Below are 234964 nucleotides of genomic sequence, written 5' to 3' on the forward strand. Positions count from 1 at the left end.
AAGGGGGTATTGAATACAATGCACCATGTTAGTCACCAAATTGCAGGTTGAATACTAGTTGTTGTACAGAAATATTCTAGTGTTTAAAATCAAAGAAAAGTGAACGTGCGACACCATAAACAGTGCAAGTTCGAGTAAGGCTGAGTCAGTAACCACCACAAGGGTCATTGCAAAAGGAAGAAGGGAAGAGTTTCAAAATACTGAGATTTTTAAAAGCCATTTAATCAACAGTCTGACAGCAGGTTTACCTAGAGTTCTTTAATGCCATAAAGATCAATGCAAAGAACACGCAGTGCTGTTAGTATATCGAAGGCTTCTGGTGCCAGTTTGTTTGCAGCATGCTAAAAACCTTAAACTACATATCTTAGACGAAGTATGTCACCACTAACATTTATGCCAGTTAAAGTGTTGTGCAGCATTCAAGCATGTCTTATTTTGGAGGGCGTGTAGGTTTTGTCTATTACTTCATCCTGCAAGAACATATGAAGACAGCGTTCATTCTGCGCCAAGGGGTGGCCTGCAACTCTAGAATTTGAGAATAAAAAAAAAATTAGTTTTAAAAACCACTCTCCCACCCCGAATTTTCAGGAAGATTTCCAATTTAGACTTGCTTTTAAATACCCCACAACAACAAAAACCAAACTCTCCCCTATCTTAAGTGGCATTTAAACAACTCCACCAACGGCTAATGGGCTACCACCACCCACCAGTTACCAGAATTAGCATCCTATCAGCATGACTGCTTTCAGAGAGATCATACTGCAAACAAGTCATCATTCCTGACAAAGGTTAAGGGGGGGGGGTCTGTGGTAGGACTCTAACGTACCCTCCCCCGCCCTCAAGGAGAATAGAGAAAATGACGTATTAGCCATTTGGAATTTTGAGCACATCCTATATGCAAAGACTCAGCAGCAAACCTACTTTCCCAAGAAACAGCTGCCAAGTTAAAGACAGTCTTAGAAGGTATCCAAAAATCTGGGGCTGTATTCAACTGCGCAACTAATCTTTTTCTTTCACATCTCCTCCACCTCCCACTCAGCTGTGTGCAACTCAGCCTGCAGTATTCAGTAGGTCCACCTGACTTTGGAGAGGGAAAGATTGCTTACAAAAGCTGCCACTCCCCTCCTGCAGCCACTGGATGCCATCTGAGATGTTGAGAGCTCATGGATGATATAAGCCAGCTATGAAAAGATCACTGGCCCATCTTGCCTAGCACTGTTAATTGCCTTCAGACTCTGCGCTGTCAAGTCAGACAACCCTTCCCAAGTCCTGCTACCTAAATTCACTTCACTAGAGACAGGCCGCATTCCCACAGCAGTTTATTCCATTTTCCCAACGTTCTCCTTCTGATTTCCATGTTATATTGAAGCTTTCCACAAGATAAAAGCCACATCCAAAAAGGTATGTCAAGTTTAGTGCCAATTCCTGTGTCATTTGCAAACAAGTCCCCCCCCCAAGCAATCTGTTTGCAAATAACATGAAAACCTCAGCAATATTTCACTGTATTTCTGGAAGTGGCTTTGACATTCTGTGAAAGCTCAAATATAATGTGGAAATTAACAGGGCAACATCAGGAAAACAGAATCAACAGCCGTGTGACTGAAGCCACGGTCTAATCAGATGTCATAATCACAAATTTCATGCCATTGAACTGCAATTATGAAGCTACTGGGACAAATACTAAAATGACAATGAGAAGCATTCTCATATTCCTATTTTATATGCAAATAAAGTCCACGCACAATTAAAGGTGACCATCATGTCCAAATAAGTTATTACCAAATGAGCTGGAATTTCAGAACTGTGTTTTTGATTTGATAATGTTCATCTTCTCCTTTGATTTATTAGAGGGAGGATGACCAATATTGGTTCCAAGAAGCAAAATGGGATGGGGAACTATGGAACCAATCCTGGTAATCCTCCCTCTAATAAATTAAAGGAGAACTAGGAAGTAGTAGGCCCAGCCTTCTTCCAGCAAAATAAAATAGTTTACACTTTATATCCAGAGGCCTTAAAATAAGCAGGTTTCAGAAAACAGGATGGAGAAACACGTGAAAAATGCAATCCCAACGACCTGTTATATCCCCCTCCAACTTCAGGATTGGAAAGCCTATAGGCAACTGCCAAGGAGGCAAAACTACCATGCAACTCCAGTCACTGCCCCCTCTGACCTAATATGGAAGCCAAGGCTTAACTGTTCCAGTAAGCAAATCTGAAGAGACGGCCACCCTAGCCAAGGCTACGTGTAAAAACCATTTTGCCACATTACGAGCATCAGCTTCTCAGGCTGCGTAGTCAGATTGTAACCTAACTGTTCCAGCTGATGAATCGCAGCCCCTCCCCACCTCCCCCCAGCCTTATTTGTATGATTCTATCTTTACATGCTGTAATTTTAGCAATTTGCATAAATTAAGCAAAACTGAAACAAAACCCAGGTCACGACAAATACTTCAATCATTGCAGCAAATGTTAAAGCATTTGTACACTGTTCAGCTTGGATGCTGATCGCGCTTAGATGCTAGTTCAACCCTGAAAGTAGTTCAGGAGCGTTTAAAAAGGTGAACTGAGCTTTGCGTGGTATGAGAGCAACTGCACTGCTAAACCCACCCGAGCCAATGACAGATGTAAGCATGTATAATGTGGTTGCCTTTACACAACTGACTCTACACAACTCAAGAAATAGAATAGTGCACTTACTTGTTTATGAATTGTTCAAGCCCTTGCTTCCTTTCCTCTATAAAAGAGTCATCAAATATCCCATCGTCTCCTCTAAAAGGCAATTGGCGGAAAAAAGCTTTTCCAGGCAAGGGAGGCACTACAACCTGAAAGACAGTTGTGATCTAAATTACTAACACACTGAAAAACAGACTGCTTATTTTATGTAGAGCGCATCTAGCTTTCAATACAGTGCCTAGAAAATTTGTTTTAGGGGTACATGGGCTGTACCCTTCCCTTAGACATGGCACTCGAGATGGATGGCTGATTTAATATGGGATGCACAGAAGTGCCAAGCTTAAACACAGCTGCAAGGATTCAGAATGGCCTGTGCTCGGGTCACAGTAAATTCCAGAACTGAGTTGGCAATCCTGACCACCATCACTGACACCACATTGCTTAACAGCCCAGGGCAACCTTTTTCAGTGCCACAACACCTTTGTATCCAAGAAAATGTTTTGCCTTACCTTACTCTCTCTTTCTAGTTCACTTCGAAGCCATTCAAAGTCACTGTATCTTCGCCTAACACAAGACTCCTTCAATTTGAAAATAGGAAGGTTTGTCTAAAGAAAAGGAAAGGGGAAAAAAATGTCCCATCACTATTCATCAACAATAGAGTACACAGGCTTGATTATGCTGAGACTGTCTTCCTTCCCAACACTGCATTCAGGATGTATTGCTCATATACTACAAGCCCAGGTGCCAAACTTAACATCGCTGTGAGGGCTAAGTATAGAGATTTTACTATTTTAGCTCTAATTGTTGTCCACAAAAGGTAAGAATCTGTCCTACCCCTTCTGGATGGTAAGTACTTATCTCCAGGATGATGCTGGCATTGCAGCACTGCCTATCCTAATCATAAAAAAGTTCAAACTAACAACTAATCACAGCCTCACTCTAGAACATTTTCTGAACACTTTTCTCCACAAAGTTTCATTTCATTTCAGGGAGCCTGTAGACTTCACTCTTGAAGCACCCATCATTCCCTCTGTCCACTTCTTGGTTAGGTCATCCAGCATGACTAAGGAAGCTTGCTCCAAACTGGGCCCGAATCCAGAATTTATAGCTTGTTGGATTCTAGACTGATGTCCTCTTTGATGTACAGAGCAACACTGTCAATCTGCCTTTTCCTACACTTTATTATTATTATTATTTAAAACTTACATCCTGTACTTGGTTGGAAAGCCCTAGGACAAGTTACAACAAATGCATACATAACACAATAGCAAAAGCTTCGCAGTACACAGGCATGTGTTACTGTTTTTAAAAGCCAGCCTGAGAAAACAGGTCTTCAGGCAGCACCAAAACGTGTATGATGTTGGCACCAGCCTACCCTCCAGCCAGGGAGATATTGTTAAGAAAACCTTCAGGTGGACAACTGATCCCTCATTTTCCCTTTAGGCTGGGCTCTCCGCCCCCAGCAGATCTCATTTCATGGACTAGATGTTAGAAGAGAGGTGTTCCTGAAGTAAACTGGGCCCCAAGCCATTTGGGCATTATTTAACAAAAGTTGTACCCTAAAAATTAAAAAGAAATCTAAACAGAACTAGTCCAAACACGTCCACAATTCAACCTTGAATCTGGTTCAGTGGTAGATTAGCAACCACTGAAATTCATTAAGAGTCCCTGTTCTATGGGGCATGGCATAGTTGCACACGTTTGCAAGGGTGACCACTAGTCAACATGACTTCCTCTTCCTGCCCCCTGCACCATCCCCAAATCTGCTGTGGGGGGTGGGGGGGAACCCAGAACAGATTTGGGAGGATGCAGGGGGAAGATGAGAGGACAGAACATCCCATTATGCAAGGAGAATGCCTGCCTTAGCACTATGTTGACTACAACCCGTGAGCTCTTGGTATTAAACCTTTTCTTCCCCCCACCCCCACCCCAAAACTGGCTCAGGAGGTCAGGAAAACCATTAGAAGAGTGGGGGGGGGGAGAAGGGAGATTGCTCAGTACGGCAATCCAAAATGCTTGCCCTGACTAAACGATCACCTTAGTGTGACGCTGAAATCCTCCCACTGTGCTCCATCATGTACAGCAACATCTGTATGTACATGGTGTGAAACCCAACCCAAGCAGAATTAGGAAGGCACTTGCATTTTCCCAGGTAAGCACAACACTGTTCATTGTATTATGTCTTAAGGTATATTTTTTCTCTTAACGAGTTCCTTTATGCTAAAAAGTCATGCTTGCATTGAAAGACGCTGGCTTTTGTAAAGGCATTTTTGTCCCAGGCAGGGAACACCACTATACAGTTTCCCCAGAGCTGAGGAGTAAAGATTCCCAGAATAAAAACAGTGGATTATTGCTCTCTGATTTCACCTTTTGGCTTCTTAGCAGAGTTCCAAATTAAGTCATTGTAAGTGTGTAAGGCCTGTAGAGTTTTAGTGTTTTCTGCAGGTGAGATTTTCACCTTTAACATTCCATTTCCTCAAGTTACTTAATCCTTCTTGTTAACTGCTCTTTTATTCAGTAAGTTAAGATAAAGCAGTGAAAGGAGTGCCTCGGAAATTCTTATTTCTTGGTACAGGAGCCTATAAAAGTTAATCTCCAAGCAATATATAAGGCTTAGAAGTACAGTGTTAGGTAAAATGAGCTGGCCCAATATAGGTACCCCTCCATTTTTCCTCCTTTGAACTTCTGACACAATCATGATTTAGACTCCCAACACATTTAGCTGTTTCACTCTTGCCAAATCGTTTCCTGTTAAGAGATAAGCTACCTCAAGACAGCTGCTCAGAGAACTGCAAAGGAGTGTGCGACTTTCTGCCACACTGGTTAACACTTCAGTTACATGCTTCTAGTATGTAGTCTGCAGCAGTGAATTTATCCCGGATTCATCCTAACCACTCTGCTTTTTTCTTTTTTTTTCTTTGCTTTTTTTTGCAATTATCTTAAAACCGAGTACAGTGGTACCTCGGGTTAAGAACTTAATTCGTTCTGGAGGTCCGTTCTTAACCTGAAACTGTTCTTAACCTGAGATACCACTTTAACTAATGGGGCCTCCCACTGCCGCCGCAGCGCGATTTCTGTTCTCATCCTGAAGCAAAGTTCTAAACCCGAGGTACTATTTCTGGGTTAGCGGAGTCTGTAACCTGAAGCGTCTGTAACCTGAGGTACCACTGTATTGAGTATGTGAGAGGGAGAAATGACTTGAAATATAGAACTCAGCAGCTAAAAAAGCTATTCATGATTCTTGCAGGATATCTTCAAGACGGCAAATGAGATATTCTACATCACTGATATTCAACTGGTGGGTTGAGACCTTCTACATGGTTGCAACAGCAGTGCTAACTTCATACAAATATGGTGGCGGTGGTGAGAATTAAGAAATGGCTTCAATACATGTTTGGGTTAAAGGCGGGTCCCAGGTCTGAAGACTACTGATCTATTCCAATGAGATATGCATAAATGATAAGGGCTGCACTGCTCCAACCTTGAAGTCGATAATTTGCTCTGAGGTAGCAGCAATTCATTCCAGCAGACCAACTGCTAAAACTACATCAGAGCCTCAAGGACAGAGAAGGTGTAACTTTATATGTGTCAGCAAGGCTGGATTACACTTGGATCCATCTCAAGTAATGAAAGGGAACACATCCCAGTCTGATAAATTGTATGCTTTTACAACACTATAATGTAGGATCAATGGTGCAGTTTAGGCACTGACCTCCCAAACCTATTTTGTTGCAACTCAGGGTTTTTTTTATTAAACAAACACCTATTTATATTGACATTTAGTTACAAAGTTTATACCTCACTTTTCTTCCAGAGAGCTCAAGATGATTTCGAATTAAGGGATGGGGAACCTGTGCCCTTTCAGGTGCTGTTTAACCACAATTTCCATCCTCCTTTGCCACTGGTGATGCTTGCTGGGGCTGGTGGGAATTGGAAATTGTAATTTCCTAAAGAGCCATAGGTTCCCCGTGATGCCCCGCTTTACCTTCATAACCAGCTCCATGGCTGAGTAGGGATTAGATCCTGGGTATCTCTAGCTCTAGCCCAGAACTAACCGCTACACTGGCTCACTTGACATACTGGCACTTAAGAGTCAAGGCAGCGTTGTAGCCCTGTGTTAAGTATCTGGTTCAGGATTCACATCAGTGGCAAATTCATTTGTAACCACCTCATCAGCTGCTTTCTGAAACACTGAGATTAAACACCAACCTTCCTCACATTTTTACCAACAATCTTTGCAGGAGATTTGCATTTGCACACTGAAAAACAGACTAGAAGGTTCCATGTCCTAAACAGCCTCAAGGTAAACCCATACAGTTGTACCTCGGGTTAAGTACTTAATTCGTTCCGGAGGTCCGTTCTTAACCTGAAACTGTTCTTAACTTGAAGCACCACTTTAGCTAATGGGGCCTCCTGCTGCCGCCACGCCGCCGGAGCATGATTTCTGTTCTCATCCTGAAGCAAAGTTCTTAACCCGAGGTACTATTTCTGAGTTAGCGGAATCTGTAACCTGAAGCGTATGTAACCCGAGGTATCACTGTAAATCTATAACACACCTGCAAGAAAAGACTCCCTGAAGAGTCTCTGGACAAAGCCATCGTGTAACTTACACCAATTTTGATGCCACCTTCATAGTAGCTAGCCTTCCTACAACTCAGTTGCCAACAGGGAGGTGTGGGTGCTTCTAAAAGCAACCAGGTGCTCCAGTAAACTTTCTATAGTTAGCTATCAGGCAGAAGTGTATGATGTAAAACAAACATATCTGAGACACTCTTGCATGTGCCACCTACACATTAGGAAGGAGTTTAGGAGAAGTTACAATGCTCTTCTACTGCCTCCTGCTGGTAGATTCTCTCTGGTTAACATTATTTGGATACCTGGTGAACCTTTCTTAAGTCTGCTAAAGAGATGGGATTGTTGTTAAAAAGGTTTAAATTTAAGAGGAAGCCAAAGCATTTTTGTAAGCCACTCATCCATCTTGACTAACAGGTGGGGCGATATCTTTCAACAAATAAATTTTAAAATGTGCTTTTATGTGGGCCATCACATACTCTCCCCCCAAGGAGAATTTCCATCTGAAAAAGCCAGTCCGCCCCCCACCCTGATCTTCATTTATACACCTTTACTTGTATCAGTTATGCATGATGGAAAAATACCACCACCACTGACCAGCACCATCAGTTCCCAACATGTTTAAGCGGCAAGATTCCTTTTTCAAATACTATGCAAAGATGTTACAATATATAAAACCAGATTCAAAACTGACCTTCCTTTTAAGTGCATGGCAAACACTGGAGGACGGAGTGAAATTATCTAGATGAGTCGAGAGTTCTCTTATGCTACTCTCTTCATGAGTCAACAACCCTTAACACACCATCAATGGTAGTTCCATTTTAAAAATGGAAGGTATATTAATCAGTTCCTCCCAAACCTGAGTTTTTTCCATTTTACATGACATGCCATAAGATGAGAAAGTCAAAATGATGTACAGCAACAAGAAGTCCTTTAATAGGTTCTGAGATATGAAACTGAAGGGAGGTTCTAAAAAAGGCCCTTTTTCTAAAAGATACGGTAACTAGAATAAGTGCTAACTGATTGTAGCCTATACAAACACAGCACTAGAAAGATCAAGTACTCGTAGATTGGGCTTTGATACAAGATGCCATTCTGAATTATTAGAAGCGAAAGGGTATTCATCACGATTGTGTGATATTTCCACTGACTGATAAGCAACGCTACCAGATACTTATGATAGAAAAATAACCTTGAATCACTTTGCCAAATGTGTGTTGCCAAACCCATGATTATGGTGATAGAAGAGACATTTGTAAGAGAATTGGTAGAATTCTCGGAATTAGTGCTGCCAGGTCTTAACCTCTAAGCAGTGTTTCTCAACCTTGGGTCCCCAGATGTTGTTGGACTACAACTCCCATCATCCCTGAGCTCTGGCATTGCTAGCTAGGGGTGATGGGAGTTGTAGTTCAACAACATCTGGGGACCCAAGGTTGAGAAAGGTTGCTAGAGGCATTACAAAAAGGAAGTTCAAACTGCCCACAGCAGTACTTCAGGGCAAATCCATAGCAGCCGTACTAGAGGGCAACTTGCAGAGTTTCTGTAAACTTTTACCACTGGGTACCGATTCTGTCAGCTATTCAACAAATTTGTACATGTTTTATTTATGTGGAGGCAGCCTTTGGAGGGTGTTCATGTCGCCCATCAAGCCAATATTTCGGATTGGGAAGTTATTTGGACACTTGCCACAGTGATAATAAGCCTTAGTCATTAAAAGAGAAATAAGGCTCACACAGGGGGATTTTAAATTCTTGACATTAACCACAGTTTAGAACACTGTACATATCAGAATCCCAGAGGGCCACACATATTGTTAACAAGGACTACAGCATATTTTTGGAGAGTATAGTAGCCTTGCAGGCTAAAAGCCTGCTATAACCAAGGGCCTAATGTGACAGACATTCAGTATCACGTTGGTCAAGGTCACGATTGTTCAGAATGGTGCAAAATTACAAGAAACAAGTGTAAGCAGAGCTTCAAAGGTTTCATCAAGTACAGGAAGGTTGAATTTATGCCTTTGCAATTGTCTACAGAAAAGAGATTTCTCTCCTCCCTGTGTCTACCCTCTCCCACGTTTCTTAATTTGAATTATTTCTTACCTGCCCATCATCTTAAGTGATCCCAGAGTGGAGTACATCAAAGCAATTTAAAATCCAACAATGGCAACCATCAGCACAATGTCACCATAAAGCAAAGAGCAGATAAACAATGGTAAATGGCAGCTAATACCGTATTTCAAAATTCAGGCTATGGGAGAAATCTGCAGCAGGAACAATACCAGAAATCAAACAGCAGCAGCACATTTAGGAGGCTAAAAGTCTTAAGCACTCACAGTGTAAGTGGCCTGACTCTCAAATCCTAGTAGATAACTAGGGATAGATCAACTCGATGAAGTGTGGGGCACCAACAGAATGTTCTGCCAGCTGTCAAGGGCAATCCAGCCTCTTATGTAGGTTGCATCTGCAAAGAGATTCCTTACTGGAAGTCAGCAATCAGATGAAGATATCTGAAGGTGTATCTAACGTGGGTTCTTTAAAGCTTTTGAGAAGCTATCTGCTCTAACAGATAGCTAGCTGAATTCTTGCAAATATTAAATTTTGTATACTCCCGGAAACCAACAACCTACTGGGCTACTTCATTCTATATCAACTGAAATTTCCTTACTGCATCCAGGGGTTCACAAACTGTGGTCTGTAGACCATCACTGGTCTGTGAGTTTCATTCAAGTTGTCTGTGGTGCATCTGTAAAAATACAATGAAAAACCATGCAGCATCTAGCACAGTAGAGTATGGTTGCTACAATAGGCTGAAAAAGCATTAAGCGGTCCTCCAGGACCCTCTGCAATTTTTCAAGTGGCCCTTGGGGAAAAGTTTGGAAATTACTGCTCTAGTAAAAAGGTCACCATGGCAGCTGGCACAACAGAGGCAGCAAATAAAATTCTCAAGCACTAGCCTCTGAGAATCCAGGAGGCACAAACTGCATTCCCTTTAAAATGCAGGTGAACAGTTTAGGAGTGAAATCTCTTCTCAAACAGACAGTTCAACCACTTTTGTCCACCAAAAGAAACTCCTTCATGCATGGATTGTTTCTGCTTATTTCCCCTCCATCCAACCCATCATAGGCCTCAGGTGGTCGGTCATTCAAGGACTACCATCATACTTGATTAAGATGGAAAGGAGTAACAGCTGGGCATCATTAAGATACCAATGATAATCCACTCAAAATACACATTTCAGAAATCCTTCACCAGAAGTGTAATGTGAAAGTTAAGGAATGAGAGACTGAATGGAACTTTTACAGAATGTTACATGAAGACTCCTGGGGATCTGTGGGTGAAGTATGAGCAGAACTGCTGCAAAGCAATGTTCCCTACTCAGAACCCCAGTTGGATCAGGGCCCTACCAGGACCAATGGTACCAAACATGGCTAAGCAATCTGGGAAAACAAAACAAGCATCTTGTCCACAACCTTGAGTGTCAGTAATTGACACTTATCCAATAAAAACCAATCAGAAGAGAATCTTAACACTTCTGTATTGACTTTAGTGTCAGAACAGATGCAAACTTTTTTGTCTGCAAAACTGTCTGTGACCTGCTAGACACATGTAATGATACCTGCATATGGAGAAATTCTCAAAAGCTTTAGTGGCCCTGCAGATGTTGAAATGTCACCCCTCAGCTCCAGGCACCGTAGCTCAACCAACCCACCGCTGATGTAGAAGCACTTAAAAGCTGCAAAGCTACTCCTAAGAAATCCCCTTCCCAATATAAGCCCTCCAATTTGCATCAATAGTCAGCTATTGAGCATGCTAGCTCCAGCCATGGCCAAAGGATAGCCACCTACGATATTCTGGGGGAAGGAAGAGGAGGAAGAGAGAAAACCACCAGAGACGTAAGACCACTCAAGGTATACTAACCAATGACAGGAAAAAGGAGCTTCCGAGACTCACAACAAGCACACGCTTGCCAAACAGCTGAGTCCTCAAGAAGGGGATGGTCCCTTTGCACTTCTGTTTTGCTAGATCCATCACTACAGTTGCTCAATTCTGAAGAGGACTCCAGCCTCCAGGGACAGTTCCACTTAATGCTGTCAACACATGGGCTGAACTGCTTCTCTGTGCAGACTTCCTTCACCTCACGTCATATCACAACAACTCTGTAATAACACATCTGCTTTGTACTGTTTTTAACAGCAGGGGTGACATTGAGACCTGCTTGCAAGAAAGCTCACAATCCTTCTGAGAAAAGGAAGGTGTGTGATGTGTGGCATACTGCTGATGGACTCTGGACCACTGATCTCCAACAGAATATTTTTAATCAGCTAAGTGGCCTTACCCATGTAGGAGCAGCTGTCAGCCCACCCAACAAGCCACCAGTTATATTATCCTCTAACACAGGTTGAGGAGACTTCATAGCCTAATGGTCATTTAAGCATTTGTCTAAAACAGATCCACGTTTTCAAACTTTTATTCACATTGAATTATTGACCCATGTTAGAGAACAGATTCTGGAATTGAGGTCCCAAGCAAAAATCATTAACTGATTCTGTAGGAATTGGTGACTATTAACTGGTAGTCAGGGCTTCAAAGCACCTTGCAAAGGGGCTGCCAAATAACTTATCAGTGGTGCCTGCAAACCTTTCCCTTTTGGCTCAGCCACCTAACATGAGGTGTGGGGCAGGTGGGTGTGGCCCATGGACCAGAGGTTCCCCATTGCCAAATAGGAGAGTCATAGGGTTCCGTGTACTTAGCAGCTGTATGGAATTGTACTTTCTTTATCTCAGAAAAACCGAGGTCTTTTTACATTAACCGATTAGAGATAATTCCTGGCAACACTAAATGGTCTGGCCTCAACCATGAAAAGTCACAATTTTTCTTGATATCTAGAAAATCATTATGAAGTTGCTTCAGTTAATTTACCAGCTGATTGTACATTCTTCCAGGTGTATAATCAGTTTAAGAACAGGTCTAAAGTGTTTTCAGGAAGTCTCTTCTTAAAAGGCCAGAGAATTTTAGTATAAACACTGAAAATACTTAGGGTAGGATTCAACTAATGAGTCATGTCAGCTGTGCAAGGGCTTCTGCTTGCAAAATGGGGCTTTCCCCTCTCCTTGCAAACTCCCCACTCCACCCCACCCTGCGACTGGCTGTGGAGTTAAGAGACTCCCCAGAGCAGTGCAGAGAGGAGGGATCATTCTGTCTGACAAGCTCAACTTGCCCCGACAGAACGATAATCTTAGCAAAACATCAAATTCCTTCCTTAGTATTTACATAAGTATAGCTTTACATTATTTTTCTGTCACCAAAGTGAATTATTCAACATATTACTTTTTGAAATTATCTAATATTTGAGTGTCATGATGTATTGATTGCATTTGTGTTGTGAGCCACACTGGGCCTAGTTAAAATGGAAAAGGAGCATACAAATTGAAATAAAAATAATACATCAGGGACTTCTATCCCATGACTAAGTATACTTCAGACAGAGCAAGCACATGCTCAAGTAAGTGTTGCTTAATATTGTTGCCACCCGCATCTCTCCAGAGAGACTTTCACTTGGCTCTTCAAAGTTGCTGAACAGCAGAAAAGGAAGGAAAGAAAAAGCAGAAGGAAATATAGAGGATATAGAACTGTTCAGCAGAATTTGCAAGAGCATCATTCCAAGGACAATTTAATTAACCTGATACTCCGTTCTTAAAGAGATCATTTGATTCAGGACAATTGAAAGAAAGAAACATGCACCCATATCACCCAGTATGGAAGAACACAGTAACTAGAAGAGTAACCTGAAAGGAAAATACCTGGTTCTAGGACAGTATATCTAATATCAGTGGAATCAGACACTTTTGTTCGATTCAGAGATTAACATTTTATCCCACCTTGCAACTCTAAGAAAGATTGTGTAGTTCTATGACATGCCAAGGCATTAACACATCAGCAACACCAAGGTATATTTCTTCTAATCCCAATTCAGACATATACTTTTCTCCTTTGTAATTTTTGATCAGAATGCAACTTCTACAAAAGATGCTGACAAAAATAAAAAATAAAACTATTTGATTTGATTGTTAGTGCTTAAGCTACAATATTTTAAAACTAACCTGAACTTTAAACACTCTTTAAAACTCTATGAACAACTACTTTTCTTTAAAGGGAATTAATTGTGAAAAAACTAACTTTGTCAGTCATCATACAAGTACATGACATTGATACTGGTGGATTGGCAAGTCACAAGCTTCACCCACCAAAGCAGCTAAGTGACCTTAAAACTTGCTTGATAATTGGCTTAATTCTTCTATATTCATGATGCAAGCAATTCTAATGCAGAGTGACAGGATTCTGAGTTATGTGAAATAAAGCAATTATTCATCATTTTCTAAATAGTAGGAAAAACAGTGCAGCCTTCAAGGTTGTATAAAGGCTCTGAAGTTTAAAATCAACGTTTAAGATTATAGTAACCAGATTGCATGCACTTTTACATAGGAAAACTCTGATTTAAATCAATGGTGTATTTTGGCCTTTTTTCTTGCAATTTAACTCTCCTTGATCTAAATCAATCCAGACAGGGTTGTGATGACAGAATGAACCATCTGCTGCTACAATGTTAAAATATCTGACTCTTAGTGCTGTTTAATCTTTGTGGTATAAACCACTTGAAGCAATATTCTATTACAATGATATTTCTGTTGCATCAATCTAGGGTACCTTTGCTTGATGGAAGAAGTGAAAGTAGACAAGTGACTCAATTCCTACTCTAGTTTTTAACTAATCAACTGTATGCTTCATGATTTGAGAGCAACTTTGTTGTTTAGAGTGGCATTTCATATTTCATGCTTGTCACTGTCATTGGGGAATACCTGACCTCTACGGTTTTCACTGTAAACAAAATATTACTCACTCAAAAGGAGTATGTAGTAGAACCATTTTTATCTGGCTACAGTGCAATCTTCGAAGCCCAAGTAGAACTGGAAATACAACAGTAGAGAAACAAGGATATATGCTAGAGACCAAATAAATGTGAGTGGTGCAGATCAGATCCTTTTCAGGATTCGATCCTTTTCACAAATTTGAATGGAAGACTGCAATCCTGTGCACTTCTGAATAGACAAGAATATATTGGGAAAGCCTAAATGGCTTTGAGAGACAGAAAAGTTCTAGTCTCAGAGAGGACTGAGACAATTCAAGAGTTTCTCGTTGTGCCAGGAATGGTGCCCCACTCTAAATCTTCTCCTTCCCCACTTCACACAATGGAAAGGGAGGAAGCTGCCATCTCACCCTTTGTCTCACAATGCTTTGGTCTAGACCCAATGAAAGCAAGTGTTTTGAATCCACTATTTTAGGAATGCAGCTCGCTAAGAAAGCATGCACTCGCCACAGCACCACAAAACAACGCCACTGATGTATGCAAAGAATCGCTCTAACTGAAAGCTCACCCCACCCACTACTAATCTGCAGCTACAGTTCTTCTCCATTTCAGATAAGAAGAAATCCTAAAGTGCTGTTAAAGTGGACTTTTATGCCTTCCTCACCTTCAATTTCTTCAGCGCCTGGATTCGTTAATAATGGAAAGCCAAAAAGGGTACAAACAGGATGTGTGTTTAGTTAGAGCATTAAGCCAATTCAATGAAGCTTTTCTTAGGTGGAGTGTTTAAGGCAGCAATTTATTTCTAAAAAATTGTGAACATGAAAGATTAAATCTACGTGCTTTATATTAAAAGTTAATATAGGTTAAGTGGTAAATGCAATATATAATAGCTTTTAAGTATCTAATCTGAGGCTTGCCAAGAAAAAAGGAGCTTCCATTAGAAAGGCTCAATAGTAACTTTTAGTTTAGTCTTAGAAATGCATCTGTCCTTGTCTTTTGTGAAAGCAGTGTACTCAAGTTACGTGCAAATTCACGTTGTTGATACCTTCCAAGCTCTCAAATCAGGTGTGGTCTACAAATTAGTTTTAGCCTTGGGATTCTGAGACACTTAAAGATCTTCCCATAGTAACAGCACCAACAGCATAAAAGAAAAAAAAAATATCAAAAAAAATCTCATTTCCCATTAGTTTGGTGGCTCAGGAGCTAGGGAGAGTAGATTTAGCAGGCAGGCACATCAACCAAAGCTTGTTAGGAATCATCAATCACTGGCTGCTTCAGATGTGATGCTAAGCCACAGTTACAGCAGTTTTCTTCAACATGGTGCCCTCCAGATGTTATTGAACTCTAATTCCCATCAGCTCTGATCAGAATGGCCGGCATTGAGGGATGATGGGTGTTGTGATCCACAACATTCATGCTGATGAAGGCCAAGATGAGCCTAGACCAGCATGGCCAAACTTGGCCCTCCAGATGTTTTGGGACTACAACTCCCACCATCCCTAGCTAACAGGACTAGTGGTCAGGGAAGATGGGAATTGTAGTCCCAAAACATCTGGAGGGCCAAGTTTGGCCATGCCTGGCCTAGACAAACGTCACAAATATGTTCACCACACCACCCCCAGCAATGATCATAGGTTCAGAAGCTTTCGCTTCTGTTTTATTTGAAACACATCTTGCCATATCATCTGGACTCAAACTGTGGTTACTCTTACCTATGGTCTGTTTGAGCAAACCACCTTTAACTCATGGATTAGGAAGTTGACTTGTTTCAGCAAGCTATAGTTAAGATTAACCAGTCTGGAGTAATCTAAAACTGAAGTGAAAACTTCCAGTTTCCTTGAAGCTCCATCTAAGAACATTTCACCAGTGTTTAGTGTGTTGTGTGTGAACTGGTGGGGTTTTTTTAATAGTAATAATAATAACAATAATAACAATCTTTTATCTCAGTTTCTAATTTCCTTCAGCACTTCCTCTGGGCCCTTTCCCCTCAGAAGGAGATCCTTCTCCCTCCCCCCCCCCGCACCCCAAACTTCTGTCTCTCTGCCACCTTTGCTCAGCATGCAGGGAGTTGCTGGTGTTGGCCCTGGTCTAACCATAAGGGAATGACCTGACTAGAAGACAGGATAGGCAGGTGAGGTACTGGGCTGGCTGAGGTACTGAAGGCCCACCTGAACATGGCTCAAGGCGGTGGTTGAGAAACACTGAAATAGTGTTTGCCTTGGGCGATACCACATTTCTCCCATATTATAGGACTGTGAAAATGAAATGGAATAACCCTCTTCACAACAGACTCTTAACCTTGAAGAGAAAAGGCAAGATACAAACGTAATGAAGTCTGGTTAAATGCAACGAAGCAGGCTAAATGCAAGGAAGTCACTGAAACTAAGTCCAGGTGAAACCAATTCATTTGCAAGGCAAACTGTAGTCCTCCAAGCATTTCATGGTCCCCACGAGTCACAACTTTGCTGTTTTAGGAACCACTATTGGGCCAGGTTGTTCTTAGTAGTCATCATGGACGTAGCCAGGATTTTTGTTAGGAGGGGCAGGACTTGGTTGGGGGGACAGGACTTCTGTTGGGGGGGGGGCAGAACCAACATGATCAGTCAGTTAGTTAAGTATTTCTACTGTTTTACTTGATGTGGGGGCTGCTGCCCCCTGGACTACGCCCACGGTAGTCATGGCGTGGCAATGAAAATAAATTGATAAACAAACAGCAAGGAATTCTTTTTGCTATCACCATCTGCTGAAGGGGGTGCAGTCTTATATTTTGATCTGACAATTTGGTCCTTCAAAATCTTCATGATAATACTGCACTCCGCAACTTTCAAGGCAGCTCTAACAACTGGTACACAACATCAACAAGTCTTGTGAGGGGGTAGTACTAGAAGGGCATATTGTAGAGGTGCACTGAAGTTGGCACTGCCAGGCACAATTCACTAGTGTGAATGCCAGTTAGTACCCAAAGTAGGCAATATCCGCCAACTAGTTCCTCCACAGGTCATACATAAGCATTTTCTGAAGGCATGGGTTATACCTTGCTATCTACATCAGCAAGCATAGTTCATCAACTGGATCAGTTAAAAACATCGAGCCTTTCAGCTGGCACAGGATACAAGTTCAAGTGACATGCAGGACTGCACAGACAACCAAGTGCCAAAGAAGCAATCTAACGGATTAAAAGGAAAACATGACTGTATTCAGTAAAACTTTCCCACACTTGGCACATCCTCAAGCAAAAGTTCTTCCTCAATTCATTAAGCTACCTTATTCCTAATTACTGTACTGGTCTATGATCTAGTACCCTCTAAACTAACAGGCAGTAGCAGCTCTCCCAAGATCTTACGAAGAGGTCTTCCCAGCCCTACTACATCAAGATTTTTTCAACTGGCAATGGAAGGGATTGAACTCGGGACCTTTGGAATGTGAAGCAATGTGCTATGGCTCCCTCTCTTTGAGTTATCTAACCTACACAACCTAAGCACATACATTCTTTCTCCAGTCCCACTTATGTACACAACCAGTTAAGATGACATTAGGCCATCTATTACCCTAGACCTTACTTACTTTCAGTAATCCATAAACATATTGGCCAATGGCACTAGTTTGCATTATCACCCTCAGCTTTGCTAGAAATGCACAACCTGGTCCAGAATAAATAGAAGCAACAAGAAATTTGTTACTTGTTTCAGATCAAACCTACTTTTACAACATTTATCGTAAAAGGAAGAACAAACTGATAAATAAATGACGGTGGAAAACACCTTTAGACAAACTGTCATTCTTAATAAATTCAAGAACTGTACATTCAAGGAGATGTAACATAAAATTATTATTTCCTCAACCCTTGCATGGCAGTTCTTCCATTACCTGAAAAGTGGGAGAGGGAAAGAGAAAACAAAGATAAATCCTTATTTTCTCCTGCCAGGTTGTCTAAAACCCACAAGAGACAAGTGGCGGGCCCTGATCCACTACAGTGGTACCTCAGGTTAAGAACTTAATTCGTTCTGGAGGTCCGTTCTTAACCCGAAACTGTTCTTAACTTGAGGTACCACTTCAGCTAATGGGGCCTCCCGCTGCCGCTGCACGACTTCTGTTATCATCCTGAAGCAAAGTTCTTAACCCGAGGTACTATTTCTGAGTTAGCGGAGTCTGTAACCTGAAGCGTCTGTAACCCGAGGTACCTCTGTACTGCAGTTATAGAAGACCTTAAAGCCTTCCCCAAAGAATGAGATGGCACTATCTTAACTCTGTCAACTGCACAACCTTGAGATTATCTTTTTGTTATCATGTAGACACAGTTAAAACTATGAATTCGAGGTATTCCACCAGAGAATAAATTCCCTGGTTAGCCTTTAAGTTATAGGAATGCAGAGAATGTTATTATCACATGAGGGTGAGAATCAGAGAACAATGTATTTCCTTAATGTATAAGGCTGCTGTGGGCTTCCTTTTGCAGTTAAAGGCAGAGTACAAATACAGTAACATGAAAAGTGGACCAAAAGAATTACCAAAATTGTTCAGAGGCAGTGACTACTACCAGTTACTAGACATTATGTAGGGAAGCATCACAATTTAAAGCTTTTGAAGGATGTATCACTGGTCACTGGAGGCCCTTCTCACAGCAGTTTTCTTTGTTCTCACACATCAGTAGGTACCCATAAGAGTATTGTGACTAACCAAAGTACAGCCATATCATGGAGACCAAACAAACAATGAGTATAGGAAGCCAGCTACACAGACTACTTAGCATAACTCTGGTGTGTGATGAGAGACATGGGGCCAGTATGGAACAGCACCAAGGCTGAAGCACACTGCATTTCTGGACTGCAGAGATAAGGAACATTGAAACACACACACAGTTCAAGTTACAAGCATCTGAAGGAAGCCAAATTGGGATCTACATGTGCATTCAAGAACCTTGGCATGCGCAGGCTCTGCATCAGACCTTTCATTCTGTATGAATATGGTGCTAACGGCATTCGTATAGGAATCAACACTAGAAGATACTGAGAAAATGAACAGCTTAAAATATCTCTCCCTACACACACACAGACGCCTCCCCCACCCTCAACTGCACAGGATGTCACTGTCAACCTCAGCTCAGCTTGCCAGATCAGAGTGCTAACGACATATTGGTCATGTATATGGAACTGCAGCATCTTCTCTGAAGGTGTGCCAGGGAATCAGTGAGCTCTCCAGTGAGGAAATGCCCCTGACCTTCCATTGTGGGTGGGTGGGGGGAAATGGAAAAGAAAGAGGGTGTGAGGGTGGGGGATAAAAATAAGCCCTTCAGTTTGGCTCAGGCACTTCTAAGCTACACCCACCCAGCCAGCCAGGCAAGGCACGTATTTGAAGGAGTGAAGAGGCCTTACTGCTTGGAAGTTGCACAGGCAAGGCACCTCCACCCTCGCTCCCCATAGAAGATAAGCCCGAGACTCCAGCAGGGCCCGCCCCCCCCATAATTCCCCATCCATCCGCCGACCCCCCCCCCCAGCCTCGCTAGGATCCCTCACCTTGACCCTCACGTCGTAGGTGGTGAAGCGGCCTCTGCCTACCCCCACCGTCTGAGGGTTGGAGACGTCGATCTCGAGGAAATTGCTCGGCGGCCCGTAGGCGTCGTTGAGGTTCTGCGGCTTCGTGATCAGGCGCCTGGTGTCCGCGATGGTCTCAGCCATTTCCCCCACCCGCGCGCGCCCGCTCGCTCTCAGCAAGAGGACCCGGGAGGCAAAGGACCGCGGAGGAAGCACCGGGGGAGGGGAGAGGGGGCAGCGCCGACGAGGGCAGGCAAGCAGGCGGGCTGGGAGGTCGCTCGGGCGTCACGGCGCAGCAGCCCCACCCCAACCCCACCTCTCGCCTTCTTATTCACGGGTGACCAGCCGACGTGACGCCCCCGCGACACGCTCCGGCCCAGCCGCCGACCGCACCCGGAGGGAGCGAGCCCTGCTTCGCGCGCAAAGCACCACGGGGCTTGTAGTCTTCCTATGGCGGGAGGCCGCTTCGACGCGATGCGCAGGGGAGGCCGCGAGGACTACAACTCCCGCAATGCCGCGGCGATCCGTACTAGAAGGGGCAAAGCGCAATTAGCGGAGCTTGGAGAATTTTCTTTGGGGGCCTTCCTGGATTCGAAAGGGGCGTGGCTAAAAAAGCTGGAGTGATCCTGGTAAATACCCCACACAGCTGGGGAAATAAAGGGGCGCAGGCTCCGAATCATAAGAATCCTCAGCGTTATTTTCCCTAGTGCGCTTTGAAAAATGGCAATAAACGAGCCGTGTCTCTATGTGTACATATTTGAGCGTCGTTCGTGGGGCGAGGGGAAGCGGAAAGGTTTGCGTGAGATTGCTGACTCTTCAACCAACCGGTGTAGCTGTACTTTTAAGAGGAGCCTGCCTGGTTGTGTTTGAAAATGCTGCAGAGAGTAAAAGCGGCGATTGTCTGCAGAGTGAGGCACGCCCATTGATTCCGGGGGGTGGTGGTGGATGGTTTAGATGTCTTTCACTCCGCAGGACAGGAAGCCTGCATTCCCCTTCCAGCACCCGCGCTTCCAGACACGACAGAGATAAGGAAGCACATGCTTGGTGCTAGATCTCTCTCTGAAAATAGCAGGACAGTTTCATAGCACATGCTTTGTGATGGGAATCAGCCCTGTCATGAGGCAAAGTGAGGCAGAGACCGCAGACGACTGATGCTGGCGACAAGGCAAAGGAGTAGGTACAGAGTTGGATGTGTCATGCGGCCTATTCTGCACCCCCAAGGCTAGCCTGGTACCCTCAGTTTTGGAGTAGTTTGGGCTCCTGTTACCAATATTAAACTACTAGTCTGGTTGCCTTCTGTATATGGGCTGGGGGTGATACTTTGTCCTTGGCTTCAGGCAGCAAAATACCCATGAGCAGCTCTTTCCATTAAAAGCATTCCTGTTAAATGAGTAACAAAGAATGAACTGTCATAATGGTGACACCCATATCTTTTAACATTCAACGTTATCTCTGATATTGCTTACATTACCGAATTAACACCCATAAGTCACAATGTTTATTAACAACTGTTCATTTATTAATTTAATCAATAAATGAGTACAATGTTTAATACCAGAAGTTATGAGGGTTGCCAATATGAGATCTCATTCTGTATTACAAAGCTAATATGTACCGTATTTTTCGCTCTATAAGACGCACCAGACCATAAGACGCACCTAGTTTTTGGGGAAGGAAAATAAGAAAAAAAATATTCTGAATCCCAGAAGCCAGAACAGCAAGAGGGATCTCTGCGCAGCGAAAGCAGCGATCCCTTTTGCTGTTCCTGGCTTCTGGGATAGCTGCGCAGCCTGCATTCGCTCCATAAGACGCACACACATTTCCCCTTACTTTTTAGGAGAGAAAAAGTGAGTCTTATAGAGCAAAAAATACAGTAGGTAAATTTCAACCATATGCAGCTACACAGCCCTCTGTCTGTCATCTCATCAGTACTAGCTTCAGGAATCTTAGAGCAATGAGAAAAAATATCTGAAAGAGCAGCTATGTATGGGCTGGCTCTGTACAAGAAACCAGCACATCAGTACTGTTGTGTGAATAAGCTCTGGGACTGCTGGAGTACTGTGCACTCTTCCTTGTGAGTAAGTCCCATAGAACTCAGTGGGACTTTTGAGTAAACCTACAGAGAATTAGGCCATTCATCTGTCAAATCATCTGAATGGTTCAGCCAGCATGTAACCATGCTGCACATCACCACACCTATGGTTGGAGTTTTTTATAGTAAGAGATAGTATTTTGAGTTATAAACATGGGATGAAATCCAATGCCCATCTGCCAGTGGAATGGACTTCTGTTTGTGTGACAAGACCCCCTTAACTCTACTCCCCCTCCTCCTATTGCTCACCATGCCTCCCAAAGCTCCTGAGGGTTGGGGAACCATCCAGAGCAGATCTGGGGGGCATTAGGAGCCTCAGGGAGAAAAGAGAAAGGGTATGTTTGCTTGAACAACATTGGATATCATCCATGGCACATTTGAGATCAATGCATTCTGCCAAAATCACTGGAAAAAGTGATGTTGATTGTGCTGTATTAAAAATTGTTATGCAAAACGGCCCTTGATCATCGCTTTACGAGAAAACAGCTCAGTCACACTCCTCTCGAAGAGTTTAAACACATATTGCAGATTTTGAGGAAGGAACATTTACTTGAAAATCTTTCATCAGAATTTTGAGAAACACTGATTCAGAAACATGTCACTCAATTATGCAATACTTACTTAGGAAACTAAAAAGACACTTTCCTGAACCCTGAGTTCTCAAGTACACACTTTGTATACATAAATTATGCTTGAAATTGCTAAATAGAAGTAAAGAAAAACAAGACAGATTCATACAAAAACAATGGCTTCAATGATACTCCATTATAAAAAAAATAAATCTTGATACTAGGGATAAGGAACCTCAGATCCAGGCCCAGGTGCAGCTCTCCAGGCCTCTATGGGCCTGAGAAACTCCTCTCGGCCACCCCAAGTGTGTCAACTTGAATAAAATAAGGTGAGCAGGCAATCACATGATGTGGTGCATGCATGCCCTTTGAATGACAGTGCCCATCAACTTTGGAGGGGCCTGGTCCCCTCAAATATTTTAGGAGGGGCTGAAGGGACTTTGGCCCTTAGAAGTTGGCTCCTATGGGCAAAGCAGGGCAACAACCGAATGGACTGCTGTGTCTTTTACTTGTAGGAGAATGTATGCCTTACTTGTATGGACTGGCATATCTTGTAAGGAGATGTATATTTTTACCTGTCTCTTTGATTAGAGGTATTATAGGTTAATATGGAAACCTAGCAAATACTTTGCTTTGCTTAAGGTGAATATTTCTATAGACTAATGTTTATTACATGGGCATGCTTATTTTTTCCTGTCTGTTATATATCTTCCTTGTTTGTTCATTGTGTATTATAGGACTAACCAGCTATACCCTGAAGCTCAAATATCAAGGCAGTGAAAAACTTCATTGCAGAAGAAGCATTTGGCAGTGTCTTTTTTGTAGTCTGTGGTGCAGCATTAATTTATGTGGCCCACTGGGAGGAGCATGACTGACATAGGGAGCCTATAAAAACAAATTGTGCAGTGCCACAAATCCAACTCAATGGTGTAACATTGAAAAATGTCGATCACTTCTCCTACCTAGGCAGTTTCTTTCCACAAGGGCCAACACCGATGCCAAAATCTAGCATCGCCTGAGCTCTGCGGGTGCAGCTTTCTCCCGATTGAAGTGCAGAGTGTTTGAGGACCGGGACATTCACAGGGAAACCAAAATGCTTGTTTACAAAGCTATTGTACTACCAACCTTACTATATGCCTGTGAAACACGGACCACTTATAAACGCCATCTCAAACTCCTCGAAAGATTCCATCAATGGTGTCTCCGAAAAATTTTACACATCACTTGGGAAGACAGGCGAACTAATATCAGTGTACTGGAAGAAGCAAAGATTACCAGTGTTGAAGCAATGATTCTTCAACATCAACTTCGTTGGACTGGTCATGTTGTGCAGATGCCTGATGATCGTATTCCAAAGCAACTACTCTATTCCAAACTTAAAAATGGAAAGCGAAATGCTGGTGGTCAACAAAAGAGGTTGAAAGACTGTCTTAAGGCAAATCTTTAAAAATGTAGTATAAACACTGACAACTGGGAAACACTGGCCTGTGAATGCTCCAGTTGGAGAACACCCTTTACCAAAGGTGTCATGGGCTTTGAAGACACTCGAACTCAGGACACAAGGGAGAAACGTGCTAAGAGGATCGAACCTGGGACTTCCTTTGTGCAAGGCAGATGCTCTGCCTCTGGGGTGGGGGGAAGAAGAGTGGATTTGTTGTGTAAGAATGCCAAATCCACTTTAATTGCACAAACTAATTACTGGTATGCAACTGTATTCCACCAGCAAAACAGTGACAGTCTGGAGGCAGCCAATAATATATAAAGTCAACCAGATATCTTCTACCCTCCACTCTGTAGATAGCTAGGGATGGTTGCAGTTATATTTTCAGGTAAAGGCTAGACTGATAGGCCTTTATTGGGCATTCAGCAAACAACCTTTTTTTCAGCATCTAGTAACAGGCTATGAAATACTTGGAAATAGAGGACTAGTTTGTTTGACAGGATCACATGGCCCATAGCCCTTGGTTCTCATGTTCAGAAACACAGAGGAAAATAAGTAGCAATACTTAAACATATATGTCCTCCAGTTATTCACTGGCCCAGTTGTACACTTCATACCATGCCATCAAGAACAAATTTGACCCGTGTTTGAAATCTGATTGTTCCCTTAACAATATTTCCCTTTATTTCTTTTTATTTTTTGCATGGTGCTAGGATCAGACACCTGGATTGGGCATGTTTATATCAGTCTCACAGATGCACAATTAAAACCCTGTTGTTTGCAACTGAAAAGAGGTACCTGCACTACTGAGACTGTAAATTAAAGGAAATGCAGACAAGACGGCACTCATATGTTCAACATGCTCTTTACTGAAATAATCTTCAGAGCTATATTTAGCACAAACTTGTTTCGTGTGAATTCCCAGATTCTGTGATTGGAGCCATGCCCCCGGGTCGTTTCAACCCCTGAGAAAGAAAGTACAGGATGCAGTGTTTGCTCTTCGTTCAACATACAATATGCAGTTTTGTTGATGCTGTGTGAGAAGACGGAAGATGTTCATCGCACACAAATGTACAGTTTTTAGCCTGCTGGATTGCAGATCAAAAGGTTAAAGAGAGGATTTATTAAGAATGAGTAGTGACAATTTAAATAAATCAGATGTTTTTGCCAAAGAGTACGCTGTGATTTTCTCCAATTATTCCTGACATTTCACCCATTCATATCGTGATGAGAGTTAATAATGCAAAGGGGGGGAGGAGAGAAAGACTCTTGTCTCCTTGTTTATTCATTGTTCTCAAGGAGCTAAGCTGCTTATAAGAGAAGTTATTTGTTATTTAAATCACTTTTACTGAAGTTGTTTATTTCCTTGTTCGAGTTTCTAAAAATATTGCTTCTAACAATTGCAGTGCCTTTTTGAGATGTCTGCTGTTCAATACATAGCAATGTGCATTGGAATTCTTTGTTAAATGAGCCCAGGTGCTGATGCATTTAACAATATAGAGCGAGCTGAACCCATAAAAGCTGCTAAAAGGACAGCGAAAAGGAAAATTGATTCTAAAAATTCATAAAGAAGTGGTTTGGTATCATTATTAAATTACAAATACAAAGCACAACATTTTTAACACTTTGTGTGTCTGACAGGGCGCAATCCTGCTGCTTTAAAAGAAGATATTTATTTTTTAATGTGTTCAGTCTGACAAAATAAAGTACTTATTAGCACAGTGCATCATTGAGCTATGGAATTTGCTCCCACAGGAGGCAGTGATGGCCCCCAACTTGGATGACTTTACATTAAGATCATACAAATGCATGGAGGTAAATGCTATTGGTGGCTACTAGCCATGATGACAAATTGCTGGGAATCACCAGGGTGCATCAGCACACATTCTGTCTTTGAATGTGGAGGTAGAACACAGCCATTGTGGCCAGTAGTCACCAATAGCCTGTACCTCCATGTGTTTGTATAATCCTCTTTTAAAGCCATCCAAGTGTGCTGATGTACTCAGATCCTGCTTTCAGGCTTCCCATAGGCATCTGGTTGGCTTCTTACATCTGATGAATTAGATACTACCCCATGAAAGATTATGCTACAGTCAATCTGTTATTTTTTTATGGTGCCACAAACTTCTTTGTAGTTTTTCTCTTAACCGAGTGTCTGTCATGGACTGGCTGGATGCAAAGGAGTAGCTGGAGGCACCAGCAGGGGAACCCCAAGGGAAGATGGCTCAAAGCCAGGGGACTGGTGTTGGGATGACAATGAGTGGTCAGGGGGGAAAGAGGAAGCAGACCGGGAGCAAGAGGTGTTTGAAGCTGAAGAGGTAACAGAGTTTAGGGAGCAGGAAGAGTCTGTGGCAGAGAACAGTCCAAAATCAGAGGCAGAAGCAGAGGCTGGAGAGGAGGAGAGGCCAAATGACAGAGATGAGTCAGGCTGGTGAGGAAGCCAGGGTGTCTCTCATTCCTGCTGTGACTAGCTCCCTTCCCTCCTGATCTCCCAGAACCAAAAGAGGTATGAAGAGGGCAGAGCAGAGAGTCTCAGATTGCTTTGGAAGGATTCTGGGGAAAGAGGAGACTTAAGGAAGTGTGGGAAGGTGGGGATCTTCAGGCCCCACAACTGCTTCAAAGGAGCAAGATCTACCTGGACGAGTTGCTGTGATCACTAGGCCTGGCCCTCTGAGTCAACTGTGTTTTCTTGAGTAAAGAGTTTGCTGTGTGATTCATTGCCAACCAGCCCCCGACTCCTGTTCCTGATACAGTGGCTCAACATTCCACCATGACATAACGCACACTACTGAGTATGCAAGTATCCTATTATGCACTAGAAAGGTGGTCAACAGTGCCATGTCTCCAGAATGGGAAGATTCATGGAACAGCAGGACAGTTGTAGAAGACAGAGCTGCTAATCTAGCTCTAACTGATGGATATGTATTAGTACATTCTCAACTGCAAGGTCTTCCCACACTGCATCAAAAGAAGGGAGGGGTAGCTGAAACAATTACGGTAAGTGTTTTACAGGTTGATCAATGTAAGTTGCAATGTTATGACTGAGCATCTCTTTCCTCAAATGTTTATCAGTTCCTTTTGTTGGTGTAGTTACAACTATATTTCTAAGGTCACATCCACACCCTAACCACATACAAAAAAATTCCTCAAAGAATCCCGGGAACTGTAGTTTGTTAAGAGTGCTGAAAATTGTAGCTCCGTAAGAGGTCTGCTAACAAGTTGTAGCACCTTTAAAAAACCAGTCTCCAGGATTCTTTGTTAGGAGGGGAGAAGCCATGAGAAGTGGTATAAGAGTGCCATAAATGTGTGGTGTGGATGTGTGACACAGCAAGCATTTGCTGAGATCTAAGGCACTGGTTAGTTCTTGTAGGGGTGTGAGGGGTACATCCAAATCAAATAAGGAAAGAATGATAGTAGTGTTGTCATTCCAATGCATTTATTGGCATTAAATCCAATAATATGGCAGGTAGTGATGTAAGAATTACTTTTTTAAAAAAAGAGGTATTAATGCTGTTTATATATTAGACAACCTTTATGCCAAGTGGCACAAGATAGGGCAACTGTTCGCTATACATATAGGGCAAGGCCTGCTTTATGGACAGCCTCCTCTTGATTGCTTTTCCTGCAACGTAACTTATTTTCCTGCCCCAGCATAAAAGATGAGTTTGTTTTGCTTATGTGATGAAAGAGTAAACGCACAGGATCGGGAAGCACGTCATCTTGAGTAACTTCCCATCTAAAGGGGTTTTGAGTTGCCTGGTGTCAATTATTAAGCTATTGCAGCGAGACTTGTGCAAGGTACAGTCTCTTACACGGGATCATAAGGGCATGCACGACGTGTAGCTAAATAATACACGTTGTCTCCTCAGCCTGCGGTCCCAGTGGTGCACGTTTATTCACCCCAGCGATCTCCCAGTTCTGGGTCGGCATCTGAGGGCATTAAAAACAACATTTCCCGGCATGCCGTTGTATCCGGCTGCTTTCCATCGGCACGAGGGGAGCGGCGCGTTGCATTCTGGAGCGTGTAGTCTGTGCCGGGAACGCCGCCTCAAGGTGAAGGTGACTGGAACCGGCCTGACTCGTGGCTGTCTGCGTCCGTTTCTTCTCAATAAAGTTTTCCTTCATAAGGAAACGGGTAGGCGGGGGGCCTCGGCAAGATGGCGGCGCCCGTGTCGCCCTTGGTTACTGGGCGCTGCTTTCTAAGGGCTGCCGCTCGACACGCTGCTCTCCTGCTAACCGGGTGGGCTGAAGCCGGCACCCCGCGGAAAGGTTAGTGCCGCTTAGATCTGGGACGGCGCGGTCCTGGCCGCGGAGGGCTGAGCGCCCACTGCCCAGAGTTACGCTGACCCGTATCAACAGGGAGCAGCAGCAGCCTGTCAAACGGCGACTGTTCCTCTGCCTCACCGCCGGGTCGTGACTGGGCCAAAGCCTCAGGCGCCTCTGGCCAGGAGCCTCTTCGGTAACTAGGAGCGCTCCTTCTCCTCCCTCGACTTCCTCAGGAGCAAATGTATTGGAGATGTTCTGCGGGCTTCCCTTCACCGCCAACTTTACACAAACCACACTACCATACATATGGGGCCTTTTGGAACAGTGGCGTTTATTCTCTGTGGCATTTAAGGATACTCAGATAAGAAGTTTTTTTGACTGTGATGTTTCAGAATACTTGTCCACCATGAAGGGATTTTCTGTTGCCTTTTTCTTAAGTTTGAAGAATTCAAAATGTCAATGCTTCCCTGCAACATTGTACACACTGTTTTATCATTATTATTAGTGTTTTTTTGGTTTTTAAAAAATGAGGCGCTTATACTTTGTACTGGTGAGTACTGTCACAAAAAAACCTCTGATTATTATTATACTATATTTTTATGCTGCCAAGCCTTTGCAGCTGTTTAAATGGATGAACCAGTCATTTTAATTCTTTTTAATGGTGTTTTATGTTTTCTTGTTCACTGCCCTGATATTTTATCTTATGGTGGTTTAGAAATATTTTCATAAATGTTGTGTCTAAAATCTACTAGATGCTGCACACAAGCTTTCAGTCCAGAATGTGTTTTATTTAAGCATAGTGAATTTACTGTGTAACGTAAACTTAAAATATTTTATGCATCCAGTGAAATGCACTGAAGTCCATTAAAGCTTATATTGGCCTTTCTCAATCTCCTGTTTTCCAACTGTTTTGGACTTCAGCTCCTTTTAGCCCTAGGCTAATTCGCCCTAAGCTAATTGTCATAGAATACTATATGTGAACTAATAAAAAATTCAAACTTGAGCAATGAAACAAAAGGCAGAGCAAGAAGAATGGATAATTACAGATTTGACTTTTGTCTATGCTGGCCAGTTCCAACAAGGACAGGGCTCCTACACTTTTTTATATTTGTGGTGAAGAGGAAATTTCAGCAGGCTGTGTAAGTGCATCTCATTATCCTACTTCTGTCCCAACACCAGATAACAAAACATCCTATCATATCCTATACATTCTACTTATATAAAGTGGTACCTCAGGTTAAGAACTTATTTCGCTTTGGAGGTCTGTTCTTAACCTGAAACTGTTCTTAATCTGAGGTACCACTTTAGCTAATGAGGCCATGTGATTTCTGTTCTCATCCTGAAGCAAAGTTCTTAACCCGAGGTACTATTTCTGGGTTAGCGGAGGCTGTAACCTGAAGCGTCTGTATAAGACATACTCCCAAGAAAGTGTGTGTAGGACTGCATCATGAGGAGCCTAATAGGCACCTCCTAAACTAAAAGGCACAGTAAATAAATAGAGTCTGATATGGCTATGTGTATATTTGAACATATAAGAATGTCTATGATTCTCCAAGCTTTTCCATTGACAGTAAAATAAATCATTATTTACCTCCCCCACTTTTCTTTTTTACAGCTTACACAGTTCAGGCAGCTGAGAAAGCTGCCAGTGGCACTCGAGCAGATGCTAATTCCAAAGCCTTGTTAATTTGCAATGGACCTTTAGAACATTATGAGTTTCTGATTAAAGCCGAGGAGCTGAGGAACGATGAGCAACAACGAAAAGTTGTACAATGCCTGCAGAAGCTACATGAAAGCCTTAAAGGCTATAGTATCAGTCCAAAGCACATCTTATCAAAGGTGAGTTTCTGTCACTAGGCATTACTGTAGAGTCTTAAATGTTCAACTTAGGTTTTCTTCCTTACTTCTGATTGCAACAATTGTGTAGACGGTAACATTTAATAATTCTTATTTACACATGAGAAACGGGCTGAGAAAACACACCTAGGACCAGCCTGTGAGGCAGAACTGAAACTTCGGGCCTCATCTCACAGTTACAAAAATAGTAATGACCACTGCACTGCATTCTTTGTCTAAATGAGAAACTTGTTAAAAGTTGATTTTTCCATAAAATGATTTTTAGCAAATTTAAAATACCAGTTTATATACTTTTTGAAAAGGGTTCTGATACAAAATCATATGGTGCACATATGGAGCCCAGGTATGACAGTATTTCTCCTTTGATTTTGTTAGCTGCGGAGCTCTGCAAGTTCAATGGAAAAATGAAGCCTAAAACCATCATGGAAGGCCTTTCTTATGTGGGAGCTCTATGTGCTCTATATCTGAATTCCTCTGTTCACTGATATTTTGAAAAACCTTACCTGTATTCCCCTACTCATTTTTTTTCATGCTTGGTGAATCCCTTTTTCTTTGTTGATGGTGAACTATCCCATGTCCACTTGATTGTGCAGGCTGCCACAATGGCAACCTGCTTTGGTTTTAATCATGCAAAAGTGCAGTTGGTTGACTTTACCTAATCTATAAGTCCAGGCTAAAGTACTAGTGGCAAGAGCTGATGGAGAGGGCAGATCAACAGTATGTTTCTTGAGTTGAAACCAGTATTGTAATTATGATCAGATTTGTAAGGCTAGCCACCATGGTACCTTTCAGATGTTGTTGGACTACAGCTCCCATCAGTCTTTGCCATCATGATCAGTGATCTGGGAAGATTGAGTTGGAGCCCATCAGGGCACCATGTTGGCCACCTCTGGTCAAATATGTCACTTAATAACTGATGAAGTTGTTCTGACTTGGTTATGGATTAGATGTGAAATCCCTACCTATTCATATTGAAGGGGGAGGCCCTACCCATGTACATGCCTTGTAAAGTTTTGTTCACAGTTAAACACATATTGTTTAAATGTCCACAATTCTCAAGTGTGTGGCAGGGCTTTCTCTATTCCAAACTTAATCTCAGTTCTCAGAAACAATGTTTGGCCTACAAGCTTTATTCAGGTTTCTGAGCTGTGTTTCTCCTGCAATAAAGTAAGACTAGCATGAGGTGCAATATAATCTAGCTGCGACTGTTCCATGAACTTCAGTACATCTGCCTATGTGCTTCCAAAATCATGGTAAAAGTCATTTCCCCCACTTCCCAGTGAACAGATTCACCATTAGAATTGCTCATTATTGCTGTCAGAAGGCGTCCCACAAATAACTTTTTGCCAGAGCACAATTGTCAGAGTTGTAAACAGAAATGAATGCTAGAAATTGATTATTTTATTGCACTATACTTGATCCCATCATCATCATCATCATCATCATCATCATATATTATTTATACCCCGCCCATCTGGCTGGGTTTCCCCAGCCACTCTGGGCGGCTTCCAACAAAATGTTAAAATACAGTAGTCCATCAAACATTAAAAGCTTCCTTAAACATAGCCTTTGATACTTCTGCCTAAGTCTTTGGATCATTGCTGCTAGACTTTCAAGCACTAGGCTACAGAGAGGAAAATGTCAGTAGTCCCTTGTGTTATGTATTGGGAATGAAAAGGGTAGGAAATATGTAGGGATACTGGACAAAGTGGATGAGATGAGTTGGGTAGAACATAGTGGTAGGCAGTTGAGTCTAAGGTTGTAATGAGCAACCTTGCACTCCTAGACCAATGGTCCATATAGATCTTCACTAGTGGTGTTTAAAAAGTGTCACCCTGGTTGCCCATATGCTACCAGGCCAACTTGAATGTTCTTGTATTAATTTATTAGGCCCTTAACAACTTGGTTCCAGGACACCGCAAGGACCACCTAATCACTTATATCCCTGCTTAATCACGGAGGACTTGAGGGAAGTCCCTGTCAGCCATCCCCGTGGCTCAGATGCATGGCTTGTATCTACCAGAAGCCATGTATTCAGTATTGTGGACCCAATTTTGTGGAACTCTCTTTCAGTTGAGGTCAGGACAGGCCCCCTCCCACTTGAGCTTCTGGCACCTACTGAATACTCTGCTTTTATACTTTTCTGTGTTGTATTTCTTGTACACCCCATAGAGACCATTGTAGTTAAGCAATATATGTAGTTAAGCAATATAGAACTTTTAACAGTCTAACACTATTACTTTGTATTTACTTCTTTATTTTTTTTAAGCAAAACTGTTGTAATGCAAGATATAATTCTCCCCTCAAAAAAACCCCTATATTAGGAATTGGCCATTAGATCAAACATCCCCTCCACAGTTGCATACAACCTTTCCCCACAGCTTCAGTCATGAGCAATACTATGAGGATTACGGTACCTCTTAATACTGAACTGATATTTTCAGTACATGTTGTTCTGTTACCCAAAGATTTCTGTTTAGCACAAGTATTGACTCCCCTCTCAACACACATGCAATTAAGATTTTCTTTCTCCTCCGTCCACTCTCTGCAGTGTATATCACTGTTGTTCTGTCTTCTGGCTTGGAGACTTTTTTGGAGTACTTTTTTTTGTTGGCGCTGCTTACAAGTTTGCCATCTTGAATAACTTTGTGTCACCTATAAACTAGTCCACCTCACTGCTCAACTTTAACTCCAGATCGCGTATAAATACTCTTCTTGCAAAAAAATGGAGCTGTTGGATTTGAACTGTTAATGATGTAAAATGCAATCACAATTTTCTACTCTGTTCTTAAGTATTCTAATGCAGATCACCATTTCTGTTTCCTTATTTCTTTGTTCTTTCCTTGTTCAGTGTTTGAATATTAAGTAATTTTGAATAATTAAGTATATTGAATAATGGTAAGCAAGCATTTTGAAAACAAGTCCTTAAAAAACAGACAGGCTAGAAAACAACCCTAATTTTGTCTTGTATTTTCGCAGCACAATTTACTACAGTAGTTGCAGGTAGCTATTACTGAAATAGTTTCAGAACATCTGAAACCTTGTTGCAAATGTCCACCAAATTAACATTTTGGGGCACAGTTTAATTTGGCTCTAAATTAAATCTTCAAGTGGTTTAGTTGTAATAGTTAGCTTGTGTGGCTTGCTGAATATACTGATTTTTAAAAGGCAAAGAAACTTGACAAACTGATGAGGAAAATACTTATCTGTAATGCAATTTTTATTTGAAACGCAGTCTAGAAATTGCTCAGCTCCATGTGAGATCAAAAAATTTGAACTTTAATTTGTTTCAGCTCTAGTGTTACATTAAAAAAATTGTAAAAGCAATAACCAAATTAGTACATTTGTGAAATATGATGGTGAATATCTATGCAATCACATAAACTGATGAGACCTGTCTCACTACCAGTTTTTTCTGCTTAGAATAACATGCATATGTAAAAATAATTCTCTCCAGTTGCTTAGCAAATGATGTAGTGGGTTGAAAATCTAAAGACAAATATTTCAGCATGCTTGATTGTTTTTATATAAGTGATAGAGATCCAAAGAGCTACTTGAGGTGAGATCAAAGGCTTTTACTAATGGTTCTATGCTTGTTTTCTTTGTACAACAAACTCCCCAGTTTCAAAAGTTCTTTTCCATGTAAGTTCTGTTCAAGAAATGTTATTTTAAAGCCACACTGGGCACAATAAACCAGTTAGATAATTCTTTGGATGCTAGCTTATTTATCTTTAATTTTCAAATAGATCTGCCTGACTGACCACTATTAGTACTTCTAAGAGTACCAGGGTATATAATGTTACATTAGATAGACTATGTACGTATAGTTGATGCATTTAAAACATCCTGCCATCCTGTTCCAAAAACTTGGTTGCTTCTTCCAAAGCCATAAATATGGAAATTACATATAATGCTGGCCAGAAATATCACCATTACTGAATCTCTCCATCTTAGGAAATATAGATGGAACCTTGATCAATTTAGTGGTTGCTATATCCCCCACCTTATTTCATATATATACATCCATTTGGCACATATGGGGTGAGATGAAGAAGTGCAATTCACGTGCAGATGCCTGCTTCTATGCACTGATATCTCCTATGTGATTAAAACCCTGTATCCATTATTGTTTTTAAAAAAAACAGATAACCCATGTAATTCTCATGGTTGCAAATAGCCACACTGATGTAATTGTGTATTTGATTTCTACACACACACACACACACACACACACACACACGTTAGCTGAAAAGATAGACAAGTATAAATTTACATTTAAAACATCTGCATTTTTCTAATAGCATTTTTTTTTTACAGGCTAACAGGCTATGGACATTTGCCATAGTTTTATTTTGTGGAGTTTTGTTGTTGTGTGTGTTGAAGTGGTTCTTGTTGCTGCAGATATGTACTAGTTTGCAATTTTTATTTCCAAATGCTTTGAAATGTGGTTATTGGTATGTGTTTAATAAAATACTAGCTGCAGGGACTAAAGCTAAAGTGCAGTTTGATCGCAATGAGTCAACTAGCCAATAAAATATTTTGATAATCAGAAACATCTGCAACATGAATTTTGAGTTGCAGACACAATAGTGCTAGACACTGGTGACCATTTATGAGGTTTCTGTTTTGAGAGGAATTTTTAGATCACCATCCTCACCACTATTACTTCAGAAAGGCTAATTGTATGACAATTGTACTCCCAGATACAGATCTAAGCAACCATGAGAAAATACCGGCATCATAAAACTAAAAATAAATTCAGATTAGTTGAAGTCCTTTTCCTGAAGACTTGTCTTGGACAGAAAATTAGTATACATCTAACATTTCCCAAGTAACATTGACACAAACTGTAAGACAAAGCTGTAAAGATCTGGGTACAGGAAGTCCTCAAAAATGCAAGTTGGGTGAGTTAGGAAGCAAGGTTCACATGTTTATTGAAATAACTGTTTTAATTTAAAGGGTTAATTCCTTTCCTAGTTGAACATAATGGGAACTTTAACTTTTTAAAAACAAACAAGCCCAAACATTATTTTCCAGGATATTATTAGGTGTATATGTTATCATCCAACCTTATATCCTTTCCCCTAAAATCCTTGCAGCATGCTGAGAAGTGGTATATTGGGCTTACTGGATGATGATGCCCAAAGTCATCTATTTAATCTGGACTCTGCCCAAACCCAACAGTCAATTCATTGCACTGTGCTTGCTCTTAATTGATAGGACACCATCTGCTATCAAAGTTTGTTTTTTCATATATTTTCATTGTAAGTCAAAACTAAGCCGGACTCAACTTACTGCAAATGACAGAGTACCTGATAAATATGTGTTGTACATTGTGTCTGTTTTCCTTATTTAACTTTTATCAGAGCAAAATAAAGTATAATGAATAATTTTCTTTATTTTCAGTTGTTTACAAGACATAAACCCCCAAAAGGCCTTTATGTCTATGGAGATGTTGGTAAGTTTATTTTTTTTTTAATAATATTTTTATTAAGCAATTTTTATATTCATACAAACAAAACATACATAAACAAACAATGGACAAAAAACAAAACAAGAAACAAGTACCATTTCATGTCCTAATTTCTTAAACCTTTCTTCTTCGACTTCCTCATGCCTCCCGTTTCTGTATTCCAAATTCTAATCAATTGTTCAGCAAATCTTCCCTTATTTTACTGTAAATTTAAGCTAATCATCTTTATTCTCCTTGTCTTAACCATTACTGATAGTAACCATTTACTTTAGTCCAACATCATTCTAACTGTCATTGATTTTGTAATATTTCTTTAAATAGTCCTTAAACTTTTTCCATTCTTCTTCCGCCGCGTCTTTTCCCTGGTTTCGGATTCTGCTCGTCATTTCTGCCAAGCCCATGTAGTCCATCACCTTCATCTGCCATTCTTCCAGTGTGGGTAAATCTTGCGTCTTCCAGTACTTCGCAATGAGTATTCTAGCTGCTGTTGTGGCGTACATAAAGAAAGTTATGTCTGTCTTTGACACCCCCTGGCCGACAATACCCAAGAGAAAGGCCTCTGGTTTCTTGGGGAAAGTATATTTAAATACCTTTTTCAGTTCATTATAGATCATTTCCCAGAATGCCTTAATCTTCGGGCACGTCCACCAGAGGTGAAAGAATGTACCTTCCTTTTCCTTACATTTCCAACATTTATTGTCAGGCAAATGGTAAATCTTTGCAAGCTTGACTGGGGTTATGTACCACCTATAGATCATTTTCATAATATTCTCTCTTAGGGCATTACATGCCGTAAATTTCATCCCGGTGGTCCACAACTTTTCCCAATCAGCAAACAAAATATTATGACCAATGTCCTGAGCCCATTTAATCATAGCTGATTTAACCGTTTCATCTTGTGTATTCCATTTCAGCAGAAGATTATACATTTTTGACAAATTCTTAGTACTGGATTCTAACAATTCAGTCTCCAATTTTGATTTTTCCACCTGGAAACCAATTTTACTGTCCAATTTAAATACTTCATTTATTTGGTGATAATGCAACCAATCTCTCACCTTCCCTTTTAGTTTCTCAAAACTCTGCAATCTCAGTTTGTCCCCTTCCTTTTCCAGAATTTCCCAATATCTTGGCCATTTCGACTCCATATTTAACTTTTTAACCGCCTTAGCTTCCATTGGCGACAACCACCTAGGAGTTTTATTTTCCAGCAAATCTTTATATCTGACCCAGACATTTAATAGTGCTTTTCTGACAATATGGTTTTTAAAACTTTTGTGCGCTTTAACCTTGTCATACCACAGATATGCATGCCACCCAAAAATATTGTTAAAACCTTCCAGATCCAAAATGTCTGTGTTTTCAAGAAGCAGCCAATCTTTTAGCCAGCAGAAAGCTGCCGCTTCATAGTACAATTTAAAGTCTGGTAGGGCAAACCCCCCTCTTTCCTTTGAATCCGTTAATATCTTAAATTTTATTCTGGGCTTCTTGCCCTGCCAGACAAATTTAGATATATCTTTCTGCCACTTCTTGAAACAGTCCATTTTATCCATTATTTGTAATGCTTGAAACAAAAACAACATTCTTGGCAATACATTCATTTTTATAACTGCAATTCGGCCTAACAAGGAAAGCTTCAAGTTTGACCAAATCTCCAGATCTTTTTTCACTTCTGTCCAAGTTTTTTCATAATTGTCTTTAAATAAATTCACATTCTTAGCTGTCATATTCACACCCAGGTATTTCACTTTTTTAACCACAGTCAACCCCGTCTCATTCTGAAACCTTTCTTTTTCAATCTGTGTTAAATTTTTCTCCAATACCTTAGTTTTTAACTTATTCAATTTAAATCCTGCCATTTGACCAAACTCTTGAATTATTTCCAAAACTCTTTTCGTACTAGCTTCTGGCTCTTGTAAAGTAAGTACTAGGTCATCTGCAAATGCTCTCAATTTGTATTGTTTAGCTCCGACCTGAACCCCTTTGACCAACTGGTCCTTCCTAATCATATTAAGCAAAACTCCAGGACCGATATAAAAAGTAATGGGGAGATAGGGCACCCCTGACGTGTCCCTTTTTCAATCTTGAACTCTTCTGTTACCACATTATTTACAATTAATTTTGCTTTCTGTTCAGAGTATATTGCACTTATACCGTTTTCAAACCCTTGGCCTACCCCCATCCCCCGAAGGTTCTTCAACATGAAACTCCAGGATATATTGTCAAAGGCTTTCTCGGCATCCACAAATATCAAAACAGCCTTAGTATTTATATTCACTTCCAGCTTCTCCAAAATGTCAATTATATTCCTTACATTATCCGACAAATGCCTTTTCGGGAGAAAGCCCGCTTGGTCCCCATGTTGGTAAGTTTAGCAGAAGTATATCTGAATGTTTTCCCGTATAATATTTGCATATGTTTTCAAATAATACCTAGTCATTGAAAAATGTTAATTCTGTTGATGGTAATTGGACTAAATAGATCAAAGTATTTTTGCCTTGAGCTGCTAAAATGTGTATTTCTTTATCCTTAAGTAGAAGACAGATATATCTGTTGGCAAACATCAAAGAAGAAACAGTTAAATCCATATTAATTTGGTTCCTTTTGCAATGCATCAAATTTAAGGTTCAAACAATTTCCAGATTCAGTTGCAGTGTGCCTCTGAAGGCTTGGTACTGGGTTGCATACAATGTAGTCCGCCAGCTGACCTGATGCCCTGCTTATGTGGGCTTCCCAGAAGCATCTGTCTGGCCACGATTGGAAACAGGATGCTTAGTAGATGGACCCTTGGTCTGATTAAACAAGGCTGCATTTGTAGTTGATACATAAAAATTGAAAGTAAGAAGAGAGGCATCCCATTTATTCATAATGTGTGCTGCTGAAAGTATTTCAAATGGAAGCAATAATTACAGTTGCTGGTTCTGATATTATATTTAGTTCAGATTCTGATAATACAAGCAATTCCATCCACATAAGCTGAAGTCTTGTTTCCCAAAGATAATGATTTTGTACTGTTCAGATCACGATTATGATTTCATTAGCTCGATGCTAATGAACAGTCATTACTGTAATCAGTACATAGTGTTTTAAATTAACAACCTGTTGGGTATGTGTGTTTTTATTTGAAGGCACAGGAAAGACAATGGTGATGGACATATTTTATTCTCATATAGAAGTAGAAAGAAAAAAGAGAGTCCATTTTCATGGCTTCATGTTAGATGTGCACAAAAGTAAGTTTAAATCTCTTTGATGCAGTACAGTATGGTATGGATATGTCCCATGTTCATAACACTGTCTGCCTCTTAATGTCTTGTCATCCTCCTCCTGAATCCTTTTGCTGTGACAGAAGGGAGAGCTATTATCTGAAAATAGAGAACGGATTTTTATAGGTTGTTTCTGGGGGATCTCTGATCTTTCACTTTGAATAAAGTTATCCCAAAATGCTCCTTTTCCTTAGAAATTGCTGTAGGAAAATTACTGCAAGACTTGAGTATGTAGACTTCACTTTTTCTGTGACATCAGCAGGCAGTAGACCAGTTGTGTTGCATCATATTTATTTGCATGATTACAGGCTTTTGGTTTTAACTAAAAAGCAGATCCTGTCTTCTGCATTCCTGTTACATTCATATTCAGTGATAGAAATATACATGAAAATGAGTAAAAACCATTTTAGTAAAAAAAAGGGGGAGGAAGAGTGAGAAACAGATACATAGTTTCTGTTTCTCACTCAAGTAAACATTATGGAATTGAGATGTTTGGACATCAAATTAGGAATATAGGAAAAGGCCATCAAATGAGAGTGAGTGATTTCCTTATGCAACCAACCACGGACATCTTCCTATTCATATATAAGGTAGACTAAAATATCACATTGCTGTGATGTCCTACATTCTACAAATATTATTATTCCAGTGCTCGTTGTCCCACAGAAATGTTAAAAGTATCAATAGATAGATACATCATTCTGTCCCTAGGTCTGTGCTTGAGGAGGTGTTCCCACAACCATAATAAGGTGATAGTTCACCTCTCTAGTAATTTGTTGTTTGCAAGTTTAGTAATGCTTTGTGTAATAGGTGGCATGTTAAGTGGGATAAGAAGTTTGATTTCTCCACAGTGCACCTTCTTCAGGACCTGTAGTTGAAGTATTTAGTTATTTTGAGTCAAAACGTGAAATATGGGTTCATTGTACTTTGGCACGCAGACCTCTTCCACCTCCCATCCTAATAATGTTTAGTCCTTAATGTTCCCGGACTTTATGTGAGGTTTCGTCACAGTTTCTTTATATCCTTTCCTGCTTCTCTGTTTACTTACACTTGCTCTATTCACTTGCCTATTCACACTAAGCCGTGGTTTGCCTTAATATTACATGTGAGCCAACTCACTATAGTTCCACAGGCCTTCATATTTCTGTGTCTGATTCAGCTAACTGAAACCATTTCCTGAGATGTAGTTTTCAACAATCAAGGCTACATTGCTGCCTCCATGCCCACACCATTTTGTAAACCTATGAAGTTTTATCTTATTACTATTTTCCAGTACTTTGTGGTTACCTCACCCCCCTCAATGGTATAACTTCCACACAGAAGTGCTCTTTTTCTTTTTGCTATTTGGTAATTCAAATTCTCATCCAGGGTCTAGAAAAAAGCAATACTGAATAAAAATAAAATAAACCTCCAAAAAGTTGAATAGACAACTTTTAAAATGTATTTTTAAATTCACTTTTGACTTAATTGTCATATCGCTGGCTTTACTAATGGGTAAGCATGATGCTATATTTAGGCTTACTTAGACCAAAAATTAGATTTTGCTTATTGTCTGTGCACTGTCTTCTCTTCAGGAATACATCGCCTTAAACAGACCCTGCCAAAACGGAAACCTGGATTAATGGCTAAATCATATGACCCAATAGCCCCAGTAGCTGCTGAAATAAGTGAGGAGGCTTGTCTCTTGTGCTTTGATGAATTTCAGGTAATCATACATTAGACCAGAAGTGCATTAATTTCCTTTCTGGGAAATAAGTTTAAACTAGCAAAACATTTTTCAGCTTAGCCAGTTGAAGACTTTGCTGATATGAACTAGTCTAATTGCATGGTGTCCTGGTTGTTCCACTAAGATATTTTGCTGGCTTTATATATCATGTGCTATTGGAAGCGTATTGTAGAACATTTCCCCCTTCCAACTTCTACCAGAGCCTGTAACTGTGGGCTGCCCTGTTCTAGATCTAAAGTTGTACTATAGATGTTCACATGGCCTAAAGCCACAGCTTCAAGTAGATGTATAGGTGATAGACTCATCCTCTTTGTCCATTATGTTCATGTAGAAGGCAAGTTACAGTGAATTCACTTTTTCTTTAGCATGTGGAGAACTAGCTCTTTTTTTTTACCACAGCTGATTCACCTTCTAACTGCTCCCATCAAATATGATATATCTGTATTATACTGTTTATCAACACCTTTAACTGTAACACAGTGGCTGTGATACTTTAGCCAGCCACACTTTTATAAGTAAAAGTTACAAGATATTATTTATTTATTATAAACTATAAGTGTAAAATAAGGTAAACACTGTAAGTCAGTTGTTAACTGTCTCCTTAAGACTTGTATTTGCTTTAATAAGGTTACAGTATCTTTAACTGACAGTTACAAAATTTACCTAAGGCTGGCTGGTAAAGTGTAATTCCTAACCTTATTTTGTTTGAAATACCAGTACCTGGTAGTGACTGGGGAAGAGGGACTAAGGTGGTTGCATACAGTAGTGGCAAGTGCATTTTGTGGACCCTTTGTTAAACCTTCCCACACACCAATTCTTCCTTAAAAATGCACCCCAGCACCTGTGACAGACAGTCACCAGCCTAGGTTCAATTCTGTTGGCTCTGCCAGATTATGTGCATTATGTCATACACTTGTTTAAATGTAAATATGTGTTTAATTTAAAAAATACCTTATTTAACTGTTGCAGAGCTCTGACCCAGAGCTCCCATTGTCTGGTGCAGCTGCCTGCTGTCTTCTCCACAAGGGAGCACTTAATGGATTCTGCTGTCCTGGACAGTTACTGGGATAGCTTCTTGACTTAGCTTAAATACAGTGTTAGAAATTGAGATATGAAAGCTAGGAGCTAAATGGCATCTTAAACCTAGGTTATGGGCACAACAACAGAATGTCTAGGCACGCTTTTCTTTATAAGAAGACTACGAAGCTGAAAATAAATGAACTGCAGCTAAAATATTATGTCAATTTTTCACATGGTCTAGTCCTTCCCTTCCCACCCTCCTAATATTCTTAAGAGGGTCTCTTCTCCAGTCTTAGGATAGTAGCTGGAAGTGGGGAGGCAGGAAAAAGTCCTCCTTTCCTTCTACTCTGCAGTTTTAATCTGAAATCTTAGGTGCAGTACTGCGCCCAGAGCTCAGAAACTGCTCACGCTAATGAAATTTCCTGTTGCAAAATGTGCATGGAACAATGGGAGTTTCTAATGCTGCTTAAATATCCACAGTCTGGTCCCCCTTCAGGTCCTGCGTGGGTTGGAACCAAATAATCTACCCTTTAGGTTGGGGCATCTACCCTTGCGGGCCTGAGCAGCTTTCCTCCCCTACAGCTCTTCTTCCTTCCTGACTCATTTTTATATGGGCTACTTTGGCTTATGGAATTTCAGCAGCACAGTGGTACCTCTGGTTATGTACTGAATTCGTTCCGGAGGTCCGTTCTTAAGCTGAAACTGTTCTTAACCTGAAGCACCACTTTAGCTAATGGGGCCTCCTACTGCCGCTGCGCTGCCGCTGCACGATTTCTGTTCTCATCCTGAAGCAAAGTTCTTAACCTGAGGTAATATTTCTGGGTTAGCGGAGTCTGTAACCTGAAGCGTATGTAACCCGAGGTACCACTGTACCTTGTTTCCATTCTCAGCCAGTCATTCTCCCCTCCCAGCCCCTTACCTTCTGCCTACTTGCTTCTCTGCAGTTGAAACCATAAGCCAGCCAAGGTGCAAGCCCCTCCCTCCCTCTTCCAGCTATCTGGGTGACATGCCACTAACCAAAGAGAGGAAGAGGAGAGATCCATTCACATTCCTCTGATGTCCATAAGGGGTGGCAGATGACCTTGAGCCCCCATCCTCCAATTCTTACTCTCTCCCTGTTCCATCCTCAGAGCCAACTTGGGGAAAGCCTCCCATTCTGCTTTGTCCCCAGAGCCATCTGCCTCCAGCTGCCACTAGGCACAGCTATGCCCGGTTCATCTTTGACTTGCATCTAAAGCAGCTTCTCCACAAGTTGCTGCAGCAGGAGCTTTGGCTGCCTCAGTCACCATCTAACCCTGTCACCCACAAGAAGCGGGGGGGAGGGGGGGCAAAGGAGTTCGAAAGCAGGGGTGGGTGATCCAGCCATCCTTCCTCTGCACCCAGGAGACAGATACAGAGGGCCTTGAGTGCACCAGCCAGTATAGCATTTGCCAGATGGACAGTCAGGGCCTGCATAGCCCTTTTGCATTATGAAGCCCACACAGGGTTGAGAATCCTGTTTTTGACCTTGTAAGGTTTCATCTTGCGCTACCTTGGGAATGAGCTGAAATCTGCACTGATCAGTGTACTGATCCTCTGGATGCCCTGAATAGCATAGTCAGTGTGGATGCTGTTTCTGGCCAGCACAATCACTTAATAATGTAGATTACTCTCTTTGTCACAGGACAAAACAAAGAAATGAAGCTGTGGATGCAATTCTGAACTGAGCTGCTTTCTCCACTCCTGCATTCAATAGGGCATTTTATTCCACTGCAATAGTCAGTTGCTTCATTCAGCAGAGTTTTGTCCTACAAACAGTGCCTTCAGAGACCTCTTCATGCTATAATACTTGAAACAAGATTATCCGGAGTTTCCTTTAGACAAAAGTACATCTACAAAGTTGTAATCCAAATTTATTCCAGTTTTATAGTTCAAGAAGCCCAGAATCAGAGCTGTCCACATTGTTGTGTGGAATCTTGCCACTTCCCTTTTGCAATATCCCAGTATTTTTTCTCTTTGGCATGTGAAAATTCACAGCTGGGTTAATAGTAATCAAGGTGGCACAAGGCAATCAAGTGTGTTTGTTTCCTGACAGGTGATAAATCTGTTGAGGAGTTCATCATTAAAATACTTGTAGTCCCATTGTGTCCCTGTTATATCCAGCAACTGAGCTGCAGACCATTTGTAAATGACCAGTGGAGAATAGGGAATATGATAAATGGCATGAATCAGCCAAAGACAAATTATACCAGTCTAGCCTAATTTCCTCCTTTGATAGGAAACTGGCATAGCAGACTATGGAGATGTAGTGTATATAATATACCTTGACTTTAAGGCCTTGGATACTGTTAAATGGGTGAGTGAGGTAAGTGTTGGCTCCAGAGCCATTAGCTGAATGATCATAGAGTATGTGTATTAATGGGCTGCCATCAAGATGAAGTACAGTGAGATACAATTTTAATGGGTTAGATAGTTGGGCACTAGACATGTGGATGATGATGGTAGCTTTGAATTTCATATGCTACAACAATAGCTTTCTCCACTGGAAAAAGGGAGCATGGAAAGAATAGCCTTGTGAAGGTAATTTTAGAAGCAAGATATTATCCACTGTGTACTTCCGAAGAAGAAAAAATGAAATGGCAACCAAGATACATTATCTGATAAGATACCACTTCCCCCTCGAAAGAGCTCTGTGGTCACGATGATTTCCATTTGCCAATGGACACTTGAAATATGAGAAAATGATTTCACCAGAGTTACCCAGCGTCAAGGAGTTGAATCTCAGCATGGGCTGCTGGACCCAAATGTCTTCTAGCATTCACTTTCTCTGCTGCTAAAACTGTTTGAAGAAAAGCACCTATATAGTTGCTTTCTATAGGTAACTGATAGAAAGGATTTGAAAAAAACGTTAGAAGCTAATGTTTCTATAAAACGTTTCTATATTGTTGTGCCCTGGGCAATAACTTTAGATTGAGTTATTCCTTTTTCTTTAATTCCTCCGAGTAACAGCCTTGACATTGAAATAATGACAGCTGGGTACTGCATCTCCTCTTGTTCAAGGGGACAACAGCAGTTCAAGAGCAGCCCTCATGTCATACTGGTTTGGGAGGCACTGATTTTGCTCTCCAGCAGCCATAGTTGTTATATGTACAGATATCAGGCCAGGGACACATGCCTGGGTTGGAGACTAAACTGAGCTTATAGAGTGAAGCAGTAGTGCAAACAGAGGATGGTTGGAATGGATGGATGTGAGGTACCGGTATATCACCTGAGGCAAGCCACAAAATGGCACTCCCCTGCCAAGGAAGGCGGGGTGAGTGAAGATCTACATCGGGAACAAGGGTGGTAGGAGACCAGCAGCGCCTCCTATTTGCCAAGGGGCCACAGCTGAAGTGGCATGGAGGCGGCTGCCAAGGATAAGGCAGATCCAGCCTTCTAGGAGCTCACCACAGTCGTTGCTGCTGCTGCATTGGCAGGAGTGGGCGATGCATTCCTTGGAGGCCGGATCTGCTGTCCCTGTGGATCCTGCTACCTGAGGTGGCCACTCACTTTGCCTCATGGTTGGGCTAGCCCTGTGCCTGGGTTTGTGTCAGATGTGTAGTCCTGAGGCGTGTACTATTTTTCACTGACTGCCACCATAACAGTCCCTGCATAAGGTACTGTGATTTCTAGCTGGTTCTGGTCTTTCACCTCAGGCGAGCTTCTGTGGCATTCATTTCAGAATGGCCTTACTGCTTACCAGTGGTGGAGCTTCATGCTCCGGCACCAGGGGGCGGAGAGCAGGTGGGGGCAGGGCTGGTGCACGTCCCAGGGTCGGGGTGCACTGCCCGCAGGGGCATGGCGTGCATCCTGGGGGTGTGGCGTGGTGCCCGTCACGGGCAGAGGGGGCAGCAGCGATGACACCCTACTGGGATTGCGCTGCCAGGGGCAGTGCGCTTCCCCCACACTCCTCTTCCTCCGCCAGTGCTGCTCACTAGTAACTGGGTGACCATTTTTAGGACTGTGGCTGATACCCAACGAAGTCTTCCTGAAGATTCTTAAGTTGGTGGCTTTCAGTGGGTCTACTTCAAGTACGACATTGTTGAATTCTCATCCAGTGTGTTCTTTTCACCTGTGTATTTCTTGGGCATGTACTAAGACACATGGCTTTCTGGCTTGTATTGCATTCCTGGCCTGTGTGTTCATACCCTTTTCTACTACTTGTTGTGACTTGATGGACTTGTGTTCTCTGCTTTGAAGGAGTGGGATGCTGTTCAATTGATTGGTCAAATGTAATCAGAAGCATTAAAAAGTGCTTGATTAATTGATTGGTCAACTTTTCAAGATGTCATATTTGTAGACTTGAAACAAAAAGAGAGTGTCAAGGTAATTACAGTAACCTTGTATTAAACAATATGTCTAAATTCTAAATTATTGTATTCAGTTATTATTTATAAAATTTGATACTGTTTGTAAATATGTAGCTATTTGAGCTAACCCCGGGTCTTGAAATACATTCTGCTGTACAGTGGACCCTCCGGGTACAAATTTAATCCCTTTCCAGGGGTCCGTGCAAACCCCAAAAATTTCGTAAGAAGAGGTGCCGCTTCTGCGCGTGGCGCTATAGAGCACTTCTGCACATGTGCGCACGGCGAAACCCAGAAGTATACACTTCTGGGTTTGCCGTGTTCACAACCCAAAAATTATGTTACCCGAAGGTAACGTAACCCAAGGGTCCACTGTATTTACTACATCGACAGTATTCAAGAGATGGAAGAGCCACTTTGGCTTTCACTTCAAATCACAGGATTGATTAAAGCAGTTACAGATTTTGTTCCAAATGAAATTAAGCACACACGGTAACTATAAAATACAGAAGTTAGTTGCTGTTATTGCTATAGTATGTAGGTTGATTGTCATTGCCCAGATTCTGTTGCATTAGTGCACATTGGGATGTGCTGCTAAAATAAATACTATTTTTCATCCTGCATCCAGTGAATGCTCTTTTTATATTGCATCTGTCTTCTTCCTTAGTCTTATGTCATCCTCATAAATCCCAACCAGAAATGAAAAGGCTCTTCAGAAACAGAGTAGTCTGAAGTCATTAATGGTAAGGGGGGGGTAATAGAATACTAACTGTATGGAAGACAGAAAAATTGAGAAGCACTGTGTGATGTTATCAATATCTCATGTGTTTGGTAAAAATGAATATGTTTTATGCAATGCTTATAGTCCGGAAAAGCTGTTGAAAACATGTAATAAAAAAAACTTGAGCTCTTATTTTTGAGCTAACACTAATTACTGCTTATACATGCTTATGTTCTTCATTCATTATAAGAAACTGTACCAATCAGAGGATAACTGAGCTTCAAGCACTTACACACATACATTATGATTTTTTTTCAACTTAAGAGAAAAGAAAGCAACTCTAGGTCATAAAAATCTTTTCTCTTAAATGCTAATGAAATTTCTCCATTCTCTCCATTAGCAGATCCCTCTTATTGGTAATTTGTATCCTTTTCTTTTGTTCCCATTTATAATGAATGCTGGGCACAGAGAGAACCTGGGCTTTGAGAATGCTTTCACTTTTGTCTTCTCTTCCAAAGCTACACAGGATCAAAAGGACATAAATTGGCACCCAAGTACACAGAATGACTCTTGCTTTTTTAATTATGTAGCTTTTAAAAAAATTAATGTATTTTGGTAGGCAAATAGATTCAAATTCTGAAACATCAAAACACCAACTAAGAAGGCCTCTTTGCATTTCCTCTGGTCATAAATATTTTGCAGCTTAATGTGCCAGAGTGTTATGCCTTGTCAAAGTCTCCCTGTTGTAAACCTAGATTGTCCTATTGCATGACGCCTTCCACTTCAATTTCCAAACTAGAAGAAAGGTGTGTATTTCTTCCTCTTTTCCTTTCTGTTGCCTTCTGCATATTTCAATGGTCTCATGAAGCTAGGTTTTGTTGTTGTTTAAAAACCTGTTTAGTTCTCTTTTTCTTTCTTTATTCCTAGCCCCAAAGATCCTAATTTCTCTCATGGTTATATGTCAGGATTGATTGTGTTTGCATGTGCAGCCACCCCATTCACAGTATTGCAGGGCCCCCCCACCGCCCAGTCCTGCAGCCGTGAGTCAATTGGTTCAGACAGAGCCTCTTCCAAAACTAGCTCTTAATGTGTCACAAGTGCCTTTTAAAGAAGCATAGAAGGGTACTATGGGCAAAGGCAGCTGAGCTGTTTGCTCTGATTTCAGATGTATTACAGCTACTTTGTTCAAAAACTCAGCTCTGCCTTAAACCATTTTCAGCTGGCCTTTCTCATACCTGCTTCTGCATTTGTTCTCTTTCTCCATGGTAAGTTTGTGTTTAATTTAAATTCAGCGTATAATAAAGTTAGTATTTTGAGCCCAACTGTAATAATTTGATGAACAATAAGCAAGAAAGTGAAAACGTTCAGACAAAAGTTTCTTTTCATTATTAATTGCTGCCCTCATTTTTATTGAGACAACGAGTTAGTGAGTGTGTATGTGTGTGTCTATGAAGGGAGAGAGTGATTTGTGTCTGTGAAGGTTAGAAGAGGCTGACTGTGCTGGAACTGACTGCAGTGCCTTTTTGATTATTCATGGACAGTAATAGAAGGCACTTAAAAAGAACAATGAAATTGCTTATTTTTTGTGATGGGCCATCTGTTGAATTGTTTTGTGCAACAATTGCACAATAGTATCTATGTCATATCATTCTATTTTCAACAGCAGCTGATTATGTATACTTGGCTACTTGTCCTTTTTTCCAAAAGTTCCATGACCATTTAAAGTCACCTTTGTGATCCTTTGCTGGAAAGGTAATAGAAGTGTAAAGCAGCTGGTGTGTATTTTCTTCCTTGATCTTCTGAGGGTTGTGTGTGTGTGTTGGTCCAAATTAATTAGGCCTCTTAAATGTTTGGATCTATTTTTCTGTGTTTCCCACCTGTAGTTTTAGAATGGAAGTTAACACAGAATTGTTCCAGCAGTTTGTTAAAAAATGATGGGGCTCTGTAATAAAGAACCGACATATTGTTGCACATTCACTGCTTATTAATTATTCCCTCCTTTTCTGCTGCAAGTGGTAATTAGAATCTTCTGTCATTTAACCAACAAGCCTCTTTTGTGACTACAAAAAACCAGTTGCAGATCAGTTAATGGAGCAAGTCAAAATCAGCCTCTCATGATGGCGGTGTTGTCTTCCGCAGGTCACAGACATTGCTGACGCCATGATTCTCAAGCAGCTCTTTGAAAACCTGTTTCAAAATGGTGTTGTTGTTGTAGCAACATCCAACAGGCCACCAGAAGGTAAAACCAAACAATATGTTGCTATTGGCGTTTTCACTGGAAGGGAATAGATGCCTTGATAAGGTAGCATTACATGTATTCATTTTCTAATTAAGATCAATCTCTTGTGTTGTTTCTATTGTAAATTTTTAAGGTTCTACGCTGTGCCCTAAATGGCACACTTCCTTGGCTTCTGTTCAAATATATGGAAGTGAGGAATATAGTCATGCTAAGGAAACTGCATGGTGTATAGGAGGTAGGAACTCTGAGCAGGAGAGTTGCAGTCATGAACTTCTGTGAACGAAACTCTTCTTATGTGAATGGAAGTGTCTTCAGTTCATGGAACAATTGTTGTAGCACTGAAAAGCCAATGGTCCTTTCATGCTAGAAGATGGAAAGTGGAAGGAAGAAAAAGGTGAGGGGAAAGGGTGATCAGCATTATGCATTTATGACTGCCCCCTGGGTAATTATTTATAGGATTGGTAATATTGCTGATCATCAGGGAGAATGAGCTGAGAAAAATGGATGCTCACGTAAATGTGATGTAGTATTCAGAGCGTCAGACTAGATCCAAGGAGAATGGGTTCAAATCTCCACTTAAGTCATGAAGCTCAGAATGGCCATGGACCAGTCATTTTTTTCTCTGCCTAACCTACCTTACAGGGTGGTGAGTGGGGAGAACAATGTACATTGTCCTGAGCTCTGTGAAGAAAGACAAGGATAAGCATACAATGTAATAATAATTGCATGATAAAATAGACAAATGATAGTGATATATTCTCTGGCATAAGGCCCAAGATTAATGAGACCTACTCTAAAACAATCAGGTGTACCTGTAGCAAGAAATGTAATAAATAATTGGAATAAGAAACTAAGAAAATGACTGGCTGCTACAAGAAAGAACATGAAAATCTTTAAAGTTTCTCAACAAATGTTGAATGAAATTGCAAATTAATGTGGAAACATGTTTAATAAACTTAAAACTGAAAAGGAAACCTCACATATCTTTGTTGCTAAGTAAACATCTAAAAGGAACAAAAACTTTTCTTTAATCACTTTATATTTTGATTGTTTCTTAAAAACTAGTAGTGAACAAAAAAAATCTACTAGCTGTACTATTACAGAGACATAATCTGTAGTCAGCCATTTGTGTGTGAGAGGAATGGTTTATGGTAAGTACTGCAAATATGATATTGCAGATAAAAACTGCATATTTACCCAGTACTGTTATTTTCTGCAATCTAGTGTAGTTATGTTTGTTTCTCAAGAATTTCTGAAAAACATATATGTATTTACTAATACTACCATTGCTGGTTCCGTGTGGATAATATGGTAAGATCCTTAGTAGACTTTCACAGACTTCATTCAATTCTTAAATGAAACAGCAGGTTCAGCTGGCTTCTCACATCAATAAATGACTGGTGAGGAAGTGCTCTCCATGGCCTATTACCAGATACTCAACACTGCAATACAAGTGAACAGAGTAGGAACTGGGAATAGAAATAAAATGACTCTCCCTAATAAACAGAAGTTGGGTCTCTGGCTGGTGTCTACCCAGATAGTGATGAGAAGCATGGAGATCTAGCAAGGTGGGCCCAATTCATGACTTCCTATCTTCAAACAGTATCCTGTCCATCAGCTAATTGTTTGGAATAAACCACCTAGAGATGAGTTTTTGTGTTTGACTGACAGCTTTATGATTTCCTCTGGGAGCCAGCTTCCTCCAAGGTTATTGGAAAGGTCTGATAGCCTCCATTAGTTATGTTTTGCCTGTTTCAAGTTGAATAGTTTATTACAAGTTTGCTCCATTTCAAAATCTTGGAAATAATCATAAGCTAATCCAGTTTTTAAAAATACATAATTTTTAAAACCCAGAAGACATATCCCATGGTAACCTTGCCTGCTGTATTACATAGTTTTCAAAAATGAGTACAAAAAGGGGGAAGTGATTGGCCACATTTCTATGAATGAAGTTCAGACGTTAGGTGTTTTATGTCTTCAGAAGAAAGGATTTTGGGGCAGCCACTGAAAACAGCGCTTTGTGTACCCTTGATGAGCAGATTCTATATTCAAAGAACATCTTTATTGGGTGTAGAAGTTGTGAAGGGGTTCTGAAAGAGGATATGTTCTCTTGATTGAACCTGTACTGCTAAGAGTTCTAAACACCTACACACCAAATTATGCTCATAAGTAGTAGGAAGTCAGGCTATGAGGCTCATTGGCATGATGAGCTTCCACAGACTGCCTCTGGCTAGAGGCATAATATTAATTTCTGTCCCAGCTAAAATTTCTGTATATCAGCAAATGCAACAATACATAAGGTGCATTATAGTAAGTCTAGCTCTGATTCTACAAAGGCATGATTTCGGCAGCCTGAAAAAAGGAGCCAGCCTTACCAAATGGCATTGGTGAAAAATCATTTGTGGACACTGCCAGCAACACTCTTGAGTGGACAGGAAAGACTGAACCCCTGGGATGGTAGGAGTTCTTGTCTCCTAATAAGCAGAACCATACAATGGTGATCTCACAGATATTTGTCCAGAACCCCATCATTAATACTGTAATGCAATGATGGGAAACTTTGTTCAATTCAATGGCCACAATTCCGTGTAGCGGCCATGTATCAGTGGTGGGTGTGGCTAGAAACACCACTTGCCATCCTTCATCAAGGCAAGCAATAACTGTCATCATAATTCAAAGACACTTTCAAGCTGGTTCAGATTACTAGAGGAAAGGACATAGAAGGACCAATGAGGGGTTCAACCTTGGGCAGAATCCTGGGGACCAGATGGAGACACTGGAGGGTTTCATTTGGCCCCTGGGCCTGAGGTTTCTTTGTTGTTGTTTAGTCGTTTAGTCGTGTCCGACTCTTCGTGACCCCATGGACCAGAGAACGCCAGGCACCTCTGTCCTCCACTGCCTCCCGCAGTTTGGTCAAACTCATGCTGGTAACCTCGAAAACACTATCCAACCATCTCGTCCTCTGTCGCCCCCTTCTCCTTGTGCCCTCCATCTTTCCCAACATCAGGGTCTTCTCCAGGGAGTCTTCTCTTCTCATGAGGTGGCCAAAGTACTGGAGCCTCAGCTTCACAATCTGTCCTTCCAGTGAGCACTCAGGGCTGATTTCCTTCAGAATGGATAGGTTTGATCTTCTTGCAGTCCATGGGACTCTCAAGAGTCTCCTCCAGCAGCATAATTCAAAAGCATCAATTCTTTGGCGATCAGCCTTCTTTATGGTCCAGCTCTCACTTCCATACATCACTACTGGGAAAACCATAGCTTTAACTATACGAACCTTTGTTGGCAAGGTGATGTCTCTACTTCTCAAGATGCTGTCTAGGCCTGTCATTGCCCTTCTCCCAAGAAGCAGGCGTCTTTTAATTTCGTGACTGCTGTCACCATCTGCAGTGATCATGGAGCCCAAGAAAGTAAAATCTCTCACTGCCTCCATTTCTTCCCCTTCTATTTGCCAGGAGGTGATGGGCCCAGTGGCCATGATCTTCGTTTTTTTGATGTTGAGCTTCAGACCATATTTTGCGCTCTCCTCTTTCACCCTCATTAAAAGGTTCTTTAATTCGTCCTCACTTTCTGCCATCAAGGTTGTGTCATCTGCATATCTGAGGTTGTTGATATTTCTTCCGGCAATCTTAATTCCGGCTAGGGATTCATCCAGCCCAGCCTTTCGCATGATGAATTCTGCATATAAGTTAAATAAGGAGGAAGACAAAATACAGCCTTGTCGTACTCCTTTTCCAATTTTGAACCAATCAGTTGTTCCATATCCAGCTCTAACTGTAGTTTCTTGTCCCACATAGAGATTTCTCAGGAGATAGATGAGGTGATCAGGCACTCCCATTTCTTTAAGAACTTGCCATAGTTTACCGTGGTCGATACAGTCAAAGGCTTTTGCATAGTCAATGAAGCAGAAGTAGATGTCTTTCTGGAACTCTCTAGCTTTCTCCATAATCCAGCGCATGTTTGCAGTTTCTTACTCCTGCCTTAATTATAATGCTGAAGCTCATTTAAAAATGCCATAGCATCTGCAGAGTCCTGTTGCTATTTAGGCAGATTTAAACCAGGCATAGGCAAACTCGGCCCTCCAGATGTTTTGGGACTACAACTCACATCATGCCTGACCACTGGTCCTGTTAGCTAGGGATGATGGGAGTTGTAGTCCCAAAACATCTGGAGAGCCGAGGTTGCCTATGCCTGGATTTAAACCAATACCTCTAGCATAGTCTTGATGTAGTATGTGACTGACAAAATTGAGAAGTTCATAGAAATGAGAAAAACAATGTTGTAATTTCAGGTACCAGTCTCTGTCTATGAAACTTTAAAAAGCTTAGACCTGTGGTTCACAGACTTTCCACTCCCAGTCCTATGGACTACTTGAAAATTGCTGAGGATCTTTCTACCTGTTCTTACAGTTGTAATGCACTAAGCCAGATGTTGTATGCTTTTTAATTGATTTTTACTGTTTATTTTACTTATTACATATTGTAATAAACCACCTTAATGAAGCTCGCGAATTTCAGTTTGAGAACCTTGTCTTATACCCAGCACAACATCAGTGTTAGGGCTGCCATATGTCCAAGAGGGATTTCTGAAATGTGGCGCTTTGTCCTGTATCTTAGGCAAGTCAATCTAAAAAGCTCAACAATTTTGAGGTCTTCCTAAAAATAAAAATAAGCAACCCTGTCTTCGTGCTAGGATTAACAATCATGGCATGCTCTGCCTCTCAGAAATTCAATTAATGAGTGTGCAGCTCTTCTGGAAACATCATAAGGCTCAATTGTTTTGGCTGGTTTTCAGGAACTGAAGCTAAGCTTCCAGAGGAGTAGGGATTTTAATGGAATTTAATCTGATAAAATCATGCTCAGCTTTATTGGAATTGTCCCGATCCTGGTTAAGCACTGTCATAGTCCCAACAAAGCCAACTGGACCATGATAGTTTCCATGTCATGCAATATCAGCATGACATGGAAACTATCATGGTCCAGTTGGCTTTGTTGGGACTATGACAGTGCTTAACCATTATACAAAAACAAGCATTGAGTTCACAGTCCTTTATAAATAGTCTGAAGTATGACTGTATATGCTTGAAACGGAAACCCTTACTAAAGATAGTCTTCAGGCTAACCCATATCCTTGGCCAGAGTAAAGGTATTCCTGAAGTTTATTCAGGATTTAATTTTCTTATGCTTACCTCCAGACAGCAGTTTTGTTGCTCCAAATAAGCATTATAGCACATCCAAAGGGAATGTGTGTGCTGTCTTGGGCAAATGCATTTTTACAAACCTTTCCTCTGAGATACCTTCACACTTGCTGCAGAAGACCAACTCTGCTGACTGCACACCTTGCATTGGATCCTATCAGCTTTGCTGGCTAGTGGATTATCACTCTGAGAATCCACAGTGTGAGTCGGGCATGCATTGACACAGTGCTTCCAGTTCCTGCAGCTGGCAATAGTTTGATTAAGCGTAAAGCTGATGATTCCTTCAGGAGGCCCAAAGTGTGCTACACATTATATTATTTCAATGGGATGTGGGCGAAATAAGTTTGTATTATCCTGAAAGCTCAGCTTTCTCTGCTGCAGAGCAGTTTTGTTGGAGTGCTGTTATCAGCAGATTACTTGCAGACAAAACCATTCTTTCTCCTCCCCTACTCCTCAGTTTTGATGTGATCCATGGTATCTGCATTTTGCCAAATGAGTTAGAATCATACGCTGAGATATTCTGGGTCAGTTTCAGTTATTTATTTGTGTCCAATCTTCCTGAATCACAGATACTATAAAATACAACAAATGAGAATACATCTATTACATCATGGCGATAAATGCATTTGCTTGGGACAGTGAACTCCATTGTTTTAAATGGAACTTACTGTCAAGCACGTTTATTTTTATTTTTATTTATTTATTATTACTATTATTATTATTACCCTGTCTTTTCCCCTGATGGGACTTAAGGCAGCTTGCAGATAAAAACAAGAACAGCTAAAACATAGAAAATAACATCCATTAAAAACAATTAAACACTGATAGTTAAAACTATATACATATTAAAGATATGTTTAAAACTGCAATATAATACATTTATTTATGATTGTTGCAAGAGTGGGCCCTTCCAGATATATCATTATAGATGCTGTGTTCTGAAGTTTTTTGGAGCAAAACTGTAGTGGGCTGTCTACACCAGCAATCATGTGTTGCTGATTATAGCTGTTGCTTTTTTCCATCCACACCAGTGACAGGATGTGATCAGATTGAGAAAAATTCTGTGCCTGTAATCACACTCCTTCCATTCCCTTGTTCCACTGAGCAGTAAATGTCAGAGTTATGAGCATGTGCACAGGCTACTGATAGCCCTTTCGTGTGTTTTGCCATTTTCGGGGTGGGGGGGAAGGGTATGATAAATTGCACAAAACGCATGCATGCATGCATGCATACATGTTTTCACATGTTTTATCATAGATTCAAATCAGATTTTCTGGGGATGTTCTATTTCCTCCCATTTTACTTATTTAGAGTGTAATGCAGTCAAATTTATTTTTTAAATGCTGTTTTTTGTCTCTTATACATTAGAGTTTAAGTATATTTTAAAAAGCAGATACTGAAATGTTAATCACTGTATTGTGTAGCTTTACTGTTTATGATTTATAAACTTAACCTCTCCAAAGCAATGAGATACATTTCAACTATGTGGTTAATTTAATTAAGTAAGAAGAATATATTAATTACTTTTAAATACAGTTTAATTTTAAAAAAACATTGCAGCCAAAGATTTAAATTTAAATTATTTTCTTTTTTCCTTCCTTATTTCTTGATTTGGTAGAACAGAGGTAGAGAGCCTGTGTTAGGGTTCCCATACTTTTTCACCAAACAGTGGGGAAATGTTTTTTGGCCAAAGTTGTTGAGCTTTTGGAGCTAAAAAATGCTGGATTTCCCTGGACACTGCCCAGTTTCTGCCTGTACACTGCTGCCGACTTCAATATTCTGGATATGCCTGGGAAAATCCGGGCGTATGACAATCCTAGCTGTGTTGAACTCAACCGTACTGTTCAACTCTAATTCCCATTGGCACAGCCAAGATAGCTGATGGGAATTTAGTCCACAATGCTAGGAAGACCAAAGGTTCCTTCTCCCTAATGTAGAACTTGTATTTGTAAGTAAGACCAAAAGACAATCCTGTCAGACGTATGTGGCGAGGATAATATCCATGTGTTCTCTTTCAGATCTCTATAAAAATGGGCTCCAAAGAGTGAACTTCGTGCCATTCATTGCTGTTCTTAAGGTAATGCTCGATAAGGGATCTTGCTAGCTTACTGATAAGCATCTTTATTGCAAAACTGTTTTGTTCATATTTCTGGGAGTAATTTTCTTTAACCTTCTGTGATTAACTCAATTAGGGGAGGCAGAAGTTAAGATTTCATTTGTAATATTTTTGAATCTTGAGGCTCTACTTTTTCTCCAAACTGAATGACAGAGTTCAGAGCAACAACATAAAAGGAAACATGATTAGAACAGAATGAAATTTTTACTTCTCAGCTTTTTTCCACGTGTAGTATTCATGAAGATAGAAAAAATCCCAAGCCAGGTCTAGGAGAGCACTATCCATTATTACCTGTTACTATTCTACTCTTTTCAAAAATACAAATGACTAAAAGGTTCATTTTTCCTATGATTATTTATTTGTTATCTTTTTAAAATTCTTCACTACCTTTCAGAATACAATATTTCCAATGGTGGCTTACAACCTTTAAAATAATTTAAAAGCATATAAAATATAAACATTATAATCACAGTCACAATAGCAGTAAAAACATTTCAGATCAATGCATTATAGTAATCACCCATGCCAGATACCAAAATCAATATTTAAAAAAAATGAAATTGCTATTGTGTCATGGGTTTCACAAATTCAGGTTTCCCTGCTTTTAGGTTCAAAGAGAAAGGGAAATTGTATTAGCATTTGGATTTCTATCTTAATCTTACATGAAGAAGGGCTCATTGATGCATGGTTTGGCTGTGGGTTACCAACTTTTATGAACTACTTTCTAATTTTTCTATGGGAGGCCAATACAAACTCAATTTGGACTCCTGGAGATTGCACTGCAACTGCACTTGCAGCCATTTTCTGATTGCTTAAATCCTTCTATGATAACCTAGAATTTCATTACTTTGATCAACATTTTAATTGTATAGGGAAGGGTTCTTTTTCATTTTATTAGTCTATAAATGTCTAAATACACATATTTCAGAAGCAAGTCCCATTGATATTAATAGGACTTACTCTCAGGTAAGTGAAAATAAGGCTGCAGCCTGCATCTCTCCCTTTAAACTGTCTTTTAAAAGTCTTCTACGTGGCCCAAAAATGCCAATGTAATATCAGTATGACATGAAAGAAGTGAATTTTTAAAAAATAGTGTGGAGAGCCTTCTATAGGTAGAAGCAAAGACATTCACTGTGGAAGTGATAAATCCACAAAGCCTACTTAGATACTAAAGGTGCAATCCACGACCATTTAAGCCTGAGTTGAGTCTGGGTTATTTTACTTAGGTTTCCTCCTTCTATGAGTGGGATTCCAAGTAGCCAGCTCCTGATCCTTAGAAATCAACACAATAAACCTGATTTTGTGCAAACAACTGTGTTTAGTATTGTTTCTCTTATAGAACAGCCATTATCATTTATGCAGTGATAAAACTGTATGTATATTGCCTTGGGAATAAGTCCTTTTATTTGAACTCAGTGGTACTTGCTTCTGAGTAAACATGTATAAAATTGAACTGTTTGATTATTTCCTATTCTTCCATCGGCTTTCACCCCACTAAATAATAATATTTATTTTTTGTCAAAAAGCCACTATTAATGTTTGGAAGAAGATTCAACTTTATACTACTATTAGGTCAGGAAACTACTACCAGCAGATTCAGAGAGATCTTGGGACAGGGGGTGGGATTCTGGCACCGGTTAGAAGATACAAAATGTCTTTGATTATGTGTTCTGCCTTTGTCAAGCCACCTGTGTTAGAAGCACACAGATCTGTGAATTGACAATTTCTTTTTAAAATAAAAAAGTCATCTTGGTGATTAAATTGATTTGTCAGTTAGTTCCATTCTAATGCTGTGATAGTCCAGTAGCTTTCAGTATGCTGAATGGTTAAAACTTGCTTTTGTGGTCAGTGTCAGCACCCTGACCTCTGCTGAGCTGTCACCTGAGTCAGAATTGCTGGGATTAAGCCTTTGATATTGTGATGTCTTCACTTATCAATTGACTTTTTCATTACTGAAGACGTTAGGCCTTTTGTTTCCCTTCTTAGTAAGTACCCAAGCAAGTCTTAAATAGAAGACTCTTTCTTTCCCAACCTGTGGAAGTTGTAGGCTCTGCTTTTCTCTTTTTTTCCTGTGTTAATTAAATGGATTACTTTTGGAATTTACAATACAGTTCAGTTGTGAATCATTGTGTTTAGCATTAGAAAACAAGAGTGAGAGTGAGAGAAAATGAGGGGGTACACACGTGCAAGCATACACTCAGTAAATATAAGACTAGAACAGACTTTGGCTCAAATGTTCACATTGTATTTTTTGGCTTTTTAAATGTGATTGCATATCAGAGTTTGAGTTCAAAAGTAGCTACACTTTAATGCACAAAATTAGAACTCTAAATACTCAAAAATTCTGTTTGATCATCCGAAAACTATCTTTTGGTAGGTATGCAAATCCATACCACACTGAATATATTTATAAGTTTTGTATCTCACAATCCAAATTAATAAATGTCTAAAAATCAGGTAAGGTTTTGAAATATATTTTGTTTAATATATTGCATTTTAAGTACAGTAAGAGGACTGCTTGACAAGCCTTCATTTAAATATATATTATATATATTTGTCATCTGAAGGTAAAATAATGATAGCAAACTCTTGCATTCTATTCCATTTTGATCTTAATAATAGTTGTTCTCTGTTTAAGCAAATGAACACTTTGGTTCCAACAGCTGGCTCAAATTCTGAGTTAGATATGCAATATTGCATTGCTTGTAACGCAAATGATTTGTTTAATGTTTCCTTTGCTTGTGATGTAATGCAAAATAAGGTCTTCCTTATCTTCCTCCATCCCCCTCGCCCCAAAGGTCCGAGCCAATTAATAAGGCTTGTAAGTGCTTTGTCACAGGCTACCATGGAGGTCTGCAGAGAAGAACTTTAATCCAATAAACATTTCATTTAGATCATGAAAAGAAAGTGTGAGGAGAAGCTCCCGTAGGAGAGGGTGTTACTGGCAATTCTCTCCTTGCAGTGATATGAGGAATTTGCCAAATTAAGCAAAAGGCCTTCATATTTAACACATTAAACGTGTCAAAACTAATAATGGGAATAGTTTAATTTGGGTTGAACCTTACATTGTGAATATTCTAAAAAGCCACAACTGTTTTCTTCAAAGACTTACTGTTGAGCTGGATGGACAGGGCAAGAGGAGGTTGTGAGAAACCCAAATAGCAAATAACACTGGCCGAAAGTTGGGGTGGGGAGAGGAATAGATAATTAGGTGTAATTAGCGTGTATGAATTGTTGTCTCCCTGCCCTTGGCTTGAATAAATTTGGAAGAAAAAAACCCAAGTGGTGAAACTGCTTTGATGTAAGAGGAGTCATTGTGGCTTGGCAGCATAAAGGCAGTGTTTTATACTTCTTACATAATGGTTGTGATACAGAAAGACTGAATGGACTCTGCACCCCCCAGTCTGCTTTACAGCAAGGACTTTTGGATTCTCTTGAAACAAAATGCAGCAGAAGTTTTCAGTTGTTGGTAATGAGGTAGCAGACCTCATCAGAGATAGGCGTAAGCCATCCTTAGTCTGCTTAGATCTTAATCATTTATTTTTATTCTGGAAATCTAGTTTCTGAAATCAACACTTTCCCTTTTCTTCTTCTTCCCTGTTTGGAGCTCTGGCAGGAGCAAAGATTCAGGCCAAGGAAGGAAGTACAAATCAGATTTTGAAGTAAGAAAGCATTGTGAGCAAACTTCATATTGGATGGAACTGAGTTAAAGTAACTTAGTCATCTTTATATATTTGACCTGTTGTTGAACAACTGCTCACTTAGTCTAGTGTGAAACATAGCCAGTTCTGTTCTGCTTTGCAGAAAGGCATACTGTATACCGCTTACTTACTAGAATAAGAGCTGTCCTTAGTTGTGGGAGCGCATTCTTTGTAAGAGTTGTTTATACTTTTGGATATAATGCAAAGCACCTTGTCAAAGACCAAGATGTTGGTTTACATATCGCTTCTGTTTGGCGCAGTGGGTAGGGAATGATTCTCTTGAGAGACCTTGAAAAAGGAAGCCGTGTTATGCTCTTACCTTATTCCCCACTAAAACTTAATATTGTTCCCTTTGATTAGGACTTTCTCTTGATTATGCACCCACTAAGCTGAACTTTAAAGAACTTTATAGTTATTGCAACTATAGTCAAACTATCTCAATTTGTTGCATAGCTACAGCTACATGGTATGCAGAAACAACTGTAAAGCATCTAATTTGAATTAAGGAACCAAATTATCAATTTTGTGTGCTGAAGCAGAGAAACTAAACTTCTTATTCCAGCTGAGCTTCTGGACAATGATACAGCTATGGAGAATGAACAGTTACTTCATATCCAGAGTGTTTTAACAAACATAGGAAATAAATCAATATTAATAGAGAATAATTGTCAGCCTTTAAAAATATTAAGCACAACAAATCTGATTTAATACATACAGACTCCAATTATGCAACATAGCAGCAGTAGTAGCTATAGCCTTACGCACACATTTTATGCATAGTATTCTATTCCAACTTGAGGGCCTGATCTAATCATTTTTGGTGTTAAAATGCTTTTTATCTTTTTCGATTTAGCATTTTGTATTTATTTTAAAATGTAATATTTATGTACATGCCCTCTATTCTCAATTTAGAGTTCTGTAGCTACTGGGATATGCTTGAGAAAAGGAAACTGGCATTTCATTTAACCCTTTGAGGGTTTATTATGTAGAACAAGTAGCCTTTTGTGCTTGAAGTTGTACACTCTGAAAAAAAAAGCAACACCTGAATATCTCCGGAGCTTGAATAATTATGCCCGATTGTGTTTTGCTGGTGTAGGTCACAGGAAATTCACTTAGGGTAGACTCTCTACAAAGCTAAGATATATGCAGATTTTCTGTTGTTGGATTGTGTAAAAATTATTTACTGTTAATACTTGCATAAAGGTTAGAAAGGTTGATGAAGTGATATTTAGTATTGCTTTACTATTCACTGCATGTCAGGATGTAATTATGACTGATTCATGGAACTGTCTTAGGAACGAACCATCTTTATTAAAATGCTGATCAAGATAAGAGCTGACAGTAATAAAGAATAGAACATTTTAGTCTTGTTGCTTTTCAATGATTGCTAATTACCCCAGAGGTCATGTATAGTGCTTGGGAGGATTCATTGACATTATTTTCTTTTAAGTCTGCTGTTTGAACAACATCTGAACATGAAGACAAAGACTGAGTGCATACTGAACAATAGTTTGACCAAGTTTTTTTATTCCACAAATACTAGATGATTCCTCTCTTTTCCATTTTGTTAAAGAAATTTATGTTCACACGATAAGGCAGGATCTTTGTTTTAAGATCATATCCTGATCATATCCATCACTTTCTTCAGAAGGTCAAACAAATAAAGATGAAACAATGTACTACTAACTCTCCTATAGTTTATTGTATGTAGAGCATAACCCAAAGGAGAGGTAATTAAAAGCCCAGTCTCCTTCCTATGACTTTGGTTATCTTATAAATCAGAATCTTCAGTTTCTTTATTAGATTACAAGGTGCATTTAACCTACAATATACCTTCAGATAGAAGGCTTTTTAGTACCCTTTGTACCATGTTTGGAACTGAAGTGTGGGCAGTGTTACATGTCATGATTTGAAGACAAACTAATATCCAGACAGAAGAAATACAAAGCATGGGGGAGAGATTTAGGCCAATGAAATAAGTATACAGTCATACCTCGGGTTGAATGTGCTTCGGGATGAGCGCGTTCGAGTTGCGCTCCGTGACAACCCGGAAGTAACGGAGCATGTTACTTTCGGGTTTCGCCACTTGCGCATGCGCAGACGCTCAAAATGACGTCATGCGCAGAAGCGGCAAAAAGCGGCGCATGCGTGCGCAGACGTGCCATCAGTAGTTACGTCTGCTTCTAGATGCGAACGGGGCTCTGGAATGGATCCCGTTCGCATCTAGAGGTACCACTGTACAGAGAGGAGTAAAGCAAGTGATTTCAGGCTAAATGTGTTTCTTAAGGGTGTTTTTTGTTGTTGTTTTTGGTCACAGACCCCTTTGAGAATCTGATGAAAGTCCTCTCCCCAGAAAAATACACATAAACACAAACACACACACAATTTTGCACACAATTTATTCTATCGCAGTAGAAAAATCTTTTTTGTGTATGCTCAGTCCGCAGACCTCTTGAAGCCTATGGGGTCTATGGGCCACAGGTTAAGAACTCCTGGTCTGAACCCTTGGTTGAACAGCCTCCTGCAAGCTAGGGCTCCCCCCAACCGATGTTTTATCAACAGCAACTCTCATAAACCTCAGCTGGTATGGCCTTGCTGGCTGAGGCTGATGGAAGTTGTAGTCCAAAACATCATGAGGGGAATCAGTTTTGGGAATGCAGAACTAGAAGAAGTAGCACTTAATGGGAAGTGGGGTATGGGAGAATGATTTCTGGTATGTGCATGAAGTGAGTAGATTAGGTAGGTGCACAGAACTCAGGAACCATAATGAGGGCAGCAGGGTTAGAAGTAGCGTAGCTTGGGTATGGGTAATAACCCTTCTCAGTAGGTAAAATACTGTATTTTTTGCTCTGTAAGACTCACTTTTTCCCTCCTAAAAAGTAAGGGGAAATGTGTGTGCGTCTTATGGAGCGAATGCAGGCTGTGCAGCTATCCCAGAAGCCAGAACAGCAAGAGGGATTGTTGCTTTCACTGCGTAGTGATCCCTCTTGCTGTTCTGGTTTCTGAGATTCAGAATATTTTTTTTCTTGTTTTCCTCCTCCAAAAACTAGGTGCGTCTTATGGTCTGTTACGTCTTATAGAGCGAAAAATATGGTAACCTTCTGAGGGCTTCATGATTGGTGGGCAAGAGGAGAAAAGTGGGTGGGGCAAAGGATGTGATTCTTATCTTGTATAGTGGGCTAAATTCAAGCTATGCAAAGGTTAGTGGTTTCTTCATACACATGTATGTGCATGCCCCTTCTCCTCTCCATTCAGGCAAGCAGAAGGCACCATCATAGTTCAAGGACACATTTGAGCGGGCAAAAGCAGAGTCCCTAGAGCAGGGCTAGTAAGAGGACATGACTTAGAGAGAGATTTTAAGAGCTGGGTTCAGTCCCTGGGCCTGAGGTTGCCCTATTATTATTATTATTATTATTATTATTATTATTATACCCTGTCCATCTTGGCTGGGTTTCCCCAACCACTCTGGGAAGTTTCCAGCACATATAAAAACATAATAAAATGTCAAATCAACATTTCAGACAATTCATTTGCAATTCATTACAAAACCCATCAGCAAAATCATAGCAGAAGGTGCTTGTACTTGCAAGATTGGTATAGACACAATACTGGGGAGCTTTTCAACATGCCTAAGAGATCAGAAACTGGATACAGGATATTGTTCTCTCCCCTTCTCACTCTTCTTTCTGGGAGGAAGTCCCTCACTTCAACCCTAACTAGAGCTATAACAGATGTGCTAGAACAAGCATCCACAACAGTTAGTGTTAACAGGGATATGTTAAGCAGGGATTCACCTTAACCAAAACCTGAAATCAGATTTGGGACACTGGCAGAAATCCTAGCCAATTGACTAAATTAGTGAATTGGTAATACAACCAAATCTTTGGAAGAAGTGCTGGCACATAGGAGTTGTAGCAGGCTTTAATGTGGAGGTATTCCTCCTGTTTGAGAAATATATTTATTTTTAAGCTCTTGTAAGGACTTAATTACATATTTGTTTTTAAGAACAGATGTCCAAATAAAAAAAAACTTAATAATGAAACTTAATTTTTTAAAGGAAAACTGGGTATCAGGCTGGGGGGGGGGGCATGCAAAACTTTTTTGGGATGGGTCATAGCTCAGTGGTAGAACATTGTTTTGCATGTAGGTTCCAGCTTTCATACACAGCATCTCCATTTGGGGCTGGGAGAGAAACCTGCCTGAAATCATTGAGAGACACTGCTAGTCACTTTAGACCAAACTGAGCTAGAGGAACCAATGGTCTGGCTTGGTATAAGGCAGATTGCTATGTTCCTATGCTGTGTTTTCAGTATGGATGTTACATCTAACTTGTAGTGATTATATGGATGAAAGCATAGTTGTCTCCAATGGCTGTATCATTTTCAGCAGTGTTAAGGTTATTATTCCATTCTAACAGAAATTCCTAATATCACGGTATGTCTCCATTTCTACCTTACAGAGGCCAGGCAAAAAAGCTTTCTGAGTCTAAAGTTTTTTCCCTTACAGTAACGTGTGTGAGTGATAAGGTTTTTTTTTACCTTCTTAATTATATTTTCAGAATGTAATTGTGTTTGTCCTTTGCTCTACATAAATACATAAACCAATACATAATAATGCGAGCAGCTGAATAATTCTAAGCATTAAAATTGAATAGTGTAAGAAGTCACAGTCTTTATGCCAATGGTATTGAAATGCTCCTTTGATGTGACATGCAGCTCTGCTATGACTAGCTTCTACTACCATTGGGAAAAGGACAGGATACTTTTAACACTGCAGATGAAATAGGATTATCGAAAGACTTTAAATGTAAACCAACTGTTAGGAGTGTAGCTTTAAAATTAAGGGCTAAAATATGAAGACTCCAGCTAAAAGTTCTTTAGCTGCTGATTAGGATTCCCTGATGGTGATTAGTGAGTGTGGAATGCAATCATGCCTGTAAGCTTTAATCAATCCCATGATGGAGAAGTCAGTTGCTCTAAGAGAGACCAAATTAATACATGTATTGTTTCTATTGGGCTTATTATTTTTAACACTAAAAAAAAAAAGAAAGTAGGCAAATTTGTGATGAAGTATTTCGGAGCATGCAGAATTTCGACAATCCAGAAGCACGTGAATTTTACTACCAAATATTCTGTCTGTCTTATCCTAAGAATGTTTTATTTTACATTGCACAACATTCTGACATGTCTTTTGTGTTGTGTGAGCAATTAATCTCACTGTGCAGTAACCCAAGACCTTTTCAAATAGCAGTTTTCCTTGTGTAAGTATTTCAAATGTTGAGAGATCTCCATTTTTGTTTACATAACCACCTCTCTGTATATATATTTAAAGTCATGTATTTCTGTTATTAAGATGTTCCAGTGTATGGAAGCTTAGAGAATAGTTTGTGATGTGAACAGGTCACCTGATAATAAGGGACCCTGCCTGTGCTGAAGTCAGGTGACCCAACAATATGACCATGATTTTGCTGCAGACCATGGAACTAGCACAGGGGTCAGCAACCTTTTTCAGCCATGGGCTGGTCCACCGTCCCTCAGATCATGTGGTGGGCCAGACTATATTTGGGGGGGGGGTGAACAAATTTCTATGCCCTACAAATAACCCAGAGATGCATTTTAAATAAAAGCCCACATTCTAGTCATGTAAAAAAACGCTGATTCCCGGATCGTCCACGGGCCAGATTGAGAACGCAATTGGGCTGCATCTGGTCCACGGGCCTTAGGTTGCCTACCCCTGAACTAGCATCTCAAATGCAGATTCCAGAAGCTTGAGCGCAATTATAAGAACATCAGTTTTCACTATAAGGGAAGGCCTTCATGTTTCATTGGGGTGGGGGTAATCCAAGTTCAGATCTCCTTGTCCTTAGAAACAACTTTTCCCTTCCTACTTCCTCATGTGTTCTGATCTATTATCCACCATGCAATCATTGCTGTTATTATATAATTATTAATATGTATGTATGTATGTATTGCCTTCATGTGCCAAGATAACACATAGTTTCAAACAATATTAGAATAAACAAATGATACAAAATATCCTTAGGCAACTTCAGGAAGTGATGCCACAAACTCCCAGACCTTGCGTCCAGCTTCCCTCAGAGCAGACAGGTCCTGAGGAAGGTGGGAGAGGGATAATAACATTACTAATAATAGCAATTCATACATTTAAAAATATTTAGAACTGCCCCTTCCAAATTGCAATTAAATTAAGCATTTTCATACACTGCAAATTTACTCCAACTGCAGAATACTTTTAAAGGCATTTTTCCAGATTTGCTGCAGAAATCCATTCTTGCTGACCACTGTGTGCTTGGGATGCAATTTTATTCTTGCTTGCTTAGAAGAAAGGTCCACAGAACTCATTGGAGTTATTTATTTATATTGTATTTTTAAAAGTTTGATATGTAGCTTTTCTGAGTTCAAATGCAGCTTACACATTGCAATTCAAAAACACAATCTGTTATATTCAACTAAGTCATATTCAAAGTAGACCGGTTGTAAAAAATGAACTTGGTAGCTCAAGTTACTTAGGTCCATAGATTTCATTGAGTCTGCACTGAGTATGACTGTTGGAAATCACCCAGTATCAATAAAACTTCTTTTAGAAACCTAAAAAAACTTACAGCATGCCATAATATGAAGCAGCAATTTATAGAGAACAGGTGAAGAAAAAAGTCTGCCAAGTCAAAGAGACGCTTGCTTATGTAAAGCTCACTTTATTTACCTTCAAGTACATATGCAGAGAGTTGGACTGTTCTTGTACATTCAAACTAGGGCTGTGATTGCTGGCATTCCTAGCCCCTATTTCATATTGATGAGCAAAAACTGTAGAGGTTGTTTGAAACTTTGATCACCTTTTGTCTGATTTGGATAAACGTCCACTTTACGTTGTTGTTTTTGTCTGCCTCTACTACCTTGTATTGCTTACTGAGTGATGCTGAAAATGTAAGTTTGTAACAGCTGTATTAAGGCATTCTTAATGGCTGGGAGGAGAATTCTCAGTGATTTCTTTGTATAACTTTGAAGCAGTCTTGATGGTGGAATGAGCATAATCCAAGTGAATAACTTGCCGGACCCATCATTCAGTTCGCCTTATGCTGATGCATAGGGACATATGAGCTGATGCACTGCTAAGATATGCTGTACACCCTTGCAAAATTCCATCGCATCTGCTTAAGGAAAGTAACAACTCTGTTATTTTGTTTCTGTATTCAGAAATACTGCAGCACTATCCAGCTGGATTCCGGAATAGACTATAGGAAACAAGCGCTACCAGCAGCAGGAAAGCTATATTACCTGTAAGTTGTTAAAGCTAAAGGTATTTTTCTTTCCTTCACTAGCCAACATGTCTTGCCACAGGGGCAAGTAAAAACACCCCCCCCACACCCCACAAAACCAAACAAATGCCAACTATCTTCTGTTTTGCCACAGTGCTAGTGCCATCAGATGGCATTTTCAGTATCTTCAGTTACATCGTTTAAAATGTGTGACTGAATCAAAACTAATTAGATTTTGGGGGGAGGTGTGGTGTTTGCAGAACTGAAGTGACAGATGGTTATAAAGCAATGAATATCCTCTTGTAAAAGAGTGTGCAATTCCCTGGTAAATAAAAGAGCATCCTTTATTGTAGTAAACTAATTATTTATACAAATCCTCTGACAAGGACTCATTTACTGTTGGGTGTTACCATTTGTGGATTGAAAAACTTGTCTTATTTTGACAGATGATCTGCTTGTATCTAGGATGTTGATTTCCTTCAGCATTTATTCTCTGTTTGAAGATGATGAAAAATAATACCATAATACAGCTATAAGTACAATTTATCTGTATAGCTTTGATTTCTGTTTCCCTAATGATAGTTTACCCTCAGAGCAATTTGAGAATACAAGTATATGTGATGCAAAGTTGTTCCAACATTTAAGAAGAGAAAGTGGTTTTAATCAAGCCAATACAAGTACAAATCTACTTATAGCTTTATTATGGCATTGTTTTTTTTAATATTATTTTTGAGGAGTTTAAATAAGGACTGGGCTTTCCAGCTAGCAAAATGATTAGCCCCAGTCTAGGACTATAATGGGAGTGTGCCATTTAGTTCATAATCCAGGGGTAGCACCTTGGATATAATTTTTGGGGTGAGTTTTATACTCAGGATTGCCAGACAACTGGATATGACCTAAAGTTTTAGGTTTTAACCTTATTCTTAGGCTTCTGGGGAAGGAATAAAATATTGGAGTTAGGGACTTGTTAATTAAAAGTTACTGAGCATTGCTTCCCATCCTGAGCAGGAAAAAAGAAATTTCACTTCACATAGTGGGTTGAAGGCCACAATTGGTGCTTGCAATACAAACAAATGATTTTGAAATACTAAAATTTTATCTTTTAAGGGAGAAACAATTTTCTCATATTGTGGGAGAATTCATGCATGTTGATATTGTGTTAAGCTTGGACTGCATTGAATGTTGATTGGTACTTCTATAGAAGAACATGGCTCTATAAAGGAGAGGTGCTAGGTAATGTTATGGGGATGGATTTCTGCTTCTGGCATTGCTACATTTTGAGCTAAATGTATATATATATATGGGAGCAAGGACAGAAGAATCCCACAAAGTCTAACTTATATTTCAGGGCCTTCTCTCCTAGTGGGCAAGATGAGATACTAATGGATTGCTAATGGTGAGGCACCATCCTTAGTACAGTGGTACCTCGGGTTACAGACGCTTCAGGTTACAGACTCCACTAGCCCAGAAATAGTACCTCGGGTTAAGAACTTTACTTCAGGATGAGAAAAGAAATCAAGTGGCAGCAGCACAGCGGCAGCGGGAGGCCCCATTAGCTAAAGTGGTACCTCAGGTTAAGAACAGTTTCAGGTTAAGAACGGACCTCCAGAACGAATTAAGTTCTTAACCCGAGGTACCACTGTATACATATTTGCTGGCATTGTACTTTTGCCTGAATTCACAAAGGGCTGAGTCAAAGATTGCAACAAGTTGAAATGGAACAGCTGTGGTCTGTCTGAAGGATTGAAATGTGGGGAATATATATATTTTACACACACACACACACACACACACACACACACACTCTTTAGGACAATTTTTCTGTGTTTGGTTCCATAGTCCCAGTCCTTAAAACTACTAGCACATTTTACTGCGCAAAAGAAGTTTATTATAAGATTTTTGCATTCTGTATCCAGACTAAGTCCAGTTTAAACATAAAGAACCATAAGAAGAGAGACCAGGAGTCTCTAACAATCGTTAACACCTAGACAGCAAAGCAAGCAAATACATATGCCACATGGTCATAGTATTTCCCACTATAGTAATATGTATTGCATTTCTATTTAAATTATAGTAAATGGGCGATGTCTAGCTGAATCCCTTTGAGAGACTTGGGAAAGGTGTCAGGGGCTGCAGGGGAAGGAAAGGAAAGGAAAGGAAAGGCCCATTGCGCAAGTAAACTTCTTCTCATGCAACACAGAGTATCAACCTATAATTCTAAAATGGTATATAAACATATAAATTACCACTATATGTGAATTTTATGCAAATATGCTTCCTTTTTTGTACTTTTTGGATGGTTATGCGTAAGTGGCTGCTTCAATCATTGCTGAAAATTTCCTGTAATTTCATAATCTTTGGCCATCTCAAATTATTTGGAGAAGGATTTTAGATATGTCAAAACTAATTATATACAGTATGATCCTATACATGTTTACTTTTAAGTAAAGCCCACTGAATTTAGTGGGACTTATTCCTAAGTAAGAGGGCATAGGAATGCAAACTTTATTCTAGAAAATGCCAGATCAACACATTACATTTTATTTGTATCCATTTAAACCTGTGATAAAATAATATTTACTTCAGATATAATTTCACTGCACCCTCTTAGAGGTTTGTAAGGGTTCCCCTTCAGATGCTTGCTAGCTTTTGCTTCTTTGCTCTCATTTTGTGTGCAAGATATAGACAAAAGCTTATCTTTCTCACTCTGTGTGTGTGTATGCATTGTTGGCATCTGTCTGTCTCAAGAGACAATGGAACAGTGCGCCACTGAGAGTAAGTCAAAGCATTGGGCAGTTATGGTGCCTGCTGTGGCTGTAGAGACCAACATGGGAGAGACATGTTTCATTGCAGGTGGGGCAAATGAAGGCGTCCAGTTTTGCTGCTACTGATGCACCATGGGATTTCTTCTCTCTGCGCTCCTCCCAGCGTGTGTGTGTGTGTCTGTGTGTGTGTGTGTGTGTGTATCTAGCTATCTGATGGCCTGGCCTGGCATTGCCTCATTACTGGAAACAGCTTGAAACACAAAAGTCTTCCTATGTATGCAAATAAAGCAGAATCATCTACCTGAGAGTTAATGTTCTCTGCTTTTAAGTGTATTCTAACTCTAATGTTTGTATTTACAACATAACATCCTGTTCTGTCTTTCTCACTCTCTCTCCTTTTTTATGGGCAAAAAGCTAAGCAAGCTCAGGCAGCTGTTTGATGTTGGCTTCAAGTGTTATTAATTTCATATTCTATTATTCTTTTCACTGTAGCACAAGTGAAGCTGATGTGGAGGCTGTCATGGATAAGTTGTTTGATGAGCTGGCTCAAAAACAAAATGATTGTACGTAAGTTAATTTCTCTTGAAAGAGAATACATTTAGAACACAATGCCCAATCTCCACTGACCAATTAATAAGTTCCACTGCTGTATATGGGTTGATGCCACACTCAAGTGGCAGTCATTGTATCAGCATTTTGTCTAATTTATGTGTTGAATCATGTGCTATTATTCATCAAGCTATGCATTTCCTATCTGTAAGAGATGAGTTTTGTAGTAATTATCCAGACAAGATTGAGTCTTTGTTCATGTTCCCATAGTAACTAGACCAAGGATTTTAAAAGTACAAGGCAGAGAGCTGAGAGTGAATAAAGCGTGTGGAACCATTGCAGACTTCACATTTGAAGAGCTGTGTGACAGAGTGAGTACCCAGTCAAGCCTAGATCAGTTGGGCTTTTCAGGCTTCTCCCCCCCCCCTTTTTTTATTATATTATCCCAGCTCCAAACAAGCTTTGAGATATCCTTTGAGCCTACAACAACAAGAATAACAAGAAAACTTGAATTCTAGAGTTGAAAAGTAAAACTGAAAGGGTGAAAAAAAGCATAACACAATCAGTTTCTCTTAAAAGTGATCTCTATGATAAACAATTTAAATGTGTGAATAAAATTCTGGAACTCGCTAAGGCACTAGTGTCCAAAAGAAATTCACATCTAGATGTCAGTTGTTAAATGCTGATCACTTAGGTAAGGAGCACAAAGAATAAAAACTTCCTTTCAGAATCAGACCAAAGGTCCATCTATCACATGTCTCCAATGGTGAATTACATTTGATCTATCCTAGCTGTTTTCACTTACTTCCAGTGAGACAAAGGATAAGACTTCCATCTAAATACCTTTTCAGCCAAGGATTCACATGCTACCCTTTGAATTACTACTCCATGGTGACTCTCCGTGAGACCCTAGAGAATATTCTTTAAGAAACTGCCCATCTGTACCTGTACTGAGAATGTAGAGCTGCCAGCCAGGTAGCTTACTAAAGAGGCCTGTTTCCTTGATCAAGGGCAAAAGCTGTTCAATGGTTGTCTTACCTACTGTGACTTTATAGGTAAAGTATATTAAGATACTCTGATAGGTAGTTTTGTGTAATGTGGATACTATTAAGATACTCTGATAGGTAGTTTTGTGTAATGTGGATACTATTAAGATACTCTGATAGGTAGTTTTGTGTAATGTGGATACTAGAGTTCTATAATTGCATCTAGTATATATTCTAAAAAGATTTACTTTTTTTTTAATGTAAAATGATCTCTAGAAATCTTATCTAATGGCGTTGTATGACCAAAAGTGTCTAGCATTGTGTGTCTTAAGTGTTAGCCTTGTTGGGCCTTTTTCTGAGTACTCAGAATTGCAGCTCATGAGGAAAGTAGTTGTATAGTCAGGAAACTGCCCCTCTGCAGACATGCCCCAATATATAGGTCATATTGGAGGTGGTGTGTGACTCAGGAATCCATGTAGGGCTTGGATTTGTACTGCCCTGACCTCCTACCTCAAACATTTATGGCTGTTATGAGACAAATAGGGTTTCTGCAATAAGGACAGGCGCCACTTAAACTGGAGGGGAAACAGATTGCTGGTACATCAAAAAAAGTGGCAGAGTAGCTTTGAAACCGATCACTGAGGAAAAGTTGATAGGAGCTGAAGAACATGTGGTTAGGGTGAAAATGGGAGTGTTCCATATGGGAGTGGAGCAGAATTAGGCAATGAAAGTGTAAGGGTACATGAAAACCATTTAGTGTGGTAGGGGGAAATTTGGAGAGCGACACCACATATAGATGGTCATACTCTTCCGCAAGAAGTCTGTGAGCCAAAATGGGCAAGCTAGAGTGTCCTTCAAAACCAAAGGAGAGCATAGATATAGTAGCCAATGTTGAATGGAAAGAACCAGTGAGATACAGTTATCTTTTCGGTACTAATATTCTATGAAGCAAAGGGAAGGGCATATGAGTATGGTGTAACTGTATGTGAAAGAGAAGATAAAATCAAAGAAACTTGACATCTCCAAAGGAACAGGCTTTTTCACAGGAAGTGGGATGATAATGCATACCCCAAAGTAATAGAATTGGGGATATATTATTACCCCCTCAGCAGAATGCCCAGGGGGATCATGAGATGGACAATGCAATCAATTAGGCATCTAAAAGGATAAAGTGTTGTTGTAATGAATGTCTTAAATTACTCTCACATTGACTGTGGGTAGATTCATGTTCTGGTCACAATCAACATATGGACAATTGTCAGAGAAGTCCAACATGATTGCACTTGACTTCAGAAGCAGGGGGGAAATGAGGTAGAGCTGCATCAGTGAAACCAGCTACCTTCTGAGTCTCTTCCCCCTCACAGTCCTTCCTCTGGAAACAGCTCCCTTATAAAGGCTCCTAGGGCTGGAGGGTGGGGCAAGGCAGGTGGAAAAAACCATTAGCTGCTTGATATTGTATCATTGGGAAAAGTGCAGAAAAGGGCTACCAGAATTATCACTGAGTTGGAACAACTCTACCATGATGAAAAGTTATAATCTTTTGGGGTTTCAGCTGAGAAAAAACCAAGTAAGAGGGAGGGACTACTGTTTAATTCATTGGCCTGTAGGACCCCTCAGGACTAATAATAATAATAATAATAATAATAATAATAATAATAATAATGCCATCAACTTACGCTAACTTTGAGTGTAACTTTGGGTCAGCACAAAAAACAAATGTTCTTCTAGTAAATGTGTTGGTGCAAGGTCATTTTCCTTGCTCAGACAAGTAGGCAATGAAACATGATTGTTGCCTTTTGTGGTAAAATAATAAAATGGAAATTTAAGAGTTTTGTCCTATGCATTTGCATTCAGAGATGATTACAACCAAATTCAGTGGGGCTGGCTTCTTAGTTAGTGCAATTAGGATTACATGCTAAATTCTAAACATTACAAAATTATTTTTAACAACAATTCAAGCCCCAGAAATGTTCAGATGGCAGTATTTAACACTGAAGAAGATGAACTCTACATACAGATTGTGAAAATGAGTTGGTAGTTATTTATAGTCTGAACACACACTCATAAAAGTCTAATTAACTTTGAAATGGAAATATGGTTTTTCTTTCATTCCTAGGTCATTCAAGGCCAGCCCTACCTTCGTGCATGACCACCCACTTGATTTAGACATAGTGGTTGAATCATGCCCCTCCACACCTCACATGGATTAGTCCATATGCATTAGACTGCAACATAGAATAAATCTTGTAGGTTTCATATTTGCAGTTATATATATTTGTGGCACTCAGAGCTTTAAACAGTGACAAATCTCAGCGGACTGATTTGCACATAATGATTTAGCACCATGTGCATGATCTGGAAGGAGCCTGAACATTGCCTTGGGCTTGGGTGCTCCCCTCTCCTCTCCACATAAGGAAGGAAAGGACCTCAGCAGTGTCTTCTTTCAGTTTCAGATAATACTGGTGTAGCTTTATGTACAGACCTGATTTTGTGCTTTAAAAGAAACTCTGGTTAGTTAAACAAGCCAGCTTCATAATCCATGGTTTGAAGTTGGCTTGTTAGAAACTTAGAACGGAGTTTCTTCTAAATGACAAAATCTGGTTCCTTTGTCACTGTCAGGATTTGTAGAATGTAAAATGAAAGACTGCAGAACTCCTTCTCTAAATCACACAACAGGGTCAGGAGTGTTCAAATCTGAGCTTTGATCTTATTGCAGCTCATGCACATTGCACTAAACCATTGCTTAGTACAGAGGTTGTCAATCTAGAGAACACCTTCTTCTGTGCGTGGTGCACATGGGGTCTATGTGTGAGAGTGGGAGGGTGAATATGTTTGGTCTGTGAGGTTGTATGTGTGATTTATTGAGTGTGTGAGAGAGATGTATGTTTGTCTGAGGTCTGTATGTGTGCAGTGAGTGTATTGCATGTGCATGAGAAAGTGAATATTATTTAGCCACCTTGTATGGTTTCCCTGGTACTGAAGAATGCCCCCTATCAGACAGCAACAGCATCAGTGTGTGAAAGAAAGAGAAATCAATATTGTGTGATCTCCACAGGACCAGTCAGACATGTCTGACTTCCCTTGACCAACTGAGGTTGTCTGGAGCAGGGGGTGGAGCAGGGAAGCAACAATGACTGTACTTTCTTTAATTCTGTGTTATGCCATACCCCATGGCAATCTTTTTCTCCCCATGCCATGCCCCAAAGGCAGCTGGTTCATGGCTGGTGCCCACAGTGCTAGTTCAATATTCAAAAATGTGCCCACTGTCCCAAACAGGTTGGTGACCTCTGTCTCAAACATACATACAAACTACAGAGTGCCATGAGTTCTTTGTAAGTCTAATTCATATATGTGTCAACATATTGGCCTGCTATGGAAGGAAGGGTAGGATCTTGGCCAGGGAGGGCAGGGTATAAATAAAAATTATTATTATTTATTATTATTATTATTATTATTATTATTATTATTATTATTATTATTATTATTATTTAAATTGAATGAATGACAACAGCAGCATACCCAGAATGTGTCAAGCTCAAATAATAAGCAAGTGTCATGTGCAGATTTTTATGTATATTATTTCACAGCCTCTGTGTTGGTCTTAAGTTCTAGATATTGCATAGCAAATGGAAGAAGGTCCACTGCATCACGTAGAACAATTGTTTTCATTACACAGTTGCTTTTTATAGATGGCCCTGACTGTGTAACACACAGAAAGTCATTTCACTTGTCTCTTCCCACCATCCACCTGTTTCATCCATTTAACCTCCTAGCATCTGTGTATAATGTACACAGCATCTGTGTATCTAGCATCTGTGTATAATGTAAATTAATACTGACCAGAAAGGTAGGTGCAGCATAAATCTTACCTTTAATATCTCCATGTTATCTGTATTTCTTAATTCTTCTTTGAAAGAAAAACTTTCAGCCATGATTATGCATAGCAAATACTGCCCCCTGATGGCAATACTAACTTTTTAATGTGATTAAGGCTGTGTGCTCATGGTTCTTTCTCTGCAGCAACGGTGAACTTCCTGATCCACTATTAGTAACTTGATAGTGGTACAGACATAATGGAGACGCTCTCTAGGGGCAAAAGCCTGGTCACTCACTCTTCAAAATTCTTAGCAGCATCTTTTGGCAGTCAATGTCAGTCCTAAGGATAACTTGCACTTTTTTATTTTAAGAGCTACATGGGCACCTATATTTATATGCACCCATCATTTGACGTACCAAAATATTTAATTTAAAAAAAATCAATCCAAAAGTGTGGTAACCATGAAGGCAAGGGGATAGTTACTTTTAATGGACACTACTCAATAGCTGCCAACACCAAACACACCGAAACCTAGAGAGAGAGAGCACAAGAGTTGTCCCCCCCCTCCACTCTGCTTTTTTTAAATGTTTGTTTGCTTTTTGAGGAGATCCTTGATTGAAGAACTGAGGTTGTTTTGTCTAGGGAAGACTGGTTCTAAGTAATGCAACTGCAGCCATTTGTAATTCTGCACGTGTCCACAATTGTGTGGAGAAGGTAGCAAGGATACCACCCCTTTCATGAATACAGCCACGGTCTCTAAGCAGTGATTTCTACAATTGCAGGAGTCCTTTCATCAGCTGCTACAATCATGGAAATGATTCTATTACAGCGGTTGTATCGTTTGTCAGGTTAGGTCACTTATGAACATTCTTCATGTAAAGGATGATGCTGGGATGGTTACATATCATCCCTTAGCATGTTAAGCCTGAAAGTACTTGTTAATGACCAATTACAACGTACAGTACATAAAATGTAAGAGCCCACAAAAAGTACAAACGACACAGACCCAAAAGGTAATGTCCCTTAAATAACATAGAAAAAAGGAAATTGCAATAGGTAGATTCCAGAGCTTGACTTTCTTTTCTGCTTCCTATTTATGTGGTTTTTTGTATTTCTAGTAACAATAATAAAAACCTCACCTCAGAGCAAAGGGCTGTTGCTTTGCTTTTTTTTCTTCAGAAGCAAAAAAAAAAGGTCAAAGCCATCCCCTTGGTGTGCATCTGGCACCTTCACTATACAGCTTTTGGTGAATGGGGAAGATGTACGGTACCTCTTTACCCTGGCTTTTGCTACCTGAGATGTGTGGGACCCACCCTTAACTCCTGTGACTGCAATACGTTCTACCTGCTTTAAATACTGAATTTTAATACTGGGACCTGCTGCTGAAGGGGGGTAATAAATTTAATGATAATAATAATTAATAGAAAAATAAGGAAAATGGAGTGATTTGTTAGAGCATTACGATATATAGACAGCTATTAAAATAGCTTGAGATAATGGTAGCAGAACGCTTGTTAACTTGGTAGTGAAATGGAAAAAGAATGAAGTGGACAGCTCAGTCAAGCAGACTAAAGTAGATTAACAGCTTGGTGGGCTTGAATTGGCACGAATGTGGTTTGAGTGAGTGTGACATCAATGAAATCCTACTTCCCAGTATTAAGAATTAGTAATAGAAATCCTCAGTGGTTGGTCTTCATTATCCATCTTTTACATGGCAGCAACAAGGTAGAAAGCCAAGTCATTAATCGCAGAAGTTGATATTAAGATAACTGTAGACACACTACAGACTTAAAGGAGTTTCCCATGAAGTCCTAGAACTATCTGAAAATTGTTTAGAGTCCTGCAGAAAGGGTCGGGAGTGCAGCTGAGAATTGAGCTAGCAATAGGAAAAACACCACTGTCCGCAGAGTGGGTTTTGGTGGTCCCACCTGGTTAAAACAAAATCAGAACATTTGTTTACTACAATAGGTATGTTCATAAATAAATAAGTAAAACTAGATGTGGCTGAAGGTGTCATTGTGAGAATGAGGAATTGTACCAGGTAATCTTATTTGAAGCTTGAAGTGGGATAACATGCCCAAATACGGCACTAGCTGAAGTGCCATTGAGTATTCAAATTAAGCAAATCAGTTCTTCCTAGGGCAAGTTATGTAGCTTCAGAATAATTATTTCTTTAAAACTAGGCATTGTATTGAGGCTGCTATTGACTGATACAGAAGCAGTAAGCTCTTCAGAAAGGTGACATTTCATAATAAATTATACCAACGTAGACTTCTAGTATTTACATGCTAATCAGTCAATCGTACAAAGCAAGACCTTGGACTCCAGATAGGTTTCAGTAACTTGTCTAGCTCATTCCACAAAATTAAAGCATTTTCCAATAAATGTAACTGAAAGAAGAACAAACTTCAGGAGGTGCATAGGAAGCTGCCTTATATGAGGTCCAGCCATTGGTCCATCTAGCTCAGTACTACCTTCACTGATTGGCAGCAGCTCGCCAGGATTTCAGGCAGGGTTCTTTCCCAGCCCCTGCCTGGACATGTCAGTGTTGAAACTGGGACCTTCTGCATGCAAAAGAGATGCTCTGCCACTAATCGGTGGATCTTCCCTAACCAGAGACTGGATTTATATAGGTCTTTAGCTGGTTAATAGGGATATGTTCAATGGGTTCACTGCACAATGGCTCAGAAGGGAGTCGGAGTCAGTGGCCAGACGCAAAAGCAGGAAGGGCTCCTGCAGCTTTAATAATTACGTAGAAGAGGGAATGTTGTACATTGTGTGCTAATCTATACCTGGTACAATTCCCTCTTCTACACAACTATTACAGGTGTAGCAGCCCTGTCCTCTCTTGCATCCGACCACCGTGCCTAGTAAGAGAACTCATTTTTGCATGCAGTAGACCCCATGTTCAATTCTTGGCGCCCCTGCTTAAAAAGGGCTCTGCCAGCATGACTGGGAAGGGGGCCTGGCTGAGGTCTTGCAGACGTTACTGAGTTAATTGGACCCTCAATCTGACTTGCTATAAAGCAGCTCCACCTGTTCACAGGATCTCACTGGACTTCACTGAATTTGTGGCGGTGTTCCCCCCACCAGGTTAAAAGAATACTGGCATTATACAAGGCACCTGGGTTTGTGTGATATTTAGTGGCTTGTATTTCTTCCTTTGGAACTCTTGGCTTATTCATTGGCTTGTAGGGGTTCTCTCCCTGTTAAGAGTCCCAGCATAAAGAGATCATATTGCTTGTGAGGCTACTCAGGATCTGTTGCCAGGACCACATTTTCAGTGCCCAATTCTGTATCTCCTCCGCAGATGTGCCCAACACCCTCACAATGCCTTCAAGGAAACCGCAGCTGTATGGTGGGCAGCTGGCAAAGCTGGAGTAATGCTTTTGAGAAGCTTTTATGGCAGGGCACATGTTTTCGTGTGTGGAGGGTCTAATTCAGTGGCGCAGCTTATTTCTGCCCCCCTCCAAAAAAGGGAGGAAAACTCCTCTGTCACAGGGCTCCTGCTCCTCTGTAGAAAGGCAAGTTGAGTAGTAACAGTGTACAATACATGGGAACAGAACTTTGTTTCAAAACAATGTTGGGTAAAGACTTGGTTTTTTCATTTCATTTATTTTACAACATTTTTATATCACCTAATAACACTCTCAGGGTAGCAAACAATACAATTTGCAAGCCCATGGTCATAATAACCACCACCACCAAACCTATAATCACTTATTAATCATTAAGTGGTATATAAATGTCTTAAATAATAATAAATTGCTCATTAGAAATAGTAGAGATAATACCACCAGCCGTCAGCCCTATAAAGCAGCACTGCAAAGCACCGAAAGATTATTTTTACATACCATAGGAAAATAAAAAGTTTTCCAACTAGCGTTGAAAGGGCCATAACATGAGTGCCAATCAAGACTCTCCTGGCAGGGCATTCTTTATGTTTCAGGGGTTTCCCTGCATTCCAAACATGGAAGAGTGTTTTTTGTTTTAATTTCCTGAAACCAGAAATAAAACCTAACCACTTGGTTTGCTCTTTTAATCTTAGGTATCCAGGGCCATTTAATTAATTCTCAAATGTGTGGTGTACTAAATGATCCATGAACCATCTTTTATCTTTTATGTTGTGGCTGCTATTTTAATTCATAGGAATTTAGTTAAACCAACCTGGTATTAGACTGGATGATTTCAGGAACATATCTACTACTGTTGTAAATTTCAGACTAATTCATATAGCCTATTTCTGTAACTTGTGCATTCCTGCATGAATACTCTGCAGCTGTAGTTAGAGCTTGAGTATGTGATTTATTTAGGGCTTGTTCCCACATCTGGGTTTATTGCATTGTGCTTATATTCCTGTTGCTTGAGCTTGAGTTAGAATGCTTCAAGAAAGTAGAAGACTTGATGGCAAACTAGATGTGATATTAAATGTGTGAATGCATTTGTGTCCATAGGCTGCTGCCCCCCCTAGATCAAATAAAACAATAGAATTACTTAACTGACCAATCATGTTGGTTCTGCCCCCCCCAACAAAAATCCTAGCTACGCCCATGCTTGTGTCTTTTAAAAAACGTACTTTCAGTGCAGCAGCTGCAAGAGGGGATCAAGATCAGGACTATGGCATATGAGGAGGGAGAGTTTTACCCTCCTACCATGTCACAATCCTGCTAAAACTCCCTTCTCTCTGATGCTGTTATTTGCTGCAGGAACGGAACTGCCAATTGCACCAATGGTAGCCTTCCTCCCAGAGGCTCTGGGAGGGGGAAATTGTATCTGCTTGGACCACAGCATAGGAGGTAAATGCTAAATCTTCCTTGCTGTGCAACACATTTCCAATCCTAACCCCTTCACTGTGGGTATTAATTTCATAGTTGAAAATAGACATATTAAATGATTAATACAGTCTGCATCCTATTTGGTTTTACCCTGAGGAAATGACTCCATTTTCTTTTAACTTTATCCTTAGCATTAACATATGATGTGGGTGGGTGGTGGGGAGGCACCTGCTGTAGTCAATTAGTACAAAATTTACAAGGATACGTTCACAGAGTACAGCTGTACTTAGATCCCGCTTTCCACAGGAATCTCTGGTCAGCCACTGCAAGAACAGGATACTGATCTAGATGGGCCATTGGCCTGATCCAGCACGTTCTTCTTATTTGCTCTATAATTTTGGCAATACCCAAGCAAATTACTTTCTGATTTAATTTAGAGATCATGAAGCTAAGCTTAGCCACCAACTTTAGGAATCAATCTGTTACTATCACAGTCAACCTTCTCACCTAATGCAAAAAGAAAACAAAATAGGAGGGATCACACTGGTTTTTTTGAGATATGGTGGTAGCATTTCAAAATATATATTGTGTTGGTCTGTTGGCTTTTCAATGGGTTACAGTTCCCATTTTCTGTTTCAGCCGCTTGGAGCCAGTGATTACTTGGAAGTAGCTATGCATTTTGACCTAGTCTTTGTTCGTCACATACCTGAGTTTACAATGGCAAAAAGGACCCAAGCTCGCCGCTTCATTACTCTTGTTGATACTTTTTATGACAAGAAGGTAAGCAGTCAGTTGGTAAATTCTTACAAGATGAAAGCATCTTGAATTGCTCTGGAAATTATCAGTATAAGATTAATGGGTAATGCAAGTTAAATCTTCCTATTTTCTCTCATATTTGCCTGCTGCTTTGGGAAATTGGTTCCACATGAGATGACAGGGGTGAACAAGTCACGGGACAATTTAACCCAAATACAGTTTAGGTCATAGGTCTTGAACAGGTGGGAATTAAATTTGGTGTGATTTTAATTTGGTGTGTTTTTAATTTCCTGGAATCAAATGGCAATGCCAATCAATTTCATTAGGTGAGCCTGAGTTCCAGCACTATAAAAGAAGAACGAAACATTCTCTCGTTTTTTCCAAACCAGGACACATAGATAAAACATTGCTGCTCACCAAATCCTATTCCTGAAAATCTGCAACTCCAACGTGGAGTTTAAGATAGCTTTAGATATTAGAAAATTGTTGGTATATTCTGCCCCATGCCCCCACCAACTCTCCTGAGTCAAAATAATATCTTTCCAAGAGAAATGATCATGATTCTTTTTTCTTGATTGGTAAAAAGTCACATCATGTTTTGCAAGCCGTACAATAGTTAAGTTGAAATTATCCACAAAGTTTTGTTTGCTGCTATAATTCCAGGGTACAGATCTGCTTTGTTTTTGTTTTATTTCACCTAGAGTCCCAGTCATGATTCGTTATAAGTGAACAGACGAGTAAAGTGTTAATGGGTTTGCCCCAAAGTGATAATAATTTTAGAAGAAACAGCCACTCTTGGTTTTAGTCTGAGTTGTGGGACCTCTAATGAAATAGTAATGATAAATGCAGTACTTAGCTTGGATTTACAAAGGTTTCAATCATGGGAGCAAAATCAGCAGTATTAAAACAACTAAAAAAGGCTCTTTATATTTAAGCTGATGTTTTAAAAAGTAATGGAAGACATTAAGCTTCACCCTATGTGTGATTATAGCCACACACTTAAATATTTATGCAATCAGGAAATATCGATTGAGATTAAAAACCTTTTTCAAAAATGTCCTGGCAAAGAAATTCACACAAAAAAACCCTACCTTTAGTTCAGCAAGATAGTTGGGACTTATCCAGACAATCTTATCTTTGTTTAGTAAATGACTTAGATGCAGCTCACTTTTTCTGGTGGATCCAGATGGCTTTTCTCAAAACCCCTGCATTTTCCTCACAGTCAAACAACAATATTTTCTCACTGGACATTATGGTGAGCCACACACACAAGTATGTTATCTTACCTTGCCAATTATAAGTATTATTCTAAAAGTCTCACGTGCCCTGTTAGCTACTGGCTGTATTTAAAGCTGGGAGAGTGCTTGTTCTTTCTTCACTGGACAATTGCTCTATAATAGATACCAACAGTTTAAAATATACATTGGCACCTGCAGCTTGTGAAATGGCAGGCTGTGTACTAGAGGTTCTCAACTTTATTAACTTTATCCTCTTTTAAAAAAGGATGCTAAAACTTAAAGGCTGACAACTAGCAACTCACATTAAACGTATTTTAGACCATAACCCCTATTGGCCCCAGGCAGCAGACCATCTAGAGGGCACCAGGTTGGGGGAGTCTGCTCTAGCACTTGTAGAACAAACATCATGAAGCAAAATGCGCAGGTACCATTCCAGGAATTGTTTGGTGGCAAAGGAGCCGCCTCCCACCTTTCACTGTTTTTAGTCAATGAGTAAAGTCACAGCTGTGATTGAGGAGTGCTATGGCGAAATTTAGAATTGCACACATCAAAGACGCCAAAATGACTTCAGAATTACTCCAGGCAGTGTAGAAAGAAATTCCTGGTTCACTTTGAAACTCTGTTTTGGTCTTCCTTGATGTATGTGTGCGTGGCTCTATATTGTTCTCTTGACTCAGAAAATGGTCATTTTGAAGCTGACAAAAAATCCCTGGTAGAGAAGTGACAATTGTCTAGAAAGAGGAAAAAAGAGAAATACAAAACTGTAATGTTGTGGTGGCTAGCTATAGTATTTCTACCCAAAAGCAAAAGGTAGTAGCAAAATTTATTCTTTCTAACACAGGTTTCATGCCATGCCAAAATATATATTATTTTGTATTTAACATTTCAAAATTCCATGAGTTACACTTGGCTTTTCATATTTTCTGGTGACGCATCTATAAGCATTGTTGTTTAAAAAAATTTAATGACAATAAATCACCAATTAAAATTGGTGAATTTAATTTATCTAACAAAGCATAACGAATTAGTGGCCTTATTTCAGTTCATTTCTGCCCTGCCTTCCATTGTGGCACAGAGTTTCTATATTGTTTTACTACAAAAGGTAAGTAGCTTATTGCATGATAATGTTCAATGAGCATAAGTATTTTAAATTGTGTGTGTGTGTGTGTGTGTGTTTGTGAGAGAGAGAGAGAGAGAGAGAGAGAGAGAGAGAAAGTGACTGTAAGCTAAATGCTGTACAAAACCAGTAGAAATAAATGCCCTAATGCTGACTTAGATTCTTAAGAATAGTAGAAGAAAAGAATGGCCTACATTTTTATTTTGAGGATATTTACTACATATAGGTTTTGATGGTAAGATGCTATACCCAATGACTATGTAAAAGAACTAAAGTTGGTGGTGGTTGTGTTAGAATGGCACATTTTTTATAAATGGGTTTATGGTTAGTGTTTGTGATGTGAAAAAGGAATGATGGTACAGTACAAGCCACTTGCATTCTTCATTCTTATGGAGAGCTACTTATGCTTGGCAAAATCAGAAATCATTTCAGTTGTTGTCTATATCAAAATTGCTACTTACACCATACAAAATGAAAACATGGTGGATTTTACAAAATTCAAATTGAGAAATAGGAGCTATATATGATAGCACCTACAGCTTTTTCACTCTCTTCCAGGTGCGTATTGTATGCTCTGCATCAGCGCCACTCCAAAACATATTTATTCAAGAATCCCATGATGGTGGATTGGACGAAAGTAGGGTAATGATGGACGATTTGGGGTTGAGCCAGGTAAGCACTATGACCATTAGAGCCTTTGTTGCAGGAGAGCATAATTGGTTTTGGTCTGTGTGGTGGTGCTAGGGGGGCAGTGAGCAGCAAAAGCATTTAACCGGTCATTCGGTAGCTTTCTGGCAGGATCAACGTTGCACCTTTTCTTCTATTCCAACTTAATGCAATGCTATTCATAAATGGTTTGAACCAATCTATTTTAGCGTAATTCTAGAGATACTTCTAATCTTTTACTCAGTATGTGTTTCTAATATATTAGAAATATTGGGTCATGCTGCTGCTTTAATACATGTTCTTCAGATTTAGTGCAGCTACATTTAGCTTTGTACATTGCACTTGTATCATCATCATCATCATCCCACCTTTTTCCTGGACTGGAACTCAAGGCACCTTATTTTACTTGAGCCACCATGTTGGGAATCTGTTTATTGTCTAATAGGTGTATTATAAGTGTCTCTATCACTCCAGGTTTACAAAGGAGAGAGCTGATAAATACTGCTTCCCCAAACTGATATGCACAGGATTTGTAATTAACTAACTTTTACTCAGAGTAGGCCCATTGGAATTAATGAGCCTAAGTTGTTGTTGTTTTGTCATGTCTGACTCTTCGTGACCCCATGGACCAGAAGCACATTAGTCATGGTCATTAAGCAATTACTCTGAGTAATTGTTGGTTGAATACAACCCAGAATACAAGAATCTGTTGCTTGCATTTCTGCATTATAGATTATATTTCTATTCTTACATTATATAGTTTATGAATACTAATACCTGACAGAAAGTTAAATCAGAAGTTAGAAGCCTCAAGTAATTTTATCTATGGCAAATAGTTTCCAGTATTTATCCAGTAAAAATAGGTTTCCTAGTAAGTATTCTTTTCTAATAATGTCTCCCTTTTATATCTTATAAAGAAATATGGTGGTTCTGAAAAGTAATTTAAGGGTTGCAGCTTAGTCCTCTTGTTGCTGATCTTTCAGTGTATGCTGTTAATGCACAGTAGACTCACACAGTTTTCTATCTTAGTGCCATTCACCTTGGTGGGGGAAAGCATAATGTTTTCAGAATATGAGCCAACACACATTTTAAAAGCCTTGTCCTAGCATGTTATATACTTGAGAAAACTTGCTTTCATTTTAGTCCTGCTGTGAGAGGAAATTCAAAGAAAGTGAGAGGAATGTTTTGTGAACCCAGTCTGTTAACTCCTAACTGATAAGGATTAAAAAAAAACACATTACTGAATATATGTTAAACACAAGTGTCTCTGAAAGATCTCTATCATACAAAAATGTTGTACAAAACTGTGATGTGATGCACAAATGGGGGGAGGTGGGAATGGAAAGAGATTCATCCTCACGGTACATTGGCCCCTGCAGGGCCAGCTGTGTTATGGTGATATTTAAACCTAATATTTTGTTGTGGCTTTACCACTGGCAAAGGAAGATATAGGTTATCATAGAACAAGTGTGTGCTTTTCAATTAGCCTCTATATTTGGGGTGGAGAACCAGATGTTATTGAACTGCAACTGACAACATGTCTGACCACTGGCCATGCTGGCTGGGACTGAAGGGAGATGGAGTCCACCAACATCTGGAGGGCCATTGGTTCCCTATCCCTATGAGGGCATCAAACCTGCCACTGCAGACAGTAAAAAAAAAGTTACATGGGCAATACCATTTTATTGCACAAAGACTGACACATCAAGTCATCCAAATAGCCTTTATCTGTGTAGACGAAAGGATGTGTGCCATTCAATGTAAGCAGTGTGTGTGTGTTTTACTATTATCAACCACAGAAAACAGTCCCAGTCCCTACTCTTGGAATAAATATTTTTAAAGCCTCTCAAACTTCTGTCCAACTGGAAAATGTTTATGTGCATGTAATAAAGTGTGTGTTTTAGAGTTAGCTAGCTGAATTGTGCCTGTGTTTCACAAACATGTAACCCAGAGACCTGCAATACCACCCAAAAAATATTGCACAGAAGCACAGCCAAAAGCAGCAACTGCAAGGTGCTGCTCCCTGTATTCTTTTTTCAATATTTAAGAATAGTTTTGTTCCACAAAAGCATGATTGCAGAAGAAAGGGAGCTCGATAGTTATGAATTGCACACAAACCTGGGGGGTGAGGCGAACAGATGGACTGTGACTATGTGGGCTCAGGCCACACTGCAAGTTTGAGAAGTCTTTCATTTTCTGGTTTCTTTTTACTGCTTCCTGCATTTTAAAAGTTGTTCCTTGCTTCCATCTCTCTCTAGGATTCAGCTCAAGGACTTTCAATGTTCACGGGAGAGGAGGAGATTTTTGCCCTTCAGCGTACCATCTCACGACTGACTGAAATGCAGACTGAGCAGTACTGGAAGGAGGGGGACAGGAGCAACCAACCACAGCTGCGAAAAGACTAGCAAAACACAAATAGTACTTGTAAAGAAGAAGAGTTCTAACTCAATGCTAAATTATTTTTAACAGGCACACTGCCCAATTTTGCACCTTACTTCCTAGACATTTGCCTTTTTATTTGTTAACAAGGGGCAGGTTACATGCTGGAATGCTGGTGGGAACAGTTTTATGCCTGTGTGTGGAAGTCCAGCCTAACATGAAGTCTTTCCTGACCAAGAATCCAAATCCAGTTTTAATCTACAAATTATGTGGATAGGAGTGGCACATACAGTTTATGGTCTGCATTTGTATATCATACTTCAAAAACTACAGCTTGAACAAATGGTAGGCTCAAACCAGGCAAATTAAGTACATATTATTGCACCCGCCTAACTCTAGTATTTCGGTTACAGATAACTGCACCTTCAGTACCCTTGAATTATTATTTTTTAATGATTCTGAGCAGCAACTGAAGAAAATCAGTTTCTCATTTTACTAAGTACAAAATCATATAATTGCATTTTGGTAGCTATGCCATTCTAAATACATTTCTTATTTCTGCTTGCCTACTGCCACGGTAGACCTATTTATTGTTATTCCATTGCCTGTATGTGTGACCCCCTGTCTCAAATTCTTCTGATAGGGAGGGTGCAAAGAGAAAATAAAAGTGGAATTATAGAACCAAGAGTAAAAAATGCCATTAAGTGGATAAGTATCAAAGCAAAAATGAACTCACTGTGTCTTGTATAGGCAGACCAGATAGGACAATCTTACAAGATTTGAGGTGAACTTTGTACTGGTAGTGAAAATGGACTTTATATTGGAATTTATATTGGAATGGACTTTATATTGGAATTTGACTAAGTTGTCCTCCTTCCCGCCTGATGCTGAGGATCTTTTCAAGCAGCTATGCACAAGACAGTAAGTGCAAATCTACACACACTCACATACACCACAATGCAGTGATCCTTCTACACCATTGCCACATGTAACATTGGTGGATCATGCTCTTTCACTGAACAACACAGGAGAAAGCAATGCAAACACAGAAACATCTCTTAGCAGTTCAACCACCCATCAGTCATGATATTGCTTTACTAATAAGACCACCCACATTGTTCATTTAGGAAAGGTACCAGTCAATGAATGGTGTTGTTAGCATAACTCTTGGATACCCAATGTACACCACAAACAATGCACAGTCTGGCATCCTCAAAGGCACACATCCCAGTGCAGACCACCATGGTACAGTAAGCAGGAGCACCAAAACTGGCTTACGAATATAAAGGACAATTTTACTAGAATAGGTATGTTATGGCTATTTACTCCAGGGCTAGTTAAAGACAATGTGGACAAATGCAGACAACCAGCAAGCAGCCACCATTTTGTGAGTTAAATAGGGCCATGCATAGAAAGAGAAACCGACATTCCTTCCATAATAGTTGCCCATGGGCAACTATTTGAGAAATCAAATCCACTAGGAAAAAATACTTCCAGACAGGCCATACAAACAGTATAACCACTTTTGTTTGAAGGACCAAGCTGTTTTCAAGGTAAAAAGCTGTATGACAAGGAAAAGGAGAAAAAGGATTATATTGTGGGTGCTCTGCTAACAAGAATGACATCTGCCGCAAAAAGCGGAGGGGGGGAAACTGAACTAGAAGCCATCCTACCCACCCTATAGACCTGTTTTCTATCCTCACAGCCACAGGAACAGAAAGACGTATGATGAGGTCTTTGTCATCTTCCAGAGGCAAAGGTCACAATATAATTCCAACCATATCGACCAAGATTGACGAGGTTTTATATGGACCCATAAACACACATTGTGTTGGTCCTGATCCTGAAGGCAGCTGAGCTAAGTTACAGTACTTTTACTAAACTTCATAGGTGGAAGATAGTTCTGATGGTTTTATGAACACAAAGGACTGTGCATTTGATGGTGAGAAATAAGTACATTTCCCCCCCATCGTTGCCCCTCCATGCCGGGTACAGCTGTATCTGCTGTAGCAACTGTCTGCCAGGCACGCTTAAGAAAAAGTTACCAATTCCACATTGTAGTAGCTTGATTCCCACGGATCAGTGCTGGATTTGTTGTAGGCCGCCTCTTAGGCAATGGGGAATAACCTTGTTTCTTCATCTCTTGGAAGGTTTTCTGTAGAGAGCCAGGTGAGACACAGGGACAGTAATGAGTAATAGTTAGCAACTTCATCAGTGTCTGGAGGCAACCAAACCAATCTGGAATATTTATTTTATTTCTTGAAAATTGTATACCACAAATACCTGCAAAAGCCCTTCTAAGATGCCAAAGGACAACGTGTAAGAAATAGTTGAATGTGGAAGATTATTGCCATAATTGTAAAATCCATTTTAAGTGTATAAGCCTTGTGGTATACAAGGTGTAAATAAAAATGTCAATTATATTTAAAGCCTACTACCAGCATCTAGTTGCAATATCATAATATTTCAAGGGAAAGGGTGTGGCAATTTAATATACTCCTACTCCTCCTTTTCTCCCCATTAACCTCTATTCCGTGAACCCTCTGGAGCAGATTTTGAGGATGTGCTGTAATTTGGAGAAGAGTTCCACTGTGCAGGTGGAAGTCTGCTGAACTTGTGGAATAGCGACATTAGATACAGCCCTAAGAAGTAAGCCCCACTGAATTTGCTTCCATTCAACTGAATACAAATGCACAGGACTGAAATGTGAGCTATGATTTTGCCACAGAAGGCAACAACTATGCTGTCGTATTATGGACATGCAAACCACCAAAAAGAATCAACCCCAAGTAAAGAGTGAGCCCATAAATATCATCCATATTAAAATTGTCCAGCGGTTATTATTAAACACCAGGTATTATTTTGATTTATCAATGTTTCCATTAGAAAAGACTGGTGGTAACTTCCATTCCAATATACTAAAAATAGATGACAGCCTCTTGCTCTCACAGTGGATACCTACGGGAAACCCACAACCAAACATTTTTTTAAAAAGAAGGTGCAGCCTGTAAAAAAAGAGTGAACAAAGGATGGCAATTCCAGGAAAAAGGGGTGGTGTGGAAGCAATCATCGTCAGGTCGAAAGAACTTCAGAAATTTGAATTCTTTGATAGCAGAATACATTCTGCCATCTTTATTCTGTTATATTCCAGCCACAACCTGCTTTGCCACTCAGGTATAGTTGTGTGACACAGGGCACTGGAATAACACATTCCCCTCAGTTAATGATCCCATTAAAATAATAAAGTTGCATCTCAATATAATGTTCTGAAATTGATATTGTTACTTGTAGCTGAAAGCTGTGAATTTGCTGTCTGTTCCTGAATGCAGTTTTAAGGAAACACCAGAAGCACAGACTCCATATGTCGGCATCTAGCACCACCAAGTGTTCAACTCAGTTTGTCTGCAGCAGAGCTCAAGAAAACACGTGTCCTTTCCTCTGTGCACCATCGCAAGGCACAATCTGTGATGCTAGAAGCCTCCCATTGCTTTTAAATAGGCCCACCCAAGAGAATCTTGGAGGACAATACTCTGTTTGAAGAGCTGCCGTGTGACCAGGAATTTGCCCATCAACAGCTCCCACCAAGACACCAAACTCTGCAAGCACACAGGTCGCTACGTAAGTTCTCCTCACCAGGCTGAGATGTATCAGAAATAGCTATTACAGTGGTACCTCGGGTTAAGAACTTAATTCGTTCTGGAGATCCGTTCTTAACTTGAAACTATTCTTAACCTGAAGCACCACTTTAGCTAATGGGGCCTTCTGCTGCCGCCGCGCAATTTCTGTTCCCATCCTGAGGTAAAGTTCTTAACCCGAGGTACTATTTCTGGGTTAGCAGTCTGTAACCTGAAGCGTATGTAACCTGAGGTACCACTGTATTTCTAAACTTGTGTCTGAATGTAGGCAAATTTGTATTCCCCTCTGTCCTCTTTTTTTGTACATGTAATGCTTTCTTACTTTTTATATCAACACATAGTAGCCACAGTTAGCCTTCCTTAGCCCTCAATATTATTTTTCTTCAACCGAGGTGCACACATTTTAGGAGAATGATGACGTTTCTTTCAGCAGGCTTTTGAAGGTGAAGAAGCATAATCTGTCTGACATTAGTTTGTAGGGGACCCTCTGCTATATTCTTCTTTATTTTTTGTGTTTCTTTTTTATTGATGTTTGAATCAGTATTAGAACATATATTGATGTGTCTCAGTGGGCAAGAGTCAACTAAGTTGCTGCAGGTGCAGACTGAGTTCTGCACAATGAGATTCTCCCCTCTACATGCCCCGTGTCCCCCCTAAATCTGCTCTGGGGGGTTGAGGGGAAACATAGAACAGGTTTAGGGGATGAACAGGAAGAGGAGAGGGTGGGCCTCGCTCCCTGTGTGCTTACCCCACTTAGCATGATGTTGAATTCCACCTATTAAGGTCTGCATCACCCTGTGACCGTACAGTGAAGGGTGACAAAGTAATACCTAAATAAATAAAATTATTGGCCCAGCTCTGTTTATTGTTCATCAGGGATCAGCCACTGCCAACTTTCCCACTCTTGTGCTGTCTGAAAGGGGAATTTTCCCCCCAAAAAATTCTTAAATGGGTTAGAACCAAAATGCTATGTTCTAGAACTGTAATTGTCATTGAAAATGTTGTTGTCATTAAAATCCTCAAACAATGAGGGAAGGGGGCTGCCAATGGCTGCAAGTCAGGATGGCCATATACTACCGCCAAGATCAGAGGTGCCATGCCTCTGAATCCCAGGTACTGGGGAACAGCAGCAGGAGAGAGGAGACCTCACTCTTATGTCCTGCTTGTGGGTTTCCCAAAGGCATCTGATTGGTCACGGTGGGAAACAGAATGCTGGATTCGGCTCTGAGTCAGATCCAACAAGACTCCTCGTACACTCTTAAAAGATCGCTCTTTTCTTGTTTTTAGAAAGGTGGTCACCAGTTGATCATAAAACAACAATTTGTTTATTATTCCCTGGAACTCAAGGCAGCATACTCAGACCCTCTAAGTGTCCCTATTTTCCAGGGACAGCCCCAGATTTATGGAAGCTGTCCCAGTTTCTGATTTGATCCCAGAATGTCCCGCTTTTCATCGGAGGAATGTTGGAGGGTATGGAGTTATGCGACCCCCTGAGCCATCTGAAGGCAGCCTTATATAGGGAAGCTTTTTATGTTTAATGTTTTATAATGTTTTTATATATGTTGGAAGACACCCAGAGTGGCTGGGCAACCCAGTCAGATGGGTGGGGCATGCATAGTATAGTAACAACAACAACAACAACAACAACAACAACAATAGTGGTGGTGGCGGCATGGGACATCCCTATTTTCATCAGAGAAATGTTGGAGGGTATGCATACTTTTGAGTTTCCAAGTGGTCCTCCCCTGGCACTGAGAGGACTTAGATCTGCCTGGCTTCCGCAAGATTGCTGCAATCAGCCTTCAGGCCACACCCTGGGACCATTATGGACAAATATATTCTACGCATGTATGACTTAATTAATTAATCTATTTATCTGGAGAACTGCAAGATTATGGTTGTGAAAATTCTACATTTGCTTGCTGGACGTTCAAGACCTAGAATTTGATTGCAAGTTGGAATGCAGCCACAAGATGGCAGAATATAATCACTGTTATTCAGGAACAAGTGCTTCTGAGTTCACTCTATGAGAGGGTTGGTTGTATCTTCATTTCACTGTGATGTTTAAGGGACATCGCATGTCTAACTGGCTCAGATACTCTCAAAAATAATCATAGTGTATCTTTTATGTTAAGAATCTACCAGTGTCAATGCAGGAGCCTTGTTGGGTAAGACATTACAGTTGATGGGGTAGATTTTACGAGAATTCCCCTTAGGACCGAATACATTGGGAGTCCATAAGAACTCGTGCTAAATAAATGTGGAATAAACAGGATGTCTGGAGGAGCTCTTAGACCCCCTGAGGTCCACCCCCCTCCCCATACACACACACCTTTGTCACTGTCAGATTTTAGGTGTTACTAACATTTTACTCCTGCCACAGGGCTTTTGTGCACAATGCAGCTCTCATTGGGAACGGTTTCTCCCCTCTTTCTAAATCAGCATCAGCAGACACACCCAATTCCTGGGGAGAGTCCTAGCATGCCAAAACCTCTGTTGCATCTTTGGGTGGTTCTGTTCTACTGCTCTGCTTACTAGCATGGATGGAACTACAAAGTCTTTGGAAGTTCAAAATCCACAGCCCCGAACACCATGGCAGATTCTATAATATCCAGTTTACTTGAACTTGATTTTTCATGGCATGGTGAGCCCTTCTTAATAACAGTAACACTAGTTGATTGCATAAAGCTGATGTCAGAAAGCCAAGCCTTGGGCTTCACATACTCATTATATTTCCCATTCAATTATTGTTTTGGTTGTTAGCTGTCTTGAAGCAAAGACGAAAGATGGGGTATAAATCCCTAAAACGAACGAATGAATAAAAGTGACACATTTCCAATAAATCAATTGGTTGATGACCCTTTCATTCAGGCTGCAGACACTTGCTGGGGAATTAGCCTCCTTGGAGAAGTAAGTGGGGCTTACTTCTGAGTAAATATGCATGGGATTGTGCAGATAGTTTAAAAATAGTGCAAAAGAGAACAAATGGGAACCCTTCAGGCAGCTGCAGCCAAGATACTAGCTGTACAGTGTATCTTTGTACGATGTTACACATCATGCTTAGATACCACTCTGCATTTTAGAATCTGGGAGATATTTTATTGCAGTTAATACCTACTGAAGAAGAAGAGGAGGAGGAGGAGGAGGAATTAATTAGCCACTTAATGTTAAAATAGGACCACTCAATGCCAGTCATCTACTGAGTGTACACATTGAGTGTCAGGAGGCCCACTGGCATGAAACCACCAAACTTGATAAAATGAGGAGGTAAAACCATGGGGCAGGGGGTCTCCATGAATTGTGCCCTGTCTTAGGCCCTCCAAAACTGAGACTTGGCACCTACACAGTGGCTTTCTATGGTGGACAAGCAAGATTCATAGCTTAGGTGTAGGAGCTTAGGAAGCTGCCAAACTGAATCAGACCCCTAGCTGGTCCACCTAGTTCTGTATTGCCTAAATTGGCTCTCCAGGGTTTCAGACAGGAGTCTCTCCCAACCCTACCAGGAGATGCCAGGGATTGAACCTGGGATGTTATGCCTGCCAAGCAGATGCTCTGAGCCACAACAATTGCCTGCCTTACACTTGCCCCAGCTCAACATCAGAAGATCAAATCCTGAACAGGCTAGCCAATGTGGTGCCTTCCAGCTAGTATGCCAATGGTCAGGGTTGCTGTAGCCCACAACATCTGGAGGGCACCATGTTGTCTGCCCCTGCTTTGACACTTTCTGGTGTCCCTTGGCCAACCTCTCTCACACACGGCTTTAGTGGGTGTTCTGTGTCCTCTTATCTGCTTCACAGCTTCCTCCCGTCCCCTTTCTGGAGGGCTGTATCCATCTAGTGGGTCATTTAGAGGCTCTGCATCTAAGCAGCAAAGCAAGTGCTGGCTGAGTCCAGAGTTTCCTTTATCAGCCAAAGAAATGTCAAGCAGCAGCAGGATCTTTGCCAAAGGTCTACGAGGGAACAAGGTTAGGGCAGGACTTGGAGTACTTTTCAAAGAAGACACAATAACCACACAGACATCAGCCATGTCACTGTTTTCCACTCTGCGTCCTCGGACAACTTAGTGGAGAAATTAGGAGAGGCTTTGGTTCTATCCTTCCAAAGCATCCCTGATCTAAAATTCACTATCCACATAGGGTACTGGCACTGTGGTCTAAACCACTAAGTTGCTTGGGCAGGCACCCCCCAAACTCGTCCCTCCAGATGTTTTGGGACTACAACTCCCATCATCCCTAGCTAACAGGACCAGTGGCCAGGGACGATGGGAATTGTAGTCCCAAAACATCTGGAGGGACGAGTTTGGGGGTGCCTGCTCTTGGGCTTGCTGATTAGAAGGTCAGCAGTTCGAATCTGCATGATGGGGTGTGCACCCATTGCTTTGTCTCAGCTTCTGCCAACCTAGCAGTTCGGAAGCACACCAGCACAAGTAGATAAATAGTAGATAAATAGGTACCGCTGTGGCGGGAATGTAAACAGCGTTTCCATGCACTCTAGCATTCATCATGGTACCCTGTGCACCAGTAGCGGTTTAGGCATGCTGGCCAATGACCCAGAAAGCTGTCTGTGGACAAACGTCAGCTCCCTCGGCCTGAAGCGAGATGAGTGCCATACTCATCTTTGACTGGACTTAACTGTCCAGGGGTCCTTTACTTTTAACCTACTTTGCTAATATAAGAGGGGTGTGAAAACAGATTAAGGGCCAGGAAAGACATAAACAGTGGCCCATAGCACAAATAATGTACAAAAACAGCCACACAAGAGATGCCAGCACCAGAAAAGTATGGCAAGAGGATGCTTGTTCATACAAGCTGTGAGACTGAGGTCAGGAGGGTTTGTATAACATGAGGGTAAGAGTTCACACTTTAATCTAGCCTTGAGTGAATGAAAAGAGAAATATCAAAAGTAGCCAGGATGAGGGGGGAGTCCATGCCCGTCCTTGTATAAGTGTACTTGATACGCAAAAAGGTTGCATGACAAAAATAATGGTATGAAAATAGTATGAAAAGTGTTGGTGTGATTTAAGTGCTGCTTAACTATGCCAGAGTTACCAACTTTCTAAAGCAGACATGGCTCCTGTGTGGTTAACTGCAATTGATCTACAGACATTAGCAGGCTGTGATGCTTATATCCATGTCATGGAAAGCTACAGGCTGGTTTCTAAAGATCCAGTTGTTGTCAAAGGCACAAGAGCCGCCCAAACACTTCTTTTATAGTCCATCAGCAACCCTAGGAAGCTGCCATTTTGGGGGAGGAGATCAGGTCTGGAGAAGCAACAAATAAGACGGGGGTGCTTACCATACCTGTCAAATTTCCCTTTTCTTGCAAGGAATCCTATTCGGAATAAGGGAATTTCACTTAAAAAAAGGGAAAAGTTGACAGCTATGGTGCCTTTCCCTACCCTCAATTACCCTACCTCAACTCCCAGAGCAACCAAAACAGGGGCAGGAAAGTGGTTCAGGGAACATTTGGGGCAAGAAAATGGGTGGGGAAAGGGTTAAGAACCACCTCCTAACACAAAACTACTCAACGCCTGATAGGCCCCTCTGGAAGTGACCATTTCTTCTTCTAAAGTGTTTTCAATGTGTTTGTCCATACCCACTGTAGAGGGGAGATAAAAGCTCTGAAGAGCGTTAGGTGTATCTGCCCCTGATGTCTGTTCTTAGCAAGATATCAGTCCATTAATCTGCTCTCAGCCCATGGCTTTATGCTTCTATCATAGAAAGGAAGAGGCACAACAATATTATGAGGGTATTTGAAACCATGGATTCCTTTAAAAAAAAAAGCCAGGTTCTCAGGGTAACTGGATTATAGCAATAAAGAAACACAAAGCGCAGATCTGGAAGGAAGCTGGCTTGGTGCTCATCCAAATGTTAAATGACAGAGGATAATCTTTTCTCTCTCGTTCTAATGGCCATTTTGCTTGGCTATCATGGAAGCATGGGAGCGTGCCCCCGATGGCTCTGATCCTTTTATCTGGCCTAACAAAGTTATGCAACAGGTCATGACCTAGGCAATATGATTGAGTGAAAACCAGCTCCTCTAAATTGTATGCTTAGAAAAAGAAAGCTCCCAATTCCTTGTATCTCTGTAAAAAATATATAATCTGCACTAAAAGGCTGATTAGAAGGTTCCCCCCCCCCCGGCTTTTCTGCACTGGTTTAGCTCCCCCAGCCTTTCTGTACTGGTTTATAGAAATTTGCAGCAAAAATCCCCAGAAAAGTTTGGAACAATATTCCTATTAAATTTTATAACTTGGTCCATGCCTCTGTTGCCATTTAATACTGCAATCCTATGCATGTTTACTTGGAAGAAAGTCCCAGTGCATTTAATCATGCTTGCACCCAGAAAAGTAAGTAATAATGATTGCAGCCCAGGAATAAGTTCCAATGACTATAGTAGGGGTATGTACACAATGCCATCTTAAAACATAGCTGGGTTGTTCCAATTTTCAATTCAGATCAAAGCTGGTTTGGGACAAAATACAGTATTTCGTAAGAAATGAGAGGATAGATACAGGATACATATGGATTGTGGCTAACATGGTGTGGGCACCACTTTCCAAACCAGTGGGGGGAGCATAGTAGATGCAAAATACAGTGGTACCTTGGGTTAAGAACTTAATTTGTTCCGGAGCGGAGGTCCATTCTTAACCTGAAACTGTTATTAACCTGAAGCACCACTTTAGCTAATGGGGCCTCCTGCTGCACCGCCGCTGCACAATTTTTGTTCTCATCCTGAAGCAAAGTTCTTAACCCGAGGTACTATTTCTGGGTTAACGGAGTCTGTAACCTGAAGCGTATGTAACCTGAAGTGTGTACAGACTCATTGGGCTGAGTTCCTGTGACATCTTGTGCGCACATCTTTAGCCTTCAGGAGCTGGTGTACGCTTTGCCCAGCAAAGCAAAACAGAGAGTTTAAAAGCTCCTTCTATGCCAGGAAAATCCAGCAAGGCCTACTGAGCACACCAGCTCCGGAAGGCAGGAGATGCTCAGGTAGGGGTGGTTCCAAGGGGGTGGTTTGAGTACATGCATTTTTGTGTATACACAGAACCCTTGGAACTGAACCCCCCATGTAAGATGTGGCCATACTGTACCTTTTATAGTTGTGTGTTGAGACAGGAGGTGATTTTTTATTTTAATTTTTAAGAAGAGGAGGGCAGGCAATACGAGGAGGGCAGGCAATACTAATTACACATCAGCAGTGTGAGTTAAAAAAGTTTTGTGGTCAAATTTTGAGGGACGATATTGATGTGAAGGTTAAATCTTCCATGAGATTCTCGTTTTTTTCAGATGAAAACAGCAAGTATTTCTGGCACAGAACAACTGTCTCTAGTGGTCCAAAACCTGGTTTGGAAAGACTAAACATAACAGCCATGATGAGGTGTGGGCTCCTGTCATTAAGCGCTTTACAGGTCAAAACACCTTGTGCCTAGAAACTAATGGGAAGTCACAGATGATGGAGCACATGTGTAACGTACTGTGGGTGATCAACCTATCAAGGGATTGGTACCACATTCTGAACAAACTGAAGCTTCCAGACCATAACCAAAGGTAGCACCATGCTAAGAACATTACAGTAGTCTAGCCTTGAAATTACAAGAGCATGAATAATGGATTATGGGTTCTGATGAGACAGAAAGGATTGGAATCTTCTTATAAGATGGCTGTTCATGGAAGATATACTAGAAATGGCACACTAGAATGGCAAAAAAGAAACAAAATAGTCGCCAGGCAATTTTTATTTTTCAAAGGGCAGTAAAAAGGTAAAGGTAAAGGTACCCCTGCCCGTACGGGCCAGTCTTGTCAGACTCTAGGGTTGTGCACTCATCTCACTCTATAGACCGGGAGCCAGCGCTGTCCGGAGACACTTCCGGGTCACATGGCCAGCGTGACTAAGCGGCAGCTGGCGAGCCAGCACCAGCGCCGCACACGGAAACGCCATTTACCTTCCCGCTATAAAGCGGTACCTATTTATCTACTTGCACTTAGGGGTGCTTTAGAACTGCTAGGTGGGCAGGAGCTGGGACCGAACGATGGGAGCTCACCCCGCCGCGGGGATTCGAACCGCCAACCTTGCGATCAGCAAGTCCTAAGCACTGAGGTTTTACCCACAGCGCCACCCGTGTCCCTAAAAGGGCAGTAAGTGTACATTAAAAATCAAACTAATCCTATGTCACATTCCTGATCATGATACCAGAGAATAATGAAAATCATTTGACTTCCCTAAAATAAGAAAGGAATAAGCTCTCAATTTTAGCCTTCATTTTGGAATTGCAGCACCCATGCTAGCAGAAGCTGCCAGTTATGGATGGACAAAAATGCACAGGTCTGCAGGGGGGAAAGTTTCTCTCAGTGCTCCATTCCCTGAACAGCTGAGACAGCAAAGTCCTGACATGTTGAAGGGCAACCTAGCCTTCTTTGGACAAGAAAGGTCACTTCTGTTTGTTTTAATATTTTGGTTAAAAGAAAGAATACTAGATATGGTAAAAATAAAAGAAGAATTCTTTGCATGCCTAAATCCAGGCTTTGGTGAGAGAACCCCAGCAGAGATTTGAAATCACACAAAAAATGCAGCAAAGTATGGAAATATAGGTGGTTAGACCTTTAAAATATCCCCTTCTGATTTTCTTCCAGAGCACCTCATTTCCCTTAGCATGGAAAGAGACCACACGACTGTTAAGTTAAAAATGGTTTACTCACAAGCTCTTCAGAGGTAAGATTCATGGGCTTTTCTATACAGCATCAAGAAAAGACAAAATTTAGTTTCAAAAAGTAGTAAATGTTTCTAAATTATTTGTACAGGAACACAAAGATGGCTTTCTTAAGCCACATGGTCTAAGCTTGGAGCATCCAGCTTAGACATCCCAACTGGTAGGGTTCACATGGTAGAAAGGAAGAGAGAACAAGGGTGATGGGTAAATGACCTAGCTAGGCCTGGAAGTATGGCTTACTCTATGGTCTTAACCACTTCATGCATTAATTAGACTTAAGTATGTTGGTTATATGAGGCTGGATACATCCCACAACTTCAACATACAATTGCCCTAAAAAATGAAAGTGTGTGTCAGAACTGAAGGGAAATAAGCTTCGCCTGATCATCCAAGCGCAAAAGAAAACCCCCTACATGCAGCAGAGTTACACCAGACTAAATTATTGGAAATGGGCTGTATTAATAGAAAAACCAATGGAGCCTCTTTGCACCTCAAAATAATGTATAAATAGGCTTCATCTGGGGCTGTTCCACACATGGCCTACATGCCTTACATAAGGGTGGGGTGTGCAAGCAAAATGGATGGCTCTTCTGAGACAAGCCTGCTCACATAGGAATTTACAAGCGTAGATCCCCATTCACATTAAAATGCTCACTACACAGCAGGGAGGGTTATGTGAGCCTGAGGCTTAGACCTACACTCTATGCTACATGTATAAACAGAAACAAGGCACAAACTAGCCTTGTGCATCTGAACATGCAGGTATTTAGGGTTTTGTTTTTAAAGCTTAGGCACAACAGATGTACCTACATGGCTTTAATAATTTCAAGGCATATCAGCTTAAACCCATCAGATCTAATAATGCACTGTTCAGTTGCTTCCAGCTGACCTGTTTATTGAGCATTCATCTTGACTCGTCTGCAAAAAGTTTGCAGGAAGGTTAGACAGCATTGACTATTTATTGAACACTCGTTCCAATTTGTTTGCAGGGAGGCGATATGATCTTGTCTTGAGCAAATGTTACCCCACACCTCCCAGTCCATTTTCCTGTCACTTCCCTTATCGTAACATGTATAATTTTGGCAAGAAGTAGGTTTGTTGTGTGAGAACCCCAAATCAACTTTAATTGCACAACCTGAATCTGTCAGTGTCTGGTTGAATCTCACCCCAAAATAATGACAGGCTAGAAGCACCCTTTGTCCTTGTCAATCATAGTTTCCATTTATTTTAAAAGCCTTTTTTCTTAGCAGATGTCTGGGTAGTGGATTTAGGAATGTTTTGGGTTTATTCTGGTTTTTTATTTGTACATCACACTTTCAAAATCTCTCTAGATTTATCTGCCTCTCTCATTGTCACGGATTCACTGTTCCAGGGACATCCCTTACTTTACAGCAGCCTGATGCAGGCAGTAATCTTGATACATATTTGGTGACCCTGCAACATTAAATCACACACTGTATTGCTTTATTCCTCCTCCAGAAGACTTTCTGCATTAGTGGGTATATAAAATTACACCCGAAAGATTGACTACACCCTGCAAAGTAATAAATGACACCATATGGTCTTCATTTTTCAAAGCAATGCACCACTGTTTTAAAGCAATTTGTGTTTAATTTTCCAATTAAAAGGCTTGAAATAGATTTCCTAACACAGGGACACAGAAAACAGTCACTTCAGGGGTTCTCCCTAGCTAAGAGATCAGGTGAACTAACAGCCTTGACAGTCACATGTTGCCCTTGGTCAGGTAGCTACCAAGGGGCCCATAAGCCTGAGCTGTTAATTTCTTCCCCTTTCTACTCTGAAACAGCGAGTCATCATTACAGCAAAGACAAGGGGCATGATGCCTCTCTCAACAAATTAAAATGAGTATATGCTTCCTTAAGCCTCTTGGGCTTGAACATATGTCAGCTTTGAACTACACCCTTACTACCCCCACTTTCCCACTCAATTTGTAAAGAAAGAAAATCCATTTTAAAAGGGCAGATCTTTGCTGTGCTCCATAGAAAGCAGCTATTAAGAAAAAACAAACAAATATTGGAATCTTCTTCCACAACAGATCATTCCCTTGTGAGCTTGTTTGTTTGCTTTTTCAGTTATGCCATTGACAACTATCAATGTTGACTGTATTTTTTTTTTTACTTCAGAAAAGATGTATGAAAAAGCGAAATTGAGAGGTCTAGAAAACTTTTATGGCCTTTTCATTAGTGAATCTACTGAGTTTCTGAGAAACCAGAGATTCTGATGTTTTATTGTCAAATAAAGTGTGTCACATACTCACACAGCGATAGTGAATGATTGTGGAGATATGGCTGCGTTCTCAAGGGGGATGTGTGTGAAATATTAAAGTGAAATAAAATAATATGCACACTGTGCCTGTGAAAGAATGTGGCTTCAATCATACCCACTTGGAAGCACTTCCCATTGAATCTAGGGCTCATGCATAGATCCTGGTGTTGCCATATTTCAAACAGTGATAATCCAGACAGAAAGGTTGTTGAGCTTTTTTCAGTTTTCGGCTCGGACATTTGTTAGATTTCCGTCAGGGGTGGAGAACAGATGTTGTTAGATTGATCAGCCTGAGTCAGGGTAATGAATCATGGATAATGTGAGTTGCAGTCCATTCTGGAGGGCCACAGATTCTCCATTGTTGCTATAGGTGGAGCTACAATCAATTTGTCCTTAAATTGCAAAACACAGACTGGAATACAATTTATTTTCCATGTTTATTTCTCATTTACAATACTTACACATGGCATTTAATAAATAATAATATAATAAAGCAAAAAGGAAGCTGCAGATGCACAATGATTTATTAAAATATTTTATACCAACCTTCCAATCTGTAGTTTCATAAAGGAGGTAACAAAATATTTTAAATTACAGCAATAATGAAATCAAATTCAATAAAGAAGCAGTAAGCACAGCAAGAAAACAATGAATTAAAACAGCCATAATCAATACGCAGTGAACCTCAAAAGCTCTGTAGAAGAAAACTGAATGTCTGGAGCCTAATGACAGTGCAATGGAACTCACTAGGAAGTGATTTCCATAATTTTGACTCCAGTTTGGGAAAGGACAGTTGGGAAGCCAACTGGAAATCAGTGAAGATTGACTCAAACCCACATTATACCTACATTATATGGTCCATGCAGTCCAGCTCAGTCAGTATCCTAGTGGCTGCATTTTGAGCTCCTTGAAGTTTCCAAGTGTTCTTCTAAGGAACTCATAAGTAACTTACTCCCAGCAGCAAGAAACATCGTAACTAGATACTGGAAGAACCTATCAGAAGTGAACACAGGCTACTGGTACCAAAATGTATGGGAAACCGCCCTAGACTAGGAAAGTTAACCAACAAACTTAAATTAGCACGGGGACAAGCAAAGGAAAACCCCTTCATCCCGGTGTGGTTCCCCTTTATCACAAACACAGCACAACACAACAGGACAATGACCTATCCCCCCTCCACAGTATACAAATCAATATGGCTAACCTGAGTCAACAACCTTCCCCCTCTAACACACACACACATACAGACAAGCCACACTCCAATCAACTGAATGCAACAAACCAAGCTCTGGATCCCCTAATCTTTCATAATGTGTGTGTGTGTGTGTGTGTGTGTGTGTGTGTGTGTGTAACAAAGGATCTACCCATGTGATGCTAACACAAATCAGTACAGTAACACTCTGCAACAAAAGAACAATACCCCCACCTCTCTCCCTTCCATCAACTGCAAGATGCCTATGACAAAAGTGTCTGTCACTACATGTAAACAAACTGTGAAAAAGACTCTATGAATTGAAAGTGGAGACAATAGATGTGCTTTTCCCTGTTTATTTTTTTCTTTTGTAACACAATAAAATATTTAATAAAAACTAATAATAAAAAGAATACATAAAACACTTCACTGTAGCATCTTTAGAACCATGTGTGAAAACAGACAGCATACACAAATCTTGCATATGGATGTGAATACCTCTGTACTATCTTTTTTAAATTTAATTTTTTAATGTACAACTATAACACAACACACACACACAGTGTGACAAAAACGAACATGATAGGAGAGCTTGTAGTAAATACAAATGAAGTCACAGCTCAAGAGACTTATAAAGCAGACAACAATACAATTACTATCACAAGTTGGATAAATGCATCTTTCCAGAAAGGTAAATGTAATGGCCGAGGACAAATTTATTGGTATAAGAAATTAAGGAAAACCGTATTGGTTCCCAAACCTTTCCCAGCATGTACAACTTGAAAATTGCCGAGGGTCTTGGTGAACCACTTAATGGTATTTCTACCCGTTGTAGCAATTGTAATGCACTGTGCTAGATGCTGCACAATTTACAGACCCACCACAGACCACCTGAAGAATACTTGAGGACCACTCTGCTATGTTCCAACCATATAAACAGACAGAATGAAACAACAACTCAGAGCTATCTTATTTCTGCTGAATTTGCTGGAATATCTTTTCTATCATCGCATATGTTCAGCTTCCCCAGCCCTAGGCCAGAAAAAGCAAAGACTTCCACAAATGATTGCATATTTAAGAATATACTCAGACATCCATAAAAAAGCAGTATTGTGAAGCTTGGTGTGTATTTGCCATAGACATCCTCGTAGATCTATTTCTCCTCAGGCAGTAGCTCAGCTTTTTGACAACCACAGATCTGGGATCAAGCATGTTCAATGCACTCTCTTTAATTAAGCCAAATAATAAACTATATCAGACTCAAGGCCACAAGCAGCAGGCATGCTGTGCTGCGTGCCTGTTCCTGCTCACCCTTTGCCTTCCTCCCTTTACACAAAGTCTGGGTGTAAATAGTTCCACGCTTGGCCCTATTGCTCGGCATCGAGTCAACACAGAACGAGATTCAGATCTGCCTTGCAGAACATCCTGCTAGGCACCTTATTTTATCCTTTGCTGGGCAGGCAAAGAGAGAGAGAGAGATGGAGCTGTGTGATCCAGTTGCTCCACTCGCTCTTTCTGCTGGGCTTCCTCCAAGGACAGCCTCGTCCGAAATCCTCCCCTACCCGACCCCCCTGCCCAAATGCCAGCTCCCTTCATGTTCTTGAGGCACTCAAGATCTTGCCCTTGCCCTTCCCTGGGTGAAGTCTCTGCACCTCCCTTTGCAATCCCGGAGCTGGCAGGCTCGAGCCCCCTCTCCCGCTCGTGCCAAGGCCACCGTGGGCCAGATTCCCTCGCTCCCTCCGCTCCAGTAGGAGGCGCCTCCAGGACAGAGCCAGCTCCCAGCAATGGCACTAACACGGGACCGGGGCATGGCGCGGAGGCTCCTCTTGCAGGGGCTGCACAAGGGCAGCCGCGCGCAACAGGGCCGCTCGCCCCACCAGCCTCCACCCAGCCGCCCACCGCATTTTACTAGATTGTTTATTATTTTGTAGTGGGCGGGGGAGGGAAGAGCAGCTGGGCCAATTGCGGGAGCCCCCGCCTAGACGGACGGCACCTTCCGAGCAATGCGAAAAGAGGGCGGGCCCCTGTGGTCACGCGCTTATTTAGAGAATGACATCATCCCTTGGCGCGCGGCAACCGAGCTTGGTGGCGATGGGGCGGGGCCGAGGGAGGAGCCAGGGAGTTGGGCGGGGCTGGAGGGAGGGGAGGGGCTTGGGGGAGAGGCGGCTTGTGCATAGAGCAGGATTGTGGGGAGAAGGAGGTTTGTTGTGGCCCGGGAAGGTTCCCCTTCTTCTCCTCGCTGCGCCCAGGGTGGCAGCGGGAGGGCTGAAGAAGCGCGTTGCAAGGGAAACAAAGGCAGCCTTGCGGGTCCCGCGGGGTCCGCAGCTGCAGAAGGCGCTGTCGACAGCGCACGGGCGCTAAATGAAGGGAAGCGACCCAGCGGGTTCCTCTGCTGCGGAGCGCTATTGGGGGACAGGCGGGGTGGGGAGGAAACACCCTTCAGGGCGGAAGGTCGCCCGCTGACCTTTACGCGCCTTCCCCAGCAGCGCCGAGAGGGGCGCCGTTTTGCGCCTCCCTCGGTGGTCCCGTCGCCGTGTTTGCACCAGCGGAAGAAAGTTAGAGGGCTAGTAACAGGAGGAGGCGCAGAGAGAGCCAGATTGGTCCTTCAAATTACCGCTCCGCCAATGATCGTTTCCGCAAGGAGCCCTTAGAAATACCGCTGACCTATAACGCGGAGATGGCGCAATGGTTCGTCTGTTGTGCAGGCAGTCCTCTCGCGCGGGCTGCTGCAAGCCCTGTTGCTACGCTTTCAGGGGACGCTTTAATTTGCCCGTTTCGCATTACCTAAGCAAAGCAGGCTGGTTAAACTCTTTCAGAAATGTCTGCGCTTGGATCACGCGAGGTGCAAATAACTAATAATCACGCTGCAATTAGGGGTTCATTATGTGTCATTATCCCTATTTACCTATGGACAAACTGAGGCAGAAACCGGTTGTGTCGCTTATGCAAGGTCACAAAGGGTGTCACCAACAAGGCAAGGAACAGAATGCGTATATCCTCAGTCTTAGTCTCTTCCTAGCCATGTGAATGCTTTAGGTGACACACTGCTTCGGGCAGTTCATTCAGACTAGGGACGGGGAATCTGCAGCTTCCCACCTGGCCCTGGAGGACATCTATCATCCCTCACCCTGCAGGCTGGGACTGAGGGCAGTTCTGTCCAATTATAGCTCCAGGGCCTGCTACAAAAAACAAATGTAAAATACTGCTTTACGTTGTAATGCCAAATGATTTTCTTTCTGCCACCTGGAAAGACCACCTCTGCATCTTCTGAATGGGTAGCTGTGTTGCAGCAAATACAGTAGAGTCTTGTGGTGCCTTAAAGATTAACAACTATAATAGGACCAGGGCTGGCCCAAGACATTTGGGCACCTGAGGCAGATCCAGAAATGGGACATCCCTCCTCACCAGGGAAGAAGGGGTGGGGGAAGATCTACATCAGGAACAAGGGGGTGGGAAAGACTGACATTGAGATTTCCTATCCTGGTGAATCCTCCCATCTGAGGCAGACACCTCACCTTGCCTCATGGGTGGGCCGGCCCTGAACAAAAATCTACACCAGGATCTGCTGGCCCTGTAGATCCTACCACCTGAGGCCTCCCTTTGCCTCATTTGCAGTGACTATTCACAACGCAGGGCAGGTGATAACATAAATAGCATGGTTGGCTATGCTCTCCCTCCATGATCAGCAGCTGCATGCTTCTGAAGAGCAATTCCTGGAAACTGTAAGAGGGACGAGTGCTCTTGCACTCCAGGCCTACTTGTAGGCTTCCCACAGGCATCTGGTTGTAAGAACAGGCTGTTGGACCAGATGGGCCACTGACCTGATCCAGCAGGCTCTTCTTATGTCCTTATGGTGAACTCATTGTTATATGAACCCTCTTATCCTGATTCAAGCCATGGATATTAGAATTGAAACACATGATAATTTGTAATACAGCTGTTTCACACTGCTGTCTTCCTTTGAAGGTCCTTTGTTGAAGAATAGCCACCTTTAGGTCAGGGCAGAGTAGCCTGGGAGGTTGAAATTTTCCCCTACTGTTTTTTAAATATTGCCATTTTTGTTGTCAGGGTTGTGTCTATTTACTCTTGTGCACAGAAAATAGGCCTTAGGTAGAATGTAGAAGGGCAGCATCTATGCCACATTGGAAGATAATGAGTGGGTAAATTAACCCTCAGTGTTTTGGCTAACATTGTTCATTAGGTCTTGTACTTGTGTTGCTTCAGTAGATAAGGAGACAAGAGTTGGCACCTGGTTTTGTTATGGCATCTGATCATGGTGTTTGTGTCTCTGTTTTGTGGCCTCTTGTTGGGTATCTGTTTTAGATCAGGGGGCTGACTGTAAAAAATGTAAGCAAGGCTACCACCCCATCTTACTAAAGAGGAGTGCTATTATCCAGGATGGGCTATAGATCCTTGGTGGTATGTTGCAGTGGTTTTGACCTTTTCCTGAAAGAAAAAAAAGCCCCTAGGTTCTGCCCCTTTAACAATTATGCACCTCTAAGGAATTTAACAGGAACAGCATTGCCAGGCATTGCAAATTCATGGGAAAGCTAAACCTGCTGAGTTTCTGTCACTTGTGCAGCATAATACCAGAGCCTCCAATATTAAAATTGTTGTTGTATCCATCACGGAAGCAGCCTCACTCAACAACCCATCTTTCAATAATACCTGGAGCCAGATATCTGCCAGCAGGCAGACACAATAATATTTTCACATCAATATTGAATTTTGTTTGACTCCCAGCAAACAGCACCAGTGATATTTTAGGGGCAATGAGTGCTACAATTCAAAGATATGAGGTGCGGGGCACATTTCCTCATATCATGTGGACATCTTTTCATAGTTGCTCATCTTTCACATTTATTGTCCTGTTGTTTTTGTAGCACTGAAGAGTGAATAGAGGTTTCCTTACCTATCTTTTTGATCCCATTCATTATTTGTATGCCCACGTCATGTATCTTCTTACTCATCTTTGTTTGAAGATCAATAGCCCCAGTCTTTTCAATTCCTTCTAGGGTGGACAGTTTTATTAAAGTCATTTTTGTTCAGTGGCTCTGTTCTACTTCTTCTTTACACATAGATCAACCTGTCCTATTGGGATATTTTTTTCTTTGTTTTAGTCAAAATATAACACAATCCAAGGCAGGAAATGAGAATGGCCTCTGAGCTCTGCACTGAACTAACCTGTTTAATCCTGTCTCTACACTGTGGACATACCATATTTTTTGCACCATAACACTCACTTGTTTCCTCCTAAAAAGTAAGGGGAAATGTCTGTGCGTGTTATGGAGGAAATGCCTACGGGTGGCATGCCTACGGATTTTCCTCCTCTAAAAACTACGTGCGTGTTATGGTCAGGTGCGTGTTATAGAGCGAAAAATACGGTAACCTACCATAGACTGAAAGTTGATCAAGTTATTCCATCTTTCCAGAGAGCCGCAAGTACTATAGTTTAATGATATAAGTACTATAGTTTAATGATTTGTTGCTGCCCCTCCAAACTATCACTCCCAGGATTCTTTGGAAGGAATAATAAAATATGAACAACGCCCCCCCCCATATATTTCTAGAGCAGGGATGGGGAACTTACAACCCTTCAGATTGTTAGATTTCAACTCATCATCCCTCACCATTGTCTATGGGAATTGGACTAGAACAACATCTCGGGGGTGGAAGCAGAGGTTCTCTATCCCTGACCCAAAATGAAACAACCTAACCTTCTTACAACTGTGAAACCATTAGTTCTTTAAAATTTTCTCAATTTTTTGTGGAATTAAAGAATGGGTACTTTGTATGCTTATATCCCACCTGCATTCCATGTAAAGACATGATGGACCAGGCCTTTTCAGTATAAGAAGAGAAACTGGAAGTGGATGTATTTATTGAAATGATGCGAGTATGACTAGAACAGTAGTAATCCTGCAACAAGGACTGTTGTTCTAAGAACTTTGAACAAAGAGCTTTGATTTTATAGTCTCTAAATGTGAATATGGCAATGGGTAACCAGAATTGCCACTTGACTGGTTTAAAACTACCCTGGCTGGTTTTGTGTGCGTGTGTGTGTGCACGCGCGCGCACACACACACTTTCAAACTCATACACAGTGACGGATAAGTACTTTGGCAACTGGCTTGGTGGGTTCCAAGTGTTGCAGTCTGCCCTGAATGTAACACATAAAATTATTTTGATATTCTTCATTTGGTAATTGCTAGGTTAGTTCCAGAGTCAACAGGCCCTGAGAGATAAAGGGAGTTAATGAAGTGGAAAGTATTGAATCCTAACTACAGAAAAATGCAGGCTCATGTTCCCAAGAGTCCCAGTGCAAAGTGGGGTTCCACAAATGAGACTTGAGAGATCCATGAAGAGCACAGTGTTCCACAGCAACTGAAGCCTCAGGATACCTGCTTGCAATAATAGTGGAGGAATTGCTCCAGGTGGCTCAGGCAAACTAAGCAAAACCATATCCTACAGGGAGTAGAGGTTTTGTTTTGCTTTTTTAAGGACTGCCATATGTCCAGAATTTCTTGGACATATCCAGGACTCCCCCGCCAAAAATAGCATCCAGGCAGAATTTGGTTAAAATGTCTGGGAAATCCAGGCGTATGGCAGCCGGTATCACTGCAGAATTTTTTTTACAAATTTTCCAAAAAATAGAGTTCAACAACTTTGCAAAAAAAAAAAAAAAGCTCTAGATTTTGTGTCTGGTTTCCCCCTTTTTGAAATATGGCAACCCTAGCTTTTTGTTTCTTTTTGAAACCCAGCCAATATATCTTGGTAGAAAATTCCTTATCAGCCCCAAATATGAGAGTGTATGAGGTCCTAAATGTGAAAAAAAAAACCCATTCTGTCTTTACAAAATACATTTAATTAGAATGAAAGTCTGACTCACCTATATCCATAACCCTTGGCTCCATCTGAAAAAACCCTTTCAAGACCACAACTGTGGGCCCAAATGAAAATAATAAGAAATATATTTAAATTTTGTTTTGAAACTGGACAAGTTCTGTGAAAAGTAGGGTTAAGGTGTTAGTGATACAAAGGAAAAGCATAGGAAGGAGGTGGTGATCCTGGGACTCTGTGCTAGATTTTGCTGGCGTTTGCATTTGATGTCACTGAGCTACAGTTTGGACTGGGCCTATGCACAAAGCTCTTCCAGTGGAGAGTAGTTTAAGAACATATAAATGAACCTTGCTGAATCTGACTGAAGAGCTATCTCAGGTATGGGGAGCCTCTTGCCTGCAAGGCTTGTGTCTCAAACCATGCCTTTCTGCCCCATTATCTGACATCTCAAGTGATGTCATGTCTTGGCCAGGTAAACACATGGTTCTGCTCCAGTATTCTGTTTCCCAAACTGCCTAACCAGATGCCTCTGGGATATACAAAATATCCACATTGTAATACTGCCCCCACCTCCATAAGTTAGCTTTGATATGCACATAGAATGGAATTCCTCTGCATTCACCATAGTCCCTATTTATATCAGTGTCAAAGTAGCCACATGTTCTGCCGTATGGAGGGTGGTCCTGCATTAGATGGAATCCTCTATCTGAAAGGCTGTTGGAAGTTGATGGCTGGAATATTTCTGTGTATTCGCAATGTATGTTTCTAATTCTTTTTTTAAGAGATGTATTGTGGTTCTTTTGTTCTGTTTTCTTTTTCTAAGTTTTTTTGTGTGTGTGTATGTATGTGTTCATTTTAAACCAATAAAGATTGAATTAAAAAGAAAGAAGAAGGGGGGTATGGTCCAAGTGCTGTTAATGGATGAAGAATCGTGGGGGAGAGGAGGGGAGGAGGAGGAGGAGGAGGAGTTTGGATTTGATATCCCGCCTTTCACTCCCCTTAAGGAGTCTCAAAGCGGCTAACATTCTCCTTTCCCTTCCTCCCCCACAACAAACACTCTGTGAGGTGAGTGGGGCTGAGAGACTTCAAAGAAGTGTGACTGGCCCAAGGTCACCCAGCAGCTGCATGTGGAGGAGCGGAGACGCGAACCCGGTTCCCCAGATTACGAGACTACCGCTCTTAACCACTACACCACACTGGGGGAGCCTTGAAGTTGTCAATCAACAGTTAGTACCTGGGCAGTGATTCTAAATGTGCAAATATACACAGAAGTTAGGGGGGAATTATGCAAATTATTAGTAGCTAATGAAACATGATGCAAGATCAATTATCAGTTACAAATTCGAGACTGTATGGGAATTAACTGAAGTCAGTCCTGGATAAAGTGAACCCTTTATCTATTTGAATGAAATGTTGACTCTTTCACAGCCTCTCCACTATTTAAACAAGGTAGTGTTTAAACAGAGCACTTTCGGAATAAACATCAGGGAGGGGATGAGATTTTTAAAATGTAAGAAAGCGCTGTTAATTTCCAATCTAGTTCATATTGTACAGTGTGAGGAAGTGATGTCAATTTATAACTACCAACTTACTTGAAATGAAATGTTCAGAATCATTGTAAAGGGTGCAGTGACTGTTTCTGCTGAATAATATATTTAAACCATTATCATCCAGCTGGATCATGAAATTATATGTAAACCACTGTAAGAAAATGCTGCCCAGTTCACTTGGAAATAAGTATGCATGGGAATGAAGTCATTTAAAAAATCTATTATTTCCCCACATTACTTCAACCCATTCTATCTGGATACTTGAGTGTTACATAAATGTAGTCCAAGATCTTGCAGTCAATTGCTGATATTGTGTTATCTAGAATAAACAGTGGTGAAAAGTTCTTCATGGGAATTCTGAATCTGGGCCAAAACACATACATAATGTTGCAACCTGATGGTGCTATTTACTTAAGGATCCCAATAAAGAAAGGTAAAGGCCCAACACTTACTTGGTTATGGCCAAAGAAAAATCACATGTACATGTATATAAAAATAAGGCATTTTTACACCCATCTGTTTCAGTTGGACAACAGAGCACATGTATAGTTCTCTCACTAAAATTAATGGTATGTAATGGCTAGTTTATGTATACCTATAAAATCTACTATATTTATAGAGATGGCAAAGTAATTACTTTTCTTGTTATCTAATTACAGTACTTGCCCTCTCCCAACATGATTCTGAAGTCACCTAGTGCTGGGTGGTTGTGTTTATTGGTGGGTGTTTATTCTCTATGTTTGGGAATAAATCTGGTTGATTTTAATGAAACTTCAGTAAATATACATAGAATTGGGCCCCACATCAGATTTCTGTAAGGGATACATTTTGTCTCACCAGAAAAAGTAATGCCTTGCTATCCATCTGCATACTCTTAATATCTGACCACCATTGGATTCTTAGCACTTACTAAGCAGGAACAAGGAAGCAGATTTTCCTTTAATGTTTGAACCTTTTACCAGAGTTTGTTAACTTATCCATTTATTCATTCATTATCGCATGACTTTCTCCAAAGAAATTGGAAATGGGAAAGACACATCTAAACATGTCTAAATTCCCCTCAATTTAAAAAAAAGTGTGAAAATTAAAATACGCTTCCGTTAGCTAAATTTGACGGTTACTTTTGAATTTCCAAACATTAGCCTTAGCTTGAACTGCCAGAAGGATTGCCTTAGTTGGCACCTTTGCAGCAGAAACTCCAGCATCACTGCAGAAAACTCCAACAGCTACTGCTTTGTAAAAGAAAAGGCATTGTTGTGTTTCCAACCCACCCACATGTTTTGTAGTAAAACAACAGAGAACTGCAAAGATTGTCCCCAACCTTCCAGCGCATGAAAAAGTGGTCAGCACGTGCCCACACAACTTCTGTGTTTTCTAAGCTCTGCTTTAAAGGTAAGAGGCCTGAGTGGAAGGGAAAGATTGAGGGCGAAGGCAGTAAACAAAACGAGGGGAAACGTTGTTCCAACAAAACAAAACAAAACAAAAGCTGAGGTAACACGTAGTAACAAACACAACCCAGATCTCCTAAGACACACCTCTTTATTAATGCATTGTTTCTTTAAATCCCTGCTCCTGCATGAATGGCTCCATTTGCTGATTTTTAAGAGCGATGCGTTTTTCCAAGGGTTAAAGGCAGGCGACCGAGAGCGCCTGTTGGCTGAGATGCCTCCAGATAGCCAGCCTTGCACTGGCGGCGCTGGCAGCTCGCTCGCCCCTCCCGCCGACGACGCAAGGCCTTCCCACTTGGTGGGTGGCGCCCAGGCTGCTGCTACCGGGTTAGGTTGTGGCTCCCTGCGTGTGTCTATAACTTTGTGTTGCCGCCGCTGGTTGTTAGGAGAAGGAATGTGGAAGTCAGCAGAGCGGAGGGCGGCGGGCTGCTCGCGCGAGCTGCAGAGGCGCCCTTCGTCCCCGGCAGCAGTGGCGCCTCCTCCTGCGCTTCTTCCAGGCAGGGGGATCATCCGCCTCGCTTTGTTTTAAAGGCTTCTTCCTCTGCCTAAGGCGAGACGAGCTGGAGGAACCGTGCTAGCAGGAGCCATGCACCAAGAGCAGCAGTAGCGACGCTGCGTCTTCCTCCTCCTGTGAATTCCGACCTGGATTTTCCGCCGTCCGAGCTGCTCGTCGCTGCTTGGAACCTGCCGCTCGCTCGCTCGCTCGCTCCTCCGTCCCTCCCTCCTTCCCTCTCTCCCTCCCTCCGCCTGCGTGACCTCCCGCTCTGCCTTTTCGCCAAGGCTTGTTTAAATGACTTGAGTGAAAGAGGGGAAACTGTCAAGATGGCAGCAGCAGGAGCGAGGAGGTGATGAGCGGGGTGGTGTGGATGCTGGAACGAAAACCTTGGCAGCCCTAAAGGACGGGCTTCTGGACCTGTTGGAAGACCGGCGATTTGACTTGCCTTGGATCCCGAGTCTTCACTCTCTTTCCCTCTCTCTTTCCCCCACGTTGAAGATTCGGATTTTTTAAAAACCACAGCAGAGCGTGAGTTTCCCAGTGTTGTTGTTTTCCCCCTCTGCGCCCCTTTTTTGGGGGTTTTTTGCTTTTTTTGTGGGGCGGGGAAGAGGAATGGAGCAGGCGCGATCGGGTGCGTTTTAAGACTTCAGTTTCCCAGCTAAGCTGTTTCGAAGTCAGCGGCGGAGAAGGACTCCTGGAGCCGAGCAGAAAGCGCCCGCCAAAGCAACAAGCAAGAAGAGACTCGTGGCTCTCTTTATTTTTAGGCGTGCGGAGGGGGAGAGAGCCCGCGGGAAGTGGTCTCTTTAATGCATACCGCGAGATGCTATTGGAGCAATCCTGCACGGGGTGAAAGATAAACAAACACACGGGCGCGCCGCCGCGGAGATTTGCTTTCCCACTCTGCAAGGGTTGGGTGGTTTTTTTGGGTGGGGGGCTGTTTCTTGCAAAATCGGCTCTCCTCAGGATCCCGAGGAAGAGGACGCACCTGGAGCCGGCTTGACCACCTGATCGTTTCTTTTTCCCGATTGATTTTATTGGTTGTTGTTGCTGGCGGTAGGGAAGGAGAGGTGGCGGGGTGAAAAGGAGGCAGCCGGACCTTTAATGGAGCGTGGCATGTTTGTACAACCTCGCTGATCGCTGCTACTAGGAGGTGCGAGAGGAGGAGGCGGCAGCGGCGGAGGAGGAGGGACGGCCGAGGTGTGGATCGGGCTCCTCTCCCCTGACATCCCCACTTGGCAGCGCATCGGCAGGCAGGCAGAGCAGCCTCCCGAGCGGGGGAGAGGCCAAGATGGCAGAGGCGTCTCCCCCCGCCCCCTTGTCCCCCGTGGACGTGGACCTGGACCCCGAGTTCGAGCCCCAGAGCCGCCCGCGCTCCTGTACGTGGCCCCTGCAGAGGCCTGAGCTGCAGGCGAGCCCGGCCAAGCCCGCGGGGGAAGCGGGCGCCGACGCCGCCTCCATGATCCCCGAGGAGGACGACGACGTCGACGACGAGGAGCAAGGGGGCAGCTCGGCCATGGCCGTCGGAGACGCTGTCCCTAGCGGCGGCGGCGAGGCGCTGGCCCCGGAGGACACGGCCCGCCTGCTGGCGCCTTTTTCGGGGCTGTCCGGCGACGGGTCCGGCCAGGGCGCCAGGGCGCCGAGCGGAGGGCAGCAGCCGCAGCAGCCGGGGGCGAGCGGGGCGGCGGCGGCGCCGAGGAAATGCTCGTCCCGCCGAAACGCGTGGGGGAACTTGTCCTACGCGGACCTGATCACTCGCGCCATCGAGAGCTCCCCGGAGAAGCGCCTCACCCTCTCGCAGATCTACGAGTGGATGGTGCGCTGCGTGCCCTACTTCAAGGATAAGGGCGACAGCAACAGCTCGGCCGGCTGGAAGGTGAGCGCGCGGCGGGCGGGGAGGAAAGTTGGTGGTCGGCCGGGCGGGTGGTTGTGCGAACGGGATCTCCTGTGTGGGTCACACGCTCTCTCCAGTCTCGTATTCCTTTTTTACTTTTCCTCAAAGTAGTGGGTCGGAATGGATCTATCTGAAGGCAAACCACCCCCACCCCCAACTCCATTGCATGATCCGCACGGTACGATCTTCTGTGTTAATTAGTGCAGAAAAACGACCACCCCTCTCTATCTCCGTTTGTTTCCCAGTCATAACAAGCGCTGGCGCTGAACCTCCCCTCAGGACGCATTGAAAGGGCGGGAAAATTCCTACTCTCTTAAAGCTCTCAAAAAACAGAACAAAAATGCCGCCGTGGTTTCTGACGGTGGAAAAAAGTGGTTCACGAGTGTTGGGGGGGGGGAGGAACTGGTTTTTGTTCAGTGTTACAAGTGACTTTGTGAGAGTAGGGTGTACAGTATTTGACTCCGTTTTTGACCCGACAAAACTTGAGTTCTCTGACATACACTTGAACTGGTTTTTCGTGGTCAAGATCGGCAAGCCTAAATAAAGAGCTTTAAAAAGAAACCTCACAGAAACCACCACCAAACACACTTGACCCACATCATCAACTAACCCACATTTCTAGATTATAGCCTGCTGTTGGTAGGAGCTGAAAGAGATGCCCGAGTGAAAAAGGTGACTGCGTGGACATGTTCATAGAGCGCTTTCTCTCATGCAGTGCACCCCACCCTTGCGGATCTCCCCTTCTCCCCTAGGCTTTAAGCCTGGTTGGTCCCATCCACAGGGTGTGGTGGGGCAATTGCAGAACAACTTTCCAAAACTAGTTCTTTGCTGTCCTCTGCAAGGGTGACCTTCAAGGTAACATCAGCGCCTTTCTCTCAGGGATCCTGCTTCAGGATCAGTCCATAAGGGTTCTTTAAGAGCACCTTTACTTTGCCTGGCTTAGGCTCTGATCCCAGCACCTGCTGCTGCCTAAGCTAGACCAATGTCTTCTCAGTCAAAGGCGACCTGTGGTCCCCTCCTGTGTTAGCAAAGCAGGAAGCTTCTAACTTATGCCAGAAATGAGCAAGAGTATGTCAGTGGCGTGTCTATTTACATGGTGGTGTGTTTGTGCTTGTTGCCCATTATCTATTTTCTAGTAGCCAAGACTTCCCCTAAACAGTTTCCCCTAAACTGTGGAATCGGTACTGTTCAGCAGATAGGGAAGCAAAACAATCCCCTGTTTAAATCTGCCATGTGGGAGACTGTCCTTTGTTTGATGGGATTATATGCATGCAGCAGCCTCTGAACCTACTGAGCTAAAAAATAAGTGAGGACATCGCTTGCTTTTTGTATTTCTCAATATTTGTGTATTTACACTGCCACAGTCTTTTATTTTACATTTTAAATTCCTTTGTTCAGCAAAAGACAAGACCCAAGAAATAGAAATTAAGAACACTTTTAAATAGCAAGCAATGTAAATAAGTGCATCTAGAGGGGACAGGATAGTATTTTTAAAAAGCAAACAAACCCAGAACCTCAAGATGCTAAATAGTGAAGAGTTATAGAAAGTAATATCTGTTGCTAGTGGGGTGAACTGGATAGGTATATTTTCCACATTAAATAGCCACACAGATTATGGCATTACGTGCATCGGTACGTAAAAGGCACCCCACAGCCTTTTAAATAGTGCTATACAATAACTTGAGCTAGGAATTATAACTCCTGTTTGTACTCACATACCGTCTTTTGTTGCTGGTAAAATTTAAACACATAAATGGGATGTGGAACACTGGCACTTTTTGAAATGCTTCCGTTTGCTAGTATTACAAATATAAACCATTCTATTTGCATCACCCATGCTTCTTAGAGGTAGTTGCTTAGACAAGACAAAAGTTTTGTAATGGTCAGGCGCTATGACTTTGTATGCAGAGGGTCCCAGATTTGGTCTTCAACAGCTCTAGGTAGGGGTAGGGAAGACTCCTGTCTGAAAACCTGCGCAGCTTTTACCAGTCACTGTAGCTAGTTGGACTAATAGTCTGATTTGGTATAAGGCAGCTTGCGACCATCAGCAGCTGCTGCCAGTGACTTACAGTGGCTGGGTGTTTGAGCCCCATCAGCGAATGCTCCACCGTAGTGGCACAGCACATGCTTTCCATTCAGAAGGTCCCAAGTTCAACCCTGGAAGATCCTCCTGTCTCTCAAACCATGAAGAGCTGATGCCCATCAGTGCCGAGAATCTTAATGGTCCACAAAGGCAGCTTTCTATGCCGCAGATTAATAGGATTCTGCTCCTGCACAGTACAAATGAATGCGGGTGAAATTTGACTAATTCGCACTTAGGGTAGACCCACTGAAATCAGTCCACTGATTTCACTGGGTCTGCTTTGAATATGACCATAACTAACATTGGATATCATCCTGTGGTTTTGTGTGTTCACTTGGGAGTAAGCCTCATTGAACAAGATGGGACATCTGCTCCACTGAATATGCATAGGATCACACTCATGGCACATTGAAGCTCATGGCACAGTTGAGGCTTATATAGGGTTTGCCATTTTGGGGCCAGCTGCACATTGTGCACAGATAATTGTGTACTGGAACTCCAGTCCCCCCCCCCCTCTCTCTCTCTCACACACACACACACACACACACACACACATAAAGCTGCTTAGGAGGAGGCTCCTGAGAGTGTTACCCTTATCTTTACTGTCATTTCCCCATTCCAAAGCCTTTTCCCTCTTGGGGTTTAAAATGCTAACCTACCACATAAGCTGGAATGGGCAGAGGAAGAACCATGTAAGTTGCCTTGAGCATCTTGAGGAAAGGTGGAAGAAAATAATAGTCATTTTGCACTTTCTCCCTTCATGCCACCCAGCCACAGGCCATGGTGGATTGCCATGGGGAGAACATGCCATGCAGGATCAAACCTATCTAGTTCAGCATCCTGTTCTCACAGTGACCAACCAGGTGTCCATGAAGCCACGATGCAGGACACGAGCACAATAGCATTCTCCACATTAGTGATTCCCAACATCCCATATTTAGAGGCATCTGGCTTATGATAATAGAAGCAATATAGACATTATGACTAGCAGCCATTGATAGCCTTCTCCATGAATTTGTCTAATACCCTTCTAAAGCCCTTTAAGTTGGTGGCTGTCACTATATCTTGTGGAAGTGAATTCCATATTTTAACTCTGTACCATGTGAAGACATATTCACTATCCCTGTGACTCTGCCAGTTTTCAACTTCACTGGATGACCCCGAGTTCTGTCCATCTTCTCTCTTTCAACTTGCAACCCCCGTTGAGTTTCTTGGAGGGAGGGTTTAATGAAAACATATTTGAGTAGAAGTTGCTCCGAAAACCCATATCCCTCTGTCCCTCCTCTTCTCAGTTCCTGCTGAACCATTTGTTCTGTGTAAACAAAGTGCTAAGCCGGCAAAGCAAAAGATGACGATTTGCACTAGAGATGACCAGCCTTCACCCAGGGAGATGTGGATGCTATGACAGAGGCTTATTATTGCACATGGTGTGTACGCACCTCTGTTGTCTTTGTTCACAGGTTCTGCAAGGTTTTGTAGACCTCCAAGAGCCAGCAAAACCTGTTTGACCAGAACTATTGGTAGGACAAAAGAAATGTATGTGTGCACTACGTAACCGATGATGCCTCTGTCGTACCACCCTCAACTCCCTTTGAAAAGATTGTATTTAATGCTAGTGCTTCTCAGAGTCAGCCCACTGAAATTAATTAACCTAAGTTAATCATAGCCATTAATTTCTGTGGGTCTACCCTAAGGTCTGTCCCCATCCATAAACACATAAAATAGGAACCACTTCATGCATTACCAAATTCCTGTATTGGCAGGCATTCCTACACAACACTTTTTTTCCTACAAAGTCAACAATTTGCATCTCCTGTGTAATAGCGATCACACCCAGTGCATCTGTGCATGTAGTTAATCTGCCATGGTCATGTGGCACACCTGTGTGCACGTTAGAATTTTAGAATTGTGGAGTTGGAAAGGGACTGTGAGGCTCATCTAGTCTAACTCGCTGCAATGCAGGAATTCTTTTGCCCGACATGGGAAGCCACAGCCCAGAGATTAAGAGATGCATGCTGTACCGACTGAGTTATGTTATTTCCTTCATGAATGTGCCTATTGAGTGAGAATTTTGTAATTTATGATGAAGTGGCCCTGAGTTTTTTTACACAGTTGAAGAAGAGCAGCAAGAAAATATTTTCTTTCATATTTAATATGTGACTGTGTTTTCACATGAAAAATATATATACAGGTAATAAATATGGAAAGAAGGTGTTGATACAACACAGAACCATAGCAGATTTATTTTCTATTACAGTGGCCAAGAATAAATGCCGTGACTATTTGCATTTGCTCAAATGTTGCCTATTGTACTTGTCTGATGCAGATCCCATGTACAAAGATTTTATACAGCTACAGTATCCGTCTCAGAGGCATGAATGAGTCCATGCATTCAGAATTCTATTAAATTTACAATGAAACTGTTTTCCTCTTAAATATTTTCATTTGATGGGAATAAAACAGAATGTAGGCTGTTCAGTGGAAACAAGTCATTTGGAAGTTAGTTAGGCACCACAAGGTTTCTATTAGTAACCTTTTCATGTGTCCCAACTTCTCTGTAGGACACACCAGTAGAAACTTAAATACAAATGAAGGGCTTTCAATCGTCGTGAACTGAACATAGAAGGATCTCATAATTCAATACTACTAATAATATATAATGTCCAGCAGTTTAAAAGAAGGGAGTGGTTATGTCATAAAATACATGTGTATTTTTGCATCATGTGCTGCATTTCCAAGAGTTACCATAAATGCACCATAAAAATGCCATAAAGTTTAGACGTGGGATGTCAGTTGTTGCTCTTCTGACAGAGCCTGCGTCGTTAGCAGATGTAGTTGTTTGGAGTCCAATCTGTAGTGCCAAAGCCTTTTAAGCTGCTGCTTTAAGAAAACTTTTGTATCAAATGGGCTACAGAGGATCGATTAAAACAACAACATGTAGCAACATGGAGGACTGTACTGAATTTATGCTCATTGATTTCAATAGCAGCATACTCTAGACCATGCAGCAGAGTGCTTACATTAATTAGATTGCTAAGCATAGTTGAAACATTTCTAACCATTTATAATTTTAATTTGATATTGATTTCATTTATGAGCAGCCTTAACTGGTACTTTGAGCTAATTAAAATGTTAAAAACTTGGATCCCTGGATACTTGGTGATATGTTAGTTCAGAAATTTTGCAATAACCTCTAACATGACCTTACTGGAAGAGGAGACCAAACTAGACCTGTGAAATCTTGTTTGTTTTTAGGGAACTTGGGCAGGCCGAAATAGATGCTACTATCTTTTATCCGCAAGGCATTTTCTCATCTAATAGAAACAAATTATGAACTGCCCATGGGAAAGTACTGGAAAGCTTTCTTTAAAAAAACATTAATTTTCTTACCTTTATATCCTGCCTTCTGTCTGTCATGGACTCAAAGTGGTGTAGATGTGGTTCTCAGATGATTGCCCTCCAGGTACTGGTCATATCCAAACCTTCAGCACAGTGTTGGCCTTGTGTGCCTTGCTTCAGAGTAATCTGAGTAGCTTCCCTGGTTTATGTAGAACAATGGAGAAACAAGTATTCGTTTAGACTTGTACCTCCATGGGTCAGAGCTGATCACACAAACATAATGGCTATGGCAGAGAAAGTAGGGGACCATATAGCTAGGTTTTTTTAGTTGTTGTTATTTCTACATTCTGTACTCTTAGCTTGGACTTACTCTTAAAAATCAAATTATTAAGCAGATTCATTGCATTGAGAATGTTTCTGTACTACTTCAGAAGTGCACCACTTTGAAGTTCTCTGTGTTGAAAAGGACACATCTTAATGATTTGGAACATTTTTTACTTGGAGTGTGTGAGATACTAGTATACAACAAACAGACTGTTCTATCCCCACCCCCCAAAAAAACTTTTATGGGTTTAAAAAAGGATAATGATAATCAATGATACAAATAAATAGACTGTTGTCTTGTAATGTGTAAATAACAAAATTGCACAATAAATTTGCAGAAATATATAAGGCATCTGGTTCATTACTAGTGGTCTGTACTGGGGAATTTGCAGGTGACATGTTTAACATGCAGCCGTTTGGGTGAAGGTGAATTCATTGTCCGGTCCATACCTAAGCTTACAGTGCATCAAGCTACTTACTTTTGAAAGACATAGAATTGCCACATTTTATATTTGACCATATGTGGTTATTGTTACATAGTGCTGCATAGATAACAAAGCATTGCAATAATTAACAGTAATAGCTATAACCAATAGGAGAGGCAAATTGCAGTGTGTCTCCCAGTGTTTCCGTGTGTGTGTATCTTGTATTAACTCTGTGATCCATTTTAAAAGTTACATCCTTCATATGGGGATTGTAACATTTGTGAGCTGTTTAGCATGTGGGACACCACCACCACCACCACCACCACCACCACCAACAACAACAACAACAACTATTACTTACACTTTATAGTGCCCACATACCTGAACTGTCTGGGCAGTTTGCTAAGATTAAAATAAGTAAGATGCTATAATAAAGTAACCAGCACAATATCATTATAATAACTGTAACATCTGCATACAATCAGAAAAACCACATAAAACCAGCACAGCAAACATACAAAGCAGTAAAACCATCAACAAAATTTACTAAGTGCCAGAAATCTAAAATGCACTGAAAATTCACATTAAAAGGCCTGGGAGAATGGTGCGCCGCACACACACACACACACACACACACACAAAAGGTCAGTTTCTCTGGGGAGGGCATTCTGTAACCAGGGCTCTAAGACCTCTGCCACAATGCCACCCATTTCACCTGATTGAGTGTGTGAACCTGGAGAAAGGCCAATATGTGAAGAATTATTTGCGACACAGCTGCATGTTTCTGATTGGCTCTGTCATATGACTCTCCATGTTCCTACGTCGTTATGGCTTCTGTGAGAAGTTACTGCCAGGTGGAAGAATTTTTGGTGGCCTCCACCAACAGCCACCATCTTTCTTGATGGTACGCAGTTGAAAGTAATCGGCAGGATCCAACTAATGACTCTTTTCAGAGGACACTTGCACAAGGGCTTCCGCTCAACCCCCACCCAATTGGCCCAGGAAGGGTCAGGACAGAACATTGCACAGGGCAAGGAGCAGGGTTATTATTTCACCTGGCAAGCTAAATAGGTCTAGGGTTATCATTCCTCCCATTTGCTTGTCTGGAAATGTAGTAATAACCACAGGAAACAATATGTTGTTGTTGTTTAGTCGTGTCCGAATCTTCGTGACCCCATGGTCCAGAGCATGCCAGGCATTCCTGTCTTCCACTGCCTCCAACAGTTTGGTGAAACTCATTTTAGTAGCTTCGAGAACACAGGAAACAATATACTTGGTGCTAATCAGTTACTGTCTAAATAGCATATGGCTACAAGTATGGGACCTGAAAGCATTTGTATACGTGTAACGGCTTTGTTTATGGCAGGTATTTGTCTTCTCACTTTACACATTAGTTACAGAATGAAGAAATTATAAATAAAGAATACATCAAACCAAGAGAAAAGGTTGATGTTGGATTTTGGCACATACATTATGTACATATAATAAACCAGTTTCCTATGACTTCCCTGTGAGAGCATAATACAGCACATTTCTGTAATAGAGGCATCTTCAGGAGTTGATGATCTGTGCAAGTACAGAAAGTATGAGCAGATTGCACTAGCACTACTGTATTTGTGTATATGAATATATCTAAAGCTGCTCTCAGTGGGTCACAGAGTCCAATTCTTACCTAGGGCAAGCATCCCTGACGGAATCCATATTAAACAGATATCATGCCTGCTTTCACACTGGGAATTTACTGTGAAGTAGTTAATTTATTTTTATGAGGCATCTCAGTAATGGTGTGGTCAAAACATGATCCTTTATTTTATTGTTTAATTTCTAGGGTCCCCCCCCCGAAAGCTTAGACAACCCCACTTTTTAACACAGTGGAACAGTTGCTCAACTTCTCCAGTTGTAGATGACCCATTGTGCAGCTGTTCTGTGGGTTCAGGACCAGTTATGGCCTGCATAGATTATGGAAGGAGTGGGAAACCTTTGGCTGTCCAGACTCCAACTCCCATCAGCCCCAGTCAGCACACCCAGTTGCTAGGGATGATGGGAGCTGTAGTTCAACAACTAGAAGCACTGGGTTATGGTAGAGACATTTCCTTCATTGTAGTTCCTCTATCCCCTTTAGGAATCAACTCTCTTTAATTTTTTCCTGTTCAAATTGCATTTCTTTTTTTCTATTTCTTTTTCTCATTCTAAAGGGCAGCTGAGGGTGGGAGAAGAGAAATTAATCCTTTGTCCCCATCAGTTCTTGAGGTTGGGAGAATGGGGGTTACCCACATGGCTATAGAATGTCATTTGGATTCTAGAGGCCTGGAAATTATAAGTTGCCACTCCACTGGCATTGCAGTGTTAATTATTTGCTTCTAAATAGCCCATGTTTGGAAGCACCTCATCTGTCGTAGAGGGAGATTTATTTGTTACATTTTCAAATGCTTGCTTAGGAGAAGGCATCTACTTCCTGCTTTGCTAGTGCAAGGTTGTAGATCATACCATTATGCTGTTATAGGCAAGGATCCAAAACATTTGGCTTGTCTCAGTAACTAACTGTTATTTGTGTTTGCCACCAATCCATCCTCCCATAAGTCTTCAGCACAGGCTAGGGGTTTTGGGGATGAGTGTATGCATGTATGTATGTTCATATATCCCATAAGACACTGGACTCTGACATGCTCCAAAGCTCACGGTGACTCTTCTGCATATGTCAGAGGATAAGAGGAAGGAAAGGTTCTCTTAAGGAGGGTGAAGACTTGTACTGTGCTGAGCTTTTCTGTGCCAAAGCTTAGCTGGACATACAAGATCCATGCAATTTGTGAAGAACTCGAGGAAGGGAATTGTCTTAGGGAGAGCTTGAAGTACTTACTGCCGTTGTTGATAGATCCCATGCTGATGTCATTGTTTGAGGAATCTGGTTAAAGCCTATTGCTTATATCTGTTATTTATGGAGGACAAAATGAGTTTGCTCCAGTGTAGTGGGGATAAAGATGGGTGCAGCATGTTCTCCTTTCCTTAAGCAATGTTGTTGTTCTTTTATTTTATATGGCAGAAGCATGGGCTTCTTAGATGAGTTTTTGTAGGCATGGCACATGAAGCGAGAAATGGCTAGTCAGCTTTGGTTAGTATGAAATTACATTTCCTCTAACATAATTAAGATTTTGCCAGTTTCTTCAGCAGCAGGCCTGTTTTTGTCCTTCTGTTCTCCCATACCCTGGTAGAATGTTATCTAACCTAGCATTAAGCACAGCAATACGATACAGTAAATATCTCCAGATCCTTCATACCGTCTACGTTTTAATAAACATATGTGCAAGCTATTTTAACACTCACCTACACATTTCCAAGCCGTCCCACAGTGATTTATTTATATGACTCAGTATCAGCACACTCCTTTGAATAGCTGATGAGGGTGAAGGAAAAAAGACTGTAGTTTCTGGTTCTAAAAGATCCAAGGGTTTGAGAACGGAAGGGCTGAACATTCTTGCTTTATGTGGAAATGAATGTTCTGGGAATGTTTTCCCTTTTGGTAATTTTGTCAAGTCGCCTTATTTAAGGTGACGCTTCAGCTTATTTCCATGCAATTTTTGCCATTCTCACTGTTGTTTCCTTAATCAAGGTTTCTCGGTTGCTGTAACTCATAACAAAGCTCTGGAATAGAGAGGGGAACATTCCTGCGTGAATTACTCCAAAACTACCGTATTTATTGCTCTATAAGACTCACTTTTTCACTCCTAAAAAGTAAGGGGAAATGTGTGTGAGTCTTATGGAGCGAATGCAGGCTGCACAGCTATCCCAGAAGCCAGAACAGCGAGAGGGATTGCTGCTTTCACTGCGCAGCGATCCCTCTTGCTGTTCTGGCTTCTGAGATTCAGAATATGTTTTTTCTTGTTTTCCTCCTCCAAAAACTAGGTGCGTCTTGTGGTCTGGTGCATCTTATAGAGCGAAAAATACGGTAACTTGGGTAGAATGGTTTTTACCCCAAAATAACTTGGGTAATATTTGTGTGAGAATGGAAAGAAGCAGCTGAATGGTAAAGGTAGTAAGCAGACAGCAATCTACCTTAAAGAGAACTGTTGGATATTTCAGAAGTCAACAGAGTAGTAGTAGTAGTAATAATAATAATAATAATAATAATAATAATAGTATATACAAGAAGCTTGGTTGTTATAACTGACAAGGGGCAGAGAAGCACTCTTTCTTAGACTAATTTCTCTCTCTGCATGCATGCATGCGCGCACACCCACGCACCCACCCACACCCCAATCGATCAGGATTGGAGGGAGGAGCTTCCTTTAACTGGTCCTTATCACAGCTTGAGTTCTAAAGACAAAGTATTCAACCACTATTAGGCATTGCAAAAAAAAAAAAAAAGCTTCATTAAACAAGCACATCTGTAGTTGTCTTTATTAACTTGATTTAAGTTAATAACTGCTGCTGTCAGGAGACAATATTTATTCCTCACTATCTCGTATTGATCACTTCCCTATAACCAAGAGTGCCAGCCACTTTCATATGACACAGAAATCAGAAAATTTCTTGAAAAAGCTTTAAGTACTGTGTGCATCACCTGGGTAATTCTGTTTCTACCCCCATCTCCAACTTGATGGAAAACAGTATTTGGTCTTTTCTACATGAACAGGGCACCATGTATATTCTAACCCTGTAAAGTTGGTGGAGTTTCTTTATATACAGTTGAATAAACAAGCAGATCATTTGCTTTATTTTGTTTTATTCTATACATTATTTATCTTCCCTGTTTGAGACAAAGACCGCTGGTATATTTAGGTGTGTGTGTATTAAAGCTTCTGTTTCAAAAAAGCGACACCATGCAACAACAACTCGAATGCAACTTGCATCTTGCTTAACATAATAAATAATATATCCTTAATGGCTTTGGGTGGTTCCCCCCATTTGTCAATAAACATATAGATGTTAAGGACTTGACGGGCTGCTCATCAAATCTGCAGATGACACCAAACTAGGAGGGGTGCAATGCTGCTGGGATTCAAAATGACCTTAACTGATTGGAGAACTAGGCCAAAACTAACAAAATGAATTTCAATAGGGACAAATGTACGGTTCTACACTTAGGAAGAACCAGCTGCACAAATATACTTGCTTGCCAGTAGTACATGTGAAAATGATCTAGGGGTCTTAGTAGAGCACAAACTTAACATGAGTCAACAGTGTGATGCAGCGGCAAAAAAACACACAGTACTGCTCTTCTAGGCTACATCAACAGAAGTATAGTGTCCTGATCAAGGGAAGTAATAGTTCCGCTCCATTCTGGCTTTGTTTGACCACACCTGGAGTACTGTGTTCAGTTCTGGGCACCACAATTTAAGAAGAATATTGACAAGCTTGAATGTGTGCAGAGGGCAAACAAGATCATCAAGGGTCTGGAAACGAAACCTTGTGAGGAACAGTCGAGGGAATTGGGTAATGTTTAGCTTGGTAAAGAGGAGGCTGAGAGGAGATATGTTAGCCATCTTCCAATATCTAAAGAGCTGTCACATGGAGGGAGGAGCAAGCTTGTTTTCTCCTCTGGAGGCTAGGACCCGAACCAATAGAACCAAGGTACATGAAATGAGATTCTGGCTAAATATCAGGAAGAACTTTCTGACTGTAAGAGCTGTTCATCAGTGGAGCAGACTCCTAGAAGAGGTGGTGGACTGTCTGTCCTTGGAGGTTTTTAAGCAGAGGTTCAACGATCATCTGTGATGGATGCTTTAGTTGAGATTCCTGCATTGAGGGGGTTGGGTTAGATGTCCTGTGGGGTCCCTTCCAAGCCTACAATGTTATGATTCTAGTTTGGTTCTGTGAATTGGGCCTTCCCTTTCATTCCACTTACCATTTCCAGCTACTAGGGGAAAAAGCTGGTTTGGTCATTTGTGTGTGAAAATGGAATATAACATTGGCTATGGACTTTTGCTCTGACTTTATCAATACACTTTAATGCATTCTTGGCTTTAGTTCTTCCAGGCCATGCTGAGTCATGGTTCTTTGTATGGAGCAGCAACTGTGGGCTCAACACTGAATGACCAGGGAGGGTGGGAGAGCAATCCCTGCCTGATAGAGCTTAAGGTCTGTAAGGTGATAAAATGCAGCTCTGGCACTGTAAGAAAACCATGAGATGAATTTACTTGGTTCTGGCTAGTGGGGCTGCAGGGATTTCTCTTACTGAAGGATGGATTAGTTGCTGAGCCTAGAAATAGTCAAATAGGTTTTCATTGGGAGAAGCCAACTCTTATCTCGGCTTCTGGAACTAAATGTTGAAGAGTTTGAAGGAGAAATAAATGGGAAATTATTGAGCAACATAGGGCATACAATTCTAAGGCACACACAGGAAGCGGTTCTGAAAGTTGAATAAACTGATTAAATTCCCCCTTGCCCACATGTCCTAAACAAGTGTAGAAGCTTGGTTGCCATCCGTCTATTTTGCACATGATGTGTAAGAGCTCCTACACATTTGCCAAAATCCATTGCAGTGGGTTGTAGTGTGACAGTAGGAAATGCAAAATGTTGAATAATGTGGGTTTTAACAAAACATGTGTATCTTTTAAAATGCCTTCTGATGATGCAAGACTTCCCTCCATGGCCATGTCACTTCTCTCCATGAATTGTCTTGCTTTTCAGTTTAAAGCGGATTTAGTTGTTGCTATGGGATGCCCAGGTGCTTCTTCCTAATTTCAATGATTGTGTGTGATTGATTCTGAGGCCCAGCGGGACAGCCCTCTGCTTTTTTTCAGAGCCTTTTTGTGTCTGTAGCTTTCCTTATGGACATAGAAACACTGGGAAGATTCATTAAATTCTCATTTCCTGCTGTTTTAGAGCTTGATATACATTACAGCTGCTCTTGTGGGCGGATTGTTGAGAATCCTGATGATCTTGCTCTCAATGGGCAGGGAAGGCTGGAAGCAATGGCTTTAGTACCTGGTATCCTTGGGCAACTGCCATAGCCCTCTGCTCCAGCAGGGCTTGCTGCAATACATTAAAAAAAAAGCGCCTGGTCCAGGACTATGAGCGTCACCAGGAAGCTGTGTTTAGCAACCATTTAAATTTCCCACAGTGCCCTGGATCACCACTACATTGGGAGCATTGTAGAAAACAAAATGGCCGCTAGACCCAACTGCCTGGTCCTGGCATCAACAAGCAGGGGTCACCAATGGAAGAACGGCTCACACGCTACCTCTGCCTTACCTCTCTCGCCCTGACCTAGCCACTGTGATCCACGCGACGGTCACCTCCAGACTGGATTATTGTAACTCGCTCTACGTGGGGCTGCCCTTAAGACTGACCCAGAAACTCCAGCGGGTGCAGAATGCTGCAGCGAGACTCCTTACGGGGTCTTCGCTGCGAGATCACATTCATCCGGTGCTATATCAACTGCACTGGCTCCCGGTGGAGTACAGGATCAGGTTTAAGGTGCTGGTTTTAACCTTTAAAGCCCTATACGGCCTAGGACCCTCGTACCTACGGGACCGCCTCTCCTGGTATGCCCCACAGAGAAACTTACGGTCTTCAAATAAAAACATCTTGAAGGTCCCAGGCCACAGAGAAGTTAGGCTGGCCTCAACTAGAGCCAGGGCTTTTTCGGCTGTGGCTCCGACCTGGTGGAACACTCTGTCACAAGAGACTAGGGCCCTGCGGGACTTGACATCTTTCCGCAGGGCCTGCAAGACAGAGCTGTTCCGCCAGGCCTTTGGCCAGGGCACAGCCTGACTGCCTCCCTCGGCAATCTTCGCGGAGCTCTGGCCCAATGGTGGCCAGTGGCTTGAATTTAATTAATTTATAATGAATGATTTTAGAGTGTTGTTTGTGTTGTACTTTTGTATTGTTTTATTGTTGTTAGCCGCCCTGAGCCCAGCTTCGGCTGGGGAGGGCGGGATATAAATAAAATTTATTATTATTATTATTATTTCCCTGTCCTCCCAGGAAGGCAAAGGAACCTTTGGAAAACAAAAGGCGTAGGAAGGAGCTGCTTCCTTGAGAGGAATTTCATTCATTCTTTTAATCTTCTGGTTTTATTCAGTGAAATGCAGTCAATTTGCAAATTGCAACTCTTCTCTGCTGCTTCCCCAATAAACACCAGATTGTTTTAAAGAGCCCACCTGCAAGCAAGGTGGAGACTGACTCTTTCCTCTGGGCAAGGAGCTGTTCCCTTCTCCTCTGATTTTTCCTGGAACTCCTTTACCTTCTTGGGAGGGTAGGGAAAGGTTAGGTTGGGCTAGTGCTCCCAGCTACTTGAAAGGAGATCTTCAGGACTCTAAGCGGCCAGTTTCTGACAGGAGCAGCTGGAACATGTAGCCAGGCATCTAAGCGTTGTGTGACAATCAGTGCCACTGGGTGCTAAGGGCTGCTTCAGACATTTCAAATCTAGCAAGTGTGCCGTATGAATCCATGCAGTGTTCTGTGAGAGATGTTCCCTAAAGGAACTAAGTTCTCATTCTCAAACCATTTCATTGTTTCCCCCCATATGTGTGAGGCATGGGAGGGACCACAGTTCTCTTTACTTCCTCACTGCATACACTAATGTTGAAGCCTACACATTGTCCACTTGAAGCATGATGGACTATTCTGTGGTGGTGTCCCCAGGGCTGTGTGTTGCTATTGCACAATGTTGCTTTAAGTTGCCTTTCTTTGGAGAGGCATGAAAGGGGCCTAAAATAATTTTATTATCAAAACCAAATTGGGTAACCCCCCCTCCCAATTTAATGTCATAGCCTTTAAATCAAAAAGAGAGAATGGAAGGAGATTATAGCATCTACCGAAAGTGCCATGTAAGTGATTATTGTTGTTAATTATATGTTCCAAGATTGAGTGTAACTGGATACTAAACTGTATATAAAGATTTTGTAGACTATAAATGTAGAACTACTTTCTTTTCTAGAGAAAAACCTAGTTTCTCATTCACATGTGCCCATGTATGTGCATGAAAGTTAAAATGACCCATTGATTAATATTGAAGAGTATGAACTAAACATTATGTAGTCAAACTAGTTTAAAATAAGCCATGGGCATACACAAATAAAAATGATTAGAATAATAGACAGGTTACCTGAAAATACATGGAGCCTGGTTGGTTTCATCCTGGCTTATTGGCTTGTGACAAAGCAGGCCTTTTCACTGGTGCTGCCAGTGTTGTGGATTGCTCTCCCTGCTGAAATACGAAGGATCTGTTGGTATTGGCTTTCTGAAGACACATCTGTTTAGCCAAGCATTTTCCTGACCTGAACCTCTTGTTTTTAATTCTTTTAATTGCTTTTAAAACTCTTAATTGTGCTATTTTAATTGGTTTGTTTTATTGGACATTTGACTTAAATTGTAGCTGTTTCTTTTAAGGTTTTGATGGAATTGTTTTATTATCTGTTTTAATTGTGTCTGTTTATTTAGTGTGTTTTTTTTGTAATTGGTTGTATACTTATAAACTGCTTACAAACCTTGGCAGTTGAGGGGTATATAAATCAATAAGTAAGGCTATAGTGGGCATTTTAGTACTTGAAGGCCCCTTAAAGAGTTATATCACTTTCATTCAATATGTTAATCGGGCCTTGGAACTATCGGGTTCCCCAAACATAGCAAAGATAGACAGAATCCTCTATCAAGGCTGGAGGCACCCGGAAGGCTCTTGATAAGTTCTTAACATGTTGCGTGGGGTCCCCTGATAAACTGAACTCTAAGGATGTGTGCTTTTGATATGGTTTTAGATCTGCCCCATGATGTCTGTGCATTGACATGCCTAGGGGAAAGGTTTTTTAAAAATCTGTCATTGTAAAAAATGTGTGTTAATGGTAGCATGCCTTTGTAATGGTGAAGAATTTAGCATATCCCCTGCAACATGAGGGTTGATCTATATAAATACTGAAAAAAATTATAGTATAAAATAGTTAATCATTAGAAATCCCAGTATGTCAGGATTTCTCCGATCTCGCTTTAGGACCATTTTCTCTTAATCCTGAACCCAACAAAATGTTATATATATTCCATAAAAAGCCTCATTTTCTCCATTTATGCATTTCTTTTGTGAGTTCATGCTGTTTTATTTGTGTATGTTTGCCTGACTGTTACCACATGCTATACTTTCTAACCTTTTGTCTAAACTAGGAAATGAGGTGTGATTAGCAATTTTGATAAGTAGCATGTATTACCTTGACACATTTTCGAGCATTGCTTAGTAGCGAGGGTAAATAGAAGGTGCACCCTGCTTCTTATATGTAAAAAGGCTGCTTCCCCACCAGTAGAAATGGGGGGCTCTGTGTTGGGAGATATGTCAGCTTTAGGACCTAAGACTAAAGGACATGGAGAGTATAGGAATTGGGGACTTTCCCAAAAGGGTGGATGTGAGGATAAACACCCACCCACTGAATGTTTTGTTAAGTGTTTTGCAAAATATATGGGCTGGATTGCATATGAAGAGGCCAACTGCTGAGTTCCATCTCTTAAGTGGCAATCCTAACACATGAATTCTGTAGGGCTTACTGCCAGGTATGTGGCGTTAGGACTGCAGCCCTAGTCGATATTAGCCTTCTGCTGAGGTATGTTTTTCTGTCCTTTAGGACGTAAACATATTTCGAAATGTTCTATAAGCAGGGAACAGGAGAAGCAAGGCATATTTCTGTGTGGTGTGAACTGAAGCATTTTAGGGTTCATCAGAAGACACCTTCCCTCACCTTAGGAATTAACTGAACTTGTGATGAGGGGAGCAGAACTGTGCTTATTAGCACTGCCCCAGAGTCTGAGACTAGATCTGCGTTATAAATTTAAAGCTCAACGCAACTGACTTTTCTCCCTCTCTTCTCCCCTTGCACCAACTGCTGAGTTCCATCTCCCCAACCCACCATTTGTGGATGGTGCTGGGCACATGCAGAGCAAGGAAGAAGGACATTCCTGTTGCTCTAGTGCTCATCCTTGCGCCTAGTGGAAATATTTTGCTGAATGTTGCCCCATGATACCACCTCATGGCTTCCCCTACGGGATCCTGGGAACCAAACATTGTCAAGGGTGGCAAAACTACACTTCCCAAGAGCCTTTGGGGGAGGCCATGACTGTTAAAGTGGTATCACAGTGCTTTAAATATTGAGTGCGGATGTGGCCTGACATCCTCCTGTGGCCCCGTGTTTGGCATTTATGAGAGAGTTCTGTATGTGCACAGATCTCTTTCTCACAACTGGGAACCCTGAGCCTGTCACAGTCCCCAAGCATGTGGAAGGGCCCATCTCATGCACAATCCTTTCACATTAACACTAAATGCCCAGGAGAATTAGCCATGTTCCACCCCATATTCAATATACGTATTTGGGGGTAGAATATCTGTAGAGCACAGTTGTCAACCAAACATAGAAGCTCTGAAAAATCTGTCTGTCTCTTTGTACTGGAGATTGCTTCCTGAGATGGGTAGGTCAAGCTGGCTTCCATTATCTTTGTTGCTGGCTTGACTCTCTGGAGAGGAGGAAAGCCTCTCTCTCTTGGGATGCATGGGGGTAGAGAAATAGGTAGCTTTGCTGGTTTCAGTGGAAGTGAACAATGGGAGGAGTTTTTAGTGGGGTGGGGGAGCAGGGAACAAAATATAAAATGTAAATGTTTTCAAGAATGAAAACAGATCACGCGACTCTGCAGTTATAACCTGCGTATCAAGGGCTGACTATCTTACTGTGCCATGAGTTGTGACCCATGGTTTTATTTCTGCATTCAGATATTGGAAGAATAGCCACTGTTTATCATTGTCGATATGAAGCACTTAGCTAGAGTTGCTAATTTTGGTGTAAACATAATGTAGCTACTTAATATCCCGAGTCATTTATTAACAACTTGACAAAAGAAATGACAAACTTCACAATGGTGGTTCATTACCAGAAGAATGTTCACGAGTCTCTCAAGTCCCGTGCTTAATCTCTGTTCTGTTTAAAAAAGAAGCAAGCTTAACATTGAACGTAGAGGATTCATGTTTTGCACTTGTAAAGAGGTTTAAACTCAGACCTTTTAGCGGATATCCCTTAGAAATCAATCAGCTATATTTTTTACATGCAGAAAAGTATTGAATGGTGTTTGTTTTTGCATAAGCTGCTGTTGTTTGTTTAAATCTGTTTTCATGTTTTGAAAGTCTTCTGAGTTGCCACTTTTGCTTCTGGTAACCCTACACAGTGAGAGTTTTGGATCAATGACAAAAGGAGGCATGACATTGGATTTTCAAGTAATTCAGGATAACTGTGTCCACACACCCTGGGTGAAATTCTTCAGTCAGCCATTAAATTTTCTCCCAAAGATTGAAAGTCTAAGACTGAATCTCTGATTTTATGTAGCATTTTTCTCCAACCGTTTATCATATACAAATCCAGTTTAAAACAGGATGTTATCCACCACTGTAAACATTTTGCAGAGTGGCAGAGGAGGTTTGTTTTCTATCAGTAGTTGTCTTGTTTGTTTCATTTTATATAATAGCTTATATTCATTTTATATAACAGCTTTCCCATACAGAAGAGTGGTGCTATTACACTCTGCTTGGAACTCTTTGAAAGAACAAAACTGGAACTGATACAGGTCCTGTTGTTTTTCTCATTAGAACCCTGCAACCAGAGTCCTTCATTCCAATTGCCCTTCCCATTCATTCTTTTCAGGAGTGTTTACTTGAAAGTAGTTTGCCAAATCAGGGAAGCTGGGGACATGCAGAAACATGCACCATGAAAATAACCTACTTGTTATTGCTTTCCATTTGGATGTGTTTAGGGCTTGCCACACATTTTATTTTATTAAAGCCAACAGAGTAGCTTCTGGCTTTCCCAATCCGAAGAACAGGGTGATCACATGTGGTTATGTGATTTAGTGAGATTCTTCCTGATTTCTGCTAATATAATTTCAAGTTGTCAGGGTGTTCGAATTAACTTCTCGGGGTTGCTTTGTTAGGTTACATTTCGTGTTTGGGAGCACAACATGAACATGGGCCCTATATGTAAGTGGCACTCCATGCATAAATTGTGAATTCCCACCCATCCCTTGCAAAAATAGTCATAAGTGACGACCGAGAAAGGAGCCAGCTCTCTGCCCATCACCACCTATGTATTCTATAGGCAAAGGCTACTCATAATTTAAACATAAAGGCACCATCCAGAAATGATGCTGAGCATGTATATTTTGTATTCTAGAGCTTTCAAGTAGAAAAGATTGAAAAATTCAAATTTGTTTTTAGATCTTAGCAATAAAAGCCGCAAAACTCCCAAAAGAACAAAAAAAGACGATTTGTGGCCAAACACTGATGCAGTAAAAAATCGTTTTCTGTACATTTGCAGGATCTCCATTATAGCTTGCCCCCCTGTTAGTGACCAAAGTAATTCAAACATTTGGAGGTTTGACCAATAATCCTTTCTACCTAGCATAGAAAGTATTTGAGATACTTTGATCTTTCCATAATGAACATTGTACAAATGATGCAGCAGGTCTTTAAGAAGCCCACTTCCACATACATAGTGCCTCAAAGTATATGGTGTTGTCCTATAATGGCCATTTGGGATAGCAGTGGCTATTCGTTGACTGGAAAAGAGTAGGTCTCCTAATTGGATATTTAGTAAGAGTAGATAAGTAGCTTTCGTACCCATGAGAACATTTAATCATATAATAACAGGGGGGAAGTGAATGAAGCAGTCCGCAGGGCCTGTAGCTGGATGCCCTGTTGTCAAATCGAATGCCTTAATTGTGTTTCATAATATTAGGAGCCTCTAAGACTATGAAATGGAGTTGCTACCGCTTTGGAGAGGAGAAACATAATCATTAGTCATTTTAATAAGGGAGTTGGAAATATATGAAAAGTTTAAAATTGCCCTGCTTACTAACATTAAGAGTGAAATGTGACAGCTGTCAGATCAATAGAAGAGTTCCCACCTGGTGCAGGAGCAACCATGAGGGGTCGTTTTGGAGATGTGGAACAGGTAGATAGAACAGAGGGCGCATAACCCAATCTGCTGCTGGATCCTAAATCCTATAATGTTGGGGACATCCACTTTGTTACAGTGATATGTTATGCTGGTAAAAGTTTGTGACAAGGGAAGTTGGTGTGGTATGTAGAGGCTTGTAATTATGGTGTGCAGTTGATACTTACTCCTCCTACCTATTTGAAAGTATAAAAGCAGTTCCTAGCAGTGCACCTTGTAAGAGTAGGACAAGTTTGCTCCTTTAGCTCTTTTTAGAATTTGCTATTATTATTATTATTGTTGTTGTTGTTGTTGTTCTTAGTACCTGGATGCTGCTATATTTATTGCTTTGCAAATGCATATGTAGATTATGTAGTCCACTGCTCGCTTGAATTTGTCAACCATATTTGAATATCAGTCAAGTTGGGTTCCAGATGATGGTGTGCATTTAGGGTGAAATGAAACTCACATGAGATACGGTCTATGAAAAAGACTTCTTAGAAAGAGTGCATATTTGCACAAGTCTGGATCCAGCCCATAGACAGATAGATAGATCCATCCATCCATAAATAACGTACATAGACAACATTGTAGAAAGAAAATTGTGTCATTTATTTAAACAATAACAATTTATTCACCCATAGTTTTACATCTGAAGACACCTTAATATACATTTTGATCCTCTTTTATCAGATGCGCTGGTGCACATATTTTCAGAAAGAGGCATGTGGGGTATGAAGTAACAGCTTGCTTCATGTTTTGAGATGAAGACCAGATCCTTCAATATGAGTTGGAATTATGTCATTAACTTGTATGCGGATCACACCTTGTGCCTCATATAAACACTTGTGCGTATGATTGAGCATCTAAGTGGAGCAGAACAGATTCTTAGCAAAGCACTGTTTACCCCCTCAAGGGCTTTGTCTGATTTCATAACGCCATACGTCCTCTTGTGACATACCGCCTTCTTCTGGAGCTTGCATGCATTTGCCAGTATTGATAGAGATGGAATAGCTGATACCAAACAATGAGGTGGAATGATTTCTGTGGATATGTATAACTGCTCTCTTCTGTTCTCCACCAGTCCTGCATTGAAGTTGTCTTGGAATGAGCCTCTGCTGTTTGGCATTGTCAATCAATTTTGGGTCATGTTGAACTGGATCCTCCCCAGTGGATGGGTCATTTGGCAAAATTTGTGACTAATAATAATAATAAATTATTATTTGTACCCTGCCTATCTGGCTGGGTTTCCCCAGCCACTCTGGCGGCTTCCAACAGAGATAAAAAATACATTAAAACATCAATCATTAAAAACTTCCCTAAACAGGGCTGCCTTCAGATGTCTTCTAAACGTCAGGTAGTTGTTTATCTCTTTGACATCTGATGGAAGGGCGTTCCACAGGGTGGGTGCCACTACCGAGAAGGCCCCCTGCCTAGTTCCCTGTAACTTGGCTTCTCGTAGTGAGGGAACTGCCAGAAGGCCCTCAGTGCTGAATCTTTATGCCACATAAATGTTTCTTAGCATGGTAATATGATAAAATAGAACTTTAAAGAAACAGTGTTTGTTAATATGGTACTTATTGATGAAATGCCTCAAGATTAGAACTTGACAAAATAGGATTTCCTAATGATCTTGCAGTAAGCAAGGTCAGCAGGACACTAGCTACAGCTAGTTAAGATTAAGAACTAGGATGATTAAAAACAAGTTCAGAAGTTTTGACAGCATCATCACATTCTTGGTAGGTTTAGGACACCATGACCTACAGTATCAGTCGCAGCTGGTCAATCCAAGAATATAAATAGTGAAAAGAACATTGAATTGGCTGGGAGAAAAGGTTCACTTTGGGTTTTTCCAACAGCTGTTTCCAGGCTGCAGCTTTGATTGAAGTTTACAAGTTTATCAAGTCAACTTGTGAGCGGACCTGGAACATGATAGTGGTATATTTAAAGTGGTAATTACAGCTAAACAATGTGATATATTCATATTTGGGTAGTATTCACCACTTCAGAGTTTCCTTGGTTATAGCTGTGTTCTTATGTGCAGTGGTGATGTCCACATACGTCTACTTAATTATAGGGTTAAAAAGGCTTTGTGGAACTTGAATTATTAAACTATTGTTTGTACTACAGGATTTAAGCCTTTATAATTTATTTGCAGTGGCCAACATCTTCAAACCATATTGAGATTGTTTGTGGATAATTTACAAGCCTGATATATTGGCACCTTATTGTTTCCATGTGCAAGGTGCTTTCAAAGACAGACAGACGTTCAATGGACATTTTTTCCTAAGTGGAATACATTTTGTCTGAGCAGAATAACAACTTTAAAACTAGTTGATAACATCCACTTGCCACAGTTGAATCCGTATCTATGATGACTCTCATTGCTCAGTGAAGGAGCATATTAATGTAATAAATTTGACATTTAGCCACTCTAGCACTTATCTACATATAATGGTAATGCTCATTCATGTAGCCATTTTTCCTTAGAATAAGCTCAGAAGCATTACTTTGTTGAAGGATGATCACATCTTTATTCTCTGGGGGTCTCTCCCCTGGAGGTGGGCCAAACCTAGGGCCTCTTTCAGAAACTCTCCCGATCTCTTCAATTGCTGGCTTTCAGTGGGATGACTTAAACTTTTGCTTTATTTTTGTTTGCTCTCATTTTACTTTTGTGTGTATGTTTTTATCAATGTGGCCACCCCGTGCCCTGGGGATGAGGTACATGAGAAGGAGTATAGGTACTCATTTTGTCCTAAGTTATGGTTTTGTGAGAGTCTTTTGCCAAAGTGTTTCATATGGCATGTCAGTTATGGAACTCATGGTATTTCAGGAGAGCTGGATTAACCATTAAGCAAAATAAGCACGTGCTTAAGGCCTCAAGAGAAGGGGGGGGGTAGCAGAGAAAATTTCTGTTGCTGGGTTTATTATGGACCATACGATGCAGCTGAACTAGGTTCCACAAAAAAGGCTCCCACGATAAATGAAAAAACACTACAACAATAAAAATATTAAATATAAAATTGTAAGAGAGATTAATAATACATGGTTTATTATTGTTTATATTTTTAATTAGATATATTTGGGGGCACCAAAAGCTTTAAAAAATGCTTAGGGCATCTAAAGGTCTTAACCCAACCCTGTATTTCAGGACTGTTTCCAAAGCCTATTAAGCCTGCTGGTAGATGGTCAGTGGAAGAACCAGTCACCCACATCTCTTCCCAAGCAAAACCAAGCCTGAATTTCTAAACTCTTCTCATCTGTCAATCTGTAAGGTGCATTCAAGAAATTATCTGTGGTAAATGTGCTGCATCTCTGCATTTAGAGAAGAGAGAGAACAATGAATATTACCCAGAGTTTAAATGCTGTTGCTTTACACGGGGCTTAAACTGGTTTTGCCTTTCCCTGGATTGAGCCCAGTAAGTAGCAAGTTGTATTACTCATGGTATCACATTTGAAACAGGTGCATTGTGTATTATTTTCATAAATGGGGCTCTTTTATTAAGAATGGTAACAGGGCAATAGTTCAATGAGAATTTGCTTGCTTGTTTTATATGCCAAGGAGCTCAACATGGCGTATATGTTTCTTCCATGCTTGTCCCCCCACTTCAGCCTATGAGGTGGGTTAGGTTGAGAGGTAGTGACTAATGCAAGGTCACCTAGTGAGCCTCATGGCTGAGTGGGGATTTGAACCCTGGTCTTCCAGGTCCCAGTGCAACATTCTACACCACAGAAGTAGTTGGCTTTCTTGCTATGGAGCGCCCTCACTTTGTGGTGGCTGCCTCACCTTCCCTCGCGATTCCAAGCCTGTATCTGCCTCTTTATAATACTTGGCTGCTCCCTCTTGACGTGGAATCATTGAGATTGGCTGGGAATGGATCTTGCAAGATTTTAGCCTCCACATTCTGTCAGTCCAGATGGCACTTGGGTCCTGACAACATTTATTCACATCACACATCAAAGACAAGTATTACAGCCTGGCGTAAGCTGCCAAATATGATGTCAGTGTAACACCGTGCCTTTTTGCTTCTACAAGGCCAAGGCAGCTTCTCTTCTAAACACTCCTCCTCCCGGCAAGATGCAGGGTTGAGGCTCAACATAACGCATTAGGGAGGCTTCATTAGTGTTTCAGTGCAATAAGCATCTTCGATGGTTCAGTCAGCTTTTTATTTTCTTTTTCAAGGAATGGCTGTGGGTGTAAGTAAAGGACCCTTGGACGGTTAAGTCTAGTCAAAGGCAACTATGGGATGTGGTGCTCATCTCACTTTTCAGGTTGAGGGAACCGGCATTTGTCCACAGACAGTTTTCTGGGTCATGTGGCCAGGATGACTAAACCACTATTAGCATGTGGAGGACCGTGACAAGTGCCAGTATGCACGGAAACACCGTTTACCTTCCTGCCACAGTGGTATCTACTTGTACTGGTATGCTTTTGAACTGCTAGGTTGGCAGGAGCTGGGACCGAGCAAGGGGAGCTCACCCCGTCACGCAGACTTGAACGGCTAACCTTTGAACTGATAAGACCCAAGAAGCTCAGTGGTTTAGACCACAGCGCCACCCATGTCCCTGGGTGTGGGTGTAGGTGTAGGGGTGTGTGTGTGTGTATGCTACCCAGCTAATGCTGTGGAAACCTGTGCAGGGTTGGTTTTCCATCTTTAGCAAGTGGGTCTCAGGTTTAAACTGGGACTATGTTGAAGATGTAAACAAAAGCACTGACTTTATACATTCTCTTCCTTTATACATTTATGCCTTCCATCCCATCTTTTGCTCAAAGGATTTCAGGGACATGTTCTGTGCTAACCTATGCATTGCTACTTAGAAGTAAGCCCCACTCTGTTCAAAGAGACTTACTCTCTAGTTAATGGCTGGGGAAGCTGTGGCTCTACAAATGTTGGTGGACTCCCATCAGCCCCAGCCAGCATAGGCAATGGAAAGGCATGATGGGAGCTGTAGTCCAGTGGCATCTGGAAGGCCACAGGTTCTCCACCCCTGCTCTAAGTGTTCTTAGGATTTACAGCCTCAATCTTGGCTACCTGCAGGAGAAGTGTGTGCACCCAGGAACTTGCAGCCCAGTAAACTACATGTGGTCATTGGCAGAATTTCATGTGGCCCTCGGTGTCATCTGGCTCTCTGGACGCCATGTGCACACACTGATCTTGGAATATGTTCCTCTTATGCTCTGTGCACAGGCAAGAGGTAGAGAAGGGATGGGATGGCAAACACAGAGAGAAGTTGCTGTGTAGTGCAGCAAACTCTGTCCCCATCAGCTCTGGCTCCCAGCTGACTTTTCCTGAGTGTCTGTGGTCCTTCATAGGTAAAATGATCCCTCCCTCCAGCTTTAAAAGTATTGGCAGCTGATAATCTTTCAGTGAATGAAGTCCCAAGAACTTTGGAGGGCTCCTTCAACAAGGAGGCTTCAAAGACTATTCCGGAGCACTTGCACAGGTGAGCTAGCATGACATGGTGACAGTTCTGCATTAAGGTCTCACTTAAGGAAAACGGGTTTCTCTCTCTCCCCTTTACCACCAGTGCCCATGCGACTGTGGTATTCAACCGTCCTACGATAATGCTCACCCTGAGCAGTTTTCTGTTGCCCCAGGCTGGTGTTAACAACTGGGTAGTTACTTGCCTCTGGGTCACATGAGCTTTTCTGAGTGATCATAACCTTGCAGTTTGTAACCTTGGAAGGGAATTAGGCTGGATGTAATGTTTCCAAGAATTGGATACACCCTGTACTATTGAGCTGGTACAGATCTCTGGATCAATTACGACCATTGGCTCAATATTGCTTTAAGGGAATCTTGCAGCTGCGCCATAAGCTTGTTGTTATTAGATGGTTAATTGGGGTGTATCAGTGCATGCTAGAGAAACAAGTTAAAGGGGGCAGGAATGAAGCAGCAACAAGTTTTGCTAAATAATTTCCATACACACTGCATATTGAAACAGACTCATGTGGCTAGTATGTATAATTTATATTTGAGACACAAAATATATGATATCATTTTATGGATCACTTTGTGTTCATGTAGGAATATGCAAGCCTTCGAATTACATACCGTTCTTTAAACTGCAGAGTGGATAAGATACCTAATATTCAGGGGTACATATATGTATAAAACAGAATTGGTTACAATTAATGTCATTCACCAGATAATGATGCACAACCCATTTTGCCTTTTAATTGTTCTGTGAAAGCTATACGATTTTAGCTTTCTTGTTCCGTCTATCTATCTGTCTATCTGTTGTTTATTTAGCTCCCTAGTTTATAGGGAATTGTTTTCTTAATGATTTGGTCTAATCAGACAATTAATATACTACTTAATATATTTTGAGAAAATTGAGCCCACTGTACAGAGCTATACTAGGCTTCCCTAGGCAAACCCATTTTAGAAGAACATTTTTGCCACCATGTTTACTTTTGAGTCTAAAATTAAAATGACTGCCAGTTATTGTTTCCATGGTCTTGGTCTATACAGTACTTGTTTGAACTGAAATCACAGGGAAAAGAAGCAAAAGCGAGAAGAGTGCTAAAGCACTGAACTACCGCTTTTTCTGTTTTTTTAGTGTGCTGGTAATAAAATTATAGAATTAAATCTCAGTGAGGTTATTTAATGTTGTTTGTAGTTTGCAGTGGTGGCAACATGCAATAAAAGATATTGTCTTTTTGTCAAATGGGAGCATTTCAGACATCTCATAATGCTCTGGTAAGCCATTATATTGCAGTCAGACCCTCATAAGTACCTTCTGAAAAATCTTTCCGTTTGTTCTGCAATATCACCTTTTGTCTGACCTGGTACTGCTTGTCTGACCACAGTGTACTTGCTTGTCAGGTGACTCCAGAGTTTCTTTGTATGTTCTGTTTGTCACAGAACATTTAGTTACTTTATACTTGTGACCTTAGGGTTTTTCTTGTTTGGGAGGGCAGAAATGAGTAAATTGTAGACTTTTTTTTTACAGGCCACCTAAGATAAGGTGGTGTTTATATTGACTCTTAATCTTTCTCTGAGAGCGCTTGATGGACTTCTCTTATTCCATGCATAACAGCTGGTGACTTTGCATTTAAGCAGAAGTCACAGCAGCAGTGTTATTGTTAGTAATTATCTCTGTTCTGTGTTTGAAGGCATAGCATAAGGAATTGTTCCCGTGTTGTCCCTAGAGAATGAAAGATACAACCAGGGATGTTGATGCTAAAAGTCAAACAGATTTTAAGAATCTCCTTGCTTGATCAGTCCAAGGACCATTCATTTCCCCATGTATTCTGCTTAACAGTTGCCAGGCAGATGCCCTTGGAAGGTTTACAAGCAACACATTAAAATTATAGCAATCCTGTGTTTGCTTCTAGTGTCTAGTGCTTCCAGATATACTACCTCTGAACATGCATGCTCTACTGCTTTATGGCCAGTGCTGCCTTTCCTGATACCTGGATCAAGGTAGCAGCATTAAGTAGAATCCCAGTGTTCACATTTATATCAGACGAACAGGTGGTAGTGCCAGAAGCAATTGCGTTTGGTGTTAAGATGTCACTTGACTGATACATGTCTTTATAAGTAAATATTGAGAAGTGTTGCTATCACTGGCAATAAGTTTAGCAAAGGCTAAGGAGAAATGTTCTGTATCTTGGGAGACTGAGTTTCTATTGTACAGTAAAGTCAATTTACTTAAGATACACTAAATAACTCTGCAGCGAACCAAGCCCCTACTCCATGTCTGCAGAATGTGTGAAATATGTAATTGTGTATAAAGTACTTGGGCTACCATCCTGTTTACCCATACTTTAGAGTAAGCACCACTGAATGGTGTGCTTTAATTCTGAGTAAATATGCATAGCAGTGTTGAGGGTACATAGTTCTAAAATGTAAAATGTCTCTTCTAGTTCCCCATCCCTGGGCTGTGGTATTGTAGTTAACAACTGGGAGATCTCTGACGTGTGTGTTTCATAACTCAAAGTTAGGCATTCTTTACAGGCTATCATATTTAGTGCTGTGTGCATACATATACACAGAGAGAACATTGTTTACTTCCTCTGTAAGTGCTGGGACATTCAGTACTATGAAGTATGATACGCTTGCATAAACACTGGGGCCAGATTTATCTCTCACTCCTATCTTTCCTTTCCAGTCTTGGAAAGTGATTAATCTGCAACACACATTTGTTCTTGGATTGCACTGCATTATTCTCTAATCATTTCCAGTTTTGCTGAACTCTGTTGCTTTCTTGAAAAAGCGTTTCTATGCCAGTTGAAACAGCAGGTGGGCAGAGCCTAAGTTTGCTGCTAGTTTTGTATTTTTTAAAACAGTTCAAATTTTATGCCTAGGCAAGCCAGGTTTTCTGCCTGGTGCATGTCGTCGCTCTTGGCACTTGTTCCTCACCCGTTGCTGTGAGCACAGCACACCTCTTTCCAGACCTTTCCATCTTTTGATATAATTCCAGACTTTGCTCCAAAATTACACTTTAAAAAAACCAACACAAAACCCCACCAGAATCCAAAAACCCCTCAGTATTGGAAGCGGAATGTATTATGCAAAATAAGCCAGTAGTTGACTGGATTACACAGTTTGAATTTCCCTGGCACAAAATTTAAAGGTTGATAGATGAACCCCACAGGGACTCCTAAGAAGCAGTATAATGAGCTCCTGGTACATTTGATTTCTCTCTATACCACCCTAATGTCCATGACTATGTTTCTGACTTTTATAAAGGAATACTATACCAACAACATCACAAGGACATGATATACCATCACTAGCCATGCTGTAATGTCCATTGCATCTGTGTGCAGGTGTAATATTAATAATGGCGATGGAATAATAATAATAATAATAATAATAATAATAATAATAATAATAATAATAATAATAAAATAAAAAATAAAAAATAAAATAATTGTTGTTGTTGTTATTTATACCCCGCCCATCTGGCTGGGCTTCCCCAGCCACTCTGGGTGGCTTCCCACAAAATATTAAAATACAAGAATGCATCAAACATTAAAAGCTTCCCTAATAATAAATGCTGCTTTCCCTGTGGTATGTAAACTTTCCACATGGAAGGAGGTTCTGATCTTGCGAAAATTTTCAAATGAGCAATCACAAGCATCCTGGGGTGGCACAGGCATGATGAGGACTGTACCCCACAAATTCAAAGAAGAGTTAAGATGAAGGAATAGGAGTTCAAATTCCTCTTTAAAGCGGACAACATTACTGAAGTTTGACTCATTCTTCTGCTTTACCAATGTGCAGAGTAGGTGGTAGTTTATATTGTACAGGGGTGGGGAACTTCTGGCCCAGAGGCAGAATGCGGCCCTTAATGCTCCTCTGTGTGGCCCTCAGGACTCTTCTAAGGCTGCATACCATTCCTAAGCCACACCTCACACTGGCCTTGCTTCATATGCTACTTGAATATTTTTGCCTGGCTGCAGTGTGTCCTTCAGCTCTAGTAATGCCATTTGCTTTACCAGGTGGAGGACAGAGTTTCTACACATACAAGTATTTGAATGTGTGTAGAAACTAGCCTGCTCTACAAAGTTAGAATTCATATTCATTGCTCCACCCACCATTGCCTCTGGCCCCACTCTCCACAGACATGTGCTGCCTGGAATGTTGTCTGGAAGGGGGAAGGTTCACCACCTCTGTACTATACAAAGCATAACCAAGAACTCTGGATACACCCACATGGGACTTCACTGAATGGAATCCTTCTGGGGTAGCAGGAGAAACTGACAGCACATGTACTCATGCTATTAAAATCGGCATGAAGAGAAACGCAGTACTGCCGCAAGGCATTGATAAGTCCTTTATAAGTATCTAACACAAACCATCATCTTCCCTGCTGACTCTACAGCACATTTGGCCACCAAACTCTGCTACTTTATAGCTACCCACAATTCATCTTTTGGAAGAACATGTATCTTGAGATCAGTTGTGCCATGACTGGCTTGGAACAACACTTTCTAAGATCCTGTCCCTAAAAGCCTCTCCGCTGCCTGACATGCTTTGATGACATATTTAGATTTTACAGCTACAGAGATTTCAACAACCTTCCACCCACTATTAACATAAACCCAGCAGGTACAGTTTTTGGACACTACGGGGAATGACATAATGTTCATGTAATCATCACCTTACGTCATAAATCTGCAGCCAAGATACAGTTTTACTACTTTATCTGTGGTTTGTGAGAACTATTCCAAGGCACCACACCATGATCTTCAGCTTCCTCTGAGGCGGTGGTGGTGGTTTGCTATATTTTGATCTCAGCATTCCTCACAAAGGAGTCCTGGCCAGCAAACAGCCAGAGAATAAAAACATTGCAGGTTTTTTTAAAAAAATGTGCACACAAACCAAATATCATCACAACTAATTCCAAGGTGAGCGGAAACAATATCTTTTGGTATCTTCCATCCCTCAAGTGTCTGAGCAAACTGAAATGTTTTTAAATTCCACCTAAAAAATAATGAAGTTGTTTATCATGCTCTGATTATATGCGAATGCATAAACCAAGAGAAAACGTCTTAATTAAAAGTGCCTTAAGTTCTTTCATTCTTTCAGTACTCAGGAATTTCCCCCAGGATAGTGTGTTATGTGTCTGCATTATTATAGTAAGTTATACTTGGCTATGTGTAGTTTGTGTGTGTTTGTAAAAAAGCAACTGTGCACAGGCATGAAATGTGGCTACTGTTACAGAGATTATTTTAGGTAGACAACTGTTACCAGAAAGATGTCAGCTGTGCCTGCCATTTCCCATTCAGTTGTGGCCACCCTAGATCACAATGGAGGCGGAGCTACTTTTCAGTTTCCTGGCTGCCATTTAACTCCCTTTGCTTGTTTAGGAGCATTCGCAGCTGAACTAGAATTAATGCTACATGCATCCCACTGCACAAGAACTTTGATAAAGGTGTGTTGCTTGTTTGTGGACCGCCAGTTTCAGGAATTATTGTAGCGTTCTTCATGCGTTACTTGCATGAAGGGGAAGCGCAAACACAGAAAAGGCTCTCTGCCTACAAAGCTATCCCACGGCGAAAGGGGAGGGCAGGTCCTGGAGGCGCCATGTAACTTCAGGGGCGGGGCCTAATGCACGGACCCACAGCCCCTTTGTATCCATGTTGCCCTTTTAGGTGGGTAATGCATGAAGAGAGCTGCAGTGTTGCATTTGTAAGAATGAGATCTGCAGCCTGAGCTAAAGTAAGTTTAATTATTCATATAAGCTTCAATAAATAAATGATTTATCAACTAAGTTTAGAAGTAGGTAAGAACAAAATTACAGAAGGAAGAAGAATTATTCGTTTCTAGATTTTTTTATGCCTTGTAGCAGGCATAATTTTAAAATCCTCTTCCAGCCAAGGGCAAAATGTATGTGATCCAGCTCCCCTCCTGCATTAAAAGGTTGGGAACAACTTTTCTGAAATGATTTGAGGGAGAAACTGAACATTTAGGCTGTATCTTTTCTGCACTATTATAGTGTGTTTGTTTTTGCCTGTACAAAAATCCGGAGCGTTCTCAAGGCCATTTGTGGATTTTGGAGGCTGTCCAGCCTCTTGTCTCTCATTGAGCTTCTGAGGACCTATGGCCACTGTGGCTGCAAAGCTGCAAAGCACCAATGCTGGACTTCTATTGACTTGAAGTTGAAATAAGCATTCCCTTTTGCTTTCTGAGCTCACAAAGCTTTGGGAAAATGCAGACTAAAGGGATGAAACAAGTTTAAATAGCAGTTGCATTCCCACAAGTGCTGCAATATTTAATCAATTAATTGGTTAAGATCAATCAATTAAAAAAAACTTAATCTACTAACAAGTGTCCCCAATTAATAGGGCAACAGATTAAACAAGGCATACTCATTGGCCTTCTATGCAGTGGTTGGGCAAGAGGGAAGCCTCTCATGTACCGAACCTTCTTTTCTGCTGTTCCTTTTCTGTAACCTCTGAACCTCATCAAAACATCTCTCGGGGACCTTACTGAACAGTGGGGGCTATGTTATTTGGGGCTACAGAGAAAGGGAGAATGGTCTGAAATCTGGTTGAGGAACTTTGTGAAAGTTTCCTCTGTCCAGTTCCAGGAAATTCCCCTTCCCACTGCAACCCTGTAGCCCACACAGCTCAGGAGCTGCCCCACCTCACCTGGAGAGAGTTGAGGGCAGCAGAGAAGGAGGAGAAGAGAAAGATCAGCTAGCTACATAAACTGTCTTATGCTCATGGAACTGTTGAATACAACCTGTTGTTTTTAACACTGGTACTTATACAAATTTTACATGGCAAGTCCCATTTTCAGATGCATTCTTCTTTCCTTGTGTCATATAAGAGATATTCAGTTGTTGCTTTGGATTCAACTCTGATGTCACTTTTTCCTGCTGCCCCTTGGCCCACACTGGCCTCCCCAATCACTGCCAGCAACATGGGACTCAGCTAAAGGTACGGGGTAAAGGGACCCCTGACAGTTAAGTCCAGTTGCGAATGACTCTGGGGTTGCGGCACTCATCTCGCTTTACAGGCTGAGGGAACTGGCATATGTCCACTTCTGCAGACAGTTTTTCCGGGTCATGTGGCCAGCATGACTAAGCTGCTTCTGGCAAAGCCAGAGCAGCGCATGGAAATGCCGTTTACCTTCCCTCCGGAGCGATACCTATTTATTTACTTGCACTGGTGTGCTTTCGAACTGCTAGGTTGGCAGGAGCTGGGACTGAACAGTGGAAGCTCGCCCTGTCGTGGTGCCTCGAACCACTGACCTTCCGATTCGCAAGTCCAAGCAGCACAGTGGTTTAAACCACAGCTCTATCCGCGTCCCTGGGACAGCTATACAGCTGCAAATAAAAGGTTTTAAGTGTGTTTAAAGTGCAATATACAATGTGACACTAGGTGGCAACTGTGAGCCTTATGGAAAATTCAATGTATTTTTTAAACGCTTTTTAAAAAAACACATTTTCAAAGCAACCAACTAACCTTTGGAAATCACTCTCGTAGTAGACTTTCCTGGACAATGAAAATGCCTTTGTTGCATATTCACTGTGCATTCTGCAGAGGCAGAATGAGGAAGTTGGTACAGAAATTAAGAGAAGTTAGCTCTTGGTATAAATAGCTGTGGTGACGGTGGGGGACAGCAGCACTGGTTTGTATTTTAAGACATGCAGACCTAAGAATATCTTGTGAAAATAAGCCTGAAACTATTCACCACAATGAATTCCTCAACACTGAAACCACCATATAATCTAAAATAGATATTCTTGCATGCATTGACATTGGTAATCTGATAACCCTACAGTATTATCTACAGTGCTCAACACAGAGCACTGTGATTTGCAAGCAGATGTGCAACAGTGATGTGCTGGTAACAGGATACTTCTCATTCATGTGGCTCTTGAATTTCTGTGCTTTTCTGTTTAGTCCTTCCATCTCCAGCAGATCCACAATGCAACACACACACACACACACACACACACACACACACACACACACACACAGACCCAAATACTACAGAAGTAGCAGAAGAGTTGGCTGTTGTGTTTTGTCTCTACACACATAAAGGCTTTCTTCTTTGGAACCCTGATGCCCATGCAATGGGAAAATGTGAGTAGATTAGGGTCATGGCAGGGAGAAGCGATGATTGGTCCAGATCTTGTGCTTGCTCAGGTGTTGGTCCTGCTCTGACTCAAGGTGACGTGAGTAAAAACAGCCCTGCTGGAGTCAACGGATGGCCCAGGGCTTCCATCCTCACTTCCATACCAGGGGATCAGATTCCAACAAACTCAGCACACAGCTGAAGCCCTACACTAAAACTACATAGGTCTCAGTTAAGGGAACACAGTGCGTGTCTCTACTGGAAGTATTTTGTCTGGCATAGCGTAGAATCAAAACTGTGCTGTGCCAGCATTAGCCCAACCCTAGCAGCCCACCAGTATAGCAGGAACTGTAGCACCAGCCTCTTAGAAAGCTCTGCTAGAAGTTCATGTTTCGGTCAGAAATTCAGGAAGCTGCACATTATATTTTTGTCCAGGCTTGGCTTTCGATCATCACAGTTCCTCATCTAAAAATAATATCATGAACTTCAGCAATAAATATTGAAATGAATTCGCTCATTTAAGCTTTAATTAAATGGCTGTGCTGCAGTGAAGGAAGAAGGAAACAATATTGTCATAAATCCTAAATGAAAAAGGTGAACTCACCTCTCCTTCACAGATCATTTTTGTGTGTGTGGAACAGTTTACAATAATGTGTAAATGCTGCGATTTACTAACTGTTTAGAGACCCCTTTTCACAGGCAAAATGGGAGTGAGGCATTCTAATTTTATGACTTTTTTGTAATCCCATCTCTCTGGCAAGAAGCTCAGACTGGTATACATGCTTTTCTCCCTCCCATTTAATCCTCACAACAACCTTGTGAGGCAGCTTAGGCTGACAGAGTGATAGGCCTAAAGTTACTCAGTAAGCTCCATGGTTCTGTGGAAATGTGAACCAGGTTTGCGAACCTGTCCTCGTCTGTCATTCTGGAAACTATATAGGCTGGCATAAATGGTTTGGGGAAGGTAGACAAAATTATTCTTACTTGAAAATACTTGCACACACACACAATCTCTAAACAATAAAATGTATTTGCCTCTTTGTTTTTAATTCAGCCTTGTACATAAAGTTACCAACCTGCTAAGAAGTAGCTTGTGCTGGACATGAGAAAAAGGATTTAAAGGAAGTGTTATAAGTAATTAAAATTAGGGGTTGCTGGAAAGATTTAAAACAGGGATGCAGAAAAAGGAGGTATGGGGAAGTCGCTGAAAGAAGGCTTAAGGAAAAGAAGGTTAAGAAATTATACGTGTTTATATGTTTGTTTGTTTATGTATTGTTTTGTATTGTCTTTTAATATGTGTTGGAAAATTAATAAAAAATTTATTAAAAAAAAGAAAGAAGTAGCTTGTGCTTCAATTCTGAATAAACAAGAGAAGAGCCCCTCTGTCTCCATGACTAAGATGGAAATACAAGATACTAGACTCCTAGCAGGCTAGTAAGAGGGGGACAGCCTTCTACTACTAAGCAGGCTGACAGAGGAGGAAGAGAGTTGATGGATCTGCACCCCTTACATCACACTTAGTAATGTTGGAGAATTCCACCAGAAATGGAAATGAGCAGAAATAGCTGCAGTTCATATGTTCACCCAAGGTTAGGAACAGAAATCATGCAAGTTAACACAGATACCGTAATATTTGCTATCCTTGTTTTTCCCCTCTGCAAATATTCTGTAACTAATTACATTATTTTCTGCATTTTTCTTTCCCTTCCATTGACATGCATTGAAATTAATTATGTAATTAAGTTATTTTGAACCATAGTAAATGGCAAGATAAATAGCATAGGTTTCAATGGAAGTCAAACTGTAGCAGAACAGAAACAGAGCTGATTGCGGTGAATGCAGGGTGCGGTGGAAATTCCTGTTTTCTTACATCCCTAGTCACAGCCAGCACGGAAATCCAAGTAGATAGTCAGAAAAATTGAGAAATTCCTCCCCCAGCCCATTAATTTGCCTACATGTACTTCCTAGTCACCTATGACTATGAGGTGAGCATAAATCCATGCTATACATGTACAGGACACAGTTGTACATTTCTCTCTCTCTCTCTCTCTCTCTCTCACTCTCTCTCTCTCTCTCTCTCTCTCTCACACACACACACACACACACACACACACACACACACGTCACCCCAGTTTCCAAAAAGGATGTGTTATTATGTAGGTTCATGTTTGGATTTACAGTGGATGAGGAATATTCTACCTCTTCATTTTTTAAATCTTTATTTTGATTATAATTCTTTTTGTTTTTAAAAAAAAACATGGATGGTTCTATAAAAGGCTTATCACGCTTTTAATTTCATTTCATTTTTGTCAGTGTCAGCCATGAAAAGGAATGCATATGCTGTGACTGTGATTTGTGTGGTGCAGCTGGAGCCTCTGAGCCAAATTCACCATTTCTTGTGGATTTGAGAGGCTCATCTGGGAAGCCACTTAAGCAGCCCAGTTCCCGTGAGAGAACTGATAATGGTCAGTGAAAACAATAATCCCAAAGGCCTAAGGGGATAACAACCAGTCAATAACATGACTCCCATTCTTGAAACTTAATCATGAAATGACATCCTTAACATTTAGAGGAGGTTATTTTTCTAAATGTGTCTGTGGCAGGCAAGGCATTACATAGGTGCATAATGAAAAATAGGCATGGGAACGTGATAAGATAAATACATCAGAAGAAATGTGGGTTGTTTATGTTGTAATTATTTTCTCAAGTGGTCTTGTTGTTGCACAAGAGTTTTCCAGCTTTCCAGACATACTGGTCACATTTACACAGAATTACACATTTACATAGCTTAGCATAAATATTAAAACATACTGGTTTCTTATGGTTATAGATCATGGTTAAGGAGGAGCGATATTAATCACAGTCTCAGGTTCAGATAACATTCTAAGCCACTGTTCTAAGGCAATACTTGGCTTAGCTGCCATCCCACACTGACCTAAAAAGCCAGAGGAGGAGTAAAACAGAAACAAGCCACTGTAACCACCTCCCCGACTGATAAGAAATTAATGTTTTAATTCCTAAAGGAATATAGAAACTGTAGTTTCTATATCACTTAATGTAAATAACCATTGTTAAAGTGCAAGAATGGAAGTAGCTAACCACATATATCAGAGCTATGGTTGCCAGGTGGAAAACAAAAGTCCTGTTGCTGCAGCAGGTTGGAAAAATGGGTTGTTCACAGGGTGCAGTGGAGAACAAAGGGGGTGATGTAGTGTCTGCATCTTTTACTGCTTTTTGAAACACTTTAAAGGAGTAGACATTATCTCCGTGGGACTGAGATAGCCCTTAGTCAAAGCTCATGCGCTCAAAACAAGGCATCAACAAATATAACGGCTTGTAGAAAAGCAGTTATAAGAGATTGTACCCTGTCAACAAATTCTTAATGTAAACCCTAGCAGCTAAATTAAATCAATGTGCTGCTTTATCTCTGTGCTGATCTTCAAACAGTCGTCAGAGTCGACGTGCTTGGAGGCTACCCCAAAAGGCACCCACTTTGGGTTCTCTAACTTTGTCAAAACCTAGACAAAACAAAAATAACTCTCTTGGACTATGTCTTGTGTTTATTCTCAACAGAACTGACTCATAATGCAAGGCAAAATTCTACACTAGTTGCCTTTCTTGCTTCTGTGTATTTTATACTGGTGCTGTTTGTTCCTGTTCCTAAAAATCCTCTTGGATGATGTTATGTACTGAGTTGAATAGGATCCAAACTGCAGCAGTCTGATTGGTCCTAGAACAATAGGATCCAAAAGGCAGCAGTCTGATTGGTCCTAGAACAATAGGATTCAGAATGCAGCAGTCTGATTGGTCCTAGAACAATGCAGCAGTATGATTGGTTGGCAGGAACTACCCAATCATGCTCCAGATAGAAGTGAATCCACAACCTGATTGGCTTACAGTAGAATTCCGGAATTAGCCAATCATGTGTAGCCCATTGTGTAAATAATGTATATAAAGCAGATACTTTGAGGGGACTCTCATTCATTCCTCCTCACCACTATGAGCTGAATAAAGAGCATGAAATCACCTTGCGACTCTGAGTATATTTCACTGGCGACGAAGGTGGGATCCCGCTGAGCTGACTGCCACACACAGCACCGCAGCACCGCCACTTGCCGCACCGCTGCCTCGCACCGTGTATCCAGGCTTCAGCTCCGGGACACAAGGAACTCAGAATGGCAACCGACAACAGCTTCTCGCCGTTCAACCCAGCATCGGGAGACTGGGAAGCGTACGCCTCCCGTTTCACCTTCCTCCTAGAAGCCAAAGGGGTCACCGACGAAGAAGACGCCAAGAAGAGGGCGATATTCTTCAGCGTCTGCGGAGAGGAGACGTTTGAAATCGCCCGGGCTCTCCTTGCGCCTGAAGACGTCGCTACTGTTCCATACAAAACAATAATGGAACAGCTGAAGGGGCACTTTTCGCCGCAGCCCTCAGTGGTGGCTCGTCGAAATGCCTTCTACGCAAAGCGGCAAGCCCCTGGGGAAACCATAACTGGGTTTGTGACCTCTCTCCGCCAAGCCGCCCGGTTCTGCAACTTCTCAGAGCTGGAGAACATGCTTCGTGACCGCCTCGTCGGTGGCCTGAAGGATGAGAAGCTGCAACGATGCCTCTACGCTAAGAAGGACCTAACGTTCCAGGTCGCTCTGGAGGAGGCCCTGGCAACGGAAGCTGCCGAGAGGTCGACGCAAGAGGCACGGCCGAGCCAGCTGTCCCAACCGAGGGTCCACCACGAAGACCTCACCGACGACTCAGGATCCGACAGGGAGGAGGTGCACCGAGTACAGCAGCGCACTCAAGCAGCCACATACCACAGCTGCCTCGACGAGAAGGAGGGAGCTGCGCAAGCTGTGGAGAAAGTCACGAGAGGAGGACCTGCCGTTTCCGCAACGCAGAGTGCAGGCAGTGCAGAAAATTGGGACACATCGCCCGGGTGTGTCGGGCTCGGCCCACCCGACGCCAGGCATCAGATGACCAATCCAAGAGCCCCAGGTCCCGGGGCCCAACGCACCAAGGCAACTCGACAGAGCTCACGGACTTCCAGGTATACCAGTTGCCCCACCCCAACGTAGAGAAAATGTATGTTGACGTACAGATAGAGGGGGCCCCATGCCGCATGGAGCTTGACACGGGTTCAACTCTATCCATAATCTCGGCAAGGACCTTAAGGAAACTGTGTCCTACTGGGGGTCCCAAACTCAGGCCGGCCCCATTCACCCTCCGGGACTTCCAAAAACGTAAGGTCCCCACAATGGGGGTGGGGACCTTCAGGGTGCAATACCGAGGGCGGACGCGGCAACTGGACTTGCTTGTGGTCAAGGGCCCCTACATTAGCTTACTGGGATTGGCATGGTTTGGACCACTGGGGCTAGCCGTCACCGGGGTGAACCACACTAGCTTACAAGAGGACGTGGACGCCATATGCAAGGAATTTCCGGGGGTTTTCGATGGGAAATTGGGACAGTATACGGGCCCCCCCATTGCTCTACAGCTTGACCCCGCAGTACGACCAGTCAGGCTCAAGGCCCGCCGGGTCCCGTTCGCCCTGAAACCCCGTATAGACGAGGAATTGGACCGGCTCGTGGAGCAAGGAGTGCTGGAGCCGGTGCCTAATGCCCCCTGGGAAACCCCAATCGTCACGCCCGTCAAGCCTAATGGTTCAGTCCGCATCTGCGCAGACTACAAATGTACCATAAACAAGGCCCTCACGGCCCATGCATACCCAGTGCCAGTGGTCAGCCATGTTCTTGCCACCCTGGCTGGGTCGAAAATTTTTGGCAAGCTGGACTTGGCCCAAGCATATCAACAGCTGCCAGTAGATGAGGCCACAGCAGAGGCACAGACGATTGTGACGCACAGAGGAGCATTCAGGGTAAAGCGGCTGCAATTCGGTGTCAGCGTGGCACCAGGCATATTCCAGAATCTAATGGACTCTCTACTTAAAGGGATTCCTGGCGTCACCCCCTTCTTCGATGATGTGTTGATTGCCGGGCCCACACCAAAGGAGTTTGAGGACCGCCTCCGCACCGTTCTGCACCGTTTCCAGACGGCGGGTCTCAAGGTGAAGCGGGAAAAATGTCTACTAGGAGTGCCTCAGGTGGACTTTCTGGGATTTATGGTGGACGCAGAAGGGGTCCACCCGACTGGGGACAAGGTACGGGCCATTTGTGATGCCCCAGCGCCCAAGAACAAGACTGAACTTCAGGCCTTCTTGGGACTATTGAACTTTTACCATTCCTTCCTTCCCCACAAGGCGGCGGTAGCAGAGCCCCTACACAGACTCCTGGACAAGCGGGCCCCTTGGGTGTGGGGCCAGCGCCAGGAGGCCGCATTCCAGGCAGTCAAGGACTTGCTTGTCTCAAACTCGGTCTTGGCACACTTCGACGAGAGGCTGCCGGTGGTGCTAGCATGCGATGCCTCGCCCTATGGAATTGGCGCTGTCCTGGGACACCAACTCCCGGATGGAAGAGAGGTACCGGTGGCATACTTTTCCCAGACACTCAACGCAACCGAGCGGAACTACTCGCAAATCGACAAGGAGGGTCTGGCAATTGTGAAGGGAGTAAAAAAATTCCATGATTTCTTGTACGGGCGGCCCTTCACCGTGGTGACTGACCACAAGCCGTTGCTTGGCTTATTTGCCCCTGAAAAGCAGACCCCCCAAGTGCTGTCTCCTCGCGTCCTCAGGTGGTCAATTTTCCTTGCCAGCTACCAGTATGCACTGATTCACCGTCCGGGAAAGGCGATGGGCCATGCGGATGCCCTCAGCAGGCTACCACTACCGGAAACAGGCCCCGACCCAGCACCTGCACAAGAGGTTATGAGCCTGGAGCTGCTTCCCGACCGCCCCATTCAGGCACAAGAAGTTGCACACCATTCCAAGAAAGATAGGGTCATCTCCCGGGTCCTGGACTGGGTGTGGAGGGGATGGCCCAGCAGCAGCCCCGGGCCAGAATTCGCCGGCTACACAACCCGCAAACATGAACTGTCGGCCCACAAGGGGTGCCTGTTATGGGGAAGCAGGGTCGTTGTTCCCCAGCCCCTCCGCAAAAGGGTCCTCACAGCCCTACACGAGACACACCCAGGGGTAGTAAGAATGAAGGCCCTTGCCAGGAGTTATGTGTGGTGGCCGGGGATCGACGGAGAGATAGAGGCCTGGGTCAAACACTGCCAGGCCTGCCAAGAATCCCGCCCAGATCCCCCAAGGGCCCCAGTCCAGTCCTGGGAGTCCGCCCGAGCACCATGGTCACGCCTGCATGTGGACTTCGCTGGCCCCTTTCAGGGGAAAACATTCTTCATAGTGGTGGACTCCTACACCAAATGGCTGGAAGTCGCACTGGTACCGTCCACTTCTACGTCCGCAGCCATCCGGGTACTACGCAGGCTGTTTGCAACCCACGGGCTCCCTGACACTCTCGTCTCAGACAACGGGACTGCATTTACGTCAGGAGAATTCCAAACCTTCACAGCGCAGAACGCCATCCGCCACATCCGTTCGGCACCATTCCATCCTGCCACCAATGGCCAAGCAGAACGCATGGTGCGGACCACCAAGGACACCCTTCGCCGCATGACGCAAGGGGATTGGGAGTACCGCCTTGCCACATTCCTTCTAGCACAGCACAGCACCCCCAGCTCAACGACTGGCCGGAGCCCCGCTGAACTACTAATGGGTCGGCGCCTTGCAATCAGATTGGACCGCCTTCACCCCGATAGAGCTCAGGATGAGGTAGTGGTGGGGGAAGGCAGGAACCCCCGGACCTTCGAGGCCCAGGACCCAGTGTACGCAAAGAATTTTGGGGCAGGCCCAGCATGGGTACCCGCCACAGTCACCAGGGTCACTGGCCCCGTGTCGTATGAGGTGCTAACAGATGGGGGGCAATGCTGGCGCCGCCACTGCGACCAGATACGGCGACGATTCCCGGGAGAAAACCAGGAGGAGGAAAGGTCAGAGGAGTCCCAAGGGAACAGAGGGGCAGTGAGGCCCATAGAGCACGAGGGGCCAGCAGGAGAGGCAGAATCAGTAAATACAGAGAGGACCTGCGAGGCCGAAAGGACACCGGAACCAGAACCACGACTGAGCGAGCCGGTTGCGCCAGACCAAATAGCCCCATCACAGCCAGCATCCTTGGAACACGAGCCAGAACCTGAACCCCGGACCAGGGAACACCCCAGGCCGCAACGCACACGTAGGCCGCCAGCGTACCTCGAGGACTATGAATGCGACCTCCCGGGCAGGACTGGAACTTAGAGGGGAGGGGTGTTATGTACTGAGTTGAATAGGATCCAAACTGCAGCAGTCTGATTGGTCCTAGAACAATAGGATCCAAAAGGCAGCAGTCTGATTGGTCCTAGAACAATAGGATTCAGAATGCAGCAGTCTGATTGGTCCTAGAACAATGCAGCAGTATGATTGGTTGGCAGGAACTACCCAATCATGCTCCAGATAGAAGTGAATCCACAACCTGATTGGCTTACAGTAGAATTCCGGAATTAGCCAATCATGTGTAGCCCATTGTGTAAATAATGTATATAAAGCAGATACTTTGAGGGGACTCTCATTCATTCCTCCTCACCACTATGAGCTGAATAAAGAGCATGAAATCACCTTGCGACTCTGAGTATATTTCAGATGACTTTGCAGGCTGGTTCAGGGCTAGCTTCCTGAATGCCCAGAATTTCTTTTTGTACTCCTGGAGGCTTCAGCCAGCCTCCTTTTGTTCTTGCTGCTCCATCTACCTCTACCATCACCTCTTAACAGTATAGAAAGCAAACCTGAACGGGAGCTGTGTTGGCAGCTTTCCCATAGGCTTTTATGGGTCCCCTCCCCCTCGCCTCATTGGCCAACAGCTTTTAGCTTGGCTCAGCTGACAGGGAGTGGATATAGGTCAGTATAGCAATGTGGAATTGACTCGTTGTTCTCATTCCTGAATCCAGCTTTGTTTAATCTGGCACTTTGCCAGCTCTATAAAGTCTCTACACTAGGCTCCTATGCAACAAACAGGACAGCAGAGGCAGAGCTGCAGAGATCGGCAGCGGCAGCACTGAACTAATCTTTTTTTTATCAGTAGGAAAGGAAACGAAAAACTGAGACAACTTTAAAAACACACACAAAAACATTTAAGCTGTCTCAATAAAAAAAAACCAAAAAATTAAAGAGCGCTGCTGAGTTAAACGAGAAGCCCTGTCACAATAGTTTCTGCATAAGCACAAAGAAGATCAGTGTGTGAGAGTGTGAGGGACTGGTGGATTCTTGTTGGCCTCTTCCCACAACACACACACCCCAAAATCGGGTCACTGGCTCAGAAGTTCATTACGGTGCATTGAGACAGCAAGAATTGACAGTTCTTTTTACTTTTAGCAAATGTCTTGCAGTTTAAGGGCTAGCCCTCATTTGAAAAGGTTGTGCTTTATTGCAGTCCCTTACAGTACAAATTCTGCAGAATGGATATAAATACTGTCTAAAGGCCTTTTGCTTTGAATTGTTGATCTTTGCCCCTAAACTTTGATCCTAGCTGTGTAGTCCTAGCTGCGAGATATTTTTTTGTTTTTAAATGTGTGTTTTGTTTCATTTTTTTAAGTTTTTAAAAGTTGAGCAGTTTTTGCTGGTCTGTTGTTTGTTATCAAAAGCTCCTTTGGGAGGGATAGAAAATAATAATAGTAATTATTTTTTATTATTATTATTATTATTATTATTATTATTATTATTATTATTTATTATCTAGTGAAGTAGTCATAGAAATTGTGCCATTTAAAAATAATAATTGTGTATTATGTACATGAAAGGGGCCAGATATTAATAATTTTTATTTTCCTGGGGGCAAATATGTGAAAATAGTGGATCTTGGTTGGGGGTGAAGTGTTTGTGGCCTTGCTAGAATGGAAATCTGGGGTATGAGTGGGGAGAGAATGAATAAAGAGCAGATGTAGAAATGGCAGTTTGGGTGATGAAAGGAGAAGCAGTGAGGGTTGGCTGGATGGAGATAAAGCAGCATAGAATATCAAGGAAGGCCTGGACACCATTAGCTCACCAGGCACACACAAGCTAGAATATATTTAAGATTGAGAGCCTCTAGCTTAGGAGGCTTCCTGCTGTTCAAGTAGGCACCCTCCAACTCATGGAGAAGGATGAAAATAGCAGTGGGTAACAGAGCTAGCACACTCGGCCATGTGCCCCCCTACATTCACACAACCAGAATATTATTATTAATTTATTTAATTTATATACAGCCCTATACCCACAGGTCTCCTGCCAAGTAGTCAGGAGAATTTTACCACACATCATGTGGAACCTGAGTTGCTTGGCAGCCAGATTCCCATGTGGTTACATGTGCACTGTGGTAAGTTACCACTTTGTTTGGAGTTGTTTGTATCATATCTATGTTAGTAACAAAAGAGGAGACAGCTTTTTTGCTCAACCAGCTGTGCTGTGTATTCACAACTCCATTGAAAAAAAAGGTTTCAAGGCCAGGCTCCACATGCCCAGATTGATCTTGCTCCGCCAAGACTGTGGCTGCGATAAACCAACAGAATACGCCTGGCTTAACCAAACAACCTTCTAAACTGGCGTCTCCTTTTACCCCTCTCCTTTTCCTTCCATTCAGTGGCTGTAAGCTGTTTGGCACTGACTGCTCCTTGGTGCTCCCTTTCTGTATTATGCAATTAAAATGCCCTGTTCATCCATGGTGCTATCTAATCTAACTCAGGCCATTTCTAGAGTCCCTGTTCTGTCATCACCATCTTTTGTTTGGCCCCATTTACAGAGAGTGTACTTTACTCAGCAGATAATTGGCTCATGCTGTGCCTGATAAAAGTATTTTCTTCTGCTTTGGATCAACTGACCTGGACAGAAGTCATAACTCACGGATATTTCTGTCTGTATCCATGGGAAGGGGACTGTGTTTGTTTATTTTCTCCTTTGCATTGGAGATACTGTTCACACTGGGTGCTTTTCTCCACATTTTCAATAGCTGTAACCAGCTGCATGCCTTCACATTTTAGAGAAACGCCAGGTATTATAACCGGAGTGTCACCTAATGGTGTTTTGTCAGGAATTGTTGTCCTATTTCTAAGATTTGATTGGGCTGGCCATGACTGGGATTGATGAAGCCTGTGGTAGGAAGAGCACAAGAACTAGCCTTCACCTGCAGGCACAGTTGATGGATATTTTCTCCTGTCCTCCAAATGTATGTAGCTTCATCCAGAGAAGGGGGACGTGAAACAGACAGCCCACTCCACCCACTCAGCTGGGACCAACTGCCATTTGGTTCCTTCTCCTGCAACTGCCATCCATCAGCATCCTTTCCACCTGGCTGCAGCAGAGGGACAGGTGGGAAAGTGCTGCACACACTATCATCTCAGCTGAGAAACTAGCTGCCATTTGGCTGTTCCTCTCACAGGACTCATCGGTGGTCATTTCCAGCTGGTCTATTTTTTTTTTATAGAAAAAAGATACAATTTTATGAAGAGTTTTTGCCTGGATTTTGCTTAGGTTTTCCTGTCTCCTCTCTTCCTCATTACTATAGGCAAGGACTGTGCTGTTGATAATCTTTGTACACCTCCAGTTGTTACTGGACTATAACTCTCATCATCCATAGTCACTGGCCATGCTCGCTGGGACTGATGGGAGTTGTATTTCAGCAGCATCTGGAGGGCCAGAGGTTCTACACACTTAATTTTAGGCACATTGGATAACCACCCAAAATTAGACAAACTCGGAGTAGGCCTATTGCTTTAGTGCGTCTACTTTGAGTATGTCTTAATTTTGTTATGTTTATAAACAGATCTGGATTCTGAGGCCTCACACAGCAGAAAACCAAAAACCCTTTTTGGTTTTGAAAGCGGTTGAACAGAAACTGCCAGCTCCCCCGGCTAGCAAGGGAACAGGTTTGTTTGTAGTCTTTAAGATTGGGGCCTCCAGATGGGCAGGACTGCCACTATCTCATGGGCGCCAAGGGGGGGGGGCAGGAAGGCACAGCTGCCCTCCCATAAATAAAAATCAATAAAAATACATAACTAACTGAGGTTCTGCCCCCCCCAACCAAAAATCCTGGCTACATCCATGCATTAGCCTCAGAATTGTTAGTATGGGAAATAGGCTTAGAGCATAGTGTATTTCCCAAAAGTTACTGCTAAAGAGCATTTCCTCTTTTACCCCCTGAAGAGAGAAGGAAAGCTACCCTGAAGATAGGGTGATGTGGTCTTAGAGATACTGCGGAGTCATGTGCTAAAGGAAGAGTCACAAGTGCAGCCCTTATTAGCTCCTGCAACTGTATTACAGACAGATGCTTATCAGTTCAGCACAGAAGATACATTGAGTCTCATGGTTAGGTTTTTCAGGGCTAGAAGGAAGTAAGTGAGATAAAAAAACAGGACTGGAAGCTCTTCTGGTTGTTATGTTTAGCTCATTACTTACTGGAAAGATAATATTTCCCTTAGCTGAACTTTCCTGTGAATTTAAGTTAACAGAAGCAGCCTCACATAGAGTTCATCAGAGTAATCTAATTAGAATTTTCCAGGGTATGAATGGCAAAAGCCAGATCTTTATGTTGTATGCAACCACTTTCTGAATCTGCGATACCAGGCCAAGATGTGATCCCATGCCTTCAGAAGGGAGGGTCCTATTGGGACTCCATTGCTTACCTATTTCCTAATTAACAGGCCATGAATATCTTTGTCTCATCAGGATGCAGCTTCAGTTTATTGGCTGGCCTGCTCCTCATACCGGTTATTTAATGAGCTTCAGTGGCTGGTAGTGGATCATTCTGAGTTTGTGTACATTGTAATAAATTAACATATGCAAAGGACTGATGCTCAGAATTTGTTTTTTGTTGGCTTTAGTTTTGTTTATTGCTAACTAAATTGGAAAGTCAGTTAACTTACTGGAGTTGATTTCAAGAATGCTTGGCAGGTCTGTAGTAAGGTTGCCAAAATTGAGCAATTGCCTAATAAAACTTAATAGTATAGAGAAAAACTATTCCAAATTGCGCTTAATTTCTGCTCTTAATAATGTCATCTATATGTTTCCACAAAAGCCTATGCCATGATAAATTTGTTAGCCTTTATGGTGCCACAATTATTTCTCAGTGTCTAGCTGGCTCATAATTTATACTACAGATTTGTATTTCATATATTGAGGATCAGATCACACTTCTAAGAGCCAAAATTAAGTACTATGAAACTGACAATGGGCATGGCTAATTTTTTTTTACAAGGATTCAGGAAATAATTTCTAGATGAAAGGAAATCAAGGCCCTAATTTCTGAAATATAGCTGGAACTATAGAAAGTTGAGATATTAGGAAAATTCAGGCAAATAGCCCTGAGCTGTGGAAAGACATATAAAGATACTGTGCTTCTTAGTATGTCTGTATCACAGTTAGAGTAGACTTTAATAAAATTATGCATGTAGGGCAAATAGCTCTGAGGTATAGAGCTTTTTAAGGCTTGATGGCTGCATTTCCTAATAGATCACTTTCTGGGGGCCACAAGACAGTGGTGGGTGGAGCAATACATGTGGCTCTTAGCTTTGCAAGGTAGGCTATAGTCCATCCACCCAAAAGCCAGAGGTTCTTACTTGTACATCTCCTCATCCAAGCAATCTAGAGGCATTATCACAGTACAAGGACATGTGTCACCTGGGCAAAAAAGGGGGGGTGTCAAGGTGTGGGGCAGTGAGGGGTGTGGCCTATAGAGAGTCCCAAGGGCCAAAGAAGCCTGGAGGGCTGAGGTTTCCCTACCCTGTATAGATGTTAGCATGTGCTTAACTCACATTGAAATCAATGGGAGATCAAAGTGGTTAATAGTGAAATCACCACGTTGGGTTGCCTCAAACTACTGAGGACTTACTGGTAGCATTTTCCCTGAAAAAAACTAAGAAATATCAACAATGTTTGTGTCGTTTATATTAATATAGGCACACAAAATACAACAAAGCAGGTAAAGGTAAAGGTAAAACAAATAATGCCCACGTTTGCATGGAGAGAGAGATTCCTGGAGTATTTTTTAGGACTTTGCGGGGGTTTTTTAGGCATGTAGAAGAAAATCTTCATAGTTGTGAAACATGGCAAAACATGACAACCTTACATTACAGAAGCAGGAATTTATAGTAGGAATCAAAACACGGTGTCAGTCCAAAAGCTACATACAATATGGCTAGTATTTTAAAACTTTTTTTTTCTTTTTTAAAAAAGAAAAGGTATCACTTCCTCAGTCATAGCTCTTTATTTACATGGTCATGGATCAGCTCTTTTTTTATCTTACCTTTTGTAAAGCTTTCTTGACTATTAAAAACAACACAGACTACTTCAAAGATGGTAATTAACTGATATTTTGGTGAATTGTGGTGTTGCTCTTAGAAACCCTGTATCTAATATAATGATAACATTTTTGATACAATTTTTTTTTTTTTAAGAATGAGAGCTTAATAGGAAGAAAGTAGCAGGGGACTGAGCAACTTAAGAGTTGGAATATTAAGGACCAGCTGAGGAGTTGAAAATGCTGCAGCAGTGATACTTGTGGTTAAGTCTTTCCATGCTTTGTTCTGAAATGGCTGAGAGCAGTTTGGCAGCGCCACTCTGGCCAAGAACTCTTTGTTCAGAAAGAAAGTTATGCTTTGTATTCCTAAATTGACGGGCAGCGTGTTTTTTATCTGTCCCAGTCAACTCAAAGCTGTTGCCTCAGTAGAAACTGTGAACATTAAACAAAATTAAAGAATCCAACTCATTAATATAATATTTTAAAATTTAGTTTGTATAGATCTTTTTCAGGAGCAGTTCAGACTGCAATTGAAAACTAAAAACTTTCTACAGTTTCTACAGTTAAGACAACTTTTTGCTGTAGATTATGAGCCTGTTCCAGTGACCTTTAAGCACTTTTAAGTCTTTTCAATTTCCATAGAAAAGTATATAGCATGTTAAAATCTCTTCCAGTGGAATAAATGGGATTCAAGCGTAGTAAACTTTGGCTGTCATTAAACTGAATGGTAATTACAGTATTCTCCTCAGTTGTTTTGCTCCCAGCCAGAGGGATGCAGCAGGGAACCAGGCAGAGGGCCTTCTCAATAGTGGCGCCCTCCCTGTGGAATGCCCTCCCAACAAATGTCAAGCAGATAAATAACTATATACAACTTTTAGAAGACATCTGAAGGCAGCCCTGTACAGGAAAGTGCTGCACAGTCCTAAGATGTAAGATGGGATTTCTTATTGCTGGCTGAGACAGGAAAGAGAAAAATGCCCACCAGAGTTTAGGCACCATAACTAGCAGTGGGGGAGCCCCTGGGACTCTGTATTCTCCAGCTATTATATATACAATGTCAATATAGTGTCTTCTTTCAGACACAACGGAAAATTTAAGGTAATGTTGTTGCAAAACAAAAACTCTGCTTTCACTATACAGTAGAGGGGCTGAGAAAGTATTTTAATTAGCGCTGCAACTTATTTTAATTCCTTCCCATCCCAATTACTTACAGAAAAAACCATAAAAGATCTCATTCACATCATCCAAGCTTGAATAATTAGTTCTGAAAGATTAAACTTTTGTTCTAGGGATTTACTGCCAAGATACAGTTGTTCAGCCAAAAAACAAAACAAAAATCCCTTGGATACTCATTTATTTATTATTTTAAGAATATACAAGGGCTGGGGTTTTTTTGGTTGTTGTTTTTTAAAATCAATTTATTACATACAAAACAAAGTGTGCAGGCAAGTGTGAAGAGAACAAGACAAAACAAGGAATAGTTAAAATTTAGTAAGTTTCCAGCATGTCCCACCCCCCCATCCCCAGCTACCATTTTCATAATTCAGCACTTTGGAATGGGCTGCTGTACTTTCAAAAATAGCCATCTAGCCTGTTTCACAACCCACGGAGTGCTTGAATTGAAGGCAGTATTCCTGTCCGGGCTCTTGTCACACTTTTAAAATGTATGTATGTGTGATTAGTAGTTTCAGGATGTGGTTGACACGTTCTGTTATTGTTAAACAATTGGGAGTCAGAAACCTTTCTCAAATCATTCACAAATTGTTCCGGTGATCTGTCAGTAGGCCCCAATCATTTCATGCTGGAGACACTGATGATTTCCCTTAAACCTGTTAGCCATGTGAAACCTACAGTGGCAAGAATGTGCATTAGATTCATCTTCCACACACTATATACAGCCACACGTGTTAAGTGGCACATAGAAAGCTTAATGTTTGTTTTAGATACCTTGCTGTTGCTGCTGTAAGGAAGGACTTACGAATGTTTTCGAAAGCCGACAACCCTATAGCTTGAAACCACTGAGTCTTACCCTTTTCTTGGTGCTTGGTGTGATAATACCCCCCCTCAGTTTTCTTCCATAAATGCATTTAAATATTTGAAAAATTACCACTATATTTCCCCTTCATTTTCCTTCTGACCAATTTCCAAGGCATGCAGATTAGAAGATCCAAGGGAAGGTGGAACGAGAGGACATCCGTTCCATATCCTTTAATCTAGTGTTGCTGGGTCTGCAGGCATAAAATTCCTCAAGCGAGTCCATTTCAGGAGGCAACAAAACTGCACTGAATTTAAGAGGAAAGATAATTAATGCAAACTGAGTAGAGCACCCAGTTTCTTTTTCCAGTACAGTAAAGTAGTGCAGTAGTACAGGAGGTACCTTGGGAACTGAAGATCGCTTTGAAAGCGCTAAATGGCTTGTCTGACAGGAAAATGAAGGGTAGGGAGAAATAAAGTAATAAGGGGAAAGGTTTTCCTTACATTGGACTGTTGCAGAGTTTCCTTAAACGAAATGTGTAGTGGTTTGTGATCTGTGAGAGGAAGGGCCTGGAGTTGTGGAAAATATGGGGGGGGGGGAGTGTTGTTGTTTTTGCTATGCAAAAAAAGCATCCATTTCTTTGAAAGTGTCCTTCGCAAATGGTGTAATAAACAACCTTATCACAATGAATCTTCTCTTTCTTTGTGTGCAGTTGTCACTAGAGATTTGTAACTCTTTTCTTGGTTCATTGTTCCCTGGCCAGTGTGTACTCTACATTCAGTGGTGCCAGAATTAAGATGAAGCCTGCCTGTTTCAATAAGGCCGCTTTGTTGTCAAAATGGCAATACTTGTATAGAAATTGGATTGACTCCAACAGCGCTTGCACGATACACAGCTATACTATTGTCATGTGATCTCCTTTCTTACTTACAAACAGCCTTTTCTCAAAAGAGGTCCTTTTCCCTCTCCCTCCTCCCTAACCCAAATAAGGAGCGGAGGTGGGGGGGAGGAACCATCCGCAAATTCATTCTCTGTGCATAACTTAGTTTTGAAACCAAGTCTGATGATTTGAGTAAAGTAACAAGATCAGATTAAGTTGCTGCTAAAGTAGGCCATAGATTCGTGTCAGTTTCATTTTATTGAACGTTTGATGAACTTGAATCTGATCAGCCACGTGTTCTATCTAGGCCTCTGCAAGAAGACTTTGTGGATGTGTGGATATTTGCACATTAGAAATGTGCATAGAATAACTTCCTGCCTGGGAAATAAAATGCAACCCATGTAGATAGCAGAAGTTTGGTCTCTTTTTCCCCAACACATATACCCAGTGCACATGATCATCACATCCAGTTGTGCAGTACAGGTATTTCAGGCATATTCTGCTATGTGAACTGGCTCATACCATGTAGTACCTTCCCTTTGTCTATGTATATTTGCTAAAGAGATGATATCAGTTAATTTCTAGAGGGTTGGCTATGTTAGACTGTTTCAGCAAAAACAACATAAACACTTGTGGCACCTCAAAGACTCACAAATTTATTGTGGCATAAGCCCTCCTGGACTACAGTCTGCTTCATCAGATTCATAAAGTGTTATCCTGATTTGCAGTTACATATATACTAAGCTACTAGGCTGCTGAGGGCAGATTTTCCTGCAATGGTGAAAGCTGCAGTAATTCAGTGATAAGGACCTGTATGAACGAAATCAAGGTTGGCTCTGCAGCTTTCATGGAGTACTCAGTTGTTAAAAACACATTTCAACAGTCATATTGCATGTGTTTGAGAATCCTGGCTCAGTCAGTGCTCCTAGCACATGTGCATGGTTATTTAAAGGCCAAGGCCTTTAAATTTTCACTTCTACACATTTGCTGCCTGAAGTGTGAGACTGACCACAATAGTAGCATGTGTAGGAGCAATATAATCACCACCCACTAATTGTAGCAACTGGGTATCCACAATCCACTTAAGCGGATTTTATATTATTTTTGATAGTCATGCTGATGGATTTGGGAGGAAACCAAATGAAAAGATGGCAGTTATTCAAAAGGACATTTCTCATTCATTGCTTTCACTCCTTGGGTTGAGAAGCTTTTCATCAGAATCCAGAATCTATGATGATTTTACAGATAAGGCCCATAATCAGAAATAAACAATAACTTAAGTTCTCTGTTTACAGATCTCAACATTCATTTGATTTTGTGTTCCAACGCAACAATTTTCAAGTAGTCTTCCATTGTTTGGAATTGGCCAAAACCTCGAAAGAAAAGCTGCATTCTCCTGTTCTTGCAAATCTACATTCACATGAAAAGAAAGAAGAGCAAATCACTAGTCTCAAATCCTTGAAGTTCAGAGAATTGACTCAATATTTGTTACCTGTTATCTTAATGACAAATACTGCAAACAGAGGTCCACATAGGGCTGCAATTCTAGGTACCCTTGACTGGGCGTAATCTCTGTTGAACTTAGTGGAATGTATGAGTTTATGCTGCATGTGATACAGTTACTTTATAGCTAACATAATCCTGTTGAATGCAAATATACCATTCATAAAAGTGGTTTGCTGCAATTCATAGAATCATAGAACTGTAGAGTTGGAAGATTCAAAAAAGTTTTTAATATTTAAAATGGAAATTGAGCCATTATTGGATTTGCATACCATTTTTGGCAATATATGCCAAAATAAAGTTAAAGTCACAACACGTAAGAAGTTACAGGCTGAAAGCAAAACCCATCATTCAAAAAGCTTTAGGAGGATCATGAAGCACTCTGTTTCCATCCATGTAAGATCTGTCAGACAGAGTTCACTCAGAATTGCTTACCTTTTTAATGTGAGCAGTATAAATGCCAAGTTGTGACTAATTACTGCTTGATGATCTTCTTTTAGAAGAATGACACGCGCGCACACAGAGGCAATTGGGGAATGAATTTTCGGTGGAAACGGAAGCTAAAAAAACAACATGTGTTTGGTTCAGTAACTTGTACTGCAAGCAGTCCATATGCTAGCTTCTGTTTCTGTACTGCTAGACTGTAAACACACGGCTGCACTTTTGCAGTCCTGAATTGTGGCCTTTTACACACACACACACACACACACACACACACACTGTGTGGTTTTTGTGTGTGCGCGCATGCACTTTTCTGCTTGTTTTTGTACAATAACTGTGCACTAGTAGAAGCTCAGACATTTGCTCATATGAGTCAGTAATCTAAGAATAAGAAGTACATTTTTAGGAAACATTGTGCTCTGTGATCAGTGTTTGTAAATCTTGGGGGATGAGAGGGGAAGGTGGTGCTTGACTCTGAAGCTTTCCGTTTGCTCTTGCTAAGGATTTATTTTAACAACTGAGCTATTGCACCTAGCAAAATTTTTAAACAAACAAACAAAAAATAATTGAGGGGGTTAGTAATAGGACCAGTGGTTAGCGTCTAAGAATATCCTCTGTCATCTCAAGTACATTCATTTTTTATTTATTTAAAGCATTTTTACCCTGCTCATAGGCTGAAGTAGTCCAAAATGACTTGCAAAGTGAATTAAGGAAAGAAAGAAATCCAGACACCATTTCTTCAAGTTAAATAATGGTTCTTAACTACATTCCAGTCCAGCTATAATAGAATTCCCATTTCCACATGTGTGAGTCCTTTCCCCTTTGGTTCTCAACACCCACCATCTTAAGACCCCTTCCGACTTGCCTCCAAAATCTATTCAGATGCAAATACAGAAACAACTCTGCCACACAAATCTTACTGGCCTCAACACCATCTGAGTCTCCTTTTCTAACCACCAGAAACTACCCACCATTCATTTCACACCCTCCCCCCCACCCTTTAAAGGAACATTCATTCTGAATTGGGTTCAAATTGCAGATTCCACATTCATTGATACCCCCTCAGCTAACTTAAATGGAGGGAGCTGCTGGGAATCCTAGAATCCTAAAAGGATGAGGAAGGATGTCAGTTCCTTGTTTCAGAAATCTGTGACAGCAAAGCCACAAGCTCAATCCCAGCACAGGAGCAGGAGTCTCTCAGGGCTCTGCAAACTGACATTTGCTGCCACCAACCCCTCCTTTTCCTCTGAGCTTGAGGTGAGGAAAATTCTTATGGCTCCAAGTGAGTAATTTTAGTTATGGAGAGGAAGGGAGCAACCAACTCTGTCACTCCCAGGGGGAGTAGGGGAGCTTGCTTTCCTTGGTCAGAATCCCACTGACACACCCTTGCAGCATGAAGTGGAACGATTTGGACATGTGAGGGCAAAATGCCTGTTTTGCATCTAGCACAAGCACCTCAATGCCAATTTTAAGAGGTTTAGTGAAAGAAGGCTTAAGCAGGCAAAATGGTACAAGGTGCATGAAAGAAAACAAGGAAATATTTCAATGCTTTCTATCCCAATGTAGCTACAAACAGGTGACTAGTCTCCTCATGAGTAACGTCACATCTTGGATGTTCAGAGTGATGTATGCTGACAACATTCCAGCTTTCAAGGGCTACTGACCCAGGTGGGCTCTGATTGACAAGTTGATTTTAAGTAGGTGACTCATGAGAAGGCCACATACTTCAGGAAAAGTTGCTTTAACACCTTTTGGGAAATTGGAAAGTGGGCTCATTGTTAGAGTCTGCCAGATATATTCCTTCTTTCCTGCAAGTCAGAACTCATTCCTCAGCTTGTATATTAAGGGAAGACAGGAAGTCTTCATTTAAACACAGTGGAAGACTAGAGGCCCTGGGTGATCTTGAAGTGACAGGCTAGGTAGTGAGGGGGAACTAGATCAATGCATATAAATTTGGTCCTTTTTGAATATATCTTATTTGCGCATGCAAATCTTAGCTCTATGGTTGATGCGGTTAGGGAAGGCTGCTTTAGTGTGTCCAGATCGTGTCCCTCCGCGGAAGTGAATGTTGAATGGAACTAGCAGCAGTTGTGTGCATATTCATGTGCATGCACACAGGTGTCAGACCAAGCTCTGGGCAGAGGTGGCAAAAAGCCTCCCTGGCACTTGAGACTGACATGCCAGCACAGATCCTTAGGAGCGCATAGATTTATCCATGAGTCTTGTATCCCTTTAATTGCAGTGACATATTTACTATTTATTTGCATTGCTGCACAAGTGATCCAGTTACTGTCTGTCGGAGTACTTGTGCTATATATTTATGTACCAAGAAGGTCATTGAAGCTTGTAGTTGCCAAAGTCAATTCAGCCAGACCTTTCGCCAGTCTATTCCTGTGCTCCTGACACTGTGCTTGCCTCTTAAAAGCAAAGCAGCAGCAACGACTATTCTGCTAAGGCCGCCAAGTGCCATAGTTCCTCTTCCTCCTGTTGCTGCTGGAAGTATTGCTGGAGCTCTTGGAAGAGAAGGGGGACTTTATGAGTAGTTGCAACTTCTGTAAGAGCTGATGGGGAGTAACTAAGAGTGTAAGTGGCAAACGGAGTTCAGATTTTACTTCTGCACTGAGCTCAGTAGGCAGCCGTAGGGAAGGTGTTATGGTCACAGAATCAGCTTCCTATCTGCAACTATGAACAATAATTTTGAACTATCTTACATGGTTGTTGTAATGATAACTCTTATTAAGTATGTTGAATGCAGTATGTGCCATAAAGCATGTATGTTTCCTGTCATCAAATATGCTTACCTATGTACAGGTTGAATTCATCCAGAGAACTGCTTTCTGTGGAATTAGCCTTGAAGCAAACCTAGGGTCAAACTATAGTTGCATGTAACTTTGCTCCAGCATTCCTTTTAAGGAAAAACAGATGTGAGAAGCTGCCAGTATGAGTGTAGGAATTGCTTAACCCTTTCCCCTCTGGCTGTTTCATCTCTTAAAATGCTCCCCTACCCCATCCCCACCTGCCAGCTGCTTTTCCACACAGGGAGGAAGAGGAAATTTCTTCATGGGTTTTTGGTAGATTTTGAGTACCAAATAGTCCAAGGAGAAAGGGGTTATGGGTCCTCTTTGTCATCTCTCTGCCCAAACTGGCATCTTCTTCCCACCAATAATTCTACTAAAGAGTGTAGCTTCCTATCTCTACTTCTGCTTTTTTGTTTTTGTTTTTTAAGAAAAAAACTTCTGTTTTTTTTGTTTTTGTTTTGAGAGCCAGTGTGGTGTAGTGGTTAACAGCGATAGACCCGTAATCTAGGGAACCGGGTTCGCGTCTCCGCTCCTCCACATGCAGCTGCTGGGTGACCTTGGGCTAGTCACATTTCTCTGAAGTCTCTCAGCCCCACTCACCTCACAGAGTGTTTGTTGTGGGGGAGGAAGGGAAAGGAGAATGTTAGCCGCTTTGAGATTCCTTCAGGTAGTGATAAAGCGGGATATCAAATCCAAACCCTTCTCTTCTTCTTAAAGTTGCTTGCAGATTTGCACACAACTGCACTTCACATAACGTATGGCTCCAAGCAATTTGATACACAGGGATATCTAAAAGAACATTCAGGAACAGTTGATGTAGATCAGGGGTCAGCAAACTTTTTCAGCAGGGGGCTAGTCCACTGTCCCTCAGACCTTGTGGGGGGCCGGACTATATATTATTTTTTTTTGGGGGGGATGAACGAATTCCTATGCCCCACAAATAACCCAGAGATGCATTTTAAATAAAAGGACACATTCTACTCATGTAAAAACATTCTGATTCCCAGACCATCCGCGGGCCGGATTTAGAAGGCGATTGGGCCGGATCTGGTCCCTGGGCCTTAGTTTGCCTACCCATGATGTAGGTCTGTGAAAAGGGTTCCAACTTCTGTGGTTGGGTGATGGCTTGAGGCCTGCTTCACACATTATGTGACAGGAAGCAAGTGTTTGACACTGGAGGTGCATTTGCAGGGGTTGAGCACACCTTAACAACACAATTTCACATGGCCCTTACATCATTAAACAAGAAGTACAGGGATAATAAGTGGTCAGCTAGAAATGCTAAATACAAAACTTATCAAGTGATATCAGTTAATACCCAAATAATAATGCAGTGTGTTATTACAGCCGAAGAGATTTGCATTGCAAGTTACTGCTTGCAAGTTTGTTTACCACTGGTCCTGACAAAGTAATAAAAAGTGTAAAGGTAAAGGGACCCCTGACCATTAGGTCCAGTGGCGGATGATTCTGGGGTTGCGGCGCTCATCTCGCTTTATTGGCCGAGGGAGCCGGTGTACAGCTTCCGGGTCATGTGGCCAGCATAACTAAGCCGCTTCTGGCAAACCAGAGCAGCACACAGAAATGCCGTTTACCTTCCCGCCGGAGCGGTACCTATTTACCGTATTTTTCGCACCATAGGACGCACTTTTTCCCCTCCAAAAATGAAGGGGAAATGTGTGTGCGTCCTATGGTGCTAATGCAGGCTTTCGCTGAAGCCTGGAGAGTGAGAGGGGTCAGTGCGCACCGACCCCTCACGCTCTCCAGGCTTCGCACACCTCTCTGCAAGCAGCGGGAGCCCAGCGCTGGGCTCCTGCTGCTTGCGGAGAGTTGCCTGCATGCTCAGGCCTGCGCGCGCTGAGCTCAGCGCGCCCAGGCTTCGCGGACCTCTCCGCAAGCAGCGGGAGCGCTCCCGCTGCTTGCGGAGAGTTGCCAGCATGCCGAAGCCTGCGCGCGCTGAGATCAGCGTGCCCAGGCTTCGCAGACCTCTCAGCAAGCTGTGGGAGCGCTCCCACGGCTTGCAGAGAGCTGTCTGTTTGGGGGCTGGGGTCGGGGGAAGCTCCAGCTTCCCCCGCCCCAGCCCCGCGCCTGGGGGAAAAATAATTTTTTCCCCTTTATTTCCCCCCCAAAAAACTGGGTGCGCCCTATGGTCCGGTGTGCCCTATGGTGCGAAAAATACGGTATCTACTTGCACTTTGACGTGCTTTTGAACTGCTAGGTTGCAGGAGCAGGGACCGAGCAACAGGAGCTCACCCGTCACGGGGATTCGAACCGCCTACCTTCTGATCAGCAAGCCCTAGGTTCTGTAGTTTAACCCACAGCGCCACCCATATTACTGGGAATTTAATGTGGCAAAGCATATTTCTCATTTAACCATCAATATCATTATGTTTTTTTAACTTTAACGAAATGGGGTTCAAGCAGATTCCCGGATGCTCACCTTTGGTAGGATTTAACCACAAGAGAAAGATGGATCACAATGTTTAATTCTACAGCATATTTTCTTATACTATTAAAGATTATTGATGGTTTACCCAACCATAAAAGAGATTTCATTTAGTAAAAGTGAATTATAAACTCAGTTTTACACCATTAAGATTGCATTGCATAATGTAGGCAGTTTTTAGTTCGGGAAAGGAAAAGGATCTATCTTTGCTCTAGCACATCATGTGATATGTACAAAAAGACACAACCTCACTTCAGCCCCAGCAAGGATGATGGGAGTTGTAGTCCAACAACAACTGGAGGGCCACAGGTTCTCAGTCCCTGATCTAAATAGGTAACTTGGTAGCTTCTACCTATCTTTTTCAAAATGGTCGTGTTTAATCCAACTCCCAAGGCTAGCCCAAACTAGGCAATTGTTACAGTACTTCTAAAAAGTTCCCTGGGCATGGTCGTTGCCATATCTGCAGTGCAGCTAGACACACAGATGGTAATTTGAAGACAGCTTGCTTGTGGATCCCAGTGACTGTAATAGGTCACAATGAAGGTCTCTCAGGTATCCTTGGCAATAGCCAAGGCTGGACCAAGACTTTATGCTGTCTGAGGTGAAAAACAAGATGGCCCCGCTGTCACCACCATTTCACATACAGACGCAAACCAGAGTGGAAGTTGAATCTGACTTAAACATGCAGCATCTTCTACCACATTTGAGACCATCAGACAAGATTAGGGGACCTAGGGCAGGCTGTGTGGCACACACCTCACTGCCACTGACCCCACAACCCTCAACACCTGCCAGCAGAGGCAGCTACCTCACTCTGCCTTATATCAGGACCAGCCCTAACCGTGGGTGTAGGCAGGGGGGCAGCTGCCCTCCCCCAGTCAAGAGAATAAATGAAAATAGTAACCAACTAATCAATCACATCACAGGTAGCTCGGTTCTGCACCCCCCAACAAAAGTCTTGCACCCCCTAACATAAATCCTGGCTATGCCCATAGACACCAGAGAGTCACTTTCCAGAAAACAGCAATGGCCTAAGAGGTGTGTCTCTCACACACTGTCCCTTCAGTCACAATACATTTCCTTGCAGAGAGCTAAATGCCCAGCTAAGTGGCCATAATTAAGGAACATCTCTGCCTTGACAGACAGTTAATCCTCTTGCCCCATTTGCCTTCCGTAATTAATGAAACACCTGGGAGAACCATCTTCAAAGCTAACTTTGCCATTGGCTGGTCTCAAATCTGCTAGTGAGACTAAGCCCTGTGTCTGATATTCCTTACTCACTTCCCAAGCTGATCATTTAAGGGTCCCAAGGCAAAATTATTTTTCCATGGGGGTAGGGATCTTCACTTGCCCATCCAGAATCAATAATGGTTCTGATCCAGAAATGTATATATAGGTGCTACTGAGTAACTGAGGCCTGGTTCAGTATATTAGTGCACTAGCACACTGGTGCAAAGCCAGAATAATTTTTGTTTTTCCTTTGGTTTCTTGTGTGAATTTTTCCTGCATCTGTTAACGCTTTTAGTTCCGGCCTCTGCCTTATAGATTGTCCTCAAGCAGAGGCATTAGGTATGCTTTGCCTTAGGATTTCCTACATCAAGCAGTGGGTTCATCTAGATGGCCTACAGGATCATTTCCAAGTTAACTGATACTCTGTGTTCTCCAATAAAAAAACCCTTTATTTTTTGTTTAAATGTGCAAAAGTGTGTTTCTAGATGCTCGTGATCAATGCTAAACAACTAGACAGGCATGCAATATTGCTGGTTCCAAGAGAGCAAAGTTGGGGGGAAATAAGAACTGTCACCAAAGGAAATAATCAACAGGGATCTGGTGACAGGATACTAGCAGAGGACAGTATCGTCTGAACATACAAGATCTTGTGCAAAAGGGATTGGTCAGCAATCTCATGACAACGGGAACATTGAATTGTATTTTCTGAATACCTGTCACAAAAGAGGGTGACCGCAGGACAAACTCAGCTGCACTTCCTTCAGGTGCAGAGGAGTCTAAGCACGGATGCTGAACAAAGGATGCTGTTGTGCTGTTAGTATCCCCTGAATATAGAAGGCAAACAAAGAAGTGGTTTCTTGCCACACTCTTCTTTTCACTTTCTGATGAGAGATGAGCAGCCTAAAAAAGAATGGTTTCTGTTGAAATGATTCTCGCAGGAAACTGCATGCCAAATCCTTAATGGTTATGGGCACTCAGGGCAGAATGTTCATCCCCGGTACCAGTTCCAAGAAGTGGGAGTGGGAAGCATAAAACAAGTGTATCTCTGTTGAGCTGTCTGAATGCTTTTGAGACCTTATGGACAAATGATTCCTTCCAGGCATATGGCACAACTATCTTCATTTAGGACCTCTGTGCAGTGGAAGATTTACCTTTAGCTATTTTTAGTGTTCTACTGAGTACTCCCGGCTTGAGGGGTAGTTTTGTGGAGAAGGTCATTTAGGAGAATGTCTTTACATTTTATTATGCGATTTCTTGGGGCAAGGTAATCTCTTTTCTCAAGAGAACACTAATGCTGCTGATAATGTAATGACCACATTTTCAGATATAACATAAACTATGCACAGTATGAAAAACTGCCAAGATTGCCCCAGTAGGGCTGTGCGGTATTCGCTCATGCAAGCAGATGACCATGGGGCAAGAATAGTTCGTGGCAATGTTGTTTTCTTAAGGTTTAATTGACCTTGAGTTAGTTGGGGATACAGTTGGCAAAACCAGGTAATTGAAAGATTGGGATAATCAGGTTTCATATAGTCTACCGCATATATGTGATAAATGATAAATGTGGTTTAGGGAATGTCTGTGGTGAATTGCATCCTGATTGTGGAAACACTGTGTGCACTTAGGGAAGCTGTTCCCTAGATCAGTATTTATGTGTGTGTTGTCTATAATACTGTGTTCTTTATTTCTAAGGGTAAAGTGAAAGCAATTAAAATTTTTCAGTAGTTTTCACATCTTCTGTAGTGCAATAACTTTTATCTCCTTTGAAACTTAGATCCATTAATTTTTGGGCAGAGACTTCATTCTGGGCCGGCCAGCTTTTCTGTCCCCTGTGACCACTCTGTGCTCCACAATGTGATCTGGGTTGCTAGCTAGTAGTTGGTGCTAGCTAGTAGTAAAGGTTTCTTAGCTATAGAACACACCCTGTTGGTCCCAACAAGAGAATTGCCTACAAAATCCAAAGATGTAACCGCCCCCCTTCCTTTCTCTGTATGTGGCCTAAGAAGCAACTTCAGGCCCATACCTCTGGTCCCATTCAGACAACCAGACATGCTTGGTCTGATGAAGCAATCTTCTTGGCACTACATTGAATTCTTCCCATAGTGAGGATTGTCCTGTAATGTCTGATGTTTATCTTTTGGTCAGCAACCACTGCATTCAATGGACACCTGAGCTATGTAGTTGCAGTGATCTAAACTCTCGCGTTACATTCCTTATGTGGCACAGATAGTACTTTTTGATGTCATTTTCAGACCTGGGTTCACTAGATTTAACTGACAGAGGTGTCGTCAACGTAGCACCTTCAGACATTTCTGGACTCCGACTCTCATCCGCCTCAGCCAGCATCGCCAATGACTAGGAATGACGAGAATTGTAGTTGAATGGCACCTGGAGGCTGCCACATTGGCTCCCTCTGCTACTAATGTGACGCAGTCTAAGTAACCTGGCACGGTGAAGCCTGCCTGAATCAGGGCTAAGCCAAATGGTCCCTGCCAGAGTAAACATTATCAGAGTAAAAAGGGATAATTTGGAAGGTATTTTTATCCCCCACCAGTTGGTGGCTTGACCACCTCACCAGCTGAAAAAAAACCCAACAGCACCTGACTCTTCTTTTTCTTAGGAACATTGGATGTTTCCTAGGAACACTGAACGTTGGAATATTGGGTAGATTTCTGATGAGATAAAAAAAGAAGACGCATCTTGTAGTAACTACCACCTAATACCTAGACACGATTGAAATGAGGCACCTTCTTTAAAAAAAACAACCTAGACCTGCTCTCCCTCCTGCTTTCATTGCTTTATGATGCAAGAGCAGTGTTGGTATTTTAACACCCTCTAACTCATCCTTCATTTATCTGTGGATTGAATGAAAGAACATTTATCAGATAATTTTGCTCCTTTGACAAATGGCTGACTACAGAACACAGTGACTTAGCAGCGACCCATTTGGACTCCTGCCGCTCGCAGTGCCATTGAGCAGGGAATTGTGACATAAATGTTAGCTCCGCTTTTATGTTGAGGATTGATGAGTCTCATTTCATGAATGTTAATCAGCCCATTTGTGTTCAGGTATTAAGTTATTTCTTACATAACTGTCATTTAATACAAAGTGAATTTGTTTGACCTTTGCCTATCCCACTTCGCTTCTGTCACTGTGTTACTGTAGAACCTCATGCAGCTCTTTTCCATGGAGAGGTTAATACCTCTTGATTATGGCTAAAGGCAAAGACCTACATGAGCATATGCTGCACACTGCCTTATCTGCCGTCATGAGAGTGTGATTAATGGCTTTAAGAATTTTAATTTTGTGTGGTTAACCATTAAGACTCTCTTTCCTAAGGTTGCAAAGCTGGCAAATGACTTTTTGCGCACTTGTGGAGTCTGGTTATGATGCCAGGTCTTGAAAATAGCCTGTTCAGCAGCTGAATGAAATCCATGTGTAAACCCTTGGAGAGCACATCTAAACACCTGCAAAAGTGACGAGTGCTGCAACTTGACTCTAACTCCCTTATGTGCAGCACCCCTTTAAAAAATCCTTGATTTTTATTGTTTTAATAAATAAGCAGCCCAACAGTGGTGACTTGGTTTGGTCTTTAATCCAGGCACAAAATGCTTACTCCAAGTCCCATCAAACAAACTGATAAACTTATTTTGTCTTCTATACGAATGACGTAGTGTTAATATTAGAATTGTTTTAAAAAAGATTCGCATTCTTCTTCTTCTTTTTAATTTATTAAATTTGTTAGTTGCTTCATCTGGCCCAGGCCAGGCCAACCCAAAGAGACTTACGAACAGACAGACAGGTTCACAACTTCCTCGCATCCCATCCGATACATTAAAACCAAGAGGAAAAATAAATACATTAAAAACATTCTGCCCACTTCTAAAAGGCTTCATATAGTTGAAGGCCAAAGGCCTAGTTATAGAGGAAAGTTTTTGCTTGACACATAAAGATATATAGTCGTACCTTGGAAGTCAAACGTTTTGGCTCCCAGACGCCGCAAACCTGGAAGTGAGTGTTCCGGTTTGCGAATGTTCTTTGAAACCCAACGCAAGTTCCGATTGCCTGCAGGAGCTTCCTGCCAAGCCATGCCTTGGTTTTCAAACGTTTTGGAAGTCGAACGAACTTCCGGAACGGATTCCGTTTGACTCCCGAGGTATGACTGCATAATGATAGCACCAGGCAAGCCTCACTGGAGAGAACATTCCACAGATGAGAAGTCACGGCAGAGAAGGCCCGTTCTTGCGTTGGTTGCCACCCTTCGGATCTCTCGTGGACACACACAAAAAGGGCCTCAGGTGATGATTGCAGGGTCTGTGTTGGTTCATATGGGGAGAGGCAGTATTTGAGGTATTGCAGTCTTGGGCCATTTATAGGCTAAAACCAGCACTTTGATTTGGGCCCAGGAACTAATTGGCAGCCAGTGCAGTTGGGTCATGATCAGTGTAATATGCTCATACTGTCCTGCCCGGCTGAGCAACCAGCTCTGCTGAATTCTGCATCAGCTGAAGTTTCCGAACCATCGTCAGAGGCAGTCCCACATATCATGCATTGCAGCAACCTTACCTAGAGGTTATCACTTATGGGAGTGAATGCTTAAAAGCAGGAATAAACACTTGTATAGGCCTGAGTTGATCTTAGTGAAAATAAGCCCATATTTAAGCGTCAAAAATAGATGCCGTATCCTTGTCAAGATAAATCCATTTATTAGTAACCATACCACTTTACTGTAAATGAAAGTCTCTATTTATGCAAAATGATTAGTACTTTGGTGTTGAAAAGGTAAAGCTTTGACGTCACTCCTACTTCCTTGAAATTTACATTTTCTCTCTACAGAACTTGGTATTTATGTGGTGACTTTATAGTCCCATAAACCAGACTTCTATGTAATTATTTACCTTGGAAAGAGCACACACACATTGCATTCCTTCATGTTAGGCAACCTGGTGCTTTTGGTTTGGGATATACTATACATATCTTTTGAATTATAGTTAATTGGGGCGTCTACACTCTGGAGAGAGATTGCGCTTCCTACAAAAGGTAAATTTGGAGCGAGCTGGAGGGCAAACTAGTGGCATGCACATTGCGTAAATTAGAAGGTCAGGAAGTATCTGACATACATCTAGACACAGAAACAAACACACTTGATTTCTGTCCCACAGCGACAGAAATCTTGATTCCTGTACTGGTTTGCTGGTGCTTCTTCCAGTAGACAAATTGGAGGACCTGGCATAAAAGGAGCAGTAATGAACAAGGGAGAAAGGATAAATGCTGTGCATATGCTGACTTGTGTAATAGGAGTTTATGAAATAGGATTGAGGGGTGGAAAACACACACTCACACAGAGAGTAATTGGGCACATCCTGTACTTACTGAATCACCCAGCTCTACTGTAATAAACATTGTTCCATTCAGGCGAGTTCATTCCCTGCTCTGTCTCAAGTGCAGGAATTGCTTAGAAAGAGAATTTTTGAAAAGATACCACCTACTAGCATGCATGTTGCACAAAGCTTTCATTCTTTTTGCATGGGTTATTTCAAGATACAGATTAGGGGAATAGGCAACTATCCAATTGACAGATTTAGGATACAGGCACCTATCCAATTGAATGAGGTCTTCCTTACGCGTCTGTAAAAGCCCTGCAGAACACACATGCCAATTAGTAGCTGATGCAGCTTACTTGCATATAGCAGCTGGAAAAAGTCACAATTTCTGTGCAGCGTGTGAAAATAGCTTCCTTATTATTGGAAAATATTATCCTAAGTCATTCTTGAAACATCTAACATCTGGCTATGTCGAATCAGAGTTCTTTATGTCACTTCCTAGATATATATTTTTAAGCACCTTTTGCAACTACATAAATTCTCCCAAAGATACTTCACATACACAAAAAAATCCAAATGAACACAGTGTGCTATGAGCCTTCCTTACACCCTGAATCAGTGTAGTAAGAGTTTCTCCATAGTTCTTGTCTACTCTTCAAAAGCCAACAGGACAATCCAATGTCCCTTTCACCATTGTAAATCCCAACTCGGTGACACGCTGGGTCAACCTAAGCCAGCCATTCATTATCTAGTGGTGCAATATACATCACAAGTCTTGCTTCCACTTCCTGTCATGTCAGATTGGCAGCAGTGGAGAATCCTATGGAAGAGACCAAAGGAGTTGTTCATCACAGGGTAGGTTATATTTTCTGAGAGGTTGCTTCACTGTGTACTTTTAATTTCAAAAGGAGAGCTGCATACAATGGGGGAAAGATAAATAATTGGCTTGAACTTTTGCTTATATTAAGCCCACAGTCGTCTTCCCCCCACCAAGTTCAAATAAGGTCTCAGACTTATTGCTGCTTCCATTATAGCCACCATTTCAGTTCTGTTGCCAGAATCTCTAGCAGATAGAAAGACATTTTCTGGTTGTCTCCCCAAATTACTGTGAGAAGTCAACATAACTGATCTGAGAATGCTGAAAATGTCCAGATTTTCTGAAGTTTAGAAAAGTGAGGTTTGCTAACAAAGGGATATGGAAAGTGCACATAGGTACTCATATAATGGGTTTTTTTGGGGGGGTTAGATGCAGCAGTCCTCCTGTAACAGTAGTCCAAAGTATAATGTAGACTTCTAAGACTCAAAGCATGGGACTTTGCAATGCAAACGTCTCCAAACACAGCTGTGGCCAAAGAAAATGGATGCAGGGCAGTTTTGACACATATATTTTATTCATGTAAATGCAGGGTAATTAATCTCCTGTCCATATGGCAGGTGGTGTTTTTGCTAAGAAGTGAATAATCTAAGCTATAGGCTGTGGGGAAGGCGGGGTCTGGAAAGAGATTCAGGTCATCTGTGATGAGTTCATAAACAGAAACAAGGGAGGAAACTCATTCCCTGCTCTGTATCCCAAACAAATTTATAACCTCTGAGGTTTTGTTCTTAAATTTATGAGTAATTTTCATTCACAAGGCCTATTACTTGAATGCAGCTCTTTTTTTCAGGACACACAGTTTGTTGCTTTGATGTGTGATGGGAAATAGTATGAGGGAAAATGCATCTGAAAATCAGAAATGATATCCCCTGCAGCTCATTGCAGTTGCAAAGTTATAGATCAGATTTTGAACAATACCTCTACAATATAGCTTTGAAGAGCCACTCAAGTTTGGAGCTTTACTGCTTTTCAACCCACACACCTTCTTTTTCATGTATCTTTGCTCAATCATTTTTATAGTTTTATTGGTTAATTAAATGAGACGTTACTAGTATAAATGTTCATTGAATCCCTTCCTAATTTTTAATATTTTTGGGTGCCATCTTCTGTTCTCACCAAAGGTTTACTGATGTCCATATGGAAAGGAGGGAGCTTCTTTCTGTCCTCCTGAGGCCTAGTAATGCATTAGTTGGCAAGAAGCAACAGCAAAGTGTTCTGTGATGGATAGATACACATGTTTTGGCCTAGTTCCACGAGTGGCTCTCTGAGGATAAGGTTTGGGGAAAACGTATCTAATTCACCCAGCCTAGGGTGTGTTTTCTTGGCATAAGATTACTGGTCAGGGATGGCAGAGCATATATTTCAAACACTGAAGTTTACTGGAGCAGAATGTTTCTATTTTGTTCCATTACTCTTTTTATTCATGCAACAAAGGCAGTAGAAGTACCAGTAGCTATTCTGGGTTAACGTGGGGTGTTTTTTTTATATCTGTATTTTATTGTTATATGTTGAAAGAATGTAATTTTTTAAAAGTTTTTTTAAAAAATTAAAGAACCAATAGTAAGAGTTTTCGAAGAAAAATATTTCTTTGTGCATGTTTTTCTTACTGCCTATAATGCCTAATGAATTTCAACACAAACTGTTTTGAAAGATACAGGTTGCTTCCATATGAGGAAGGGCCGTAGTTCATTCAGTGGTGCATGCAAAAGGTTCCAGGTTCAGTCCCCAACATCTAGGGCTGAGGAGTATTCCTGCCTGAAACCCTGGAATGCCACTGCCAGTCAGCGTAGATACCAAGCTAGATGGAGCAATGTGGTATAAGGCAGCCTCCTGTGATCCTTCGTTTAGCCCTGCTGAAAGATTGCTCTTCCAGGAGCAGCTGGAAATGGAATTATAATTGTAGTTACACACACTTAATAACAGTGCTAGATCTTTATTAACATTCTGTAGCTCCCATCTTTACAGCAGAGACAAAAATGGGTGGTTGCAGCTGTACCCAAGGATCCTAAGAATTTTGGTATTCGGTGCAATGGGACTTACTCCCTGGAAAGCATGCTTGGAATTGCTGCCATTTCATGTTGCAGTACTGTATTAATTTGTAAAACATTTTTGCTTATTATCCCAGCACGTGGACTGTTGTGCAGCAGTGGGACTTTGTTGGCATCCGCCTGTCTCGAGAGACAATGGAGTGCACCTCCAGGGGTGAAGTCAAACCGCTGGAGAATCACAGCGCCTGCTGTGGCTGCAGAGCCTGGTAACTCATAACTCCTGCCTCTTGTGTTGTTTTTGCTGCGATAGCAGCACTAAAAAGACCTCTCTGGGGCACAAGCCTAGGCTGTGTGTATTTTTGTCCAGGGCTGCCCAGATGACAGGACCCTCCCCCTTTTTGCCTGGCTGTAGTGGTCCAAAGGAAAGCAGAGCAATACATTTAGTACCAGCTTGGCTGCAGGAGTTGCTGGAAGAGGCGTACAAGGCACCATTCAGCTGTCTTAGGGACTCTACTCTGGACTTGTGTAGGGTTTACTCCTTAGTGTTTTCTTCTGCTGAAGATGTCCCTCAACACAGCAATGGGACTGAAGGTGAAAAAATGTCTACCTGACTTGATTGAGCTCAGGTTAATAATAGTGGGGAGCATGTGGTGTGATCAGACCCAAGAGCACTTACTCAGATAACTTGCCTTGCTGGGTTGCAGCTGCAGAGAATGAGTATTAGTGATCAAAGGCCATTCTCCCCACACCGGGTTGCGCCATCCTGCTCAGATGCACCAATAGAGAGAGAGTCAGTGAGCAAGAGGGTGTGGTTTTAATGCCAAAGGGCACTGGCTTGTTTCTGGTGTGTCACAGAGGAAGAGTTCCTGGGGTGAACAAGGAGCTTTCCATTGCTTCTTCCAACTGCAGGCACTGAGATGGACCAGCTGAAGATTCTTTGTCACAACAGCACCACCAAGCTGGGCACAGAACACAACTCCCACCACCTTACAAACCACATTGGCAGCACTTTGCCAATTCACATGTGAAAGGCTGGCACTTCAATTGTAAGCCAGGAAAATTCCCACAAATCAGGTTGGTTTTAAAAGAAAACACCGAGGGTAATTCAGAAAAGACTGCAGTGCAATAAGCTATTGTTGTTGTTGTTACCATATTGGCCTGAATATAAGCCTCACTTTCCACCCAAATTCTGACTGTGAAAAGTTAAAGTGTGGCTTATATTCGTGACCTTAACGGTATGCAGCCAGGAGCGCAGGGCAAACAGCACCAGGAGCGCAGCAAAGCGGCGTCTGCCTTGTGGCTAGTCCCCTGTCCTCTCCCCCAAGGCCAGGAAGGGAGAAAGTGAGGAAGGGGAAAGGCCGCCGGCAATGCAGCTCGCCCCCCCCCTATGCAACTAGGAGCAGCAAGGAATGGAGTGGCTTATATGTGGGCTTTTTATCTTTCCCCCCTCCAATTTTAAAGGTGTGGTTTATACTTGGGTGCGGCTTATATTCGGGCCAATAAGGTGGCATTATGATTATGATTAATTACATTTACATACCACCCTTCATCCAAAGATCACAGGCAGTATACAACATAAAAATAAAAAATGAAAACACAAAATACGTAACAAAACAAAACACCTAATACCCACTCCAATGAAAGGCCTGGTTGAAGGGGAATGTTTTTGCCTGTCACCCGAAGATTATGTTACGAAGGTGATAGGCAAGCCTTCCTGGGGGGGAGAGCATTCCACAAATGGAGAGCCACTGCAGAAAAGGCCTGTTCTCCTGTTAGAGGGTGATTGCAGGGTCAAGGTTGGTTCGCAAATTCAGGGCATAAATATTTGTTTGTTCAGAAGTAGGAGAAACATTTTCTCTGGTTGCAAATAAGTATATATATTGGTGTTAATATTTTAACACTTCTGTGTCAGGGCATAATTCTAGAATCCTACTGTCAAGAGCCATTTTGGTTCAGTAAAGAGCCTTGATTGGTAACAATTGAGCTTGGCTAAGTTGGTACTTCTCAACATGGCCTACAGTGGTGTTGTAAGGATAAAGTATGCAGTTGTGAAGCCCGCTGGGACTACTATTAAAATGTTTCCATGAATCCAGCCACTAGGAAACCAGGAAACCTGTGCACTGGTAGATATATTTCCAGTAGTAATTCTAGCAGTAAGGCTGCATTAAACCGCTAGAATGAGCACAACCATATCTCGTCAAGAGCACACAGAAGGTTTCTGACACGTTGGCTAAAAACAAGAGAGGAGTTTTATTTGCTGTCTTAAATCCCTCAGGGCTATATTCATAGGTGACTTAATGACTTAGGGCATGCTCTGTCTCAGAGATAAGCAGACATAATTCACAGCAGTCAGGTCATTCATCCTTTGAGATAGCAAGCAGCTGTAGGCCATAGGGAACAAGAGATAAAGATACTAAACATCAGCAGTAGTAGTTCAAGGTTGTGGACCTCTCTGTCTCCTGCCCTGACCCAGCAACCGTTTGCAGTTAATTATTCAGCCATTTGCATTTTCCAGGGTGAAATGCTTTAGTAGCAGATGGTTTTAAGTGAACGCATTGCCAATTTTGGTTATGATCTCTCCATGCAACCAGCATGACTCAGAGATGTATGTGTGTGTTTTAAACGAGCACACATTATTTTTAAATAAAGTAATTGACGTTTATTAGTATGTTGCAACTGCACATGATCTGTGATACTACACTATATAGTGAGGCTGCAAAGAACATAGGCGTTAGTAGCAGCACACATGGTTTCTTACCTTTAGAGTCAAGAGGGTGGTATTTTCTCCCTTCTCTTGTATACCCATCAAATGTAAACCAGTTTAAAGCCAGTATGTAATTATGGCTACCTGAGTTGAACCCTGGGAAGTATAATTTGGTCCTGAGGATTCTATTAGAGACCCCCCTTCTGAAAAGCTACAGTTCCTAGAATCCCGTAATGAAAATTGCAGAAGTGAAGCAGGTTGCCATTGGTGTCCCTTTCACCTACTTTACCTATCTGCCAAGCGCTGTACTTGGAACTCATTAGATCCCGTACACACTTCCCCTTTAAAGCTCTGGGATGAAAAGCAACCTATTTAAATGTAATGCATGGCATTGTCAGTTGTGCCTGCATGTTTCAATGGGTGTCCCTGAAATAAACAGGAAAGGGGAGCACTTAAACCGTGTGTGCATTATTTTGCATTTGAAACTCTGGTACTTCAGCCTGATTTTCAAGTGAGAACTAGCTCTTAGGCTGCATTTGGTATTGTTATCAAGCCTTGGCTTCTTACCCTCCCCCCCTCTCTCTTGCTCTGTTGTGGCCTCAAAGAAGAGATTGGAAGTGTTTGCTTCTGTGTTTTTCTTTTTGACTCAGTTTTGATTAATCCAGGCAAATTGCGGGCAGCAAAATGGCAAATGCAATTCAGTGCAAACAAGTGTAACATGATGCACATTGGGGCAAAAAAAGGGGGGGGAGTCTGACTTAAAAAAATAATCCTTGAGCATTTTCCATTCTGACTGGGGCTGGTGGAAGTCCACAGCATATGGAAGTTACAAGGTTACCTATTCCTGACATAGAACATTTTGGATAGAAAAAACAGTGAGTTTCCTACCTCAGAATGCATGGAACAAGACTTTTAGCAGTGCATTCCTCAAAACGTTTACTCAGACAGGAGTCCCATTGAGTTCAGTAAGACTTGCTCCTGGGTAGGGGTGCATAGGATTGCAGTCTTAAGTGAAACAAACATTAGCATTACACACAGAAACCCCTTCTTTGCTCCCTCCCACACATAAGCCACAGTTTATAAACAGGGTTTAATATCGTGCAAAAGTATTGAAGCAGACCACTGGAAGGCTTTGACAGAGTTTTGAGATGACTAAACTGTAGTGAAGTATTTTTATCTCATATGTCTGCGTGCAAGAGGGAAGAAAGAGCAAAGCTCTGGCTTTGCCGTGAAGGAGAAGCCCATGTTCTCTGTGGTGCGTCATGATTTGTAGTGTGGTTTTAGCATGTGGCAAATTGGAAGTTCTGCAAGGGAAGTTTTCTTTCCCCCCTTCTTTATTTTAATTACTTGGACTATTTTTGCTTTGACTCAGCAATTCTGAAGAGTACAAACTGTGCTACTGTATCTGCGAAAAGGGAAGTTTAAACGATGGGGATGATAAAAAGCAAATATCCTGCCTTCTCAAAAAAAAGGGGGGATTAGCAGGAGGCGAAAGCACTATGCCTCTTAGACATGTTTTTTTAAAAAAAATAAATATCCAGAGCTTTCTGGATGCACACTTTATTCCAAAAACTTTAGAACTCTTTCACCCTGACTGCCTTTTTTTTTCTTTTTGCAAAAGAAACACAGAAAAAGAGTGAAAAGTGAGAAAGAGAGAAATAATTTTAACTGGCTATGGTGATTAACAAAAAGAAGAAAAGAACCTTCCCCTCCGCACCCAAAATATTGGAAACTTTGGTTTCTTAAGCAGGTCACAGCAAGCCAGGGTTGCCGGCTTGTGGGGTATTGTGAATGAGCAGTGGGAATGAGCTAGTGCCTGCTACCCAGTTGCTCCTGCTTTGCTCTTCTCCTGGCAGTAGAGCATGAGACTCTTAATCTCGGGATCATGGGTTTGACCCCCCAGATTGAGCAAAAGATTGCTGCATTGCAGGGGGTTGGACTAGATGACCCTCTTGGTACATTCCGACTCAACAATTCTATGATTCTATGGGTTCAAGCATCCCAGGAAGCCAAGCTTAATCGCAGATTCTTGGTATGTTTCTCCCTGCTCACTCCAAGGCACAGCAAAGCGGAATGGATTGGATGGCATGCACCAGAACACTGCTCATTCGTAAGAACCACGGGACAACCCAGCGCTCCTACGATGACATGCAAATGCAGCCTTTGCATAGACAACGCGCTTAACAATTAAGAGTAATCGCTTGCCATTACATCAGAAGCTCGGCTAGAGAAGTGGTAGAAAATGAAGTGAAAGCAAGTGATGTATCTGCTGAATCAGGCCTGCGCGATTTGTGAGCCTATAAGGAGGAAGCATGCCCAGTGCTTGTTCTTTCTGTTCCAGACAGGCGGCAAAACTTAACAATTTGTCGAGTCCCTTATGAGCCATCAGACTTGGCTGGTAGGCTGTGCTCACCTTTCTGAATTGCAAGTTGTGCATCTGTGTGCTGTGCAGTACTTCAGAATTCCACTAGTAATCCTGTGTCTCTATTCTACAACTTGTTTCTCAAGTTAAGGTTATTGGAGGGGAGGGGGGGCTGGCTATGGCCTTCAGGACACCCTATAGCTGAAGCTCTCAAGAATATTGTTTCAAGGCTGAACCAAAGGAGCAATCATTTTATTATTTATTAAATTCTTATACCACCCTTCATCCATGGGCGTAACCAGGGGGAGCACAGAGGCGCAGCTTCCCCCCCATCAATAAATATACATAACTAACTGAGGTTACCCCCCCCCCCCACAAATCTTGGCTGCACGCATGCCTTCATCCAAAGACCATATTTCTGAGTCAAGGGGCATATTTCAAATGGCAGAGGAACACACTTCTTGACGAAAGTAGATAGATAGATATGGATGGAATAGAGAGCACAGTAATAGTGCTGTATAAAATATTGACATGCCTGCCTGCCAACAGGACTTATACTTGAATGTGGGAGAGTTAAGGAACTGACAACAAGGATGAGATAGCAGAAAGTCATGTGGCAGTGGATATAATGTAACCTGATGCAGGAGGTTAATGCTTCTGTTAAATACAGGGATAAGAAAGACAGCATCTTCTGAAATAGCTTTCAGTGACTGTAGGTCAGTGTTTCTCTAGCTTGGGTCTCCAGCTGTTGTTGGACTACAACTCCCATAATCCCTGGCTAGCAGGGCCAGTGGTCAGGGATGATGGGAGCTGTAGTCGAACAAGAGCAACTAGTTACTCTTTCACTACGCAGGATGGATACAACCATGATGTCAAGTGCATCCTACTATTGCCAACATAATGTCTCTGCTGAAATACGGTCTTTGAGATACATCTGCATGACAACAGGACTTCTTCTGCACTCTGTTGTATACTTCTGAAATTTCCTCTTACTCAGTACATGGATCTGTTCTTGTTTCATGTTAAAAGAGGGTAGTGGATAAATTCCAGCTGCTTGTGACAATTATGATCATATCAGAGTCTAAAAGCTAACTTCTGTTGTTGATACTCTGTTAACCTCTAGGTTAGATTTCTGTAACATGTTATACATAGGGCCGCCTCTGGAGATGGTTTGGAAACTTCAGCTGACGCAGAATTCAGTGGCCAGGTTGTTCACTAGGGCAAGACAGTTAGAGCGCATAACGCCAATCCTGGCCCAACTGCACTGGCTGCCAATTACTTCCTGGGCCCAATTCAAAGTGCTGGTTTTTACCTATAAAGCCTTAAGTGGCTGAGGACCGCAATACTTCCAAGGACCGCCTCTCTCCCTGTGAACCGACCCAAACCCTGTGATCATCATCTGAGGCCCTTCTTCGCGTGCCTCCTTTACGAAAGGTCAGGAGGGTGGGAACATGAGAACAGGCCTTTTCTGTGGTGGCTCCCCACTTGTGGAATGCTCACCCAGGGAGGCTTGCCTGGTCCCTTCATTGCATATCTTTAAGCACTAGGGAAAAAGATGCCTCTTCTCCCAGACCTTTGACTAATTAAACAATCTGGGGAGCGGGTATTGTTTTGTTTCTTGTTATGTCAGGTATTTTTGTGTTTTTATACTGTGATCCTCAGATGAAGGGTGGTCTATAAATTTAACAAACAAATAACTACATGTCATAAAAGCATAGGAAAGCCGCCTTGTACTATGGCAGACTATTGGTGCATCAAGCTCAGTACTGCTTATTCTGACTCTGCCACTGAGCTACAGCCCATCCCCCTGTGGCAGAGCTGGCTGGAGCAAGCCTAGCCTCTCCCATCATGCTTATGGAACCTGTTATGACAGCTGAAGGTTTATAAAGTAGAAATGAGTGAAGTGGGAAGGTGGGGTACACCCGTAAATGTAAAACCTGCCTCTGTGGCAGGTAGCAATATTGAATGAACAAATGCGATGTGGAAAAGGTTTTAAACATATAATAATACATGTAAGCCTCCTTTTATTTTTCCGTCTGAGAAAAAAAAAGTTTCCAACCACATTAAGAAAGCACAACTGTGTGGGTGTATGGTGAGTTACCACACCAAGATTAGTTTAAAGTTTCTCTGGATGTTTGTTCCAGCTCGTGTCAACCAGTTCAGAAACAGTCTTGAACAGATAACCCCCACAATTAGCATTGGAAAGGTGATACCATTTATTGGGCCAACACATTTGAATACTCCTGCATCAACCAACCTGTGAATCTTAAATATGTTTGGTTAGTCTCACTTGTAAGGAAGTGTACTTAGGACCGTAGGCCTGAAAATATATCAACCGTCTTATGTGTCTCAATTTCTTTGGGTTCAAGACAGGGACAACTAACCATAACTCCAGGGCTAAATGACTCAAATCATTCTGAATGCCACTTTTACATGTGTGTTTTCTAACTCATGAGGGCTGTAGCATTACATTAGCCACACATTTTTACCCAGCATTTCCTCCTCCTAACCATTTTTTAAAAATGTACTGCTCCGTAATGTATCTTTTATTCTACATCTATATTCGTTGTACTCCTTCTGTAACCACCTCCTTTGTCTCTCTGCCGTTCCATTCCTCCTTGTTTTGTTTTGGTCTTCAGTTTCTTCCCTTCCTTGTTTCTTTCCCTACTCCTTACCTCCTCTCATCCTCAAAAATAGTGATGTTAACATCACATAAGACTTTTGTTCTCCCAACATTTTACACAGTTAGGGACTTTCCATACTAACTTAGATTTGCAATTGTGAGTACCACTTGACAAAGAACTGCAGCTAATGCTGCCTCAGCTGGTGAGATAACAGATCGTTCCAAAACGGGTGTTTCCGTTTTTAAGGTGGACCCTTCCATCTAAGAGAAGTAGCATGTGCAATGGCCCTGAGGAAGTGTATCAGATGCAGGCAAGCTGTGCAGTGTGTCTGCATGGTTACAACATGCTGGCAAAACTTCCACCAACATTGCTGAATATGTATGAGTCGGGGACAGGGTTGGGCAAAACCTCACACAGAACAGGAAGACAAGTGGGATAAACCAACACTGGGAAGAGGAGCAGGGAAACAGCAATCCAGAATTGGGATTAAAAAGGGTCCTTGGGAGAGAGAAACTGGCAAGAGGAAGAGAAGAGAATCAGCTGGCCTTTTGGGGAGGTGTAACTCACTTCCCTAGGACGTGGGTGGCGCTGTGGTCTAAACCACTGAGCCTAGGGCTTGCCGATCAGAAGGTTGGCAGTTCAAATCCCCGTGACAGGGTGAGCTCCCATTGTTCGGTCCCAGCTCCTTCCAACCTAGCAGTTTGAAAGCACATCAAAAGTGCAAGTAGATAAATAGGTACCGCTCCGGAGGGAAGGTAAACGGCGTTTCCGTGTGCTGCTCTGGTTCCGCCAGAAGCAGCTTTGTCATGCTGGCCACATGACCCAGAAAAACTGTCTGTGGACAAACATCGGCTCCCTCGGCCAGTAAAGCAAGATGAGCGCCGCAACCGCAGAGTCGTTCGCGACTGGGCTTAACTGTCAGGGGTCCTTTACCTTTATCTTTTTTAACTCACTTCTCTAGAGAATCCAGCCAGAGTAAGGGAACATTGACCACACAGGACAAAAGAGTCTATCTAAGATGATATTATTGCTGGTCTCCAGGCTGTATATAGAACCTACACACAATGCCTGCATACTATGGACCACAGCTGAAAATGCAGGGTTAACAGAAAATGATAACGACACAAAAAGCAATAGCTTTTTAATTGTTGGTGACAGTCACAGAGATTTCACACCACCAACAGACAACTGAGTCTGGAATGTTGCAAGTGAATGGGAAGCCCTTAAGTATCTCACCCTTAAAGTTGGGAGAGGCCAAGATTGGTAGAGAGATTGAGGTAGACTATAAGAACAAATTAAAGTTCTGTATGGGGGAAGTAATTACTACGTGATTAAGGATTTCAGACCAGGTGGAGTAAGTTATGGACCAGTTCTGGCAATGTTTCATAGCTGCTGAAAGGCTGGCAATTATAGTGCAGGAAGATAGATGGTTTGGGGATCAAGGATTAGTGCCAAGGTTTCAGCTGGTAAAATTAAGGCTGAAGTAAGGATAATTCTAATGGATATGGAGGCATGGAGAACAACTTTTTATTGGCTAGGAGGATTTTATTTAGTTACTCAACCTTTCATTTACAGGATGCTAGGGTGTAGCCAGAAGCTGGCAAGCAAATTGGTAGGAAATGGGATGGATCTGAGAGTGAGTCAACTTGCCCCTAGAACTGGGAGTCATCCACATACAAAATAAGCAATTATAACGTTTTTTCTTAAGAACTTGCCAAAAAACAAACAAACAAAAGGAGCCTTACTCTTTTCTTAAGAGTTTCCATGCCAGTAGTAATAATATCCTTAGTGCAATATTTCTCCCCCTACCCCATTTTAAAGCATACACTTTTCTGTCTTCATCAGCATAATTCTTCCTCCCCCCCATGAGTTTTGCCAGTCACTATTGTTAATCAAATTGAACAGAAGAGTCTAAATACCTATGGATTCTACAGTCTTTCTTTGTTATACAAGCAAGTAACATGGAACACTTCCAACATGTCTTGGCTGTGGGGCCATTGCTTATTGGATCCTTTTAAAACAACCTAGTTCCACTTGATTCACAACAGTAAAGCATTTGCGCAAAAAATAGAGAAAAAGCTCATTGAGGAAGAAAATGGGTTTATTAGGTAACAGGTATACTATTTCTGTAGCCAGATTTTGTTGAATGACTATTATGTTCAAAGAATGTAGAGCAGGATTACTCAATGCCCAAAGAATGACCCTTGTATATACTTCTCTTTTGCTGCATGTGACCTTATTCCTTCCCTCCCTCCCTCTCTCTCTCTCTCTCTCTCTCTCTCTCTCTCTGTGTGTGTGTGTGTGATTCTATTTCTGTTTCTGGGCATGTACTGTTTCAAAATGTGTTATGGGTTGATGAGCTGTTGTCACAGCTCAGTTATGACTAGAGATGACTTCTGTTCTGCTCCCCTTCAACATATTTGGAGCTCGCTCTTTTCTTTCTTTCTTTCTTTCCTTCTTTCTTTCTTTCTTTCTTTCTTTCTTTCTTCAGTTAAAACACCAATAATGTCTGTGAAGGCCAAGCAGGGTGAGGGTTGATTGTTGTGTTTTAATTCTTAATAAAGAAAAGCTTAAGTACTCTTCCAAGCTACAGAAGTGAAGTGTGTGTGTGTGTGTGTGTGTGTGTGTGTGTGTGTGTGTGTGTAGGCAGGATGGGTGGGTAGGTTGATTGGTACCCACACTGTAGCTGTTGTTTGTCTTTTCATTTCTGAATATTCACTAGAGAGATGATGAGCACTCCTGTAAAACACCCTGCTCTAAATCTGAATAATTGATTTGCATTTGGCTTTGATTCGAGCTGCAACAAAATAGCGTGTACAATTGTGAAATAACCAGTTCTTCAATTTTCCAACCCAAGTTTCTTATCATTAATGCGTTGTGGTATTTCTTGTGTCATTGCCTGTCCTTTGGAGTTGGCTAGATGGGTTGAAAACAGATCGGCCTTTTCTGTGGTGATAGCATCTCCATTCCATCTACCTCATTTTCATTTCTATTCTTCTTTTGTATTGAGCTAGGCAATTTGATTTTGTTGACCTATCTGTTATAGTCCTGCTAGAAAACGAAAATATATGAGCAATTTGTGTTCCATTTAAATATAGTATTGACTTTTCTAAGAAGTAACTAGATAGACTAGGGGGAAATATGCTTTTTGTTGGATTGTCTTCTACCCTGATTCCAAATACATTTAATAAAAACCAAGTCCTATTTACTGGGAGAAAGGAGACACTGTTAAATGTTGTTCTGTTGTTATTTTTTAAATTGTGCTCTGTACACCATATGTTGTGAGTAAAGGATGCTGCGAAGGAGCAAAATTCATGTAAACAAGAGATTCCATAGATCGGGGTGGGGAACCTTTCTAGTCCAGCAGGATAGATCCTTCTCTGTTCCCAACCCCGTGCACCAACTTTGATCATTGGGCAGGACAATTCACTTGCCCTTCACCTGACATCATTAAGGTGTCACATTCTTGACAGACAGGCTATCTCACCCATCTATCAAAGTCCCTTACAGAGCACTTGCCTAGCATGCAACAAAGGGCTGGTAAAGCTGGAACAGGGTTGGAAAAGCTGCTTTCTTCAGGGATCAGCACAGTCAACTTTCCTACAAGAACTTGGTCATGTAGCCAATCAGGGCACATCTGCCTTCCTCACACTTGGCATCACATATGACATCATATGTGGGCATGGTTTTGGAGAAATGGCCTTAAAGGCCAAACAGGGACCCATCCTGGGCCAAATTTGGCCTGTGGGCTAGAAATTCCTCAACATTGCCACAGATGGTGGAAGTTCTAGTATATATAGGTTCAAGCTGTCTATCAGAAATTTCCACCTTTTAATTTTTTTATAAGTAAGACTACAGGCTGCATGAAAAAGTAGCAGTTCAACTGCACTGCTTCTAAAATCATGGTGATCATAGCTCGGAATAACTGAACTCATGTATTATTATTATTATTATTATTATTATTATTATTATCATAATCATCATCATGATTAAAATTTGTATACCGCCCTGTACCCACAGGTCCCAGGGCAGTTCACAGGAATAATGTATATTATTGGCTCCTATGACTCATCATGAAATGTAATTTAATCATAATAATTAATTAGAATATAACTATATATTTATTATGGTTAAATTACAACATTTCACAGGGAACAAAAGATATGAGTTTACCTGTTTACCCTGAATTCTCCTGATTATATTAATGGGGGTGGAGGTGACCCTCTATAACAGGCTTCCTCAACCTTGGCCAGATGTTTATGGCCTCCAACTCACATGATCCCTAGCTAGCAAGACCAGTGGTCAAGGATGATGGGAACTGGAGTTTCAAAACATCTGGAGGGCCGAGGTTGAGGAAGCCTGCTCTATAACATGGATGGGGAACCTGTGACCCTCCTGATGTTGCTGAACTACAGCAAACTTCAGCCCCAACCAGCATGGCTGATGGTCAAAGATGATGGGAGCTGTAGTTCAGCAATGCCTGGAGAGCTACAGTACAAATTCCCCATCCCTATAGAGCTAACCAGCTCTTAGTTTTGTGGCACCATGTTCTATTGGTCTATCACATGACGTCAGTAGACTGCATTCCCATTTACACAAATTGTATGGACTGAAATTTTTCAGATGGCACCATCTCAATGCCATATGCTATGTAATTGATCCTGGCTATGGGATGTGCTATCAGTCGCCACCCATTATTTGTCACCCAGAAAGGAGTTGCAGCACTCAAAATGAGTTGGCAAGCTTCAATTGCTCATGTAAGTCATTGTTATTACTCTCACAATAATATGCATAATAACAGGTTAGGTTACCACGCAGTGTTTCTTGTTAGTATAGATTATAAAGCCTCTGCGTAATGAGGGGGTGGCAAATCACCTTAATTTACATCCTGTACTTTTGTTCCCTCCAAGTTTATATGTCCTGTCATTTAGGGCAAGGCTGCCCTTTTTTACATAGAAAAAAAAGAAAGAAAGAACATTGCATTATGGGATGGTGAAGAACAAAAAGCACGGCAATCCTATTATGGAGCTTAACTTACTTGGTGATTTGCTAATTTTCATTCATAAGCTAGCAAATGCTCATCATTACAAGTGTGTGTGTGTGTGTGTGTGTGAGAGAGAGAGAGAGAGAGAGAGAGAGAGAGAGAGAGAGAGAGAGAGAGAAGGGCTCATATACTACAAGGAGCCCAGTGTATCTTCCTCATCTATTGATGGGACAAATCATGAGCCTGGGTTTGGACAGCATGCAAAGTGAAACCATGGCTTAGCTCACAGCTTTAGCTGCAGGGCCAGAGGAGGACCAGAGCAGTCACAATCTCCTCTCCAGGAGCCTGCACACTCACATTAAGCCATGGTTTGGCTTAGCATTATGTGCACTTAGCCAGAATGTTAGTATATATGCAGTTTAGAACAGGAAATTCTCCACCATGCATAACCTAGTCCAGGCAACCCCAACCTGCGGCACTCCAGATGTTTTGGCCTACAACTCCCATGATCCCTAGCTAACAGGGCCAGTGGTCAGGGATGATGGGAATTGTAGTCCAAATCATCTGGAGGCCCGAAGGTTGGGGATGCCTGACCTAGTCACTTCTATCATGTCCTTCCTTACTCTATCATGCCCACCCAACTTTTTTTTCTAAATTAAAACCCCCCACATGTAACATTTTCTCATAGGGGAGTTGCTCCAATCCCTTTATCATTTTGGTTTCCCTTTTCTGAACATATCTCAGCTCTACAATTTTTATTTTTATTATATAAACCTTATAGACCTTATAGTTGCAGAGGCTGGTTGTGGCTCAGATAGATGTAAGTTTTGGGCAGATCTTTCAGTGGACATGGGGAAACCCTTTTGAGTGTAATTTTATGCACATTGGAAGCATTTTCCACCGAAGCGAATGGGACTGGCTTCTAAGTAAGTTTGGATAGGATTGCAGGATAGTATCATGTAGAGCTAGAAAACGGACCCACTTAAGTCCACAGGTGTATCAACATTATGCATATGCACTAAGGCTACTTACTTAAGTGTAAGGCGGGCACAACACTCTCTGGGTCATCCCATGAGTGTAAGCCTGTGGATTGCAGAGGGATTGGTGACATGGCCACTACCGCTGCACCCAGGAGGCCTTATAACAGAGACAAGGAAACTCATACATCCGACAGTTCCCCTGGGCTGTGGTGGGGTCATTTGCTCTGAGGCCTTTGTTGCTGTATAAGGAGTGGCTGTATAACCAACTGCTTGATGCACCTGAGCTTGGGGAGATGAGATGAGGGAGCCTATGCTGTCTCCTCTACCCCTCAGCAGATTGAAAGCCTTGGAACATGTGCAGAGAGGCCTAAAACCATTCCAGGTTTGACCAAGTTGGAGTGGAATGTAGCTGTTCCTTTAACCTGTTTTCTCGCTTTGCTTTAAAACATTTAATTTCTTCCAGGCCTATGTGACACTTTGGGCAAGTTGAGGAGCAGATTGTGTTCTGGACAAACATGCCCAGCCCCTGTTCATGCATTCAATAATTGGAACTTTTATGGCCCTTCAACCTCAGTGTTTTATTGCCAGAAGAAAATTAGTTTGTATTCCTTTTAAGCTATTCCAGGTAATGATTTGCATATGTGACTGGAAGGACCTACGCTGACCCAGCACAGGTCCCCAGAGGGACGCCTGAAGTAAACCAAGGCGATTTGCCTCAAGGGGATTTGGTTGGAGGATTGGAGAGAGTGTCTGGATAGCTGTCTTCAACTGCTTAGCACAGAGAAGACAGCAAGCATTGATTCTCCACAGCTGTTTTGTGGTGCAACAAATGCAAGCCTGACCCATTAGTCTGTTGGATTAGACCAGCAATTCACAAACTCTTGTCACAGTAGAATGGCTGGTACTAACAGAAGAATTAAATTAGTTTAAAACATGAATTTGGTGTCCTGCGAGACAGAAAAAACCACATAAAGAAGATGCTGCCCTTGTTTTCTTCCACTGAGTCATATCTCTGCATCAGGTAATACTGAATTATTTGCTTCCAATGCAGAGATGCAGCAAAATTTAGAGGAGGGCCCATGCTTCAGTGTGCTGGACTAGGCCTTGTGTCTTAAATAGACCAGGGATTAAATCCCTAATCAGCCCTGAAGCTCATTGCAGTAACCTAGGGCCAGCCACTGCCTCTCAGCCTAACCTACCTCACAGGATTGTTGTGAGGCTGAAATGTGGACAAGAAGAACCACATACACCACCTGAAGCTCCCTGGAGGAAGGACACAATGTAAATATGCAAAATAAAATAAAATAGAGCATATGCAAGGCAAGCTTTGCATATAGAAGATGCTAGATTCAATTTCCAGCATGTCCAGGAAAACTCCTGCATGCAGACCTGGACAGCAGCTGCCAGTCAGTGCAGACAATACTGAGCTACATAAGCCAGTGGTACAGAGACTGAAAGAAAACATGTTGGGGTGTAAGAGAGCAGCATGCTTCCAGTTTCAACTCGGGGGGGGGGAGTGCCAGCTTTCTGAAGTTTGCTAGACTCCTGTCGGTGCGAGATGGATTCTGGAGGCACCTCCCAATGTATGACTTTTTAACATTTCATTTCATTCTATTTTAGCTTCTCAGTAACCGCTGTGTACTTTGGGGAGTGGAGGCATGAATCAAAATAAATTTAGCTGCTTGGCAGGTCAGCTAGTCTGTCTACACTTGGTAGAAATGGATTCTTAATCTGTGTGTTTGTTCCCTCTCCCGCCCCCCAATTGCTTGCCCTTTTTTTGTGCTACAGTTGTAATCCAGATATGCAAACTCCAGCTCTGTGTTTTCTGTGAGCAGAGAGCCTGAGAAATGATCCTGTTGTCCTACAGGGGCTCTGTTTCTTGTCATGTGTTAATGCAGCCAGCGTCATATCAAATTTTAAAACGCCTGATTCAGAGGGCAGGAAGCTAAAGAAAGATCTTTGTGTTCACCAGCCAAGATGCCACACAAGGTGAAGGAAGCTTTGCCACTGGGCACTCTTAATTGTCACAGTATAGTTTTTTTGGCGTATGGTCAGCAGTCCAGTATTTACAGCTATTTGACATGCAGCTGCACACTCAACAGTGAACCGAAAAAGTTGTTCCTTGCAGGATGCATAGAAACGTGTGAAACCAAGTATATAGTGCCAAACTGTATCTACTTGAAATTAGGTTCTGTAATGTGTATACAAATAATATTTACCTTTGGAGTTTGAAGCACAGGGCCCTCTTAGCGCACACATACTACTTCTGTTACTCAGAATCTTCTTGGCAGATTCTGTGTGATCGTTACCCCTTTTTCTTTCATCCTTCATTTTCTGAATACCCTTGAATCATAAAAGCTAGCATATTATGGCTTTTCTCCCAATAACATGAATGTTGTCAGAGTAAAGGAGAACATAGTATGCTTTATACGAATGCCTAGAAAGAAGGCAGACAGGGAGGAAGGAGATAATCCCTTCATGAACCGAAGAACAAAATCAGACATCACTTTCCTCCAGAGTCCTGCTGAAGCCAATGTGTGCTTCTTGTTTGAACATTGATACTATTCCATTCATGGTTATTAGCTCAGTATTGTCAACACTGACTGGCAGCGACTCTTCCAGATTTTAAAATGAGAGTCTCTCTCCCAGTCCTAACTGGGGGGGATATCAAGAATTGAACTTGGAAAGCATCTGATCTTACCACTGAGCCCTTTTCCTTAACTAACAGTTGCTTAAAATTTTAGTTGAGCTAGTAGGAACTCCTTTCTCTCTCACACACAATTCCTTCTTCTCATGTAAACACAGGCAGATCTCTTGAGAAAACAGCTGAGAAAGATGTCAGCTGTTACAGCTACAAAAAAAATACATAAACGAAGGAGTAGAAGGTGGAATATCTCCCCCCCCTTTCTGTTGAAGATACCTCTTAAAACGAAATAAAACCCCAAAAAACCAAGGCCAGCTATGTGGCAGTTACTAGCTACTTCCATCAACACACCAAAAACATAGGTTGTCCCTTATGAGGTAACTTTCAGTCATCATAAATACAACTACCCCCACCCTATACAACTGTGGCAGGTAGTTAGGGTTGCCATATGTCTGGAATTTCCCCGATGTGTCTGGGATTTAACCGGTGAAATTTTGGGGATTTTGGGGAATTGGCAAAATGAAACTTTTGAGTTTCATTTCCCTCAACAACTTTTGTGTCCTGAATTTTACTTCTAGAAATATGGTACCCCTATAAGTAGTAGTACAACCCAGACAAACATTTGAAGGGTCAGCAAGGAGTTAGTGATGGTGTGTATTTCTGACCGTCTTTATTTGTCAAAGGACCGGAAATAACTAGACTGAGTTTACCTATCCAGGCACAAACTGTATTGTAGTTCCAGAATGGTCATCCATACACAGTCTGGAGGAGCTGACATGTTAACCTTGTAACTGTTAAAAGTATAGAAAGGATGTAATTTCTTGGTGGGAATAAAGGAAGGAAGGAAGGAAGGAAGGAAGGAAGGAAGGAAGGAAGGAAGGAAGGAAAGCATTTGGTTATGCATCAGTTTTATTTTTCTTAAGGGTTATTGGGCCTAGTCATTTGCCAACGTGACAAATTGCATCTAGCAGTGTGTAATTTTGACCTAAAAATAGAAAACAGTGAGGTCAAGTACTAGTTCACCTATGAACATGCAGGGAGACCTAGGGCAAGTTCTTTCTCTGTGTCCCGTATGTACAACAAGAGCAGTAATGATTGTGAGTGGGATTGTGAAGGGGAGACAAATATAAATGCAGAACACTGGAATATAAATGGTTAAGTAATAGTAACTATAATACAAAATAGCTAGATGGAATTAACTTTTCAATCGGCATCAATTTACTGTTGATTTGAAACTGCTACAACTTCTCTTGCAACTTAAGACTGAAGATCTGAGGAGCTGTTCAAGCATGCCTTCTTTGAGTATGTGTATGGCACTTTTTATTCCGCTATCTAGTACTGCTGCTGCTGCTGACCATATTGAGGGTGCTTCTTTGGATGAACATGCATGAGAAAAGTTTGGTCTGAGAATGTCATCTGTGGAGTTTGGGGTATAGGTGGTGGACCTCCGGTTAAACTGAAATGAGATTTATGACTAGGAAATGTCCAGAAGCTGTGGCCTAGCCTCCTGGGCTATGTATGCTCAAGTTTCAAGGCTCTTTTCAGGCGCTGTAGAGAATAAGGTTGTATAACATCAGACTGCAATTGGCAGGCATCCTCATGATTGCCCAGGCCTCATATAAGCACTGGGAACCTGACTTTCTGCCCTTGTGTATGGCTGTACCTTCTGCAGATCAGGTGATATTGCAGATGCCCTCAGGGACTCTAGGTTGGAGAAACACCCTCCAGATCAACATTCAGATCTGGCCACCCACAGCTTCATCCTGCTGGAACACCTGAAAAGACCATTTAAAGACCTGTTCATGGAGGAAATACAGGGCTGTTATGATACCTTTATAAGAACCATACTAGGAATTATTGCTTCTTTGGCTTTGCAGATAACGTTTTCAATTTTTTTCTAGTTGAAATATGATTTATCATTTTCATACATACAAAGAAATTTGTGTTTTGAATCCAAAGATAACTTTTTATGCTTATTTAATAAATGAATCTGATCACTGCACAGGCCTGCAATTTGAAGAATCTTTGTCATCTCACACCACTTGAAAAGAATTGCAAAACTGATTTGGCTCTTTCCCCACCATGCATCATGTTAGAGTTTTTAACAGGGTGGAAGTGGGGCATGTCCTGGAAATAATTATTCACCTCTGTACCTTCTCATCTGGCCCTTCCAGTTCAACCGCAATTCAAGAAGATCTTACATCATGCTATTATTCTTTAGCATTAGGAGCCCATCCAGTAAATTTAGAAGCTAAAACATTCCTGAAGTTCCTTTGTGTACTTCTTTCTTAAAGTGTGTCCATGTTCGTATGTTAGATGTTGTAATTCTGCAAAGTCTCTAAGGCACAGAGCCCCATAGAGGGCACACATACACGGTGAGAGTGACTAAACCAGGCCACTCATGTGAGCATCTCCTGAACATCTGGCCTGTGTTTAGCTAGAACCTTGTTGTACTGTGTTCTTAATTCTATTATCCAACATAAATGCTCTCTCTTTGACATATCATCATCAACCTTTTATTCGACCGTCAGTCAGAAAAAAGTACATTTGTCAATACACAGTTAAAACATCCAGGAAGATTTTAGAACTTAGCCAACACTAAAATGGGCTAAACAGATAGCCCCATATCAATACAGTCAATTATAGTCTTGCGACGCTTAAAAGCTAAAAAAAGAAATTTGGCCACCAAGGAAGGTATAGCTCTAGTGGCATTATTCAGCAAGTGTAAAACCTGGTTTTCTCCGGGTAGGAAGCTAAATTGACATAGGAGTGAGTCTATAAAATTTTGTCTAAGCTCTGCATAAGAAGGGCAAGTCAAGAGAATGTCTTCGGTGGACTCAACCACACCCATGGCACAATGACAGGTTCTCTGGGCGTATGGTACTCCCCTGTACCTTCCCCACAATATCGCAGAGTCAAGGACATTTAATCTAGCCGCTGTAAGAAGTCTGCGGTATTCCACATAGTGGATTTCTGCAAGGTAGGGGGCTGGTATGGTCCGATAAATCTGGTCCCCTAGGAACATCCCTGGTTTTACCTGGGCTATGTCCTCTTGTCTGGCAATGTCACTCAGTCTCCGGGAGATCACAGCTCTAGCTTGATTGTACGTCATAGACTCAAAGTAAAGGTGAAACAATCCGCAGGATTGAACCTTGTTGATGACCTCCCTTTCCCACGATGATTGGAAATTGTCCCTCAATATCAAGGGGGCAATACCCACTGGTTTAAAACAAAGCTTGAGCCATAGCCAGAGCCTCGTCTTCAAGGCCACATACCGTAGAGCTTGCCAGCCGACCTCTAATCTCATAACCGCACCCGCTACCGAGGGGGGAATCCTAAGGATGGCTCTAAGGAATCGCGTTTGGATAGAATCCAGTTTCAAAAAATCCCTACGGGAGCCTAAAGAAATGCCCACCAAAAGAAGGGGGAGGACTTTCATTTGAAAGAGTCTCAAAGCTATCTTCACTGATTGAGCCTGATTCTTAGCATATAGAGATCTAATCTGGGTGGCTGCTTTAGATCCATTAGTTGTTATATAGTCTCTATGGGCCAGAAAAGACCTATTTGACCGTATTACTTGTCCCAGAAATTTAAAGCAGTTAACCTGCTCTAGGGGGATCCCGTTCATCGACCATCGATGGGGTCTCGGTCGGGCAGAGAAGACCATGATCTTGGTCTTAGCATAGTTGGGTTGGAGCTCATGCTGATCACAGTATTCATGTAGAGCTTGCAACATTCTCCTCAGTCCAATAGGGGATCTGGCAAGAAGTGCGGCGTCATCCGCATACAGAAGAACATTCAGAGATCGGCCTGCTAATTTGGGGGGGTGGAAAGCATCATTGGCCATGTGAGTCACCAGTGAGTTAATGTAAAAGCTAAACAATGCTGGGGGCAATAGACAACCCTGTCTTAACCCTCTAGTGGTGGTAACAGGGTTGGAGACTAGGCCTTTATTGTCTAGCCTGATTCTCAGAAAGGTGTTTGTATGGAGGCTGATAATCAGATGAAGGAGACGACGATCGATCTTTGTAGCAGCCAGTTTTGTCCATAGCTGCTTTCTAGAGATTCGATCAAATGCCTGCTTAAGGTCAATAAAAGCCACATGAAGAACCTTTGGGGCTTTGCCAGCATACTTTTCCGCCAGGTGATTCAAGGTTAATATTTGGTCTGTGGTAGATCTTCCAGGGCGAAAACCCGCCTGTTCATTGGCAATGATATTGTCGTCCTCCATCCATTTCGATAGTTTGTTTAGCAGGTACCCCGAGTAAATCTTCCCAATGACATTTAGCAAGCTGATTGGCCTAAAGTTGCTCGGCTCTGTACGTGGGCCTTTCTTATGTATTAATACAATCAACGCAGAGCTCCAGCTTGAGGGAAATTTTGCTGTTTTGTTTATATGCGTGTAAAGTGCTGCTAAAAGTGGGATCCACCAATCTTTATTTGCTTTGATGGCATCAATGGATATAAGGTCATCACCGGGGGCCTTGCCTGCTTTAAATCGATCTATGAGGGTTTCAACTTCAGGGCATGTAACTGGGTCCCAATCGGGCAGTGCTTCCGGCTCCACCGTATCTCCGCAGGCATCATGGGCTGCATATAGATCGGCGAAGTATCTTTCCCAAGTGTCCGCTGAGATGTGGGGTTCTATTCTTGCAAGCGGCCTACCCAGGTATCTGGAAATTAACTGCCAAAAAGAGGCTGGATTTCTATTCTCTGCAGCTATCAAAAGGTTGTTCCAATTGTTTCTTTCTGCCTTGAGCTTCTTTTCCTTTAGTAGGGCTTTGTAACTTCTCCTGAGGGTGATAAGGCGGTTATTTGGCATGGGGTCATTTGATGCTCTGTATGCCAACCATTCATTATACAGATGATTCTTGAAGTTTTTGCATTCCTCATCGAACCATTTTTTGTGGAAAAACTGTTTACCATGCTTTGTGGGGGACCGAGCTAGTGTTGGTTTTAGAAGTTCTCCTAAATCGTCATATATTGGTAGAGGCTCATCCGCCTGCATAAGGGAAGCCCTTTTTATTTGGAGCTGATCAGACCAGAGAAGTTCGTTCAACTGCTGGGCCGAGTTGGAGGTCCATTTAAGGGCTGTAGGTCTTATCTCCAGATGATCATTTGATAGGTGCACAAAGGAGTGCCTATCAAGTTCATCAGCCAGAGTCAAGGAAATTTCTAGAGGGAAGTGATCACTCTCCAATCTTGTAGCCACCTTAAAGCTGGATATTTTTGGGGTAAGGTCGGGAGGTATCCATACAAAATCAATAGTGGATGCACGTGAACCTGACCAATAGGTGAATTCGGCAGGGTAATCCGAGCTGACTGCCCCATTTAGCCGAAGGAAATTGAGGGCCAGCAAGGTTTGCCTGCATTTGAAACCTGCGTAAGTGACTATGTTATCTTTGAATTTCCTTGGTAAAAGATCTGTAGTCATAAGAGGTGAAGAAGGGTACTTGTTAAATTTAGAGAATAAGATTTGGTCAGTAATTAATTTTATAATGAATGATTTTAGAGTGTTGTTTGTGTTGTACTTTGTATTGTTTTATTGTTGTTAGCCGCCCTGAGCCCGGCTTCGGCTGGGGAGGGCGGGATATAAATAAAATTTATTATTATTATTATTATTATTATTATTATTATTATTATGTGACAGGAGTCCATTAAAATCTCCCGCCAACAGAAAAGTGGCTTCGGGGTATTTATCAAAAAGCGTTTCCAATGTCACTTGGATTTCCTGCCATCTCAGATCAACCAAATTTCTCTTATAAATTGGACATAAGTAGATATTGATCACTACTATCGTTTCCTCTGCTGTTTGCAACTTTATAATCAGCATGAGTGACGACTGGATGTCGATTTTTTCGGCCTGAAGATTTATGGCTAAGGAAACAAAAGTAGCCAAGCCTCCTTGCCGTCTACCATGTGATAACGAGTTCTGCGTGGCATTCAGGTAGAAGCCCTTGTATCCTGTTAGATAGAAGTCCTCACAGGCCCATGACTCTTGGAATAAAAGGATGTGGCTGCCATTTATATAGGCAACAAATGATGGATCTGTCAGTTTGGATTTAATACCAGCCACATTCCATGATAGTAGTGTAAGAGGCCGCTTTGTGTTTCCCTCAAGTCATGATTTCTCTTGCGTGGTTAATCCTGGAGAATCCAAATGGGGGTGCACGCTGCGTGAAGGGGCAGTAGGGTGAAAAAAGGCAGTGATTTTTGATTGTTTGCATTTCAGGTTCAAGTTGTCACATGTCACAGGAGCAGCCAGTGGCTGGGGCGAATTTATAGATTGCTGTAAGAGAGAATCTTGATACGAGGGGGTGTTACTAGCCGACAAGTCCATAGACTCATCGTTTGCCGTATGCTTTGTAGTTACAGGAGTCGTGCCTTGAGGATCGAGGCTTGTTGATGGGAAAGCACTATGTAAGACAGAAGAAAGACATCCTTTTCGGTTAGCTTCCAGTAGCTTGTTTAGCCTTGCCACTGCCTCAGTGTTTGTCCAAAGGGCTACTGGATCTCCCAGTGTCTCTTGCATTGTCATGGTATCAGCACAAGGAATGCAGCCATTTTGAGGATTGGAGATCGTTATCGCTGCAGGGGGGTCCACATGGGCTTGTGTCTGCCAATCTTTAGGAGCATCTATAATGGCCAAGGCTGGACCCGTCAAAGCTCTACCCCTTAAGGCAGTCCCTTCTTGCCGGTGGGATGGTCGGCTAGTAAAACGTAGGGAGGGGTTCATAGGAAGGGTCCGTTGCTGCAAATTCCGGTCATAATCCTCAATCCTCCTTGTAAGCCGGCTAACCAAATTTGCTGAGTTTGGGATTTTCCCAATAATGCCCCTACAGTTGTTAAAGAAGCATCTTTGTGGGAAGATTCCATACCAGTTGAGGCGATTTTGAAGTTTGCTCAAAAGTGCAGGAAGCCTGGGAGAGTCGAACTTGAGCAACAAGCGCTTAAATTTTGGAGTCTCTGGCAGCCATTCTAATGATAGGAGATCACCCTGGGCCAAGTAGGACCTGGTCAACATTCGCAATGAGATCACAGCAGCTTTACAGTTTCTCCAGGCATAGTAGGGGAAGCAGGAGTGAGCGATGTTCAAGCATATATTGTTAGGGGTGAGTTGGAGGTTTACTAGCTGCTGCCCCCTACTTAGGCTCTGTGCCTCATGATTATCAGGTCCCTGATGATTTAATGGAGGATTCAAAATCGAGGCAGGGGTTTTGGTGAAGGCATTTAGTTTTCCCTCTAACATATTGATGGAAGCTGATAGCACCTTTATTTCGTCAGCCAAGTGCAGGCAATATTTCTGCAAAGTCCTCAGCTCCACTGATTGTACTATATCACATAAAGATTTACGATGAGGGTCGGGGTGGGGAGAGAGGCCATCTGGGCTGGAGGTTATATCCAACAGCGATTTGTCTCCTGGCAAGGGAGTATTTGAAGTCGTTGCGGGGTCATATGGACAGTCTACCTGCTTGGAGGTGTTTAAAAGGTTGTTTGGAGTCATTGCAGGATCATGTAGGCAATCTAACTGCTTGGAGGTAACAGGCGAAGGAGGCACAAGATTGCAGAAAAACTCCTCCAATGATGAGATAGAAGGCTCTAAGGTCTTAGGTGGTGAATCCAGCCCAGTAGGCTTTGGAACCTTAGACATAGGTTCTGAGGCATTAAAGGAAAGGTCTTCCACAGAAGAGGTACGACCACGTTTTAGGTTCGTCATGCTAAACCCCTTGAGCGGCTCGGTTATCTAAGAGTCCTTCAAAGGCCAAGCAAGAGCTGGTGGAAGGCCAGGGAAGCGCGGCCGGTGGCTGCCCAAGTTACACCTAATCAGGTTGTTAGTGAAGCTCATTAAGGAGATTTATGGCGCTGACTTTGCAAGCTTCCACAGGGTGAGTTCCTGGCGTTATCATCAAAACATTATCGTGCCAACTTCCAGAGAAAAATAGGAGCGGAGTAACTTACAGCATGAACTGGAAAGGGGAGCTCCGGCAAGCGCATCTTACTTCGCCGCCATCTTGGCCCCTCCCTCCTCTTTGACATATCCTTTTTATTGTATATCTTGGTGTCAGATATTCTTTTATCAATGGACATAGAGCTGTCCTGCTTGTTATATCAAGGAGGGAGATTCACAGAGGGTCCGACAAGCTTTTAGTGTTTAAATAAGATCTCTCTGTCTCTGGGTAGGTGACCATATGAGACTGCATACTGAGGGCCTTCTAGAAACACCTTTGCTCCACAGTTGCCACAGTGTCCCACTTCTTTCTAAATGGCAATAAGGCTATGGTGTCACGATGTTACCTGTTCCGAGCCTTTGGAGATTCAATAGGTTGTAGGTACAAAAAATTAGAAAAACAAAACCTATTTCTCTTTCCAGGTACTGCCTCTTTCCCAGCATTATCACTTCAATGGGAGTGTTTGCTGTAGATCTGAGCTCAAACTCTGGATGACACATATTCAGGCAGTAGGATGTCTGAATAATGCTGATCAGTTTTGTGAAGGCATTCTTTTGTATTGTTAGAAGCTATGGAATGGACTTAATTCAGAACTTCACAATAAACATCAAAATGAGAATGTATAAGGAAAAACCACAAATGGGGGTGGGGTGGGGAGGGGAATAGGTCAAAGAAAGATCCATACATTTATTACCTGTTGGGCTGTTTCCAAACATTGGTAACAGCTGTTCCGTGCTGGTAGAAATTAGTATGATATGATTAAAAATGTTTGCATTCAAAGCATAATGGTGATCTGGTTAAAAATAACTAGTGGCACTTGGTTTATTTGGTTAAAATATAAACTTGAACCCAATCTGTTTCTTTTAAAAAATGTTTCTGAATATGCAAAAGAACCATGATAAAAAGAAAAGAAAAGAACCAAATGCTAGCTACTTCCCCCTCTACTACCGCCCCTGATGAAGGGACACAAACTATTAAGCTGAAATGTTCTTTGTGTTTTGGCAACCAGAATGTAACATACTTTAAATTCTAGAGGTTTTAAAAATCAGATTATCTGCTCTCTGCAATGATAAACTAATTACATGTTTTAAATCTCATGGAACAGAGGTTCCTGTTTCAGATTTGTATTCGTAATAGAAAAATCAAGGCCAGAGGTGGCTTAAAGCCTCTGGCTAGAAGGGCTATTATGTCATGCTAATTGTTGAAGGACCTGCACAGACCTACTAAAACATGGTGTGTGTGTGTGTGTGTGTGTGTGTGTGTGTGTGTTTTGAGGGCAAGGGCACTCCTGCTAGCTGACTGGATGTGGGTGGGTTTGCTCCTAGGTGAGATATTAGAGCACCCAAGTTGGGGGATTCAAGTTAACCTGGCTTCCAAGCATGAGGTGAAATGTAGGAAGCATAAATGCAGCCCATAATACATATTTAGTATGATTGGTGGGTATATATTGTTTTTGCTTTCTTTGTTGTTTTGATGAACTTATTGTACTGTATGCTCATTTTATCTTTCTTTATATTAATATGCTGCTCACTGCTTTGGGGGCCTTTGGTCCCAAAAGCAATGTATAAGTGAAACATAGCATAACATAACACTTCCCAGACTCCAAGTCCCTGAGCTTCAGAGCTAGTTCACATGTGTAATATTTAGCTTAAATAGTGTTCCAGCTCAGCAACTTAAATGCTCAGTCTGGCCCATATCCAGCCAACTTAGTCATTACTAAGGTGGCATCCTATGCAGACTTACCTTGGAGTAAGCCCCATTGAACTGAGGTCTTGTTTAGACATGCAGAATGAGGCAACGGAATGCTAAAGTGGTACTATGGATACCCATGTTGGATACCCAGCAAGTTTAGTCAACTAGTTCCTTGTACCCTCTTTTTTCCATGCTACCTTTGGGAAGGGCTTCTGGGGGCATTTCTGGCTTTTTATATGTGAAGCACTCACACAATTGTGGCAAAACTTTCAGTTTCCTAAAGATAAACAAGTTTTTGCAAGTCCAGTTGCTCTCACTGCCATGGCTGAGGTAGCACACAGACACACCGCACTTGGCACAAGAAAAAAAACACCCTTCAGGATCAGGGTCTTTGAAACTTTGCTGACACACTGGTTTGATTAGTTTTAGTGTTTGTTCCCTGCCTAATACACAGCATTTCCTGTTATGGAATAGCTAGTTTAGTCACAATTTCCAAAGCTTACTGCTCTCAATAAAATGGGTAGATTTCATAACAGGAGGGCCAGCACTGACTCACCCTTGTAATTTTTCACATAAAACTTAACATTTCTAACTGAGGGAAATAATAACATGGGAACAATACATTTAAGTGGATATAGAAAGAGGCCTTTGAATTGATTCAAATATGCAAACTACAGGATAGATTGTGTGTTGAAAAATAACAATTTTGAGATAGCAATTTGGTGTTTAAAATTTTAATTGAAGTTAAAGGTTTCCTCATACGCTGAGGGCTACAATCACAACAGCAAAAATCAGTCATGCATAATTTTGTTTGTATGCCACCTTTCTACAGTTCAAACCATGCTCAAGATGGCTTACAATGTGAAAATAATACATAAGTACAACACAACAAAAGAAGTCATAAACAATAAATAAAACATTAAAAAATACACAACCAAACTGTACAATTTCTACATAAATCACAATATCTAAAATAAAGATGCAAATAAACAACAGCAACAACAACTCCAACAGAAAACCCCAAACAATCCCACCCAATCACCATTCTTCTGCACTGTTCACACAAGATTCTTATATATAAAACACTTTCCCCCCATCAAGAATGTTCTGATTCAGCAAAAGCACCACCAGAATGTTCCACATTCCTCTCTTAATGTTTGTCTCTTCAGTTTGTTTCAAGCCCTCATTGGCTGTGCTCCCTTCACATACTAGAAGCAGTTGCTATAAAGAGCTGCTTCTCGGAAAAGCAAGGCAGGTTCATTTCTGGGAGAAAGTGCCATGTGCTGTGCCCAGTCACCACCACCATGTGCTCACAGTCTTTTAAACATATTTCAGGCACGTCATGGGTTGACCCCGCAGAAAAGCAGCTTCCACACTGGGGCTTTAACATGTGCAGTAAAGGGGATCAGTTTAGCAACAGAAGGTAGTTGGCGTGGGTTGACAATTTGCTGAATTGATGTGTTTTAAGAACAAGGCGTCTTCTCGCCAATCACTCTGCTTCCCATCCCACCTGGAATGGAAACAGATGACCACTTGGACATTTGCAACTCTTTCACATCAAAGTCTAGCTACACAGCCTATCTAAAGACTTTCAGGGCAGTGTGTGAAAGAGAAGAAACAACTCCAGGTGCTTGAAAGACAATTTACTTTTGGCCCCAAACATTTTGGAATAATCCAATGATGGCACATTTTGTATAGCTGACTATCAAAGTTGCATGAACCACTACAGCGCCTCCTATTGATAACCCTTTATTTGAACTGCTGGAGTTTCTTCCTCTCCCCTCCCCCCATAGACTCTGGCCACAAGTATTACCACACATGTACCTATGGGGAAACTGTGGTGTTGGTGGTAATGCTTTGTCTCCGCAAACAGCACTTCTCTGTCCCTCCCCAGTCTTCATTCCTATCAGGTTCCTCTTCTCACTGCAGTTTCTGTAGGAGGATGAATGGCAAAGGTTTACATTGGTTCCTTAGGATTCTTAGGTTCTTTAGGACCTGGTTCCTTATCAAAAGCTCCTGAGAAAACACAGCTTGAAGGCTTGAACTTACAATGCTAGACATGCCCCTCAACTTTCTGAATAAGGTGAGCACTACACACAGGAGCAATGTGTAAGAGAGCCATGGCCTACTTAAAAACAAAGGAAGACTTCCAGATGACCCTCTTACAAGCCCTCTCCTAACTGTGTGCTCCAGAGCTAATCCTACCAGTTCAAGGACTGACATTTTGAATCAAGTGCACGGTCCATTTTGCTTTGCGTTCACCTACAGACATCTACATTGGCCAGTTACACAGCCCAGGGATGCTTGCAAACATCTCTGTTTTATTTCAGCGATGACTTTAAACTGGGATTTGGTCAAGGCTTCAAAGCATCTGCAGTCCTTATATAGGTAATGTTCAGCAGGGGTGGGGAACCTTTGGCCCTCCACATATTGCTGGACTACAACTCCCATCAATCCTAGCAAGCATGACCAGCATGACCACCAGCCTGGGATGATGGGAGTTGTAATTCAGCAACCTCAGAGGGCCAAAGTTTCCTCACACATAATGTGCAGGTAGAGGTGAGATGGGCCTTTTTTTGTTTGCTGGCTTGCTTTTGTTAATGATTACTCCTTTTACATTGGTCTAGTCAATTTTTTAATAAGGATGCAGCATTTCAGAAAAGATATTCATTTCAGAGCTTAATTGTTGCTCATTTGCAGAATTCCCATGTGCCCGAGGTCTTCCCCTCCATTCAGTACTGAAGATGCTTTCTTGCAGGCATCTTGGTTACAGAGAAAGTGCTCTCCCCGATGTTACAGTGCTTGACAAAGCCCTTGCGAATGCTGGCACTTGTGCATGAAAGAAGCTCTGTATGTGTGTTGCAATGTACGTGGGTTGCATGTACTGGAAGCACAGATACATGCATGCAGCCTTATACTAACAAGAGCTGCTGGAGCACTTGGCCAAAAGACAGTGTTCAGGGCGGGGGAGAGAATGTGTCTGTGAGAGCTGCTTCCAATGTCCAATGTGTGCCGGAAGTGCAGGTTTGGCGGAGTGGAATGGAATGTTCTCTGTAGTTTTCCAAGAACAAAAACAGCTGGGCAAGAAGCTACTGAGACAGTTTCTAAATTTGAAAAATAAAAGCCACACAGCCATTTAACCATTGCTATCTCTCCTCCTGAAGTTCCTCATAAACAGAGCACACACGTAATATTTTTAATCCGAATGAAAGGTTATTCTTGATTCTTTTCCTTTAAAAACTTAGGCTACCCCTCCCTTTTTTTTGGGTTAAGACTTTGAAAATTGCAGCATTTGGATTATTGACAGTGACGTTTCTCCCTGTATTTCTCTTCCCAGTGGAAAAAAGTAAACGGCAAACAGCATGCTCTCTTCACGCAAAGCAAATGTTACTTATTAGAGGTCTCCTGTGGTCAGCAGAAGGCTGTCTATAGGATAACTGGAAATGGTGCTGCTGACTGAAAGTCTGATGTGTTCTGCCAATTCCCAGATGCTATATTTTCAGCCAGGGTGGGTTTATTTATTGTAGCAGTTTAAAGTGTTGTTAGAGAGGGAGGGAGGGAGGGAGGGAGGGAGCAGTAAGCAGACTGTTTCAGATATTCTGGCCCTGATTCAGTTCTGGTTGAACACAGCTAGTTGCATGCACCAGCATAGTACGTATCTCAGGATGATGCCTCTCCGTCTGCATCTATCCAGCCACTTTGGTGAGGATAAGATCAAGACTGTGGCACAGATCCACATGGACACCTTTATTCATTGATTTAAAAATCATTAACAATTCATTAAAATCAACAAAATAATAAATCCCCAAACCATAAATGCCAGCACAGTCCAATTATCCCTGGCTCTAAATTAAATCTAAAGTTCAAGTGCCCCTGAAAAGAACCTGTCTCTGCCACTTTTTTAAAGAGAAAGCTTGCCAGCTAAGCCTCCTTGAGCAGGGAGTTCCTCACCTGGGGTTGGACCATTTGCTGCCTTTTGCATCACTTCCAACAATTGGACGTTCAACAGGTGATGGGGCACTCTGAGGGCTTCCTCAGGAGATCTTAACCAGTGTTAGAAACTGAGATATGAAAACTAGGAGCAAAATGGCACCTTAAAGCTAGGTTACGGGTGCAACAATGGAATGTCTAGGTGCACTCTTTTATAACAAGAACACAAAGCTGAAAATGAATGAACTGCAGCTAAAATTTTAAGTTCATTTTTCACATGGTCTACTCCTTCCTTTGCCCACCCGCCTAATATTCTTAAGAGGGTCTCTTCTCCGGTCTTCAGCTGGAAGTGAGGAGGCAGAAAAAGGTCCTCCTTTCCTTCCACTCTGCAGTTTTAATCTGAAATCTTAGGTGCAGTACTGCGCCCAGAGCTCAGAAACTGCTTGCACTAATGAAATTCCCTGTCACAAAATGTTCCTAGAATAATGGGAGTTTCGAACACTGATCTTAACATATCAGAACATGTATATGAAGCTACCTTAAAGCAAGTTGGACCGCTGGTCCATCTGGTTCACTACTGTCTATTCACTGACTGGCAGTGGCTCTCCAAGAGATGCCAAGTATTGAACCATACATAGCATGTGCACTGCCCTCCTCTGAGATATGGCCCTAGGTGATACATACGTCTGTGTACCTGAATCAGTATCAAATACATGTGTAAAATGCTGCTTCCACACACAGATGTCTCTTTCTGGATCAGAATTTGAATAACAGATAATGAACATACCATTACTACTTAAGCAAAACTACTCTATTAGTAGTAGTAGTAGTAATAGAAGTAGTAGTAGTAATGTATATACACTGCTTAATGCCCAAATGGCTTCTTAAAGAGTTCACAAAATATAAAAAACCAATTGCACAACATTGTAGAAATATACCATAATTAAAGTGCACAATTATTAAAATACACAATAAAACAATCCCATTAAAGCAGCACACCAATTCAAACCACAATTAAAACAGGAGATTCAGGTCCAGCGATCATGGGAATCCTTGTGTAAACAGGTACGTCTTCAAACTGGACTCCATTTAAAAGATGGTCAAAACTGACAGTCCGATAAAGGACACACGTACAGATCAGATCTCATGATGCCCTGTGTGCTAAACTATTCATTTCCATGCTGCCCCTTTTAAAGTGAGCATTGAAACACCTTTTATAATGTTCAGTTTTCTGCTCTTGGTGTTCAGAACAGATTCTCCTGGGGTTATTTTGATGAGGTACTTTAAATAGTTGGTCATATGAAAAGCACATGGAGGCTATTTGGAGGCTACCTCCACATGGCTGCTATTCCCAGCAACAGCTATTATATGTAGAGGATTGCCCCATTATGAAGAGAATCGCCACACGACCACCAAGCATTCCTGGGCGACAGCATAGAGACATTCCTGGCAGTGAAAATGATCACTGCCACATGGAGCATTTGCCATGCGTAGGCTGCCTTTCAGTTGGTTTTCATCAAATAATTTCCCAACTTGAATTGTTTATAAATATTACTAAGGACTTCAAGGAAAAGCCCCCCCTCAACTGTTGAAATGCCTGGTTGTAACGCTTTTGGAATAACTTTGAGCAAAGGCTGGAATGCTAAGTAGAACTCACTGACTGTGATCCGAAGGGCTGGAAGTTTGGGGTACATGTGTTCCTTTGGCAGTTAAGTACATGCAGATTTAAGATTATTAGGATAAACGTTGTTTTCAGATTTCAAGCTCCCATATTCAAGCTCCCATATTAAGGATGGTTATTTTTGTTCTGACAAAAAAAAAAGTTATGTTTAGGTAAATTCATACAGTAAACATAACTAACCCCCCCAAAATTTTCACTGAGATGGAAAGCTTAATAAAGCTGAATCAGCTACCGCTGTGCAGAAATTTGAGCCAGACCTATTCCCAGAATCGTAGGGCTGAACCCTGAAAGCTTAGAATAATAATAACACAATGTCTTGGAGCACCTCAGAGAGCCTACAATAACCTCAACTGTCTACATGCCTGTGGTGGGTGGGAGGCTAAAGTGGGCAGAGCAACAAACACAAATGTAACCTTTTGTACAGAAGGCTAATTTCTACACACAAACTCCTCTCTACCCTCCATCCAAGCAAGCATGACACATTAACAGAGTTCAAGGACACATTCCAGCCAGGCAGAAACTCTCAAGGAGGGTGTGAAGCAGGGCCAGTGTGGAGCCTGCAAAGAGAGGTTGTGGCTCCGTTTGTGGGGCCTCGCAAGAATCTCTAGGTTCCAGAGGTAGTGTCCAAGGAAATTCATCCCACTTTACCAGTCCTAAGGAACCTACAACGGCTCCCAGTATGTTTCCGAGCACAGTTCAAAGTGTTGGTGCTGACCTTTAAAGTCCTAAACAGCCTTTGCCCTGTAAAGGAGCGTCTTCACTCCTGTTGTCCAGCCCAGACAATGAGGGGTCCAGATCCGAGGGCCTTCTAGCGGTTCCCTCATTGCTAGAAGTGAAGTTACAGGGAACCAGGCAGAAGGTCTTCTCAGTAGTGGCACCCACCCTGTGCAATCCGCCCCCCACAATCAGATGTCAAAGGAGATAAATACACAACTCTGAAGGCAGCCCTGTATAGTTTTTAATGTTTGATGCTTTATTATGTTTTATATCAGTTGGAAGCTGCCCAGGGTGGCTGGGGCAAGCCGTTGTTGTTGTTGTTGTTACCAAAATCCAATGAGGCATATTCAATGGAGAGATAGAGACTCTATTTGTTGCATGTGTCCCCCACCCCCATTTTGTTCCGCTGAATGTGGAACAGAGAGGCCCGGGCTGAAATCTCTCATTAGCTATGAAGATGAGTCAGTGACCTTGGTTCAATTGCTGTCACTCAGCTTAACCTACTTCACAGATTTCTGGTTAGAATAAAGTGGGATAAACCTTTATGTATGCCATTCAGAGATGCTCTAAAGAAAGGCTGGGATACAAATGAAATAAATAAATACTAAGCCCTGTCTAGTCCTGACCCATAGCTTGAAAATAAAGCCCTTTTTTTTCTTCTTGAGCCCAGTGAATTCTGTGGGAAGCCTTCATGCCATAGAGTAAACAAATGTAAGCAATCAGTAAGCTCGGGGAACAATTTTCTGGAAGCAGGATATAAATAAATATTGCCCCTCCCCTGAATTATTTTACTCAGTAGTAAAGTTTATACCCTGCTCCACATTGCTTTAGAATAGTAGAACAGCCTCCTTGGAGAATATTACCAGCATTTGTAGGCTAGTCAGACAGTGCTGCTGACTTGTAATTCATTGCTTCTAAATGACCCTGTTGCGAAAATAAACTCTTGCTTTAATCTGCAAAAGGTCACACTTGTAGCTGGGTGTAGCTTTATACATTAGCGTTTCCTTTTTCTGCGATGCCCAATGAGCTGGTAAAAAAATGTGAACCAAACGCACAGAGCCAGTCAGTCATGTAGCAAGGATTCCAAATCTACCAGGTGTATCTCATCTTGCTAATCTGCAGGCTTATTTTTTAAAAACATAGAAAGGGGGAAGACTTTTAAGAGTTAAATCACACAACCCTTTTTATTTTTAAAGCAAGTGGATTCCTTGTTGCGTTGTTGGGAATGATAAATTGATACCACATGTTGATCCCAGACAAAAAAAGCCTCTGTATTCCAGTAGGTGCTTGCAGCTGGTGTCTGAATTAATGGGCAAGCTCCATAAGGTAAACACGGTATGGAAGAGACTGAAACAGACACGAGCTAGGAGGAGTGGGGAAATTCTTGCAGAAGGGGATCTGCCAATTTTCCTTGACCAAAGAAGAAGGGGGAAAGCATGAAACACATTCAAATAGCATACTGAAGTAGGAAGGCCAGTTAGTGGTCCTGGTCAAGCTAATGAGACAATATAAACTGCTCTGAGAACAACCTCCAGGGCCCATAGAGAACTATGAGGAATACTGAGGTGGCCAAGTCCACTCTGGGATGTTAGGGGTCGATTTGAACCCAGAATGCCTTGTCGAAAACACTGACCTCTCAACCATATTGGCTGTCCTATTTGTGAATATGAGAATTGTGAAGAAAAATATCCACAATTGTTAGAATTATGTTTTAAAGAAAAGAAATAAATATATATTCTCCTAAATTCAGAGATTCTTCTATGCATGTGGGAGTTTCAGTGCATACATACGTAGAAACACTATGCGCCCATCAGAGTATATTCACAGGGCTCTTGGTTTTGTTTATTTATTTCAATTTATTAAATTTATATACCACCCTTCTTCTGAGACTCACCGAGGTATTGCAGTCCCGAGCCCTTTAAGCAGGGTTCCTCAAATTTTTTAAGCAGGGGGCCAGTTCACTGACCCTGAGACACTGTTGGGGGCCAGATTATAGTTTGAAAAAAATATGAACAAATTCCTATGCACACTGCACATATTTTATTAGTGGTGCACAAAGAACAGGAAAAACAATACAGTATTTAAAATGAAGAACGATTTTAATCAACATAAACTTATAAGTATTTCAACGGGAAGTATTGGGCCTGCTTTTGGCTAATGAGAGATGGTCAATATCCGGTTCCATATTTGTCACTGCTAGTCATAGCAAGTGTTCATCAGTTAGTCTGGATCTGGTTGGAGATTTCAGGTGTTTCATTCGGGAAAAAGTCAAGTGGTGCCAAAGATGGTTGCAATTTTGAGTGCATGGTTCCTGAGATTAAGATATGTCTCAGAGGGGAGAGATGCATAGAAATTAGTGAGGCTGCTTGATTTGAATGTGTCTTTCAGAGAGTCACAGTTCTGTAGTTTGGCCAATTCCATTTGGTAAATCGGATCAACAATTTCAATGTCAACAGAAAATGGGTTCCGGAAAAGCTGTATGTCCTGTTCATGGTGATGAAGCTCTTTAAATCTAATTTGAAACTCCTTTTGCAACATTTCTAGTAAATCCACACATGTTTTGTTTGGGAATGCAACTGCTGGTTTTTCTGCCAACAGGGGAGATGGCAGAAGTTTTCTTCCTCCACTTGTTTAATGAGGAGGTCTAATTTTACTTGAAATGCTTTCACATGTGAATGCATATCACAGATGAGCTTCCCCTTTCCTTGAAGTTGAACATTGAAACTGTTGAGTAGCTGTGTTACATCTGTCAGAAAGGCAGGGTGCCATTTCCATTCTGCCAAGGCTGCCGCATGGGACCCGTGCGCATGTTAAGGAGGCAACCGGCCAGCAAGGCGCTGCTCCGGTGAGCACAGAGCCGGCCAGAGGGGAAGGGAGGAGCGTAAGGCCTGGCGTGGAAGGGGTTCCTTCGCTGCCACCCTGCCCTCCGACTGCTTAAAGGGGCAGTGCACCGTTATCCAGCAGCCAGCACTAGCAATAACAACCGCATTACCAGGGCTTTGTTACACGCACACACTTTTACCTCAGGGCTCTTCCTGCCCAGCCACTTCTGAGCCTCAGGCCTTACCAAGAGGGGTGGGGTCTGGAGTGATCCGTCGCACAAGCAGGCCGGGTTCAGGACCCTGGCGGCCGGATCTGGCCTGCAAACCATAGTTTGAGGACCCCTGCCTTTAAGGCTTTATGACTCAAAACCAGCACTTTGAACTGGACCTGGAAACTAATTGGCAGCCAATGCAGTTGTGCCAGGATTTATATTATATGTTCAAACTGTCTTGCCCCAATGAGCAACCTGGCTGCTGAATTGAGCACCAACTGAAGTTTCCAAACCGTCTTAAGAGGCTGCCCCATGTATAATGCATTGCAGTAATCTTAACCCAGAGGGTGCCAGAGCAAATGGATTGTGGATCAAAGCCGTTATCTGGCAAAGTGAAAAGAAAATGCTCAGGAACCTTAAAAAAAATTATTGGAGCCGTGCATCTTTGCTTACACAGAAAGAATAGTGGCTAGCATAACTTTTTGTTTTCTTAAAGTGATACTCCAATATATGCCTACTGTGTATAGATGCAGGAAGAACTTGGGTCTGGCTTTTTCCTTTAATTGACCTGGCCTCAGACAAAACAGTTTTTTTTAAGTGCTTACTATTGAATTAAAAAAGCATGTGGACCAGATTTCTTGTATACCCAGATGTCTTCCATTTACTTAATGTCATCCATCCCATTTATGTCAGTGGTAGAGATGCCAATGTGAATCATTCACTTTATCCCTGTGGTACATAAAAAACAGTTTTTTGTGCATATAAAAACCTGTATTTTGTGAGCTCTTGATGCCTTTTGTTTTCAAAATATGCTGGCAAAAGATGTATATTTGTCTTTCAAACCTAGATACAACAAATATTTGCCCATATTTCAAAAAGAACTTGTTAATCTCCCCATTTAAGCATTCAACATCACAGAGGGATTTTACCAGATTTTAAAACTTTAATCAAAAGTGCTACTCTAGGCTATACTTTTAAGTATAGACTCTACAGGCATTTTGCTCAGTTCAGCTATTGTAAACTTGAGGCACTTCTCAGTGGAGGTGGTGGAATGGCTTTTCAACATTTTCTCTTGCGTTGAGTCTATCCACCCTAACAAATGTCCCAAATGGCATAGAAATTTCTGGGCAGTGGGTATGTTTTCCCTTTTAGTTGATGCAGTTATAGTCATATCAATGGGGCTTTCACTTCCTAAATTTTTCACTGAAAGCTTGTCAACATGTTGGAACTTTTTACAGGTTGACTAGTTCTTTATAACGTAACAGTTGGCTGTGCTGTTGTATATAATGGCAAGCATTCTTTGGAAAATTATGAGGCTTTTCTGGGCACCAGAGTATTAGGCCAGTTTCTTCTTTCAGATGTCGCTAAAGGAGTGTCACTAAAGGAAAAGAGGAGGAAATACATAATGAATCCATAAACTGTAGAATGAGTAACTATAGCTAGTGCTATTTGCAGAAGGCCATTAGGATTAAAACATGTCAAACATGTTTTACGTCCTGATCATGAAGACCTTGATTTGGACATAAGCTTGTTACAAAACTGGTTTTTGAATACATGTGCTTGGGATCACAGCGTATCTTTACTAACTATCTTGGCTTCTAGCAATGTACTGATGCATCAGCTTACTAAAATAAACATATGATTATCTCAGTAAAGTTTTTCAATGGGAGGTTTTATTTAATGAAGGAAAGCGAGTTCTCCTTCATTAATGAACCCACAGAATCTGAGGGGAGGGTCAGGTCAAAAAGTCATATTAAAGTTGTTCAGAAATTCACATTGAAACACACAAACCAACAACGGCATCAGTGCTAAATACACTTTCCCAGCAACATCTCTGATCCATAGAATTATGATGATCCTACAGCGGGTCTAGCTAACCTGTGACCCTCCAGATGTTGTTGGACTACAACTCCCAGCAGCCTCAGCCAGCATGGTCACTCCAGATGCCAGCATCCCTGTCCACTGGCCAAGCTGGGTGGGGCTGATGGGAATTGTAGACCAACAACATATGGAGGGTCACAGGTCAGCCAGCCCTGCTCTTTAGGAATGGACCACATTAATTCAGTGTTCCTAAGCACACTGTTAGCAGTAAGTAAATGCTGATAGTAGATGTAGTAGTAGAATTAGTCATTTTTCTTGTTATTTTCCATGTTATTTTTAGATTGTTGATTTGCCCCTATTCTAAATTTTCTTGTTTTTTGTTTGTTTTGTTTTTTGTGGCTCTTGCAGAACTCGATCAGGCACAACTTGTCTCTTCATAGTCGATTCATCAGGGTACAGAATGAAGGAACTGGGAAAAGTTCGTGGTGGATGATCAACCCTGACGGTGGGAAAGGTGGGAAAGCGCCACGGAGACGTGCTGTTTCGATGGATAACAGTAACAAGTACACCAAGAGCCGAGGACGAGCAGCTAAGAAGAAGGCAGCACTACAAGCTGCACAGGAAACAAGCGAAGACAGCCCCTCCCAGCTCTCCAAGTGGCCAGGTAGCCCAACCTCACGCAGCAGCGATGAGCTAGACGCCTGGACAGATTTCCGGTCTCGTACAAATTCAAATGCCAGTACAATAAGTGGCCGCCTGTCACCAATACTGGCCAGCACTGAGCTAGATGAGGTTCAGGATGATGATGCTCCACTTTCCCCTATGCTGTATAGTAGTCCACCCAGCATGTCTCCCTCAGTAAATAAACCTGGCAATGTTGAGCTGCCAAGGTTGACTGATATGGCGGGCACCATGAACTTGAACGATGGTCTGACAGACAATCTTATGGATGATCTTTTGGACAATATAACCCTCCCCTCTTCCCAGCAGTCGCCCACAGGGGGACTCATGCAAAGAAGCTCAAGCTTTCCATACGGCTCCAAAGGTTCAGGTCTTGGTTCTCCATCGAGTAGTTTCAACAACGCTGTATTTGGACCATCATCTCTGAATTCCCTCCGTCAGTCTCCCATGCAAACCATCCAAGAGAACAAGCAAGCTACATTTTCTTCCATTTCGCATTACAATAACCAAACACTGCAGGATCTGCTGGCTTCGGATTCGCATAGCCACAGCGATGTCATGATGACTCAGTCCGATCCACTCATGTCACAAGCTAGCACAGCTGTGTCTGCCCATAACGTACGGAGGAATATTATGCTCCGGAATGATCCCATGATGTCGTTTGCTGCCCAGCCAAGCCAGGGGAGTTTGGTCAACCAGAATCTGCTCCACCACCAGCACCAGTCCCAGAATTCCTCTCTCGGTGGCAGTCGTGCCTTGTCAAATTCCGTCGGTACTATGGGCTTAAGTGACACAAGCAACGTTGGGTTGACAAAACACCAGCAACAGTCACCTGCCAACCAGTCTATGCAATCGCTTTCTGACTCACTCTCAGGCTCTTCTTTGTACTCCAGCAGTGTGAGCCTTCCAGTCATGGGGCATGATAAATTCCCCAGTGATTTGGACCTGGATATTTTCAACGGGAGCTTGGAATGTGATATGGAGTCCATTATCCGCAGCGAACTCATGGATGCAGATGGGTTGGATTTTAACTTTGATTCCCTCATCTCAGCCCAGAATGTTGTCACTCTGAATGTGGGAAACTTCACTGGTGCTAAGCAAGCTTCGTCACAGAGTTGGGTTCCAGGCTGAAGGATTTATGCAAAGAGGGGGAAATGGGCAAAGCAGGTTAGCGATGTTTAGTCCGTTGTCATTTATTAGATCTCATTAGGCGGTGCCCTTACCATATGCACATATGGTTTTTGTAAAGTACAGCCTTTTACAACAAACTCCATAAACCAAAGTGGGGTGCTGATGAGTAGGTAGCAATGCCGTGTATTCCAGTTATGTGCTTACCATAGCTGTGACTAAGAGCTGGTTCAGGTTTACTCTCCTACAAGGTGATCACTATAGGCACATCTTATTAACAGATGTACAGTGATATTCTTCTTCTACACATGATCAGCTCCCAAGTGTATGATGCTGGTGGTGGGGACCATAGTCTGTTGAGAGAGGATTCTGACACAGATGCATTTTGAACCTCTGAACCTATAGTTCCTCTCATATAGCTCATAATGACAATGCAGCAACACATCCTCAGATAGTAAAACTATTTAGTGGTTTGATACATGTTGCATCTGCTGTCCATGATATTCTCTCCCCCCGCCCTGTTCCCCTCCCACCAGAATAACTGTACCACATAGAGTTGTGTGAATTGGCACACAAGTTACTTTCTTATATGTTTTATTTTTCTCACTAGTAAGTTTGCCCTGAATTGCGCATGGTGAGAAAAATGAATGGTATTATCAACAAAACAGGCAACAGAGAAAGCTACATGTTCCTTTCGTAATGTGGATGATAGTTAATGATCAAATAATTCAAGGCCTACATTTTTCAGGATGATGAACAGCAACAATCTCATGGTAGCTTGTTTGTGTTGTTGCAGATCTGCTTCCACATTCTCATGCCACCTGTAGCACAACAGAGAAATTCTGAACAATTGACACTTGAAAGCCACAACAGAAGATGGTACAAGGGAGTGAAGCAGCTTTTTGAGAATTTATGTGTGTTAAAATAATCTCCCTCAAAGGCATTTACTGCCCACAAAAAAAAAAAATGAGTATCCTGTGAAAGTGACATCCATTGTGTCCAATGTAACTCTATTTAGTCTGAAATAATAGAGAATGTTTTTCAGAAAGAGATACCTTCAAAAACAGGACCTTTGAGGGCCAAAGTAGACATCATGTTGAAGGCTGATAATTAGGATCTCCCACAGTTTTGAAAAAGAAAATTGAAAGCAGGACCCTGAATTGGATCAGGGCCTTGGCCACAGGAGAAAAATAATCCTTTCCCTCTGTGCCATTTCCCCAAATAAAATCATACACATTCCATCCATTGGGTCCTTTGGTGCATGCAGAAGGCTTGGGGAGAGGTAGAGTCTTATATTATTTGCATTGGGTTTGGGGAAGTTATGCTCGGCAAGGCGTCTCTTCCAATGCTCTGAAGAGACTCTCACTGTGTATTACCTTCTGCATATGCAGCACAAACAAGAGTTTGGGGGAGGTGATCTATATACTGTTGGGCATCCAGCTCAGCAGAGGTCTGAGGACACTTGCCTCTGGCAAGCAGGTGAGTGGATCTGTGGATGCCTGGCATAATGCAACGTAATATAATGTAATACAATAATGGGCCATCAGTTGAGATTTTTCTGTCTGCTTTTTAAAGGCCATTATGCTATTCATGTGATTCAGCAAGGATAATTGGAAACTAGCTGTTCCTACAGATGCCAAAATTATGGGATACCACACTCTCGCAAGATGACAGCATTGCTTGGTATTTTTAGAACACACAGAGCAGCATCAGGTGGACTTCCTGGCACATTGCTTCTTGTATCAATAGGAAGTGCAGAGGGTGACTTTTTTCCAGTTGCTTTTTCTTCTTTCTATGAATGAATGTTTCCGTGAGCACTACATTCTGTTTAGCTTTAGATCCCGAATTCCTCTTACCCAGTATGCTTGGAATCGGCAAGGTTTTTTATGATGTATAATTTGCCTTTTTATAGCAATCAGGGTTTCTTTCTTGAATCCTGCAGGTCTATTTTTAAAAAGCCATAGTCTAACATTAAAAAAAAACCCAGACTGGGGTGGTCATGCTTTCACCTGGAGATCGTTTCCTATAACTTTCATTGTTTCCATGCACTGAATGTGAACTCTGTGCCTGCTGCCCATTCCTCCATAGACAATTGGACTCTACCCAAGAATGGATGGATCAGGTTTGGTGGAGGAACATGTTAGGAAACACAGCAACTTGTTGTATTTAGCATATTGGTAGTCTCTCTGGGTGAGGACCCTAAACCAGATTGCTTTCTTAAAACAAGTGTTTTTGTGAGACTTCAGTTCTAATAGGAGATGATGTATGGGTAGGGATTGAGTTTGAAGTATTTGGATCGTTGTATTAATAGTCAAGCATCAAAAGGATAGAAAACAAAGTGCTGGCTTGTCTATGGTTTTCATTGGACAATAAAGTAATGAGAAAGTTCCTACATATGGACCAAAATATTCTTACCCTTAGCCTTGGCGTAAGTGAACTTTTATATTTCACAAATTAAGACACGCATTGTCCCAGCAAAATGTGATCTGTGGTTTGTTTATGGTAAGATCCATTATTAAAGGGTCTAGGATCACTGGAAGAATCTTCCACTTATTACAGTATGTAGGCCTTTCCCCTTTTTATGAGCCATTGTCATCAATCTTATTCTGATTTCTCTTTGATCTTCCTGTCCTCAAAAGTAAGGACTGGAAGCTGAATAATCTTTTAATTTAGATATAGCTGGAGATGTTCAGTTATTATTTCCTTGGCTTAGGGAGGCTCACTATGATATTTGTCAGTCAGTATTATAGTCTATGCTATGAACTCAGGCTGATATCAGCTATAGATTGGGGTTAATGTTCCATAATGGCAGCACATCAATTGGAAAATTACTTCAGGTTAACTCTTGCCTTGTAGAGATGAGATGAATTCAGTTTCCAAAAAGGGGAAATGTCTTTCCCAAGGGATTTGGGTTGAGGGGTGGAGAGGAGAAGGTTGGTCTATATACTTGATTTTAAGTTGAATTCTGCTGCTGTTCCCTTCCTCCTCCATCTCTTTGCTTGTTTTAAAAATTCTATTTTCCCAGTCTTCATGGTAAAGTAATCTAACTAGAGGAGGAGTGAAGGCATTTGATTTATGGGAATACCTTCTATTACACTCTCCCTTTTGAGCTGTGTATTGTTGTTAGCAATCTTAGATATTTTTTGCTTTTGCTGTGACACATCACCACAGTGTTGACTCCTTCTGAATGGTTTGTCTTGGCTTCCTGACCCATAGTATTTATATAACAACATTAGAAAATGAGAATGCTCCACTGCAGGAAAGGTTGTTTTAATCATAATAAAGTTGCTCACTTTCACAGTATAACTGAGGAAGAGCAATAGTCCTGTGAGTACACATCACGGAAAGGATATTTTCTGTTTCCTGTGGAGTGACAAATTAGAATGCATTAAAGCTAATTCTGTAGGCTATTACTGTACTGTGATTATTTTTGCATTAGGTATAGTGATGCCAAGTGAAATGCTCATGGTTGCAAAGAAGCTCTAAGGCAGGCATGGCCAAACTTGGCCCTCCAGCTGTTTTGGGACTACAACTCCCATCATCCCTAGCTAACAGGACCAGTGGTCAGAGATGATGGGAATAGTAGTCCCAAAACAGCTGGAGGGCCAAGTTTGGCCATGCCTGCACTAAGGGATTTCCCCAGCTTTGTATCTCTTATCAAACAGTTAGTGTTTAAATATGTATCCTCTCCACAGGCCAATAGGGAATCCATTTAAACTGGGCTACTAGGATTTTCCCTTCAATCTTTAATATCCATCTTTGTTGTGCACATTAGTTTGCCATCATCATTCATCTTCACAACATCTGTATAAGGAATCATAGAATCATAGAATCATAGAGTTGGAAGAGACCACAAGGGCCATCGAGTCCAACCCCCTGCCAAGCAGGAAACACCATCAGAGCACTCCTGACATATGGTTGTCAAGCCTCTGCTTAAAGACCTCCAAAGAAGGAGACTCCACCACACTCCTTGGCAGCAAATTCCACTGTCGAACAGCTCTTACTGTCAGGAAGTTCTTCCTAATGTTTAGGTGGAATCTTCTTTCTTGTAGTTTGGATCCATTGCTCCGTGTCCGCTTCTCTGGAGCAGCAGAAAACAACCTTTCTCCCTCCTCTATGTGACATCCTTTTATATATTTGAACATGGCTATCATATCACCCCTTAACCTCCTCTTCTCCAGGCTAAACATGCCCAGCTCCCTTAGCCGTTCCTCATAAGGCATCGTTTCCAGGCCTTTGACCATTTTGGTTGCCCTCCTCTGGACACGTTCCAGTTTGTCAATGTCCTTCTTGAACTGTGGTGCCCAGAACTGGACACAGTACTCCAGGTGAGGTCTGACCAGAGCAGAATACAGTGGTACTATTACTTCCCTTGATCTAGATGCTATACTCCTATTGATGCAGCCCAGAATTGCATTGGCTTTTTTAGCTGCCGCGTCACACTGTTGGCTCATGTCAAGTTTGTGGTCAACCAAGACTCCTAGATCCTTTTCACATGTAGTGCTCTCAAGCCAGGTGTCACCCATCTTGTATTTGTGCCTCTCATTTTTTTTGCCCAAGTGCAATACTTTACATTTCTCCCTGTTAAAATTCATCTTGTTTGTTTTGGCCCAGTTCTCTAATCTGTCAAGGTCGATCATGTTCCCAAATTATTGTGGATAGGAAACGAAAGCTGGGAGAGATTGACTTGCCCAAGGGCACCCAGTAGATCTACGACAATGTTGGAATATGAACCTGTACAAGGTTCACACTACATTTAATCAGGCCAAATTGAATTATAGTGGTACCTCAGTCTACGAACTTAATCTGTTCCGGAAGTCTGTTCTTAAACCGAAACCATTCTTAAACCGAGGCGCACTTTCCCTAATGAGGCCTCCCGCTGTCAGTGCCCTTCCACCATTCGGATTCCGTTCGTAGACTGATGTAAAGTTCGCAAACCGGGGGACACTACTTCCGGTTTTGCGGAGTTCGTAAACCGAATAGGTCATAAACAGGGCTGTTCTTAAACCGAGGTATCACTGTATACCTAAACCATTTATCTTTTAACATCCACTTCACAAATTAACAGTGACTTCTTATGTGCTAGATTGTAAAATATTATTGGAAAATAGAAAAATCTGAGCCAGAAGAGAGCCATATTGGCTTTGAAAATAAATAAATTATGTGTTGGAACCTGAGTTGTGCAGAGAGGAACAAACTGGATGATCCCACAGGCAGTAGAAAGAAGGTAGTTTTTGCTGATACTCCCCCCAGCCTCCTATGCCCCCCCAATATCTGCTCTGGGGGGTTAGAGGAGTGTTCCCCCCACCAAGGGAATGAGTGAATGAGTTCTTCTATTAATGCAGGGATAACTGGATCCAACTATCTTACCTTCAGGTCACCAGACATAAATATTGCTGTTTTACCTTAACTTGAAAATTCCTTGTAAGCCTTGGGAGTAATTTGTAACAGGTTGTTGCCCAAAGCATTGTTTTATTTCTGTGCTTGTTTAAAAGCATCCTATCAGCTGATGGCAACTCAGATATTAAAATCCAATTCATGATTCAGACACATCTGTGACCTACAAAGAATAAAGCTGAAATCCTATTCATGGGTAACGGTATTGTATTAAGTAGGGCTGCTCTGGAGTAGCAGTTAGCAACAATATTATACCTGTACAGCACAATCCATAATTTATATATACTTAGAGGTGTGAAGGCCTGGGAAAAGATGGGGGCATTAACACACACAATTTGCTGGGTTTTTCAGGGCCTTGGTATCTCTAGATAAGCCATCTTAAATCATTTTTTGATCACACAGTGATCATTGTACTTCATTCATTGCTTCACTCCACACGTAAATATTCTCCTTTTTCTAAATGTTTATATTGGGTGGAATGTTATGGCTTCCCTGTTGATTAGCTCAAATTCAGGTTCACCAGTGACACATTTACTGTACCTTGCACTTGGGGAAACGTCAGTGCGTCACCTTTCCCATTCTGGAGAAATTTCCAGCACAGCATAATTAACACCTGTGGGAACCCAATGGGTGCAGTAATCTGCATTAGGTAATACTTATGGGCTTCTCTCTTCCCACTTCAGCTGAGGTCAGAGCTTGGGGAATTCAGTTCTAAGCTAACAGTGGTGGAATGAGGTTAGACAGTAGCAAATAAAAAGACTTTTCAGTCCACGCAATATAAAGGTGAATAACTAGAATAGTTATTTTAGGGCAAAGCAGACTGGGCTGGAAGGGAGGGGGGGTGCCACAGTTTGCTATCCACTTTCGTACTTTTTTTCGCTTTTGATGGAAAGTTAACTTGATTATAATAGTTCTTTGTTTATTTTTTTTTTTAAATCAACAAAGTTGTCACCTAGCAACATAAAGTGCCACTAATTATAAAGCTCGTTATAAAGCAAAGAAAACACTCTGCAAGCCAGTTCATAAGACCTCAGGCCAAGTGCTGCAGACTGGCCATGTGAATCAGCTTTTAATCTATATTGATTGACAAAGTATATTTCTTTTCAAATGAATCCCTATTTATCTTGTTCGCCAACAACCCTTATCTGTTTTACTTTACAAAGTGTTGCAGTGGAGAAAATCTAAACACTAGTTCTTATTACCATTGCCAGGTCTTTTGAGATTCTTAAACTGAGAGACCAGAAAAAATAGCTTTGGAGATAAGCAGGTGGTGGCTAGGCAGTGGAGGAGGAACCCTGTTGAGGTATGAGTGGAGCCTTATGGCTCCTTGGGGGAGGCAGGGAGCAGAGCCTGGAAGCAGGAGAAGGACATAGCTCAGATGGTGATCATCTGCAGCAGAACGTCCCTATTTCAATTCCCAATATCTCTAAGTAAGACTTGGAAAGACGACTGTCGGGAATCTGGGAGAGCCATGGTCAGTCTGTTTAAACATTGCTGAGCCAGATGGACCAATGGTCTGGTTCTGAATAAGACAACTTGCTGGGACAGGAGTAAAAACTGATAGACATGGGAGTTTGCTTATCTTAAGATCCAAGCCAATGCTTTTCAATGGAATCCATTCCCCATCCAGCTGCCAGTCATGAATGCAATTTGAATTCTCTCCCTCATAAAAGAGGGAAGGTTTGCTCAGTGGTGGAGCATGCAAATTTTCATGCAGAAGATCCTAGTTCAATTCTTGGCATCTCCAGCAGGTAACAGACTGAGACTCTGGGGAGCTTCTCTGCCAGCCAGAGTAGATAATCCTGGGCGAAATGGACAGTCTGTACTGGTAGAAGGCAGCTTCCTCTGATCCGTGCTCCATGTGATCACCCCCCTGACAATTGGCAGAGGAATGTGTGAACTAACCCCACTGAACAGCAGTATGAAATTATACAAAGCAGCTGTCTGCGGTGTTTTATCTGCGGTTCCCCTTGATTTTGCACAATTGCAAAATCAAGTGAAGAGAAAACCAGTCTCTGTTCATGCTGGGACAGTTGGAAAATAAATACCGTATTTTTTGCTCTATAAGACTCACTTTTTCCCTCCTAAAAAGTAAGGGGAAATGTGTGTGCGTCTTATGGAGCGAATGCAGGCTGCGCAGCTATCCCAGAAGCCAGAACAGCAAGAGGGATTGCTGCTTTCACTGCACAGCGATCCCTCTTGCTGTTCTGGCTTCTGAGATTCAGATATTTTTTTTCTTGTTTTCCTCCTTCAAAAACTAGGTGTGTCTTGTGGTCTGGTGCGTCTTATAGAGCAAAAAATACGGTACCCCCACCACCTCATTCACAGGGATCAAATTGTGAGAGAGCATTTTGCCAGTTTTCAGCAATGAGCTGAAAATTGAGGGATTGGTTTGGGGCAGGAAAAGAAAAGGCCCTGCATCTCTTTCTTTGCCTTATGATGTGTGGTATGACAAGCAACAGCTTCTTTCCTTCCTGTTTCCCCACTTTGTCTTTGGGAAAGAGAGACGTGTACTACTTAGCTGGCCCACTAGCAGGTGCATCTGTAGTAGTTGTGTTGGTTGTCTGGCTGACAGCTGCCATATCCTTCACTAAAGAAATTTCTTGGGAACAAGGAAATGGCAGTGGTTGAGTTAGCCACACCTACCCGGGCAAGTAGAACATTACTCCTCCCCCTTAGCCTATGAAGGAGGGAAGCCAGCACTTGCTACACTCTGCGCCTAGGGGGCAAAGAAAGAGACGTTCAGCCTTCTTGCCACCCCCAAAACAGTTTCCTTGTTTTCTAGCCATTACCCCAGGCATTTCAGGGAGCCAGAGTCAATGAAGCAATCCAGTTCAGTTAACCAAGTAACAGGGTGAGTTCTTCCATATGTTAACAAGTTTTGACCCTTTGTTCTCGCTGTAGTTCCATCCACTGGGACAGGCCATGCTTTTTCTAAACGAGGTGGGGAACCTATTTCAGCCAGAAGGCTGCATCTCCTTGTGGGCAATTTTCCAGGAGCTGCCTGCCTGTTGATGAGAGGGGTCAGAGACAAAAATGAGTGAAGAAGCAATAGTTGCGATTCATATCTCTTTACAGTAGGCTACACTGCAGCCATGCAAAGCCAGAGGTTTCTATACCCTTCCACCACACACACGCTGCTCTCTCTAGTTGGGCAAGCAAGAGGCATTGTCGCATTTCAGGACACTTTCCATTCAGGCAAAAGCACTCTGGGGGTGCAGAGCAGGACTAGTGAGGGTGCTGGGGGGGAGTTCCAAGCCGCAGGCAGTCCTGCAGTTGCCAGGGCCCCCAAGGTCTGAGGTTCTCCACCCCTGTACTAAGCATATCTAGCAGGGGGGGACGGGGACCAGAATGAGAAAGTAGACAGGGATTCCGTACGCTGATGAAATGAGAAATGTTGCACGTGCTGAAATTCCTTATTCCACACAACTTGATAACGTTGCAGGTGCCTTGTGTTCCCTTTCACTATACTTGCATCTTAAATCCTCACTTTGTGGGCTGGTTGTTCTTCTTAGCATCCCTCGTTGTTCTTGTTAGGCAGCACACAGGATGGCAATCAGAACAGTCAGCTTTTGTTCTCTTTTGTTCTGATCCAAGAGAACTTCAAATAGAGGCCAGGCAACCAAATGATATCAGTGGAATTTTGTAAATCAGGTACCAAGGATTTATTTATACCTCCTTAACGAGGTAGGAGTTGCAAGGGATTAAGCATCAAAGATTCCCCAAATAACTGGAGACTACGTGACTGATCCGCTGCCCTGGACTAAGCCACACGTGTGCATGAGCCCTAGAAGAATTAGCAGTTGTGTTCACATACTCCGTTGCTCAGGTTGCATTACGAGATTCAAAGGCTGGCTGAGTGTCAGCAAATATCCGTATACCGACCGTTGAGACAGATTTACTAGGCGAGATGCCTGCTAGCCAGCCAAACACTCTGATGCCTGTGATCCTAATGTTGACTTTACAACAAATGGAAAAAAAAGTAAATGTGTTGATCTATCCAATTGCTTGTTCATAAAATGCTTGACAGTGTCAAGATTAAGGATAAGCTAGTTTTGATTGCCATAAAACACACAATATTTTTGTCATTCTCCAAGCTCCCCTGAACTTCCATGATAGGTGTGGGAGCAGTGCTTTCTCTATAGACATTGGAACTGTGTGAAAAAGCATGAATACATTATTTTACGTAACGCCCGAAGCTACTCTCTGTATGCACTCCAGAAAGATAACATAGAAAAGGAGTGACATTGAGGATATCTCACCTGTCTGGTGCTCTCCATGTGTTTTTGCCATCAACAGTGATAGTATAGCATAACTGCTTTGCATGGTTCTTTATCCCCAGCATCTCCAGAACTGGGAAAGACCAAAAGGAACCCTGGAGATCTGCTGCCAGTCAGCACAGACAACACTGGGCTAGATAGACCTGTGGTCTGAGTTGGCATAAGGTCGTTTTCTGTGTTCCTACAACCCAACATTTTGGATTTCCTTTAAGGTGGAATTGTAATGGAGTGGACTGGGGGTGGACTTGGATTAAATGCCATTCTCTGTAGTGACGCACCTTTAAGGTAAAGGGATATGTAGCATAACAAATGCAGGTCTCCACAGTACAATGTGAAACTGCCTAAAAAGCCAGTGTTTCCAGTTATCTGCCTCTTTTGACAGTTTGTGGGCATTCATTAATGCTATTTTGTCTTGCTTTTTTTTTCTCCAGGCCCTTCATCTGACACGAGAGCTAGAGGGGGAAAAAAACTTTGCCAAATCAACTGTCAGCAAGGACAGGGATACCGTTTACAGCTTATAACCTTTGTGAACCCTGCATTATTTTCCTAACAAAACAGAGACTGTTAAAGAGCCCCAGAACCAGAGTGATGAACCGCCGTGTCTGGAATTGAACTCATTCTGAAGTATGCAAAATCTTCCTTTTATGGGATGTCCCACCACCAACTTGAGGATATGTTGGTTTAGCCACCACCCTGTTTCAGAACACACTGTGTAGCCTTTACAATAGTTTATTTGTCAATCAGTATATGGGGTTCCAATATGTTTATGGGTTGCAGGATGCTTTCGGTTGGCTTTTATTTTTCAGGGTTTCCCCTACCCCTCTTAAGGTATGAGTATTCTCCCTCCCCCCCCCACCCATGAAATGCTTTAAATTGTTCCTTTTCACGTACCGATTCCTCATGAATATGAAATGCAGACTAATATATGCACACTGAAAAGCTGAATGGATTTTGGCTTGAAAATACCAACAGCACTTGAATATTTCAGTCTTTATAGCACCTACCAACTATTTGAATTTGAAAGGTGGTTTATGGGGGGTTTTAATGTTTGCTTGTTATATGGTTTGGGCTTTTATTTTATTTTTTAGTTGGTTGATTCTGATTCAGAACCTTTCCCCCCACCCCCAAAAGTCTTTGCTTAAATTTAAGGGTACTCCTTTCTTTCCTTTCAATACCAAGAGGGTGCATTTTACCTCACAAAATTAGCCACCACCAAGGCTGCATCCTTACCAGTGTTCGAAAGCTATGAGGCGGTGTGGCGGGGAGGGGTAAATTCATAGTGTTTTATGAGTCAGTAACTGGCTTGCTATTAGTCAAATCGACTCGGGCCTAGTGCGTAATCCTAGCAGTTCTGCCAAAACAGCTGCAGTGATTGTGATTGTGATTTTGGCCTGCCCAGGCAATTTAGCAACTGGCTGATCTTGAAAATGAGTAAGTGGTCTGCCCTGGTTGCCATCTTGCCAGACAATTAGTCCTTAACAGCCTAGAAGGCAGCAGCTTAATTTCAGATTAAATTTATTAATAATAGTAATAACAACAACAACAAAGACCTAAAATAAAAAAGACTATATTGCATGAAAATGAGAGTTTTATGTATATGCATCATCCAGGACTTGGATGATTTATTACATTGGTAATTATTTTTACATCCTCTCCTTGATTATTCTTTCCTTCTTCTGAAGTGTCATCGAGTCTAGGAAGAGAAGCAGAAGGAAAGGCAGGAAGGAGAGACAGGGTGGGGAATACATACAGATAGCTTTTCATAGGAGCGTAGACTGTAATTGGATAAATTCCACGGAAAAACAAAGTAGTTTTTATATATTTTGCTTATATGGGTTTCTTTTGTAAATTTATATGGTAATAATGACTGAAAGGTATGGTGCTGTGCAGGTCCTCTCTGTTTGATTACTTTTTATTGATACCTTTTGGGGAAGATAAGGGCAAAGAGGGAAATCCAATGGTACGATTCAATTTTTTGGGGTGGGGCGGGGCAGGAAGTGGTGTGAAGACACTTTGGGTAGGACAACGTATACAGGATTTCTCCAAAGTGGTATATGAAGAACTTTTCTTGGCATAAAGAAGACATAATGCATATAAATATATAAATATATTTTATTATGTACAGAAACGGATCATTATGCATGAATGTTAGGAGAACAGGCTAGCATTTTAACCCAAAGTTTCAGTGCATGAGTTTCCACTGGCACATGAACCATGTACTTTGTGGTGTGACTCCCTTCAGCCGCCACACTTGTAGGCACCCACAAGCACCCACACACTTATACACACAGACATCTGTGGGCCCCATATTGCTCCTTCTTTTCCAACCCTTTGAAGTAATATTGGTGAAATTACAGCTCCTTATATGATGGAAGTTTTGTTTCGTACTGTAGCCTCTTCCTCATGACTGTGCTGCGCTATTCTCTAGATGAACATGTGAACTCCATCATGCAGTTCATAAACTGAATTATGAAAACTCTGTGCTGTCGTGGTTCTAAGTAGCTCATAGAATATAAACTTTCCAGATAGTTAAAAGATTTTTATCATTTTCCAAAAAATGCAAAATAAAAAAAAATACAGGCTATTTTTTTAAGAATTAAGGTGGTATATTTATCAATGGCAGGGTCCAGTTTATCATATTTCTTTAATCAGAAATAACCAATGTGTGCGTTTGTTCTCCACATTGGAAAGGGCTTCCCCGAGAGGAAAACACTGTACAATTGTCATCTGTTCCAGGGGCTTAAGGAAGGTGTCATTTTCTTTAGAGAGACTCAATTACACGTACCTATTACCAAAGCTAGTTAAGAATTTTGCTCACATGCCTTCACTGCATAGGAGTATCTGGTACACCATTAAATGTGAATTCAGCTGACAATGACATTTTGGGGTGTTTTGTTGTTTTGTTTTGTGGTGTTTCCTCCCCCCCCCAAGTATAGCAATGTGTTTGGTGACTAACAGTTTATTTTATTTGTAAGTTTCTGTCTTTCTTCTCAACAGGAAGTCTGTATAAAAAAACCTGGTACACAGCAAGCTTTATGGTTTCCTCATTTGACTTCTGTTGAATTTCCTTTAATATTTCAGGGAGTTCATTAGAGAAACAGGTATATTCTTTATTTTGCAAGCTCTAATATTAGTAAGGTGATTAATTTACACAAAGAGTAGAAACTGTGTGTGCAATCTGTCCACAACTAAGCCTGTTTCAGTGGAAAAGAGTTAAGCACTTGCCACCATTGGGGACTTTTCAGGGGACTTGAGTAAACATGCATAGAATCAAACTACATGGCAATAATCCTAAGTACACTTATTGGAGATGACACAGCTCAATGGTTGCAATAAGCTTTCCATCCTCATTGTTAAGCTCCCATATGTGTTTATATAATGCCCAAGTGACAGGCTTCCAAGGAAGCCCAAGCACCTGGACCATACGTAGATCAGTGGTTCAGCATGTGCTTCACATGCAGAAGGTCCCAGATTCCTGGCATTTCCTTATAGGGTTGGAAAAGACTCTGTGTAAACACTACTGAACTAGATGAACCAATGGCCTGACTCTGCAAAGGCAGCTGCCTATGTTCCTCAACTTTTATCCTTTATTGGGGGTATTGCTGGGAGACAATTGTGTCATCCCAAAGTATGTGTAAAGAGCATGCATCATTGAACCAAGGGAGACTTTGAGTAAACAAAGAGCCTAGATTAGGGTACTGAAGCTACAGGCAACTTGCTTCTATTGACAACCATAGGATAGTCACAGTGAACACCATCAAGCTATATTTAAGCACTTTGTAGCCTGATTCTATGCATACTTACTCAGAAGTAAGTCTCACCGATAGTACATTGCATTCTGGACTCAGTCATAGGAATGTAAATCTGAAAAGAGCCCACAAAGGTTTATCAGTCAATCCATTTTTTGCCCTCCTCTATAGCTAGTCCCTGAAGCCTCTCACAATACACAACTCCAAGTATTTGACTTCTGCTCTCAACTGGAAGGCTAGTCAACAAACCCTTCTCTTCAGACATTGTCCCAACAACTATATTCTAGTTTATAAGCATCAGTAGCCTGTGTGTCTCATCTTTTATCTGGAGACTAGAATGAGCAATGATTTCTCAAGCTTGCCAGACTATGGCATTTACATGGCTCTAAAGCAGCAGTTCTCAACTTGTGGGTCCCCAGATGTTGTTGGACTACAACTCCCATCATCCCTGAGCTCTGGCCTTGCTAGCTAGGGGTGATGGGAGTTGTAGTTCAACAAACATCTTGGGGACCCACAGGTTGAGAAAGGCTGCTCTAAAGGAATCCCATGTTAGGGGAAAGCATGATCTGAAAAATCCTCTAGTTAGATCCTAGACCACTTTAGAAGTAACACAAAACCATGGTTTGGTGTTATATGTTTCAGTGAGTCTCAGGCTCTCACACTGCTACACCCTTCTTCTCTATCTGCAAGATTAAAAGCTTCCATTTTTCCTTTTGAATAAACTGCAATGTCCCATTATATTTCTAGATTCAGGAAATTGATTTTATTGACTGTGGTTAGTCAACAAACCAGAATCCAAAACAATAATTTAATCCTGGTTTGCTTAAACAAGCCACAGTTAGAATAAACCAGTTTTCAGAATTTGGATGTAGCATCATATATATCTATATCTACCCCTCTTTTTAAAAGTGGCTTTTGAAAGTGGAAGCTTTCAGTAATCTTTTTCTTTTGCATGTGAAAGGGATGGGGAAGAATCCAAGCCCGCAGATCATCACAGCTCATTCTCATAGTACTCACTAAACTATGGTTTACTGTTAAACCTGAATGGGGTACTGTGCCAAAAATTCACGTATTTTCTAAATTCAGAGGCTAATATTATTGCTTGGAACCTTTGGCCACCAAACTACATTTTTCAAATGCAAACCTCAACCTACTTACGTTGAAGCAGTCCTGGAGCACCTGCAAGTGATTTGAACTTCCCAGCCATCCACTATCCCAATTATCCATCATCCACTACCTAAGGGTTCAATTGTGAAGATCACTTCAATCCTACA

General features: G+C 41.9%; 3 protein-coding genes and 2 long non-coding RNA genes across 9 annotated transcripts; 4 read left to right on the top strand and 1 right to left on the bottom strand.

Annotated features, from left to right (window-relative positions):
• Window positions 1–201: 201 nt before the first annotated feature.
• On the bottom strand, window positions 202–19896 carry SNX3 (sorting nexin 3). The gene is made up of 4 exons (XM_053381599.1): window positions 19623–19896; window positions 3183–3278; window positions 2698–2822; window positions 202–525 (listed from the first exon to the last, which is right to left on the bottom strand). The coding sequence occupies exons 1-4, from the start codon at window positions 19782–19784 to the stop codon at window positions 420–422; spliced, it is 489 nt and encodes a 162-aa protein (XP_053237574.1). The 5' UTR covers window positions 19785–19896; the 3' UTR covers window positions 202–419.
• Window positions 19897–27756: 7860 nt separating this feature from the next.
• Window positions 27757–87272, top strand: AFG1L (AFG1 like ATPase). 4 transcript variants are annotated; one of them, XR_008329498.1, is made up of 14 exons: window positions 27759–28011; window positions 29624–29847; window positions 35272–35323; window positions 38467–38568; window positions 40176–40306; window positions 48533–48632; window positions 55845–55903; window positions 66858–66940; window positions 70177–70247; window positions 70504–70604; window positions 80451–80591; window positions 83481–83594; window positions 85847–86312; window positions 86718–87272. XR_008329498.1 is itself a non-coding variant. In XM_053381600.1 (13 exons), the coding sequence occupies exons 1-13, from the start codon at window positions 27900–27902 to the stop codon at window positions 85991–85993; spliced, it is 1437 nt and encodes a 478-aa protein (XP_053237575.1). In that variant the 5' UTR covers window positions 27759–27899; the 3' UTR covers window positions 85994–86648. The 4 variants fall into 4 exon arrangements, 3 of the variants coding, with proteins under 3 accessions (XP_053237578.1, XP_053237577.1, XP_053237575.1); XM_053381600.1 differs by lacking the exon at window positions 86718–87272 and having other exon boundaries at window positions 85847–86648; XM_053381602.1 differs by lacking the exons at window positions 80451–80591; window positions 86718–87272 and having other exon boundaries at window positions 27758–28011; window positions 85847–86648.
• A 12-nt stretch (window positions 87273–87284) lies between these two features.
• On the top strand, window positions 87285–88401 carry LOC128410413 (uncharacterized). The gene is made up of 2 exons (XR_008329499.1): window positions 87285–87408; window positions 87556–88401. It is a non-coding gene; the product is annotated as an uncharacterized LOC128410413 (long non-coding RNA).
• A 765-nt stretch (window positions 88402–89166) lies between these two features.
• On the top strand, window positions 89167–102155 carry LOC128410414 (uncharacterized). The gene is made up of 3 exons (XR_008329500.1): window positions 89167–89585; window positions 98235–98313; window positions 101195–102155. It is a non-coding gene; the product is annotated as an uncharacterized LOC128410414 (long non-coding RNA).
• A 9799-nt stretch (window positions 102156–111954) lies between these two features.
• Window positions 111955–232967, top strand: FOXO3 (forkhead box O3). 2 transcript variants are annotated; one of them, XR_008329501.1, is made up of 4 exons: window positions 111955–113996; window positions 218864–220303; window positions 221061–221143; window positions 230373–230461. XR_008329501.1 is itself a non-coding variant. In XM_053381604.1 (3 exons), exons 1-2 carry the CDS (start codon window positions 113412–113414, stop codon window positions 220265–220267), a joined length of 1989 nt encoding a protein of 662 aa, XP_053237579.1. In that variant the 5' UTR covers window positions 111956–113411; the 3' UTR covers window positions 220268–220303; window positions 230373–232967. The 2 variants fall into 2 exon arrangements, 1 of the variants encoding a protein (XP_053237579.1); XM_053381604.1 differs by lacking the exon at window positions 221061–221143 and having other exon boundaries at window positions 111956–113996; window positions 230373–232967.
• Window positions 232968–234964: the final 1997 nt, after the last annotated feature.

Source organism: Podarcis raffonei, chromosome 3 (genome assembly GCF_027172205.1).
Source record: "Podarcis raffonei isolate rPodRaf1 chromosome 3, rPodRaf1.pri, whole genome shotgun sequence".
NCBI classification, from domain to species: domain Eukaryota; kingdom Metazoa; phylum Chordata; class Lepidosauria; order Squamata; family Lacertidae; genus Podarcis; species Podarcis raffonei.

Excerpts from the sequence above, each read along its gene's own strand:
- SNX3 (XM_053381599.1), bottom strand. The coding sequence starts at position 19,784 with ATGGCTGAGACCATCGCGGACACCAGGCGCCTGATCACGAAGCCGCAG. Across the intron at positions 3,279-19,622 it reads CCTACGACGTGAGGGTCAAG|ACAAACCTTCCTATTTTCAA; the intron begins GTGAGGGATCCT and ends CCTTTTCTTTAG. Across the intron at positions 2,823-3,182 it reads AACTAGAAAGAGAGAGTAAG|GTTGTAGTGCCTCCCTTGCC; the intron begins GTAAGGCAAAAC and ends ACTGTCTTTCAG.
- FOXO3 (XM_053381604.1), top strand. The coding sequence starts at position 113,412 with ATGGCAGAGGCGTCTCCCCCCGCCCCCTTGTCCCCCGTGGACGTGGAC. Across the intron at positions 113,997-218,863 it reads ACAGCTCGGCCGGCTGGAAG|AACTCGATCAGGCACAACTT; the intron begins GTGAGCGCGCGG and ends TGGCTCTTGCAG.
- AFG1L (XM_053381600.1), top strand. The coding sequence starts at position 27,900 with ATGGCGGCGCCCGTGTCGCCCTTGGTTACTGGGCGCTGCTTTCTAAGG. Across the intron at positions 55,904-66,857 it reads CATTCATTGCTGTTCTTAAG|AAATACTGCAGCACTATCCA; the intron begins GTAATGCTCGAT and ends TTCTGTATTCAG. Across the intron at positions 70,605-80,450 it reads TTGAAGAGCTGTGTGACAGA|CCGCTTGGAGCCAGTGATTA; the intron begins GTGAGTACCCAG and ends TTTCTGTTTCAG.